The sequence below is a fragment of the Lampris incognitus genome, chromosome 10 (genome assembly GCF_029633865.1).
Source record: "Lampris incognitus isolate fLamInc1 chromosome 10, fLamInc1.hap2, whole genome shotgun sequence".
NCBI classification, from domain to species: Eukaryota; Metazoa; Chordata; class Actinopteri; order Lampriformes; family Lampridae; genus Lampris; species Lampris incognitus.
The window spans coordinates 21,379,681-21,668,038 of NC_079220.1; the positions used below are offsets into that span (position 1 = coordinate 21,379,681).

A 288,358-nucleotide genomic window follows, 5' to 3' on the forward strand; every position below is an offset into this window, starting at 1 on the left:
CTCGAACCCAGGACCTTCTTGCTATGAGGTGACCGTGCTAACCACTGCACCACTGTGCCACCCTGGCCAGGTACAATTGGAGAGAAAAAGGGGGAGAGAAAAAAAAGATGTCATTGCAGAACCTGGTTACAGCAGCGCTCCTATTTGCCGTCCACTTTGAGAATAAAGAATAAACCACAATTTTCATCCAGTTCCCTGCATGCAATGACCTTTCCCATGCGCTGTTTCAAAAACCCAAAACAAACCATACTAAGATGAATGCATGCACAAATAAAACGAAGGGCTGAGCAAAACTCTATGCGTCTCAATGGTTTTGTGATTTACTTGTAGTTTTACCTTTTTTCTTCTTTTTTTAAATGGTCAGAAAAGGCGTACAGTTTCTTAGTTCTAAGTAACGTCTTTATTGGTTTGGTAGTTTGCACCATAAAGATATGGAGTGTGTTTATCCACACTTTCTCTTCATCAAATCTTATCAAATTGGAGCTTATCCAAGCAGGAATTGAGCTGAAGGTAGGGAAACAGCCTGAACCAGTCACCAACCTCTCAGCGGACACACACACACACACACACACACCTATTCAGACTCATGGGCGATTTAGAGTCTCTTACTTTTTAAGAGTCTGTAACTAACTTAACTTTTCTAGCAGCCTTTCAGCTAGAAAAGCATTACTGCTGCTAAAGTATCGAGGAAGGGAGGCAACTCTGACAAAGATTAAACCCCTTTCAACCTGAGAGAGAGAGAGAGAGAGAGAGCACTCTTGAGTAAGGGTGCTAAAGAGACAGGGAGTCTATGACTGTATGCACTTTAACATTAGGGCCTCTATTTTTGAGCCAGCAGAGACACAAACTCAAGTTGATCGGCATTTCCTTGGGTGCAAGGTGAATTTGCATCCATTTGGTAATTTCATGGCTGGAAAGGAACCTGGCTGCACCGAGGTGGGTGTGGCGGCGTAGCAGGGGGTGTGTTAACATAGATCCACTGGTTTAGTGCAATTTTGGTGTCCATTTTGGTTTGAAACATCTATTCAAACGTGTTTTTTCCCTCCCCCCTCCCCCCAATTGTACCAATACAATTACCTCACTCTTCTAAGCTGTCCTGGTTGCTGCTCCACCCCCTCTGCCGGTCCGGGGAGGGCCGCAGAGTACCACATGCCTCCTCCTATACATGTGGAGTCGCCAGCTGCTTCTTTTCACCTGACAGTGAGGAGTTTCACCAGGGGGGCATAGCGCATAGGAGGATCACATTATTCCCCCCAGTCTCCCCCCCCCCCGAACAGGTGCCCCGACCGACCAGAGGAGGCACTAGTGCAGCAACCAGGAGGCATACCCACATCCGGCATCCCACCTGCAGACACGGCCAATTGTGTCTGTAAGGACGCCAAACCAAGCCGGAGGTAACACGGTGATTCGAACCAGCGATCCCCGTGTTGGTAAGCAATGGAATAGACCGCCACGCCACCCGGACACCTCTCCAAACGTGTTTTAATGGATGTTAGCTGATTAATTTGCCCCCACTGGAATGAACCATTAAACCAATGGGAACAACCAACTGAATGCAGCGTTCTGAATAAGCTCAACTGTAAAAATTTCAATATGTACTGGATCAATTTGATGTGAATTAAACAATTTGCACTCAACATGACTGACAGAAAATGTAACCTAACTTGACAAAGGGGGAATGTCTGTCTGGTCCGGACAGATGCAGCCACTAGAGTACAAACTATCTATACTACACAGGTGACATTTGGATCAATAGTCCTGGATGGGAGATGTTTTTGTTTTTGTTTTACTCATCATGGGATCACTTTGTGAAAATCCACTCCAGTGTGAGACTCTGTAGACTCAACTATTTGTGTCCATTGTCAATCTCTGTAGGTTTTGTGCACAATGTGATGACACTGAAGACAGTCTGTGAGTCATGTCAGCCATGCTGTTGAATAACAATGGATGGATAGGTAGCATTACCCTATTATTACATTTTTTTTTCTTTTGGGATACCTCTGAGCCTCCCCCCTTGCTCCTGTAGCATGATATCACATCTTGCTACCTTCATATTCATTGCTGGGAATGAAGGGATTTCGGTTGCATCAAAGTCAATGTGACCGCCCCTGTAGGGAGTCTATTCCCCGTGGAGTTCAGTGGTGAGAACATAACTCTATCTCTACCTAAGGATAGGAGCTGGTAGTACCCCAGTGTCACCTAAAAAGTGCGCACTCTGCATGAAAATGTCAGCTGCAAGGCATATTATATCTTGTATTAAAGACAGATGGACAGGAAGAGCGACAGACAGAGAGACAGACAGGAGAGGAAGAGAAAGGAAGAGTGAGAGATAAAGGAAAATGAGGTATTTTTCTGTGCATCTGGCAAAGGAAGCGGAGCTTAGCATAGATGAATTGAAAAGTAGCCATCTGTCTGAGAAATCCTCTGCCTTTTATTTAAGACAACAACAAAGCTTCCTGTCTGCAGTCCACCGTTATTTTATTTCACTCGTCTGTTTAAACCTTTATTTGGCAATGCAATAGATAAAGAAAGGAAGAATTGAGAGAGGTTGTCGCAGCAAAAATCCTGAAGCCAAGTCCTACTCGGAACACTGAAATCAGGCCTCGGTTTGTGTGGTAGGAACTTATCTGGTGGAGCCCTCAGTCCAACATTATCTAAAGCCAAAATCTGGATATGTTCTCCATTAATAGTTATTTTATCCATCTGGGCCATGAAGTCGGGTTACATAACGCTAACTGGCATCTTGACCATGGTTGGAGACTCTCAAATTACACCATCAGTGTAATTTTTTGACCAGTTCTAATGAGCACTGATGCAGCAGCAAACACATTCCTACTCAAGTAGGAAAAAAGGATTCAAACACGATGATGATGTGTTGATGCTTTTGTTGGACAGGTAAAATACCAATTCCACAATCAATGTAACAGTAGTAATATAGCAGTGTTCCCACAGAGGTTAATTTATTAATATATCCGATTGCCTATATTAGCTTTGGTCTGAGGATGCCATTTTTACAAGGGTGGGAACTGTTTACTGCTCATCTGACGGCCCACAATCGACAATGACCATTGCATCTTGTTTGTAGATCTCACTCTCAGAGGAAATCACTGATTTCAGCCTTAAAACACACCTGGTTAAATAAGATGCTTCTGATCCCACCCATGGAGTGTTCATGTTGCGCCAATGTTTCAAAGTTCTCTAGTTGAAGATATTTAATTTGTCCAGCAGCATGCCTGAGTTTGCATGTCTGGACAGACTGCATGGATTTCAACCTAAAGAGACTCCATGTTTAAGTTAAGCAGCCATACCAACATGTAGCCTGCTTCTGCTGCATGACAGAATCTAAGCAGGTATGGGCTTGGCTAGCACTTGGATGGGAGACCTCCCGGGAAAACTGAGTTGCTGCTGGAAGTGGTGCTGGCGGGCCAATAGGGGGTAGTCTTCCCGCTGGTCCTAATAAACAACAAACAAATAAATAAATCCCAGTGTAGTGATTGGGACACTGTGCTGTCGGAGATGCCGCCCTTCGGATCAGATGCTAAACTGAGGTCCTGACTCACTGTGGTCATTAAAGGTCCCATGGCACTTATTGCAAAGAGTAGGGGGTCCCCTGGTGCCCTGGCAAAATTCCCTACCCGGCTCTCTCCATCTGGCCACCTAATCATCCCCCCATGTAATTGGCTCAATGATTCCTCCCTCTCCACCTCAAGCTGATGTGTGGTGAGCGTTCTGGCGCCAAATGGCTGCCGTGAATCACCCAGATGGGTGTTATACATTGGTGATGGTTGAAGTGAGTTTCCCCCCTTCACAGTGTAGCGTTTTGGGTGTCTACATAAAGCGCTATATAAATGTAATATGTTATTATTAAGGGCTAGCTTATTCAACATCATAACCATTCAAAAAATGGTTTTGTTTTGTAACACATTTGTTGAAACTTTACCACCTCACCATTACCTATGTTTATTTGTAGATTTATTTAAGACATAACTTTTTATTCTAGATTATCTTTTAGCATAGAGACTGGCTTTATGGAGGCCAATAATTGGGTTTTACATAGATTTACGTCCACATGCTTTATCTCTAGATGCTGTAAAAGGTTTTGAAACCGTTTTTGGTGTCTGTAAATACTGAATTTTAATGTGCTGAAATCGGTCACGAAAGTTTCCAAAAACCTGTTACTTAAAAATTCTCAAGAGCAACGAGGAAATACCTAAAAGTTATCAAAGCTGATTTTGGACGGGGTAATTACTGACTGACATGTTTTGGGTTGTCCTCTATCATGCTTCTTTTTTAATGCCTAGTCATCATATGTCACGGGAGCAAGATGGCTGGCAGGTTATTGTAGTATCTACACGGGCACCTTCCCTCTTTCTTCCCCTTCCTCTTTCTTCTTCTTCTTCTTCTACTCTCTCTCTCACCACCTCTGTTTATCCACATTGAGCGGCCATATTGATCCAGGGTGACAGTGACATTGGCAACTTTGGATAGAGCTCACATACTGAGTGTGCACACTCTCTCTCTCTCGCACAAACACACCACACACACACACACACACACACACACACACACACACACACACACACACACACACACACACACAAAATATACATACAAGCAGGCGTGCACATCTGTGCGCGCACTCACAAAATCTACACTTTTTAAAACATCAACATATTTATTTTTAAAAAGGTGGTAAGCCTTGTACCTTGCCTTGACATTTTTAAGCTGAAAAGTTTTTGGTATTTCCATAGGATGGTAGAACTTGTTACTTTGGATATAAAATATTTTAAAAAAAAGTGCCGTCTCTTTCTTTCCTCCAGGGTAAAACTCAGATTAGGATCACCAACCCCACCTCCCACTTCCCCGTCATATGAGGTGATTGAAGACACAACACCTCCTATTTACATAGCCGACACATGTGTTGGCACAATAAAATATGAGGCAAGTGGAAAGGCAACATGCCAGCTTTAGCTAACTAATCACCCTCTGGGGTGGTGTCTACTACAGCACTGCCACCTTCCGTCTAACCCACACCTCCATCACCATCCTCCACATCTAAACCCTTTTATATCTTTTACACATGAACACCACCATCACCATCCCCTACATCTACACCCATTTATATCCTTTATACATGGGCACCACCATCACTGTCCTCTACATCTACACCCCTTTATATCCTTTATACATAGACATCACCATCACTGTCCTCTACATCTATACTACTTTATATCCTTTTACACCACCATCACCATCTTCCACATTTACACCCCTTTATATTCTTTATACATGGACACCTCCATCACTGTCTTCTACATCTACACCCCTTTATATCCTTTATACATGGACACCTCCATCACTGTCCTCTACATCTACACCCCTTTATATCATTTATACATGGACACCACCATCACCATCCTCCACATCTACACCCCTTTATATCCTTTATACATGGACACCTATATCACTGTCCTCTACATCTACACCCCGTATATGCTTTATACATGGACACCACCATCACTGTCCTCCACTCTACACCCATTTATATCCTTTATACATGGACACCTCCATCACTGTGTTATACACCCACACCCTTTATATCCTTTATACATTGAAAATGGGTAAGATATAGCATTTACTTACTCTTTAAAAACTTATTTGTCAGGGAGTCCGCGGTGGTGTAGTGGTCTAAGCATAGGCTTTGTGTTGCTGCAGTTACCCACTGGGGACTGGGGTTCGCGCCCCGGTCTCGTCAGACCCGACTATGGCCAGACTCGATGAAGCGGCAATATTGGCAACGCTGTCTTCGGGAGGGGGGCGGAGTCGGCTTGTGTTCGTCACATGAATGCATTTCTGGGTGTGTCGGAAAAAACAGTGGTTCGGCCTGGAGGCGACTCCTTCGAGACTGCCGGCCGGAGAGATGCAGTTGGCGAACGCACGCAGTACGAGGGTGGGTGTTTGAATTAAAATAGGGATCGATTGGCCAATAAATTAGAGAAACAGGGGAAAATCAGAAATACATTTTAAAAAAAAACTTATTTGTCAAGGTGTGTAGAAACGCCTCATTTCACACTTGCAGCTTCACTGGGACTTCAGCCTTTAGTGGACAGGAGAGTAAAGACAGACAGAGGAAATAAAGGTGGAGGAGACAAATATGCACTCAAGGTCCCAAAGCTGGAGTTGGTCCCTAAATGCAGCATTTGACCGGAGGCTAGGCAGTATTATGCATTTATCTGGTTGAACTACCAGGATGAACCCTTTTTTCACTTGTCAAATGGAGGGAGGAGAGAGAGCACCAAAATATTTACATAGAGTCTATGTATTTGAGCAATTGATCCTTTAAGCCCCAAAGTCATTTCATCTGCTGAGGAAAAAAAACAAAGTCCAAATACTGCACCTTTCTCTCTAGTTCATTCACTCATTCAACTTCAGCCGCTTCTTAGGGGTCGGGTTGCGGTGGCAACAAGGTAAGTAGGGCACTCCAGACGTCCCTCTCCCCAGCAATGCCCTCCAGGCTCCTCCTGGGGGATCCCAAGGTGTTCCCAGGTCAGAGTGGACATGTAATCCCTCAAGCAAGTTCTGGGTCTACCCCGGGGTCTCCTCTCAGTTGGCCATGCCCAGTAAACCTCCAAAGGAAGGCGCCCAGGAGGCATCCTAATCAGATGCCAGAACCACCTCAACTGGCTCCTTTCGATGCGAAGGAGCAGCGGCTCTACTCCGAGCTCCCTCCGAATGTCCGAGCTCCTCACCCTATCTCTAATACTTACTGAGCCCAGACACCCTATGAAGGAAACTCATTTCAGCCGCTTGCATCCGCGATCTCACCCTAAGCTCATGACCATAAATGAGGGTTGGAACAAAAATTGACTGGTAAATTGAGAGCTCTGCCTTCCGGCTCACTTCCCTCTTCACCACAACGGTCCAGTACAACGTCCACATTACTGCTGATGCTGCACCAATTCGCCAGTTAATCTCCCCCTCCATCCTACCCTCACTCGTGAACAAGACCCCAAGGTACATGAACTCCTTCACTTGAGGCAACAACTCATCTCCAACGCGGAGGGAGAAATCCACCATTTTCTGGTAGAGAACTGTGGTCTCAGACTTGGAGGTGCTGACTCTCATCCTGGCCATTTCACACTCAACTGCAAACCACCCCAGTGCACGCTGGAGGTCGGGTTTTGATGAAGCCAACAAAACCACATCACCTGCAAAGAGCAGAGATGCAATTCTGAGGTTTCCAAAACGGATACACTCCTCACCTTGGCTGCACCTTGAGATCCTGTCCATGAATATCACAAACAGAATCGGAGACAAGGGACAACCTTGGTGGAGTCCGACACCCACCGAAAATGTGTTTGACTTTGTGCCGAGAATGCGGACACAGCTCTCACTATGGTAATACAAGGACCGGATGGCTTGTAGCAACTGCCCCGGTACCCCATACTCCTGCAGCACCCCTCACAGACTGCCCCGGGGTACATGGATGTAAGCCTTCTCCAAGTCCACAAAACACATGTAGACTGGCTGTTCAAACTCCCATGCCCCCCTCAGCACTTCCGGAAGGATAAAGAGTTAGTCCTTGTTCCACAGCCAGGACAGAATCCGTATTGTTCCCCCTGAAATCCGAGATTCGACAATCTGTCAGCGCCTCCTTTCCAGCACCCTACAGTAGACTTTCCTGGGGACGCTGAGCAATGTGATGCCCTGATAATTGAAGCACACCCTCCGGTCCCGCTTTTTGAAATATGGGAACCATCACCCCAGTCTGTCACTCCACAGGTACTGTCCCCGAACTCCAAGTGACACTAAAGAGGCGTGTCAGCCAAGACAGCCCAACAATGTCCAGAGCCTTCAGCATCTTAGGGTGACTCTCATCCACACCCGGCGCCTTGCCACCAAGGAGCTTCTTACCTAGCTCAGAGACCTCTGGTGGGTGGGGCTTCCCCGAGTCTTCAGATTCTACCTCCTCTACTGAGGACGTGTTAGCCGGGTTCAGGAGCTCCTCAAAGTGTTCTTTCCACCGCTCGACAACATCACCAGTCTGGGTCAACAGTTCCCCTCCCCGGCTGAACACAGCCTGAGTCAACCCTGCTTCCCTTTCCTGAGTCGCCGGATGGTTTGCCAGAACTTCCTTGAGGCCAACCAAAAGTCCTCTTCCATAGCCTCGCCAAACTCCTCCCACACCCAAGTTCTTGCTTCCTCGACCACTGAAGCCGCAGCCCTTCTGGCCTCCCGGTACCTGTCTGCCGCTTCAGGAGACCCCTGGGACAACCAAGCCCGAAAGGCCTCCTTCTTCAGCCTGACTGCTTCCCTCACCGCCGGTGGACACCGACGGGTTCTTAGGTTGCCACCTTGACAGGCACCGATGACCTTTTGACCACAGTTCCTGCCTGCCGCATCTGCAATAGAGGCTTTGAACATGGCCCACTTAGACTCCATGTCTCCAACCTCCCTCGGGATACAAGAGAACTTCTTTCGAAGGTTGGTGTTGAAGATCAGGGAGGCTGTTCCTCCCAATCACGTCCCTCCAGGTTTCTCCATCAATGCCCACGTGAATGTTGAAGTCCCCCAGCAGAACTAGATTGCTGAGGCGGAGCCCTATCCAGGACACCACCCAGAGACTCCAAGAAGGCTGGATCCTCCAAACTGCTATTTGATGCATATGCACACACAACAGTCAGAGCCTTCCCCCCAGCGACTTGCAGTTGTATAGAGGCAGCCCTCTCGTTCACTGGGGAGAACTCCAACACAGCGGCACTCAACCACAGACTTGTGAGTATCCCCACACCCGCCCAGCGCCTGTCACCTTGGCAACTCCAGAAAAGTAATGAGTCCAGCCCCTCGCCAAAAATTTGGTGCCAGAGCCCATGCTATGTGTGGAAGTGAGCCCTACTATATCTAGTTGCTACCGCTCTACCTTCTGCACCAGCTCAGGCTCCTTCTCTACCAGAGAGGTGACATTCCACCTCCCAAGGACCAATCTGCAATGCCGGAAGTCGGCACGTCCCGGTCCTCTCTGTTGTGTTCTCTAATGCTTGCATTATTATTTAGTTGCATTTTCATTTAAACCACTAGATGTCACTGTATTTTTTGAGTATTGTTTTTACCAGAAGGGCTGCTGTGTAGCAGAAAGGAAGTGACATACAGGGAAACAGGAAGTAGACACCAGAAGCCATCCATGCTGCAAGATGTTCATTAAACTGTAAGCTAAAAATCATCCATGTTCTCCTGCATGTTTTATATGCCATCCATCTCTACAAATTGGCGACGAGGTAACCCACCTGCTATTCTACAAGTATAGATGACTTTTTTTGTTTTTTGCAAAGATGGCTATAAATGTACCCAGTCCTGCCCCATTTCTGCCTTGTCCTGGGAAACCTGCTATCCAGTTCAAGACCTGGATGCAAATGTTTGACATATCTCCCAGTTATAAATGCAACAGGGAGTGTGTGGCCAGCTGCAAGAAAAGGAGCTGTACTGCTTCACTGCCTTGGAACCAAAGGTCAGAGGATCTTTTACTCACTGCCAAATACAGGCGATGAATATAATTCTGCTGTTGCTGCACTACAAGTACATTTCACTCCTATGGCTAATGTGGCAGTGGAACGCCACACATTCAGAAAATTAGTTCAAGGCCCACATGAGACCGTTATTCAGTATTTGGCTGCTTTACAAGAGCTTGCTTCATCATGTGACTTTGGAAATAAAAGTGATGAGGTACTGCGTGATCAGCTTATTGAGTACGTCTCAAATGCACACATTAGAGAAAGGCTGCTGCTAGAGCCTAACCTCACTCTAGACAAGGCTATCACAATTGCCAAACAGATGGAGTCTGCAGCTGAACAAACTAAATGCATGGTTGGAGAAAAACCCAGCTTACAAGTACAAGCTGTGCAAAAGAAATCACATCGACCACGGTACCAGAATAAGCCATCTACACATGCACCTACCGCTACGACCACAAAGTCCTCTCATACATGTTTCAGATGTGGATCTGACAGCCATCTAGCGAATGCACCCTCATGCCCTGCTGCTAAAGCAACCTGCAAAAACTGCCACAAGAAGGGACATTTTGCCAGAGTGTGTCGCTCTGCTCCCACCAATCCAGTGCGAGAAGTGGAGGTTCCGGAACTGACTGTTCTATGCATAAGGGTCTGCTCGCACAGCTGATAAAATAACGTGCAATGTCAAAATCCAGCCATCAGACTCACCAGCCCATGTCATGGACCTGGTTGTTGACACAGGGTCCACAGTGTCCATTCTGCCCAGCTCTGTGTTTAAAGAGCATTTCAGTGAGTCACTGTTAGCGCCACCTACTGTTCGGTTGGTCACATACTCTAAGACACACATACCTGTGTTGGGATGCCTTTCAACTACAGTGTCCAGATATGACATCACCGCCCCAGCAGTCTTCTTCATCATGGAGAATGGAACGCTGTTGCTGGGTATGGATCTGATGAAAGCACTGAACATCCACATAGTAGGTGGTGCTGTAATGTCTCCTCCTCCTCTTGCCACTGCTCCAGATGCCCCTGTCATGCACCTGTCCGTCTCTCCTCCACTCATCGGCTGTGCTAAAAACTTTGTGCACCGGGTCAAGGTTTCTGCATCTGTAACCCTGGTCCGACAAAAACTGCGCCAACTGCCCGTCTGTGAGAGGTGCTGTCACAGATGAGAAAAACAGGCTCCTTGCCGCTGGTGTGATTGAGAGAATCGATGTTTCTACCTGGGTGTCTCCTATTGTTGTTATGCAGCAGAAGAAAGGAGGCATTCGTATGTGCGTGGATCTCCAGGGGCCAAACAAGGCTGTCGTCACAGACTGCTATCCACTCCCACACAAAGATGAGCTGCTGTCCACTCTGTGGGGAACCACAGTGTATTCAACGATCGATCTGGCAAGTGCCTACCATCAGGTGCCTCTACATGAGGAAAGTTGGGACCAGCCTGCTTTCATTACCCATGATGGTCTCTTTCGCTACTGCCGTGTGGCCTCTCCTCTGCACCATCTGCATTCCAAAAGATGATGGCTACCATCCTGGAAGGTCTGCCAGGAGTGCAAAATTATCTCGATGATATCATCTACAGAGCCAACAGCACAGAGCATGATGCTCGTCTGAAGAAAGTCCTCCACCATCTGAAAGACGCAGGTTTACTCCTGAACGAAGAAAAGTGCTGCTTTAATCAGTCGAGTCTAAGCTTCCTGGGTCATGTGGTGTCTGCCGAAGGCATTATGCCTGACAAAGAATACACTGAAGCTGTTCTGAATGCCCCAGCTTCAACAGACGCTGCTGCACTGCACTCTTTTCTGAGCTTGTTGTCATGGTTCTCAAAGTTCATCCTGAACTATGTGACAGAATCAAAGCCAATGTGCACATGCATCAAAAAAGAGGCTGATTTTCAATGGACAGCTGAGGCACAGAAAAGCTTTGAGAAAGTGAAGTAACTCCTGGTGAACAGTGCCGCCCTTGCCCTCTTCGAACCATCCCTGCCAGCAGTGGTGTCCACCGATGCTTCAGATTACGGTTTAGGAGCTGTGCTCACCCAGCTTCACCCTGAAGGCACAGAACGCACGATGGCTTTTGCCTCCCGGACCCTCACTGCAGCAGAACGCAAATGCGCCACTGTTGAAAAAGAAGTGCTGGGGTGTGTCTGGGCAGTTGAGAAGTGGTGCAAATACTTGTGGGGTCATAGATTTACCTTATGTACCAATCATCAGGCCCTCACAACCCTGCATACCATGAACGGTATAGGCCATGCTGGAATGCGAATTGCACGCTGGTCTGCCAGGCTCTTCACCTATTACTATGATGTGGTCTACCGTCCTGGATCTGACAACTCCACGGCACGCACTCTGTCTTTTCAAGAGGGGGACAGTGTGCGAGTGAAAACACCTTTCCATGTGCTCAAGGCTCACCCAAAATTTGGCAAACCTCAACGAATCAATAAAAAGGTAGCCCAAAGCAGATACCTACTGGAGGATGGTCAAATATGGAATGCCTGCCATCTGGTTCCTGACATCTCTACAGTTCCAAGTCCACAGGAACCTCCTGCTCCACCCACTCTTCCATCCTCTGCAGACCGTCCACGAGTCAGAAGGAAGCCTGCTTGGATGCAGGATTATGTGACTGCTTAACTATGGGTCTCAAGATAGACTGCATACAAATATCGTTTCAGTTTTCTAAATGTAGAAAGATACCTGGGCTGTGTTGATGTTCTATGATGCAGAATAATACATAATAATGTTGGCTCGAGTCTATGAGTAATAACACTCTTGGTAATGTACATACAATGTTATTTTCTTGATTGTGTTTGTTATTTGTTACACAGTACTGCATAGAGACAAGGAATAATCTATGTGTGTTACCTGTGTTGCAGGTTTACTAAATTCATTATTTACCCCAAAGGAAATTTAATTTTTTTGACAAAGAGGGTAAATGTTGTGTCCTCTAATGCTTGTATTATTTAGTTGTATTTTCATTTAAACCACTAGATGTCACTGTAGTTTTTGAGTATTGTTTTTACTAGAAGCGTTGTTGTGTAGTAGAAAGGAAGTGACATACAGGGAAACAGGAAGTAGACGCTGGAATCCATCCATGCTGCAAGATGTTCATTAAACTGTAAGCTAAAAGTCATTCACGTTCTCCTGCATGTTTTATATGCCATCCATCTCTACACCCTCTTTTGCTTGCTGCCGGGCCTGCATTGCACCCTACCCCAATGCTCATTCCCCATGTGCGGTGGGTCCATGTGGTGGTGGCTCCCCTCCAAGAATCACCACCTTAACATGGTGGAGGGTTTTTGTGTCCCGGTGATCATGGGAGCTGTGTTGTCAGGGGAAATAGCCCCTGGTAGGGTCTCCAGAGGCAAATTGGTCCCAGGGGAGGGGCCAGACTAAGAGCGATTCCCAAGAAACCCAATAAAATTACAGCAGCAGAGTTACAGCACCTCGCTCGGAAATGGAAAGCCCGATAAAACAACATACAGCCACCACCCCGTGGACCCACCACACGCATGAATGAGCACTGGCGTAGGGTGCAATGCAGGTCGGTCGGCAAGCAAAAAAGAGGACCGGGGCGTGCCGACTTCCAGCATCACAGATTGGCCCTTGGGATGTGGCAATTTTCTCTAGTAGTTGATTGAATTTTAATTTAAAGTGGTAATCTCAAAGATTTCCACTGTCTGTCCGATGATCAACCTTTCCTACTTGACCATCTTTGAGAACGACTCATGTAGAGATGCAGTATGGGAGAATTTTCCCAAAGGCTGAATGCACACAGGGAGTAGCCAGTCATATAAACCAAATGCATGACCTCATTATTTCTGTTGCAGTGGATGCATGCACATGAGCAAACACACACACACACACACACGTAGAACAGCACACATTAAGGAACACACATGAACACATGCAAATACAAACGTGCAAAATGATAAAAACATATACATGCATGCATGCACACATGCAGCTGCACACATACACATGCACTCAAAAGCACGAGCACACATATACACATATTTTCCAACCATACATACCTTATCTGTGACACACACACACACACACACACACAAAACCAAAGGCAAAGTTTACACCCTGCACATAATGCAGGGCTTCAGGAATTGATCTAGTTGTTGCACTTCATTTGCTGCTCTATAATAAGCAGCTTTGTTATAAATATTTACACAGCTAGCAGCTCTCAAGGCAAAACTGGGATTCAAATATCTCTCATCATTAGGTGGTGTCCTTGAACCAGGCACGGAATCCCTCCCTCAAAGGGTGCCGTTGTGTACCTAGAACACAAACAGCTGTACACACATCAATCTCTAAGTAGGACAGGTGGTGGAATAAAAAGAAGAAAAAAATTAAAATAAAAAAAAAAATAGAATGAAAATGTGAAATTATCCACATACTATATAATATAAGCAATGTTTAAACCACAATGGTCTTCGTCAGGCTGTTTTGTGTCTACCTACACTTGAACTTCTCTCTAAGGGCAGCAGCATGCTGTTAATTTTTCAGTGGTAGAAGAAGTCGTAGTATTATCATCTATAAAGATTGCATTTAACCTTTGATTCTGTGTAACCCATTGGGCTACACGGGGCCGTGTGGTTGAAAGGTATAATTGTTTTTTGGAGATACTTTATTGATCCCCATGGGGAAATTACACTCTGCATTTAACCAATCCTGGCTGAGTAGCTAGGAGCAGTGGGCAGCCGCCGTGCAGCGCCCGGGGACCAACTCCAGTTCGTCTCACCATGCCTTGCTCATGGGCACAGACAGGAGTATTAACCTTAACATGCATGTCTTTTCGATGGTGGGGGAAACCGGAGCACCCGGAGAAAACCTACCATAGACACGGGGAGAACATGTGAACGCCACACAGAGGACTACCTTGGAATGACCCCCAAGGCTGGATAACCCCGGGGTTCGAACCCAGGACCTTCTTGCTGTAAGACAACAGCGCTAACCACTGTGCCACCGTGCCGCTAAACGGTGTTGTCTCACATGCTCAGAGGCCCGTAACACCAGCCTGCATAAAGTGGCCATTTGGAGATGCCAACTGAGCATTTTTGAGATGCCCCTATGCATATCCTTGGTAAAAATAATGCAAAAAGCTTATATTTTGGTACTATATATTTGAAGAGGTAACTGGCAAGACTAATGGCAACAGCTCAACTGAGTCAGAGGTAAATGAGACAAGGCTAAAGAAAGTTACTGATACTGAAATAATGATTTCTTTTTTAGGCAAAGTTCCGTTTACACTGTGATCTCAGCTCCTGCAACTTCATTTCAGTATTCATTCATTCATTTTCCAAACCGCTTATCCTTACTCAGGGTCACAGGGGATGCTGGAGCCTATCCCATCAGTCATTGGGCGGCAGGCGGGGAGACACCCTGGACAAGCCGCTAGTCCATCACAAGGCCCCCACACACATACACACACACACACCTAGGGACAATTTAGTACAGCCAGTTCACCTGATCTACATGTCTTTGGACTGTGGGATGAAACCGGAGCACCTGGAGGAAGCCCACACAGACACAGGGAGAACATGCAAATTCCACACAGAGAATGACGCGGGACGACCCCCAAAGTTGGACTACCCCGGGGCTCAAACCCAGGACCTTCTTGCTGTGAGGCGACTGCGCTAACCACTTCGCCACCATGCTATTTTCAGTATTACAGAGGTTAAATCTGACACGTCAGGAATAAACTATAAAGGAGGCAAAATTAGTATTATGCACAAAATAGATGAATAGCTACGAGTTTGGGTACGTATATTTGCACCTTAACGGGTTTTTTTTTTTCTTTTTCAATAGGATTTTCCCCCTTTTTTCTCTGCAATTGTACCTGACCAATTACCCCAATTACCCCACTCCCAGTCACTGCTCCACCCCCTCTGCCGATCCGGGGAGGGCTGCAGACTACCACATGCTTCCTCCGATACATGTGGAGTCCCCAGCTGCTTCTTTTCACCCGACAGTGAGGAGTTTCGCCAGGGGGACGTAACGCGTGGGAGGATCACGCTATCCCCCCCAGTTCCCCCTCCCCACCGAACAGGCGCCCCGACCGACCAGAGGGGGCGCTAGTGCAGCAACCAGGACACATACCCACATCTGGCTACCCACCCACAGACACGGCCAATGCACTCTTTGCACAATCATTTCCGCATTCTACCTAATACTGCTTGTGTGTTTCCGGTCTATCGATGGCACTGTTTTACACCCATTTTTTGCAGGAGCTCCCAAAGCTCAAAATAACAGATGGCCACAGAATTTGCCAGCAAACAACACCAACCAGCAAATTGGATAAGGCTTTAGGTTGTATGCTGCATCCTACATTCACAATTACAAAGGTAAGAGAACAGCTATTAATGAGTGAGTAACTAGCTAGCTAATGGTAACGAATGTCAAATACTAGGCTCAATCAAAAACCAAAACGCCATCAGGTGGTCATAGCTTGCAAATCTGTTCACAAAAGACATACATCAGGCCATTAATTAACACTGAATAAAATCATGTCAGTCACCGAAATCATATTAATTGTAACAAGTATCGTCACTTCGTATGTTACCCAAATCAACATTCAGATAGGGTGTTTGTATGTATAGACTATTTTAACCACCAATGCATCATCGTTAAATATATGTAGTGGGTCTGACTGCGTTGTGTAAGAAATGAAGACAGACTTTCCCGAGATGCGCGTATGTGATCTGTATTTGTGTGTGGAGAAACATTCACATTATGAGTTTCTTACATGCTCTCATTCCGTGCCTTTCCCCAAGAAATCCCAAAACAAAGAGAACAGTGAATTGCCAATAACATTACAAAAATAACAAAAATAAATAAAAAATAAAATACATCAGTGCAAAGTATGAATAAATTAACCTGACATTGTATTTTCTATCAAAATAATAAAACTATGCATAAACCTACATACCTGTATTTGTGTGTGGAGAAACATTCACATTGAGTTTCTTACATGCTCCCCTTCTGCGCCTGCGTAACATGAGTACGATCGCTACGCTCCATACAGCGAGTCTCAACAGCACACACTAGCGTGACAAGACACACGGCAGCCCTGCGACACACAAAGGCCTCGACACACTTCTACAGCAGATTTACGCATAAAAACAACTGAAATGGCAATTCTAAAACACAACACTGTTGTTACACTGACTTAACATGTGTTCTGAAGTACTTTTAACGCCATCTTTGAAACTATAGACGGCGAAATTATAGCGATCAGAAACTACGCACCTTTCCCCAAGAAATCCCAAAACAAAGAGGAAGTCAAGCCAGCGGAAACCAGACAAGAGCATTTCACAATAAAATGCTCGCTGCCGCCACTTGGACACATCCCCCGCGATTTCCCAGAGAAAGGTGCCCACTCATGTGAAAACCCAAATGAAACAATTATTTACAACATTTTATAAGGACATGCTAACACATATTAACAACACTGAGTGAACACAGGAACCCTGAAAACAAAAAACGCTAACACGTGTCTTTCAGAATAAAAGCCTGTGTTTCAACCCATACAACATCCTCCGAAATACACCATGCCCTGTTCATAATACAGAGCAACAATATCACACTACTACATTCACCCCCACTGTTTTTGCACTATATGATGAACATGACTTACATTACCGAAGCGTACAGTACACATACAGTGTCCATAGGTGCAACTATGCAATCCTCTTACTGCAAACTCAAACTAACCCAACCAGCTAGGAAACTATCCAGCTAAGGATCAGGATGAAAGTGGGGTGATCAGTCACACGATCAACCACAGGAAAACATGCCATATACACATTTCAAGGCTATGAAACACACAGTACTAATAATGCGCACCCAATATTAGACAACTGTGTGTACCTCTTTATGTACCGTACATCTAATAAAGATCTTTTGCATAATATCCAAAAAAAAATGTACTGAAAAAAAAAAAAATCACCCACAAGGAGAAAATACTCCTTAACTAACAACCTTAACCTTTTGTGTAGACATAGTCTGAATAAGCCTGTTTACGGGCCTAACTAGTCTACCTAATCTAGTGCGGAGTCTTCCCCTTAAAGAACCCACAGAAACCTCATCCTGTACGGTGGCCACAACACGAGACTCGCTCGCAGCTGCCGACTCCTCCACACATGAAATCCTGACCGAGCACGTGGCGTCACTAACAGCAGACTCGACATTGTGAGTATCTAATGAATGATCAGACGAATTGCTATTGCTTAACCTTGCTTCAGTTGACCCTGTATTCATATTAACTTGCAACTCGGCATTTTCCCCTACATCTGCTCCATGTGTTGACAACCTGCTGACATTTTCGCCATCAACCTGCTGTTCCTCTCCTAATTCACTACTACCTCCAGATATGTCCAACAAGACAGCCCGATCAGCCTCCTCATCCTCGCGGGACTCAGAAAGGTCAGATACCCACAGGGCAGTCCGGGCATCACTCTGCTCCATCTGACCCAACGCGCCCACAGTGTCTTGGCTCTGGCTATCACTGGGAACAAAACTCTGATTCCTGATCGGATCCCCCCATGAAGGCAGCGGCAGAAAATTAACAGACATAACCAGGTTCCTGCGCACAATCTTGATCCAACCTGTAACAGGATGTGGAATGCTGTATGTGTGAAGCTGGCCATTTTTACTTATAACCACATATACTGTACTCTCCCAACAAATGTATTTTCCCCCCTTTCACCTTTGTTCTCCAGCAGAAACCTGTCTCCTTCAACAGAGAATCCCCTCTTTCGGTTATACCCCTCAGCTTGCTTAACCTGTTGTTTACTAATATGTTTCTGAGCTATTGTCGTTGCCTCCCTAAGATCCTTCCCAAGCGACTGGATGTACTTGTCAACATCTACAGTCTCCCATACTAAGAGAACGCTTTCAAACATCACATCGACAGGCAAGCGAGGAGTGCAACCAAACATCAGAAAGAAGGGTGGAAACCCTGTGGTTTCATGAACGGTGCAGTTGTACGCAAATGTCAGTGTGTTTGGCATCTGAGGCCATTTTGCTTTTGAATGCGGAGGCAAAGCTCAGATCATGGTTCCCAGGGTGCGGTTAAAGCGTTCAGCCTGGCCATTACCCATGGGTGGTACGGTGTGGTATGAGACTTCTCGACACCTACAAGCTGTAGAAGCTCAGATATGAATTAGCCACTTGGTCCGAATGAAGACGTGCCGGAAATCCATATACAGAAAAGACGTTATTCCATAACCGTCTTAGCAGTTTGGTTTGGGCAGGGATAGGGGCAGGCTAGCCTAGTAAAATGGTCAGTAACTACAAACACCTCAGCTGACTTATTAGCATCCTCTGCTGACCAAAAATCAACACATACTAACTCCAGTGGTGCGGTTGTGACGATTGAGACGAGTGGAGCTCTGGCTTCTGGATCGGGAGCCTTGCTCCTCTTACACTGAGCAACATACAACTTCACGTCATTGGTTATGGTATCCTAGTAGAAAAGTTGCCTGGCAAGCCACAAAGTGCGTTGCTGCCCCTGGTGACAAGCATCAACATGTACACCTTTCAGCACCTTACTCCTCAGAGCAACTGGAACAACATACTGGAAGATTTTCTTTTTTCTCACCGGATGCTTAGAAACACGATAGAGGACCCCCAGCCGGTTTATGAGTTTTACCCACTGCCTCAGTGTTCCGTTAGTCTCCCCAGACTCATGAACTCTCTCCCTGTGGGATGGACGATGGCCTCTGTCTACAAAGAAGCGTACTCCGTTCAAAACAGGATCCTGAGACTGCATCTCCTGTAGCTCCTTGTGAGTGAGAACAGGCAGTGGGCTCTGACCCATCGATGTCACCTGTTGTAGCTGCTGAACATGAGCGACGGCCCTCACTAAAACACTATCGTCCCAATGACAATGCATATCCAACACAGCTGATATTTCCTTCCCTGATATCCTACCCACATCACAAGCCTCACCCCCAGAGACTCCGGACGAGCTTGAGGTAGGCTGAAGCCGCCTCCCCATCTCTGGCAGCTCCCTCGAGCGATGGATCATATCCTGTACATGGGGGACAAAGATGCCACTTGCCTCCTTCAACAGCACATCATAGCACATTCTTGTCAACCTGTTTATAATCCCTCTTCACAAAAGGTTCTCTGCTCAGGGCATCAACTACAGTGTTCTTGGGCCCTGGAATGTACTGGATGTCGAAATCGAAAAGCACCAGCCTTGACACCCACCTATTCTCACACGCGTCCAGTTTTGGTTTAGTCAGTATGTATTTGAGTGGATTACTATCAGTCCACACGGTGAATTTGCGCCCCTGCAACCAATGATAAACTTATCATGGATGGCCCATTTCATGGCAAAGAACTCAAGTCTATGAGCTGGGTACTTGGACTGAGCGTGATTCAATGACTTACTAGCAAATACAATAGACCTCGCTGTGTCATAGCCATCCTGAACCTGTGAAAGCACAGCCCCTAATCCACTGGTGGATGCATCGACATATAGAATAAAGGGCTGAGTAAAATCAGGATGGGTTAGCAAAACCTGGTCAACTAGATCATGTTTCAAAGTCTCGAACGCTTGTTTACACTCTGAAGTCCAATCAGCAGGTGTGAGTTTGCTAACAGCTTTCTGGCGCTTTTTATAACGAGCTCGGCGCGGCTGTCTAACCCCTGAGGTAAGGAAGAGTGGCACTAGCACTACTTATTTACAACATTTTATAAGGACATACTAACACAAACACTGAGTGAACATAGGAACACTGAAAACAAAACCGTTAACCTGCGTCTTTCAGAATAAAAGCCTGTGTTTCAACCCATACAACATTCTCCGAAATATACCATGCCCTGTTCATAATACAGCGCAACATCACACTACTAAATATAGAAACATTATCAGCGGTCACACAGTATAACTCGTGGATGGAGCACAGGGTTCCCAATGACAACAGTAAAACATTAGGCTACACTGACATGACTTTTATAACGTCATGTATGTCCTGTGGTGTTCTCAACACAGGGAAGTTCATTTGAATGTATACCAGTAATGGATTGGTGGTGAGGCTCACTGACTAGTTGATATGTGAGAGATAAATATGAAGTACACGCCTCTAATTACGCACTCTAGCTCCCTACAGGATATTGTGTGATAGCATTCAATAAAAGTAACTTGAGTTTTCGCGAGTCTGTCATGTGGACATTCGTTATTTACTCTAACCAACTGAACATAGTGTTGTGCCAATACACGACAGTTTGGCGACGAGGACGGGATAGGTTGAGGTGGAAGACAGAATTAGCCTGCTAAGCAACTCCGATGAGGCAGCTGAAGACCGCGTGAGAAGTTCGGTGAATGAAAGGACCGTCAAACAGAATATGGCATTCGGAAAGCCAGAAGCATTCCACTTCGAAGAAAGTGAAGTAAGTTTTGACAGTTATCGTGAGAGACTAGAGCAGTACTTTGCAGCCAATGGCCTGGACACAGAAGACGAGAGAAACTAAGTCGGTGTTTCTTACAGTGGTAGGCAAGAGGTCACATAGCTTGGTAATGGACTTGTGCCAGCGAAGCCCTCTGAAAAAAAAACCTACGAGCAGTTGGTGCAACTGTTACAAAAGCACTGTGGTCCTAAAACCAACTTTATTGCCAAAAGATGCAAGTTTCACGGAAGGAATCAACTGGAAAGTGAGTACGTTGCAAGTTTGTTTAAGTTGGCTGCTACATGCAAGTTTGGGACATTTTTAGATGAGGCACTGCGTGATAGGTTTGTCTGTGGAGTTAACAGCGTTAAGTTGAGAGATCGGTTGCTCAACGCAGCTCACACTGAAGACTTAACATCGCCACTTGCAGTCGAAATGGGGCTGGTATTTGAAGTAACAAAGGGCAGTGCGAAACAGTTCTCACAGAAAACGTATAAGGCTAATGTGGTCGACAAGAGAGCCAACGCAAAGCATAGAGGTTATAGTGAAGCCTGGAGTTAATGGAAATCCGTGCTATCGTTGCAATGGAAAGGGCCACAGACCAGATGAGTGTAGATTCAAGGACGTGGATTGCCGCGAGTGTAAGAAAAAAAAAAAGAACACCGTTATGCTCGCGCACCAGAACCCGACCCGTGTGGCGAAACCCAAGGCAGACAGACAGGATGACTTCAAAATCCAAAAGGTGGTTTTATTGTGGGAGGGGAATGTATGGTGCGAAAAGCGTTCTGTTAGTGGGATGTGTTAATAAACGGTGTGGTGTCCCGTGGTTTGCGTGTTGTGCGGTATGTAAATGACCAGGAGGTGTTGAAATAATGTGCGTGCACCTGGCAAGAAAGTCTAGTCCGTGATCCAAGAGGGGTTGTCCGAGGAAGTCCGGGTCCGAGAAGTCGAGTCCGAAAGGAGGGGTCCAGGTAGAGGGACAAGGGGGGAGATCGCAGGAGAGGTCCGGGGAAAAACGTGAAGGTCGCTGGGGACGAGGGAGAGTCTTGGGAGGAAACAGCGACACGAAGATAAGACACTGGGGAATAAACAGAATGCAAGGAACGCTGGAGGGCTTGTCAGAGCTTTACCGCAGGGTTCAGTACATCGAAGCACGGAGTGGTGTTCTGGGAGACTTCTTGTAGAGGGCTGCCTGATTGCCACAGGTGTGCCTGATGGATGATGGCAAACACCTGGTGCAGTGCAGCTCTCGTCTCCTCAGAGCGCGAGCCGAGCGCTCGGATGTTTCCGGCACGTCCGAGCTGGGGGAGTGGCTTGAACGTGCCGGGGAGGCAGCTCGGGGCGGTGTAACCACAACAAGACCCCCCCTCCTACGATAGACACCGGGCAACCGTCCGATAGAACTCCTCCAGGAGTGCGGGGTCGGCCAGGTAGGACCGGGGAACCCAGCTGCGGTCCTCAGGCTCATAGCCAACCCAGTCCACCAGGTATTGGTACCCTAGCCCCCGGTCGACATCCAAGACCATGTCGCCACCGTCGAGGACCCTGGGGGGGGGGGGGTGGAGGAGCGAGACATGGAAGACGGGATGGATCTTGAGTGAGGTGGGGAGATGGAGACGCACCGCCGATGGGTTGACGATGCGGTCGATGGTGTAGGGACCGACGTAGCGGGGAGCCAGCTTCCGGTTGAGGATAGGAAGAGGCAGGTCCCGGGCCAGGAGCCATACCCTCTGGCCAGGTCGATAAGCTGGGGCCGGCACTCTCCGCCGGTTGGCGCTGCGCCGGGCCCGCTCTGTAGCTCGCAACATAGCGGCCCGGGCGGTCTTCCAAACGCGCCGACATCGGCGGAGATGGGCCCTCGTGGACGGGACCGCCACCCCCAACTCCTGATGGGGGAACAGAGGGGGTTGATAGCCAAGGGAACACTCGAAGGGGGACAAACCGGTAGCCGAACTCTCCATGGAGTTGAGCGAGTACTCCACCCAGGGCAGGTACTTGCTCCAGGAGGCGGGGTTGCTGGTGGCAACGCAACGCAAAGCCGCCTCCAGGGCTTGATTGGCCCGCTCTGCCTGCCCATTGGTCTGGGGGTGATACCCGGAGGAGAGGCTGACCGTTGCCCCAATCCCCTTACAGAAGGCCTGCCACACCTTAGAAGTGAACTGGGGACCACGGTCAGAGACAATGTCCAGGGGAATCCCATGGGGTCGGACGACGTGGGAGACGAGAAGGTCCGCCGTCTCAGCTGCAGAGGGGAGTTTGGTGAGGGCAACAAAGTGGACGGCCTTGGAAAACCGGTCGACAATGGTGTCATTGCCTTGGGACACGGGGAGGCCAGTTACAAAGTCCAAGGCAATGTGGGACCAAGGTCGGCCGGGGACAGGAAGGGGGCGCAGGAGAGCCTTGCTGCGGGCGCAGGTGGTGCAGGCAGCCACGAACTCTCTGGTGTCTGCCTCCATGGTGGGCCACCAGAAACCCCTGCGGATGAAGGCCGCCGTTTGGTGGACACCGGGGTGGCAGGCAAAACGGCTGGAGTGGCCCCACTCCAGCACCTGAGGCCGGACAGAGGGAGGCACAAATAGCCGGTTCCGGGGTCCATTGCCTGGGCCCTTACCACCGATTCGATGGCCCAGGTGACGACACCCCACCACCCGGGCCGGGGGAAGGATGGTGTCTGGGGCGTCAGGGGACCCCTCGGGAAACAGACGGGAGAGAGCGTCTGCCCTGACGTTCTTGATGCCCGGGCGGTTGGTGAGGGTGAAGTCGAACCGGCTGAAGAAGAGCCCAGCGCGCCTGCCTGGGGTTGAGCCTCTTAGCCGTCCGCACGTAGGTCAGGTTCTTGTGATCGGACCATACGATGAACGCTGCCCTGCTCCCTCCAGCCAGTGTCTCCACTCCTCTAGGGCGGCGTGGACAGCCAGCAACTCCCTGTTGCCGATGTCATAGTTCTTCTCCGCAGGACTGAAACGCCGGGAGAAGGCGCACGGGTGGATCTTCTGGTCCTCCTCCGACCGCTGGGAGAGGACGGCTCCGATGCCCGTGTCCGATGCGTCCACCTCCACGATGAACTGCCTGGACGGGTCCGGGTGGGCGAGCACCGGAGCCGTTGTGAACAGCCTCTTCAGGGCTGAGAAGGCGGCCTCTGCCTCCGAGGTCCAGGAGAAGGGGCGGAGGTGAGTGCAGTGAGGGGGGCGGCCACACGGCTGAACCCCCTGATGAAGCGCCGGTAGAAGTTTGCAAACCCCAGGAAGCGCTGGAGTTGCTTCCTGTTAGTGGGCCGTGCCCACTCCTCCACCGCTCGGGTCTTCCTGGGGTCGGTGCGGACGAGCCCCTTCTCCACGATGTGTGGAACACGCACTTCTCGGCTTTCACGAAAAGCCTGTTCTCCAGCAGCCGTTGGAGGACATGCTGGTGGTGTTCCTCCTCAGTCCTGGAGAACACGAGGATGTCATCCAGGTACACCACCGCGAACGTGTTCAGCATGTCCCGGAGGACGTCGTTGACTAACGCCTGGAAGACGGCCGGGGCGTTGGTGAGGCCGAAGGGCATAACGAGGTACTCGAAATGCCCTAGGTGGGTGTTGAAGGCCGTCTTCCATTCATCCCCTTCCCGGATGCGCACCAGGTGGTACACGCTGCGCAGGTCTAGCTTGGTGAACACCGTGGCGTGAGTGAGTGGCTCGAACGTGGAACTCATAAGGGGGAGAGGATATTTGTTTTTCACCGTGATGTCATTTAACATTCGATAATCTATGCAAGGCCTCAGCCTGCCCTCCTTCTTTGCCACAAAAAAGAAGCCCGCTGCCACCGGGGAAGACGAGGGCCTTATGATTTCTGAGGCCAGGGACTCTGATATAATTGCGCATAGCCTCCTTCTCCGGGACGGTGAGGTTATACAACCGACCGGTGGGAAGGGCGGCCCCGGGAAAGATCACTGTCCTTACTAAATACAGGGGCTAAATCGTGATAAATGGGGGGGGGGGAAGACACACCAGTGAGATCCGTGGGAGGAGGCACGGGTCTGAGGCCGCTGGACGGGGAGTGGGCGGAGCGAAGGCAGTTGGCATGACACGCAACGCTCCAACCCAAAATCCGCCCAGTAGACCAAGAGATGTAGGGATCGTGCCGTTCCAACCACGGTCTTCCTAACACCAGGGGCGCGCAAAACCAAAAAACGCATAGCTTCCACGTGATTACCCGAAAGAGTGAGGGAAGCAGTGCTGTGTGTGATCTTACCAAGTGAACGACCATCTAGGGCTTGGGCTGTGTCTAGGGGGACGAGTGGAATGCCGGCCTAGCGAGATGTCCATCAAACACTCGTCCGCCCCCGAATCCAGGAGTGCACCAATAGACAGTGAGTCGTTACCCCAGGTGAGAGTGACCAGGAAAAGCTGGTTGTGCTCCTTCTTGGGCTGGGGCTGAGGAATGGTCGTCAGGCTCACTAGGACACCCCTCGCTAGTGAGCCGGGTCTTTTTAGGCGAGTCGGGCAGGCCTTGATGTAGTGGCCCGACCTCCCGCAGTAGAGGCAGAGGTGGTCACGCATCCTCTGCTCCCCAACCTCCAGCGGGAGCCGTGACCGACCCAATTGCATGGGCTCCTCCTCCGGCTTGGATCCAGAAGCCACCCAGGGTTGCGAGGGGGGAGTGTGAGGGTGGAGATGGCCCACGGGACGCTGACCCAGGGAAGGCACCGGTAGAACGGACGGGGGTTGGTCTATGGGCGGGGCCAGTGCGCGGGGCGCGTTCCTGGCGCCGCTCCCGCAGCCGTTCGTCCATCAGAAGGGCGACGAGCTCGTTGAAGGAGGCAGGGCGGTCCCGAACGAGGAGATCTTTGATGGGCTCGCTCAGCCCCCTCCTGTACGCGCTCTTGAGTGCAGTGTCATCCCACCCACTGTCTGCCACGAGTATCCTCACCTCCAAGGAATAATCTGCCACCGACCTGGCTCCCTGCTGGATGGAATGGAGGCGGCTGGCAGCGTCCTGCCCGTCAGCTGGGTGGTCGAACACCAGATTGAACTCGCGGAGGAAGGCACCATAGTCCGAGGCGAGCCGCTCGGTATGGCCAACCGCCGCTATGGCCCAGCTGAGGGCTTTGCCGGTGAGGAGGGAAATAAGGGCTACCTTGGTCTCTCCTGTCCTATACTTGGCTGGTGTTTGAACAGGAGCTCACACTGACCAAGGAAACCCCGGCACAGCTCTAACTCCCCACCGAAGGCCTTGGGGCAGGGAAGGTTAGGCTCGCACCGGGGGAGGGGGAACGTCGGGACCAGGAACGGGGAAACCGGAGGCCGAAGTGGGGGCAGAGACCGGGGCCAGAGCAGGGTGGTCGCCCATTCTGGAGACCGCTGTTGAGAGTGCAGCGATCTGCGCGGAGAGGGCGTCTAACGCGTTCGTCGTGGCCTGGGAGCCGGACTAAAGACCGCTGATCTCTCCGGTGACATGGGTGAAGGCAGTAGTAAGATCTGAGCAGAGAGAGGCAAGTTGGCAGCTGTGACTTCTTACAACTGCCTCTAGGGGGACGGGGCGTCACAGGGACCGTCTGCTCCTTGGGTTTGCCTGGGTCCATAATGGCTTCGACGTTCTGTTATGCTCGCGCACGAGAACCCGACCCGTGTGGCGAAACCCAAGGCAGACAGACACAGGATGACTTCAAAATCCAAAAGGTGGTTTAATTTTGGGAGGGGAATGTATAGTGCGAAAAGCGTTCCGTTAGCGGGATGTGTGAATAAACTATGTGTGTTGTCCCGTGGTTTGCGTGTATAACTATGTGTGAGTGTTTTTAGCCTATGTGTGGTGCGGTATGTAAATGACCAGGAGGTGTTGAAATAATGTGCGTGCACCTGGCAAGAAAGTCCAGTCCGTGATCCAAGAGGGGTTGTCCGAGGAAGTCCGGGTCCGAGATCCGGGAAGTCGAGTCCGAAAGGAGGGGTCCAGGTAGAGGGACAAGGGGGGAGATCGCAGGAGAGGTCCGGGGAAAAACTTGAAGGTCGCTGGAGACGCGGGGAGCCGTGGAAGTCGCGGAGGGGGAGTCTTGGGAGGAAACAGAGACATGAAGATAAGACACTGGGAAATAAACAGAATGCAAGGAACGCTGGAGGGCTTGTCAGAGCTTTACCGCAGGGTTCAGTACGTCGAAGCACGGAGTGGTGTTCTGGGAGACTTCTTGTAGAGGGCTGCCTGATTGCCACAGGTGTGCCTGATGGATGATGGCAAACACCTGGTGCAGTGCAGCTCTCGTCTCCTCAGAGCGCGAGCCGAGCGCTCGGATGTTTCCGGCACGTCCGAGCTGGGGGAGTGGCTTGAACGTGCCGGGGAGGCAGCTCGGGGCGGTGTAACCACAACAGACACATCGCAAAAGCATGCCGTTCATGCAAGGAAGCAGTCAGTGACAAGCCAATCAAAGGGGTGATGCATTTGGAAGCTGCACAGAGTAGATGTTGCAACACTCTCAAGCGCGAAGCATGCAGAAGTTCCAACGTTCTCAAGCATGAGGCAAGCCACGATTTCAAAGCTCCCCAGCACAAAGAGTATTGCAACGCTCGCCAGCTTCGGCCAGATGGAGTTTGCAACGATCCCCAGTTCGAGAGAGGAGACAGTTGGGTGCTGTCAAGGTGCATGGCTGATGCTGTGCAGGACATTGACACTGGTCAGACTGTGGACCGTGGCGAGGCTGAACTTTTTGCAATGGATGCGAGTACAGGTGATGTTGTGAAACCGTACTATGTCTATGTCAGGGTAAATGGTGCCAGGGTAAAAATGGAGTTAGAAACTGTCGCAGCTGCTTCTGTCATATCTGTACAAATGCAGGTTTAAGTCAGTGAAACTTAGCCCAGCCAATTGTGTGCTGAAAACGTACAGCCAAGAGACATTGCAGTTAAAAGGCAAATTCACAGCAAGCGTGAAATGCAAGGAAGTCACTAAAAAGCTAGATCTGCTAGTAGTGAAAGAAATAGGTCCTTCATTGATGGGTAGAGTCTGAATCAGCCAGTTAAACCTAAACTGGTCAAGAGTCAATAGCGTGGCTCTAGAAACAGTGGATGATGTGTGTGCTAGACATGCATCAGTGTTCAAATCAGAGCTAGGGAAGCTTAAGGGCATTGAAGCTATGTTACATGTGCTGCAGACGCTGTTCCCAAGTTCTGCAAGCCAAGAAACGTGCCTTACGCACTTAGAGAAGCTGTTGAGAAAGAACTGGTGAAATTGGAAGCAGAGGGAGTGAATTCCCCTAACTACAGTGAATGGGCTGCTCCCATAGTATGCGTACCAAAAAAAGATAACAGTGTATGAATACGTGGCGACTACAAAGTCACTATAAATCCATGGTTGAATGTGGAACAATATCCATTACCCAGAACTCAAGATTTGTTTGCCAAGTTGTCAGGAGATCAGAAGTTTACTAAACTAGACTTGTCACAGGCATATTAACAAGTGCAGTTAGAGGAAAGCTCCAAACGCTATCTAACTATTAATACACACAAAGGGTTGTATCATTACAATAGGTTGTCATATGGTGTCACCAGTGCACCTGCAATTTTTTAAAAGGATCAAGTCCTTCAGGGCATGGGTGGTGTCATCTGTTACTTAGATGATATTTTGACAACTGGCAGGGATACAGAGAGTCACCTGTGTAACTTAGAAGACGTTCTTGGGAGGCTAGAAACCCACAATCTCAGGGTAAAACGGGATAAGTGTGAATTCATGCAGAGTAGTGTGTCATACTTAGGGCATGTCATAGATGCCATGGGCATCCACCCAATGAAAGAAAAGACAGATGCTATTCAAAAGGCTGCAGTTCCGAAAAATGTAACCAAACTCAGGTCATTCCTAGCTCTGTTAAACTACTACAGAAAGTTTATCCCTAACATATCTACCTTGATTCACCCAATGACAGCATTGCTGCACAAAGATGCAAAATGGGATTGGTCTGAGATACGCCAGAGTGCATTTGATAATGCGAAGAAATCGTTACAGTCAGACCAAGTGTTAGTGTATTATGACCCTGAGTTACCCATCATTTTGGCCTGTGATGCATCACCTTATGGGGTTGGTGCTGTAATTAGCCACCAAATGAAAGATGGAAGCAAGAAACCAACTGCTTTCAAATCCAGAATGTTGACAAAAACAGAACAAAAATTACTCACAAATTGAGAAAGAGGCACTAGCTCTTATATTTGGGGTCATGAAATTCCATGAATATCTTTACGGTAGGAAATTCCTCTTACTGACAGACCACAAGCCATTGCTGAAAATTTTAGGTCCTAAAACCGGTGTGCCAACTCTGGCCACCACTAGAATGCAAAGATGGGCACAAATTTTAGCAGCATATACTTATGAAATCCAGTACAAGAGGTCTGAGCAGCATAGCAATGCTGATGCCTTATCTAGGTTACCTGTGAAGCCTAGTGGGGATTAAAATCAAATCAAATCAATTTTATTTGTATAGCCCAATATCACAAATTACAAATTTGCCTCAGTGGGCTTAACACAGTATCCTGTCCTTAGACCCTCTCATCGGATAAGGAACAACTCCCTAAAAAAAAAAAACCTTTAACATGGAGAAAAAAATAAGAAGAAACCTCAGGGAGAGTAACAGAGGAGGGATCTCTCTCCCAAGATGGACAACGTGCAATGGATGTTGTGTTTACACAATTTACACAATACAACATTGAAAGAGGATAACAAAAATATAATGGACTTATAAAATTTATGAAGAATATGATGTGCAGGATGCCAAGCAGTGTCCAGACGCCGTCAGAACAGTCCAGGAACAAGCCACGCTACCAGCATCATCATGTAAAAAATAATAATTATTATTATATGGATTTATTAAAAAAAATGTGATGAGGGGAATGGCAGGCAGCGTCCAAGTGATGACCACCAACACCACGGAGAAGAATCGACTGCATGTGCACACCAGGGAGACTCACATGACACCATTCACACACACACACACACAGAGAAAGAAGAAGACATCATTCAGAGAGAGAGAAAAGACGTGAGAGAAGAGAACAGTTTGCATTAGTCATTAGTCTTAATCAATTAAGTCATCAATTAGTCATAGTCTATACTCTATAATGCCGTGGGCAGAACAGTGGTTGGTAAATTCATTGAGACAGAAAACCGACCCTCCATGCAGTACAGGTTGTGAAGCACTCAACTTAAAGGCATCTAATTGTAAGCTAAGGCAAAAAGATTAGTTTTAAGTGTGGATTTAAAGGACTCAACAGACTCCGATTGTCTGATGGCAGCAGGCAGGGTATTCCACAAGAATGGAGCCCGACAGGAAAAAGCCCTGCCACCAGCTGACTTCTTTTTAAGTTTGGGTACACACAAGAGCCCTGTATTTCGAGAGTGAAGAGCTCGAGATGGCATGTAAGGTTTAAGGAGATCAGACAGGTAGGTTCGGGCAAGCCCATTTAGGATTTTATAAGTCAGCAGAAGCACCTTGTATTCTGATCTAACATGGAGAGGAAGCCAATGAAGGGAGGAAAGGATTGGTGTAATATGGTCAAATTTCCTAGATTTAGTTAGGATTCTAGCAGCAGCATTCTGAACCACCTGAAGACTTTTAGTGCTAGAATGTGGCAGACCTGAAAACAGAACATTACAGTAATCAAGTCTGGATGAAACAAATGTATGTATTAGAGTCTCTCCGTCAGCCATGGAGAGAAAAGACTGAATATTAGCTATGTTACGTAAGTGAAAAAGGGCAGTCTTGGTGATTTCTTTAATGTGCTTATCAAAGGAAAGGCTGGGATCAAACGTAACACCAAGATTTTTGGCTGCCACACTTTGTGAAACCAGAGTTGTTGATTGTTATCGTTACTTGATCAAATTGGTGTCTGTGTCTAGCAGGGCCATATACAGAGTCGCTTACCTTGATGACTTCCCTCTCGCCGCTAGAGAGATAGCTAAAGAAACAGACAAGGATCCTGCTTTGAAAGTAGTGAAGCAGCTGGTAATGACTGCCTGGCCTAAACACGTACAGGATGAGTCACTGAATCCTTATTTTCATAGAAAATTTTAGTTGGCTGTGGAAGATGGTTGTCCATTGTGGGGGTTACGAGTGGTAGTTCCTGAGAAACTCAGAGACAGGTTACTAGTAGAATTGCATGAGCCCCACTGCGGCATGGTTAAGATGAAATCACTGGCCAGAAGTCTCTTCTGGTGGACCACATTAGATGAGTGTATCAAACGTGTAGTGAGCAAGTGTACTATTTGCCAACAGCAGCGTAGTATACCTATTACTGCACCAGTACATACATGGAAATGGGCTGCAAGTCCATGGGAGAGAGTACACCTTGATTATGCTGAGGACAACAAGCAGATGTTCTTGGTAGTGATGGATGCTTATGCTAGATGGCCAGAAATCATTCACATGCACACTACCAGCTCAGCTAAAACAATCGAAGCACTGAGAAATTTGTTTGCTGCTTATGGTTTAACAAAAGAAGTAGTAACAGATAATGGACCTTAGTTCATATCACAAGAATTTGAGTTCTTTCTGGCCAAAAATGGGGTAAAACACACCAAATCACCTTCGTACCATCCTGCCAGCAATGGCTTAGCTGGAAGGTTGGTGCAAAATCTTATGAAATCATTAGCCAAGAATAGAGCCATTGGTGGTACAACGTTCGAACACTGTGTGGCCAATTTTTTTTTTTGTTTGGTTATAGAAACACACCCCATACTAAGACAGGGAAGACTCCAGCTGAGTTATTTCTGAGAAGACAGGTGTGAACCACGTTGTCCCTTATCAAACCTCAGTTCTCTCAGAGAATGCAAAATGAAACAGAACCAAATCTTCCTCGTGTCAGGTCTTTCACGGTTGGTCAACAGGCGTTAATAAAGAATTACAGGGGAGGGGAGAAATGGCTAAATGGAGTTATAAGTGAAGTGTTGGGTCCAGTAACGTACAGTGTGGAAGTGAATGGAAATTGTGTGAAAAGGCATGTTAATCAGATGCTGGGTACCAAGGGAACCCAAACTCAGTTGACACAGGGAGAGGATTCTTCTTGTATAGGAACATATTGGGATTTTGATGAGTTGAGTGCAGACAATGAGTTGGAGCAACAGTCTGTGCCACCGCATGTTGTGGAACTGAACTCTCATCCAGTGAGGAACAGACGCCTTCCTGAAAGACTAAACTTGTGATTGAGATGTCTGCTTGTTTAAAAAAAAACTGAATTGTAAGAACTGATGTCTGATGTATTGTTGAAGAATACATACGATTATTGGTTGCAAGAAAATGGAATGTTTGGCCACCCTTAGTGTAGATATAAAAATAAAAATAAAAAGAAGTATGGATTTACAGGGGAGGAGCTGTGGTGTTCTCAACACAGGAAAGTTAATTTGAATGTATACCAGTAATGGATTGGTGGTGAGGCTCACTGATTGGTTGATATGTGAGGGATAAATATGAAGTACACGCCTCTAATGGGGCACTCTAGCTCTCTAGTTCTCTAGCACTCTCGCACTCTACAGGACAGACAGTGTGTGATCGCGTTCAATAAAAGTAACTTGAGTTTTCGCGAGTCTGCTGTGTGGACATTCCTGTTATTTACTCTAACCTGTTGACCATATTGTGTTGTGCTAATACACGACATGTCCAATGTTAATGGTTGATGTCAAACAGTTAGCTAACGTTAGACTAACAGTTACATACACCTTGGACTTAAAGTTACCTGGTATAGAATCGGATGTCGGCGTCAGAGCCTGCAAACCGCTGTAACCCAAACTCTCGCTGGACACGCAACTCCTGCAATTCCTTTCTCAGGTCTTCAATTTCTTTGTCTTCGTCTTCTAGAGATGACAAGGACATGTCCAGTGCAGACGGTTCAGGCACAGAGCAGTAGTCGTGATCCCTTGTGCTATTGTGTTGCTCCTCAGGAGGGACTGGATCAACGGGCCGTTTTGCTCTCTCCCACATACTGCGCCGTAGTGTCTCAACAGTATAGCCATTCCATTCAAAGAGTGTCGGTACAGCACCTTTAACAAGCCTTCTTCGACCATCAAGGGTTGTTGGCTCTATGAGCTGATCAGTGGAGAAGTGTCTGCTACAGACCTTAGTGTGAGAGGTGATGGTGAAATGATCCCGGCGTATGTTTACCAGCCACTGTCTTCTCAGGTCAGGATGGACTGGAAAGCCATGGAAACTTAGTATGCCGTTAAACTCGGAGCTAGCCGAACAAAGTGGGACACAGCAATGCGCAAAGTATTTATTTTGTTGTTTCCGAAAATGTTCGGTCTTCAACTTTTTTCTGGGTAGACTCGTGATGATGAGCAAACTGTCATACTAGCTAGCCAGCTCGGCACCAGCGCGATGTAAACAAAGGGAACAGAAACGTACAAGCAGTACTATTTCGAAGCGGAACTACGTCACATAACATAGTGCATTTAGCGCATTGTGTTTGTAGGGACACCCGACCAAGCCGGAGGTAACACGAGGATTCGACCCCGCGATCCCCATGTTGGTAGGCAACGGAATAGACTGCTACCCCGGATGCCCCCATCTTAAAGGGTTTAACTTCCATTTGGCCATCTACTTACATCTACTTATAATTTTGGGATAAAGATCCTAAACTCATCACTCAATCCTAAAATACACACGTTACAGGAAAATCATGGATTGGTTAGCAATCTTTTTATAATGCCATAATTTCTTCCTATTTTGTGATATGATTTAATTTCATGTGAACGACAGGAGTCATTTTTCTAATAAACACTTCTTTCTCAGGCCCTATATTATACATGTTGAGCATACGCTGTTATAAAGCTTAAAGATGTTTAGCATTTTGTGATAAGCATTTTGTTTGAATGTGTAAATATCTATTATATTTATATCTCGTTTGCTTTGTAGATGGAAAATTTATTTTCTGGAATGGCCTTATAATAACGTATGCATTTTAATAACACTTTAACTTAAAACATAGGGGGGAGGATTAAAAAAAAAAGAAACCACCCTACTACATTCTTACATTGGACACAAAAAACATATTTCCCTGTTACATAATTTGAGTACTTCTATCAAAAATGAGAAAAGCATAAAAAGCTATAGATGTTACAGGAAAAAAGTCTGAAAGCCTATAAATAATTACGTAGATTAAGATATTCATTGAAGAGTAGGTTTTCAGTAGGGGGCGTCTTACGATGACCATGGATTGGAAATGTAATAGAATTAATAAATATACATGTGTTTTCAACTTGACATATTCCTCCCTGGAGCTAGCTGAGGGAGCTCGAAAGGAGAAGCCAAATGACATCTGATATTATTTACATTTGAGGAATGATATTTCACCTTTGGATCTTTTCTAACTACATTTTCTTTTTGCTCTTAGCAGCATGCATGTGATTCTTAATATGCATAGGTAACGTTTGTATTCATTTATGTATGTCAACTATTTCAGGTATAACCTCCCTCACCATATAACAATTGTGATATTGGTTTTCAACTGGATTCTCTGGCTGCGGTTTTTGAGAGGAGGACACTGTTGAAATTATGTGTCATCATGGACAATGTCTCCCACCCACTCCATGACATGCTGGTTGGGCACAGGAGTACTTTTAGTAATAGACTCATTCTGCCGAAAAGCACCACAGAGCACCACAGGAGGTCATTCCTGCCTGTGGCCATCAAATTTTACAACTTATCCTCGGACTCAGACTGTCAAACACTCTGAGTTAATGGTCATTGGGTTGGCCCTGTCGAGTTTTGTTCATGCTGCTTGTTTGTGCTGCTTGTTGTGTGCTGCGGTAGTGCAGTATAGATAGGGTGTTATGTGCACCATGCTTGTTGATATATTTTGTTCTTATTTCTGTTTTTTTTATTTATCTTTTATTTCTGTTTGTTTCTGTTTCTATTTTCTTATCTTGTATCTTGTTAGTTTTTAGTCATTAGCGCGTGAGTGTCTGTAATAGAACTCAGTTTCCCCTCGGGGTAAATAAAGTATTCTGATTCTGATTCTGAAGTATTCACACGGCCAACTTCAGCGGAATATGGTGACAACGGGCCGGGGTGCAAAACGCATGTTACCCTCCTACCACACAAAACCAACTACATTTCATGTACGCCTACACATCATGAGAGCGCACATAGCCAAGCAACCATTAGCAACAGACACTTCAGAACCATGGACAGTGAACAGCGATATGCATAATGACCGCTGAGATGCCAGTTGGCTCCAACTGTTCATTAAAAGTTGATTTTGAAAACGGCGTGGATAATAAATATGCAACGAGGTCCTCACTAACGTAAGGTTACTCGCGGCTTCCATCATCAATGAGCTAACTAGCTATCTAGTTTATCGGCGTCCCCCCGCTAGCTTGTGATTCGTGTCCCTCGCAGCAGGCGGAACTTGTCATAAAGTTAGCGATAACAAAGTTCACCCGTTTAGAGGTAAGATATGATTGGTCAATGTTACTGTCATTTGAAATTACTCATTGAATTACTATTGCTCGGACCGCTGTAAATTTATAGCTGGACCACCAATCACAGAGCTGAAAGCATAGAATTTTCTTCCTAGCAACTGCAAAGGCAGCAAGATTGGATTAGGGAGACAAAGGGGCTTCTTTCATTTAACCCTTCACATTCTAACACAAACTGTATATGCAGGTTTGAAGGGTTTATTTCCTCGGGAAACATTTTGTTTAGATGTTTATTGTCAAATTGGAAATGATAAAATAAAATTAGAACTGATGAACTTCAAGATATTTTTAGAGGGCACTGACAGGTCCCCTGTATTGGGTACTATTTAGTATTCATGTAGCACATGTAGCATTATATATATATATATATATATATATATATATATATATATATATATACACACACACACACACACACACACGTAGGAAAAAACGCATTAAAAATGCATTAAAGTTTTTCCTACAGCTATCTTGACATTCCGCTCCTCATTTGTTAAGATTGACAGGCGGATTGGTGCAGCATCAGCAGTAATGCAGACGTTGTACCAGACCGTTGTGGTGAAGAGGAAGCTGAGCTGGAAGGCAGAGCTCTCAATTTACCAGTCAATCTTCGTTCCAACCCTCACGTATGGTCATGAGCTTTGGGTAGTGACCAAAAGGGTGAGATCGCGGATACAAGTGGCTGAAATGAGTTTCTTCTGTAGGGTGTCTGGGCTCAGCCTTAGCGATAGGGTGAGGAGCTCAGACATCCGGAGGGAGCTTGGAGTAGAGCTGTTGCTCCTTCGTGTCGAAAGGAGCCAGTTGATGTGGTTCAGGCATCTTATTAGGATGCCTCCTGGGTGTCTTCCTTTGGAGATTTACCGGACACGGCCAACTGAGAGGAAACCCCAGGATAGACCCAGAACTCGCTGGAGGGACTACATGTCCAATCTGGCCTGGGAACGCCTTTGGATCTCCCAGGAGGAGCTGGAGGGCGTTGCTGGGGAGAGGGACATCTGGAGTGCCCTACTTAGCTTGCTGCCACCGCGACCCGACCCTAGAGAAGCGGCTGATGATGAATGAATGAATGGATTTGTTGAGCAGAGTAGAAAAAGAAGTGGGAGGCCGCGTTGCACAACTGAGCAAGAAGATAAGTACATTAGAGTCTCTAGTTTGAGAAACAGACGCCTCACAGGTCCCCAACTGGCATCTTCATTAAATAGTACCTGTTAGAGCCTGTTTGTGCTGTCCTCTGAAGGGAGTAGTACACACCGGTGTAGGAAATCTTCAATTTCTTAGCAATTTCTCGCATGGAATAGCCTTCATTTCTAAGAACAAGAATAGACTGTCGAGTTTCAGATGAAAGTTCTCTTTTTCTGGCCATTTTGAGCGTTTAATTGACCCCACAAATGTGATGCTCCAGAAACTCAATCTGCTCAAAGAAGTGCCCATCCAACCAATCCAACTTGTGGGAGCTGCTTCTGGAAGCGTGGGGTGCAATTTCTCCAGATTACCTCAACAAATTAACAGCTAGAATGCCAAAGGTCTGCAATGCTGTAATTGCTGCAAATGGAGGATTCTTTGACGAAAGCAAAGTTTGATGTAAAAAAAATCTTATTTCAAATACAAATCATTATTTCTAACCTTGTCAATGTCTTGACTCTATTTTCTATTCATTTCACAACATATGGTGGTGAATAAGTGTGACTTTTCATGGAAAACACAAAATTGTTTGGGTGATCCCAAACTTTTGAACGGTAGTGTATATATATATATATATATATATATATATACATACGTATATATGTATAAAAAGTCTCAGGGGAATCTTTGTATTTCTTTATATTTTAATAAGCAGGCTTATGTCGGTGGTTAGTTTTATTTATGGCTTTTATATTTTGATGATGCTATGCTTACCACAACAATCTTTTTTCCCCTCAAAGATATTTTAAACAACAAGCAATACTTACAAAGATTTTAAAACAAGTGCATGATATGTCAGATTTGCATGATATGAAAATGATATAAGAACATGACAATCTTATCCCCAATCACCCCCCACCCCCACCCCACTAGCCCCATCTACAAGCCGGGATGTGCTTTGTAAGAGGGTATATCTCGTCCCTGGAGTGAAAACAGGAAAGTGCTGAAAGTTGGGTTTAGAATTTAGAAAAGAAGGACAATAGGTAAGTCAGTAAATGGAAGATGGGGGGGGGGGGTTTAGAATCTGGTAGACCCTCACAGGTTATATTACTGACATAAATCAACAAAAACAAAAAAACAGAAGAGAATGGGGCAAGGATTCTTTAGTTTGGCTGGTGATTCTTAAAGTATTCCAGGAAAGGTCCCCACACCTTTTGGAACTCGTCCTTGGAGTTACAGACTGAGTAGCGGATCTTTTCGAGGTTTAAACAGGACATAATATCGTTCAGACACTGAGCGTGAGTGGGCGGGGCAGCACCCTTCCATCTCAGCAATATTGCACGCCTGGCCAATAGAGAAGCAAAGGACAATATGCGGCGTTTGGATGGGGTCAGGTGTACGTCATCCTTGCCAGCGGTGCCAAACAGGGCGACCAGAGGGTTAGGTTCTAATTTGAAATTGAGGGTTAGGGATAAGGTTTGGAAGACATCTTCCCAGTATTTTTCAAGTCTAGGACATGCCGAGAACATGTGGATAAGGGACGCCTCACCCCCCCCCCCCACATTTGTCACAGATGGGACTCACATCCGGGTACATATGGGATAGTTTGACTTTAGACAAATGGGCTCTGTGCACCACCTTAAATTGTAACAGACAATGACGGGCACAAAGGGATGTTGAATTGACCAGCCTAAAGATAGAATTCCATATATCATTCGACAGTGAGAGGCTTAAGTCCTGCTCCCAGGCAGTTTTAATCTTGTCAAGAGGGGCATATTTTATACCTGCGAGCTTGTCATATATTGCGGATATTAAACCTCTACGTGACGGGTGTAGACTAAGGAATGCTTCAGCGGTGGTCGTATCAGGTGCCTCAGGGAAATTTGGTATCTGAGAGCGGACAAAGTGTCTAATTTGTAGATATCTGAAAAAATACTTTTTGGTAAATTGAACTTTCCAGAGTTGTTCAAATGACGCAAAGATATTGTCTATAAAAAGATCTTTGAAGCTCTCAATACCCCTTCTGTGCCAGTCCTAAAATGCAGAATCAAGTAAGGACGGTTGAAAGAGATGGTTGGATGAAATAGGGCTAGAGAAATGAAAAACATGAAAACCAAAATGTTTTCTGAACTGAGCCCATACTCTCACGGTGTGTCTGGTGACTGGATTATCAATTAATTTATTTGGGGGAAGAGGGAGTGAGGACCCAAGCAGCGCTGGGATGGATAGGTTTTTGCCAAAATTCAACTCCATTGCTACCCATGATGGACAGTCAGCTGTTATGAAAGTGCGACCAAAACACAAGACAATGTATATTAGCCGCTCAGTAATAGAAACGGAAATTGGGCAGTGCCAAGCCTCCATCTCTTTTTTGATTTTTGAAGATGGACTTTGTTTAACCGAGGGTGCTGCTTACCCTTCCATATATAGGATGATATAGCTGAATCTAATGAGTCAAAAAAGGATTTAGGGATGAAGGTTGGTATAGACTGAAAAAGATATAAAAATTTAGGGAGAATATTCATTTTGACCGAGTTAATTCGGCCCACCAGAGATGTCGATAGGGGTGACCACTGCGTTAGGTACTGTTTCACGTATTCTAACAGGGTAAGGACATTTTCTTTAAAAAGACACTTATGTTTTCTTGTGACTGTAATAACAAGGTAAGTAAACTGATTTTCCACAATCTTAAAAGGGAGGTTGGTATACACTGATGTAGGTGTCTCCCCATTCATGGGAAAAAGTTCACTTTTATGTAAATTTAGTTTGTATCCTGAGAACTGGCTAAATTGAGTAAGTAATGACAACATGTGGGGTAGGGAGGTGTCTGGGCTTGATATGAAAACCAAAAGATCGTCCACATAAAGGGACACTTAGTTCAACTCCCTTCCTCCAAATCCCTGAAATATCCTCGCAGCTACGCAGTGCAATCACTAGAGGCTCTATGGCCAAATCGAAAAGTAGTTGACTTAAGGGGCACCCTTGGCGAGTTCCCCATTGGAGGTTAAAAGGTCATGACTGCTGAGAGTTGGTGAGGATTGAAGCAGTGGGGCACAAATAGAGTAATTTTATCCACGAAACAAAACCGGGTGTTGTGGTTACACCGCCCCGAGCTGCCTCCCCGGCACGTTCAAGCCACTCCCCCAGCTCGGACGTGCCGGAAACATCCGAGCGCTCGGCTCGCGCTCTGAGACGAGCGCTGCACTGCACCAGGTGTTTGCCATCATCCATCAGGCACACCTGTGGCAATCAGGCAGCCTTCTACAAGAAGCCCCCCAGAACGTCTCTCAGTGCTTCGACGTACTGAACCCTGCGGTAAAGTTCTGACAAGCCCTCCAGCGTTCCTTGCATTCTGTTTATTCCCCAGTGTCTTATCTTCGTGTCTCTGTTTCCTCCCAAGACTCTCCCGCCGCGATTTCCACGGCTCCCCGCGTCTCCCTCGTCCCCAGCGACCTTCACGTTTCTCCCCGGACCTCTCCTGCGATCTCCCCCCTTGTCCCTCTATCTGGACCCCTCCTTTCGGACTCGACTTCCCGGATCTCGGACCTGGACTTTCTCGGACAACCCCCCTTGGATCACGGACTGGACTTTCTCGCCAGGTGCACGCACATTTTTTCAACACCTCCTGGTCATTTACATATCGCACCACACATTGGCTAAAAACACTCACACATAGTTATACACGCAAACCACGGGACACCACACATAGTTTACTCACACATCCCACTAACAGAACGCCTTTTTTCACCATACATTTCCCTCCCACAATAAAACCTCCCTTTGCAGCTTTGGAAGTTATCTCGTGTCTGTCTGTCTTGGGTTTCGCCACACGGGTCAGGTTCTGGTGCGCGAGCATAACAGAACGTCGAAGCCATTATGGACCCAGGCAAACCCAAGGAGCGGACGGTCCCTGTGACGCCCCAGAGCTCCGTCCCCCTAGAGGCAGTAGTAAGGAGTCACAGTTGCCAACTTGCCTCTCTCTGCTCAGAGCTTACTACTGCCTTCACCCGTGTCACCGGAGAGATCAGCGATCTTCAGTCCGGCTCCCAGGCCGCGACGAGCACGTTAGATGCCCTCACCGCGCAGATCGCTGCACTCTCCACAGCGGTCTCCAGGATGAGCGACCACCCTGCCCTGGCCTCGGTCTCTGCCCCCAGCTCGGCCTCCGGTTTCCCCGTTCCTGGTCCCGACGTTCCCCCTCCGAGTCAACCCCCACTGGACCCCCGGTGCGAGCCTAACCTCCCCTGGCCCAAGGCCTTCGGTGGGGAGTTCGAGCTGTGCAGGGGTTTCCTTGGTCAGTGTGAGCTCCTGTTCAAACACCAGCCAGCTAGGTATAGGACAGGAGAGACCAAGGTAGCCCTTATTTCCCTCCTCACCGGCAAAGCCCTCAGCTGGGCCATAGCGGCGGTTGGCCATACCGAGCGGCTCGCCTCGGACTATGGTGCCTTCCTCCGCGAGTTCAATCTGGTGTTCGACCACCCAGCTGACGGGCAGGACGCTGCCAGCCGCCTCCATTCCATCCAGCAGGGAGCCAGGTCGGTGGCAGATTATTCCTTGGAGGTGAGGATACTCGTGGCAGACAGTGGGTGGGATGACTCTGCGCTCAAGAGCGCGTACAGGAGGGGGCTGAGCGAGCCCATCAAAGATCTTATCGTTCGGGACCGCCCTGCCTCCTTCAACGAGCTCGTCACCCTCGCCCTCCAGATGGACGAACGGCTGCGGGAGCGGCGCCAGGAACGCGCCCCGCGCGCTGGCCCCTCCCATAGACCAACCCCCGTCCGTCCTACCGGTGCCTTCCCTGGGTCAGCGTCCCGTGGGCTCTCTCCACCCTCACACTCCACCTCGCAACCCTGGGTGGCTTCTGGATCCAGGCCGGAGGAGGAGCCATGCAGTTGGGTCGGTCACGGCTCCCGCTGGAAGTTAGGGAGCAGAGGATGCATGGCCACCTCTGCCTCTACTGCGGGAGGTCGGGCCACTATATCAAGGCCTGCCCGACTCGCCCAAAAAGACCCGGCTCACTAGTGAGGGGTGTCCTAGTGAGTCTGACGACCCTTCCTCAGCCCCAGCCCAAGAAGGAGCACAACCACCTCTTTCCGGTCACTCTCACCTGGGGTAACCGCTCACTGTCTGTTGGTGCACTCCTGGATTCGGGGGCGGACGAGTGTTTGATGGACACCTCGCTGGCCCGGCAGGCCGGCATTCCACTCGTCCCGCTAGACACACCCCTCCCAGCCCAAGCCCTAGATGGACGTTCACTAGGTAAAATCACACACAGCACTGCTTCCCTCACCCTCACTCTTTCGGGTAATCACGTGGAAGCTATCCGTTTCTTGGTTTTGCACGCCCCCACAGCGCCCCTGGTGTTAGGAAGACCGTGGTTGGAACGGCACGATCCCTACATCTCTTGGTCTACTGGGCGGATTTTGGGTTGGAGCGTTGCGTGTCATGCTAACTGCCTTCGCTCCGCCCACTCCCCGTCCAGCGGCCTCAGACCCGTGCCTCCTCCCACGGATCTCACTGGTGTTCCTTCCATTTATCACGATTTAGCCCCTGTATTTAGTAAAGAAAGTGCACTTTCCCTCCCCCCTCACCGTCCCTATGATTGTGCCATAGATCTCTTTCCCGGGGCCGACCTTCCCACCGGTCGGTTGTATAACCTCACCGTCCCAGAGAAGGAGGCTATGCGCAATTATATCACAGAGTCCCTGGCCTCAGGAATCATAAGGCCCTCGTCTTCCCCGGTGGTGGCGGGCTTCTTTTTTGTGGCAAAGAAGGAGGGCAGCCTGAGGCCTTGCATAGATTATCGAATGTTAAATAATATCACAGTGAAAAATAAATACCCACTCCCCCTTATGAGTTCCACGTTCGAGCCACTCACTCACGCCACGGTGTTCACGAAGCTGGACCTGCACAGCGCGTACCACCTGGTGCGCATCCGGGAAGGGGATGAATGGAAGACGGCCTTCAACACCCACCTAGGGCATTTCGAGTACCTCGTTATGCCCTTCGGCCTCACCAACGCCCCGGCCGTCTTCCAGGCATTGGTCAACGACGTGCTCCGGGACATGCTGAACACGTTCGCGGTGGTGTACCTGGATGACATACTCGTGTTCTCCAGGACTGAGGAGGAACACCACCAGCATGTCCGCCTGCATGTCCTCCAACGGCTGCTGGAGAACAGGCTCTTCGTGAAAGCCGAGAAGTGCGTGTTCCACTCCGCCTCCGTGGAGTTCCTTGGCCACATCGCGGAGAAGGGGCTCGTCCGCACTGACCCCAGGAAGACCCGAGCGGTGGAGGAGTGGGCACGGCCCACCAACAGGACGCAACTCCAGCACTTCCTGGGGTTTGCAAACTTCTACCGGCGCTTCATCAGGGGGTTCAGCCGTGTGGCCGCCCCCCTCACTGCACTCACCTCCAACCTCCGCCCCTTCTCCTGGACCTCGGAGGCGGAAGCCGCCTTCTCGGCCCTGAAGAGGCTGTTCACAACGGCTCCGGTGCTCGCCCACCCGGACCCGTGCAGACAGTTCATCGTGGAGGTGGACGCATCGGACACGGGCATCGGAGCCGTCCTCTCCCAGCGGTCGGAGGAGGACCAGAAGATCCACCCGTGCGCCTTCTTCTCCCGGCGTTTCAGTCCTGCGGAGAAGAATTATGACATCGGCAACAGGGAGTTGCTGGCCGTCCACGCCGCCCTAGAGGAGTGGAGACACTGGCTGGAGGGAGCAGGGCAGCCGTTCATCGTATGGTCCGATCACAAAAACCTGACCTACGGACGGACGGCTAAGAGGCTCAACCCCAGGCAAGCGCGCTGGGCTCTCTTCTTCAGCCGGTTCGACTTCACCCTCACCTACCGCCCGGGCACCAAGAACGTCAGGGCAGACGCCCTCTCCCGTCTGTTTCCCGAGGGGTCCCCTGACGCCCCAGACACCATCCTTCCCCCGGCCCGGGTGGTGGGCGCCGTCACCTGGGCCATCGAATCAGTGGTGAGAAGGGCCCAGCGCGCCCATCCCGACCCAGGCAATGGACCCCGGAACCGGCTATTTGTGCCTCCCTCTGTCCGGCCCCAGGTGCTGGAGTGGGGCCACTCCAGCCATCTTGCCTGCCACCCCGGTGTCTACCGAACGGCCTTCATCCGCAGGGGTTTCTGGTGGCCCACCATGGAGGCAGACACCAGAGAGTTCGTGACAGCCTGCACCACCTGCGCCCGCAGCAAGGCTCTCCATCGCCCTCCAGCAGGTCTCCTGCGCCCCCTTCCTGTCCCCGGCCGACCTTGGTCCCACATTGCCTTGGACTTTGTAACTGGCCTCCCCGTGTCCCAAGGCAATGACACCATCCTGACCATTGTCGACCGGTTTTCCAAGGCCGTCCATTTTGTTGTCCTCACCAAACTCCCCTCTGCAGCCGAGACGGCGGACCTTCTCGTCTCCCACGTCGTCCGACCTCATGGAATTCCCCTGGACATTGTCTCTGACCGTGGTCCCCAGTTCACTTCGAAGGTATGGCAGGCCTTCTGTAAGGGGATTGGGGCCACGGTCAGCCACTCCTCCGGGTATCACCCCCAGACCAATGGGCAGGCAGAGCGGGCCAATCAAGCCCTGGAGGCGGCTTTGCGTTGCGTTACCACCAGCAACTCCGCCTCCTGGAGCAAGTACCTGCCCTGGGTGGAGTACTCGCTCAACTCCATGGAGAGTTCGGCTACCGGTTTGTCCCCCTTCGAGTGTTCCCTGGGCTATCAACCCCCTCTGTTCCCCCATCAGGAGTTGGAGGTAGCGGTCCCGTCCACGAGGGCCCATCTCCGCCGATGCCGGCGCGTTTGGAAGACCGCCCTGGCTCCCCGCTACGTCGGTCCCTACACCATCGACCGCATCGTCAACCCTTCGGCGGTGCGTCTCCATCTCCCTACCTCACTCAAGATCCATCCCGTCTTCCATGTCTCGCGCCTCAAACCGGTAGCCACCAGCCCCCTGTCTCCCCCTGTCCAAGCTCCTCCACCCCCCAGGGTCCTCGACGGTGGTGACATGGTCTGGGATGTCGACCAGCTGCTCGCCGTACGCCGCCGGGGGCGTGGGTACCAATACCTGGTGGATTGGGTTGGCTATGGGCCCGAGGACCGCAGCTGGGTTCCCCGGTCCTACCTGGCCGACCCCGCACTCCTGGAGGAGTTCTATCGGGCCCACCCCAACGCCATCGGACGGTCGCCCGGTGTCTCCCGTAGGAGGGGGGGTCCTGTTGTGGTTACACCGCCCCGAGCTGCCTCCCCGGCACGTTCAAGCCACTCCCCCAGCTCGGACGTGCCGGAAACATACGAGCGCTCGGCTCGCGCTCTGAGACGAGCGCTGCACTGCACCAGGTGTTTGCCATCATCCATCAGGCACACCTGTGGCAATCAGGCAGCCTTCTACAAGAAGCCCCCCAGAACGTCTCTCAGTGCTTCGACGTACTGAACCCTGCGGTAAAGTTCTGACAAGCCCTCCAGCGTTCCTTGCATTCTGTTTATTCCCCAGTGTCTTATCTTCGTGTCTCTGTTTCCTCCCAAGACTCTCCCTCCGCGATTTCCACGGCTCCCCGCGTCTCCCTCGTCCCCAGCGACCTTCACGTTTCTCCCCGGACCTCTCCTGCGATCTCCCCCCTTGTCCCTCTATCTGGACCCCTCCTTTCGGACTCGACTTCCCGGATCTCGGACCTGGACTTTCTCGGACAACCCCCCTTGGATCACGGACTGGACTTTCTCGCCAGGTGCACGCACATTTTTTCAACACCTCCTGGTCATTTACATATCGCACCACACATTGGCTAAAAACACTCACACATAGTTATACACGCAAACCACGGGACACCACACATAGTTTACTCACACATCCCACTAACAGAACGCCTTTTTTCACCATACATTTCCCTCCCACAATAAAACCTCCCTTTGCAGCTTTGGAAGTTATCTCGTGTCTGTCTGTCTTGGGTTTCGCCACACGGGTCAGGTTCTGGTGCGCGAGCATAACACCGGGTCCAAAGCCAAATTTTTCTAAGATTGCAAATAGATACATCCACTCCAAACGGTCAAACGCTTTTTCCGAATCTAAAGAAAGGACACATTCAGGAATCACTTCTGAGGGGGAATACAAAATATCAAATAGACGGCGTGTATTAAAATAAGCGTGGCGGTTTTTCACAAAGCCGGTTTGATCATCGGATATTATTGATGGTAGGATGTTCTCCAATCTACGGGTATAAACTTTCGCTAAAATTTTGGCATCAACATTTAATAAGGAGATTGGCCTATAGGAGGAGCACTCTGTTGGGTCTTTGCCCTTCTTTGGAATTAGGGTAATACATGCTTCACAGAATGATGTTGGAAGTTTACCTTGCTTAAACAAATCAGATAGCACTGAGCTTAACTGAGGTGAAAGCAATGAAGAGAATGATTTAAAAAATTCCACGGGGAACTCATCAGGTCCCGGGGATTTTCCTGACTGCAAAGAAGAGATAGTTGCAGCGATTTCCTCTTGTGATATAGGCTCCTCTAGTCTTGATTTGTTGCCGGGAGAAAGTATAGGGATGTTTAAACGATTTAAAAAAATTTCCACCATTTGGAATTCAGAGGTGTAAAGTCGGGGATAGTAATTCCTGAATGTGTCATTTAACTTGGAGTAATCCGAGGTGATGTTGCCATCAGCCATTTCAATTTTTGTAACGAGCTGTTTTGTTTTAAGTCCACTCAGCTGATTGGCTAATAGCTTACCAAATTTGTCACCGTGGATATAAAATAAACTCTTTCTCTTCAAAAGTTGACGTTCAATTGGATGTGCTGAAAGGAGGTCAAACTTAGTTTGGAGTTCCACTCGCTTTTTATAAAGTTCTGGGTTTTTAACTTGAGCATATTGCTGGTCTATTTTTAATTTGATCGGCTAGTTCTAATCGTTCTTTGTGGGCTCTCTTTTTCATATTCACAGAGAATTATCTGCCCCCTTAGGTAAGCTTTCAGAGCATCCCAAACAAACAGGCTGGAGTTTTCAGGTAAGGTATTTGTATGAAAAAAGAAAGTTATCTGCTCCTCCATAAATTTCATGAAATCATTATTTGACAGTAGGGTCGAATTAAATCGCCAGTGTCTTTTTATTTCAGGAAGACCAGGAAGAGTCACAGATAGTACAACAGGGGTGTGGTCTGATTTGACAATGCTCTGATAATCACAGGAACGGGCCAATGGGATCAATTGGTTATCAATAAGAAAATAATCAATCCTAGAGAAGGTGTGGTGAACATGTGAGAAGAAGGAGTACTCTCTCCTGTTTGGATGGAGAAAGCGCCACACATCAGAGACACCGTAGTTAGATAAAAAGGATCGAATAATTGAAGCAGACTTACGCATTATACCAGGGTTGGTGGAAGACTGATCCAGCACAGGATTCAACCGGCAGTTGAAATCCCCACCGAGTATGAGAGAGTATGAACTCAGATCCGGTAAAGAAGAAAAAAAAATTTCAAAAAACTCCACATCGTCTGTGTTGGGGGCATACACATTGGCCAACACTACCATTGTATTGTATAATTTCCCTGAGACAATGATATAACGACCGTTTGTGTCTGACACTACATTGTGATGCTCAAAGATGGCATAGATTTTTGCCTCCACTCTCGTCTCAGATTTGGTGAAAACCTCACTGAGCATCTTTTGAGGCCGCTGGCCCTCTTCTGCGACAACATGGGCGATGCGTTTAAGCAGAGCCTCCGACGAGATCTCCGGTAGCATAGCGCTAACGTTAGCTACAGGCCCGATGCTAGCGTCGCTTGGGTTTGAAGAATCCACTGTTGTTTCACGGGCTTGGTCCGTTTTACTTTGTTTTTGGGTTGTTGTTTTCTTTTCTTTTTTGGCATTTTCGCGTGTTAATAGAGAGCGTTTCGGATAATTTTCTAAAAACTAGGAGAGGTGCGGTAGTTAACCGAAATGTCAGGCGGGGAGAGACGAAGAAGATAACACGGCTGATCACAGCGACGCCATTACCCGGAAGTCACCACAACAATCTTTAAAAACACTACCCCCTGTCCTCTATTCTCCTATCATCCCCTGTCTAACACATTCTCTCCTGTCCTTTTTTCTTTCTTTCTTCTGCTTTCCTTTAGTTTCAGTCCATTTTCTCCACTTTCCCACTCTCCTTTACTTTTGTCCTTTCCTCTCTTCTCCTGCTTTCCTTCCTTCCATCCACCCATTCATCATCCTTTGCATATTAGTGGCGATGTTCTGTACCAGTGACTATGTCTCCAGTGTCTGTCTCTGTGTCTCTAAATAGAGCCATCAATTAAAGAGACGCTAAGAGCTTCTCACTAAGTCACATTAATGAACCATTAGCTGGGCTTGTGCAAGTTCAAATGGCCATGACCTCTGCAGGCCTGGAGAGATTAGCGGTCCCGTGTTTTAAAGGAGATAAATGTGCACTGTGTATCGTTCCTTTAAATGAGGATGTAAGTTTCTTCACATTATGTTTTCAGTACTAAGTGCTCCCGTGTGAAGCCTTAGGCTAGGATTGCGTTGCTAATGCATTGCCTCTTAATAAAATCTTCTTTCAACTAAAATGAAAGAATTTGTTACTGTTCTGCTGCACCAGGTTGTAGCTGTTAGATTTATTTTATGCGTGCTTCAATACAAGATTGTAGTCACCTTCGCTAAAAGGGGTGTGTCCTGTTTCACAAAAAAAAGAAAGAAAAAAGTTGACCTTTTTACACGGAGCACGGTATACCTTATCTTCTCTCACAGGTTTTTTCTGTCTCTGAATGATGTCTTCTCCTGTATCTTTTTCTGTGTGTGAATGGTGTGATGTGAGTCGCCCTTGTGTGCACGTGCAGTCTGTCCTCCTCCCAGGTCTCTATTGTGATAGTGATCACAACCTGAGCACGGCTTGGCATCCCCCTCATCACGTTTTCTTTTTATATATCTTATGAATCCATATAACTTTGTTATCCTGTTTTAATGTAATATCTTTCTCTCACTAAGACGCGTGACTATTTTTTTTCTTTTACATGGTGATCGTGGTCATGTGGCTCAGGTCCTGGACTGTACCGGTGGTGTCTTGACAGTGTTGGCATCCTCCTCATCATATTCTTCATATGTTTTATAATTCCATTATAATTCTGTTATCCTCTTTCAATGTTGTATTCTGTAAATTGTGTAAACACAACATCCACTGCATGTTGTCTGTCTTGGGAGAGACTCCTCCTCTGTTGCTCTCCCTGAGGTTTCTTCCTATTTGTTTCTCCCTGTTAAAGGTTTTTTTTTTCTTTTTTAGGGAGCTGTCCCTTATCTGATGCAAGGGTCTAAAGACAAGATGTTGTGTTGCTGTAAAGCCCACTGAGGCAAATTTTTAATTTGTGATATTGGGCTATACAAATAAAATTTACTTGATTTGATGCAAGCTGGCCTTCGACCTACTATGGCTACGAACACACTACAGTTTGCTAAAACTTGTAATTCATTGGAAGGGTTGCCAGATAATGGATATTCCGGGCTCAAAAATGTCGTATGGTAGTGAAGATGAGATTATTTTGTTCACAAGGTCATCGCTGCTAGGTTTCATTTGAATTCGCTCAAAGTTGGATTTTTTTTTTTTACCAATGCAAAAACCCAGGCCTAAGCTAACGCTAACGTCAGTAATGATCCATATTGTAAGGGATCAAACTTGAAATGAAAATGTATTCCTGAATATTGTGATCTGGTCAGTGACAATGACTTTGCCTGGGTTGGTATGCTCTCCCTGAAGGCACAAGGACATGAACACGATCACTCAGTGCAGAAAAACTCTGAGAATCCAAAAATATTCATGTAAGATTATCAACATACTCAAGAACATTGAAATATCAATATCAATATTATTAATAATAGTATATCAAACTGTATAGCTTTGCAAGCAATGAATTGGGAAAGTGATATTTTTTCTGTATAAAGAACATAAAAAGAGCTAACTCACAAATACTAATACAGTGTTTGCATATGGCAGTAATCTTGAGTTCGGTACAGTGAGTCTAAGTAACACATTACACTGATAATAAAAAAAATAGTCAAAGAGGGGATATAGACTTGAGCGGTTGGTTTAAAAAACCAGAGGTTTTAAATCCACTGCAGTGTAGTGTACAATACACAGGAACAGCATGGATGATATACTTGGTACTAACTAAATATAAACCCTGTATTTACTCTAAATAGTATCCTATATTTTTTGACATCCTCCATTGAGAAATAGCAGGTTTATCCAAGCTGCCTGGTACCGGAAGCAGAGTACATGTCTGTGACAGTATGACGGCGGGGCCTCCATGACGTAGAGGATTGCCGGTGTTGAATTCGCCTCACAATTTGCTACAAAGAAAGTGCACCACAGATTAACAATTCTCCCGGCGTCTGATTCTCCTCCCGGCTGTATCTGGATGCCATTCGGGGGGAGAGCCGAGGTCTGCTGCAGCAGGACTGCATGCTGATAAATGAGGGTGGGGAAGGGGTTTTATAGCTGAAAGGTTGAGGGGAAGCGTAGGTTGTGCTTATGTCAGGGTCCTGAGGTGGTGGTGTGGCGAGGGTCTGACCTTGACTACATGTACAGCAGATCAGCATATTCTAATCATTTTGGTGAGGTAGAAAGACAGAAAGATGAGGAGTGAAGAGAAGCAAATGGTAAATGGACCGCATTTATATAGCGCTTTTCTAGTCCACTGACCACTCGAGTACTTTACAGTGTACGCCTCACATCCACCCATTCACACACAAATTCATATACTGATGGTGGAGGCTGACATGCAAGGCACCAGCCTGCTCATCAGGAGCAGTTAGGGGTTTAGTGTCTTGCTCAGGGACACTTCAACACACTTTCCGCAGGAGCTGGAGATTGAACCAGTGACCTTCTGATTACTAGACGACCCACTCAACCTGCTGAGCCATGCTGGAGGCCAGAAGGACAAAATGGACAAAATGGTTCCTTGTGAATGATGGTCGGATGTCTTGGGTGGTTCAGTGTGACGGAGTGCTGATGAACAGAGTCAAAGGCTTGGACCAATTGTTAGCAGTGTCAAAACGGGGTATGGGGGCCCGGGTGGCGTGGCAGTCTATCCCGTTGCCTAGCAACACAGGGATTGCCAATTCGAATCCCTGTGTTACGTCGGGCTTGGTCGGGCGTCCCTACAGACACAGTTGGCCGTGTCTGCGGGTGGGAAGCCGGATGTAGGTATGTGTCCTGGTTGCTGCACTTGCCTCCTCTGGTTGGTCGGGGGCGGCGGCGTCTGATCGTGGGGGGACTGGGAGGAATAACGTGATCCTCAAACGTGCTATGTCCCCCTGGTGAAACTCCTGTCAGGTGAAAAGAAGCGGCTGGTGACTCCACATGTATCGGAGGAGGCATGTGGTAGTCTGCAGCCCTCCCCGGATCGGCAGAGGGGGTGGAGCAGCGACCGGGACGGCTTGGAAGAGTGGGGTAACTGGCTGGATGTAATTGGGGAGAGAAGGGGAGAAAATATACAAAAAAGAAAAGAAAGAAAGAAAGACATATGGGGCATGATCCTTTACTGTGGTGGGGAGACGAGGATAAAAACTATAGCTACGACACAATCTCTGTGAGTGACCCATGGGAGCATGGTACACAATTATGACATCCTAGCATGCCAGTTGTGCACAAAACTGAATGGCAAACAGGTCAAATCCTTCTCCCTCTCTCTTTTTTTTTTTTTTAGGTTTTGCAAGGCTGAATGCAGCTGCGTGTTTATTCCATGGGACCGTTCTGAACGTCATTTGTTGGCCTCGTGACACAGCCGACTTGCTGTTGGCCGATGTCGACTGTAGCCTTGCTTGTCGTCCAAATGCACAATGTGACGGTAGTCACACTTCAGCTCACACAGCCTGACAAGGGGCACGTATCAACATTTTACCTTCTTTGCCCATCATGCAAACTGACATTTGCTCAAGACGGCCACATTTGTACAGTCTGCAGGGGGCCTTAATGTTGATCATAAATTAACCGAAACTGATTCTGCTGTTTCAGTCTTTGTAAATCCCTCCAGATTCTCCCTGTGTATATTCAAGTCAATAGATTCTTACAAATATGTGAAATATTTGAATACTGTCTAATAGAATCCTGTTATACATGCAAATTGTTTTACCTAGTTTGGGTTGTTCGTTCGTTCCTTTGGCACTCAGTACAGAAAATGTATGATGAGAAAACGCATCTTTTAATTACCTATCCACTTGCCAACTTAGTTGCATATAGCATAGCTGGAGTAGACTAATTTGGCATCTTCCATAGCCGTCTCACCCCTGCTTTTCATTTGGGCAATACTCCATTGTGCCGTGAATTGAAGTGCCCCCCACTTAAATTAATGGCAGAGCTGACTTTTCTTTTCCATCAAATGTGGAGCTGCATCGAAAGATTCCTGGACACATCTGTCATGATGTGATGGACAGGTTTTACTGCCCAGAGAGTCAGTAAATTAAAAGCAGTGTCCTTTCAATGGTCTGAAGCCTGTAGTGTGTGTGTGTGTGTGTGTGTGGGGGGGGGTAATCTGGGGGGGGGTATCTGTGTTACTGTCTGGCTTATGCAACTATTTGCCTGCGTCCCTCTACTCATGCACATGTGTGTGTGTGCGTGCGTGCGTGCGTGCGTGCGTGCGTGAGTGAGAGACAGAGAGAGCGAGAGTGCGAGAGAGAGCGAGAGAGAGCGAGAGAGAGAGAGAGTATATGTCTGGAACTCTATCACTCTGGCATCAGTTAATCTCATAACGTCACAGAGAGGACAGACAGGGGCATCACAGTCATCTCTGATACCTACAACAGTGTGTATGACAAGAGAGAGAGAGAGGGGAGGCAGAGAGGGGAGGCAGAGCAGAGACATGATAGTGGGAGAGAGTGTGTGTGCGTGCGTGTGTGTGTGTTATCAGTGATGCGCACGTGCATTATTAATGTGCATCACATCATTGACCTATATGAGACAACACACTCAAACATACACACACAGAAAAACTCAATAGAAACATGTGTGATCACTGAGACACGCACACTTGCAGACATTTAGTATTACACACACACACACACACGCGCGCGCGCGCGCGCGCCGCAATCACCCCGCCCTTCAACCCTGAGCCCAAGGTGACTCCATTACAACACGTTAAGCATGTTGTGTGACATCGCCTCCTCTAGGGGGTAATAGAGAGTGAGTGAGCCAGATGATCGCTAGATAGGTGATAGATAGATGATAGATGACAGATAGATAGAGGCAAATACAGAGAGCAAGAATAAAAAAGGAATGACGGATGAGCAGGGTGGGAGACAGAGACAGATGGAGAGATGGTAAGAGAGGATTACTGAAAGGTCGAGAGAGAGACGCGTCGGGGTTTGGGGTTAGAGATGGATGGATGGCAATGGAATAAGGTGAGAGAGGAAGCAGAGGAAAAGGAGAGCAAGAATAGAGATAAGGAGAGGTGTCTGTGGCCAAGGAAGCTTGGCAGAAAGGGGGATCATAGAGGATAGTAAAAAGATACAATACATCACAGTAACACAAACGCACGCACACACACACACACACACACACATACACAACATCGACATACCCACAGTGCACTGCTGTGTGTGTGTGTGTGTGTGTGTGTACTAGGAGGCAGCTTTCCTTTTTAGTGTTGACTGTCGAGACACATTCAGCTCTGTGTAGTCAGCAGTCTGCTCACTGTAATGAAACAAACTGATTCTGGACTTCATCCCTGACAGTGAGGGAGAGAGAGAGAGAGAGAGAGTTCTTGTGTGTGCATTTGCGCGAGTGTGTGTGTGTGTCTGTCTGCGTGTGTGTATGTGCATAAGTGTGTGTTTGTTAGTGTAGCAATGTCTGCTGGGGTGTATAAGTATCGCAGTAGGCCTTGAGCCAGTCTCCTCCCCTCCAGCGTGACCCAGCACTGTGTTGTGACTGATGGACACCAGACGCCAGACACTCATGGTGAGTTTGAATGTGTGTGTGTGTGTGTGTGTGTGTGTGTGCGCGCGTGCGCGTGCGTGCGTGCGTGTGTGTGTGTGTGTGTCCGTGTGTGTGTGTGTGTGTGTGTGCATGTGTGCATGCGTGCATCTTCCTCTACCTATCAGTAGAGGAAGATGCAAGAAAGAGTGACTGTGCTGACGTTACTCAACACCGGTTAAAGAACTTTATCGAGAGGGGGGAGGGGGGCCGACAGTGGAGATGAGTTGGTCTTGGGGAAGGAAACAGAGGGAGCGAGAAAGGGGCAACGGCCGAGATAAAAGGAGAGGTAAAGAAAGAAAGCGAGAGAGAGAGAGAGAGAGAGAGAGAGAGAGAGAGAGAGAGAGAGAGAGAGAGAGAGAGAGAGAGAGAGAGAGAGAGAGAGAGACTTGACAGAGAGAAAGAGGGGCAGCGGCAGAGAGAGAAGAGGAGAACGTGAGAGGAAGGATGAGTGGAAATGGAGAAACCATCCATTCAGTCGGTTTCGCTGTGGGGGGGGGGGGGTGCAAATCTGTCAATCTCCTTTTTCACGACAGTATTTCAGGTCAAGCTGTTTTCCTCCCCCGGGTATTTCTTGGCACGGTAGACTGAGTGGCTGTCTGCCTTTACCCCCCCCCCCTTCCCTCCAGATATCTACCTTCACCTCTCTGCACTTAGTTCATCATCATTCATCTGTCCCTCTCGGTCTCGGGTCTCCAAATGTCTCTGCACAGTCAGGCCTTTCCACGGTGAGTCATTTCACCAGCCTCGTTTTTCTGCAGCGGCCGAGGGTGTCGCTCCGAAACCAGCTGCTCTTGCAGCCTGACAAACGCCACAGAATGGAAATCATTCATTCTTTCTTTCTTTCCTAAGGATAGAAGGTGCGTTAGTCCTGCCTTGGCACCTTTATGGACGGGGCCCTTTATAATTTAGAGATATCGTTCACACTGATGCCTTCCAGCAGTTTATTGTAGCCTCTGTGGACATGGTTGGACGCTGTTGCTCCTTTTCTGTTACATCCCATTGCTTTTTATACCAACAGAGCGTTTTTCCTCATGTGAACTTTTATTATTTAACGTCTATTTTTTTTTGTTGCATTTCTTCCTAATTGTGTAGCACTATTTGGTGATATATGTTGATGGCATCGCAGCTGTCTAGTTCAAAAGTCAATTAATGAATCAGAATCAGAATCGGCATCGGAATCGGTATCGGAATACTTTATTGATCCCGGAGGGGAAATTGAGTAATGCTGCTTTGCTTGATGCCTGACATTGTGTGGAAATGAGGATATTAATCAGAAATAATGGAACATGATGTACCGATGTGGCTTTTAAGCTCGGTGTGGGCAGGGCAACTGGGGAAAATATTGCCTAATTGGGTAAGGTCAAGTGATTCCAGTATGTTTAGTGCCATTTTAAAGAGTTTCTGAGCATATTTTGATGATTATCGGGATAATATTGTGAATCGCGATTATTTTGGCCAGGATAATCGCGACATGAAATAGTCATCTCGCCCCATCCCTAGCGAAGGGACGCTGGCCCTGACACACAACTGGGAAAAGTTAGGCGATCCTTTCTGAGCGAGCAGGAAAACTCAAGTTCCACTCCAAATTAAAAGAAAATACCCATTTTGTCTGAACAAAAAAAAAAGAAGTATTTGTTGAAATTGATCACATTCTTCACTATCTAATATCTCTGAAATGTGTATGAGAAGGTCTGGGGAAAGACACCCATGTCGAAACAGTTACTCTGTTCTGGAAAAAACATCAAGTGCTGGTGTGAACTCTCCACCCTGTCCATCAGCACACACATGCTATGAGTCCTTTCCCAAGAGCAGTGTTGAAGTTAAAGCCCTTCCTGCTGGGGTGATTTCTGAAAATCTGTTGAAGCAGTTTTGTAAAGGTTTCGTCACCCGGGCTTGAAATCGACATAACTCGTAACATAAAGCGTGACACCGATGATACTTGTAATGACACCATTCAGAGAAATGCATCCTGGCAGCATCCTAAAACTAGAATTGAATTCCCCAATGAACACCACATCAGGTGTGACATTGATTGTATCGCCCTCACAGGCCTCGATCTTAACATGAAACCACAGGCAGGCAGCGGCTCTATTTATTCTAATTCTATGCGACAGGCTGACGTCCGACGGAGACAGTGATCACCTGGGGGGGGGGGGGGTTGGGATATTGACCGGTGTCCATAGACTGATTTACATGTTGATTCCTCCGTCGCATTAAAATGCAGCCCTTCACAGGTGCATCTGGGGACTCAGAGGAGAGGGGGTGGGAATTCAAATCAGGCCTGTGAAGGGCACCTCGCTGGAAGGAGGGATGTATTTGCACTAAGATACAGTAGCATCTATGGTACTCGAAGGGGAAATGTCGGTTTAAACAGACCTGTGACCCCCCCCCCCCCCCCGTTAACAACCCGACGTATTAGTATGTACTGGATTGATCTGTAATAGGAGTTAGTTGGGGGTGGTCCAACTTAGATGTAGTAACTCTGAAGACATGATCTCCCAAACCACCATCAAAGGGTAGTTAAAGTAGTAGTTATCAATAATGGCTGCATAAAGGAAGTGCAATTCATCTCCGATCAATTCATGCAGCAAGGGAAATAGACTTGAGTTGTCAGATCCAACCAGAGCAACGAAATAGGTGGCAGACCACCTACTCCTTCAGAAAACAAAAATGGAAAAAAAGGGTTCTCATGATATACACACACACACACACACACACACACACACACACACACACACACACCCTCCTCCTTTTTCTCCCCAATTGTATCCGGCCAATTACCCCGTCCCAGTGGCTGCTTCACCCCCTCTGCCGATCCGGGGAGGGCTGCAGACTACCACATGCCTCCTCCGATACATGTGGAGTCACCAGCTGCTTCTTTTCACCTGACAGTGAGGTGTTTCACCAGGGGGACGTAGCGCGTGGAAGGATCACGCTATTCCCCTCGGTTCCCGGTTCCCTCCCCCTCCCCGAACAGGGGCCCCGACCGGCGAGAGGAGGCGCTAGTGCAGAGACCAGGACACATACCCACATCCGGCTTCCCACCCGCAGACACGGCCAATTGTGTCTGTAGAGACGCCCGACCAAGCCGAAGGTAACACGGGGATTCGAACAGGCGATTCCCGTGTTGGTAGCCAACGGAATAGACCGCCACCCTACCCGGACGCCCCGATACTTATATTTTATAATTTGAGATGAGAAATAGGGATAGTTCATACTAGGAGAAATGGGGGGGTTTTACTGTCGGTTTGACAGAATGTAAATATCATCAGAAGAATAATAACTTTACAATTGTATTCCGTAATATAACCCGCATTGTATCTAATACGATCCCATTTGATGTTGACAGTGCCCTGTTGATATCTACTAATGCAATGATCCAGCTTCCCTACAGGGAGCCATGAAGTTTCAATTGATGTAATGTAATGTCATGTAATGTCATGTAATGTAACGTTATGCAATCTAATCTAAAACATTTTTTGGTGAAAGTACTGTCCTACTGTTGATCTTGAAAGGGAGAGCTCATTCGAAACACATAAAAGCTTCAAGCTTCCTGTTACTTTTTCTGCCGCCGTGCGTCAGAAATGGGGGTTGTTGAGAGGAACTATGGGTTTCTTGTCATGTGTTTGAGCAGCATGAGGGGGCTGTAGAGTCAAAGGACATAGCCTGGGCACACAGTAATGACTTATTTGTACCGCATCCTCACATTTAAGGACACACTGAATGATAAACGGTGACTTCACTTTCAGAATAACTATATAACACTTAAACGTTTTTATAACTCCATTCACAATCCCGTGGACTTTTCTCCACCAACAACATGACTAAGCAGGATGAATGAATGGATGGATGAATGGATGAATGAATGATGTATTTCGAACTTGTAAATAAGCAGGATATAACATAGAGATAAGCCAATGCCAATAATCTGACGTGATCAACAAATCCACACAACAAACTCAGCGAACACATCTCCATATGCATCAGATTATTTGTTACATGTTGGAAAAGGAGTAGGAGGAAGTATACACTTATTTTTTTCCTACCCCTCCTCACCTACTCTTAAATTAATTCAGCTACTATATATTACAAACTCAACTCCCACCGTACTGTATAGTTCACGTTCAACGCAAGTTGTGCTGCACAATACAAACTCAACTACTGTGAACAATGGGAGAAGAAAAAACCTCATCAAAACACGAGAGAGAGAAAAAAAGAAAAACACATCCTAATATCATCTGCCAAGAATAAACAGATCTCAGTGCTATGTACACCCCAAATATCCACTCATTGTCATAGAAAGAAAAAAGTAATAAGAAATGTTTTACGATAAATACACTTAGACAGTTAACGCAACTCTCCATCATCCCTATATCTCTTGATAATCAGTCCATTGTACTTCTTCTTGAACTGTGTAATGTTTGTGCTTTGTTTGAGCTCCATGCTCAGACTGTCCCACAGTTTTACCCCACAGGTTGAAATCCCAATGCACTTCAAAGTTGTGCCAACACATAATCTCTTGAAGTTTAATGTCCCTCTCAAATTACTATACTCCCCTTCTCTATCTGAGAATATTTTTTGTATATTACTCAGTAGTAGATTTCTTGCTTTGAACATTATTTGTACTGTGTTAAATTCTACTAAATCCCTGAACTTCAAGGCACTTGACTTTAAAAATTGCTTTTTGGTGTGTCCACGATATCCTGCATTATTAGCCATCCTTATTCTTACTGTCGTCTGGCTGGGAGAGCTGGTGTTGCATCAGCTGGGGGAGCCTGGTCTGCTGCGTCCGGTGGGCCCAGGGACCACGGCCCTGCCTGGAGCTGCGCCCGAGGAGGAAACACCGAGGGCGGTCTCACAGGACGCAGAAGCGTTACGTTTGAGATATGTGTTCTTGTAGTTTTTAGATATGTGCTTTTGTCTTTGTGCTGCACTGCTGTGGGCTGGGGGAAATTATATAAATAAACTGTTCCTGGTTCGTGATTCCTGATTATGGCTCTTTTTTGTAGTATGCATAATGGTTGTAGGTTGGTTTTGTAGGTGTTACCCCATACCTCCACACAGTAGATCAGATATGGTAAAATACAATTTACAATTTGAAATAAAAGAACAATACAGATTGTACAATGATTAATGATCCAGAATGTGTCACGCTTTTCTCATGACTGCGATGCTCCTTGCCAGCTTTGCTTGCACATATGTTATGTGAGGTTTCCAGCAGATTTTGTGGTCTAGTATAACACCTAGACATTTATTTTCATATATTCTTTCTCGTTGGACATTGTCAATCACTACTTTTACTTTGGTGTATATTTTATAATTTCCAAACAACATAAACTTTGTTTTGTCCAGATTTAAAGAAAATGTGTTTTTGTCAAACCACCATTTTCATTTTTCTGTTTCTATTGTGGTCACCTTCAAAGGCTGCTGTAAATTCTCACCAGAACAAAATATATTCATGTCATCAGCAAATAGAACAAATTACAAATTTTTTTGATACCTTACATATATCACTTAAGTACAGAATGAACAGTTTTGGACCTAAATCAGGATCTGGCTAGTGTGACTTTAAGCACCATGCTAACTTCAGCAGGACATGCCGGATGGTATTTCATTCATACCCATTTCAAAGACTGCAATAAAATCACAATGACAATAAAACCTATTAACCACTGACAGCCATACACCAGCTGAAAGGGTAGGGATCGAACACAGGCAGCACATTGTGGCATTTTGACACATTATCTTTTTTCCATTTGGTGAGTAAAGGTAAGGAGGTGAAAGGAAGAAAGAAAGGGGACAAGAGAGCATAGAAGAGAAGAGGAGAGGTGAGCTGAGGAGAGGTGAGCTGAGGTGAGATGGGGGGGGCGAAGCTTCAAGAGAGACAAACTTATGTGTTTCCTCCGGGCATTGAGCCAGCTTCATGGAGAACCTTCAGAGTTCATTAGAAGCAAACTCAATTTTAAAATCTTCAGCACCTGTTTAATAGCAATCCTCGGGGACTAAAGACCTTCAGGGGCCTCTGTGTCCCCATATTTCACATGTAAACCATAGTCTCTCCCAGAGCACATGGCAAACATTTACTGAGGAAGCCAGTCAGCTTGGTATGGAGATATTAATTTCAATATGACCACATGGTGATATCATAGTTACTTGCTTTTCACAAACCAGAATAAAAGAGGGCCAGCACTGGGGTAATGCTTCTTGTTGACGCTTATATCCCATTCCTTGGGAACCATAGCATTTACAAGGCTTTTGGGGACTACAAAACAACATCAGGTGTGAGTTATTTTCTCTCTCCAAAATACTGTACAAAAACATGTGCAAACTTCTCACAGCCATAAGCACTGGTTATTAGTAGCAGATGAAATATTTGCATACCACTATCAGGGCACATGTCCAACAATATAACTCAATCAGCAAGAAACAACAATGCTGTTGGCTCTAAAAGATGCATGCACAACCACACACTAGATCTATACAGGCTAAAACATGACACTGCCTCTGGGGTTCTTCTCATCATCCAAAGAATAAACACATACCTGAAGATTTTCAGACACACCAAATTACATATAAATATCACTACTACTACTATTACTACTACTACTACTACTACTTTCGGCTGCTCCCATTAGGGGTCGCCACAGCAGATAATCTGCTTCAATTTCTTCCTGTCCTCTGCATCTTCCTCTGTCATACCATCCACCTGCATGTCCTCCCCACCACATCCATAAACCTCCTCTTCGGCCTTCCTCTTCTCCTCTTGCCTGGCAGCTCCATATTCAGCATCCTTCTCCCAATATACCCAGCATCTCTCCTCCGCACACGTCCAAACCATCTCAATCTCACCTCTCTTACTTTGTCTGCAAACAGTCCAACTTGAGCGGTCCCTCTAATATAATTGTTCCTAATCCTGTCCTTCTTCATCACTCCCAATGAAAATCTTAGCATCTTCAACTCTGCCACATCCAGCTCCTCCTCCTGTCTTTTCATCAGTGCCACTGTCTCCAAACCATATAACATATACCTGGTCTGACTGCCATCTTGTAGACCTTCCTTTTGTCTCTTGTTGGTACCCTTCTGTCGCAAATTACTCCTGACACTCTTCTCCACCCACTTCACCCTATCTGCACTCTCTTCTTCACCTCTCTTCTGCACTCCCCCATTTCTTTGAAAAGTTGACCCCAAGTATCTAACTCATCCAAATTTGTCACCTCTACTCCTTGCATCCTCACCTTTCTGCCGTCCTCCCTCTCATTCACGCATATGCATTCTGTCTTGCTTCTACTGACTTTCATTCCTCTCCTCTCCGGTGCATAACTTCACCTCTCCAGGCTCTTCTCAACCTGCACTTCCATGCCTCCACAGGTATGTCATCTGGACTAACTGCATTTCCACTCTTCATCCTCTTCATAGCTGCCCTCACTTCGTCCTTGCTTATCCACCGCACTTCCTGATTCACTATCCCCACATCATCCAACCTTCTCTCTCATTTTCTTTATTCATCAGCCCATCGAAGTACTCCTTCCACCTTCTCAAAACACTTTCATTGCTTGTCAGCACATTTCCATCTCTATCCTTCATCACCCTAACCTGCTGCACATCCTTCCCAGCTTAGGCCCTCTGTCTAGCCAATCAGTATCAATCCTTTTCTCCTTCCTTAGTGTCCAACCTCTAATATAACTCGCCATACACATGTTCCTTTGCCTTCGCCGCCCATCACTTTGCTTTACGCCACATCTCCTTGTATTCCTGTCTACTTTCTTCGTCTCTCTGACTATCCCACTTGTTCTTTGCCAACCTCTTCCTCTGTATACTTTGCTGTACTTCCTCATTCAACCACCAAGTCTACTTGTCTTCCTTCCTCTGTCCAGATGACACACCAAGTACCTTACTAGCTGTCTACCTCATTATTTCTGCAGTGGTTGACCAGCCATCCGGCACCTGCTCAGTACTGTCCAGTTCCAGTCTTAACTCCTACCTGAAGTTGACACAGTAGCCTTCCTTCTTCAACTTCCACCATTTGATCCTTGGCTCTGCCTTCACTCTCTTCCTCTTCTTGATCTCCAAAGTCTATCGGATCTCCAAAGTCCATCCGATGCTGCCTATAGCTACGTTCTTCCCTGTCACCACCTTGCAGTCTCCAATCCCTTTCAGATTGCACCTCCTGCATAAGATATAGTCCACCTGTGTGCACTTTCCTCCACTCTTATACATCGACCTGTGTTCCTCCCTCTTCTTGAAATATGTATTCAGCACAGCCATTTCCATCGTTTTCACAAAATCCACCACCATCTGTCCTTCCACATTCCTCTCCTTGACACGATATCTACCCATCACCTCCTCATCACCTCTGTTCCCTTCACCAACATGCCCATTGAATTCCACTCGAATCACCACGCTCTCCTCCTTGGGTACCCTCTCCACCACTTCATCCAACTCACTCAAGAATTCTTTTTTCTCTTCCATCTCACACCCAACTTGCCAGACGTATGTGCTGATGACTTTAGCATCACATCTTCGATTTCCAGCTTCATACTCATCACTCTGTCCGACACACTGTTCACCTCCAACATACTCTTGACATAATCTTCCTTCAGAATTACCCCTACCCCATTTCCCCTTCCATCCACACCATGGTAGGAGAGTTTGAAACCACTTCTGATGGTCCTGGCCTTACTCCCCTTCATCTGGTCTCTTGCACTACAGTATACATATCTATCTTTCTTCTATCCATCATATCAGCCTGCTCTCTCCCTTTACCGTCATAGTGCCAAGATTTAAAGTTCCGTCTCTCACCTTCACACTCTTACCCTTCCTCCTCTTCCGCTGCCTTTGGACATGCCATCCCCCTCTCCTTCTTCTTCACCCAACGGCCAACAGTACCGGTGGCAGTCATTGGTAACCCGGGCCTCGACCAATCCAGTATGGAAATCTGATTTATGATCCGCATATTTGATCTGGCAAAGGTTTTACGCCGGATGCCCTTCATGACTTAATCCTCCCCATTTTTCTGGGCGTGGGACCGGCACTAACAATGCACTGGCTTGTGCATCCTCAGTGGCTATAAATATGACAATGAATTGGATATACACAAGTCTCAGCGTTTTCGTTTTTTACCGATTTTCACCGAAAAATACCCAGATTTTTTAAAAGGAGCAGATCGGTTTAAACTGATTTTCACCGGGATTTTATGTTTACACGGATCCAAAAGTTGTTCCTGTTCGTCTGAGGTTGCATAACAGTGTCCTCTTGTGGCGAAATTCGGCATGCTGGATGGCTTTGAAAAATAAAGCCTTGGATATACAGTGGGCCTTCCGTTCTGTTTGATCTTAAATTGCAGCTCAAAAGCAAGCTTTCTGAGGCCATTGGCTGGAGGCCAGCCCTACACGTGGTTGACAGTCCGTGAGTAAGTGATGGAGTTTCACCATTGGTCAGAGGGTGAAGTTGGAGTTCCCCCATTGGCTGCACGAACAGTTTTCTATTATGTCATCAGCTCTGCACGGAATCGATGTCAAAACAGCGGCTTATTAAAAGTAGTCACGCAAAAACAGCCACTTAACAAATGACGTTGCGGTCCAGCCATATACTAGGTTTTAACCTAGTCTTATTTTTTACGAAAAACTCGGGAGTCCCAGTCTCCATCCATTCTGCTAACTTGCTAGCTGGTTCCGCCCACACTACGTGTAGTAATGTAGTAGACTTGCTGGTTGGAGACTCAGTGCAAGCAGTTTTTTATGATAACGACAGCGATTTGATTGGTGAGAAGCAAACTTGGCCTCCCTTGTTTTTTTTTGTTGTTTTTTTTTTTACGATGAATTGACCAGAGCCCTAGAAAGTGAGAGTTACGTCAACTCCGTAGACGTCAATGGGCCAATTATTTAACAGCAATGGCGGATCATGGGAGCCCCGGATAGTTCCAAACAGTGCGCACAGAATATGTGTCACGTTGGAATATATCTATATCTATATATAAATGTAAAAATCTGAAAATATTGGTTAGTAGTTACCAGAAATCGCGGCTAAGCAGTTCATTTAAATGACCCGCCAAGCTTCGTTTGGAACTGTACCGCTACATGAACCACGTGACCCTCTCGCGTTCTGACCCCTCATTGACGCAACTCTCTTTCGAGGGCTCTGGAATTGACCATGCAACGTTACGTCAAACCTGGCCTACTTTTTTCCCTCTAAGGGAAACCAGGAAAAGCTGGCCTCCACTGAGTGATCGTAGCATTTCACCGACCACTAGACAGCACAGAGGACATCGCCTACACATTGTAATGCACGCCGAGGGGCGCTGTTTCCCTCGCTACGCTAGCTAAAGAAGAAAAATATGATAATACGTGTAATATTTTGATAACAAGGGAAATCGCAAAACTCAATAAAGATAAAGCCGTGGGAGTAAGAAATTTTGGTTTCTTTATTAGAATATATTTATGGAGAGGCAAGCTTCCTCTGGCCTCCGAAAGAATCCTCCTCTGGTTGAGAGTCGTGTACTGGGTCAACCAGGATTTAAAGGAGTTTCTTTGATGGTTCCCGAAGTTTGTGAAACCCACCCATCATCTGGAAAACCTTCAACAAAAAAATGTCATCTGTCAAGGCCTAGACACGGTTTTGTCAGCACAGGTAGAGTCTCAAGTTTGGGACATTTGGCAGGTTGGGGTTCACTGTCCAATTAAAACAAATGCCACTTTAGTATCAGATGCCCACACACCAGGTGATGTACAGTCTTGTTTTTGCAAGACATTCCATACAATATATATATATATATATATATATATATATATATATATATATATATATATATATATATATATAATTTAGTAATTTAGTAGCCTGACAGCTTGCTGTACCATTCATTTTTATTTAAAATCAATTCAAGGTTAAATCAACGACTTTGTACTTGGACATATTTCTTTCTGAGTATGGTGTAAACACATTTGGAGGTCGCTAATGCTCATTGATTGTTGGCTGACAATGAAACCACTCAGCACTGAATAATTAGTCGACGGTATAGTCTTCATGTGAAGCCTATGGCATATGCTGTGTGAAGGCTTTCCAAAATGCAAGCCTTGTGTCGAGCCTTGAGGTGGCGCTTGCCGCAACTGAGGCGGATGGCTCTGGCGCTATAGCACGCGCGCGCGCGCACACACACACACACACACACTTCTCGGTTTGGCTATATACGGTCTCTCGTTTAGAAATAATTGTCAAGACTGATCAAGGGAGAATGACAGAAAGGCAGGGAGAAAGAAAGAAAACGACAAAATAACGAACAACTTGACGTCGCTGTGTCGTCCAGCCCATTTTCAGCGACCCCTCATTGCGTCTCTCCCCCATTCCCTCGATCCTCATTCACCTGAAACAAACTGCACTTCCCTATAGGCTGTCAGGGCGCTGCGGAGAGAGAGAGGGAGAGAGAGAGCGAGAGAGAGAGAGAGAGAGAGAGAGAGAGAGAGAGAGAGAGAGAGCGGAGGGGGAGGGGAGAGGCAGCAGCAGGTAAAGTGGTAGAGATGGAGGAAAGAGCAGGGGAGGGTGTCTGCACATGCGCACTAGCCCCTCATCCCCTCCGCATCGCTTTTTTCCCCTCTACCCTCACCACCACCAACCCTCTCTCTCTCTTTCTCTCTCTCTTTCTCTCTCTCTCTCTCTCTCTCTCTCTCTCTCTCTCTCTCTCTCTCTCTCTCTCTCTCTCTCTCTCTCTCTCTCTCTCTCTCTCTCTCTCTCTCTCTCTCTCTCTCTCTCTCTCTCTCTCTCTCTCTCTCTCTCTCTTTCCTGCAGCATCAGTACCACGCTCCTTCCTTCTATCGCATTGGCTTTTACTGCTCTAGCTGCTGCGCGCTGCGGGGCCACACTGCGACCGCACCAAAGAGGAAGCCGCGGACGAGGGGGGACGAGCGGTGAAAGGGGGGTGATACACGGACAGAAAATACCGAAAACTGACGACAAAAAAAGAAGAAGAAGAAGAATATCGATCCGGGTAGAGACGTATTAGCCACCCCTCAGTTTGAACACTAGGCCTACCTGACCGAAAAAAAAGAAAAGAAAAAAAATTAAAACCTAGTCGGAAAATTTCGGAGCACAAGACGACGACGCGGCGTTGGAACCCCCCCCCCCCCAGGGCGACTCTCTTTTAGCAGCCAGCTCGGCGCGGCGACATCATGAAGGACCGTACGCAAGAACTACGAAGTGTAAGCTGCCTTTAATTGTATTCTGGCCACCATATTTCTACCACCTGCCCCCCTCACGACCACCACCACCACCATCACCACCCCTCCGCTCTCTCCCTCTCTTCCTCCTAGCCGCAATCGGGCGTCAGCGGTGGGCTGTCATCTCGGTAGCAAGCTCCTGGCCTCTCTGGCATCGGTCATAATTTGAGCCTCTCTCGGCTTGACATGATTGAAAGCTAATGATAGGATTTTACCGGAGCCGTCGATTTGCAGCGCTGCACACGCGAAAGAGGGCATCCTTTGAATGAAAGCTGCCGTCCTTGCTATTCAGCGGTGGCCATGCCTGCCCCGATAGGTGGATGGCTGAATGTGACCATGATGGAGGGAGTGAGAAGAGATGGAGACGGTGGGAGACAGACAGAAAGAGAGAGAAGAGAAAGAGAGGGGGGGGAGCTGACTCCGAAATGAGCCGCGAATGCAGTTTTTTTAGGGGGTGGGGGTGGGTGGGGGGTGAGGCCCGCATTCACAAGCGGCCCGAGTTTAAACGAAGCCTAACGCGTCGCCTCCCATAGCCCATAGGACGTGCGATAGGAACAGCCCCACAACCCGCGGATCGATGCAGGTTTATAGGAGCTGATGATTGCTGGATAAATAGCGGCGGATAGGCGGCTCGTCTGTATAACAGGCGAAGCTCGAACAGCGAGAATGAAGCCACCGTCTGCCAGGCCATCGTTTAAGACTGACTCATTTCTTTAAAGTAACTTAGAGGGTTTCCCTCGAACCGGAGCCTCACCCATTTCACGATGATGGCTCTTACCTGGTTTTAAACCGAGGCGAGGGCGTGCGTTTTCCAGAAAAGGGGCGTGCTGATGAGATATTGGGGTGGGCGTCGTATTCCGAGGCTATTACATGTTACGAATCGAGTTGCCATGTGTGACATGTTATGGATTGACGAGGCTATGGGGGATTATACGTGCGGCGAGGGCCCATGTTTCTTCAGAATGGGGAATTTAGTAACATGGGCCGCATTCAACCCTGCTAAGCCCAAACTCTGCAGCCCGGGGTTCAACTGGGTTCGCTTGGCACGGTAGACAGCCATCACTATAGCCTATCTGCAACATCTCCCTCCCCCCCCCCTCTCTCTCTCTCTCTCTCTCTCTCTCTCTCTCCCCCTCTCTCTCTCCAACTTCTCTCTGCACATATCTATAACTCAAGATAAATGCATGTGTATGCGTGCGTGGATCCGCCCGCGTGACGAGCCTGTTCGCACAGCCTTCCTCAATGGGCTGATACCGCACTGCTGGTCGGTTTGCCAGCCATTTAGCTCTGAAACACACAGCACACACACACACACACACACACACACACACACACACACACACACACACGCACACACACACACACACACACACACACGTACTGGTAGGTCAGCCGCGGCACATTGGCGTTTTACCAAAAGGCGATCGAGGTTTCATCCTTCCCACCCACCACCCACCCCCACCATCTGCTCCATCTACACCTTCACATCCTTCCTCGATACTCCCCATATCCTCATCCCCCTCCATCCCTACCCTTCGCCCTGATATCATTCCGTCACTCAGTCTTGTGAGTGCACTTTGCCTCGTTGGGCACTGCTGCAGAAATCTGCACGCCGCACATCACACGAATTTCTCTCTCTCTCTCTCTCTCTCTCTCTCTCTCTCTCTCTCTCTCTCTCTCTCTCTCTCCTCTCTCTCTCTCTCTCTCTCTCTCTCTCTCTCTCTCTCTCTCTCTCTCTCTCTCTCCCTCTTTCTACACGGTGGGGTGAATGTGTCGCGGGCTGGTGTATCTCTATCGCCGCACATCCTTGCATATTAGCATCAGCACATTATTAGACGCGCTCTGGTTGTGAAATGGACATCCAAGAGTGGTAGATGATCGTTTTTTATCTCTTCATTTCCGGGCTTCAGCTGTGTGTAAATGTACGTCGCCCTGTGTGCCTGTGTGCGTGTGTGTGTGCGTGTGTTTGTGTGTCACTGCCCGGCCCCCTTCCACTCCCCTTTGCGCCCTGCCTGTGTAAATAGCTAAATCCCCGTGGTGAAATCATCGACCTTACTTGAGCAACCTGTCCATGTATTACCTTCAACCACGCATAACCGGTGCCCCGTCCACCATCTAACACATATATTACACACATATATTGCATATATACATGTATATGTATTCGTAAAGGCTAACATATGTCATTGCGGTTGAGATCTTTTTTTTTCTGGTGTAATCGGCCACATCATGGTGACGTGTACACCGTGCGCTTCGCTGTTTCCCCGCCTCCTCCTCCTCCTCCTCCTCCTCCTCCTCCTCCTCCTCCTCCACTATACCGAACTAGTTCCGTGTCTGTACGGCTTTTACCGAAAGGACGAGGCGCGCATGTTGGCATGTGAATGAGCTTGTGAAGAGGAGGGGGGGGGAAAGAGGAGGTGGCGGCTTTTCCACCTATTTAGCCGATGTATCGAGTGTATATATATCGCCGTGTGGTTCCTGGGTTGAATTCTGTCCCCAATACGTGTCCACCACAGCCGTCTATTTCCGCCGGAAATCCGCCGGAAAGATGGGCGCAGAATACAAATCACGGGATCTGCGCGATGAGAGAGAAAACTGAAAAAGGAGAGCGAGAGATGGAGAAAGAGAAAGGCGAAGAGTGGGTGATAACGCCGCTAGACTGGAGAGAGAGAGGGGGGGGGTGTGAGTGCGCGTGCGCGCTGCCGCACAATAACCTATTCCAGTTTCATTGATTATAGGGGGGGGCGTGAAGGGACACAATTCAAGCTCACTCTCACACTGGATCATAAAGCGAGAATGAATTTCAGCAAGGGACCGGGCAACAGAGTAAAGATTCTGGTGAATTCGAAGACAGGTGGATCAATGAGAGAGAGGGGGGGGGGGATAATACAGAAAGAGAAGCTTGCTCTTTGTGATTGGAATTCCTTACACAGATCAGTGTATTGATCACAGAGAAAGCGATAGAGAAACACACCCACTTTGAATTGATTTGTTTGCTGAAGGCTGTAAAATGAAATATCCTTATTTATAGGCAATTTGCAACTGACCAATCCTGGATGACCTCACAGGACTATAGTACTGCTTGCGTTTATAAAGCTTCTCTCGCCACACAGGCCTGTTCTATTAGATTCTATTCTGTTCCATCCATCCGAGGTCACTGTGTGGTGTACCGATCTTGTGCGCCACACTGAACCCCTAACAGAGCTGTTGCTCCCTGCCACACCATGACCTCTGACCTCTCTGTTCAAGGGCAGCAAGTAAAAAGAAATGATATTTTCTTCTCCGTTTCAATCTCACACTATTAGTGCTTGATTAGAAGAGCAGCAAGAGGCAGAAAGAGAGAAAGAGAGAGAGCTGATATATAGTGCTGGTAGCGAGGTTCATTGGGCACTTGGTATTCTGAGTACATATACCACTCTCAGAATATATTAAAATATTCACCTGTTATTAAATGCCCGTTTGCAGTGACACAATATGTTCAATGTGCTCATAATCCCCATGTGATTTTTTTTTTTGCAGTGTGGCTCACCAGAACAGATCTGAGTAGACTTGCTGATGCTTTCTTATTAAGAATGTCAACCACCAGGATCAAGGAGATAAAAACTGGATGGAGGAAAAAAGAGCAAAGAGCAGAATACAAAATACCTGAATAGAAAAATCTGGAAAAAAAGAATACAAAAGAACATATTTGTATGTATACATATATGTTTATGCATGTACATGTGTGTATGTGTGTGCGTGCATGCGTGTTTTACTGTATAATAGTGAATTCTAAAATAGCGAAGCTACCACTCCTGGGATGCTAGCTGGGAGCTGCCCAGTATGCCTAGAGCCTTCTACTGGTGGCTGTAGTGCCTTGCAGAAGGGCAGCTACATGTTAGTTATGAAGGTAGGGTAGCATGTCATTTCCGCACATTCCCCATCAATTATTTTCTCACTGCAAAAAGGATTTGAACTGCGGACCTTCTCCTTTCTGACCTTTACAGTGGAATCAGTTCTGTCAAGTCTGTTCAATGTTAAGATGGATGAGGGTGAACAGAGAAATTTTAGTAAGTAACTTCCCTCATTTATAATTCTGAAGTGTTCACTGAGGAACTGCAATAGAGAGTAGATATGCACAATAAAAATTGCATCCCCTATCTAACCTCATTTTGACCGCAGCAAGCAAGGGTCATTCTAGGCCTTGAGCTATGGCTACAAATGAAGCTAATACGGCTGGAATTGTAATATCAGTATGCTAATTAAGCTAACCTCTTCACTAAACTGGTTTTCTGCATAGCCTTAACAGCAGCAAAATGCTCACTGCCTTAGATTTGATAGGTGGTTAGCGTTTTGCACTAAAAGAAAGTGGGCGAATAGGCAGTCAGCATCCTGTATGTCCATCTCAAAAACCAGCCACTGACCCCACCTTGCTCACTAGAGACCTGAACAATTTCTATGCCAGGTTTGACACTCTCAACTGCTCCACTGAGTGTGAGAGATTGCTTGGGAGCCTACCCACCCCTGAGCAGCCACACTCTGTCCCTTTCACAGAAGTGGACGTCTGCCATCAGCTCATGAAGTGTAAAGCTGGCAAGGCCCATAGCCCAGATGGGATCACAGGAAGGCTGGTCAAGAGATGTTCCTTGGAGCTCTCCCCTATTCTCCATTCTATCTTTAACGAATCACTCCAGACTGCAACCCCACCCTCTGTAAAACATCTACCATCATTCCTGTCCCCAAGAAACCCTGCTCTTCTGAACCGAATCACTACAGATCAGTAGTACTTACCATCATCATTGCAACATGCTTCGAGAAACTGGTACTGAATGCCATACTCCAGTTGTTAGCTCACAGCTGGATTTCTACCAGTTCACTTACGAGTCCAAAAGAGGGACAAAGGATGCTGTAGATTGCCTCCTTTACACTCTCTCCCAACACATGGACTCCCCACGCCACCATGCTTAGGTCCTCTTCATAGATTTTAGTTCTGCATTTAACACCATTCAGTGGCATCTGATGATCAGCAAACTCCACCACTGCCATGTCCATCAGATCAAAATTTAGGTAGGCACGTAGGTAGGTAGGTAGATACTTTATTAAGCCTCTGTGGGGGGGGGGGTTCTATGTTACAGGAGCAATGGCAATACACAGAATAGAATAATCCAACAAAAATTACAAATTAGAATAAGGGTAGGGATAAGAATAATGATAGAAGAAATAAAATCAAATAATAAATTCTACAGGACTGGAATATAAAGATACAGAATATACAGTACACAGAATATACAGATGTGGAAAATATACAAATGCTATTTAAGAGCTTGGTGTGCAAAAGAGCAAATGTCCAAGTGCATAGGGTGTGCATAGTGTCTGTCTGTGTCTGGGAAAAGGGAGTTAGTCCAGTGATGGTTATCCCAGGGACTAACCATCCCCCCCAGAGGAAACTCAGTGTGTCACCTGACTAGGCAGTCAGGGTGGGCACCCCCACATCCCCCATCGTCACCATCAACATTGGAGCCCCTCAAGGCTGTGTTCTGAGTCCCTTTCTATACACACACTACACCAATAATTGTCTTAGCCCCTCCTCCATTACAAAATATACTTCAAATATTCTGATGACAAAGCCATACTCACCTCCCTGACATACAGGGACTCATTCACAGCCTACCAACAAGCTGTTGCCCACTTCTTCTTTTTTCAGTTTTCCCCCTTTTCTCCCCAATTCTATCTGGCCAATTACTCCGAGCCGTCCTGGTCGCTGCTTCACCCCCTCTCTGCCGATCCGGGGAGCGCCCCGACCGACCAGAGGAGGTGCTAGTGCAGCGACCAGGACAAATACCCACATCCGATTTCCCACCCACAGACACGACCAATTGTGCATGTAGGGACGCCCGACGCTGCCGGGGGTAACACAGGGATTTGACACAACGATCCCGTGTTGGTAGGCAACTGAATAGACAGCTACGCTACCCGGATGCTGCCTTTGCCCACTTTACCCAGTGATAGAATAGAATAGAATACTCTTTATTGGTCATATTGTACATACATACATACAAATGAAATTTACTCTGCATTTAACCCATCCTAGCTGTGTAGCTAGGAGCAGTGGGCAGTGCCCGGTGATTCACAGACAGCAACCTCATCCTCAACATCACCAAGATGAAGGAGCTTATCTTTGACACCTGCAATAAACTCAAGACCCTTAATTTTCCCACTTCCATCAACACCCAGTCAGTGGAGGTGGTGGAGGACTTGAAGTACCTCGGCATCATCCTGGACAATAAACTGAGCTTTGATCACCACATCACAGATATATCCATAAATGCTGCCAACAAAGACTCTGCCATCTGCAAACTTAGGGCTCTCTCAGTCCAAATCTCACCTCCTGTTCTTTTTGTACCAAAGTATTGTTGAACACATCCTCCTGTACTGCACCACCTGCTATTGCACCATGCTCACCCTCACCAATAGAAAGAAGCTCCTGAAAAATCACTAACGTATCTTCTAAAATAATTGACCTCCCCACTCCAACCTGCCTGTCCTTGTTGTCACTGCCACCACTCGCAGAGCACTGACCATAGCACATGACTCTGCTGCCCCCTCAACCCATGCTTCACCCTCCTCCCCTCTGGCCGCAGATACAGACAACCACTCTGCAAGAAAACACGCTTTGGGAGGAGTTTTGTGCCCTCAGCTATCACTGCCCTAAATAGCCTGGGCACACTGTAACACATGTGTTGTTGTGCTGTTCCTGTTTGTTTATACCCTGTGCAACTTGTGTACAGACTGTGAAAGCAAATTTCCTCTATAGAGGACATTAAAGAATGAATCTGACTCTTTTAGCCTATCAACCGATTGCAACATGATGAATGTGCTAGAGTTCTTTTAAGGGTGCTTCCATGGTATTTTTTTAAATGTTTCATTGGATAGTATAGAGCTGCCCCACTCAGGCGAGGCATACAAGCTAAGGGGCGAAACGCTTGTGACCCTGAGATACCTGCTGAAGATGCAGAAGGGTTCACCGCAATGTGAATGCTCTGACCACTCTTCCAACAAGGAATACCAACAAGAGAAGTAACTTGTAACATCCTAAGTAGCTCCTGCAGTTTCTGCTTGTAGCAAAGCATCTCTGATGTTTATTTCACCTAGAGCACACGTATAACTAAGAGGATGTGGCTCACACCAGATGTTCAAAGAAGGCAAATCATTCAACTAAACATATAATTTTTGCATTTTTGAATTTTACTGCTTAATCCTAGCACAATTAGCAACAAACTAGCCACAAAGTGGATCCATTTCCTTCCTATTCTCCTTGCACTGGGCCAAGCTTTCTCTTCATTAAAGTTTGGAGGCACTAACATTTCTCCCTCACTCTGTCTTAGTTATTGTGGGCGACAGAGAGAATGATAGTGATGCTCTCCTGATAACCAAGGTGGTAAATCCCATCGAGGACACTGAAGTCATGTCCTTCATATTTTTGTGTAGTTTTGGAAAAAGTGCCTTGCTATTGCGTGGTGCTAACTCATCACTACACAGTTTGACTCAAAGGGAACAGTGAAAAAGATGTGAGGACATTTCGCCAAATCGTTTCGAGAGAGGTCATCATAATTTTACGCTAACATCACATAGCATAATGGCAGGCTCTAACAGGCACTGTGTGATCATTATAATCTTGAGAGAGAGAGAGAGAGAGAGAGAGGAGAGAGAGAGATAGAGAGAGAGAGAGAGAGAGAGAGAGAGAGAGAGAGAGAGAGAGAGAGAGAGAGAGAGAGAGAGAGAGAGAGAGAACTAGCCGCTGTTAGCTAGTTAGCATCATATGCTGGGTGGAGATAATCCATGATGCTAAGGATCCTCTTCACCCTTTTGGCCAGCTGCAGTAAAACGTATAGCTGTAGGAGCTCTAATGTATCCATACAGATGTGTTGCCTGTGGCTGAGGCACGGCCACACATTTTTCATTTCCATAATATACATGTGCTATTTATTTGATTTAATTTGTAACTTTATCAAATTATAAACTTTCTTCGTCTTTGGTGTGTTATATTCTATTTTGCTGCCAACAATAAATTATATTCTATTATATTATATTCTATTATATTGCATAAGATTATGTCTGTCCTTTTTGCCTTTTTGTCTGCCTATGTCTTAGTGTTGCTATGTATCACTGTGTGTGTGTGTGTGTGTGTGTGTGTGTGTGTGTGTGTCCTTTCTGACTGCATGTTATATGATTTGAAACACACACACACACACACACACACACACACACACACACACACACACACACACACACACACACACACACACTGTCTGTCTGTCCTTTCTGAATGCATGTTATATGTTTGAAAACCCTCCTACACACACGCACACACACGCACGCACGCACGCACGCACACACACACACATTTTGTTTGTGTGACCTTGTACGTGTGTTGCAACTTTTTGTCTGGGTTTCCGCTTTTGAGTGTGTCTTCAGTATGATTTTACTGGCGGTGGCTCAGTGAGGTGTCAGCTACGCCATATTATCCTGCAACTGACCTCCTTGCATTTAACCGACTTCCGAGAATCCTGCTTGATCTACAAGTAGTGCTAATGCTGAATATCCTACATCACCATTACAGGCAACCAAGGTTAGGAGCACACGGGCCACATTCACAGAAACGAGATTAGAGATGTAAATCGATACTCATATATGACAGGGTTCAAGTGCTCCTCATAAAAGGAGAATACCCGGAGAGCGATCATACGCCGTGGGAGATTTAAATACACACGAGAAGAGCAGACCCGTGGCTACTCAACATTTGAAGAGATTATAAACTGTTTAAAAGTTAAATACTTTTCAAATGTTTTGCTGGGATCATCTCATCAGTTCGGCATGACAGCGTCCCCGGGCTTCCCTCCCTGCTCCAACACACACTGGCGCGCGGTATAAATCATGCAGCGCTACCAGTTACATCAGCCAATCGGAGTGTGTCTTTCATAATTGATGATATATACATTGACTGTGTCTCCTGTTAATATTTCAGAGTATTTATCGATCCACACTGGTGTTTGACCAGCTGTTGTGTCAGTCGAGCAAAAGGATGTCTGAGCTTTTGGCTATTGATGTTGTGGTATCTGGTGGTGAAGGTCTTCTCCGAGCTTGCGCCTTCACATCTGGAAGAGCACAGCAGCTTTACGTCTTCCTATCGCCACTCCGCCCCCTGCGTCCACCGTTTGCTGCTGCAGCGAAGATGTTTAAGGCCACGCCGTCACGGATGTTAGTCTGAATGTAAATGTTGAGGCTCGTAACTTTAGATTCTGTTCTAGGGGAGTCCGGGTAGCGTATCGGTCTAGTCCGTTGCCTACCAACACGCAGATCGCCGGTTCGAACTCCCGTGTTGCCTCCGGCTTGGTCGGGCGTCCCTACAATTGGCCGTGTCTGCGGGTGGGAAGCCGGATGTAGGTATGTGTCCTGGTCGCTGCACTAGCGCCTCCTCTGGTCGGGGGAGAGAGAGAACTGGGAGGGGAATAGCGTGATCCTCCCACGCGCTACATCTCCCTGGCGAAACTCCTCACTGTCAGGTGAAAAGAAGCGGCTGGCGAGTCCACCTGTATCGGAGGAGGCATGTGGTAGTCTGCAGCCCTCTCCGGATCGGCAGAGGAGGTCGAGCAGCACAACTGGGACGGCTCGGAAGAGTGGGGTAATTGGCCGGGTACAATTGGGGAGAAATAAATCCAAAAAAAAAAGAAAACATTTCTGTCCTACTGGAAAGTTGACAGCCAAACCGAATTTGTGCAATTTTGTTGTTTTTCCCTTTTCTTTTGTGAACATGAATGTTCCATGGTATATGAAAATTTCATGAGCCTGGGTTGTTGAAAACTGATCAAACCTCATTTGCTGTCAACCATGTTCCATTTTTATGTCTCGCCAAACCCCCCCCCCCAAAGATTTAGTTGGGGGGGAGGGAGGGTTCAAACACAAGTGAAATGTCCAATAGAAATATATGAAAAAGCATCCTAAAAATAAACCACTCTTAATTGTAATTCTATTATTGAAATTGATGAAGGTTAACGATGCTAATGAAATCTGGAGCTGATTCAACTGCTTAACTGATCCAAATCCAGTCATTTTTCTAACCCTACTCTCCAGATAATAGGGATTTCACTTAATGCACAGTGCTATGGGGCACTTAAAACCTTAAAATAGATATACGTTGATATTTTGGTATTCTCTGCAAAATGTTTATGCAAGATTAGTGTATGTATGCTGCTTGCAGAATATGTGCTAGTAGTAGTCGTATCAGCAGTAGATAAGTGTATATGCATAAGAGGTGGTATTACATATTCTGCTATGACATATATTCTGTGGCTGTGATGTGTGTTAGCTAGAGTCTTCATGGTAGTGTGACAGTGATAGAAATGTGATCTATATTTTAAGCCAACAAGCGTTTACTTTGTGAGAGGTGCGGTACAGTTTATTAACCTGCTTCCATTAGCTCTCTCTCTCTCTCTCTCTCTCTCTCTCTCTCTCTCTCTCTCTCTCTCTCTCTCTCGCTCTCTCTCTCTCTCTCTCTCTCTCTCTCTCTCTCTCTCTCTCTCTCTCTCTCTCTCGCTCACACACACACACACACACACACACACACACACACACACACACACACACACACACACACACACACAGAAACCACTGGGACCAATGGGTTCTCATCAGTCAGCAGATATGTTGACTATACGTAGGAGTTTTGTGTGTGTGTGTGTGTTCGTGCACACGCGCGGTGGTGGTATTCATGTGAGAGGTCTTGTGTATTTTCAAGCGAGCGAGTGTCTGTGTGTGTGTGTGTGTATGTGTGTGTGTATGCATCAGTCAGTAGGAGGATTGTCATGTGATCTATGATGCCATATCAGTTTAATGGCCCTGAAATTGTTCCTGGCCCAATGTCTCTGTTAGTCTGTGTGCCTGTTTGTATGCAAGAGGTGTGTGTGTGTGTGTGTGTGTGTGTGTGTGTGTGTGTGTGTGTGTGTGTGTGTGTGTGTGTGTGTCAAGTCAAGTCAAGTTAATTTTAATTGTATAGCCCAGTATCACAAATTACAAATTTGTCTCAGGGGGCTTTACAGCAATACAATATCCTGTCCTAAGACCCTTGCATCGGATAAGGAACAACTCCGTGAAAAAAAAAATTAAAGGGGAGAAAAATTGGGAAGAAACCTCAGGGAGAGCAACAGAGCAACAGAAGAGGGATCTCTCTCCCAAGACGGACAGACATGCAATGGATGTTGTGTTTACACAATTTACAGAATACAAAATTGAAAAAGGATAACAGTATTATAATGGAATTATAAGATATATGAAGAATGTGATGAGGAGGATGCCAAGCAGTGTCCAGATGCCACTAGAACAGCTCAGGACCTGAGCCACTTGACCACCATCACCATGTAGACCTGACAGGAGGACAGACTACACATGCACACAGGGCAGACTCACATCACACCATTCACATACATGGGAGAAGACACAGGAAAAAACATTAGTCACATACTGGAAATAGAGAAGACTATAACACTGAAACAGGGTAATACAATTATATGGATTTATAAGATACATACAGAATGTAATGAGGAGGGTGCCAAGCATTGTCCAGGTGGCAACCACCATCATCATGGAGACCTAGGGGGAGGACAGACTACAAGTGCACACAGGGGAGACTCACATCACACCATTCACATACACAGGGGAAGAGACGGGAGAAGACATTATTCAGTGAGAGAAAAGACATATGAGAGAGAAGAGAACAATTGCAATAATCTGTACTCTGTAATCTCATTGGCAGACCAGTGCTTGGTAAATTCATTGAGACAGAAACCGACCTGCCATGCAGTACAGGTTGTGAAGTACTCAATTTAAAACAACTAATTTTACGTAAAGGCAAAAAGATGAGTTATATGATTGAATTTAAAGGACTCAACAGAATGATTGTTTGATGGTAGCAGGAATGTTATTCCATAAGAACAGGGCCCGATAGGAAAAGGCCCTGCCACCAGGTGACTTTTTTTCTTAACTTTGGGTACACACAGGAGCCCTGTATTTTGAGAGCGAAGAGCTCGAGATGGAATGAACGGTTTAGAGATCAGACAGGTAAGATGGTGCAAGCCCATTCAGGATTTTTTAAGTCAGCAGAAGCACCTTGAAGTCTGATCTAACATGGATAGGAAGCCAATGAAGGGTGGCAATGTTTGGTGTAATATGGTCAAATTTTCTTGTTTTAGTTGGGATTCTAGCTGCAGCATTCTGAATCATCTGAAAAGGTTTAGTACTAGCATGTGGCAGACCTGAAAACAGAATATCAAATTATTCAAATCTGGATGAAACAAATGCATGTATTAGAGTCTCAGTGTCAGGCAGTCTTGGTGATTTCCTTAATGTGCTTGTCAAAGGAAAAGCTGGGATCAAATGTAACACCAAGATTTTTGGCTGCCACAGTTTGTGTTATTTGATCAAATTGCTGTCTGTGTCTAGCAGGGCCAATGACCAGCATCTCAGTTTTATCCGAATTTAAAAGCAGGAAATTAAGTGACATCCAATTTTTCACAGCAACCAAGCAGCCCTCTAAATTAATCATTTGAGTACGATCATCAGCCCTTATAGGCACATACAGCTGAGCATGTAGCAATAGAAATTTATTCCATGGCTGTGTATAATTTGGCCAATAGGGGAAATATAAAGAGAGAAAAAAGCAGAGGGCCAAGAACTGAGCCCTGACGTACGCCATATTTAACATCAGAGAATTTCGATGTAAAAATATTATAGCAGACACACTGTGTTCTTTCAGAGAAGTAGGACATAAACGAAGAGACACCAAGGCCAGAGAACCCAAAATTACAGTTTATTGTGTCTAATAATATACAGTGATCAACAGTGGTGGCTGGCCAGTACAGGGCACTGGGGCACCACCCTCTTCAAAAATCAAGAGATGAAAATCTACTTAAACATGTTAAATATAATTTAGTTGTATAATGCAAATAATTATAACATAAAAGTGTTTTTCAGTCTGTGAGCGCCTGTCAGCAGCCATTAAGTATTGGTTCCAAATGGTATTTGGTTGATTTCCGTCTGAATACATATACTACCTGGGTGAGGGGCACCAGCCAAACAATACCTTTTAAGTAAGCCCTTAAACTTTTGGCAAGCAGGTGACCTGAGGCTGCTGTCTAACTGGTTTCTTCAGATTTTCCATGGGGTGCAGTGCAGACACTCCCGCTTTTATTGGCAGTGAATTGGTATTGTCTTAATGTTTTTTGATCTAATGTGATTGAACAATTCTTGTGGCTGTCAATCATGTTCACACCCACTACAATGCCTCATCTTGACTGTCAATCATCCACTGTCTACAAACCCTGATAAAATCTATAGGCTACATTGTCCTTCTTAATAACTCTGTGACCGTGTGGACATTAAAGCAGCTGTCAGGTGTGCTGCGCCAAGGTGAATTGTGCCCTCCCAAATTTTTTTAGCAAGAGCCGCCACTGGTGATTAGTGGTGTCAAAGGCTGCACTGTGGTCCACTAATAGAAGCACAGAGGTGGAATCAGCGTCCATAGCCAGTAGAAGATGATTCACCACTCTGGTTAAAGCAGTTGCAGTGGAGTCCCAGGTCCTTAAAGCTGATTGAAAAGGTTCATATAGATAGTTTTCTTCTATATGGGTCGAAAGTTTTTGACACACAACTCTCTCTAGTACTTTAGAAAAGAATGGAAGATTAGAGACTGGTCGATAGTTATTAAGAGACCCTGGTTCAAGGTTTGGAGTAGAGGTTTGACCACAGCTGCTGGGAACAATGCCAGTAGGAAGTGATAAATTAACAATGGGCCATGAATGGTGAGCAGCTAATACACGGCTACTTTTTAGTAAATTTAGCTAGTGTGAAAGAGAAATCTAGGATTATGTTTATTATGTCAAGTCAATTTTATTTGTATAGCCCAGTATCACAAATTACAAATTTGCCTCAGGGAGCTTTACAGCAACACAACATATTGTCCTTAGGCCCTCACATCAAATAAGGAACAACTCCCTAAAAAAAAAAAAAAAAAAAAAAACTTGAACAGGGAGAAACCTCAGGTAGAGCAATAGAGGAGGGATCTCTCCCAAGATGGACAATGTGCAATAGATGTTGTGTTTACACAATTTAGAGAATACAACATTGAAAGAGGATAACAGAATTACAATGGAATTACTATACGATATATGAAGAATATGATGAAGAGGATGCCAAGCAGTGTTCAGATGCCATGAGAACAGCCCAGGACCCGAGCTACATGACTACTGTCACCATGTAGACAAAAAAAATCCCCAAAAAACCAAAACATATTAGTTAATGATTAAGTGAGAGAGATAGACTGCTTCCACAGCAGATAAATTTTGCTTGTATTTCAATAAATACTCATATCAAGATAGGTGACAAACTTCCGATTTTGATTTTCATCATTTACATTCCAGTTTCCTGCAGGCCCACTTAAGAGCATGTGTCTCATCATTGAACCAGGGTGTAGGCCTCTTCTTAGTTGCCTAGCTCTGGTGGTGAGAAGTGCAACTGAATTTAGGAGACAAGAGAGGGTCACATTTAAGCCGCTAGTGAGACTTTCAACAGAGCCAGTCTCTACAGTGAAAGGAGCCAAAATTTAAGGCAGCTGCTGGCCAAATGCAACTACAGTGGATCGACCAATGCGGCGAGTGGCAATGACATCTGTGCTGACATTAACACGACAGACCAACTGATGCTTCAAATTTAATGAGAAAATGATCTGACACAGCCGATGTAGTTAGCAAGACAATCAGATCAGAAACAGCTATCCCTTTAGATAAAACCAAATCAAGGGTGTTACTACTGCAATGAGTTCACTCTTGAACAAACCCAAAAGTATCAATAAGCACCAGAAAGGCGTTACTTAGAGGATCAGCAGCCTTATTCAGATGAATTAGAATCTCATCAGAATGAGTATCAAGTCCTGAGACAAATTCTCCAAATTCTTCAAGAAATAGTGAGTAAAGGCCAGGAGGTCGACAGAGTATCACAATGTGGACTGGGCAGAATCTGTCTGTGGCTGAGGGAGATGGACTTAGAATAAGAGCCTCAAAAGATTGGAATTTAGATTAAAGTTTAGAAGTTAGACTGAAAATAGACATATATTACGGCGACACCCTCACCTTGTTTATTTGCCTGAGCTACATAGCCAGGTGAGGAAGCTTCATTTAAGGGAAGGAAAGCATTTCAACAAATAATCAATAATATATATAAAAACCAGAGACCCACACACAAATGAGTTGACATATATACCAAAAAAAAAGAGAGAGAAAATCTTTCAGCGATACTATAAGGGATTATATACACAACCCATATCTGCAGATGAAGAGGAAATTAGATCATTTCTAAATTAACTGGATTTGCCATCATTTGGCCATCTAAAAAAATGACACGTTAACAGCTGATATTACAATAGAGGAGGTGAATGATGCAATAAATACTTTGAAAAAATAACTAATCTCCAGGTAGTGGTGGATACCCAGCGGAGTGGTATAAGACGTTCAAAGAAGAGCTGGCACCATTACCCCTGGCCTCCTTTAATTGGACACTTCAAAATAATAAATTGCCACCATCTTGGACTGAAGCAATAATCTCAGCCATCCCAAAACAAGGAAGGGACAAAGAACACTGAGAATTTTAGACCAATATCAATATTAAACATAGACTATAAAATATATACAATTATTTCTAAACAATTGACCACCTTTATAACAGAATTGATAGAGGAAGATCGAAGAGGATTTATAAGAGGATGTCAAACGCAGGATAATATCAGAAGAAGCCTGCATTTAGTAGAACAAACACATAAGTAAAAACAATGTACTATATTAGTAAGCATCGATGTGGAAAAAGCATTCCATTGTGTAAATTGGAAATTTCTTTAAAAAGTGTTGAAACGTTTTGGATTCAGCAGTAAATCAGTACAATGCATAAAGACACTATATCAACAGCCCACTGCTAGAATTAAAATAAATGGAAGCCTGATGGATAAAATTAAGTTACAGAGGTCAACTAGACCAGGATGTTGCCTTTCACCCACACTATTTGCTCTTTTTGCAGAACCATTGGCACAAGCATTTCGTCAAAACAAAGACCTTAAGGGAGTTATGGTAAATGGCACAGAACATAAAATAGGACTTCTTGCGGATGATGTCAGAGCCTTTCTTGAACAACCAAATAAATCACTTCCTGTACTTACTGATGAAGCTTCTAGAAACATATAGGTACCTTTCAGGATATAAAATTAATATTTCAAAAACACAGATACTAACACTTAACTATACTCCATCAAAAGTGATTCAGGAACAATTTAATTTTAATTGGAAACTAAGGAAAATTAGATATCTTGGAGTTACCATCACAAAAGGACTATCTAAATTATACAAAGCAAACTATGACAAGATAAATCAAGAGATACAAAAAAGACATTGAAAGATGGTTTACTCTACCACTAGATCTCAATCGAGAATTGAGACTATCAAAATTAATGTACTACCTAGGCTTCTCTATTTATTAAACTCTTTACCTATAGAGGTCCCTCACACTCAGTTTGTGACCTGGGACAGGATAATATCACAGTTCATTTGGGGAGGCAAAAGGCCTCAAGTTAGGTATAAAAGGGTATGGATCTTCCAAACCTGAAAGAATGTTTTTATGCTGCCCAGTTAAGATACATTTTGTGTTGGTGTAAACCAGATTACACAGCAAAGTGGAAAGAAATGGAAAAATAATTTGGAGGTTATCCAATCCAGAATATAATTAGAGATAAAGATGCATATACCAAAATTAAGAATGATACGGATTCAATTACATTGTTCACTCTAGAATTGTGGTTTAGAATAATAAAAAAGTACAGGATAAAGAAAGATACAGATTTGCTAAAGTAGGTTGCATTTGATAGTAATTTTAAACCGGCCAGGTATGACAAAGGATTCAAACAATGGGAAACCAAGGGAATCACAGCATGGTGCACATTAGAGAAGGATGGGGAGCTCGAGAGTTTCCAAAATATGAAAGATAAATATGATTTTGGTAAACATGAATTCTATAGGTACCTACAAATGAGGGATTACTATAGAAAGAAAATCAAGATAAGACTCCTCCATGGAATTGAATGGCGTAATCCAAATTATAATCGGTTCATACAAGGATAACCAAATTAGAATCATATCTGCACTATACCAAAAATTGAGGACAAATGAGTATTCAGCTAAATATATAAAAGAAAAATGGGGAAACAGAGTTCAACATAAAAATTCCAGATGGCGATTGGCAAAACATGTGGAAAATACATCCACCAATTCACAGATATGGAGGGAATTCTCTTCAAAAATTTGATCCTTTTTTTTTTATTACACCCAAAGTCAAGGGTAAATATCTGAACACAAACCTACCATGCTGGAGGGAATGTAAAATATTAGACGCAGACCACTCACATATATTTTGGAAATGTCACAAAATGCCAATGTTTTTTGAAAATGGTACACAAAACTTTAAAAAAGATACCAAGATATGATATATCCCTATGAGCTACATGGTGCTATATCTGTGTAATTTGACTGTTCTGTAATTTAAATGTACACATAACAGATAGATATCTGGTCAAAATACTGTTAATAGCTAGTAAAAGGCTATTACAAGGAAATGGGGTAAAGTGGATCCCCGACCCAGGATCAATGATTAGACATAGTAGAGGAACTCTATATAATGGAAAAATTGACACATTGTTTGAGATTACAAGAAGCACAACTAGAAGAAAGGTGGCTGAAATGGACATTATTCAGACACCAGAATAGCGACGAAGACTACAGAAAGGACAACTGATCTAGATATGGAAACTCTTAAGAATGGATAGACTACTAAAATTGTAACTCCCAAACAACATGTCTTTTTAATTTTTACTTTTTACTTTCTTGTGTTTCATTTTAGGGTTTGTTTGTTGTAAAATAATGAAAATACCAATAAAAACTAAAATGGAGGAAAATGGGAAGGAAAACATTTGGTTTCAGTAGTAAGGCTTTGGTAGACTGTGATCTGATAGCTATAAAACCAAATTTAAGAGTCTTGTTGCAGTGATCAATAGTAGACAGAACTTTAGAGCTACCTACCTTAGAGAGCTACCTACATTAGAGAGGTCATTGACAAGATCTGACCATATGCCATTGGGTAATCGGGTGGGATAAAGGGAAAAAAATAGAAATAAATTAATTTAAAAAAAATTGAGCACCGTTGTGGCGCCCCCTCTAGTCTGGCGCCCTTAGAATCTTACCACTTCCGGCGCCACTGCGCACAAGTGACGTGTCTATCATCCCCCCTCTCCCCCTCTCTGATCTGCCCACCAGCGCTGCAGCAAAACAGCAGTAGCGACAAGGTAGCATAGCTAGCTAGCTAGCCTTGTGTTTTGCTTTATGTCAAGAACAACTGACAATGGCAGAAGCAGTATTGTCTAATATATGCCTCTTTCAGCCATCGTGGGCAAATTAATTCGAATTTATTTCACGAAAGGACCGGGCTGGGTGCACTCCCGACTGCGAAGATGTTGTACGTCGGTCGAACGTCAAGTGTAAGACGCCATTTTGAAACAAGGCCCTAGTAAGACTTCAAAGATAAGTCTGATAAAGCCGAACCAATCAAGAGGAAAATGGCCCACTACGGGAAGCAAAGCAGCGTGTTTACAACCCGACGTGCCGCCAAAAACCAAGCTACAGAGGCCGTACAGTGCATTGCTAAACACGGGAAACCATTCTCCGATGGAGAGTACATCGAGGACGCTTTCATCAGCAGTTCGCAGGTCATATTTGATGGGTTACCAAACAAATGCCTGTTTCTGCAAGAACCATAGGAGGTGCATTACAGACATGGCTGAAAACGCAAGGCACCGGCAAACTCTTGCATGTAAAGATGCTTCAGTATTCGGCGTAGCTCTTGACCCGAGTGTGGATGTAAACGACGCTCTACGTCTAGCAGTGGTTACCAGATATTGCGACAAACAAAGATCGCACTAAATCGGTAAGATTGAATTAATTTTCTTTTGTGCCCTATTTTAAATTTCATACATTTGCACAAATAGTTAAGTGTGTGTGTGTGTGTGTGTGTGTGTGTGTGTGTGTGTGCGTGCGTGCGTGCGTGCGTGCGTGTGTGGAGCGTAGATCTTTTGGCATGCAGAATCTAGACCAGGGTGGCCAACCAATCCAGCATAAAGAGCCAAATGAAAAAATAAACAAACATGTAATTGTAAAGAGCCACACAACAAATGGATGCCCACATTACTATAGTAACAGTGACTTATAGGCCTAATAACATTGGCCTCACAATTTTCATAGATCTTTTCTCCCCTCGGTTTACTCAGTGGGACATCTTGCAGTCTTTGTTTCCCACAGTCTTTCTCAGGTCTGGTTTGTACTCAGTTGTGGCTACTCGAAGGAACTATTTCACATGTATGTTCTTAAGAACAGTGCGATTTTTTTGACTTCACTTGTTTTAGTGTAGAAAAAACTGATTCACAGACATCCAAACATTGACATTAGCTTGAGTGCAGATGTTTGACATTGGGATATCTGTCTGTGGGCACACTTTTCCAAAACTCTGTGGCTCCTTCTCTTAAAAAAAAAAATTAAGTCTGTTATCCTCACAAAGTTCAATCATCTCCAACTGGGATGCAGCTTCATCTAAAACTAAAGGGGCTTTCAAAATAATCTGATTCAGCAGTGAAAGGGTTAATGAGGAGCATGATCTGTGGCCGCTTTTGCTTCAGCTTGCAGAATCTGTCCTCAAAACTGTGCTGCAGATTTTCAACCAATGTTGCATAGAATGCATTTCTCCCGTTTGAGACCTCGGCTTCTTCTCCCCTTGCCTTTAACAAGGAGGGAAAATGTGTGAGCTCTCCCTTTTGAAGATGAGTCTGAAAGACCCCGTGTTTGTCGACAAATGTGAAAACATGTTGCACCAAGTCAGGCAGCATTTTTAACTTACCTTGCAGATCTAGATTCCATTTGTTTAGATGATGCAGTACGTCGACCAGAAGCCCCAAATCTGAAATCCACTGGGGGTCATGTAGCTTAGGATAGTCTTTATGTTTTTCTCCCAGAAACATCTTCACTGGGCTGAAAGGTTCAAAGAAAGAAAAAACAAAGCAAAAACAAACAAACAAAGAAAGAAAAAAAACGGGCAGGCATGTTACCTCTTGAAAGCCATCTCACAGTGCAGTGGAGGAGCAGATCACTGGGGAGGTCGTCGTCAAGTTCAGCTATGAGGATTTTGAACTATCTATGATTGAGAGCATGAGTGCAAATAAAATTCACAATATCTAGCACAGTTTTCATGAGGTGATCCAAGTTCAGCTTTTTAGACACCAGGTGCTCTTGATGAATAATGCAGTGAAATGTCCAAAAATCCGGGAAATGGTCGTCAGCTTTACACAACCCTACAAGGCTATTTGCAGATCCCAGCATAGCAGGCGCACCATCTGTGGCTATTGCCGTTAGTTTTGATAACTGCAGATTTGCCTTCGCAACAACAGTCATGCGTGTCTCTTTTAGGTCGATGCCACGGGTCCTATCTTTTAATGGGACAATGTCAAGCAACTCTTCCTTAATTGTGCAGTCTTCTGACACAGACCTAGGGTTGCCAACTCCTTGAAATGGAAATAAGGAACGGGACAGGGACGGAGGTTGGATGGACGGTGCGGCGCGGGCATAATAAATATAGCGTGCCTTACACTATACACACATACACACACACACACACACACATACACACACACACACACACACACACACACACACACACACACACACACACACACAAAATATATATATATATATATTTATGTATATATATTTAGGAATGGTTCCTTATTTTAAGGAATGGTTAGCAACCCTACACAGACTGTACAAATATTGCCAACTGTGGCTTATTTTGAACGTCGCAAGAGTCATCTAAAGCAATACGGAAATACCGGCATTTTTCAATATCATTATATAACTTTGTTTCAACTGACCTGTTAATATCCGATATTCTCTGCTCGACAGTGTGCCATGAAAGCTGCAGGTCTGACACAGAGCACTTCAAGTGATCATTTTCAGGAGTGAGGTTAGCCATAATATCTCTGAGACACGTCTTCACAAATTCCCCTTAGTTGTATGGCTTTCTAGCACGAGCAATGTTCCATGCCACCTGATATGATGCCAGTGTGACCGTCTCTGAGTGTTTCGTAAGTTTTCAAAAAAGCTGAGTCTGCTTCTCTGACTGACGTTTCAACACGTTTACCTTGTGCTTGTGACGTTTAGTGCCTTTGGGAAACTCCCGGGCCATGTTAGCGTGCAGTGAGGTGAAATGATGTTCCAGGTTTGAAGCTTTAAAATGTGACAATGAAGTCTGGTATATTACCAAGCAGAAGGGTTTCCCATTTCGTTCTGCAAAACAATACAATTCCTCCCATTCCGTTAGAAATGTCCTATGCTCCTCTTCATATTTTTACGTTTAGCTTTATGTTTTCCTGAGTCTGCCATGGCGATCCAGTTAGTAGTTCTAGCCTTGCTAACAAACTTCTGCGTTTGCGCAACTATGTTAAGGCTAGCTGCCTGCATGACGTAGAAGATTCCTATCAATCACGATGACAATTTTTTTTTTTATTAAAAAATTGGCAACTGTATTTGTAGTAACCTATCATCAAATATTCAGATGCATTTTGATTTATCAGAAACATGTTTTAAATTTAAATTTAAATTTTACTGGCACACAGACACAGTGGTTAGCGCGGTTGCCTCACAGTAAGAAGGTCCTGGGTTCGAGCCCTGGGGTATTCCAACCTTGGTGGGTCATCCCGGGTCGTCTTCTGTGTGGAGTTTGTATGTTCTCCCCGTGTCTGTGTGGGTTTCTTTCGGGGGCTCCCACAGTTCAAAGACATGTAAGTCAGGTGAATTGGCTTTACTAAATTGTCCCTAGGTGTGTGTGTGTGTGTGTGTGTGTGTGTGTGTGTGTGTGTGTGTGTGTGTGTGTGGGTGGGTGGGTGGGGGTGTGTGTGGGCCCTGTGATGGCCTGGCAGCCTGTCCAGGGTGTCTCCCCACCTGCCGCCCAATGACTGCTGGAATAGGCTTCAGCATCCCCGCAACCCTGAGAGCAGGATAAGCGGTTCAGATAATGAATGGATATTTCTATTTTAAAACTCTGAAGAGCAAGAAAAAACGAGAACAGCCATAAGCCGCACAGGAGCAGGTAAAGAGCCGCAGGTTCGCCATCCCTGATCTAGACAATGAAACAAGCAGCAGCAGTGTATTGATGCATGCTCAATAATAATAATATGCACATCCTTGATAGGGAGGAATGCTTTTTTGAATGGGGAGTCAAAGAGGCCATCTATGTTAAGAGGGAACGACCATCCTTGAACCGGGCGGGGGGGGGGGGCTAAGAGTATATCTGTCCCCATCTTACAATGCTGTAATTGCAAACATTCCCAAATCCTCTGAATAGTACACATGGCCATCGAAACTCTAGTTAATGGTCACACCTAGTATATTTGCACATGAAACTGGTCGTTGGTTTCGGTCGTTATACATCTGTCGCTATCTTACAATGCTGTGATTGCAACATTCCCTAATCCTCTGTGAATGTTACACATGACCATTGAAACTCTAGTTTAGTCACATCCATATTCACATGAAACTGGTCGTCGGTTTCAGTCGTTATGCAACTGTATTATACTGTATTGTTTATAAGTGTGGGGATACCTGCAGTCAGTTTAGACTGAAGCTGTCACTTAGTTGAGTGATGAAACGAATTTGTCAGTAAACCTATCCAGATGAACTGATTCAACCTTCTTTGAGAAGCAGCAGCAGTAAATAACTGGTTGGTCGGGGAATTCCCCAGTCGGGTGAACGCAGTCTACTTTCAGCGGGTAAGGGCAGCCCCAGAAAGAAGGCCAGTTAGCAACAAAACCGAATCCCTGCTCATTACAATAACAGGCCAGCCAGCAGTTTATTTAGGTGATCCTACTGTACATCTTGTCATTACCTCTTACAGCAAAGGGACCAGAGACAATTAATCGACATCAACATGTCTTTCAGGCCAACTCAAGTGTCCTGACTAGGCTAGCTTTTGTGATCTCTTCATCCTAGCATTAATGATGCCAGCATGAATGACAATGTTGCTTAAAGTAGTGGTGCTGTGTGCCTGGGTTCCTTGATTCTCCCTCCATGATGCCAGCACCCTAAGATTATCCTTTGTGTTGGAGACTCTGGCCCTGGGTAGGCAGTGAACCACGGCTGGCGAAGCTAATCTGATATTACGGGTAATGGGGTCATTGCTTTACCCTGTCGACAGGAGCGGGAGAGGCACGCTGGCCAGTAGGACCACAAACATGGCCTGTGAGGGGTAATGAAAGGGATGAAAGGCTGCCCACTAACAAGAGTCCTTTGAGAAAGAAAACTAGCAAATCTAGCAATAAGTGAACTAAGCACAGAAAATAGCATAATGGGTAGAACAATTTAAGATTCAAGATCCTTTATTTGTTACGTCTAATTATACAAGTACAAGAGAGTAAAATTCTTGTTTTTTGCCCCTCAACACTGCAGCAACAATATCAATAAAATAAAAAAAGCAGTTATAATAATAAATAGTGTGCAGTGTATGTAAGGTGCTGTGTGTGTAGGCTCTGCCTTAATGAATGTGCATATGTGTTTGTAGTTGTTTGCATATTTGTGTGTGTGTGCGTGCGTTTGTATATGCCAAGTTATGTGTATGTGTGTGTGTGTGTGTGTGTGTGTGTAAACTGATGATCCACTGAAGACCATAGGTCAGTACCAGTCAGTCTGGCAACAGGCTTCGTGTCTTTAATGTTCTTTGTTCAAAAGCCTGGTTGCTTGGTGGAAGAAGCTGTTCTGGAGCCTACTGGCCCAGGCTTTGAGGCTGTGGTACCACTTGCCTGACGGTAGCAGTTGGAACAGTCCATAGTTGGGGTGGCTGGGATCTTTCATAATCCTATGGGCTTTGCTGACACAACATCCATTGTATATGCCCTGTATGGAGGGAAACTTGCATCAACTGATGTCCTCAGCCATCTGCACAACCCTCTGCAGTGTATTGTGGTTGTGGGCAGTACAGTTCCCATGCCAGGTGGTGATGCATCCAGTCAGGATGCTCTTGGTTGTGCCTCTATAGAAAGTCCATAGAATCTTGGGCGCCATGCCGACCCTCTTCAGTCACCTGAGGTGAAAAAGGTGTTGCTGTGCCTTCTTCACCACATGGCTGGTGTGTACATCCCAGGTGAGGTCCTCGGTAACGTGGACACTGATGAACTTGAAGCTCTTGACTCTCTCTACAGCAGTCCCGTTGATGGTGATGGGGTCCAGCCTCTCCCCCCTCTTCCTATAGTCCACAATCAATGGCTGACTGCTGGCTTATAACAGCATACTCAGCAGATCAGAAACCGAACCCTACAATACAGCTAACTGCTAAGCTAGGCTAAGCTCGAAGCTACGACTAGGAACGACTAGGAAAGAAAGGCTACCCACTAACACAAGAGTCGTTTAAGAAAGAAATCTCGCGGTAAGTGAACTAAGCACAGAAAATAGCATAATCAGTTGGACAAATGAAGAGGTTTAGAACAGAATATAGAATAGAAACAAAGTGAAACAAAATTTAAGAAAAAAGTAAAAGTTAGATGTAGTGTTAATAAGAATCTAAAAATTAGTATAAATTGTAAAAAATAAATAAACAAATATAATACATGAACGCTTGATCTTGATGTGGGGAAAAATCAGTGTATTTAACAATGCAAAAAAAGGGTCTATGCATGGGCAGCAGCAAGGCAGATTGTAAACCTTTGTATGTACATATGTATTTTAAGGGGATTTCTGCTACCCGAATGAAAACTGTCTGGTTGTTGGTCCTATTCCTCAACTCCTCTGACCCTTATGATATAGATAACCAATCCTGAAAAGTCACTGGGTCCTAACTTGATGGTTTTTCAACTTGGGGTAAAGCAAGAGGGTTTGCTTCAGTCTTCACCCTACATATTTGTTATTTCTTCTTTTTTTTTTTCTTCCCCCAACCATTTCCTTCCCAGTTGTACTTGGCCAATTACCCCGCTCGTCTGAGCCATCCCGGTCGCTGCTCCTTCCCTCTGCTGATCCGGGGAGGGCTGCAGACTACCACATGCCTCCCTCCGATATATGTGGAGTTTCCAGCCGTTTCTTTTCACCTGACAGTGAGGAGTTTCACCAGGGGGATGTAGCATGTGGGAGGATCACGCTATTCCCCCCAGTTCCCCCTCTCCCCTGAATAGTCTCCCTGACTGACCAGAGGAGGCGCTAGTGCGGCCACCAAGACATGTACCCACATCCGACTTCTCCCCTGCAGACCTGGCCAATTGTGTCTGTAGTGACACCCGACCAAGCTGGAGGTAACACGGGGATTCGAACAGGCGATCCCTGTGTTGGTAGGCAATGGATTAGACTGCCACACCACCCAGACACCCCCCCCCCCCATATTATTATTTCTAAATGTATATCAGTATTTTTTCTGCAAAACTGCCTTTTTCCTGTGAAATAAACGGGGGGGGGGGTGCAGTTCATTACTGAATGCCCTGACTGAAACTCCATGGTATGCTAATGGTATTCGGTTACCCCTCCCCCGCCAAAAATATTTTTGGAAAAAAATTATTTACTATTCATTGTATGTGTGTGTGTGTGTGTGTGTGTGTAAACTGATGATCCACTGAAGACCATAGGTCAGTACCAGTCAGTCTGGCAACAGGCTTCGTGTCTTTAATGTTCTTTGTTCAAAAGCCTGGTTGCTTGGTGGAAGAAGCTGTTCTGGAGCCTACTGGCCCAGGCTTTGAGGCTGTGGTACCACTTGCCTGACGGTAGCAGTTGGAACAGTCCATAGTTGGGGTGGCTGGGATCTTTCATAATCCTATGGGCTTTGCTGACACAACATCCATTGTATATGCCCTGTATGGAGGGAAACTTGCATCAACTGATGTCCTCAGCCATCTGCACAACCCTCTGCAGTGTATTGTGGTTGTGGGCAGTACAGTTCCCATGCCAGGTGGTGATGCATCCAGTCAGGATGCTCTTGGTTGTGCCTCTATAGAAAGTCCATAGAATCTTGGGCGCCATGCCGACCCTCTTCAGTCACCTGAGGTGAAAAAGGTGTTGCTGTGCCTTCTTCACCACATGGCTGGTGTGTACATCCCAGGTGAGGTCCTCGGTAACGTGGACACTGATGAACTTGAAGCTCTTGACTCTCTCTACAGCAGTCCCGTTGATGGTGATGGGGTCCAGCCTCTCCCCCCTCTTCCTATAGTCCACAATCAATGGCTGACTGCTGGCTTATAACAGCATACTCAGCAGATCAGAAACCGAACCCTACAATACAGCTAACTGCTAAGCTAGGCTAAGCTCGAAGCTACGACTAGGAACGACTAGGAAAGAAAGGCTACCCACTAACACAAGAGTCGTTTAAGAAAGAAATCTCGCGGTAAGTGAACTAAGCACAGAAAATAGCATAATCAGTTGGACAAATGAAGAGGTTTAGAACAGAATATAGAATAGAAGACAAAGATAAAGAATAAACAGCAGTTGTCAGTTTCATAAACCTGAATCTCATGAAGCCGGAAGTGAAGTTTAATGAGTTTCACTGTAAGAGAATGGATTAGAGAGGTGGGTGCATCTCCTCTGGATGGATTAGCACTTTTGATTGTGTGTGTGTGTGTGTGTGTGTGTGTGTGTGTGTGTGTGTGTGTGTGTGTGTGTGTGTCCTTATGTATTATATATATGCTCCATCCACAGACCAGTAATGGAGATCCATTTCCTCCTCTCCCTCCCATTCACTGGACCACAGAGGGCTGCTGCAGGGGGTTATTCTTCATTTATTAGTTTCCATTTTGATTAAAAGAGATCCAGTCCGCTCCTCCTGTCTCTCTGTTTATCTACCTTTGTTTCTGTCCATTAGTCTTACAATTAGTATATCTGTCCATCTATCTGTCCCAGCCCAATTACATCCAATTACCTCAGCCCTTTGAGCAAGGCAGGACTTCGGTGTTTTAAGCCGGGATCAGACTACATGATATTTTTGTCTTTCACGGTGGTCATCATGTCAGATTAGGCAATCATAGTGCCATAAATTCTTGCCGTACCTTGGCTGGGAGACTGGCCAAGTATGACCCTGACCAATCATCATATGCTGCCTTTCACGAACTTTCACAAGTTCATAAGTCATCAGGGAACAGGGTCAATAAATTGTCAATTATGGCTACAGAACTGCTATGTATGATGCTGGCGGTCTTGTGTTACAAAAAGAAAAGAAAGAAAAACGGTTGTGGACTCTTGCAGCTACTGTGACTGGGGATGGTAACCTAGCATAGCTTAACCAGCTACTCACCAGGTTGCTGAAGTGCCTCCACTATTTCTTGCCAACATTTATCTTTGTTGCCTATGTCATGGTACTCCCATGAGGAAATGTCAAAAAGACCTGCCGGGGTATTGTTGACGCTGCTCAACAAACATTTCCTGTTTTGTTGTTCGACTTGACAACATCAACAGCAGCATCGCTTTCTCTTTGCCATGTTTACTCATGTGCACCAGAGAGCACTCTGCCATCTTATATTGGTCAACGTCAGGGAACACGTCATAGATGTCAGACTAGGTAGGAAAATACAAAAAAAATCTGACATACTAAACTTTTCGTCGGGGTGTCGTGGGGCGTCCTAGACGCCGCATTGCTGTTCTTCGATTATGTCACTACACGGGGGTAAAGACGCCTGTTCGTCGTTCCCAATGTTCATAATTGGGCCGGACAGTGGAAATTGGACGGCGTCAAACAAATGGTGTCAAAATTCGGCTGAATTTGTGTAGTCTGATCCCAGCTTTAGAGACAACGGGGACAGAGACAATGGGGAGGGTTTAGGCAGTTACCATTATGATTTCTCAGTAACAAATAACCACACAATTAAACAAAAGAAACATACTGAGTACTTTTCTATGTCAGTTATGGATTATTTTAATGTATCATATCATAGTTGTGATCTCAGTTTCCAGGGGATGATGGTCAAGCAAATGACTGTTTCATCACAGATTTTAGCTTGTGTTGCTAACCTAGCTACAGCCTGCTGATCAGGAGTGTGGCCTCATGCTAACACAAGTCAGTTAGTACCTTGACTATAAATGCATGACAATATTTAAATGTTTGGGCATTACCATCAACACAATAGCTAACTCTGACACATTTAGCTACATGTAAACATATACAGGGCTAGTAAGGGGATGCTTTCATGGAAGTCTGTTGGGGTCTGCTATATTGTCCCCATTATTTTCTTTTTTCTTTCTTTCTTTCTTTTTTTTTTTTTTGAGTTGCAAAAACTTGATAATATAATTTGTCTGGAATAGGTTTAGGAGCTTTAGTCATCCTGCAGTGGATTTTACATAGGCTGAGGTTGACAATAAAAGTTGTATCCCAGTGGCAAATATATTGCATGAATATATATTACGTACAAAGAAGGAAGGAATGAGCGTTGTGGCTATTTTGAAAATTAAGACCCTACGCTATCAGTATTGTCAAATATTCATTCTTTGAAAAAAATATCTGCAACCATTTTTTGACATAATTGAATGCGATATGATAGTGTGATGTGAGCAGTTAGAAAAATGATGCCTCAACTGACTCCTCAACCAAATCTACAACCCCAGACTTTTTATATAACGCCATTTCATTTGATTTGCGCCAATGTATAGAACCCTCTGACTAAACTTATCTGAACAAAACTAATAACCTGACCTGCAAAAGCATGGGCCCGAACGTGTAAAATATTCACTCGCTCTGTATCGGCTCTCTGCAGGTTCCCTGCCCTCCTTGTCATTTATTCTGTGACTCTATGGTGTATACTGCCCGCCATTTTGTACCACCACAGAGAGCCCTAATTCTCCATTCCTCTCATTCCCCTCTCTCTGAAATATGTCCTTTCTTCAAATGGATCCTACAGCCAATGCCTGTTATAAGAGGCCATAATATTTGAAGACCGCACCACCTACACAGAGCCACAGAATTACAGAGGATTCGGTAAACCCGGCTGTAGGACAGCATGTCAGGGCAAGTAAAATAATTAATTCCTTTTAATTCTAAGATCGGGTTTGCAAAGTTAATAGTTGTTAAGTGCCATAGGATTACTCAGCTCCACTTGGTGGTAAAATTTGCCTTAACCCCTTTAGCATGACTTTCACTTTTGCAACTCCAATTTTATTGAACCAGGAAATGCCACCAAGATGGACAATCTCTATTTTTCAATGGTGGACTGGCCAAACATCTAAAATTGTTGCCACATGCCAAATGACAGAAAAACACCACAATCAAAATCTCTGGAAAGTGCAAAGCTGCAGTTTGCTAGGGGCAAAAGTTATCCTTCAGACACAGTGAAACGTTAACTTGCCCCACAATGACATTGAATCATAATGAGTGAAAGAGGCCACTTTATCTGACATTGTATTAGAATGAAATGTGTTCTCTGCATTTATCCCATCCTCAAAGAGGAGGTATAGGAGCAGTGGGCAGCTGCAGCACCCGGGGACCAACTCCAGTTCTTCTTTCCATTGCTTTGCTCAGGGGCACAGACAGGAGTATTAACCCTAACATGCATGTCATTTTGATGGTGGGAGGAAACCGGAGCACCCGGACGAAACCCACACAGACACGGGGAGAACATGCAAACTCCACACAGAAAGGACCAGGGACGGCCTGGGGTTCGAACCCCAGGACCGTCTTGCTGTAAGGCAACAATGGGGCCGGCATGCTGCCACGGTGGTAAAGAATATCAAAGAAATACTAATACATTATATTTGGATAAACATATTGAAGATAACAAAGCAAGCAGATCATATTGGACGATGGGGGGGGGGGGGGGGGTTATAAAGTGATCTCATCAGGCTCTCCTACACCTCTTATTGACTTGAAAGAACAGCAGGGCATTGAGGTTGGAGGTCAAGTCGAACAGCGCTTGAAGTAAAATGGACAAAACCCTGAAATTGTAACCGAAAGAACTCAACTGATTGTATGGCGCCACAGTGAAATGTGACCCTTTTAACAAACTTATCTTGTGTGTTTATTATTTAGTGGAACAATGCAGCATCTTTTGTTAGATTCATTGAGGGGAGTTTAGTGTAATTGTCTCTGGCAAGGGCACTGAACTGTGAGCTGTCAGAAAGTGACACTGGGCACGAAGAAGACCCAAGGACAATGACAAAACCTTATTAAAATAGACTTTGGGGTTTGAGTCATTACGCGCGCACACACGCACGCATACACACGCACACACACACACACACGCACACACTCACACTCAAAGTACAAAGCTGCAAAAACTCATAAATGTCCTTTTTTAAGGTTTTTTTTGTGGCACACATGGATATCGCATTAGATATTTCTGATATAAACACATACACAAAAACTCAGTCTTTTTTCACTTGGCACAGAACTACAAACACACACACGTGTGCACACGCGCTACACCCACACTACTCTCGGGAAATGGATATCAAATTATGGCAGGAGACCACAGTAAATTGATCCTGAAGGACACCGAGTCTGAGCTGATACACCAACACACAATCCACGTACAAGCTGTGCATTTCGATAAATCTAAGGCGTCTAACTGATTCAATTATCCAGTCTTAACATCAAGATTACGATCAGAGTTTTTTTTTTTCCCCCCCAATTAGGTTTTAACAAATCAGGAATTTGATTTTGTGGCTTGTGGCCTCACTGTGACCCTTAGAAGTGAAACAAAATTTAAGAAAAAAGTAAAAGTTAGATGTAGTGTTAATAAGAATCTAAAAATTAGTATAAATTGTAAAAAATAAATAAACAAATATAATACATGAACGCTTGATCTTGATGTGGGGAAAAATCAGTGTATTTAACAATGCAAAAAAAGGGTCTATGCATGGGCAGCAGCAAGGCAGATTGTAAACCTTTGTATGTACATATGTATTTTAAGGGGATTTCTGCTACCCGAATGAAAACTGTCTGGTTGTTGGTCCTATTCCTCAACTCCTCTGACCCTTATGATATAGATAACCAATCCTGAAAAGTCACTGGGTCCTAACTTGATGGTTTTTCAACTTGGGGTAAAGCAAGAGGGTTTGCTTCAGTCTTCACCCTACATATTTGTTATTTCTTCTTTTTTTTTTTCTTCCCCCAACCATTTCCTTCCCAGTTGTACTTGGCCAATTACCCCGCTCGTCTGAGCCATCCCGGTCGCTGCTCCTTCCCTCTGCTGATCCGGGGAGGGCTGCAGACTACCACATGCCTCCCTCCGATATATGTGGAGTTTCCAGCCGTTTCTTTTCACCTGACAGTGAGGAGTTTCACCAGGGGGATGTAGCATGTGGGAGGATCACGCTATTCCCCCCAGTTCCCCCTCTCCCCTGAATAGTCTCCCTGACTGACCAGAGGAGGCGCTAGTGCGGCCACCAAGACATGTACCCACATCCGACTTCTCCCCTGCAGACCTGGCCAATTGTGTCTGTAGTGACACCCGACCAAGCTGGAGGTAACACGGGGATTCGAACAGGCGATCCCTGTGTTGGTAGGCAATGGATTAGACTGCCACACCACCCAGACACCCCCCCCCCCATATTATTATTTCTAAATGTATATCAGTATTTTTTCTGCAAAACTGCCTTTTTCCTGTGAAATAAACGGGGGGGGGGTGCAGTTCATTACTGAATGCCCTGACTGAAACTCCATGGTATGCTAATGGTATTCGGTTACCCCTCCCCCGCCAAAAATATTTTTGGAAAAAAATTATTTACTATTCATTACTTGCTATTTAATTCGAAACTAATGCTATTGCTATCCACAGGTTCCCTCCTAATTGCAGTCATTGGTTACACTACTTCTTGTGCCACTCTTCTGTTATGACTCCAAATCCAGCGACAGCATTCTCCCTTACCTTCAAAAATCAGAATAGCTAAGTTGCATCAGCCATCCATTGCTGCCTGAATGACCCACGACACCATGAAGGATTGGTGTCCCATGTTCTTTTTGTCATGTCACGGGGTAAAATGACTGAGGTGGAGGAAAAATGTTGCTGTTTCCTATGAAAATTAGCTTTTTTATGTGCCTGTGCTGACCCAAAAAAGAGCAGTAGCTGATCATCATCATCATGATCATCTTCTTCTTCTTCTTCCGGCTGCTGCTGTTTCAGGTCATCGCAGCAGATCATCTGTTTCCATCTCTTCCTGTCCTCTGCATCTTCCTCTGTCACACCAGCTACCTGCATGTCCTCCCTCACCACATCCATAAACCTATTTGACCTTCCTTTTCTCCTCTTGCCTGACAGCTCCATCTTCAGCCTCCTTCCCTCAATGTACCTAGCATCTCTCCTCCGCACATGTCCAAACCATCTCAATCTTGCCTCTCTTGCTTTGTCCCCAAACTGCTCAATTTGAGCTGTCCCTCTAATATGTTCCTTTCTAATCATGTCCATCTTCATCACTCCCAATGAAAATCTTAACATCTTCATCTCAGCTATCTCTAGCTCTGCCTCCTGTCTTTTTGTCAGTACCACCGTCTCCAAACAATACAGCATAGCTGGTCTCACTACCATCTTGTAAACCTTCCCTTTTACTTTTGCTGGTACCTTTCTGTCAAAAATCCTTCCTGACATTTCTCCACCCTCTCCACCCTGCCTGCATTCTCCCCTTCACCTCTCTTCTGCATGCCCCATTACTTTGAACAGTTGACCCCAAATATTTGAACTTATCCACATTCGCCACCTCTACTCCTTGCATCCTCACCATTCTGCTGTCTCATTCACTATATGCATTCCATCTTGCCTTCCTGCTGACTTTTATTCCTCTTCTCTCCAGTGCATAACTCCACCTCTCAAGGCTCTCCTCAACCTGCTCCCTACTCTCACTGCAGATCACAATGTCATCCGTGAACATCATAGTCCACGAAGGCTCCTCCTGCTTGATCTCGTCCGTCAACCTGTCCATCACCATTACAAACAAGAAATGGCTCAGAGCCGATCCTTGGTGTAATCCCAACCCCACCTTGAACCCATCCATCAATCCTACTGCACATCTTACCACTGTCACACGGCCCTCATACATATCCTGCACCACTCCTACATACTTCTCTGCCACTCCAGACTTCTTCATACAATACCACACCTCGTCTCTCAGCACTCTCTCATATGCTTTCTCTAAATCCACAAAGACACAATGTAACTCCTTCTAACCTTCTCTCGACTTCTCCATCAACATTCTCAAAGCAAACATTGTATCTGTAGTGCTCGTTCGTGGCACGAAACCATACTGCTGCTCACTAATTATCACCTCTCCTATTAACCTAGCTTCCACTACTCTTTCCCATAGCGTCATGCTGTGGCTGATCAACTTTATACCTCTGTAATTGCTACAGTTCTGCACATCACACGTATTCTTGAAAATTGGTACCAGTACACTTGTTCCCCCCCCCCTCTCAGATGTACTCTCATTTTCCAAGATTGTGTTAATCAATCTAGTTAAAAGGTCCACTGCCATCTCTCCTAAACATCTCCATGCCTCATCGGGTATGGATTCGAACTGGGATCCCCGTGTTGGTAAGCAACGGAATAGACCGCCACGCTACCTGGATGCCCTATGTAAATGTTTTTTTAAACATACAAGACCTTTCCACTCTTCATCGTCTTCATAGCTGCCCTGACCTCATGCGTGCTAATCCACCACACTTCCTGGTTCACTATCCCCGCATGATCCAACCTTCTCTCTCCCTCTTAGTCTTCATTTATCAGCCCCTCAAAGTAGTCCCTCCACCTTCTCAACACACTCTCCTTGCTTGTCAGCACATTTTCATCTCTGTCCTTCATCACACTATCCTGCTGTACATCCTTCCCAGCACAGTCCATTTCTCTAGCCAATCGGCACAAGTCCTTTTCTCCTTCATTAGTGTTCAACCTGTCATACAACTCACCATACGCCTTTTCCTTTGCCTTTACTGTCTCTCTCTTCACCTTATTCTGCATCTCCGTATACTCCTGCCTATTTTCTTCGTTTCTGACTGTCCCACTTCTTCTTCACCAATCTCTTCCTCTGTATACTTTGCTGTACTTCCTCATTCCACCACCAAGTCTCCTTGTCTTCCTTCCTCTGTCGGAATGACACAACAAGTACCTTCCTAGCTGTCTCCCTCTATTTCTGCAGTAGTTGCCAACCCATCTGGCAACTCTTCACTACCACCCAGTGCCTGTCTTAACTCCTTCCTGAACTCCACACAACAGTGTTCCTTCTTCAACTTCCATCCCTTTATCCTTGGCTCTGCCTTCATTCTCTTCCTATTTTTGATCTCCAGAGTTATCATACAGACCACCATCTGTTGCTGCCTAGCTACGTTCTCCCCTGTCACCACCTTGCAGTGTCCAATCCATTTCAGAACGTGCTTCCTACATAAGATATAGTCCACCTGTGTGCACCTTCCTCCACTCTTAAATGTCACCCTGTTTTCCTCCCTTCTTGAAATATGTATTCACCACAGCCATTTCCATCCTTTTTGCAAAATCCACCACCATCTTTCATTCCACATTCCTCTCCTTGACACCATACCTACCCATCAAATATATTCCCTTCACCAATATATCCATTCAAGTCTGCTCCAATCACCACTCTCGCCTCCTTGGGTACACTCTCCACCACTTCATCCTACTCACTCCAGAATTCTTCTTTCTTTTCCATCTCACATCCAACTTGTGGGCTATATGCACTGGTAACATTCATCATCACACCTTCGAATTCCAGCTTCATACTCATCACTCTGTCTGACACGCTCTTCACCTTCATCACACTCTTGACATACTCTTCCTTCAGAATTACCCCTACCCCATTTCTCCTCCCATCCACACCATGGTAGAAGAGTTTGAACCCACCGCTAATGCTCCTGGCCTTACTCCCCTTCCACTTGGTCTCTTGCACACACACGGTATATCTACCTTCTTTCTCTCCATCATATCAGTGAGCTCTCTCCCTTTACCAGTCATAGTGCCAACACAGAGAATAGCAGTAGCTGATAGCTCAAACAAATTGGGGAATAAGTTGAGATGCTGTTTTTTTTTACGATGCAACTTGAGTCTCATATTTAACTGTCGTGGTAAAAAAAAAAAAGTCAACGTTTACGTAGCATGAAGCAGAGAGATGTAGGAAACGAGAGTGAGAGAGGAAAAAGAGATAGAAAGCGTACATATCTTTTATCTGACCTAGCCATCAGTCATCACTTCCTCAGTCTCTGAACAACAGTCTGTTTGTCTGTCTGCCTGAATCAATGCACAGCGGATGGCACATCACTGTCAGAATATACCTTATTCTATTCTATTCTATTCTATTCTATTCTATTCTGATCTATCCTATAGCCATGTTAAGGGAGAATTGTAATAAGAATCCTCCACTATATATCAGACTTGTTTCTCTCATCTGCTGGTACTAAAGCATCTGCACACTGCAGTGTTGTAAATGCTGTACATAGGAACTATGTTGTTATATAAGCGTGATATTTCTCACAGACCCGGCTGCTGGATCTTTCTTTGCCCCCTTCACCAGAGCATATTCCATTTAGCATACCCTCTTATCCAAAGTGCATTATAGTACTGTAATGGCATCCGTTTTTAGGAAGGGTGGCCCCGTCTGACAGCTGAAAAGAGAAGAAAAAATACAACAGTTCCCCTAGAGGGTGGAGCATTGGCGCAACAGTAACTTCTGTTGGCTTTGCAGCATTGTGTGAAGATGGCAAGGAGCCAGACTACTATGACCATCACGTACATGTCAGGGTAGAGATAGAGGTTGTACAGATAACCTAGAAACCAGGACAAGCCTACCTCTCTGGACCCGTATCCCATGCAGACAGAGCCTCACTGCACTTAAACTGAACACTGAGGAGCTTGCAACTACCTCTGTGTGCTAACATATCAAGTTCATAATAAAAAGCAGAAATAACATATTTGGTTCATAACACTTTTCCATACACAGAATATCTCTAACTGCTTCATAAAAAGATAAAGGAATTCAGAAGTCAGAAATGCATAGTGAATACAAAGCCAAACCCTGCTGTGCTCTACCCAAAGGACCACATACATCTTCGCACAAAAATAAAACGGCACTCCCATTTAGCAATTTCTGGGAATTTTGAAGTTGTGAATGAGAAAAGCTGAATGTCAATGCCAAAATATATTAAAAAAAATCTCCATCCATTTATACAAATCAAACTGTTTGGATATTCGTGCAACTGCATGCATTCTTTTCATTGAGACTCAGAGCCAACAATGGCAAGGAGAGAGAAACAGAGAGCGAGAGAGACAGAGAGAGCCGAGGATGAATGAACCTATAGTATGGCAATTGGCTGACCCAATTACAGAGATGAGGCCTTTGAAAAGAGGCGGAGAATCATCTACACAGATACACTGAGACTGTATGGGAATTTAACCGGGGCTGTAAAACCAGAGCGATGCAGAACGAGCACATGCAGAGGAAGGATGTTGATATTTGGGTACTTCCTGTTAATCCAGGGGTGACAGAGACACTAAGTTAGTGCTAATGATAAAATAGGATCACGAAAACACCTAAGAGTAAATCTGTCGCCATCGTACAATGCTGTGATTACAACCATTGTGAATAGTACGCATGGCCTTTGAAACGCTAGTTAATGCTCACACCTATTTCACATGAAACTGATCGTCGGTTTTGGTCGTTGTGCCACTGTAAGGGTGGGGATACCTGCAGTCCGTTTAGACTGAAGAGGTCACTTGCATGAGTGATGAAACGTTTCTCTCATCAAACATTGTGTATAGTAGATGAATTGATTCACCTCTCTGTGATTTCCTTACCTGGATCATTGAGCATGCAGAAAGACAGCTAGTTTTGGTCTTTACATGAGCAGACAGCTCAATGTGATGAACAGCTGGATTCTTAAATATGACATTCTTGCATATGTCAGCAGATGATGTGATATCGATGTTGTATAAAATGTCCTTTTTTATCTGATAATGTTTTTAATATCACCCAGCGCTACTCTTCTCTCTCTCTGATTCTCTTCTCTCTATTGTCTTTCTTTTCCTCTTTATATTTGTCTTGCCTCCTCCCTACTTTGCTCTCTCTCTCTCTCTCTCTTTCTTTATATCTTTGTATGTCTCTTATTCTCACCTCTTCAGTCTCGCTGCACCTCCATCCTCATGTTTTCTCCTATCTCCGTCCATGCCTCCGTCTCAAAATTGAACACAGCATCGCCGGTGGCCATTAGCCATGGGCATCATGGCGACATGTCTTGCATTGTAACCGGTGACAGTCTGGAAACCCAGGCTCAGACCCTCTCTCCGGGCCGGGCAAGTTTGAAACAGCTGAACTGGGTTCAAACACTGAAATGACGGCAAGGAGGCTTTGTTTTCCTTTTTCACTCCCACTCTCTCAGCACTCCTCTGAACTTCATCCTTTACCCCTTTCCTCTTTCCTTCTGCTCATCAGCTCTTCTTTTTGCCCCCCGCCCCCTTCTATCAATCACTGACGCCCCGCCTCCCCCTTCAGTCCAACTGGACTGTGTCACTTCCTGTCTTCCCTTGTTTCAGAGGGAAGGCAAGCAAATATGAAGGTGTGTGTGTGTGTGTGTGTGTGTGTGTGTGTGTGTGTGTGTGTCTGTGTGTGTGTGTGTGTCTGTATGTCTGTGTGCGTGTGTGCTTGAGATGTAAGAGGTGGGGATGTAGTGGCTATAATTAAGACTGTGGGAATATTAAGGTTTAGCATGAAGTTAGGCGATAGTTTTTTTCTCGCTGTGAAGCATTTTGTAAACTTTTGTTTTAGCAAATTGCTGTTTCAAACATTTTTATTTGTAACCTGGTTGAAGTTAGCGTGAGGTTTTACTGAGGTGGGAACATTACTACCACAAGGATCTATTGAATTGTTTTTCTCATGGTTTGTCTTATAGACTCTTCCTTTATGACATCTCATTGGCCCTGTGTGTCAGGAAGTTCTAGGGAAATGTCAAGTTGAATTTTTTTTGTAAATTTACTGTACCAGTCCATTAATGCAATTCTAATTTAGCTACATTTGGTCATGTAAATGTTTTGGGCCCCCCCCTCCTTTTCTCTCCAATTGTATCTGGCCAATTACCCCACTGTTCTGAGCCATCCTGGTCGCTGCTCCACCCCCTCTGTTGATCTGGGGAGGGCTGCAGACTGACTACCACATGCCTCCTCCGATACATGTAGAGTTGCCTTCCACTTCTTTTCACCTGACAGTGAGGAGTTTCACCAAGGGGACGTAGCGCGTGGGAGGATCACGCTATCCCCCCCCCACCCACCAAACAGATGCCCCGACCGACCAGAGGAGGAGCTAGTGCAGCGACCTGGATACATACCTACACATCTGGCTTCTCACCCGCAGACACGGCCAATTGTGTCTGTAGGGACGCATGACCAAGCTGGAGGCAACACGGGGATTCGAACTGGGATCCCCGTGTTGGTAAGCAACGGAATAGACCGCCACGCTACCTGGATGCCCTATGTAAATGTTTTTTTAAACATACAAGATTAAAGAAAATAAAGGTAAAAGGTTGTATAACATCGATGCTCCAACCCTTAGGGATCCAGGCAAAGGCTTTGGTGATTGGGTTTGCTCTTTCCCATTAATAACCTGCCTTTTATCTACTAAGGCCCACACATTCACACCTTAGAGCCCTACCCAGTAAAACCAGTTCTCCACTGGTGGCCAGCAAGCAGCTGCGCTGACGGACTTGGGGCTGCAACACCTCGCCCATAGTCAGTAAAGGATCTGTATTTATTTGTTTCCTATTCTGCACATTCACTTATAGACCAGGGATCCGATCCAGCAACCTTCCAGTCACAAGCTAAGCCAGCTTCTTATTTATCTGTGTGTGTGAAAAGGTACAGAAAGTCTTTGGTAATAACAAAGCTGCTTCTCCTAAAGGCCAAATTAACATTAACGGTCGAGGTTGGGGTCAACAGTGGACGTCTTGTGTTTAGGGCAGTGTTTTCCCCCAGGCCTGGTCATTAGGAGCCGTTTCATGTTAAAATAACTGATAAACTTAATCCCATCAGGCCCGAGGTGCAGGGCAGGGGGTTTTAAGTTTCAAGTTTCAAGTTAATTCTTCCCGTGCAACAGTTGTACACAGTGCAGTTAGCACTGTGGCTGCTTTCAAAAATTAAATATAAGTTAAGATGATTTGAAAAACTGTAAAACGGTAAATTCATAAAATACAAATGTAATATACATTTGTAAAATATACATACACTACCGTTCAAAAGTTTGGGATCACATTGAAATGTCCATATTTTTGAAGGAAAAGCACTGTACTGTTCAATGAAGATAACTTTAAACTAGTCTTAACTTTAAAGAAATACACTCTATACATTGCTAATGTGGTAAATGACTATTCTAGCTGCAAATGTCTGGTTTTTGGTGCAATATCTACATAGGTGTATAGAGGCCCATTTCAAGCAACTATCACTCCAGTGTTCTAATGGTACAATGTGTTTGCTCATTGGCTCAGAAGGCTAATTGATGATTAGAAAACCCTTGTGCAATCATGTTCACACATCTGAAAACAGTTTAGCTCGTTACAGAAGCTACAAAACTGACCTTCCTTTGAGCAGATTGAGTTTCTGGAGCATCACATTTGTGGGGTCAATTAAACGCTCAAAATGGCCAGAAAAAGAGAACTTTCATCTGAAACTCGACAGTCTATTCTTGTTCTTAGAAATGAAGGCTATTCCATGCGAGAAATTGCTAAGAAATTGAAGATTTCCTACACCGGTGTGTACTACTCCCTTCAGAGGACAGCACAAACAGGCTCTAACCAGAGTAGAAAAAGAAGTGGGAGGCCGCGTTGCACAACTGAGCAAGAAGATAAGTACATTAGAGTCTCTAGTTTGAGAAACAGACGCCTCACAGGTCCCCAACTGGCATCTTCATTAAATAGTACCCGCAAAACACCAGTGTCAACATCTACAGTGAAGAGGCGGCTGCGGGATTCTGGGCTTCAGGGCAGAGTGGCAAAGAAAAAGCCATATCTGAGACTGACCAATAAAAGAAAAAGATTAAGATGGGCAAAAGAACACAGACATTGGACAGAGGAAGACTGGAAAAAAGTGTTGTGGACGGATGAATCCAAGTTTGAGGTGTTTGGATCACAAAGAAGAACGTTTGTGAGACGCAGAACAAATGAAAAGATGCTGGAAGAATGCCTGACGCCATCTGTTAAGCATGGTGGAGGTAATGTGATGGTCTGGGGTTGCTTTGGTGCTGGTAAGGTGGGAGATTTGTACAGGGTAAAAGGGATTCTGAATAAGGAAGGCTATCACTCCATTTTGCAACGCCATGCCATACCCAGTGGACAGCGCTTGATTGGAGCCAATTTCATCCTACAACAGGACAATGACCCTAAACACACCTCCAAATTGTGCAAGAACTATTTAGAGCAGAAGCAGGCAGCTGGTATTCTATCGGTAATGGAGTGGCCAGCGCAGTCACCAGATCTGAACCCCATTGAGCTGTTGTGGGAGCAGCTTGACCGTATGGTACGCAAGAAGTGCCCATCCAACCAATCCAACTTGTGGGAGCTGCTTCTGGAAGCGTGGGGTGCAATTTCTCCAGATTACCTCAACAAATTAACAGCTAGAATGCCAAAGGTCTGCAATGCTGTAATTGCTGCAAATGGAGGATTCTTTGACGAAAGCAAAGTTTGATGTAAAAAAAATCTTATTTCAAATACAAATCATTATTTCTAACCTTGTCAATGTCTTGACTCTATTTTCTATTCATTTCACAACATATGGTAGTGAATAAGTGTGACTTTTCATGGAAAACAAAATTGTTTGGGTGATCCCAAACTTTTGAACGGTAGTGTATATAAAAATATATACATTTATAATATACATTTATGAAAATAAAATGCAAAGGTAAGATTATGCTAATATAAAATGGGCCAATAGATCACCAATTGAGACAAGGAGGGTCAGTTTAATTTAGTTTTATTTGCTAAGAGACTAAAACCTAGAAATGAGGGCATCAAAAATTAATTAAACTGACCAATCGCAGAAATGAGTTATATATAATTACAAAAATAAAATCAATTGTTGCATTAAAACGACCTCCAAAAAGTACCCATCCATCCCAATATCTCCAAATGATAAACAAGAGTTTGTTGTATTTTATAAAATAACAAAAACCCAAGTCAGTTCGTATAACAGATGAAGTTTCCTTGAGCAAGGCACCGCATACCCCCCTAAACAATACTAAACTGAATAAATACATCTTACATCGCACCTGTCCTCAGTTTGAATCCCAAACCTTAGGTTGGAAGTTTGCACGATCTTCCCCGTTGTTTTGCTTGGCTTTTCGCCATATACTTCTATCTCCCCTCAAAGTCCAAAGACAAGCATCTGGCGTGACTAGAAGACTAAATTTGCTCCTATATAGGCATTCGTGGTGCGTGAGTTATTGTTTTACTCACATGTCCAGGGTGTTTCCTTGCCCTCTGGCTCTCGTCCCAGCTATCCCTGAATTGGACCAAGTGAGGTTGGATGATGAAGGCTTGAATTTTAAAAGTCCTGGAAGTCTAACTGTTTGAGATTAATCTGACTCTGGTTATTATGGTGTGGATGAAGGGATCTTCTATCTACTGAAGTTTATGGCAGCAACACCAAGACATATACACTCCCCTAGTCATTCCCTGGACTGACGTGTAGGGGTACTTAAAGGATATTTCTAGTTATCTGGTACATGGACCCAATTTCCCCTCCGTTTGCCAACATACCTGTCAATTACTATGGAGTGATTAACTACGAGGCGCCAAACCGGACAAAGGCCAAGTGAAATTTAGGAGAGAACACAAATGTACGCAAGAGATGTTGAAGGACCATTTAGTGTGCAACAGAAACCAAGTTACTGCAAGAGAGGGCTCGAGTTCCACACAACAGAGACCAGTTTTTCCAAAGTGACTTGCACATTCAATGATTAATTATTAGTACAATTAAATACTCTTTTATCTCATACACACTATATATATAGATGTGTGTGTGTGTATGTATGTATATATATATATATATATATATGTATGTATGTACAGTATATGGGCAGCACGGTGGCGCAGTGGTTAGCGCAGTCACCTCACAGTAAGAAGGTCCTGGGTTCGAGCCCATGGGTAGTCCAACCTTGGGGGTCGTCCTGGGTCATCCTGTGTGGAGTTTGCATGTTGTCCCCATGTCTGCGTGGGTTTCCTCCGGGGGCTCCGGTTTCCTCCCACAGTCCAAAGACATGTAGGTCAGGTGAATCGGCCATACTAAATTGTCCCTAGGTGTGTGTGTGTGTGTGTGTGTGTGTGTGTGTGTGTGTGGGCTGGCCCTGTGACAGTCTGGCGGCCTGTCCAGGGTGTCTCCCCGCCTGCCGCCCAATGACTGCTGGGTTAGGCTCCAGCGACCCTGAGAGCAGGATAAACGGTTCGGAAGATGGATGGATGGATGGATGGATGGATATATATATATATATATATATATATATATAACTTTGTTAAAAGAAACACTCAACAGAAGGGAAAGTGCTCAACAAATAGGGAGCAAAATAATCCATATATATATATATATATGTAAATGTAAATGTAAAATTACTCTATTTCATGGAAAGTCCTCGTGAAGAACAAGGCATATTCAATTAACAGCAAAAGATGTAACCTACGCCTGGCAGAGAAGTATTTTATTATTTGCAAGCCTGCTATGTCCACCTTGAACAGCAGAAATGAACTGGCCACCAGCTGTAGACACAGAAAAAAAAATATCTGCTTTGCAATTACAAGTAAACCAATGTCTTTATTATCCCCCCCCCCCATTAGATGATACACGTGATATTTATTAGATGTAATATTTTTATATTTTAACTGCCTGCTCTTCCAACTGTGCTCCAGCACCACTCCACCATATGATATACGTAAAGTACCCCATTTGATTGTTATATTTTAAATGTATGCTTTCTCAACAGTGCCCCGGCCCTTTAAGTCCTTGCTTTTTCAAAACAAGCCCCAACCCCTACCCCATCGGTTGTAATGTTTCTGAAGTTATTTTTCAAAATTTTTCAAATGTTTTCTACCCCCCATTGGTTGCTGTGCATCATAACTAGGGGCGTGATGTGGGGCAACCTAGTATTTATTGGCTGTGTGTTTTTTCTTTGTTGCTTAACCACATTGGCAGCTGATGAATGCGTGACGCAAGAAACAAGCTTGTACTGCAATGTATTAACATTTTGTTCCTATATCTTATATTCCGCTCCTCATTTGTTGAGCACTTTTATAAAAAAAAAGCTATATATATATATATATATATGTGTGTGTGTGTGTGTGTGTGTGTGTGTGTGTGTGGACCATGCATCACTAGTATGTTTGCTTTGTGCTCCGTGTTTTTCATAGGTGCAGTGCATCCATTCATCAATAATGCTAGCAGATCATATCATCGTCCTTATTCAGTAAATGTATAAGTTTGTGAGTTTTCATAACTGAAGTGCTCGTGAGTTCGCTGGTGATGCTCCCCTACATGTCATCTGAGTTGCTCGACCACTGCACGCAATTTTAGATGGAAACTCACTGTGATGATGATCTTTGCAGAGCTAGTAAACCAGAATCCCCATAATAGTACACCAACATGTGAAAAGTATAGATTTTCCCTCAGGTTTATTCATCATGTGGCAGAGCACATTATCTCAGTAAGACAAATGGCCCTTAACACGCTGCTGGCTGCCTCCTGACCTTTGACCTCTGTAAAAGGAAGGTGAATGAGGAGGATGAGGAGGAACAGATATGCTGATTAAGGAGCTGTAAAATTCCTTAAAAGTAGAGTAACTGAGATGAAACGGCACCCATAATGTCAGTCGTCTCTTTCGCTGAGAAGAGATTTTGCCAACCAAAGACCTTGAAAACAGGTGTGTGGAAATGAGAAACCCCATCCCCCTCTTCACTGGTCCCACCAACAACAAAATGAAGACCATCTATTGATCACATGACTCAATGCATGCGGGAAAAGTGGTCACTTAGAGTTTAATTGCTTTTCTCATGGCTACCATTTTCCCCTCTCCTCGTACCTTTGTTTCATCCCCCTCGTTCCCTCTCTCTGTCCTCTTCTCACTCACTCCCTTCTTTCTCTGTCTCTCTTACGTTTTTCCTTCCTTCCTCCCTCCCTCTCTCTCTCTATGTCTCTCTCTCTCTGTCTCTCTCTCTCGCTCTCACTATCTGTCTCCTGCAGTCATCCGTCACTACCTGTCCCCGAGGGAGGTGGGTGGAGGGGAGGGGGAGGTGCTCTCTCATTTATTCCTCTGCCTTCTCCGTTTAGAAGGTGCTGCTCCTGTCATAACAGGCAGATTTAGGGAACCCCACCACCACCAACACCTTTTTTATGATGATGATGAAGATTGTAACACATTAGGCCACAGAAAGATGTTTGATGGGTTTGGGTTTTTTTTTTTGGGACGCTCCTCTCTCCATCTGAGGAGACGTATTTATCTCTGATTAGTACAAAGCCGGACAACAAACCTGATTAGAATAGTTGCTCACATTTCATTCTGTAACTAGCCCGTCTATCATACTGTCCCCTCATTTCAACAAGTTGCTGGACCGCTGCTTAACTTAACACCTTAATTCCTATTGGGACACGGTCCATTTCGGGACCACCTGTCTTCCCCGCACCTTTTTTGACAGCCAAAGTAAATTCTTGTGTATGCTCTGTTATATTCCAGGATATAAGCCAAACGCTGAGTTATTTTCTTCCAAAACATGTCATCGGCTGGTGTGTTCATGGGGGCGGGTGGGGAGTTTGTTGGTAGCCGGTGTGATGCTCATAGCACAACCACACAACTCGCCACAGCTGTGAGCCAACGCTCCTGTTGAGGTGAGGCTGCAGCAGCTGAAATGTAGTGTGGACATGGTACTGTCTAAAAGACAACTGTAATTGTGGAGTCTTTTTATTTCTGTTTGGGTCTGAATATGTATGAATTTGTTTTGTACGTGATGTGCAAATCCAGCCTGGCTAATGGACGATCGCTGTTGCATGGTGATTTTTCACGCTAGCTCTGCCGGTCTACTTTGCTTTTGGTTGCGTGGTTTGAAGAGTCGATCGTGTTTGAAGTCTGCAGCAGCCGATATCTTGGCAATAGAAATTATATAATTTCGGGCGTCCGGGTAGCGTAGCCGTCTATTCCCTTGCCTACCAGCACAGGGACCCCCGGTTCGAATCCCCGTGTTACCTCCGGCTTGGTTGGGCGTCCCTACAGATACAATTGGCCGTGGGAAGCCGGATGAGGGTATGTGTCCTGGTCGCTGCACTAGTGCTTCCTCTGGTCGGTCGGGGCGCCTGTTCGAGGGGGAACTGGGGGGAATAGCGTGATCCTCCCACGCGCTACGTCCCCTTCACTGTCAGGTGAAGAGAAGCGGCTGGCGACTCCACATGTAGCGGAGGAGGCAGGTGGTAGTCTGCAGCCCTCCCCGCATCGGCAGAGGGGGTGGAGCAGCGACTGGGATGGCTTGGAAGAGTGGGGTAATTGGCCATGTACAACTGGGGAGGAAGAGGAAAAGGGGGGGGCGAAAAATAAAAAGTAATTTCAATCGTCTCAAAGTATAACATGTTGTTCAGTAATGTCGGCACACCTATAACCAAAGTGGTCAGACTAGTCAGTGTAATGACCTGGGGAAGTGATTGGCTGGATGAAAACCTGGCTCTCCATAAACACATGGTTGCCTTATGTCTGGTTTATATCACGATAATCCCCCCCCCCCCAAACACACACACACACACACACACACACACACACGCATGCGCACGTTTCTGCAGAGCGCGGAGAGGGCAGCGCTGCAGCATGAAGCGGAGCTGGGCTCTGCATGGAGGACGCGCGTTGCTGCTGTCCATGGTACTGAAACGAACAAAGCGAGGGCAGAGACCAGAGACTGGCCACAGCATGCATCGCCCTGACTGTACATAGTTGATCAACCATGCAAAAAAAAAAAAATGCAAGTCTCAATAACTATTAAAAAAAAAAGGTATTTCATCAAACAAAACGTATTGGTATTTTCATGATCTGATAGGTTGTATATGTAAATGAGCGTGTCTGAGAAGCTGAACGAGGGGAAGCTCGTTTAAAAGAAGAAAACCGAATCTACCTTTTATACATAGCGGGGGGTGCAAACGTTATCAGTATGTGTCGCCTGCAGCGGGAATCGCCACCTGTTGTGCTAAGTGTGGACTAGAGGCCGTCATCGTGGTGCCTTTAGTGCCATGATCAACCCACTGAGCCACACAAGAAATGAAACCACGAACCCCGGCAGTGTTGATGCCACGGTTCACCCACCGAGCTGGTCCTGCGGAGCCAAACTCGGATGACGTTACTGAAGAGACAACAGCGGAGGCCGTAGCTTGTGTTGCTCTGTAAAACCTTTCACTGCACCATCTTAGGCTAATGTAATCTGACTTGTGGTCAATCGCCATCTTTATGGCTGCTATCTCTGTTGACCTTGTGTGTGTGTCTTTTTAATATGGTTTCCCTCCATCTCTCTCTCTCTCTCTCTCTCTCTCTCTCTCTCTCTCTCTCTCTCTCTCTCTCTCTCTCTCTCTCTCTCTCTCCCTCCCTGCATTCTCCCTCTCTCCCAGGCTTTAGCTGAGTCAGAAAAGAGTAGGATATCTCTTCATCTTCTTCTCTGCCCCCCCCCGTCTGTCAATCCCCATCCCTCCATCCACCTCCCTTCCTGCTCCTCTGTAATGCCTCCCATCCCATTCCCTCCCTGATCTACTCCGTCTCTCTTCCGCCTCTCTTCCACCTCCCTGCCCCTCTCGACCCCTCTTCATCCCTCCATTCCACCACAACCCCTCCCCTCGTCTATCGCATACCCTATCCTTTTCTTCTCCTGTCCCATCAACCCCTGTTTACCCCCCTCTTTTCTGTCCATTACCAGGCCCCATAAAAGCCCCTGTGCCTTGCGAGGTCCATTTATCCCCTAAGTGTCTCATTCAGAGATCAGCCCGTCTACAGTTGGGCCACCAACTCCTATTTATAGACCATCAGAAAGAAAGAGAGGGAGCGAGAGAAAGTCAGACATGGGGTGAATGGGACAAAGAGATAGACATGACGCACATGTGTGTGTCCGTGTGTGTGTGTGTGTGTATGTGTGTGTGGTTCTGCTGTTTTTAATGAGATATTTTTCTTCATTTTTTTTTAATGACACAGCAGTTCTCTCTCTCTCTCTCTCTCTCTCTCTCTCTCTCTCTCTCTCTCTCTCTCTCTCTCTCTCTCTCTCTCTCTCTCTCTGTATGGAATAACAACTAGATTTTCCTATTCCAGTTAAAGAAATGAGGGGTCTGTGTGTGTGTGCGTGCGTGCGTGCGTGCGTGCGTGCGTGCGTGTGTGCGTGCGTGTGTGGTTTAGGATAGAGTAAGGTGTAGGTGAACGGTTTTCAGGTATCAGGTTGGTTTATAAACATGTACAATTTTCATGAGAGAATAACGGATAGCACTTGACTCCAGCAGTAGGTGTCTTGTTGATCTTTAATTTGAAATCATTACACCCATGACGTTACAGTTACTCTTGCAAAATGTTTGACGAGAGAAAACAAAAACAGTGACATTACTCGTCACAGTAACGGTTTACTTAAAGATAACACTTCAACAGACCTGCACCCTTTTGTTTAGAGAGACTAATCGCTGTACTTCATTTAAAAAAAATTTTTTTTAGGTTAGCTTTACTAGAAACCCCTAGTTACTCTGAATCTGCTCCTATCCACCTCCTCTGAAATGCAGTTCAGTAGACAGCAGTATTAAGAGCTGGCTGGGTGTACTGGTCAAATCCCTCTTCCACATTTGTGATCCTGTTATGATTGTGAAAGTTAGGTCAGAATATGTGAGGTTAAAATCTAAAAAAAATAAATTAAACTCTAGAAATATCTAAATCTAAACAAACAACATTAACTCTCTGAAACTGGAGGTTAATGATATGCAAGTGAGCAACTATAATCCTGTGAGAGCACAGATGGACGCTGGGAGCAGCACACAGTTCCCTGTGGATTCTGGGTAACAGCTCACTGCTGGCATGACGCTCTCTCTCTCTCTCTCTCTCTCTCTCTCTCTCTCTCTCGCTCTCGCTCTCGCTCTCTCTCTCTTTCACACACACACATCCCTCTGGATGTTCACTGAAAGATGACTGGGTGCATGATGTGTTTTACTGCTCAACATTAACATGGCTTTATTAGCTGTATCAGGAGGACGGAGAAAATGGTTTACATGCATTTTAAGTATTTCCTCGCGAACAATTTGATTTTATGTGGCCCTGGATTAATAAAGTGCTTACAGGCCAACACTCCCAACATTGGCAGCTGGCCAGTACAGGGCGCTGGGGCGCTGCCCCCTTCAAATATCAAGAGATGAAAATCTACTTAAACATGTTAAATATAATTCAGTTGTATAATGCAAGTAATTATGAAATAAAAGTGTTTTTCAGTCTGTGAGCGGCTGTCAGCACCATTAGATATTGGTTCCAGATGGTATTTGGTTGATTTCTGTCCGAATACATATACTTCCTGGGTGAGGGTCGCTGGCCAAATGATACTTTATGTAAGCCCTCAAACTTTTGGCGAGCAGGTGACCTGAGGCTGCTGTCTGATTGGCTTCTTCAGATTTTCCGTGGGGCGCACAGACACTCCCACGTTCACTGGCAGCGAATTGGTATTGTTTTAATGTGTTTTGATTTAACGTGATTGGGCAATTCTCGTGGCTGTCAATCATGTTCACACCCACCACGACGCCTCGTCTCGACTGTCAATCATCCACTGTCTACGAACCCTGATAAAATCTATAAGCTACATTGTCCTTCTTAATAACTCTGTAACTGTGCGGACATTAAAGCAACTGTCAGGTGTGCTGCGCCAAGGTAAATTGCGCCCCCCCAAACATTTTTAGCACAAGCCGCCACTCCAAACAACCCCAAACACCCTTCAAGGTGAAGCGCTTTAGGTGTCTAGAAAAGCGCTATATAAATGTAATGATGATGATGATGATGATGATGATGCTGCCTGACTCTAGGCAGAAGACTGAATCAACGTCAGCAGAGCGTAAGGTGAGGAGTACCTGGCTGCAGCCTGCAGAATGGGGCGGGGTTCAGTGTCGATCATTTTAATCCCACCCACGCATTCCTAACCCTGTTTAACCCCGCCCAAAAAAGAGTCCAATGAAATCAATGTTTAACCCTGCCCAAATCGACATTTAACCCCGCCCACATTCGACAGTTAAACCAATCAAATCGAACGATGGGCGGGATTAAACGTTCAACGTTGAATCCTGCCCCGTCCTGCAGGCTGTGGCCAGGTATACTTGTGTAAAGTCCATCTTTCCCAAGTTCGAACGTAAATCGATGCAACGTTCGAGTTTATGAACAACTGAAATTTTACCATTGCACCAAATCAGAAACGGTCAACGTGGACTTGTTACATCTTACAACAAACACTGAGTAGGTGTAACGTCCACCATAGATAGGGTTGCCAACCGTTCCTTAAAATAAGGAATCGTTCCGTATTATATATTGTTATGCCCGCGCTGCCCCGTCCATGCAACCCCCGTCCCTGTCCCCTGTTCCTAATGTCCATTTCAAGGAGTTGGCAACCCTAACTAACCATAAAAAACATTAAGTTATTCTGTTAATTCAGTTAAAATGTGTCGCTAGACAACTTTCAGCACCACAAGAGAAAGTTCACTCCACAAACCATGATGAATGAGCTAATACACATTGGTAAAAATAAATAAATAAATACACACAAGAAGTGAACATGTTAAGTAATTTACTTTATTATAAAATACAGCGGCGCCCTTGTAAGACACACACCTGACGGGGTACATGCTTGCAGGGGGAAGATGGTCCACGGTAATTATTACAAACCTGACCCACTTGGAAGGCCGGAACAACTCAATCAGCACAAGGACACGTGCAGGCTACTGTGCACAGCAAATGCCCAAAATGCCGTGTTTCCTGTTTACATTGTATGGCGCCGTTGATTGGCTTGAAATGATGGAGACGTCATCAAATGCGACAGTGTTTCGATTAAGGATGGCGGTACGCGCTGCTGGCTAAGTTGCGTGTTCAGCGCGCCGCTGGTTTGAAACTGAACGTGGGTTTAAGATGGACTTTACACCTGAACTTACAGTCCACCTTAACGCTGTGCTGGCGCGACTGGCTGCAGAGCTTCCTCTACACACAGACTCCCAACATTAGAGTGACATGGATACTGGAGGAGGCCCAGACTGGCTACCGTCTTTCTTTTTTTTAAAGGGGCATTGCCATTTTGTGAGGAAAGGTGTAACTTTAAATTCCCCACCAAACACCTCGCCAACAATTAATTTGCCAGAGACGGTGGTGCTTTTGCCTGATGTGTATGATGACATTATGTCCCGTGACATTTGTTAATGATATAATTGTATTAAAATCACCCGCACTGTGTTACGCTGTGTGTTAAATTTATATAACATGTATTTAATAGCTATCATTTTTAAGCGTGTAGTTGCTGTGCCTCTCTACCATCTCCTCTCTCTATATACCCTCCCCCACCTTTTAACTACCACTCTCTCTCTCTCTCTCTCTCTCTCTCTCTCTCTCTCTCTCTCTCTCTCTCTCCCTCTTACTCCATTTTCATCTCCCTTGCTGCCTATCCCCCACTCCTTTCTCCTTTTTGCTCCCCTCCCCCACTCGCTGCCTCATCTCCCTTGACCGCTCATCTCGCTTTCCGACTCCTACTCTCCATCTCTCACTCCGTGTTTCTCACTCTTCCTCTCACTGCCGCTTATTCCATTTCTTTCATCTCCCACGTCACATTTCTCTCTCTCTTTTGTTCCCTCTCTGGGTCCTCATCTGTCTTTCTCTCGACACTGTTCCCCTCTCTGCTTTCCCATCCATTTTTGCCTTTCTCTCCTTCTGTGGCACATACTCCAATCATTCTTTCCGTGTTTGTGTTGATGTGTGTGTGCACGTTTTGACAGTGGGGGAGAGAGAGAGGGGGGGAGCTGCAGGGCACTCAGAGTGCAGTCAGTTAAATTAATCAGATTAATATGGCCATAAACACACACATGTACACATATGTGTACTCTAGCTCATTGACAGCCCGGTGCTTTATAGCTGCCCAGTATGACCCCAGTCTTCCACTGCTGACGTGTTGGCCAGTTTGGCAGGGGCACTGACATTTGCAATGTGTCACCCCAAAATAATACGTGTAGTGTATCTTATATTTCTTCTATATGTGTTAAAGTGGCTCAGTGGCCAGCAGTAGTTGTGAGTGCAGGTGTCTTTTTCAAATGGTGAAAATCTAAAACTATTTTGATCCTGTATCCTGGAGAAGATGACTGAACACGCCTCACCTTTTTCCCAGCAAGGAACGCCTCTATGCACGCTATGCACCGCTTTCGTGCACTGCCTGTTAACACCTATGTCCTATCGGACTTGAACCTAGTTTTTTTGTGGCACTTACTTGCGTTGTCTCTTGACTAGATCATTGCTTGTGTTGCATCAACTCTCAGATGTGCGTCGCTTTGGCATGTAACATTTTTATTTTTTCGGCGAATCTCTTAGTTACACTAATGTTGCTCATGTGAAGTAGCCATTTCGAGTTGGTCTTGTTGATTTTTAGGGTTACAACTTACAACCACAAGTGATTGGCAAGGCAGGGCGGACGCGAATTGATCGCGTACACGCACATTTACGTTTGTAGAACAGCCAATAGGAATCCCCGCTCTCTGAAATGACCCGTGATTGGCTAAAATCTTCCATCCTAGCTTTGTAAAGCCAAGGGGAGGTGCAGAAGTCTAGCTTTCGCTCAGACCACTTGAATTACAAGAAACTGAAAGGCTATTATGGAATTTTTGCCCATGATGCCGTAAATACTAGAGGGGGCCATTGGCTATCACGGTTGTGCATTGCATTCATTATGTTGTTGTCAAATTCTACGTCAGCGCCTCTGTTTACACCGTCGTTGATTAGCGATTATTATGTGAGGCGTGTTTTTGTACGTGTTCTTTCATTTAACCTGGCTGCCGAACCCCGTGATGTGTGCCTTTCGTGAAGTGATAAAAGAAAGTGTGTTGAGGTTGTGGAAGTGATAACAAAAGCGTTGCTCCTTCCACTGGGATACCCGCCCACCTCGATAAGCCTCCGAGCAGCCTTGTGATTCATACAGAGAGCTTCTACCATGACGGATGTCTTACCAGCTACATGCGACAGGTTTCTGTCTCCTAAACAAGACCTGAGATTCTGCATGTCAATGTCTCCACTCTGCAGAGGAGGTTGGGATCGATAGGTGTGTGTGCAAGGCTGTTAAAGGGGGAGGGGGCGATTGTGTGTGTGCATGTGTGTGTGTGTGTGTGTGTGTGTATGATCATGTGTTGGAGAGGAAGAGAGCGGCATTGCTAGAGAATATGTTTGAAACATGAAAAGGGGGGATTACGGTCCATACATATCCTGCACTCAGCTTGCTGACTGCTGATTTCTTACCGTCATACGAATGTATTTGCAGTCAGTGTTACTGTTGGATTTTATTCCACATCAGATATTGTCGTAAACTGAGAATTTGCTTTACACATCGTGTGTCAGACGGAAATCAATGGAGATTGAAGGAGGACCCCCCCCCCCCCACACACTAAAAGGAGAACCCCTTGGAAGTTCAGTTATTCAGTTTTCAACCAACTGTATTTAACTCAGTAGCCCCCCCCCCATCTTTTGTTTTTAACCTTTAACCAGACAAAACTATGGCAAAAAAATTGATTGTCAGGTTGGATGCAAAAGATTGAGAGAGAGAGAGAGAGAGAGAGAGAGAGAGAGAGAGAGAGAGAGAGAGAGAGAGAGAGAGAGAGAGCATGAAGGGTGATTTATTGCACACCTGTAGAAACTAAACAGCTGCACTTTTTCATACATGGTCTCATTCATCAGTCGATACCGATCTTCCACCTAAACACACCCTATGTCATCACACACATGTTCACTCTTTCTCTCTCTCTCTCTCTCTCTCTCTCTCTCTCTCTCTCTCTCTCTCTCTCTCTCTCTCTCTCTCTCTCCTGCTCACATATTCTTGCTCTCTCTCACCTTCATAGAAATTCTCTCTTACACACACACACACATACACGTTGTCCCCCTTTAACACACACATGCATGCACACACGCACACACATTCTCCCCCTCTGCCTTCAACAGCCTCACACGCGCGCACACACACACACACACACACACACATGGAATAACCACAGGACCAACGTCACGACGTCCTTTAGCTGAGCAGGAACTCACCAAACACAGTTTCCTGCCCCCACCTTCTATCATCCTTTTCCTCTTCGCCTCCCCGCCTCCCTCACTCTTTCTCTTCTTCCCCTCTCCTGCTTGCATGTGTGCTTGGGAGGATAAGGGTAGGTGGCGCCTCACTGTACTATGAGTGGATACAGTCTGAACACGGGGGTCCCAGCGGGAATGAAACCGCTGACCCTGGCTGTGATGGGATGCTTTCACACAGGCCGATTGGAGGGGGGTTTTCTGGACCTGCAGCTGTTTACCATGAGAGTTTGGTACATTTAGTCAAGTATGAAATCTGTTTTCAAAGTTGGGCACGCATCAAAAAAACAGTCCCAATGCTGCTTAAAAATTAGGCTGTGGGGGTCCGCTTCACAAGAACTGCAGGTTCACGTTTTGTATGAGAGCAATTAAGCTTTAAATTGAACCAAGAGAATTGCTATTGATTAAGGTTTTTTTTTGTTTTGTTTTTTTCGCTGTTGTTTTTTCCCCCTTTCCCCCCCCCCAATTGTATCAGGCCAATTACCCCACTCTTCCGAGCCATCCCGGTCGCTGCTCCACCCCCTCTGCCAATCCGGGGAGGGCTGCAGACTACCTCATGTCTCCTCCGATACATGTGGAGTCGCCAGCCACCTCTTTTCACCTGACAGTGAGGAATTTCGCCAGGGGGACGTAGTACGCGGGAGGATCACGCTATTCCTCCCCAGTCCCCCCCCCCCCGAACAAGCGCTCCGACTGACCAGAGGAGGCGCTAGTGCAGCGACCAGGACACATACCCACATCTGGCTTCCCACCTGCTACGCTACCCGGACCCTGATTAAGTATATTTTTGTCTGACGGTCGCATACACCCATCATATCCACCAGAACCTGCATAGCATACGCTAACTTCTGGCTGGAAGGGGGTCATGAGTGCATCTTACTCTGTGCTAACACACTGCTAGTGTAGCAGAAAATGCACATTGCACAACTGACTTTCCTCTGAAAAACATTAGAGCAGCATGCCAACTTTGACTGCATGCGATGCATCCAGGCCATGCACTGTGTTATAAATGTTGGTTGAGGCACAAAATAAACATGAACAAAACAAACAACATGCAGAGCACACTGTCGGCCATGTTTACTATGTAAAGCCACCGGTACTGGAAAGTAGATGCAACAATGACAGACCCTGATTATGTCCAGTATTACGCAAGCATGCCGCGGTTCAATAGAGGCTCAGTAGAATTTACATAATGTGAAAGCAAACCAGCAATGATGAAAAAACAAACAATTAGAGAAACTCAGCAAGTGTGAAAATGGCCTTAGTGTGTAAATACAGTGGTCTAACCCAGAACATCCTGTTCTCTCCAGTGCTCACAACTTTTCTCCTCTCCCCATTTCTCCTCTCCTATGTTATCTCTTCCTTGCCTCCCCTCCTCTATCCTCCCCCCTTTTTTTCTCCTCTTGTCATCTCTACTCTCATTTGATATGTCTTTCCTCTCTCCTCCTAAGTCTTTTCTCTCCTCTGCACCTCTGTCACCTTTTTATCCCTTTCTCCTCTCTGCTCCTCCCCCTTTCCTCTCCTAACTTAGTCTTAAAACAGTTTATTGTTGGTCCATCTTCCTCATTTACTTCCTCTCTTACCCTCCTGCTTGCCAACCCTTTCGTCTCCTCTTACTTTGCCAGTATTCCTCTTAACCTTCTTTTCTTCATCTGTGCCTTTCTACATCTCATCTTCACTCCCTATCCCCATTCTGCCAACTCTCCATCCTTTCTCCTCTTCATCCTTAGTCTATCCAACCGCTCGGTTTATTGTATAATGGAACCCAACAGTATTTGGCAGGTTTTCAGCCTCTGCTCTTATGTAACTGGGCCTACTTACAAATAACCCTAGCTTTGGCCAACGCAGACACACTGTTGGCTTACCCTAAACAGCTAGCCGCACACAAGGTAGATGCTGCTTGCTTGACCTCCATTGCTACAGTAGCTACACAGACAACCAGAGACGGAGGTAAATGCTTTAAGCTAATGCCACCACTTACATTAGAGCTACAGAGGGGTACTGTTAGCTTAGCTTAATCCTGCTAGCTAAGGTCTTGTAGCATTTCAGACAGATTCTACGGAGCTGAATCATGACGGGTCACTTTTTCTGTAACCTGGGATCTGGAAGTAAATTGCTCATTCTTTTCTCTGTTTACACTTCAGGAAAATCCCTTTATGAAGAGTTTAAAGCCTTTAACTGATCCATCCAGCCTTGAGATAAATCACAGACTTTTAACAATTGATTCTGAGTGAAAAAAAAAGGTGGAAAGCAGAATAAAAGACAAAGGAACAAGACTGCATACTTAACATCTTTTAAGAAGTGATGAATGATATCAAGGTAGTCCTAAATTCCCTGAAATTAAACCAGTTTCAACCAACATTTTTGATTGTGTACATTTAGTCTAATGCTTTCTTGTATATAGTCTGATGTTTTGGATTTGTCGTCTTCTCAAGCCTAAAAAGTACACGATGTCTGACAATAAACATGGTGGAACAGGTTGCTATAGCCGACGTAGACAACGTTACAATGTTTCTGGTTTCCAGCTGTGTAACTTTGACGTGGTTTATATCGCCGTGGTAACAGCAACGTCTCTGATTGGTGGGAGTCGCTTTAGGATTGTGGGTAGTCTACTACTTCACCAGGAATTTAAGAATAAACCACAGTTTCTTGAAAACGAAGTCTTGCAGCTCACATTAAGTCTATCAAATTGCACGTGGTGACTATAAACAGCATTTTTCCACCCGGAACCCAAAGTTTCAGCTCTAGTAAACTCATGGAAAAATAGTTAGGTAGAAAGAGTTTGATATGAATGAACGATTCATGCTTATGACTGATAAATAAAGAGTTCATATACAAGAAAGAAAGCTTTGTTGATTCTAGGTAATATGGTGTTTTTGCCCCTTTGACATCAGAGGCGTTTTCTGATGTTTCTTATGTGGAGGCACGCACCAGACAAAATGGCAGCCATTGAGTGGAAGTAAAATGCTCACATCTTTCTTGTAAATGGTCAGACATTGCTGAAGCTTTTCTTACAAGCTCTCACTTTTACAAGCTACCAATCCAGGCATGTATTTCCGTTAAATCTTCTATCCCTCTAAAGAGAATGGGGGAGTGACTGGTGTAAAATAAAAGCTCTCAGTGACTGACCAATCACAGCCATCGTTAAGTGTGTTTTGCCCCACCCTGTGGCTGAAAGAAAAATGTGTCAACCACATAGACAGATGTTGCTAGCCAAACAGCTTTTTGGACATAAATAGATGCGATCCCGCCAGCTCTTCATAGGAGCAGTAAAAAAAAAAAACAAAAAAAAACAAACCCTGCACACTGTGTGTGTGTGTGTCTGTGTGTTTACGATTAAGAGTGAAGAAGAGAATACGAAGTTTAAAACTTGTTTTTTAGTTGTGTATTTCCTTGATATCCTGCATCATGCTGCGTTGGATTACTTTGCAGAAGTTCCGACACAAATTCAAGTCCACAGAAAGCATTGCGAATTTGGCAGCCGGAGGAGCTTTGTGTGTAAAATGGACAATTCAGATTGCCTGGTTTGCCTTTGAAATACTGTGTACCGTGAAATCATTTTGTACTGCAAATCCAGGTCATAATCGAGTGTACATAAATAGACATGCTATATTGTCCCAATTACATTGCACGTATTCCCTCTCCCCTGCAGAGCTAACTGGGTGAAGCATGGCACCAATACTGCCGGGGTGACGGGTCCGTTCCCACTATAGAATTTAGTGATGCTAAATAATGTTTTTAATTTTCTTTAATATCAGAATGAATAATCGATTTAACCTTTTTTCATTACCTGTTTTTTTTTTTTTTAATTAATGTGTGGTCAGCAGGGTGTGCCCACAGAGGGTCATAAATTTGATTCCTGTAGCAGTCAGAGTCCATCACCTCTGTCAGTTTCCTTGAGCAAGACTACTGAACCCCCAGCCACTGAGCCCGGCGAGTGTTACGATGATGATGAGTGTGTTATGATGAAACAGGAGGACACGCATACCCAGATTTGGCTTTACACCGTTTGTGGTTTGTCAAATCATGATGTTGGATTTGTAAAAAAAAATGGATAGACAGTGATGGATATGGTATATTCCTGTGCTGTCATCTGCTCTACCCTTCCTCTCCTCTCCTCTCCTCTCCTCTCCTCTCCTCTCCTGCTCTCTTATATGGTTTATTGCATGCTTCATTGATTCCTGCAGAGACAAGCCATGTTTGAAAGGCTCTCTCTCCCTCTCTCTTTGTCTCGCTCACTCTTTCTCTCTCTGTCTCTCTCTCTCTGTCTCTCTGTCTCTCTGTCTCTCTCTCTCTCTCTCTCTCTCTCTCTCTCTCTCTCTCTCTCTCTCTCTCTCTCTCTCTCTCTCTCTCTCTCTCTCTTTCACTCTCTCTCTCTCCTCTCATTACAAATTTCTCCTGGGAACATGATGAATCCCTCCGAGACTCCCTGTCTGCACATCCGCTCTCTCTCTCTTGCTCTCTCTGCGAGTCCCGGTGGAGTCATATGTGTCTCTTTTTGTGACTGAATTTTACAGTTTGCATTTGAGCAATTCAGATTAAGCCAGTGGAACAAGAGAACAGCCCTCCATTCATTACAAAGCAACAAACAAACTCCATGAAACCCAATCCTAAACCAAAAGCTCAATCTAGATAAAACGTCCAGTAGAGTTAAACAACAACACATACACACACACACTCTTTTCATCTCAACTCACAAATGAGGTTTCGATGGTGACAACTGCATACTGAACTTGTGTGCTTTATTAACTGGCAGGTCGAGCAGAAAACTACTCCCAAGTCATTTTAAAATGATTGACAGCACAAATGCAGAACTACGGTGTTATTGAAAAGACAGTACATAACTTTTCCTTAAGATAACTTTATTTTGGGCGTCCGGATAGCGTAGCGCTCTATTCCGTTGCCTACCAACAGTGGAATCGCCGGTTCGAATCCCCGTGTTACCTCCGGCTTGGTCAAGCGTCCCTACAGACACAATAGGCCATGTCTGTGGGTGAGAAGCTGGATGTGGGTATGTGTCCTGGTCACTGTACCAACGCCTCCTCTGGTCGTACGAGGCACCTGTTGGAGGGGGGGACTGGGGTAAATAGCGTAATCCTCCCACGCACTACGTCCCCCTGGCGAAACTCCTCACTGTCAGGTAAAAGGAAGCGGCTGGCGACTTCACATGTATCGGAGGAGTCATGTGGTAGTCTGCAGCCCTCCTCGTATCAGGAGAGGGGCTGGAGCAACGACTTGGAAGTGTGGGGTAATTGGCCGGATCCAGTTGGGGAGAAAAATGGGGTTGAAAAAAATGACTGACAGCACAAATGCAGAACTAAGGTGCCATTGAAAAGGCAGTAGATAACTTATCCTTATCCTTTTTTTCTGCAAAAAAGTAAAAGTTCTCCTGACATGTAGCTAAACCCACAACCACCAGTACTTCTTCAGATGGCGTGTTGTTGCTGTCCTCTTTCTTGCTATGAAATGAATAATTTCACATCTCACACGAGTAACTTGAAGACTGAGTAATTCAGTTATTGATGTGTATTCCTGTCCTATGAAGGGAATCAGGAATAGTAGCCATCTGGAGCTCATGTCGCATAGATAATCTTGTCCCTAACATGAGGGAAAACATCTTGTTCATATTCATGGACCCCTGAAGTGATCATATTAATTTGTGATCCCTCACAGCACAGCCATGAAAAATGAATGGGGTTTGTTCATCTTTTTTGCTGATAACTGCTCTTAGACTATACCAAACATGAGAACTATAGATGACACATGATATAGCTGTGATATGACATTATTTACTGTCCTTCAGAAGAACATTATGCCCACAACTGCAGCACAGGTGCTGCGTCTTACTTCTCTGGCAAAGCTGTTATTCTCAAAGCTGGAATTTAAAAGTTTTTCCACTCGTCATCCTTTTCCATCTTCACAAATAGATGCAACAATTGCAATTGGTTGTGCCACGATATCCCACGATGTAATTAGTAGGAAGGGGGGCAGAGTGGACAGGGACACCTCTGACATCATGATACCAGACTGACTATGAGCAAAATGTACTACACTGAGTAATACTAAATTGTGCTAATCTGATGCAAGCAACTTTTGTATTGCAACTTCATAGCACAGAAGTCATCAGAGGTAACACAACACCCATCGAGCCGCTGTAGCTATCACATACAACACAATACGAGCGATGCGCGTCCCAGCTGACACTGCCAATTGTCCTGTTGAGGTAAATCTTGTGCTCCAAGGTCGAAACTGCCCATAACAAAAATATCCCATGTAATTAATTAATTTAACCGTGCCAATTTGTCAACCAGCCTAATAGAGTCCACACCAATCGTCCTTGAAAAAGCAGGCTATGTGGACAATGAAATTGTAAGGACACCAGCAAAACAGCAGCGTTCTCTGTGAAGCCCGGCTAAGCTCGTAGCAAACATCTGGGTTTGTACCACAAACCTCAACTTTGACCTCTATAGTGTAGTAATCCACACCACCAGGACCTATCTCAGGTTTGTTGAACATTAAAGGTCCAATGTGTAATTTTGCTCGAAACTTGACCTCCATTTATCAGTGCAGTGAATAACAACAGTCAATGCAAGCAAGACAAACAAATTCAAATGAAAGGTAGAGGACACAGTATGTTTGCAGTCATTTGCCCCCCCCCCTTTATCTTCCTCCCAATTGTCTACAGCCAATTACCCCACTCTTCCAAGTTGTCCCGGTGGCTGCTCCACCCCTTCTGCTGATCTGGGGAGGGCTGCAGACTACTACATGCCTCCTCCGATACATGTGGAGTCGCCAGCCGCTTCTTTTCACCTGACAGTGAGGAGTTTCGCCATGGGGACGTAGCCTGTGGGAGGATCACGCCATTCCCCCCAGTTCTCCCTCCCCCCTGAACAAGCGCCCCGACTGACCAGAGGAGGCGCTAGTGCAGCAACCAGGACACATACCCACATCCGGCTTCCCACCCGCAGACACAGCCAATTGCTTCTGTAGGGACACCCGACTAAGCCGGAGGTAACACGGGGATTCGAACCGGCGATCCCCATGTTGGTAAGCAACAGAATAGACTGCTACGCTATCTGACATCTGCTTATGTTTATATTTTCGCTGCTATCTATATAATTTGCCAAGGGTTGTGAATGCAAGCCATCTCTTTTTGGAGGTCGGGACGACAAATACAACTTAGTTGGCCGAGGCCTTGTGTTTTTACTCGTGTGTGTGTGTGGGGGGGGGTATGTGTAATTTATTTACTTTGTTTTAATTAGTATTATTCAGTAATTCCTCAAATGATGCATCAAGAAAGCTGACTTATTAGCACCTTCATAAGTGTGTTTGTAAGCATGCGTGTGTTCCTCCTGCCCGTTGGAGGGCAGTTAGATGTTTTGCCCTTCTTTCTCAAGAGAGGGGCATATCAAAACCAGTAGAATATGCTTTATGGGAGACACGCTGTGATTCGGAAGGATGTTAAGCATTTTATATTATACTTCACTATCACTTCTACACCCAGGTTCCAGGGGGTCACAAAATATTTCTTGCCTGGGGGAGAAAATTAGTTTATTACGCTCTGTGAAAAGGAACTAGACGGCTGAACGGGATTCTGGCAGATGGGGGCAATGTACGGCGTCCTGGTGTTGATGACAGTAGCAGATTGGCGAGCGCAGAAGCGCCTTTGTTGTGGCTTATCTGTGGGCACCAGACGTGTGCCACGCCATTGTGTGTTGTTCTCCCTTCTCCCACGAGCTCGGACGAAAGCCCCCCCCCCCCCCCGCTCCATTACAAAGAGACATCTCACTACGTTTGTGTCACTGAACTTAATTGAGGTGGGCTAGCTATGTGCTAACAGAGGCAGGTTTGTGCTCGGGAGTGGGTTTCAGTTTGAATAGCGGCTTGTCTGGATGAAACTCTTCGAATATAATAAGTACTCTTTCCCTCCATAGCTGCTACCAATCGGCGGAACTGGGAGACACAAGAGATACTGTATGGCCAAATATGCGCTTAGAGACTGAAACATTTACTGAACCTGAGTTACATTGTATCACTTAACAATTCAGTGATGTGTGTTTTATGCAGCTTGAGGCATCAGGTAGGCAGGATTCACCTGATCAGGACGACCAGTCATGTCAGATGTGACACACGCGGCTCACACACAGTCTGTGGCGTCGGTGTTGGCAGAGTGCTTTGTCCCTTGGCAGTCAGTACGTAACTAGCTGGCACCTCTATATCCCTGCCTCCCTTTCTCTCTCTCTCTATTTTATTTTGCTTTTTCGATCTCGCTCTATTTTTGCTCAGCTCTCTGTCATATTACACATAAACACACACACACACACACAAGGAAAAAAAAAAACAAACCCTGCCCAGTCTGCCATGGGTCTCCATGGGAGTTACCGGATCCAGGTGGAGGGACCTGCATAGAACAGAGGGTATGGAGAAGGGAGAGAGCGGTGTGTGTGTGTGTGGGGGGGGGGGGGCAAACCAGGGAGGAGGAAATGATGAGAATGAGAAGTAAGGAGGAGGGATGAGACAATGATGGAAGGCGAGGGGGGGGGGGTATGGTTTTACAAAAGACAGACATTTTTCAAACTAAGCTTAAAGGTGTCCATTTGAGTTTCTGACCACTAGTGGCGCTAAAGAGCGAAGTAAGAAAAGCGGGTTCCCCTATTGTTTGTACTCGCATGCATGCACAGGGGTAATGTAATATGCCTTTCTACTGACATAAAACACAAGTAAGAAGACAACTGGAGGAGAAAAAGTAGCTGCATCAAAAACAAAGAAACACAACCCTGAAAGTGATGCAGAAAAGATAAAACAAAAGGACAAAGAAAGAAATTGTCTAAGTATTGGTGAGGCAATACAACAGTTGCTGGTGGTAATGCACCATGTCTGCCAATAGAAAGACAATAAGACGAAGATCGCCAGCAAACGTAAACAATATGGCTGTCCAATTTCAGATTTCGTTCCGAAAAAGGCCTTGCAAACATTTTATGAGGTAGGAAACACATTCAACATGTTTGTTAGGCCTCAGTGACACACACACACACACACACACACACACACACACACACACACACACACACACACACACAATGTGTTTTGGCGGGAAACGTTGAACGTAAACAAAACCAAGTTGTTCACAAGGAAAACTCCATTGGATATCTTTAAAGATATTGTAGGTTGTGATCATTTAAATGTTGCACACTTGGACACACATAAGGGACTTCCAGGTGTGCCCAAGTTGAAAATAATCTTTTTTTTGTTCTTTTTTCTCTCTCTCTTCTCTTTCTGGAACTGGAAATACAGACACACAAGCACATCGGCTAACGTGGTTACACTGCCGGCTGTCTCGAGCTACTTTTTAAAACGCCCACTCTTGAATGAAACAGAAAATGACACATGAAATTTAAAATGTCCGCTCTCACTATCAGCCTAAAACGCACTCACACTGACAATTTTCTGCGCACGCACACAACTGATATTATAGTAGGCCACACATGGTTACACTACCGATTTCCCTCGTTAGCAAATTGCCAATTAACGTGCAAAACTCCGATATAACTCTCGTGTTTGCTCTACATTCATTACACATCGGAGTCACTACTTTTATACAGCTTTTCTGCACTTTTGCTCACCTGGAAATACAAACATAAGCACACCAGCTAACGTGGCTGCGCTGCCGGCTGTCTCTCTCGACCTACTTTTGGACACGCCCTCCTGCGCCTTACTCAAAGGACCCCTAAGCTGCCCTAAGTGCCTGTGTGAGCTTTACTCACTGTAACCATAATTAACCAACTAAAATACTAGTTATTGTTGCAAATTAATATTTATCAGATTATGGACAAAATAAAAATACAACATGAGAATGGGGGTGGTCCAGTGTCCATTAATGTGCCTAATATCCTCAACATTACTGGGGGTCCCACATAGAGTACATTTTTATCTTCTAGCTTCAAAACCTCTTTTACCAGTAGATGATGTACACAGAGTAAAGGTGTGTCAGTGTTGTAGCATTGTGCAGGACTAGCCTCAGATATGTGGGGAATATTCAGCTAGCCTGTGCTGGGCTTGTTGCTAGTGGCGTTCCTCATTTTGAGAAATTAAACAGTGAAACAATTTAAATATACCCCATGTTAGTGTGTGTGTGTGTGTTTATTTTTCCTCTGTGTGTATTTGCTGTTTTCAGGGACACAAACATCAGCACAGTAAAAGAAAGGATGAAGCGATTATCATACATACAACCCACAAAAAGCATGGGAGTGGTGTAGGCTGATAATGGCTATCTAAGGCTGTCTATTTATGGCAGTATTGATCTGCAAAAGCTTGTGCCTGCTAGAAGAGTAGAGCAGCCAGTGAATAGACGAGCGAGGAAGAAGCTCTGTTAGAAAAAAAATGTCATAAAAATATTTTCTATTATAGACCAAGTATTTGAAGTCGCTATCGTGCATTGTTACTGTACTCCAATTATAGTAACAGTACCACACAATGCATTAATAAATTCAGACCGCTTAAAGTCATCCCTGGCTTGGTTTTTATGCACAGTGGGACTACAATACCCACAATCCCTGAAGCCATTGTTGGCTTGGTTGTGACTGCGCAGTTGAACTGCATTTCCCACAGTACCCCAGGTGAGTCCTGGCTTGGTTGCAGCACTCCAGATGGGCCTGAGCTTCCTACTGCAACATAACAGTTTTATTGGCTGATTCATCGCTGCTAATTTTAGTCCAGGATGAAGATGTTAGTAAAGCAGCAGTAAAGCTTTTATTATATTTATTTAGCCTTCATTTTACCAGGGAACTGTTATCGAGCAGAATATTTCTTTGTGAACTATGCCCAGACGGTAAACAATGTCATGGAGATCGAATTTCCTGCTCAGCCCAACTAGATTTTTTCCCTCATTTATTCAACTTTCCCTACACGTATCGTTTTGCTATTGCTCATCCTAGTATATTAAAATTGTGAAAAAATATTTAGTTCCATACATTGTAAAACTTAATATCTCACCGATGTGGGTACATTGTATGACTTGACTGTTAATGAGTAGAAGCTGTTCTTGTATTATATTGCAGCCTTTATTGGTTGCATGTTCTTTTTGTAAACACAATCTGAATCATAACGCCCAGTCATGTTGAGTAAATATGAGGGGTTTTCCTCAGACTTATGGCCTTCATGTTTAGATTAAAACTACTCTGATCTCTAAGATGGAGACAAAATGGCAGCTCAAAAGAAGCCTCTGATGGGAGATAGATCATTCAAATAAAGGATCAATCAGCCAATCAATCAATCAATCAACCAATCAATCAGACTTTATTTGTATTGGACTTTTCATACAAACAAATGCAACACAAAGTGCTTCACATAATAAAACAATAAAATCCCCACAAAATAATAATAATAATAATAATAATAATAATAATATGGCCTGGCGGCCTGTCCACAGTGTCTCCCCAACTACCGCCCAATGACTGCTGGGATATCCTCCAGCATCCCTGCGACCCTGAGAGCAGGATAAGCGGTTCGCATAATGAATGGATGGATAATATTTAGTGGCACGGCAGTGCAGTGGTTAGTGTGGTTGCCTCACAGCAAGAAGGTCCTGGGTTCGAATACCGGGATTGTCCGGCCTTGGGGGTCATCCCAGGTCATCCTCTGTGTGGAGTTTGCATGTTCTCTGCGTGTCTGCAGTGGGTTTCCTCCAGGTGCTCCGGTTTCCTCCCACAATCCAAAGACATGTAGGTCAGGTGAATCGGCCATACTAAATTGTCCCTAGGTGTGAATGTGTCGACTCTGTGATGGACTGGCGGCCTGTCCAGGGTGTCCCTCAGCCTGCCGCCCAATTACTGCTGGGATAGGCTCCAGCATCCCACAACCCCAATTGGGATAAGCAGCTTGGATAATGGATGGATGGATGGATAATAATAATAATAATAATAACAATAATAATGATAACACACTGACAGAGAGATAAAAGCCAACAAGCCCGACATCCTTATCAAGGACAGTATGCAAAAGAGGTGCATGCTCATCGACATGGCAATACTATCCGGAAAAAAACACCTCAGTGAAAGTCACAGAGAAGCTGACCAAGTACAAAGACCTGGAGATTGAAATCAACAGGATGTGGGGAATGAAGACAGAAACAGCACCAGTGGTCATCAGAGCTCTTGGACTCATGAAGAAGGGAATGGAAAAGTTCACCAGCTGTATCCCTGGCAACATCAACATCTGTGCAATCCAGAAGATCACCCTACTTGGAACAGCCCACATGTTACGATGAGTACTGTCAATCAGGTGACATCTGCCCTATAGTGCCTCAGGTCCATAGTTTGGACCCGGCTCTACAGGATTTAAAACAGGAAACGTGAAAGAAATAATAATAATAATAATAATAATAATAATCTCATCAATTTGCAATGAAGAAATACCAGAGGCATGATTTAAGATCAATAAGAAATAGATAAATACTCAAAATAGAACTCAAAATGGCAAAATGATAAAGTAAATGAACAGTTAAGAGCGCAAGATAAAATGATGAAATACTAAAAGAGAGAAGAAGTAGAGACGTGAGTAAAACCAGAAATAAAGGGTAGGGCATTAAATGAAAACAATCTAGAATTTAAAAGGATAGACCAAGAGGTCGAACAGACTAAAATAAACAAATAAATAAACACATAACCAATGTTCAACTAAAAGCCAAACTAAAAATGTAGGTTTTGAGATCGCTTTTAAAAGTATCAACATTCTCTGCTGCCCTCGGGTCCTCAGGAAGGCTGTTCCAGAGACTTGGATCACGGTAATAAAAGGATTCCTTAACACTTTTTTTTTCTGACTGTAGGGATAATTAAAAGGCCACTATCAGAAGACTTGAGGGTTCTAGGGGGTTCATATGCTAAGAGAAAATCTGAAAAGTAGTTAGAACCAAGATCATTAAGTTCTTCATAAACATTCTGAAATGAACAGGAAGCCGATGCAGAGACTTTGACATTGGTGTAATGTGTGCTGTTTCTGGTTTTGGTCAACACATAAGGAGCTTAGTTTTGCAGTAACTGTAATTGTACTATATTCTTTTTAGGGAAACCAGAAAGGAGAGCATTACAACAGTCAACCCTGCAGGTTGCAGGACTGACTATTACTGCATTCTGGTAATGTTCTTCATATGATAAAATTCATACTTAGTTATGTTTCTAACGTGAGGCTCAAAACTAAGATCTTAAGATAACTCATAGGTTTTTTACTTGTTGACAGGGATTTCTCTCTGAGTTTCAGTACCAATAACCCAGACATCAGATTTGCCCTGACTGACCTTTATTATCTGCCATCCACTTGATGGCAGATAATATCTAAAATACAGTTAAAAGGGGCATCTACTGGCCTGTGTCATCAGGTGACACAGCAATGTAAAGCTGTGTGTCATCAGCATAGCTATGAAAATTTACGCTGTGCCTTCTGATGACGCTTCCAAGTGGTAGCATGTAAAAGTTAAAAAGTATAGGACCTAAAATTGAACCTTGAGGAGCACCACAATTCATTTTAAAGATTTCAGATTAACTTTCATCTGTGCTTACAAAAAAATCTGTCAGTAAGATAAAGATGTGAATCAATTAAGGACAGTACCAGAAAGGCTAATCAGACTGTGATCGGGATTGTTCAGTAGAATTTTTTTAAAATGAAATTAAAATGTCTAAATCATGATGAGGAGTCATTTCAATCTGAATGTTAATCTGTTACTAGGAACCTTAGTGTGAGTCTTAACTTTGCTGAGCATGGTTATTAGAAATGTTAGAAATGCTAGCCTTAATCTTAAAATGAATGTAAGCTTGTGAACCACATTCTGAATGATCTATCTTGACACCTTGTGATTCTTCTCAATACTTAAGCTAGCTTCTGTAGCTTGGTTGAAATTGAACACCGCAGGAAGGGAGTAACTATCTGGCTTGACAACACCCTCAGAAAAGTTGAACGCTGAAGTCACTCAAACAAAAACTATAGAAGCAGTGAAATGCAGCTGGGATTTAGACATAAGCCATGTTGTGTAGACAGTTTTATTCAAAGTGCCCTAAAATTAGAGATGCTTAGACATTACACTGCAGCGTTAGTACCAATGCTCTATTGACCTACTTGGCGAATGGGACCCCCTTAAGCCTAAGGTCTACTTACCAATAAGCCATAGCTAAACAACCAAAATATAATGCATTTTGCCATATCTGTACTTATCTTACATGATGTCTATTAATGCTGCTGTTTTTCATGTGTACTATGTGTACTTCTGGTGTATATATATATTTCAGGAGGTGGACTGGCTGTTGCAAGTAGTTGGGTGTACTGTGAAATTGCCTTGGCTCTTTTAATTCAAAAAAGCCTAACTAATAATACATATTCAGTCATTATATATATATATATATATATATATATATATACTTTATTTCCAATTCAGGTTGTGAGGGCCAGAAAGGAAGGGAGACACACTTGATTGCTCGCTGGTCAATCAGAAAAAAAAAATACAATAATGATAACAAACTTTTTTTCATGTCAGTAGTGATGCTCTCTTTTTTCTAGCACCTCTCAACAGGGAAGTCAGGGTCAGCTACAGAACAGAACCATTAGAGCTGGTAGAGATTCTGTTTCGGGCTCAAGGACACTTCAGCAGGTCGACAGGTCCTCTAGTAAATGGATCAGATGTCCTAGAACACTAATGGAAACAGGAGAGAGAGGAGGAGACAATGAAACTGATGTGAAATATTCTCTCTCTCTCACCCTCTTTCTTTCTAAGAGAGACTTGGAGAAACAGATAGATAAAACAGCGAGACAGCCAGAGACTGATATAAAGAGATGTAGACGGATCGAAAACCAACAGATAAACTGAAGGAGAAAAAGAGACACACCAAGTCACATACAAACATACACACAAGAATGGGCAATACAGACTTAGATATAACCCAATCTCTATTTAAACTCTATTAAAATGCTCAACATATTTAGAAGCATTAGGCCTGATGTGCTCACTCACTCACACACACACACACACACACACACACACACACACACACACACACACACACACACACACACACACACACACACGCGCGCGCGGACAGATTCACGATGCCAGATGTTTGGTTATGCCAGGGCAAACTTGATGGTTTTACGTCAGAAGTGTTTTACGACAGCCAGATATATCTATCTGACTGTCATATCTAACTTGCACTGATCTTTTTTATTTTTATTATTTGCTTGGATGTTTTCACTATTCATTTAAATGTTCCTGTTTTAACTAAATTGCATACAAACACTAGCTGGCTTTCTATTGTATTTCACACAATTATTTCTCATTGTACTTGAACACTGGCAATATAGACGAAAAAGAGGACGAGACAGAGTGACAAGACAATGGACAAGACAATGGAGGAACAAAATAAATTCATATATATATATAGAGAGGGGGGGGGGAGGAGAGATATGACAGGGTAGCATGAGCTGGTATTTGAACCTGTCATTGCAGCCTATTCTGTTCCCAGGCAAGAATAATTGATTGCTTAATGTGTGTGTGTGTGTGTGTGGCATAGCATCACTTTGGGCCTTTCAGAGCTCCAACTGTGTGTGTTTATACCTTGCCTGCCCTTCGCTCTCTTGCGTGCCCTTCGCTCTCTTCCTCTTCTTCCTTTCGCTCTCTCTTTCACCCCTTCTCTGTTCATTTCCTTGTCTCTATTTCCCTCTTTCTGCTTCTCCTCATTTGTTTCTCCTCTCTCTCTCTGTATCTGTCTCTGTCTCTGTCTCTCGCTCCATCTCTCTCCCTCTCTCTGCCCCTCTTTCCTCTGCAGAGTCGGTGTGACGCAGGGCGTGGAGTGGAGGGGGGAGGGGGTGGTGGCTGCAGTCTGACCAGCAACAGAGAAGGAAAGACGAGACAGAGAGAAAGTGAGAGGAGGGAGTGAGAGAGCGATAAAAAGCAAAGGAGCAGGGAAGAGAGGGGTCTGTAGATGCAGGAGAGGAAGTGATGGGGGAGAAGGAGGAGAGATTGGAGAGAGAGATCATCTGGCAGGAGAGGACAGAAGGGATCAATGAAGGAAAGGGTGGCGGAATGAGGTGACGGAGGGATGCAGGAATTAAGAGAGAAGCAAAGTAAGGAGGAAAGTGTCACCGCAGACCAGAGGGATCATCTGGTATATGTACAGAAGATAGTGTTTTATTAAGTCTGGCTGCCATTTTAGAAAGCACCACACAACAACAATATCTACCTGTCTTCCTGTCTGTCCACCTGTCTCGCTGCCTTCCTGAGTCTCTTCCTGTCTCTCCTCTGGCATCTCCCTCTGTCTAAAGGCCGGTCACGTTACTGTAGATGCAACCGGAATGACTTTGTTTCCTGCAACAAATCTGGGTGTATGGAGTTTAAAACCAGCTGCTGATGCTAAAATATCACTAAAATAACAAGGTAATAAGAGTATGTGAAGACCTAATGTCTGTCCCAGTTTCCTGCCACACAGGAAACTGGGCAGCCTCTCTTTTGGTGTGTATTTTGTCATCAGAATCAGAATCATGTTTATTGGCCTTGTAGGTTTGCACATACTACATGGAATTTGACTCCAGTTTTGTGGCTCTCCCGGTGTACTTAACATAGAATAACAACACTACAACACAACAATCTTCAGATATATACACAAGGATGGACTTAGATAAGAGGTGATAAAGTGTAATGGTGTAGAGAATACTATATCAGAGATGCTGAAATGTGATAAGGTTACATACATACATGCCTGAGGTACATGGACATGACAGGGTGTACCAGTATATGTACAATGTACAGTACAGTGCACAGTAAAACCCTGAGTGTTAATTTAACTCCGAGAGTGTATAAATGGATCCATTTGTACACTCTCGGAGTTAAATTAACACTCGGTTTTTTACTGTGTATATACAGAATTGTTGGATTTATTTGACAAAGTTAAGTGCTCGTCTGAATAACAGCCCGTGGAAAGAAACTGTTTTTATATCTGGTTGTTTTTGGGGATACAGCGCTCTAGTCTTTGTAATTAAAAAGATTGTGAGAATAATAGATTCCTCGACACTGAGCACTTCTAGCATGTTTACGGCCTACGAATTCGCCGGTCAAAGTTCACCAAGCTTGAACTCTGCTAAAGAGCGAAGAGATGAATATTGTTCGCAGGACGGCTGCAGATCCTTTTCCTGCCATCTGCATGCATTTGAATTGTAACGTGACCACCCCGTTAGCCTGTCTGTCAGTCTATCCATGTGTATGTCTGCCTGTCTGTGTATCTGTCTGCCCATCTGTCTGTGTGTCTGTTCATCTGTGTGTCTGTCTGTCTGTGTCTGTGTCTCTGTCCATCCATCCGTCTGTCTGTCTGTCTGTGTGTATGCGTGTCTGTCTGTCCATCCATCTGTGTGTCTGTCTATGTGTCTGTGTCTGTCTGTGTGTGTCTGTCTGTCCATCTGCCTGTCGATGTGTCCATCTGTGTGTCTGTCCATCTGTGTGTTTGTCTGTCCATCTGTGTGTCTGTCTGTGTGTCTCTGTGTGTCTGTGTGTGTGTGTCTGTCTGTCCATCTGTTTTCTGTCTGTCCGTCTGTGTGTCTGTCTGTCCGTCTGTCTGTCTGTGTGTCTGTCTGTGTCTGTCTGTCTTTCTGTCTGTGTGTCTGTGTATGTCTGTCTGTGTATCTGTGTATGTCTGTCTGTGTTTCTATTTGTGAGTGTCTGCGTGTGTGTCTGTCTATCCTTCTGTTTGTCTTTCTGTCCATCTGTGAGTCTGTCTGTCCATCTGTGTGTGTGTCTGTCTGTCTGTCTGTCTGTCTGTCTGTGAGGCATCAGGAATCCAGTAAGCTGTTAACATTCAGAATCTTACAGACAAAAACTTCACTGATAGCTTCATTTTCCAGAGACGTGCCACTCTGCTGCGTCTTCTCGCTGGGCTCCATCACAGTGGGTGAATCATCGAAGCCCTCAGAAACCATGATAAAGCTGCTTTTCCAAAACGGGTACTCGCGGTACCATCAGCCACGTCTTCTTTTGTTCCATTGAAAAAAATAGTCTGACTTTAGAATGACTTTAGTTTGCACTTCTGCAAATACAGACAGGCAATCCGGAGCTGACAGACGTCAGGACTTCAGTCTCACAGCTGTGGCAGCTCAGAGATGGTGGAGATGCACCGCGTCAAGACAAAATTAATCCCAGATAATTCTGCTTCAGGTGTGGGGAGATGGCTGCGTGAATTCACATTTGAAGCGGCCTCACTCAGTACCGGTGTGGGAAGACGGCGGCGTAAACTTACATTTGCGGCGGCCTCAATAAGTACCGTCCATGCAGTGTCTTTGTCCACGTCTGCATCTAAGTTTGTGTTTCCATTTGATGGCTGGGAGAGCTGGTGCTGGATTGGCTGGGAGAGCTTGGTCTGCTGCATCCTGTGGGCCCAGGGACCACGGCCCTGCCCGGAGCTGTGCCTGAAGAGGAAACGCCAAGGGTGGTCTGACAAGACGCGGAAGCGGAGCAGGCTAAGCTAACTGTTAGCCCATGCAAAACGATAGTTCTGATAACACCGAGGGCAGTCTGGCGGCGGCCTCGCTTAGCGTTGACTGTGTTTTTGGTGTCATCGTGTGGAGTGTGGGGAGGTGTGTCGAAGGTGTCTGGCTGGGAGAGCTGGCGTTGGATCGGCTGGGGGAGCCTGGTCTCCTGCGTCCGGTGGGCCCAGGGACCACGGCCCTGTCCGGAACTGTGCCCGAGGAGGAAATGCTTGGACAGTGATTTTTTTATATCTTTATATATATGGTGGATATGTGTTTTTGTAGTTATTGTAGTTTGGATGTGTTTTTGTCTTCGTGTTGCTGGGCTGTGGGCTGGGGGAAATGATCTTTCTTTTCATTTCATGTGCGCAGGTGCATGGGATGAAATGACAAATAAAATGTTCGTGATGTTCCCGATTCCTGATTCCTAACGGGTGTGGATTCTAGTTCGGCTCTTCCGGTTTGCTGAGCTTTTCTATTTGCTGTTGTGTAAACAGAGCGTGCCATAGTCCATACAAGAGAATTTTTCCATGTTGGTTAAAGTGCAGATTCACATACATACCTGGGTCACCCCGTTGCTCTGATGTGGGTTACAGCACCGTGATTGGTAAGAGTTAAGTGCGCGCACACTTGGCTGTGAATCAGTAATTGACTTCCCGTGTGTCCAACTGAAAGGCATTTGGACTCACTGAGCAATAACTTTCGTCTGTCCAACCTGCAGACCCCCGTGACCTGTTCAGTATCTAATCACTCACACACTCAGCAGCTTCGGTGGTAGAAAGAAGAGAATAAGTCTCTGTTCACCCAGCCATTGGGTCATCCATCCATCCAACCAGCCATCCATCCATCCATCCATCCATACATTCATCCATTAATCATGCCACCATGTTAGACAACTCGCTTTACTTCTTTTCCTCGTCTCTTTTGTTCTCTCTGTCTCCTAAACCAAACATTTAAATTCCCTGATCAATTCAACATCAAATTAAACCAAAGAGCAATTTCCCCCCTCTCTTATTCCCCCTATCTATCTATCCTTACATTATCGAGGTTGCTGCATGAAAAGCAACACACACTTTTCATTCTGAAGCTCGTGGAGCTGCTGCGTCTGTTTCTCTCTGGATATGTGTGTGTGTGTGCGTGTGTGTGTGTGTGTGTGTGTGTGTGTGTGTGTGTGTGTGTGTGCATTATAATGTCTGTGTTGGAGTGGGCTTGAGGAGGGCCTGTCAGAGTAACCCCCCCCCTCTCTGCACATCACAGTCTTCTGCAAATGAGAGAGAGATAGAGTAAAAGAAGAAAGAGATGGAAAGTTAGACATAAAGTGGAAGAGACAAAAAAAAAAAGGGAAAAAAAAAGAAAAATCTTTTCAGCACCATTTTGTCATGTTAAAGTCTGCTGTTAGGATTCCCTTCTCCAAAAGTCTTTCTGCCTGGTGTTATTTTTAAAATGGCCGCCCCCTTCTCACACCGGCGCCTCTCCCGCTTAACTAGCCAGACACCAACCTGCATCTTGCACCCGCTGCACACTTCATCCGTTTAAACTGGGAAACGTTCATCTTTCAGCCCTTTACGTTACCTCGTGAATCCCGAATGACAGAATCACCCATCATATGAGAGGTCAAAGGTTAGGGTCATTTACTTGAACAGTGCCCCAGGAGCTCTCTGAAGGATACTTGAGCAGAGCGGACACTTGCTGTCACTTTGGTTTGAGCCTCGGCCTTTCTGTTGAAGGACGGTCCCCCCTCCCTTGCTGAGGCACCATGCAGACAAACACCTGCTCCCATCCAGGTCCTCTTCTGTTCCTGGTGGAATTTATCCAGGGAAAAAAAAGGACCAAAATTACAAACCCTGAGGACAGACTCGACACCTAGTATTAACCTGTGTCTTGGTTGATGGGACTGTGTCCAGACTGGGATAAACCACACACAAATCCAGGTTTGAATCCGCCCAGCAGAATGGACCGTGATACCCCAGGTATGCCGGCTCACCAAAAGCGTTGGATGTTCAGATTTAAACTGGCTCAGACATGCACAGGACACTAGCGGGTGGCACATGCCTTTACAGACCAAAATAAAGCATCATAATTAATTATAATCTCATGAAACAGGGATGAAAAAGCGAGATTAGGAATGAGGAATATTGTTCACATTACTACAAAAGCGTGAAAGCGCTTACAATCTACATACAAACAATTCTGCAGTGAGTTTTGTGAGGGAAAGGGTGTTCCACTTGTGTTTCAATGTGGATGCAAGGGGTAAACTTCGACATAATCGACATAAATCATGCCAATGCAATCGCAATATCAACATTTTATTTAAAGTCACATTTTGTTTGTAATGACTTGTGAATGGGGCCATGAAAGACACCAGTGAATGTTGTGGCAACATAGAAACCTTTTTTAAAGACAGTATGTTCAGCCTGTCCAAAATGACTTTTTTTGGGGATGGGGGGATTTTTTTCCCTCCCGTTTTTCTCCCCAATTGTACTTGGCCAATTACCCCACTTTTCCGAGCTGTCCCGGCCGCTGCTCCACCCCCTCTGCCGATCCGGGGAGGGCTGCAGACTACCACATGCCTCCTCCGATACATGTGGAGTTGCCAGCCGCTTCTTTTCACCTGACAGGAGTTTCACCAGGGGGATGCAGCGCGTGGGAGGATCCTGCTATTCCCCCCCAGTTCCCCCTCCCCCCCAAACAGGCGCCCCGACAAACCAGAGGAGGCGCTAGTACAGTGACCAGGACACATACCCACATGCGGCTTCCCACCCACAAACATGGCAAATTGTGTCTGTAGGGCCGCCCAACCAAGCCGGAGGTAACACAGGGATTCGAACCAGATATCCCCGTGTTGGTAGGCAATTGAATAGACCACCATGGTACCTGGACACACCCAATTTTTTCTTTGTCCTCACCTTGCTATAATAAATAATTCAGGCTTGCAGCAAAATAATGGCAACAATGGTAAACGTGTTCGCTATAACATGCACCGTACAACCTGCAGTGAGATATAGAGGACCAGCTAACACCTGCAGTATGCTAACTGGCCATTGGCTGCTCTCCTTGTCTAGTATGCCACCAGGAGATCTGGTGTGAGACACAAAGAGTGAAAAACCAGAGATCTTGTGTGTCTTAGTGGACAGTGAAGCTGACAGGATAAATTATCGTCCTGCGGCCTGCAGAGAGAAAGTCAGTCACAACAGTACGTGGACAGGTTCTGCAGTGAAATGTTGTCTATTTAAGAACAGAAAGATTTCTAATCAGTAAACAAGGGAGTGTGTGAAATATTGATGTTTTTCTGCTTCTGTATTTGTGTTTTGGTATTGCGTGTTTCTGTGTAGGCATATGCGAGGTTGCTCGTGTGTACATTCGTACTTACGTCAAACTCTTTCCATTGGGAACTAAAGCGAGTGTCATTGTACTGCACGGTATTTCTACAGGAGAGCCAGCGCCATCCTCATACACTCAATTTGGACCTAATCCAAAGGTGCACAGCTTCAAATATTCATCCACCATACTCCAGACGACTGCTTCCGTTTCACTAAAAGTGACCCTGCTGTTGCTGCACCTGGAGGATAAGTCTGCTACACAGAGGAGAGGTGCTGACAGATTGCCTCATTCAAAATGAATGGACTTTCAGTCAGACAGCAGTGTTTCTGACACGCTAAATTTGATCTCAGCTTATCTTCCGAAGCAAAATGCTTGAGATGTTCAGGGTGTTATATCAGTTAGATGTGTGTTTAGATGTACAATGTCGGACCTGTACTTGAGTCTCACCCCAGGACCTTCATTGCCGTCCCCCCCCTCTCTCTCCACCTTATCTGTGCTGTCACTCTCCTCTTTTCTGATCTAATGAGGGCAAAACAAAACCCTTCAAAAATGCCTGGAAAGGTAAAAGTCAGATTTAATGTTGTTGCTAACGTTTGTGTTTGTGTCTATGTTGACGTGCAGGCTAAGGACAGCGATGATGATGAGGAGGTGGTGCAGGTCGACAGGGACCACTTCATGGACGAGTTCTTTGAACAGGTAAGACACAAGCGTGCACACACACATACAGACACACACACACGCCAGGGGGTCGACCTGTTTTTGTTTTGTTTTTTGGGACCGATCCCGATACTGAGTTTTAGTAATCAAGGAGACCGATAACCGATATTTGGAATTGATATACATTTGCAGTAAAAATGAAACTGTTGCTGTCAAAATTTAGAATAACACAAACTCCAGCACAAAACTTTGTTGATATGCCTTCAAGCATATGTTTAATTGAAAGAGAACTTTTCAACCTTATCGTAAAAGAAAAAGCGCAAGGAGCTCCCAGCAGCATTTCTTATGAAGTAAACTGAAAAATTAAACAAACAAGTAAACAAATAAAAAGACAAATAAATAAATAAATCATAAGATTGATCACCAGACCTGCTCCAGTCTACAAATATGTTCCTCTGTGGCTGTCTGTGGCGCAGTACCTTCAGTGCTGATAGGCTATTGCTCATGACATGTAACCAATCAGACAGTGTTGTGGGCGGGGCATTGCGCGAGGCCACAGAGTGGTGACTGCAGACAGACAGAGGCAGCTGCATCAGACCCAAAGTAGTGCATTTTTAAACTAATTTACTTTATCATCAATCGGATAAAAAAAAAATATAGCGGTTCTGATAATTGTAAAAATGCTGAGTATCGGACCCGATAATCCACCGGGCCAACAATTGGTTGACCCCTAACACACACACACACACACACACACACACACACACACACACACACACTAAGAGAGAGAACACAAATCCAAAGCACCTTATAGTACATAAGTACATCTCATGCATAGTTAAGCCTGGTGAGAATAGTGTAGTCTAGTTGATTCGGTTTCGTTTTACAGGGACAGTGCACATCGACACACATTATTGTAAATGTGCCAGTGTAGACAGCATGGCTAATTTTCAACCATAGTCCCTGGACAGGTACAGTAAAGACAGCAGATACAAATAACATATACTGTACAGATAAGTTAAACTGCAAAAAAAATAAAAAATAAATACATACTCTATAAATAAGTTACAATATATTAAAACACAGACAACGACACGACATACTTAATTGAATTACACAGTAAGTGAAACAAGGTGCACATATCAGGCTGTTGAGGTAATTTACAGAGAATGGTCATAGATGTGGTTGTATTTTCAGATGAGTTCTGCAAGATCAGTATGTATCAGGGTCTCATATGTGTGTGTGTGTGTGTAGATAGTGTCTTGTATTCCACATGTGAGCCGCCCTCACTGACAACACGGACTGCCCAGAAGCAGACCTCCTGCTGGGTATTGTACAATCCCCTCTAGTTGTTTTCTGCTTAATAAAAGAAGAGAGAGGTTAAGGAGCCAAGCAATGTAAGATCTTAACTATAAGAAAGGCATTTGTATTTTTTTTATTCCCCCCGCCCCCTTTTCTCCCCAATTGTATCTGGCCAGTTGCCCCACTCTTCCGAGTTGTCCCAGTCGCTGCTCAACTCCCTCTGCCAATCCGGGGAGGGCTGCAGACTACCACATGCCTCCTCCGATACATGTGGAGTCACCAGCCGCTTCTTTTCACCTGACAATGGGAAGTTTCGCCGGGGGGACGTAGCGCGTGGGAGGATCACACTATTCCCTCCAGTTCCCCACCCCCCAGAACAGGCACCCAGACCGAACAGAGGAGGCGCTAGTGCAGCGACCAGACACACCCACATCCAGCTTCCCTCACGCAGAGGCGGCCAACTGTGTCTGTAGAGACGCTTGACCAAGCCTGAGGTAACATGGGGACTCGAACCACCAATCCCCGTATTGGTAAGCAACGGAATAGACCACTATGCTACCCGGACTCCCCCGGCATTTGTACATTTGATTAATTTGTCCCAGTTCAGTAAGTTTTTATTTTTTAAGCAGTAACAGAACATCAATTTAACCCCTAACGCTGACAGGGTTACTTCCACGCTCTTCCAGTTGTGAATATACAGACATACACTACCGTTCAAAAGTTTGGGATCACCCAAACAATTTTGTGTTTTCCATGAAAAGTCACACTTATTCACCACCATATGTTGTGAAATGAATAGAAAATAGAGTCAAGACATTGACAAGGTTAGAAATAATGATTTGTATTTGAAATAAGATTTTTTTTACATCAAACTTTGCTTTCGTCAAAGAATCCTCCATTTGCAGCAATTACAGCATTGCAGACCTTTGGCATTCTAGCTGTTAATTTGTTGAGGTAATGTGGAGAAATTGCACCCCACGCTTCCAGAAGCAGCTCCCACAAGTTGGATTGGTTGGATGGGCACTTCTTTGAGCAGATTGAGTTTCTGGAGCATCACATTTGTGGGGTCAATTAAACGCTCAAAATGGCCAGAAAAAGAGAACTTTCATCTGAAACTCGACAGTCTATTCTTGTTCTTAGAAATGAAGGCTATTCCATGCGAGAAATTGCTAAGAAATTGAAGATTTCCTACACCGGTGTGTACTACTCCCTTCAGAGGACAGCACAAACAGGCTCTAACCAGAGTAGAAAAAGAAGTGGGAGGCCGCGTTGCACAACTGAGCAAGAAGATAAGTACATTAGAGTCTCTAGTTTGAGAAACGGACGCCTCACAGGTCCCCAACTGGCATCTTCATTAAATAGTACCTGTTAGAGCCTGTTTGTGCTGTCCTCTGAAGGGAGTAGTACACACCGGTGTAGGAAATCTTCAATTTCTTAGCAATTTCTCGCATGGAATAGCCTTCATTTCTAAGAACAAGAATAGACTGTCGAGTTTCAGATGAAAGTTCTCTTTTTCTGGCCATTTTGAGCGTTTAATTGACCCCACAAATGTGATGCTCCAGAAACTCAATCTGCTCAAAGAAGTGCCCATCCAACCAATCCAACTTGTGGGAGCTGCTTCTGGAAGCGTGGGGTGCAATTTCTCCAGATTACCTCAACAAATTAACAGCTAGAATGCCAAAGGTCTGCAATGCTGTAATTGCTGCAAATGGAGGATTCTTTAACGAAAGCAAAGTTTGATGTAAAAAAAATCTTATTTCAAATAAAAATCATTATTTCTAACCTTGTCAATGTCTTGACTCTATTTTCTATTCATTTCACAACATATGGTGGTGAATAAGTGTGACTTTTCATGGAAAACACGAAATTGTTTGGGTGATCCCAAACTTTTGAACGGTAGTGTACGTAATGGATTACATTTATATAGAGCTTTATCTAGACACTCAGAGTTCTTCACATTGAAGGGGGAAACTCACCTCAACCACCACCAATGTGATGCACTCACCTGGGTGATCCACGGCAGCCATTTTGCACCAGAGCGCTCACCGCACATCATCATCTCATAGATGTTTCCAGTTAGGAAAACGGTACTTGTAGAGTACAGTGTAGAGATTAGCCTGAGTCTGCAGAGGTCAGGTTGCGTGCATGTCAGGTTGTAAACTTCCTAAACGCGATTGTCTCTGTTTGCATCCTATGGACCTGTTTTCAGCCATGTATTCCAGAGCATAAAGCAATGACAATACATGACTGACTGAATATTCTCTATAGTTGATGGCCATATTCTGAGAGAAGTGTGACTACTACATTTACATTTCAACTAGAATAAAAAGGCCCTGGCAATGAAGGCCTGCTCCGTGGATTTTCGTCCATAGACATTCGTCCATGGATTTTTGTTCTTTTGTTTGTAAAAGGCAACGTTTAATGTTTTGGGTGGCCCAGTGGTTAGCACTGTTGCCTCACAGCAAGAAGGTCCTGGGTTCGAACCCCAGGCCGTCCCAGGTCCTTTCTGTGTGAAGTTTGCATATTCTCCCCGTGTCTGCATGGGTTTCCTCCGGGTGCTCCAGTTTCCTCCCACCATCTAAAAGACATGCATGTTAAGGTTAATACTACTGCCTGTGCCCCTGAGCAAGGCAATGGAAAAAAGAACTGGGGTTGGTCCCTGGGCGCTGCAGCTGCCCACTGCTGCTATACAATAGGATGGGTTAAATGCAGAAGACAAATTTCATTGTAACTGTCATGTATTGGTTAGTTGTTTGACACCTGTCAGTACCCGTAGTGAGGACGTCATGAGAAGACGCATTGTATGCCGGGAGTTCTTCTGATAAAGAGCGCAGAGAGTTGAATACGTATGTGTCACCAGTATGATTTAATTCGCTATGTCTATCGGTCTAATTGAATGTATTAAGACAGACACAGCACTGGTGACGAGGATAATGACCGTGCTCGTTTAGTTAGATAGATATTCAAGTTTAGGCAGGTAGGACGGAGAAAACCGGCATTCAGAATTTTGCCTGCTTCGCCGAGCCAGCCATGTTGGGTCCAAGATGGATGAGGTGGCTAACGTCTTTCGAGCTATATGCCAACAGCAAGGGACTCATTATTGAGGACGACTCTACAGATGCTACGAGACAGCGGAGAAGAGCTCTACTGTTACACTTAGCCGGACCAAATGTACATACAAGACATATTCTCGAATTTACCAAACACAGGTCAGCCAGCGGATGGTGCGGCGGCAGTTCGCACTTTAAATCTCTACTTCGTACCCCAAATCAACACGGCATATGCCAGATAGGCATTTCACAAGCTGTCCCAAAAACGAGGTGAGACTGTACAACAGTTTTCCACTCGTTTGCGGCAGGCAGTCAGAGACTGTGGGTTTGGGGGGGATTCTGATAATCAGATAAGAGACGCTATCCTGTGTAGATGTACATCAACACATGTGCAGAGGAAACTGCTAGAAGAAGGGCAAGGCCTAACACTCACCCGCACGTTACAAATGGCATCACAGTGTGAAAATGTGGAGAAGCAGATGTCAGCCATGTGATGAACGGAGAAGGCGGAGACTGAGACTGTTCGTCGCATTACACAAAATGGAGGGAAATGGGTGAAAGGCGCGGCAAGGAAACCAAAGAGAAATGGAGATAACGACGAAAGGAAACGTTACAGATGTGGACACACAGACCACATGGACAAGGATCCGAAATGCCCAGCGCGAGGACAACCGTGTCATAAGTGCAGTGGGAAGGATCATTTCCCCAAAGTGTGTCGCACAAAGGGTAGGCCTATAAAGAAACATGGTATGAACAAGGTAGAGGAAAAAATGACTTTGTGATTAATGGGAATGACATGACTGGGAGACTTACCTTTTATGTAGGGGGAGTAAATCTGATAATGCTGATACGTGCAACCAGTAATGTTATTGATGAAAACACATAGGAATGTTTAAAATTAGAACGCAGCTTGCGTCCGGGTGGCGTAGCGGTCTATTCCATCGCCTACCAACACGGGATCGCCGGGTCGAGTCCTCGTGTTACCTCCGCCTTGGTCGGGCGTCCCTACAGACACAATCGGCCGTGTCTGCGGGTGGGAAGTCGGATTTGAGTATTTGTCCAGGTTGCAGCACTAGCGCCTCCTCTGGTCTGTTGGGGCGCCCCCCCCAGACCGTCAGAGAGGGGGTGGAGCAGCGACCGGGATGGCTCAAAAAGAACGGGGTAATTGGCCCGATGCAAGTGGGGAGAAAAAGGGGGAAATCTGAAAAAAAAATTGAACTCTTCAAGTGTCATTCATGTAATAGCAGCATTTAATAAGACAGCGAGAAAGTTATTTTCTTATGCGTCTAGCCAACCTCTGTCACTTAAAGGTGCCTTTACATGTAAGATTACAACAGGTAGCAAAACTGAGTAAAGTTCATTGTGGTAAAGGGCAATGGGGAGCCACTACTAGGAAGGGAGACAGCTGTGAAACTTGGGAGTTTTAAAAATAGGCGCAGATGTCTCAGCTGTGGTAGACATAAGACAGTCACTCGAACAGCAGTATCCAAAGGTTTTCCAGGGAGTAGGACGGCTGAACACAAAACAGATAAACCTGTACATAGACCCGAAGTTAAAACCTGTGGCCCAGCCGCTGAGGCATATACTGTTCAACCTAAGGAGGGGCAGTAGAGGCCAAAATAAAACAATTATTGGACATGGACATTATTGAACCGGTAACTGGCCCCACCCCATGGGTAAACCCTGTGGTTATTGTACCAAAATCAGACCATGATGTAAGGTTATGTCTAGACATGAGACATGCAAACCAGGCCATAGTGAGAGAGCGATATCCAATCCCCACCGTGGACGAGATACTTCAAGGGATGAATGGCTTGACGCTGTTTAGTAAGCTAGACCTGAAATGGGGCTATCACCAGCTTGAACTGACCCCTGAGTCAAGGGAAATCACCACCTTTGCAGTGCATAACGGTGTGTACAGATACAAAAGACTAATATTCGGGGTATCTTCAGCTAGCGAACAGTACCAACACGTACTTGCTAATGCCTTGGCTGGAATTGGAAGGTTGTTAAAAACATCTCACGACATCATCGTGCACACAGCCGACCGGGAAATACACGACAGATGCCTGCACGCTGTCATGAACAGACTGATGGAAAGGGGACTGACGCTGAACCCGGAAAAGTGTCAATTCAACATGGACAGGTTAATATTCATGAATTTTGTTGTCTGAAAATGGCATCGGACCAACGACAGAGGGGGTGCGAGCAGTGGAAGATGCTCGAGAACCAGAGAATGCCACAGAGGTGAGGAGTTTCTTGGGACTTGTGGGGTATAGTAGCAGATTCATCCCACAATTTGTAACATTATCAGAGCCACTGCGTCGCTTAACAAGAAAGGACACACCGTTTGTATTTGGATCGCAGCAGAGAAGGTCATTCAAGGTGCTTAAGGAGTAGCTGGATAGAGCTGGCACCTTAGCATATTTTGACAAGGACGCACTAACCAAAGTGATAGCAGATGCCAGTCCGGTAGGTTTAGGTGCAGTATTGGTTCAGAACCAACAGGGGCAGGAAGTGCCAATATGCTATGCGAGTCGTAGTTTATCTGACTGTGAGAGGAAATACTCTCAGACAGCGAGAGAGGCCCTAGCTCTTGCATGGGCTTGTGAGAGACTACACCCCTATTATGTGTATGGCCGAAGGTTTGATTGGGTAACTTACCATAAGCCATTAGAACGGCCCCAATCCAAACCCTGTGCCCGCATAGAGAGGTGGGTACTTAAGCTACAGCCATACAATTTTAAAGTGGTACACATCCCGGGCAGACAAAACATTGCCGACCCATTGTCACGACTGCTGGGTGACAGCAAAGCAAGAGAGACATGACACGCCCATGGCTCAGATGATTACGTGAGATTTGTAGCCATAAATGCCACCCCCAAAGCACTCACTACTAGAGAGGTGGAAGAGGCCTCTGCAACTAATCCAGAACCAAATTAAGTATGGAAGGCAGTCACAACTGGACATTTCGGAAACTGTAAAAGCTATGCAGCAATTGTGAATGAGCTGTGCGTAGTGGGGTACCTAGTTCTTTGTGGAACACGTATTGTGCTACCCACAACTTTGCATGCAAGAGCCCCGGTGTTAGCACATGAGGGACATCTGGGGATCGTTGGAACTAAGCAAAGTCTCAGGACCAAGGTGTGGTGGCCCGGCATGGATAGGGCAGCTGAAAACTGTCAGATAGTGGCTAGACCCGACCCACCTGAACCATTACAACTGACACCATTACCGGACGGCCCTTGGCAGGACCTGGCCGTAGACTTACTTGGGCCCCTGCCATCCAATCACTACATTTTTGCGGTAGTTGATTATTACAGTCGCTACTATGAGTATGACGTCATGACTTCCACGACAACAGAGAAGGTTATTGATAGCTTAGTGCAGGGGTGGCTAACCATGGAGAGCTATGTGTATGCAGGTTTTCATTCCAGCCGGACTCCACACCAGGTGATTTTACTGATTAGCAACCCTTCAACCAAAGAGGAAGAATTGCATAAGTGAAATCACCTGGTGTGGAGTTGGGCTGGAATGAAAATCTGCATACACATGGCTCTCCATGGCACATGGTTAGCCACCGCTGGCTTAGAGTCTATCTTTAGCCGCTATGGTCTGCCTGTCTCCTGTAAAAGCGACAACGGCCCCCAGTTCAAGTCAAGAGTTATTCAGAGACTTCTGTTTGAACAATGGGATTAAACACCTAAAAACAACAGCAAAATGGACTCAGGCTAACGGAGAAGTCGAGCGACAAAATGCATCCTTGATGAAGAGGATCAAGATTGCTCAGTCAGAAGGACTCGATTGGAAACGTGAGCTTAGAACGTATGTAACCGTGTACAGGAGCATTGACCACACCACAACAGGGAAGAGCCCAGCCGAGTTGCTCCTTAAACGCAAAATGAGAGGAAAGCAGCCAGAGATCACGGAGTCACACACAGACATGGAAGTGTGTGACCGGGACACGGAACAGAAGGGCAAGTCCAAACTGTACGCAGATGAATGGCGAAGAGCACCGTATTCAGAGGTGGACATAGGCGATACAGTTCTAGTACGTCAGGAAAAAGTGGACAAGTTCACTACCGCTTTCAATGCGACACCCCACCAAGTCATAAATAAGACAGGGAATCAAGTAGTTGGAGAATCTCCAGAGTGAGCACGCTACACTACATTTGTTAAAAGATGCGGAACCAATGGACCAACAGTCGATCTGTGAGCAAGAGGAGACAAAGGGAAGAGAGGACACTTTGATACACGTACCACTGTGACACAGACAGTAACCACTGACACTAACATGCTAGACATAACCAAGACAACAAGAACCTCAAAAAAACCATCCGTTAGAAAGTGTCACAACCTGATATGTGCATAAACTGTATGGGCGATGTTGATGGGTAGACAATAAATAGTTGATGTTAACACAGGTTTGTAAGATTTCTGTGAGCAGAAAAAATATTTTTTTTGCAATGCCAATGTTGACAACTGTTTTGTAAATTGTAAGTTTGTTTCCAATGAAAAGGGGGATGTCATGTATTGGTTAGCTGTTTGACAGCTGTCAGTACACGTAGTGAGGACATCATCAGAAGACGCATTGTGGGAGTTCTTCTGATAAAGAGAGCAGGGTTGAATACGTCTGTGTCACGAGTATGATTTAATTCGCTATGTCTATCGGTCTAATTGAATGTATTAAGGCAGACAGACACAACAGTAACCTGCACAATGGCAAAATAAAGTGGCTTGCTTCTTCTTTCTTTAAAAAATTGGCTCCTTTTCTTCTTCTGTTGCATTGATTTTTGCTTTTTTTTCTGATAATGAATAAAAAAAAATTCTCAATGTTTTTGCAAAAAAAAAGTAAGGGCTGTGTTTGCACAAGTATATGTAAAACTGATTGACTCAAAGCATAAAGAGACAGACCATGTCAAAGTGGCATGCATAGGGTGCAATTCAGATGCTTCAGCAGCACTGATTATAACTGGAGCATTTCTGTTGCACGAGACGGATGACTTAACAATACAGCTACTGTAGATTGGGAGTCACAGTGGAGAATGGGGATACAGTGTTTACTGTGAAGAGGAAGACAACGCAGCAGATGTTACAGTGAAGAGCACAGATAAACATAATGTGCATACAGAGAATAGAACAGATTCAGTGTTGCAGAGGACGGTCAAGACTGCATATATACATAGCTGATTGGAGTGGGAGAAGAAGAGTTTGATTTTACACTGTATAATGTTCAAAATAATGAGTCGCATTGGGAACTGCAGTGATTTCACACCATTACTTTTTGTTACTTTCAGGTTGAGTTACTTTCTAAATGTAACGTAATCCAAAGGTATCGTGTCAACTGATAACTGTTACTTTTACTTTGTGTCTATCAGCGTGGTTACAGTGATAGGGAGGATCACAATCACACACGCGCGCGTTTGTGTGTGTGTGAGAGTGAGTGAGAGAGAGAGAGAGAGAGAGAGAGAGAGAGAGAGAGAGAGAGAGAGAGAGAGAGAGAGAGAGAGAGAGAGAGAGAGAGCTTGTGCCTGAGAGTGTATGCAGTGTTAGCTTATTGTGATACTGTGGTTTAAATGTTGGATAGATAGATAGATAGATAGATAGATAGATAGATAGATAGATAGATAGATAGATAGATAGATAGCTGTCTAGACAAAATGCATCCAGGGCGTCCGGGTAGTGCAGCGGTCTGTTGCCTACCAACACAGGGATTGCTGGGGTTCGAATCCCCGTGTTACCTCCGGCTTGGTCGGGTGTCCCAACAGACACAATTGGCCGTGTCTGCGGGTGGGAAGCCGGATGTCAGTATGTGTCCTGGTGGCAGCACTAGCGCCTCCTCTGGTCGGTTGGGGCGCCTGTTAGGTGGGGAGGGGGAACTGGGGGGAATAGCATGATCCTCCCGCGCACTACGCCCTCCTGGTGAAACTCCTCAATGTCAGGTGAAAAGAAGCGGCTGGTGACTCCACATGTATTGGAGGAAGCATGTGGTAGCCTGCAGCCCTCCCCAGATCGGCAAAGGGGGTGGAGCAGCGACCGGGACGGCTCTGAAGAGTGGGGTAATTGGCCGGGTACAATTGGGGAGAAAAAGGGGGAGAAATTTAAAAAAAATGCAGCCAGAAAAGTTAAGCACATAATCAGAGACAGAAAGACTCCTAGTCGAGGTAACTGGTTACATAAATAGGAGACTGACGGACAGACAGACAGACAGACAGACAGACAGACAGACAAGACCGTTTTCCACTTTCCATTTACAGAAGCCTTGAAAGACCCTCGATGTCAGGGAAGCGACTGTTGTATAAGAGACAAATCACCCAGGTTGACGCTTATTCTGAATTTTACATCACTCAACATTTCTTCATGGTCTCTTAAGCTTCCTTCCACGGAGTTGTTTTTAAAAGATGCCGTTATCTAAATTGTATTCAGGAGAGACTGAGGCGTTTCTAACTTATCAAAGAATCAAGAGGAAGCAGTGAGACATTTTGAAGTCCTGTTTTATCCTGACTCATTATCTCCACCAGGTGGACAGCCTGGAGGGCATTTTGTGTGTGTGTGTGTGTGTGTGTGTGTGTGTGTGTGTGTGTGTGTGTGTGTGTGTGTGTGTCCCTGCCCTGCCCCTTTTCCACACCCATTTGCGCCCTGCCTGTCCGCGGCTAATCTCGCATACTACTACTGGACCTTTCAGTCTAATATTTTTGGTGCACATTTCACATTTATGAGAGTATGATGAAGAACCTCTCATGGTTGTGGTGTTTCAAAACCTTTGAAAACGTTTGTTCTTGCTACCGTCTCTCTCTCTCTCTCTCTTCTTTCACTCTCTAACTCACGTGACCAGCGCTGCTCTCAATCGGGCGGCAACATGATCAGAAGTTATTAAAATAAATTTGACAATCCATAAAGTGCTTAAGTTATAAAGGAACAACTTCCTCTAGGTTCCGGTCAAAACAGCAAGTGTTGCATATTCGCATATGTGAGCTTAAACGGTTTCCCCATCCTCATTCTGAAAATAAAGACACGGTTAGGGTCAGACCAGAATGGCTATATAGAAAACCTTTTCTTTGTGGACAGTGCAAGTTCATATGAGACTTGGTCGCATTTGTGCGATGGTCTGCCTAGGAGGCTGCACATCCACAGGCTAACAGGGTTTCGTTTAGCTTGAGCGCTGCATATTAAAACTTATTTTTTTCCATTGTTCCCGTTCAATCGACTTGGATGCTTCGCAAAAGTCTTATAATGGCAGGAAAAACACTGGTTTTTCTGTCCGTGTGTGCGTGTATGTGTCCGCTGTTAATCCCCCATACTACGGGGCCTGTCAGGCTAATAATGTCTGTGGACAGGTATGACTGTATGATCAAGGACCTCTCGTGGTTGCAGTGATTCAAAACCTTTAAAAACCTGTTTCACACCGCAATCGACTATGTACATAACTGTAGTCCACTGACTTCCGGTTTCTACTGCCGCGGTCATACCAGTTTCCTGTTTGTTGGCGTGTGCTATTGACAATGGCGTATTTTTCGCGGTGCCTGCAAGATTTACCATGGATAAATCTCAACGACATGCACAGAACTGTCGACAAACTTTCACCTGCAGCTACCAGCAAACGGGTGAAACATTTCAAGTTGTACATATCAAGTTACGTCCACAATTCCGTCTTTCTGTCCATCCGTCCTCTCATCCTCATAATTGTGGACGTAACTTGAGAGGGGGGGGGGGTGAACCAGGAAACCACTGTGGATGGTGGACGAGATTCCTCAATCATCAAACATTGACTGGCAGACTCACAAAGACACACACACACACACACACACATTTGGCAACAGATTCTTTAACCTCCATCTGAGGGTCGGAAGTTTTAAAACTGATTCCTCATCAGTTCTTTAGTGCTTCATCTATTTTCTCACACCCTTTCTACCCTCTAACTCTTTCTCGCTCTCCCTCCATCTTCTTCTACAGTAGAAGAAAATAGAATAACACATTTTCATTGAACCTCTTGTAAAAATATCGCTACGGCCACAGCAATTGCCACTGCTCTGATTAAAGGAATACTCCGGTTTCTGGGTTTTTACTATATATACAGTGCATCCAGAAAGTATTGTCTTGGCTGTGTGCTTAGGGTCGTTGTCATGTTGAAAGGTAAACCTTTGCCCCAGTCTGAGGTCCTGAGCGCTCTGGAGCAGGTTTGCATCAAGGATCTCTCTGTACTTTGCTCCATTCATCTTTCCCTCGATCCTGACTAGTCTCCCAGTTCCTGCCGCTGAAAAACATCCCCACAGCACGATGCTGCCACCACCATGCTTCACTGTAGGGATGGTATTAGCAAGGTGATGAGAGGTGCCTGGTTTCCTCTAGACGTGACGTTTGGCATTCAGGCCAAAGAGTTCAATCTTGGTTTCATCAGACCAGAGAATCTTGTTTCCCACGGTCTGAGAGTCCTTTAGGTGCTTTCTGGCAAAGTCCAAGTGGGCTGTCATGTGCCTTTTACTGAGCAGAGGCTTCCGTCTGGTCACTCTACCACAAAGGCCTGAATGGTGGAGTGCTGCAGAGATGGTTGTCCTTCTGGAAGGTTCTCTCATCTCCACAGAGGAACGCTGGAGCTCTGTCAGAGTGACCATCGGGTTCTTGGTCACCTCCCTGACCAAGGCCCTTCTCCCCCGATTGCTCAGTTTGGCTGGGGGGCCAGCTCTAGGAAGAGTCCTGGTGGATCCAAACTTCTTCCATTTACGAATGATGGAGACCACTGTGCTCTTCGGGACCTTCAAAGCTGTAGAATTTTTTTTGTACCCTTCCCCAGATCTGTGCCTCGATACAATCCTGTCTCGGAGGTCCACAGACAATTCCTTTGACTTCATGGCTTGGTTTCTGCTCTGACATGCACTGTCAACAGTGGGACCTTATATAGACAGTTGTGTGCCTTTCCAAATCATGTCCAATCCATTGAATTTACTACAGGTGGACTCCAATCAAGATGTAGAAACATCTCAAGGATGATCAGTGGAAACAGGATGAACCTGAGCTCAATTTTGAGTGTCATAGCAAAGGGTGTGAATACTTATGTACATGCAATATTTCAGTTTTTTATTTTTAATAAATTTGCAAAGATTTCTACAAAACATTTTTCACTTTGTGATTATGGGGTATTGTATGTAGATTGATGAAAAAAAGGGAATTTAATCCATTTACGATCCATTTAGGCCGTAACATAACAAAATGTGGGGAAAGTGAAGGGGTGTGAATACTTTCCGGATGCACTGTATATATATATATACACTACCGTTCAAAAGTTTGGGATCACCCAAACAATTTCGTGTTTTCCATGAAAAGTCACACTTATTCACCACCATATGTTGTGAAATGAATAGAAAATAGAGTCAAGACATTGACAAGGTTAGAAATAATGATTTGTATTTGAAATAAGATTTTTTTTACATCAAACTTTGCTTTCGTCAAAGAATCCTCCATTTGCAGCAATTACAGCATTGCAGACCTTTGGCATTCTAGCTGTTAATTTGTTGAGGTAATCTGGAGAAATTGCACCCCACGCTTCCAGAAGCAGCTCCCACAAGTTGGATTGGTCGGATGGGCACTTCTTTGAGCAGATTGAGTTTCTGGAGCATCACATTTGTGGGGTCAATTAAACGCTCAAAATGGCCAGAAAAAGAGAACTTTCATCTGAAACTCGACAGTCTATTCTTGTTCTTAGAAATGAAGGCTATTCCATGCGAGAAATTGCTAAGAAATTGAAGATTTCCTACACCGGTGTGTACTACTCCCTTCAGAGGACAGCACAAACAGGCTCTAACAGGTACTATTTAATGAAGATGCCAGTTGGGGACCTGTGAGGCGTCTGTTTCTCAAACTAGAGACTCTAATGTACTTATCTTCTTGCTCAGTTGTGCAACGCGGCCTCCCACTTCTTTTTCTACTCTGGTTAGAGCCTGTTTGTTTGTTCATTTCTAAGAACAAGAATAGACTGTCGAGTTTCAGATGAAAGTTCTCTTTTTCTGGCCATTTTGAGCGTTTAATTGACCCCACAAATGTGATGCTCCAGAAACTCAATCTGCTCAAAGAAGTGCCCATCCAACCAATCCAACTTGTGGGAGCTGCTTCTGGAAGCGTGGGGTGCAATTTCTCCAGATTACCTCAACAAATTAACAGCTAGAATGCCAAAGGTCTGCAATGCTGTAATTGCTGCAAATGGAGGATTCTTTGACGAAAGCAAAGTTTGATGTAAAAAAAATCTTATTTCAAATACAAATCATTATTTCTAACCTTGTCAATGTCTTGACTCTATTTTCTATTCATTTCACAACATATGGTGGTGAATAAGTGTGACTTTTCATGGAAAACACAAAATTGTTTGGGTGATCCCAAACTTTTGAACGGTAGTGTATATACACACACACACACACACACTCAGAAAAAATCGTGAATACCATTTTTATGTCTGTGTGTGTAGTTTGAAGATATGTTTAATGATACACTTAGCCAAGCTTAGCTCAGTTGCTGGATGTCTATGGCATTATGAGCAGCTTCTCTCAGAAGAAGGGAAATACACCCTTTCAATAGCTGATCTTTAATACTTTTTACTTTTTAGTCTGGCATTTGTTAACAAATTTTCTTCAAAAAAATGTTTTCACGAGTACATGCAAAATCCTAAAAAATAGATTATAGTTTTAACTTCTACCGCCATAGAAGAAGATGTACAGTTTTAACTCGGCAGTGCCGTTCATTTGAAGATGAAATCCATCCTCCTGTCTTTCTAGATGAACCGTTCAATGAGCCGATCATCTAGTCTATCTTCACCTCTCAAGTCCAAAAGAGGCTGCTTTTCCACAGGCATGGAAACCAATGCAGATTGTCAAAAGCCCAGAAGGCTTGCAGGAAATAATTTTTCAACAGATGCGGTGGCATCATTCAAACTAAACTTGTTAGTGCGTAAAGCTGGTGCATTCAGTCCTCCATGATGAAGGAAGAGAGAAGGTCAGATGGGTTCAGTCCCTGAAATCACACTTAATATGAAGGACATCCCAGAGAACTCAGTTTTTAGCCTTCTCGGGTTGAAATGAAGGCCGTAGCTGTCTGCTAGTCTTGAGAAGGCTGTTTCAGGGAATGGCATCCCAAAGTTGCTGAACTGCTGCAGGTTTAGGAAAGAAAGGAATACATTTTTTTTGTCATCTTTGCAAAAGATTTTGTGCTTAATTGAGAACATTGCAGAGGATGCCTCTATGCATCCTCTTGTAGCATGAGTTAATGTCAGCATAGATCCCCCATCTACGTTTCCTGCACAGCCTCCCCCCAGATTTGAGCAAAAAGTTCCCTTTGCTGCTCATAAAAAATGCAGACCCCCATCCCCCAGCCAGGCAAAATGGCGTAGTAAATATCCTGTTCTGTAAAATGTTGAAGAGTACATATTCTTTTTGGCTTTTTTCCCTCTTTTTCTCCCCAATTGTATACGGCCAATTACCCCACTCTTCCGAGCCATCCCAGTCGCTGCTCCACCCCTTCTGCCGATCCAGGTAGGGCACATGAAGTTGCCAGCCGCTTCTTTTCACCTGACATTGAGGTGTTTCACCAGGGGGACGTAGCGCGTGGGAGGATCACACTATTCCCCCCAGTTCCCCGCCCCCCCAAACAGGCGCCCCGACCAATCAGAGGAGGCACTACTGCTACGACCAGGACACATACCCACATCCGGCTTCCCACCCGCAGACACAGCCAATTGTGTCTGTAGGGACGCCCGACCAAACTGGCGGTAACACAGGGATTCGAACCGCCGATCCCCGTGTTGGTAGGCAACGGAATACACTGCTATGCTACCCGGATGCCCCCTGAAAAGTACATATTCTTGAGCCAAAATGTCTTTAAAAGCTGAAAGTAAAAAGTTGTATTTGTAAGTTAGACAGGTGTGATATGTAGCCATCAACAATGTGTAAGGCATGATTTTCACATTTCAAAGTGGTCCAATGTAGCTCATCCAGTAAAGTGCCTGGTGTTATGGCATCTAATGCCTTGAGCATGGCACTACTATGGTTAGGGGGTTGATTCCCACTGGGGCCACCCACACTGTAATGTGATGCAGTCATTTCATTGTATAGCACTTTGTGTCCTCAGACTAGGGCAGCGTTATAGAATGTCATTTATTCAAATTCATCATGATGCGCCACTGTGTAATCAATTAAATCTATGGGAGCATCCTTCTACCTAAACACAGTGCACACTATTAGTGAAGTAAAACTCCATCGGGTTGGTGCCACTCCTTTCGGCACATCTCATCTAGCAGTTTTGTTTGTTTGGGCAATCCAGAGAAGAAGACAGCTAAGCCCAAAAGATATGTGGAGAAAGTTTTGCATTCTGTTTCATTTGCTGCACCTAGAAATATCACCAAATTTAGGGCACGAGTATAAATAATAATGTGTTAAAAAAAAAAAAAGCCCATGGGATCATTCCCTCCCCCTAAACCTGGGAACATCTGAAAACGCAGTCCCACAGGCAGCAAATCCAAATCTAATTGGTTGATCAAACTGTCAGTCCAAAATCAAGCTATCAGTCATTTAATTCCCAGGGTTTTCTGTTGATACGCTGAAGCCCTGGAAGGGAGGAGCCGATCTAGATACTTCCCCTGCGGGACGTCAGAGGGGGAAAAAAAGTTCCATCCGCTCAATTTTTCTTCTGACATGAAAAAATATTAATACCTAATTTCTCCTTCACCGCCGTTAATGACTAAAAAGCGAATATCCCTCACAGCATACCACATAAATGCGGGATGAGCTGCCATGTAATATAGCCTGTTAACAACATATAAGCAAACAGATTTAATGGATCAGATGGCACGAGACAGGTTTTTCTTTCTCCACCTTAGGCTGTATAAGGCCTTCTCTGAAGCTGTTGAAGGCCCAGAGAATTCCCCGCCGCTGTGCTGAAACCCTTAGTTCTCCCCCTGATTCCTGATACGACATGTTTGATAGAAAACATGTTTACTGTGATTATAATTACGATCATTATTTAGTAAATGTGAAGGTCTTTCATCTTACTTCAGAGAGAAATAGTCCTCCAAAGAGGATACTGACAGAATACTTATCCTGCCGGGGTGACAACAGCTTAGCAGCAGCAGATAGAGAGCGGATGCTGAAGAGTGTTAATACTTATTACTGTCACATGGCGCTATCAATTTAAATCTTGCTAAATTGCTTTCTGTCTATAGGTGGAGGAGATCCGGGGCTGTATAGAGAAGCTGTCGGAAGACGTGGAGCAGGTCAAGAAGCAGCACAGCGCCATTCTGGCCGCACCCAACCCTGACGAAAGTAAGCCTCCACCTCTCTAACACACTCACACACAAACACACATGCACACACACAATCTCTAAAAGACGACTATTGAAGCATGGTACATACTAACACACACTTCCTTCCTCCCATCCCATCCATGTGCACATCCTCCTTCAAGGATGAGGATGTGCACGTCCTTGATAGGGAGGAACGCTGGTTTGAATGGGAAATCAAAGTGGCCATCTATGTGAAGAGGGAACGACCATCCCTGAACGGGGGGGGGGGGGGGCTAATAGTACTTCTGTCCCCATCTTACAATGCTGTGATTCCAACTATTCCCAAATCCTCCGTGAATAGCACACATGGCCTCTGAAACTCTAGTTAGTGGTCATGGCAATTTGCATATGAAACCTGATTGTTAGTTTCAGTCGTTATGCCACTATATTGGGACTGAAGAGGTCACTTAGATGAGTGATGAAACGTTTCTCTCAATAAACGTTGGGTCCAGATGAACTGATTCAACCTTTCTGGGACATGGTAGGGACCAGGCAGACTTAACGAAATACTGCAGTACACTCTGACACATATTGTGCAGGGATCACAGGACATTGCATAAGGTGCTATGATCATACAATTGTACATCATAGACTTTGCATATCGGTCTACAGATAAAGACAATACTATATATTACCTTTCATATGTAGAGCAGACTACCTACATATAAATCATAAACCTTACATTTCAGTCAGTGTGTGTGTGTATATATATATATATGGTCAGCAGGCTAAATATATCACTCTACAAATAGACAGTAGATCATAAGATCATACATATCACAAAACATACATTCAAGAGAGCAGCGGCAGGTAACTTTTTGCACAACCCAGGGGATTTTCTTTTTCTTCATAGCGTAGCAATGAGATACGTGCATTTATTTGCAAGCCATAGTTCAAAAGACTGTCATGGAAGAAGAGGAGCTATGTTCACAGATGAGGTAAAGTGAAATTGTTGTACTTATATGTGTGCCATGAAGCAGTCACGATATTTCCAGGGAGGTTTTGTGTCCGACGGGACTTAAAATGCATAGTGGAAACCAGGCTTTAGGTAACTGATGTGAAAGGTGATGGTGCCATTCTCCTGCAGGCATCACACTATGAGGACAAAATGAATTTAATGATGATATGCCAAAGTAAAAAGGTGTCTGGTGCCACTTTGAGACTGTGCTGACACAAAAAAACTTCATTTTTTTAAAACAGTGTTCATCAGGGCATCCTCACAAGGAAAAAAAAATACATTTGTTAGAGCTTTGTTGAACTACCATCTGGGTTCATGGACCCTTTGTGAGGGGGCTTGTAGTGGTCTCTGATGGGCACTATGCAGTCTCTTAACCCTGTCCTGGATCCTTAAACCCCTTTAACTTCATAAAGTGTAGGATGTGGGACTACAGCATGCATTATGCAGTATTTAGTGGCAGGAAGTTGAACGTACGGGCATGTAAACTTAATTTATAATCAACTGACCTTGGGGAGTTAAGGTACAGCCTAAAGCTAATGCTAAGGCTTGATTATGCATTCATTTCTTATAAGATTCCTGTTATAATGTCTTTGATTAATTCATTCATATTCCCCTTCACCGCCTCAGACTACTCCAGCCGGTCTGGGGACTTGAAAAGAGGACTCTCTTGTTAAAAGTTGGTGTTCCTGGGTCCCTGGTGCCTCTGTGCATACACCGTTAGATAAATATCTGAAACTGGGTAACTTTAGGATGAGTAAATCTCCTTCTTTGGATGCTCTGTGTAACTGCCATGGCCTTGTCAGGTGCTAAAGAGGATTTCCTTGAAACAGACATCCCCTGTAGTCACTTGTAAGTTATTTAGATGATGGTCATGATCACAATGACTTCCAGTGATCCCAAGAGCTGAATAAACTCAGTCCTTCATTAACAAAACCACATGCACATAATAAATGAGTGCCAGGGGCGTCCGGGTGGTGTGGCGGTCTATTCCGTTGCCTACCAACACAGGGATCGCCGGTTCGAATCCCCATGTTACCTCTGGTTTGGTCAGGCGTCCCTGCAGACACAATTGGCCATGTCTGCAGGTGGGAAGCACGATGTATCCTGGTCGCTGCACTAGCGCCTCCTCTGGTTGGTCGGGGTGCCTGTTCGGGGGGGGAGGGAGAACTGGGGGGAATAGCGTGATCCTCCCACGCGCTACGTCCCCCTGGTTAAACTCCTCACTGTCAGGTGAAAAGAAGAGGCTTGGCGACTCCACATGTATCGGAGGAGGCATGTGGTAGTCTGCAGCCCTCCCCGGATCGGCAGAGGGGGTGGAGCAGCGACCAGGACGGCTCGGAAGAGAGGGGTAATTGGCGGGATACAACTGGAGAGAAAAAGGGGGGAAATTTGAAAAAAAAGAAGTGAGTGCCCCAACAAGAGAATATGATGGAATGCAGCATAGAAATTTAATGAACACTTGGGAGGATTTGTCTTGAACATCAGTACATTACGTACATGCGTATCTACAAAGCTACATACACACAATCTTTCAGATATATAGGACATTTTCAGAGATAAAAATATATCTCACACTGTTGATAAATAGGACTGAATCATTTTGAGGGTTTTATCCCCTCCTCATGAGGACGAATTTCAATCACACTAAGCGTTGATACAGCGTCTCATAAGCTGAGACAGAGAGCTTGAAGGGAGGCTTATCACGGAGCGAGTGTGCCAGCTAGATGTCACGCAGGTGAGGATGAGACCTGAATTTAGTGGCAAAACGTCCGCTGAGTAGCCCACTCCTCTATGACGTCAATAATCCAACCTGAAATATAGCACGCACCGCGAGGCACATATACAAGCACACACACACACACAGACACAGCTACCTAACCTACAAACAACTAATGTACAGACCCCGAGTTATTAAACATGTACTTATGATCAGACACAAGGACGTGACAAGTTAAACACAAGCGACCTGCGAGCTGTTCATCCCAACAGTATGCATCTGACAGTCTGCCAACCTTAATTTGATTTGACCTGTTTTTGTGCTAGCTTTGCATGCTATGCTGCCATTTCATTTTTACATTCATGCATGTTACTGTTTTTCTCTTATGTTTTGTTGCTGCATGTCAAAATGTTGAATGCTTTTTTCCTTTTTTTCTGCCTTCTTCAGCCCCTCCATTGTTACTTTATTTCTGTTTTCCTGCCTTCCTTCTTTTTCTGCTTTCTTTCTTTCTTTCTCTCTTTCCTGCTCTCCCCTGTGTTGCCCTGCATGCTGGTCCTGAAGGCCTTGCCCCCTGTGGAGGTAGTTACCGTGGGGTAGACTGCATGATGGCTGGTTAACCTCTGCGGGGAAGGTTAACCACTGCATACATGTGAGTGATGTCTGACATGTGTGTGTCTAAAACATGCTCTGAATGTTCTCTGCCTTTTCTTTGCCTTTCTGCCTTTCTGTGCGTGACCAGCCCGAATCACAAAGAAGTGTTGGGCACAGAGGTTTGAGGCAAGCATTGTTTTTCAGGTCTTTATGGACGAGAGGAGACGAGATGAGATGAGACGAGATGAGATGAGATGAGATGAGATTTGATGAGGAAATTAGGACAACTAATAGGGTTGGAGAGTAGGGGAGAGAAGGGAGTAAAGGAGACGAAAATAGAGAGGAGGAGAGAAGATATCAGAGGAGATTAAATTAAAGATCAAACTTCACAAAGTGAATATGTAGTGAATGAATTCTATTTTTCCCCCTTTTTCTCCCCAATTGTTCTTGGCCAATTACCCCATTCTTCCAAGCTGTCCTGGTCGCTGCTCCACCCCCTCTGCCAATCCGGGGAGGGCTGCAGACTACCACATGTCTCCTCCGATTCATGTGGAGTTGCCAGCCACTTCTTTTCACCTGACAGTGAGAAGTTTCACCAGGGGGACGTAGCACATGGGAGGATCACGCTATTCCCCTCATTTCCCCCTCCCCCCTGAACAGGTGCCCTGACCGACCAGAGGAGGCGCTAGTACAGCAACCAGGACACATACCCACTTCCGGCTTCCCACCCCCAGACAAGGCCAATTGTGTCTGTAGGGACGCCTGACCAAGCCAGATGAATTCTATTTTTGAAAATATTAAAACTTAATTGTATGACCTCTGTGAGATGCATCCCAGGACAGCATAGTATTGTACAATCCTCTATATAGCCTGACTGAAGCCCTACATCATGCGCTGTAGATTAGACTCAGGAAGTTAATGGCAAACACCACAAGAAAAAAAATGGCGAGGAAGAGATCTGCCCTTTCAACAGATTCCAAATTGACATATGGGGCTTTAAGTTTGTCACTGAATGGACTGCGATCCCCATATAAACCTAGGTACAGGCTTCCGGGTGGCGTGGCGGTCTGTTCCGTTGCCTACAGAAACGGGCATCGGCGGTCCAAATCCCCATGTTACCTCCAGCTTGGTCGGGCGTCCCTACAGACACAATTGGCCGTGTCTGCGGGTGGGAAGCCAGATGTGGGTATGTGTCCTGGTCACTGCACTAGCGCCTCCTCTGGTCAGTCAGGGCGCCTGTTTGGGCCAGAGGGGGGGGACTGGGGGGAATAGCGTGATCCTCCCATGCGCTACGTCCCCCTGGTGAAACTCCTCACTGTCAGGTGAAAAGAAGCGGCTGGCGGCTCCACATGTATTGGAGGAAGCATGTGGTAGTCTGCAACCCTCCCCAGATCGGCAGAGTAGTGGAGCAGCGACCGGGATGCCTCAGAAGAGTGGGGTAACTGGCCAAGTACAATTGGGGCGAAAAGTGGGGGGTCCAAAAAAAAAGAAGAAGAGAAAAACCTAGGCAAAGTGACAAGTTGGTGATTGGTGCAAACACCAGATGACTGTTTGCTAGAACTACGACGTAATAGCGCTCTTACATTTGCTGTCGTTCTCTCCAACACCTCCTTAGCCTCGGGTCTTAAAGGCTCGGCCGTGGGACCCAGCAGCTTGATTCGGGGGTTGTGTTGCTGGTGAGCCAAACTGAACTCTTTAAACCCCTCAGTGGCAGGAGTGCTGTGAGATTCAGAATTGGTCCCGTAGCATCGGCTTAACAAATGGATGAGCTACTGATGATCTATGGAGGAGTTAGTTCCTCCATCACAGTTACATCCCTCTCACCTAACCCACTTCTTGAATTTTTTCAAATCTGTTGTAGGCCACGTGTTAGGACCACTTGTTCAAGTCATAACAAAATAGCGACCAGATTTTAAGAGCAGGAAATCATAGTCAGATGCTGAATGGGGTGTGGAAGTCAGATGTGTGCATTTGAGTGTTGTGTTGATATGACAGATGTATGAGTGTGGTTGTTGTATGGTCCAAACCAAAGAGAACAAACCCAGCAAAGCCAGTGAAAGTCTCTTTTAAAAAGCCTCCACTCAGCTCCACCACATCTGCTTAGTAGGGCTCCTGTCTGTCTTGGGAGGATCCAGATGCATCTTTTCACCCTTGCTTGACCGCACTTGGAAATGTCACATAGGTCAAGGAGAATTCAGAAGTACCGTTGGGCATGTCTTGGGGAGGTCAAACGTCCTTGCCAACTGATCATCATGTTGCTGTTCAACAGGAAACACTATAAATCCACAAGGGATCGCCCACAGAAAGCATGCATACGGCCTTTTTTATTGCCCATTTCATGTTTTCAATGATAGAATGACGGTAAAAATCCATGCGACTGACTCCTTAATTGGGATCCAAAAAGAAAAAATAGGGTCTGCTCTATAGCCAACAATAAAAAATAAATAAATAAAAATAGTCAAACCAGTGTACAAGAGGAAAAGAAAAGAAAGAATAAGGATTTATACAATTGTGAATAGATGCATAGATACCCTGAAGGCATCAATATAGTAAATCCTACAGCAACAGCATTATAAGTAATACAACATATGTTTATCTATATGGTCTCTTCTCACTTTGCATCGATACCACCAGCATACCCTTAACAAGCAACACTTGGGGTGGCATCCAGGTAGCGTAGGCTATTCCATTGCATACCAACATGGGCATCTCTGGTTCGAATCCCCATGTTAACTCCAGCTTGGGCAGGCGTCCCTACAGACACAACTGGCTGTGTCTGCGGGTGGGAAGCTGGAAGTGGGTATGTATCCTGGTCGCTGCACTAGCGCCTCCTCTGGTCAGTCAGGGCGCCTGTTCGGAGGAGGGGGTAACTGAAGGGAATAGCATGATTCTCCCATGTGCTACATCCTCCCTGGTGAAACTCCTCTGTCAGGTGAAAAGAAGCGGCTGGCGACTCCACATACCGGAGGAGGCATGTGGTAGTCTGCAGCCCTCCCTGGATCAGCAGAGAGGGTGGAGCAGGGACCAGGAAGGCTCCGTAGAGTGGGGTAATAGGCCAAGTACAATTGGGGGGAATAGTCGGACCAATGCACAAGAGGAAAAGAAAAGAAAGAAGACGGATTTATAATATTGTGGATAGATACACAGATACCCTGAAGGCATCAATATAAATCCAACAGCAGCAGCATTATAAATAATACAGCATATGCTTATCTATACGGTCCTCCTCACTTTGCATCGATGCCGCCAGCAGGCCGGCATAACAAGCAACACTTGCATCCTTTTTCTACCATGCCGCTGTTCAGATGTTCCCTTCCTGACAACTATTATCCTTTCCAGTTTGTTGAAAAGCTTGGCTGCATGAATGACATATACAAATGGAGATTTCAGTGGACTGTGGTCAGGGAATCTGGTCTTTCCATCTGCCATCACTGGTCTTGTGTTTTCTTGCTGGGAGGAAGTAGGAAAGGAGCCACGAATCCATTAACCAACCCAAACACTCCTTGTCATGGATGCTGCAGAAAATCTCCCACATCACATTTGTTGTGATGGAACCACTTGCTTCATTTCAGTATTCGGATGCCCGATAAGACACAGACTCATTTTAGGGTAAACAACAGAGGAAAATATACCTGAAGGAGAGAGAAATATAAGGAGAGACATAAAAGGCCCAAAATAGCATAAAATACCACGAGAATGGATGACATTAAGTTAAATTGGGTTTAATAGGTTTAGAAAGAGAAGCCAGTAAAACTCCCACTCCAAGATGGTTAAGCACTTTATAAACTGATACAGAACAATCATGGGGGAAAAAAACAACACAATTTTATTTGAACTTTTTAGAAATAAAAAACAGTTTATATATTTGTTTCTCACATTCAGCGAAACTACTCCACCACCTGTTTTTCTCCTCCTCCTTCTATTACTGGGTCAGCCTCTTTGCGGCAGTGCTGCCTGCTAGCCAGCCCATTGTACAAAATGCATTCCAGCCTCCGCTTCCTGAATAATGCATCATGGGAAGTGTAGTGGCTGTCGAGGCTACGGTTGTAGTTTCCCCTCAGCCCCGCCCACTGGCAAACTGACACTATGGCCTCTAAACCACAGCTAGCCATAAAGGCTAATGCTGGGAGAGAGGGAGAGATAGAGAGAGAGAGAGAGAGAGGGAGAGAGAGAGAGGGAGAGATAGAGGGAAAGAGAGAGAGAGAGAGAGAGAGAGAGAGAGAGAGAGAGAGAGAGAGAGAGAGAGAGAGAGAGAGAGAGAGAGAGAGAGTGATTTCTATCCATCTGTCTCCCTCGCTACCATTACCTTCTGATGACCATGGAAGTTTTTCATTATCATTCATTATATTCTGTATTGTATTTCATTATATTGTATGACACTATATCACATAATTTGACATTATATGACATGTTAGTATGCATAATTTATACTGCTTTTTTTGTGTGTGAATTGTTTTGTGACGTCATATTGAGTGTGGCGTTATCCTCGATGTTGTTGTTGTTGTCTTTGTACAGATATGAATCCAGTGACACCGCACACATCAAGCTGACTTCTGCCAATCGATAGCAGGATTAAGCACTTGACACCACTAATATACTGAGTGGCATTCAGTTCATTACAGTAACAACTTGAACACACAAACACACACGGTCACTCAGTCTCCCCTTTCACCTGCCGAATCCCATGTGACAGAATTGTGTGTTTGCTTCTGTGTGGGTTGATAACAACACAGAAACAACACAGCCTCCGTTAGCTTACTGGGAGAAGGGATGTTGTGCGTCTCCCCAGCTGGGTGCTGCCCAGTACAGTGAGTTATCTCCGCCTTTATTTAAAAAGTGAATCACCTTGAGTCACCTCGCCATCCAGGGTGTCATTTTCTTCCGTCGAGGCAGACCCAGTAAACGGCTGGCAGCATCACTCCTCTCCCAGTGTTTCTACTTTAGCGATGGTTAGGGTTTTGCTCAAAGGCACTTCAGTAGCCAGTGGGGGGGGGGCACCTCTAGTTCAGTTTCCCCGACTCGGTTTTTCCAAGAATTCCTCCCAGTTTGAGCCTTCCCATCAGTAGCTCACCCCTATCCCAATCCTGCAACATGAAACAGAAGAGGAAGACTTTGGGACTATGAACATCCAGCATGACTTCTATATGACCGAGCGACTCATCCTTCATCAAAAGGTCACAAGTTCCAGGGCGTCCGGGTGGCGTAACGGTCTATCCCGTTGCCTACCAACACGGGGGTCGCAGGTTGGAATCCTCGCGTTACCTCCGGCTTGGTCGGGCGTCCATACAGACACAATTGGCCATGTCTGCGGCCGGGAAGCCAGATGTGGGTGTGTGTCCTGGTTGTTGCACTAGCGCCTCTTCTGGTAAGTCGGAGCGCCTGTTCGGGGGGGGGGGGACTGGGGGGAATAGCGTGATCCTCCCACGCGCTACATCCCCCTGGCAAAACTCCACTGTCAGGTTAAAAGAAGCGGCTGGTGACTCCACATATATCGGAGGAGGCATGTGGTAGCCTGCAGCCCTCCCCGTATCGGCAGAGGGGATGGTGCAACGAGCGAGACAGCTTGGAAGAGTGGGGGTAATTGGCCGGGTACAATTAGGGAGAAAAAGGGGGAGAAATTAAAAAAACAAATGTCACAAGTTCCATTGAACGAATTCCCTCCTGCAAATCTCGTCACTCAGCTGAACATCTGAAAGTTAAATATGTCAAGGAAACGCTCCCTTGTCACTTTTAATTAATGGGCTACGTGGCACCCTTTATCACACTCAAATAAAGCTACTGCTGATGTACCTTTAAGCAAAACACCCGCTTTCTCCATAGCCCTGCAAATGGTCCAGAGTATCTGCACCAACTGCTGCACGCATCCACACTAAACCTCAAACAGAGAAAACGGTTTCATGAAAATAAAATAAAAAGGAAAACTCTCCCATATTATATTATATTATATTATATTATATTATATGAATAAAATGGATGAGGCATTGGACTTTCCATGCAGCCCTTTCATATTCACAACTCCGCCCAGACACCATTAATAGGCCAGGAAATGTGGGAGGGGGCAGTTTCTTAGAAAAGGAAGAGGAGGGTCAGGGAAGGGATAGAGTGACCTGAAGCCAAACTGAAGATGAACAGAGCGAGAGAGAGAGCGAGAGAGAGACAGAAAAGAGGAAAGTTAAGAGTGGCAGACAGATGACACATTTGCAATTCTAAACAATTATACAACTAACAGAGAGAGAGAGAGAGAGAGAGAGAGAGAGAGAGAGAGCGGGGGGAGACAGACAGAAAGACAGAGAGAGCAAGAGAGAGGGAGGGTGTGGACGAGGGTAATTTTGAGAGTGATTTATCAGGGGGAATTGAGAGCGGGGGGTATGAGGAGGGCAGGAGAGACTGAAGAACAGAGAGGAGGGGATGAAAGCAAGAGGGGATGGAGGAGAGAAGACGGCGGGGGCAGGGGTAGATGGGTAGAGTCAGAAGAGAGAGAGAGAGAGAGAGCATAAAACCGGAGTTTGTGCATGAGGGTGATTCAGAGGTTGAGATGAAGGAAGACAGAGAGGAACAGAGAGCGGGGGGGGTGAAGAATGACAGAGACAGAGGGATAAATGGAGAGAGACAGAGAAAGGCAGAAAGAAGGAAGAGATAGGGGGTTAGAGAGGAAAAGGATAAGAGAGAATGACAGTGAGAGACGGCGATAGTTAAATAACCACAGAAGAAGAGGGGGGGAGAGCCACAGAAAGATAGAAGAAAGAGGCAAACAGACTGACTGAAAGAAAGAGAGACCCATAGAAAAAATGCGAGAGAGAGAGGGCCGGGTTAGTTTCTGGTGGCTGAATGGCACTGCAGCAGTCATAAATCATGCCCAGCAATGCAGCTGAGACACACAAACACACATACATTGTCTCTCTCTTCCTCCCTCCCTTTCTCTTTCTCATTCAAACATGCATTCACATGCGCACAATTACACACACATGCGCACACACACACACACAGACGCAGCATACGCATGAGCGCGTTCCTCACAAACAGGCCGGTCATCCTGGTGCAACACGGCTGAGAGAATTTCTCAACACCGTGACTCCACTTCACTGTTGCTCTACAATGCTAAGCCGGACCACATCGAAAAACACAACCTGTGTGTCCAACGAACAAACAAATAGCAATTGGAAGCAACTAAATAAATAAATAAATAAATAACTCCAATAAATCGCTACATGAATAAAGCAGCAACGGTTAATGCAACAACAGGGGGCACCATTCAGCAGATTGACGAAAGATCTGAGGCAACATGCGAGTGAGGTGCCTCATTGTGGTTCAGTCATATTTGGTTAAATATGATCGACAAATGTGTTTTCTGTATTTCACATCTTTATTCTCTCTCTCTCGCCTCCCCCCTTTGCAGAGACCAAGCAAGAGTTGGAGGACCTCACAGCTGACATCAAGAAGACAGCCAATAAAGTGCGCTCAAAATTAAAAGGTAGGTTGTAGAAACACGCTGCCTACAAGTTGGGCGCATCCTGTTCCTCCCTTCAGGTCAGCTGAGACAGCTCCCGTTGTCTGCCAGCATCCTTTTTACTGGGTAACCTTAACAGAGGTATACCTTCGGGGAAGGTGACCAAAGTCGCAAAGGCACGGCAGCACAACAACGTGATTGGTCCGTTGTAATGATGGTCGTGGAGCAACATTAATTGTGATGTCGTAGGAGCAACACCACCAACCATCACCTATGGTGGTGAGCTTTGGGTAGTGACTGAAAGGGTGAGCTCGGACACCTGGAGGGAGCTCGGAGTAGAGCCACTGCTCCTTCCTGTCGAAAGGAGCCAGTTGAGGTGGTTCGGGCATCTAATTAGGATGCCTCCAGGGAGCCCTCCTTTGGAGGTTTTCTGGGTACGTCCAACTGGGAGGAGACCCCGGGGTAGACCCAGAACTTGCTGGAGGGACTACATGTCCAGTCTGGCCTGGCAACGCCTTGGGATCCCCCAGGAGGAGCTGGAGGGCGTCGCTGGGGAGAGGGATGTCTGGAGTGCCCTGCTTAGCTTGCTGCCACCGCGACCCGACCCCGGCGAAGCGGCTGATGATGAGTTGAGAGATGAGATGAGGAACAACATCAACACGGTGATATCGGATACACCTAAAAACTCATCGCTGCCTCCCCATCATGAGCAACCTGCTGTCCATCCAGCTAAGTTCAGACCGGGACCTGGACAGCCGACGGCCACCCAGAGAACACAATCTCTTAGACCAATTTCCAGAGTGGTTTAGGATTTTCAATGAGGTCATAAGGTCACCTGTGGTGGCTGTTGAAATAGGATGAAGGGTGTCTGGTGGATGTAGCGGCCTGGTTAAAATCCCCGTGTTACCTCCGGCTTGGTCGGGCATCCCTACAGACACAATTGGCCGTGTCTGCAGGTGGGAAGCTGGATGTGGGTGAGTCCTGGTCGCTGCACTAGCACCTTCTCTGGTCGGTCGGGGTGACTGTTCAGGGCGGAGGGGGAACTAGGGGGGATAGCATGATCCTCCCACACACTACGTCCCCCTGGCGAAACTCCTCACTGTCAGGTGAAAAGAAGCAGCTGGCGACTCCACATGTATCGGAGGAGGCATGTGGTAGTCTGCAGCCCTCCCCGGATGGGTAGAGGGGGTGGAGCAGGGACCAGGACGGCTCGGAAGAGTGGGGTAATTGGCCGGGTACAACTGGGGTAAAAAAAAAATTAAAAATTAAATTTTTACAAAATTAAAAAAAAAATGTTAGAGGGGTAAAATTTTTAAAAAATAAATAAATAAACAAGAAATAGGAGGATGAGATGGCACTTGGAAATAGTCTTGGTGGTCTATATAACATGATTTCTTTAATCGCTAGGACCATGAGATATAGACCCCTGCATAAGATGAACCCTGCATCACACACCTGCACACACTCTCCCTGTCTCACTCTCAAAGGCACACATCTACACACACAATAAAAGCAGACAGACACAATCACATAAAGACATTGATTCTGCAATAAATTAAACCAACAGTCACAAAACACGCACACACACACACACACACACACACACACACACACACACACACACAAATGCATATAAGATGGATGCACACACAGATAAGCTTAAAGCCTCTGGATGAGGAGGGTATTTTTTTCAAACACACACACACACACACACACGCATGCACGCACGCACACACACACATGCACACGCACACGCACATACCATACACAAGCACAGTGCACCAGTGTCTGCTCATGGTAAGAGAGTTCAAGGACATCACTGCATTAATGTGAGCAGCCATGGGTTGGCTACACTCATTCACTCACACACACACACACACACACACAGATGAATATATCTAAATACAAGCCACAAATGCAGACAGTCAACAAAAATGTACACACCCAATACTCACATGGCCACAAACATTTTGCTACAAACACATGATACACAAAGACACACAACACCACCTTCAGATACACATACATAGTCACACTAACATCCAAATATGCACATAAGAACTCATGCACACACACACACACACACACACACATATATTGTCACACAGTCTGATACAAACATTCATGTTCACACAGTCACACTTAGTCACATACAAAATATTCACACACACACACACACACAAACACACACACAGCCGACATGAGCAGTCTGACAATGGCAGCGATGGTGGAGATAAAGCTATAATTGGAATCCCCAGCAGACATGTGTGTTACTCTCCAGTGTGTCTGGCACACAAACACACACTCATACGCACAAACACAGAGCAAAGCTGCAGCCCGGCTCAGACAAACCCCGCTGAACGCTCGCAGCTATGTCCCATGCAGTTGTCATGCTCCTGTCCTGAAGGGACACATGGGACTAGACTGGCTCTACCTAGACTGCCAGGAGCTGCTGCAGCTCCATGCCCAGAAGTCCCCCTTCAGTTCTGGAAAGTCACGTTCACGTGTCAATGACAGTGTTCACAGTAGGTGTTTTTGCCAGTATGTGAGGGTTGTGTTGAGAGGGTACGTGTGTGTTGTCTCTCACAAGTGTGCAGACATGTTGAAATGTCATCATTTTAAGAGGGTATACTTGAAAGCTGTAAATATGAAATTGAGATCCCTTGAATAAAACAACCCTCGGAAATAATCATGTGTTCTGTTAAGGGACATTAAAGTTTCCCTTAACACCTTCAAGGACATCTACCAGATGATAAGAACCCCTCATAAAAACCTTGGGCATTTTAAAAGTGCTAATGACGGACAATCTCAAGGATAGACAGGTAACCTCCCTCTTCATCACTCAACCAAGGGGGGGGGGGGCAACATTTTACCATAGAGATCAATGGAAGGGGTTCCTGTCACTGTATTCATCACTACTGATGGAGCTCATGACTGGCAGGGCTGTCTCTATGTTCAGTGTAGCCGTCCCACCTGCAATGAAACAGAAAGCAGTAAATGGGATTTCTGTGGTGGAGAGGAACCAGCCGGAGGCGTGATTTAGGTGAAGGTGAAGTACTTTGTACTGTGCACCAGGAAACATGTACAACTTAACAAATTCTACCAACCACACACCTTGATACACATGGGCCAACAGTTGAGATCTGTTTGGTTGGATTTCAAACCTCAGGCCTTAACGCTGTGCTTAAAAATAAGCAATCGCTATAGATACAGTGAGTAGTTATGGGAACACCCATGTAACGCCGCATCCTTTTACGCCAAGGGGGGAAACAAAGCATTCGCTGCTATGCTGAGGAGTTGCTGTGTGACTTTCTGCACATGAAATAAACTTGAAAATCCAGAGTTAAGGTTTTATATAATGCCAAATCAAGAGACAGAACTGTGTAGGAGAACACGGCTGTAAGCCATCTGGCTTGCACTTATTAAGCTAAATCAGTAGCATCGTCCACCCAGGCGACAGGTATGGGCGCAAGTCCACGAATACTGGGATGGCGTCCAGCGCTTTACCAGTGCCGCCGTCAGGGAGGACATCCGATGTAAAATTTTGCCAAATGATTATGTGGATTGACAAGACCATACTGGATCGGTCGAGGCCTGTGTTAACAACAACCGCCATTGGTGCTGTGCCCTCACAGGGTACCAGTGGAAAACTGTAAAATCTTCTGTGGTGACCCCTGAGAAACAGGGAAGAAGCCGAAAAAAGAAGAAGTAAGCGTCATCCACCACTTACCCTGCCGTGCAGTCACAAAGAACAACCAGGACTGACAGCAACCCAGGTCCGATGAGGCTTTTCTGTCACCCTCCAGGACTGCTTCACATCCCACCAAGATAAGTGTCTGACCCAGACATTTTGTGATGGAGTACAACCCCCACAAAGCCACTGGTAAAAATGTTGTGTGCCTCCAAGGACCTGTTTTCCTTCAGATTGCACCGTGTGTAAATCCCTGCATGATATAGCATATCATCAAAACATAGGCTAACGGCACTGAGTAGCGTTAGTGCTGCTACTGTCTGTGCATGGAATTCACTAAAACATGCTCGTCTGTTACATCACAGCGTTAACGGATGTAGGGTACTGATATTATGGTACGTTTAATCAATCGTATTATGTTTTGAATGTAGCGTTCTTTCTCAAGTGACAGCAAGGACTCTATATAAGACATGACACCTTGTTAACATTAGCGTGTGAGTTTAAAAACCACGCTTTCCCAGCATTTCCAGGCTGGGGGAAAGGACTGTTTCCCCCCTCGCCGACTCCACCCTCACCACTCCCCCCAGCTATGACTAGACGCCGACTGTATGTATAGACGCGTTTCCTGTTTACAAACATTACTGGGCGGGTGCGCAGCCAGGGGGCAAAACTGCTTTGGTAGCTCCCAAAAGATTATGCATCTCATAATCTTTTGGGAGCTACCAAAGCAGTTCAACAATGAAAATGTTCAACATGTTCCACCCATCCATTTGGCGGTTTGTGCAGTTTATTGCACAACAACTGTGCATCATCTCTGCTGTATCTGAGCTCTACCTTGGTTAAAATCTCTGCGCTGTAGCTGCTTTCTGCCCCCTAGTTGCGCACGCATCTCTGTGATGACATGGCACAAAAACCCTCCTATGGGGACAATAGACAGAAACAGTGAGAAAAGGAGGGAGGGGCAGGCAAGAAGACGAACAGCTGTAGTAGTGCTGCGTGATTAATCTAATTGCAATGCAATCGCGATGTCAGCCTGTTGCAATTATATAACCGCAAAAGGCTGCGAGTTAATTAAATAATAAAATGTGCCGTGTGTGAGCGTCTGTATGTGTGCAGTCTGCATATCTACACCTACAATTAAGAGATGACCAATCAGTCTAGTATGTTTAGGCAGTGAAGCATGTGCAGTCTACGGTCACATGACTATCTGGTGTGCTGTGTGCAGACCAGAAAGAAGGAAAAAATGGATACCGATGACAACGAGCATCCATCCATCCATTATTCGAACCTCTTATCCTGCTCTCAGGGTTGCGGGGATGCTGGAGCCTATCCCAGCAGTCACTGGGCGGTAGACGGGGAGACATTCTGGACAGGCCGCCAGGCCATCACACAAGGCCGACACACACATATTCATATCTAGGGACAATTTAGTACGGCCGATTCACCTGCCCTACATGTCTTTGGACTGTGGGAGGAAACCAGAGCACCCAGAGGAAACTCACGCAGACACGGGGAGAACATGCAAACTCCACACAGAGGACGACTCGGGACGACCCCCAAGGTTGGGCTACCCCGGGGTTCGAACCCAAGACTTTCTTGCTGTGAGGCGACCGTACTAACCACTGCGCCACCGTGCGCAGAAGCAAGTCCGTTTCCACCACATTAATTAATAAAGAAAAAAAAAAAGAAAAAAGTTTGCTTAATTGCGACTTTATTTCTCAGAATTCCAACTGTATGTCTTGCAATTCTGACTTTTATTGTTTGTTTTTTTTTAGCCAATCGGGCAGGGTCATGGAATTGTGAGAAATAAAGTCGCAATTGCAAGAAATAAAGTCCCAATTAAGCAAACTTTTTTTTAAACGTGGCGGAAACGGGCTTCCATAGTTTAACGCTGATGAACTGGTGGCAACAAAAAAAAAAACGCGGCCTGTTTTATGGCGATATTTTGGGTTCAAGCTCAGCGATATTGAGCAGAAAGAGGGCCTGTGTAAAACATGCACAATGAGAGTCGCAACATGTCACAGCAACACGACAAATTTGTATTGTTTGTATAAATGTGTTTATTATATCGCAGTTGCAAATCGCGATATTGTCCACAATAATCGCAATATGACCTTTTCACCCAATCATGCAGCACTAAGCTGAAGGTAGGTAGACAGCCAGTCTGTATTTTGGGAAGGTAAACAGACTGGTAGTCAGTTGGTCAACCAGCCAGGAGGGTAGACAGTCAGTACGGCAGCCCATTATTCAGGAAGTCGACTGAAAGGTGGTAAAACAGACAGGCAGATAGACCAACAGCTAGTCATTCAGCCAGCCACATAGAAAGGCGAGTTAGCCAGTGTGATCGAGTTCACACACTTAACTGTAAGGACCCCGGGGGGAGAGAAGCTCTGTGGTACCCGGTATGGGATTCATTAAACCAAACACGTACATTCAGTCAGTCCTTTTCAGGGTAGCAAGACCTCACCAGTTAACAGACACACAGTTCAATAGTTTCTAAGTGTTAGATTACTCAACTCATGGTCCACGGTGACATAATGCCCAAAGGATTCCTGCTGAAATACAGAGTTAATGACACAGGTTTTCATCCTCATTCAGACGTGCCATTCCTACGTCTCCCTGCCTCTAAAACAATGCTCAAAACCACAGCCCGCACATCTGTCAGACAGATAGACACATGGTGTGTGTGTGTGTGTGTGTGTGTGTGTGTTCGTGTGTCATGTCAAGTCAAGTCAAGTCACTTTTATTTCTATAGTCCAATGTCAGAAATTACAAATTCGTCTCAGGGGGCTTTATAGCAATACAGCATCCTGTCCTTAGACCAGGGTTCCCCTATTAGTTTTCCCCAAGGGCCAAATCATGTCATGCATGCCAAGCCATGGTCCAAAACATCCGGGGCAGTTTCTCCATCACGCCAGCAAAAGTTGTTTTATGTGGAGATGTTGTTGCAGCTATTATTATTATTATCAATATGATTATTTTTAGTATTATTATTATCATTATTATTATTAATAGTAGTAGTAGTGGTGGTGGTGGTAGTAATAATTTAGGCCTAGGATTCTTAAAGCCTATAGGGTCACACAAGAAAAAAATGCACTCTTGAAACAAAATAAGTTCAAAACCAATTATTCAATTATGGACAAATGGACAAAAATAAATGGATGTTCATTCACCAATCAGTGAGAGAAGTGAGAGCGACGGGATGAGGCAATCCTGCTGATGTCGGGCCTGGATTCTGTTGTGGCAAGCCTGAGGCACTGGCCACGATGTGCATTGGAGAGTCTGCTTCTCCCCTGGTTCTTGATCGAGTTCATTGGTGAAAACGATGACTCACATATGTACGTGAAGGGGAACATTGTGAGTAGGGACATTGGACTAGTTCTCATGTTTTTGAGTCGAGCTTGGGGAACCACGTTGATCCAAAACTCACTCACCCCCACGTCCGTGTGTTGTGCTTTGAGCAACTCAGATGTTCCCATCTCCAAGACCTCCATCTTAAGAGTTGCCTCATCTATGGAAGGTACCAGCCTTTTGGCCTCTGCAGTCCACTGGCCATCAGCCAAAATCGAGAATGGCTGTCTTAGGAATAGGAGGATGTCACCTGAGAGTTTACGAGAGCTATCAAATCGTTCCTTGAAGTTTCCTGCCAGGCTCGTCACAAAATCCTTCAACGCTGAATCACATTTCGTTTTCTTGCAATGCTCTCGCAGTGGTGGAAAGTGCAACTTTCTCCCATGAAGGTCTGTCTCCAAAAGGTTCAGCTTTGACTGGAAAGCTTCAACCACCTCGTATATATCTGCAATAGTGTGCTTCTTGCCTTCTAATTGCAGATTAAAGCGATTTAGATGAGACATGATGCCACAAAAAAATAAACAAATAAATAACATATGCCATCACCTTAAAAACCCCTGATATTGGGATGTGTCTGGGTAGCGTAGCAGTCTATTCCATTGCCTACCAATACGGGGAGCCCGGTTCGAATCCCTGCATTACCTCCGGCTTGGCTGGTTGTCCCTACAGACACAATTGGCCGTGTTTGTGGGTGGGAAGCCGGATGTGGGTGTGTGTCCCGGTCAGGGTGCCTGTTCGGAGGGGAGGGGGAACTGGGGGGAATAGCATGATCCTCCCACATGCTACGCCCCCTGGTGAAACTCCTCACTGTCAGGTGAAAAGAAGCGGCTGGTGACTCCACATGTATTGGAGGAGGAATGTGGTAGTCTGCAGCCCTCCACGGATCAGCAGAGGGGGTGGAGCAGTGACCAGGATGTCTCGGAAGAGTGGGGTAATTGACCCTTTGCTAAGCCCCGCCCCCCTTGGTTACTGTTGCTACGCCTGGCAAGCTATTGTCCGTCCGCGAAATTTAAACATGGCGTTTACTGTCATGTCAGTGAGAGATATTCCAGGTGAATTGACATCCAATTTCTGGAAAAGCAAGGAGATATCAGAGAGAAGTAGACAGAAAGGCTTGCAATATGCATTTGAAAGCTACATCCATGATATAATTTGTCAGCATGTGAATGAAGGGGAAATTAAAATCGAGGCTAAAGCCTACAGGTCCCAATATAAGACCCAGGCACCCCACGTCTTAACTATTCACGTTAAGGACAAGAAGATAAATGAACAAAAATGCTCGTGTACAGCAGGGTAAGACAATATACATAGTTGTATTTTAAGCTGACCTTTAGTTATGAGTCCATATAGCCTACTAGCTAGCTTTCAGATCTAGCTAACATTAGGCTATGTTTTAGCTAGCCAGGCTAGCCAGCTGGATCAGGGGAGCTCACATGCACTTTCCCGTTTGTTTAAAGTGCACCAGGATATTGCTCACACATCGTGGGCTTGATCCATACACTGGATCTTATAAAGGCAAGAACAGAAGAGTCAGCTAAGTCCTGCACAAGTTTGCCACAACAATGGCACAAACCAAGAGGTGGTAAAATAAAGGCTGTGTCCGTATCATCGGTGGTGGTCGCAAAGGCTAGACAGGATCGACCAGTTGACTGTCACGTTAGCTAACCTAGCTAGCTAGGCTAGCTCACGTTAGCAAGCTTACCTTGTAGCAAACAAATGTGTTTTTGTTTATCCTCGATGGATTCAGCTGTGAGTGAGGTCTTCCACACTGATATATCCACATTCGACATTTTTCCTCTTGTGTTATACGCTTAGGAAAAGCCCAAAATACGACCCCAACCTCCAAACTTTTAGGATATCTGCTGTCTGATTTGCAGGTACCATGAACGCACCGCTTCGGCATTTCCTCGATAGCTTGCCAGGCCTCCCCTGCTTAGTAACGGTTACTAACGTAGGATTGGACAGTGGCTGTTCTATGGCGGGGCTTAGCGAAGGGTCAATTGCCTGGATACAATTGGGGAGAAAGGGGGGGGGGTAAAAAAAAACTGAAAGGATATTCTTGGGCTTTTTGGCTCCACAGTCTGGATAAAAATGACACAAGCTCATCGTACAGGTCACACCCTCTCCAACACATGGCCTTTGCTCAGCCAGCGAACATCATTATATGCAGCAAAAGATCCTTGTGTTGAGCTAAAATTTCCTCCAGCAATGCTTTGAAAAGGCGATGGTGCAAACTAGAACTCTTGTGAACGAAATTTACCAGTCTCGTCACAGTATCCATCGCCTCTTTCATTCCCCCACAGTTTAGAGCACAACACTGATTGTGAATACTGCAATGAAATGCTAAGAGCGCTGGGTTAACAGTGGCAAGCCTGCTTACCAAGCCCTTTGTGTTGTCCCACCATTGATGGAGCCCCATTGGTGACAATGGACACAATTTTGCTCACATCCAAGCCATTCTTCTCAAAGAACTGTGCTAATTCATTAAAGATGGTTTCTGCGCCCAGGCAGAGGAAGCAAACAAAGCAGCTCTGCCTGAAAGGTCTTCCCATCAAGAAATCTTGCGAACATAGATGATATTCCACACCGGTTCGGTAAAAGGACGAGTCTATGGCTAGTGATATGGCTTCTGCTCTTTTCAAATCGGTGAGTAGTTTGGAAAAACACTCCTCAACTAAAAGTTCTATTCTTCTTGTTGATGTGTTAGCCGACAATGGCACCTGCTTTAATAGCTTCACAACATTTTTGTTTTTCTCATCATGACTTAAAAAATTCACCAACGATATCTGTTGCACATGTTTTAATCAACTCTGCATCAGTGAACGGCTTCTTAGCTTTAACAAGGTTCCATGAAACATGCAATGATGCAGCTGTTCATCTCTTGTGCCGATGTTGATTTACAGATAGTAGAAACGGAGGGCTTGTATGATGTTATCATATTCACTGTTTTGTTTGCAGTGATGATCTGATTTTGTAGGGTAGTTGGCATTAAAACTGGCAGCACGCATAGTGTTGAAGGGCGGCTTTAGATCATCTGTTTTGCAGACAGCTATGGTTTACATGCATATCAAGCATGTCGGTTTGGCATTGATATAGTGCAGTAAAATAAAACAGAACTGATCAGTCCAGTTAGATTTGAACTGACGGTTTTCCTCGTTGACTTCCCGCTTTTTCATGCAGGCCTTGTTGTTGGTTTAGGACAGTTATTGATTATACAGTGCATCCAGAAAGTATTCACACCCCTTCACTTTCCCCACATTTTGTTATGTTACAGCCTTATTCCACAGTGGATTAAATTCCTTTTTTTTCATCAATCTACACACAATACCCCATAATGACAAAGTGAAAAAGGTTTGCAGAAATTTTTGCAAATTTATTAAAAATAAGAAACTGAAATATTGCATGTACATAAGTATTCACACCCTTTGCTATGACACTCAAAATTGAGCTCAGGTTCATCCTGTTTCCACTGATCATCCTTGAGATGTTTCTACATCTTGATTGGAGTCCACCTGTAGTAAATTCAATGGATTGGACATGATTTGGAAAGGCACACACCTGTCTATATAAGGTCCCACTGCTTGACAGTGCATGTCAGAGCAGAAACCAAGCCATGAAGTCAAAGGAATTGTCTGTGGACCTCCGAGACAGGATTGTATCGAGGCACAGATCTGGGGAAGGGTACAAAAAAAATTCTACAGCTTTGAAGGTCCCGAAGAGCACAGTGGTCTCCATCATTCGTAAATGGAAGAAGTTTGGATCCACCAGGACTCTTCCTAGAGCTGGCCCCCCAGCCAAACTGAGCAATCGGGGGAGAAGGGCCTTGGTCAGGGAGGTGACCAAGAACCCGATGGTCACTCTGACAGAGCTCCAGCATTCCTCTTTGGAGATGGGAGAACCTTCCAGAAGGACAACCATCTCTGCAGCACTCCACCAATCAGGCCTTTATGGTAGAGTGGCCAGACGGAAGCCTCTGCTCAGTAAAAGGCACATGACAGCCCGCTTGGAGTTTGCCAGAAAGTACCTAAAGGACTCTCTGACCATGAGAAACAATATTCTCTGGTCTGATGAAACCAAGATTGAACTCTTTGGCCTGAATGCCAAACGCCACGTCTGGAGGAAACCAGGCACCTCTCATCACCTTGCTAATACCATCCCTACAGTGAAGCATGGTGGTGGCAGCATCGTGCTTTGGGGATGTTTTTCAGCGGCAGGAACTGGGAGACTAGTCAGGATCGAGGGAAAGATGAATGGAGCAAAGTACAGAGAGATCCTTGATGAAAACCTGCTCCAGAGCACTCAGGACCTCAGACTGGGGCGAAGGTTTACCTTTCAACACGACAACGACCCTAAGCACACAGCCAAGACAACGAAGGAGTGGCTTCGGGACAAGTCTGTGAATGTCCTTGAGTGGCCCAGCCAGAGCCCAGACTTGAACCCCATTGAACATCTCTGGAAAGACCTGAAAATGGCTGTGCAGCAACGCTCCCCATCTAACCTTACAGAGCTCGAGAGGATCTGCAGAGAAGAATGGGAGAAATACCCCAAATATAGGTGTGCCAAGCTTGTAGCTTCGTACCCAAGAAGATTTGAGGCTGTAATCGCTGCCAAGGGTGCCTCAACCAAGTACTGAGTAAAGGGTGTGAATACTTATGTACATGCAATATTTCAGTTTTTTATTTTTAACGAATTTGCAAAATTTTCTACAAAACCTTTTTCACTTTGTCATTATGGGGTATTGTATGTAGATTGATGAGGGAAACATGGAATTTAATCCATTTTGGAATAAGGCTGTAACATAACAAAATGTGGGGAAAGTGAAGGGGTGTGAATACTTTCCGGATGCACTGTATGTGACTTAGCCAGTGAGTGGGCTCTGTCTAGTCAAGGACCGTAGAGAGTGCAGAGTACGTCTTATGTCTGTGGGAGTTCTACAGCATAGGTTAAATGTACGGTGTGGGGTGAAGTCAAAATAAAGTAGAGCAGGATGCACTATATTTCACATGTTGCACACTTTATTTCACATGTTATGATAGGTACGTTAGTGCCAATGGGTCAGCGCAGGTCAGACATTTGGCTCTCATAGGCCGCTTAATGGGGTTCAGGACCATAGACCCTCACATCAAATAAGGAACAACAACTCCCTAAAAACTCATGTAACAGAGAAAAAATAGGAAGAAGCCTCAGGAAGAGCAGCAGAGGAGGGATCTCTCCCCCAATATGGACAGACATGCTACGGATGTTGTGTTTTCAGAATAAAACACAATTTACAGAATACAACACTGAAAGAGGACAACAGAAATATAATGGAATCAAAATATATATGAAAAATATGATGAGGGGGATGCCATGATGGGAGGAAACCCATGCACACATGGGGAGAACATGCAAACTCCACACAGAAAGGACCTGGGACAGCCTGGGGTTCGAACCCAGAACCTTGTTGTTGTGAGGCAATAGTACTAACCACTGGGCCATCATGTCGCCCTGTAAACCAACATGTAGACCTGACAGGAGGATAGGCTACACATGCACACAGGGGAGACCTACATCACACCATTCACATACACAGGAGAAGAGACAAGAAAAGACATTAGTCACACATCAGAGTGAGAAAAGGATATAACATTGAAACAGGATAACAAAATTATATGCATTTATAAGATATATAAAGAATGTGATGAGGAGGATGCCAAGCTGCGTCCAGGTGGCGACCAATATCCCCATGGAGACCTGGGAGGAGGACAGTCTACACTTGCACACGGAGGAGACTCACATCACTCTATCCCCATACATGGGAGAAGAGACAGGAGAAGCCATCATTCAGAGAGAGAGAAAAGACATGTGAGAGAAAAAAGAAAAGTTGTAATAGTCAATAATCTACACTCTATAATCTCATTGGCAGTGCTTGGAAAATTCATTGAGAAAGAAAGCGACCGGCATGCAGTACAGTTTGTGAAGTACTCAATTTAAAGGCAACTCATTGCAGGTTAAGACAAAAGATGAGCTGAAGCTTGGATATAAAGGACTCAACAGACTCTGATTGTCTGACGGCAGCAGGCGGGTTATTCCACAAGAATGGGGCCCGATAGGAAAAGGCCCTGCCACCAGCTGACTTCTTTTTCACTTAGAGTACACACAGGAGCCCTGGATTTTGAGAGCGGAGAGCTCGAGATGGAAAGTATGGTTTAGGGAGAGCTGACAGGTATCATGGGGCAAGCCCATTTAGGCTTTTATAAGTCAGCAGAAGCGCCTTGAAGTCTGATCTAACATGGATCAGAGGCCAGTGAAGGGAGGCAAGAATTGATGTAATATGGTCAGGTTTTCAAGTTTTGGTTAGGATTATAACTGCAGCATTTTGAACCATCTGAAGACTTTTAGTACTAGAATGTGGCAGACCTGAAAACAGAACATTACAGTAATCAAGTCTGGATGAAACAAATGCATGTATTAGAGTCTTTGCATCAGACGTGGAGAGAAAAGACTGAGTTTTAGCTATGTTATATAAGTGTTAAAAGGCAGTCTTGGTGATTTCTTTAATGTCCTTATCAAAGGAAAGGTTGGGATCAAATGTAACGCAAGGATTTTTGGCTGCCACACTTTTGTGAATTCACAGAGTTGTCGAGCGTTACTGTTACTTGATCAAATTGGTGTCCATGTCTAGCAGGGCCAATGGCCAGCATCTCAGTTTTATCCAAATTTAAAAGCAGGACATTTAGTGACATCCAATTTTTCACAGCAGTCAAGCAGGCCTCTAAGTTAGTCATTTGAGTATGATCATCAGCCCTTATAGGCACATACAGCTGAGTATTAGCCCCATAGCAATGGCAATTTCTTCGATGACTGCATATAATTTGGCCAAGAGGTGAAAAATAAAAAGAGAAAAGTAGAGGGCCAAGAACTGAGCCCTGAGATACGCCATATTTAACATCAGAGAATTTTAATGTAATATTATAATAGCAGACACACTGTTCTTCAAGATAAGTAGGGCTTGAGCCAAGAGAGAGCTAGGCCAGAGACAGCAAAATTACAATTTATTCTGTCTAATAGTATGTAGTGATCAATGGTGTCAAAGGCTGCACTGGGGTCCAGTAGTAGAAGCACAGAGGTGGAATCTGAGTCCATAGCTAGTAAAAGATCATTCACCACTCTTGTCAGGACAGTTTCAGTAGAGTGACAGGCCCTGAAACCCGACAGAAAATGTCTTCTATATGGGTCGAAAGTTGTTGATACACAACTCTCTCTCGTACTTTAGAAAAGAAAGGAAGACTAAAGACTGATCAATAGTTATTAAGAGACCCTGGATCGAGTTGTGTTTTTTTTTAAGTAGAGGTTTAACCACAGCTGTCTTAAAACTGCTGGGAACAGTGCCAGTAAGTAGTAAGTGATAAATTAACAATGTCTAGCAGTGTAGGTCCCATGAAAGACCAGAGGTATTTAAAAAGTTTTGCTGGTAAAGGATCAAGTATCTTTGTTAAGAAGGCAAGCAATTGGTTTAGAAGCTGACACGAGCTTAGTCAAAGTATCAAGAGAGACCGTCTCAAAAGCTGGAATAACAGGGACTATCAGTGACTCATTGTATATATATGAATATGGTAAGACAGGATCTGCAGGAGTAGGAGTTGAACTAATTTTGTTTGTGTGTGTGTGTGTGTGAGAGAGAGAGAGAGAGAGAGAGAGAGAGAGAGAGAGAGAGAGAGAGAGAGAGAGAGAGAGAGAGAGAGAGAGAGAGAGAGAGAGAGAGAGAGAAGAGAAAGAGATTACCAGTTAGATAGGCAGGCAAATAAACAGGTAGAAAGGTTGGTAGACAGGAAGAAAACACAAGTAAGCAGAAAGAAAATCAATGAGTCAAGGACGAATAGTTAAGCTAGCTAACTTAGATCAATGTCCCTCTCAAGCAGCCCTGATGATCTATTGATATTTACTAAGAGTCCACTGAAGCCTTATTTAAGACACACTGTTGCACTGGGACACACACACACACCCACACACACACAGAGCGAGCGAGAGGGAGGGAGAGAGTCTGCTCACTACCTTTAACTCTATCCCGCTCTCTCTGTCTTTGAACCTCTTTTTTCTCACATGCAGCATTATGGTTCCCTAGTGTCTCTCGTCCTCTATTTCCCTCCTCTCTCTATCTGTCTGTCTCTCTCTCTCTATCTCTCACACACACACACACACACACACACACATGCGCGCACACACAGTATGTCTCCATCAGAGCTTTGTGATATTGCTGACCCACCCAGAGCAACAGTGCTTAGGACCAAAAGGGAACGTGTTGCTCACTGGAGACACACACACACACACACACACACACACACACACACAGTAAATGCTTTTATATGTATTTAAGTGTTGTCATCCAACACGGTACTTACTGTAGATAAACATGCATCATATGCAAACTTTGAACAGAGTTAGGTGGGGCAGACCCCAACACACAATGCTGCAAATTTTGTCTAGAGTCCATCATAATGAATTAATCACATCGCGTTTAATTCCAAAAAACAAAACTAAGATTTCTGGCAGATGTTACACAGATTAGATATTATTTGGCGGGGTTGTGTGTTTTTCTGTCTTGACATCATCTCCCAGCTGTTACAAACAAGGTCAGTCAATCATATTTCATCTGATCAGGTCGGCTTAGTCTGTATCACTTCAGATTAAAACGTCACCTCTCATTGGTGGACCCAAATAGAAAATGGATTACTAGTGTTGCAATACTTCAGATAGCATTTCCAAAAAGGACATATCGACTACAAGCCGAAGCAGTAAGGCCGGGCGGAGGTGGGAAGACGGATGAATTTTAGTTGTCAGGAGTTATTCTCAGGCTCTGGGGGAGGGGGAGAGAGAGAGAGAGAGAGAGAGAGAGAGAGAGAGAGAGAGAGAGAGAGGGAGAGGGAGAGAGAGAGAGAGAGAGAGAGAGAGAGAGAGAGAGAGAGAGAGAGAGAGAGAGAGAGAGAGAGAGAGAGAGAGAACAGGGATGAGGGAGGGGAAGAAGTGAGATCCATTCTCCCTGGCCACAGCAGGATGGGTTGGACTGGAGTTACAGCTTTAATGTCAAAACCTCCCTCAGAGGACATGCAGGAGAGACAGAGAGAGAGAGAGAATTTTGAATTGTAAAACAAGTCTATTTAACAGAAAAACAGACTTGAAATCTTTCTAAACATATAAACAATATTTGTCAAATTACAAACACTCAACATGCGTCTTTTAACAATCCCCAAAAAACAATCATTCAACAACTCAAAACATAAAAAACAGGGAAGACCCCTTTTATCTGAGCTCTGCAGCAAAAACCAGCTCATCCTTTATGGTCGAACACAGTACCCCTTTATAACACCACACAGTTGTGAATGTGTCCAGATCTTTCATTGCTTTGTAATAATTGAAATCTCCTCTTATCCTGGCCTTGGTCATCCTGCTAAAGATAGAGAGAGAGAGAGAGAGAGAGAGAGAGAGAGAGAGAGAGAGAGAGAGTTACTGAGTAGGACTCATTCGGTCTCTTGCTCTATTTCGGTGTGCTTCTCCCTTTTCCACCCTATGTCTTTCAATCATTTTCCTTCCCATTTTTCACTTTCAATCTCTCTCTTGCTTTGAAACCCTCAACCTCTTTTACTTTCAACCTTTCCCTTTCTCTCATTCTCTCTCCGGTGCTTTCTGCTCAATTACATCACAATGCCTTTGAAAATGGTGGAAAGGAGAAGCTCTGGTGTGGAAACTAATAATGGTGGAGTGAGAGAGAGAGAGAGAGAGAGAGAGAGAGAGAGAGAGAGAGAGAGAGAGAGAGAGAGAATGATAGAGTGAGAATGATAGACGGAATGATAGAGAGAATGAGAGAGAGAGGAAAAAAGGACCTATCTGCAGTCTCCACCTCAGCCAGTGAAGAAGACCTCTGCATAATGGGCTGGGCTATTAAAACTTCAGTCACACTGCAAAAAAAAAAGAAAAGAAAAAGAAAGTAAAATGAAAACACATTACCAAGAGCCTTAATCAGACACTGAATCATAAAAATCTCTTTTTTCTTCAGTTCAGTGACAAATCCACCGAACAGGTGAGACCATTTCATTTCAGACCACCTTGCAGTTGGTTTAGGGACATCGCTGGACTGACTGTCAGTAGTGTAGCGATCAGACTGGTTAACATATGATATTCTCACATGCCATTATCTGTTCTTTGTCATCCTGTGCATTTTTAAACAAAACAAGACTTGAAGCTCTACTAAATGCAACTTGCATCTTGTCAACATATTGCTGTCGGTGTTCAGTGGGTCAGGTTGTCACTGGACTTGTGCTCTCCTTTGGTGTGAGATGTTCATAGATTGAACTGCCAATGTTGTTGCTGAATCCATATTCTCACCTTGGACACTCAAAGTCAAGCATTTGATTTTATTGTTAGTCCTTAGTCTTAACTCGTGTTATCTGAGATGTCATTATGACAAGATTCAGGCCCTCTACGTATGTAGGAGTGAGCACTATATAGGACAGCTGTATGGACACAGCACAAGTAACTCATATTAAAAGCATTAAGTCTTTGTATACAAAACAGATTATTTGGAGCCCTGCACTCAATGGACATAGGCCTCTTTTCAGGGGCAGTCCTACATCTCTATCACTATTACTCTCTACACAAGTGCTCTAGGCAACAGTACAGAGATGTGACAACACTTCAGCACACAAACACGTCACGGACATCCGGAGCTTGGCTCCTGGTAGGGTCACCCAAGGTGGATAGGTCAAGGGGGAGGTTCCAGACGAAGTGCGATCCAACAAAGACCTCAACGGTGGAACAGGCGGAAGATGTCTCCAGGTCACAATGGCAGTGAAGGTGGATGAAGGCCGCAACAGAGGGTGGTCCCCAGTCATCTTGGTTCTCCATGCCATTGGACTCTGGCTACTCCCTGCTAAGGACCGTGTGGTGGCTGCAGGTGCATCAGCCTCTCCACGTAAAAAGCTGTCACGAGCAGGCGTCTTCCCACAAGGACCTGCGTTGGACTGTTTTGTTTGAATAAGAGAACTAAAAACTGATAGTAGACTAAGTAAGCCTTTGCTTGCACAAACGTTCTTGCAGTGAATCTTGGCTCTTCTGATTCATTCTCTGGCAAGTTGCCACCTGATGCATCCTCAGTATTTGAGGGGTAATCATGTAATTTTTTTATGGGATTTTATTATGCACTGCAGTTGAGGCAAAACTATTTTTTTAAATACATTTGATTTTATAACCAGAGACTCAGAGACCACGCATCAGACTTAGCCATCAAGGCTAGTTAGGCTTTTATTTGTCGTAGTCTTGGACAAAGTAGTCTAAAAGGCATTTGTTGTAGGGTTTAAGGCCACCAGAGAAGTGTAGTATTTGCATAAGATTGCCTTCAAATACAAGTTTATGTGCTGACATCTGTACACACCCAAAAGCTTTGGCGTGCATATCTGTACAGGTGTTTTTGTGTATATGTGTATCAGATGTGCACAGGAAGCCTGGAGCAGCTGCCTGCGAATCAGGTGAAGGTTGAGTTGTTTTTGCTCAAGGGCACTTGGGAAGTGAGACCTGCTAAAGATGTGTTAAAAAAAACACAAAAAAAACAGAAAACACCACTTAGAGGCTGAAGATACATTATTGTAGTCTGGTGGAATCAGTTTGGTTGTCATGGTAGCCATTTTGGACTTTCAATGCGTGTAGTTTTCACAGAACTGCTGTCTTAATTTATCATATTTAATGCTGACAGACTGTGTGTGTGCGTGTGTGTCCCCACAGCCATCGAGCAGAGCATTGAGCAGGAGGAGGGCTTGAACAGATCATCAGCGGATTTGAGGATCCGTAAGACACAGGTAAGCCCCGCCTCTTTCAACCTGATTGACACGCCCATCATGCCTATTGGACATGCCCCTTCCATCTGCTGCAACAATCTTATGTGGTGTACTACACACCCACTTCTGTGCCGAGAACAGGGATACAACAACCGCTATATAAATGATCCCCTAACACATGCTAGTAAAGGACAAAACATATATATTAAAATAAAAATACGTGTTATTGCACTTTAAAAATTAATGGGGTTTTTTTTCTTCTCAAACACAGGCCAGGATTATTTGCAGGTTTAACTAGTGTTACTGTTACTTTTCAAAAACCCAGTTGACAGGCTCCATTGCCACCCTCATAACACCCACACATGACATATTAGAAAATAGATCTTGTGTGCATAGCTGGCTGGCTCAGACTGTGGTATATCAGATTGCGCTTCTGAGTTTCACAGGTTGTAGCGAATATGACTGTTTCTGAAATATCCCCCGCTCTCCGCCTTCATCCTTCCCCCTCCACACTGTGCAGTGTGTGTGTTTGTGTGTGTGCGCATGTTGATCGTTCTGGGCTGAGATGTTTTGTGTCATCTGCACTAATTAGTAATTCAGTCTCATCAATCTACAATTATTGCTGTCCAATTTGCTACACAATGTTCTGGTCATTTCCCTCCCATGTTTCTGAACTGTGAAAACCAACCTAAAACTAAGATTAAAATAGGCTTTGGTGTATTATTATCAATATCAGAGCAATAAACGTTAAAAACACATTTCATGGCCGCTCTGATGGCCGAGCGGACTAAACCGCCGTTCTTGCAGTCCGCTCGTCATGTGGCTGGGAGGTTCGTATCCCAGACTCACCATAAGCGGTCACGGCCAGAGCATCCACGGGGTAAGGCATTCATTAGGCCAGTGTTTCTCAACCGGGGTCCGCGGACCCCTAGTGGTCCGTGGTGTAATTGCAAGGGGTCCGTGAAAATAAAATATCTTTAAAAAAAAAGATCCTATGACATTTATAGAAATAGGAATATTTTACTCAAATGTGAGTGAGACCTTTATCTACCTAAACTATAAAGGGTAACAGGACTTTTTTCTCTAATTACATCTGTTTCACAAGTGTAATTTATTGTATTTTAATAAGAGATCTCGCTCCCGTTTGCATTGTTAAAAGTTACTGCATAAAAATTCTGTTGTTACATATATCTGAAAGTTACTGCATAAGAATTCTGTTTTGTTAACTATATCTAAGTTACAACTGAAAGCTCTTATTTTTGCCCCAAAGAGTGAATAAATGCTATAATGCAATTTAAAATGCAGTTTCTACTGTTTCTATCAAATTGCAACCCCCCTCCCCCAAGATCAGGTGGAGGGGTCCTCAGGGTAGATCAAGAATACGCAAGGGGTCCAGGACCCCAAAAAGGTTGAGAACCACTGCATTAGGCCACCCTTACCCGAGAGATAGTGGGTGTAGATCGGTGTGGTGTTCGGGTACTCGTCATTCTCCAGCGACCCCTCTGGCCCATCCGGACGTCTGCAGCCAAGCAACCGAAAGCGTTTCCCTTGCGGCCTGAAGGTAATGCAATCCATGTGAGGCTTCAGCGTGTAAAATAGCGAGAGCAGCCGACACGAATTTGAAGGGTTGATGCTAGATCCAACGGGGTGTAGGCATGGAAGTAGATGTGATTTGTTGTTGTGTCGGCCAATAGACAGCACGGGACCTCGAAGCGCACTGACTGCCAGACCGACAGACAGAGCAATAGTTGGGGCGAATTAAGTTAATGTTAGTTAGCTAGCGATAGCAATAGCAGTAGGGTTAGGGTTACGATTACGGTTAGGGTTACAGTACAATCTGGCAATGTTAAGATCAGTTGTAAGCTAGCTAGCTAAATGTTTCAGTGCGCATCGTTTGTTTCAAGTCAGTGCGCTTCGAGGTTCCGCGCTGTCTATTGGCCGACGTAACAGCCAATCACGACTGCAACAGCCAATCTACTTCCGTGCCTACACCCCGTTGGAGCTAGCATCAACCAGTTTGAAGAAAGTTGGTGTTACGACTATCTCCTTCCTGTGGAAACGTGAGCCAGGAGAGTTATTCGACAAGAGTTCCGGCCATATGCCATTGGGTTAATCAGGTGGGATAATGGGGAAAAACTAGAAATAAATTAAAAAATAATACATTTCATTTAAAGCACATTTCATCAAGAACAAATCTCAAAGGCCTCTATTTCTCTTCCTTCTGCATGGAGGAACAAATAAAGAGGATGCCCGTGTGACAGAAAATGGGACCCTGTGATATAGTTTTCAAGCTCATCAATCTGCTTCATTTTGAGCATGTAAAACACCCCGCTGACACTGATGTGCAGTTGCACCTGTTCGGTCTATACTGTAATGACTCTCTCCTCCTTTTTCCATCTGAGTGAGTGTGGGGCATGTGTGACCTGCATAAATGAGTAAATTCATACACCCACGAATATCGTCTCTCTTGCACGCACTTACTCATATCCTCGCGTGCATAGGGACTCAGATATATATATTCAATGGAGTGCCAAAGCTCAATTATAGTTATATTTATTAGTAATTATTGGGTTTGTGTTTCATTTTATTAACATTAATTTCTCCTCACCAGCATTTTTATATATATATATATATATATATATATATATATATATATATATATATATATATATATATAAAGTCATAATTTATTGTTAAGACCATGCTCACAACGATGGTTTGGCAGCACTGATCTGCAGGCATACATCCATACTTGATTTGACCCAGAAGCATCCTGCTCTGTCATTGGCCCCTGGCCCAGTGTTCAGTGTTCTCCCTGCTGTCTCCTGCTGGTGGAAAGTAGAACTGACCTGCTACATACTTTGCAGCATCAGCACTCGCAGTATCTATCCTAGCACTGTCTGCCAAGATGACTGGGACCTGGCAGCGAGGCCCTCAGCTTATAAAACAGGCTCACACTCATAAAAACACATGCATAAACACACACACACACGAACAACCATTTTTGAAAGGTACAGTTAAAATGAATATGCCTAAATCCTAAATCCAGGGCATATTCATCAAAGAAACGCATGTTACATCTTACACAAACACACACAGCACACAAATGGACACACAACAGTGCATTATGCTAATAAGAGGGTTTTATGTGTGTAAATGTGACATGCAGTAAAACACGGCTTTTTTATTGAAATGAAATGCCATGCTCTCCTTTATTTGGGTTGAGGAAATCCATCCAGCAACAGTACGTGCAATGTCGACCTACTAACCCACTTCCCATGTGTGTTTAAGTGTTGGCGTGCGTGTGTGTGTGTGTGTGTGTGTGTGTGTGTGTGAGAGAGAGAGAGAGGGGGAGAGAGAGAAAGAGAGAGCAAGCATGGGGGCGGGGACAGAAAGTAGTCCAGTCTACCAACCCAATGATGAGATTTGACACAGATAATGTGTGTATGTGTGTGTGTGTACATGTGAGCGTGTGTGTGTACATATATACACACACACACACACACACACATACACACATATATATACCATATATATATATAAAATCCAGTTAGTCAAGTAAATTCTTTGAGACAGCACAAGCCTGTTTCATGCCATAAACGATCATCAGCTGTCAATAAAACTACTCGAGGAAAGGACACACACACACACACACATATATATATATATATACACACACACATACATACACACACGTATGTATATATATATATATATACGTGTGTGTGTGTGTATAATATATATACACACATATAACTTTGTTATGATATATATATATAAAACTTTGTTAAAAGAAACACTCAATAAGCTGTTATATTGACAGCTGATGATTGTTTATGGCATGAAACAGGCCTGTACTGTCTCATAAAGAATTTACTTGACTCACTTGATTTTTATATATATATTTATATTTTTTATATATATTTCCCTATTTCCCAGGGGTTGCCACAGCAGATTTCATAGTTTCCATCGGTACTTTTTTTTTGTCTTTATGAAATATTATATGACATAATATAATTATTACTCTATTTATAAAATATAATATAATTATTATCATTATATTATATTATATATATATATAATATATAATATTTTTATCACTATATAATTTCATCATATAATATTACATTTTTCATTCGACCCCAATTGGGATAAGCGGCTTGGATAATGGATGGATGGATTTTTTTATACTTTTTTTATTTATAGATTATATATATATATGTATATAAACTATTTTTTTAAAAAGCAGTTACAATTAATTACGGTGTGACAAATGCTATTTAGTAGGTGCAAAATGTAGGTGCCAACAGTTTTGATATTTGCATTTTTATCTTTTAAAACATTTGTAGCAGTTTTGTGAAGAAGATATTCAAGTTCCACATCTCTCTGTAAGCCAAGAGAAGGCAGAGCCCAAGTAAAGGCTTCAAGATGAACGTCGGACATTAGACACTGGATTCAGAAACACTGGACTTGGCTAGTACAGGCTGCTCACAAAGTGACTTTTACCCCTCTATCTGTCTACGACCTTTTTCACCTTCCCTCTCTTTCATTAATTTCCATATAACTGTCCATCTCTGTGTCACCTCCCTCCCTCTCTCTCTCTCTCTCTCTCTCTCTCTCTCTCTCTCTCTCTCTCTCCCTCTCTCCCCGTCTGTTTGGCGGTCTCTCCATGTCTGTCTGTTCCCTGCAGCACTCGACACTGTCACGCAAGTTCGTTGAGGTGATGACTGAGTACAACACCACGCAGTCCAAGTACCGCGACCGCTGCAAGGACCGCATCCAGAGACAACTGGAGATCAGTGAGTGAACAAAACCACGGCACACAGTCCTCCTAATGAACCCATAAACACCTGCTCCACCCACTGAGCTACACAGGGAATGGAACCCCCAACCCTGGAAATGTCAGCACCATGCTTAAACTATTGAGCCACATTGGCCCTCCTGCAGTAGAATTTCATACATGATTACATGATATTCATTGGTGGTTATGACATTTACTAAAGCCTTGAGTGCGGCTGTTGACCACAGGTAATTAAAGGGAAAATTCCCCCAATGGTTTTGCAGAGGCGCAATCAGTACTGATGAGTCAAAATAAATAAATAAATAAATCAGTGTTATCTTGCTCACAGTATTTCCCACAGTGCCTACATGTACCAGAATGCACTGCTGCATGCTAACTTCTGTATCGTCCATGAAATCCTTGTGGGATATCATTTCCGCTATCATAAACATTACTTAGTCAAGAGAATAAGGATGATTTCTTTTTTGTAACCCTGCTAGGCCGCATGTAGTTTTCCAGCCGCCAGCTGATGACACGATACGTTACTTGGCGGCTGGAAAAAAAGCTCCATTTCCCTGACACCCCGGAGAAATGATCGGGACCAACTGCTGAACATTCTTTAAAAAAAATGTTTGAAAAAAATCTGTGAATTTTCCCTTTAATGCATACATGGGGTTAGACAACGTAATAGGCATTAGAGGGCAGGTCATCGTCATGGAAACACACTGCCCCACACACACATTTGTTCTTAATGCTGAGCCAATCATGTGTAATGGAGTATCAAAGTAACGAGAGGTTTTTTCTTCTAAGTTAGGCAGAAAAGTGGCAGAGTCCAGCATCCTCTTTCCTCCCAACCTAGAAGAAACATCTTACACTCTTGCTACTTCATTTCCAATGGTTGCCTATAGCTGAATATTACCGGTTTAGATAATCCTAAACAAGACAGTCAAGCTGTCTGATTAAAATCTCTGTTTAAGGGCGTCTGGGTGGCGTGGCAGTGTATTCCGTTGCCTACCAACATGGGGATCGCCAGTTTGAATCCCCGTGTTACCTCCGGCTTTGGTCGGGCATAGGGTTGCCAACTCCTTGAAATGGAAATCAGGGACGGGGGTAGGATGGACGGGGCGGCGCGGGCATAACAAATATAATGTGCCTTACACTATACACACACACACACACACACACACACACATATATATATATATATATATAATTGTTTAATATAATAAGGAATGATTCCTTATTTTAAGGAATGGTTGGCAACCCTAGTCGGGCGTCCCTACAGACACAATTGGCCGTGTGTGCGGGTGGGAGGGAAGCCGGATGTGGGTGTGTGTCCTGGTCGCTGCACTAGCGCCTCCTCTGGTCAGTCGAGGTGCCTGTTCGGGGGGGAGGGGGCACTGGGGGGAATAGCGTGATCCTCCCACACGCTACGTCCCCCTGGTGAAACTCCTCACTGTCAGGTGAAAAGAAGCGGCTGGCAACTCCACAAGGATCGGAAGAGGCATGTGGTAGTCTGCAGCCCTCCCCAGATCGGCAGAGGGGTTGGAGCAGCGACCGGGACGGCTCAGAAGAGCAGGGTAATTGGCCGAGTACAATTGAGGGGAAAAAAGTCCAAAAAAAAACCCAAAACTGTTTATAAACCACTGCTACTTGGTTTCCTCATTAATGTGCTGTTCTGGAAATAGCTGTGATGATGGTGGGGGAAACAGACTGCCGGACTGAAACACGCTTATTCACACACACCCATAGATAGATATTGTAAAAAGACTGATTAACAAACTTTATGACCGACCTAGACAAAGACAACGTTAACGGATGGATACACACAATGCAAGCAGACACGAATGCACAATCATACATGCACAAAAAACCCAATTGGATTGGTCAGAGAGACTGCAGAGGTAGTGCGGTTGTTTTCTCAGCAGTGGGACACTGACCTTCAGAAAGGCAGACGCAAGTCACACACAAATTATGTTATCACCTCCTGACTGGAAACAATAATACAAACACACACACACACACACACACACACACACACACACACACACACACACACACACACATGTCTCTTTCTGTTTAACACTCATGCACACATATGTACATGTACACCTATTATGCACACATGCATGCCTCTCTTTATGCATGACATTCTTGTACACATACACACACACACATAACACACATTAAAACAGACACACAAACAAAAGCTTTTCACACAGACGGACGCATTTACATGAAGACACACTGGTGGTGCTTGTCTCTTTTTGTCAAACACTTAAGCCTGCATGCACAGTCACACACACACACACACACACAAACACACACACGCGCCTTCTCCAGACACAGTTATATACATACAAACCGATACACACGCACCATAATATCAGAGATACACACACTGGCACAAACACACCCAGAATCACACGCTAACACTTTCCTACACAAAGACACACACTCTCATGCATAACAAATAGAGACGTGCACACACGTGCGTGCATACAGCTGGTAGACGCAGTGAGATGTCAGGTGGAGGTTGGCGGCAACAGGAGGGAAAATTACACACACCTGAGCCTCCTGCCTATCAAAGACCTTATGCTCAAGATATGCAGAAAAACACGCGCGCGCACACACACACACACAAAACACCCTGTCTACCTCCAATACTAGAGCTGTGACATCACACTAACCCTACTGTTTGTGGCGTTGATGCGTGTCGACATATTAAGGTCAGCGGTACATGAAAAAGAGAAAATGAGGTCCTAGGCAGTGTACATATACACAGTTATGACTGACCTGATCATTTCAACGACATATTGACACTCAGACGCTCTGGGTCTCACAGCCAGGTAGGTTTAGACTAGCGGGACTTACTAACTCCTGTCCTCAGGACCCGCAGTACCGCTCCTTTTCCGTACTGCCAGCTATCTGGCATCATATATCTGACAGTATAGCCGCCTAACCAGGAAGTGGTTAGACTTGAAGTTTCATCAGATCCTCTTTAATTTACCGAATCACTTGACAATTTATTGCTTCCTTGCTTTAAGTCGCATCCAATTTGATTAACATCATCATATTCTTTTTACAAGCCTGCTGTATCGGCTTCAGTCTGAAAAAACAGCTGCTCTGAGTCCTCATTGTAGAGAACAGTCACCAGCCCTAGAGTCTGAGAACACTTGGTCACATGCTCACCTGATTAGCCAATAAGGAAACAGGCTGTGAGCCCTGATATGAATTCCCGGTGAACTGGTCTCAATGACTGCTTTGGGTGTTTCATTTCAGTGTACTGCCGATACACAGACCAATTACTCCATATGATGTGGGAGCTTTAAAATACGTATACTGTAGGGGCGTCCGGGTAGCGTAGCGGTCTGTTCCGTTGCCTACCAACACGGGGATCGCCGGTTCAAATCCCTGTGTTACCTCTGGCTTGGTCGGGCGTCCCTACAGACACAATTGGCTGTGTCTGGGGGTGGGAAGCCAGATGTGGGTATGTGGGTAGCAGTGACCAGGACGGCTCGGAAGAGTGGGGTTATTGGCCAGGTGCAATTGGGGAGAAAGGGGGGGAGGGTGTTTACTGTACACATTGAGTTTAGTGGGTGTTGTTCCTATCTAAGATGATTTGCATTTGCATTTAAAAAGTAATTTGAATCACATGAGGCATTTCTCAAATTTTACTCAGCTCTAAACAGTGTCTCTTTATCCTCCTGTCTGTCTCATTCTCTTTTTTTCCCTCTTTCTGTCTCCTCTCGCACCCCCCCACATCCTTCTTCCTCTCTTTTCCCTATCTGACTGTGTTTGTGTGTGTGTGTGTGTGTGTGTGTGTGTGTGTGTGTGTGTGTGTGTGTGTGTGTGTGTGTGTGTGTGTGTGCATGCATGTACATGCCATTGTTGTGTGTGTGTGTGTGTGTGTCCCTTTATTTTCCCATGTGTGTCTGCGTTTGATTGTTTGGTCCTTCATTTGCCTTTACAAATGTGTGTGTGTTCGTGCATGTGTGCTCATGTGTGCATCTGCTCCGCAGCTGGGAGAACCACCACCAACGAGGAGCTAGAGGACATGTTGGAGAGTGGCAAGCTGGCCATCTTCACCGATGATGTAAGCACCGCACCTGAGCCCTGCTCTGGCTCTGGCTCCATTTAACTTGCGCCATTTTGCATCCCTGCTCATCATTATTGCTGTTATCAGGGACACAAAATGGCCACAAGGTGCGCTGAGACATCAAGTGAATACGGCCTAGGTCACAAATGAGCAGAAAGCATTATGGGAGAACGCTCTCTCGGATTGGTGAGGTGCTGGTCACAGGGCGGCAGGGCTTTTAATTTGAAGGAGTCAATGCTTGGCGTGCTTGACTCCTTCAAATTTAAAGTTCTCATGTTTACAGAGACCGCTGCTATTGGCCAAAATTGCAGACACATGAGTTAAGTTTCTGCTGTTATTGGTCAAAGGCGTGCCCTGTGGCGAGTTGTTTTTATTCATTTATAAAGTTTATAAAGTCGTCTTAGAGGGCAAGTTTGGCTCTTTGATATAAAACAGAGCCACATATCATATCATAAGTGTCCACCTTGGAGTAGGCCTAAAATATGTGGCAAATAGCAATAACTGTTTTAGGTGTTTTATATTGTAAGGTCAAAGGTCATCACAAGAGTTCATACTAGTCATACCAACAGATACTATACACATAGAAGCCACTACACTGTGTTATCCTCTTACAACAATAATGCAGGCAGAGGGTTGCGTACTGTTCTATATTATTTGAAATACACCAACTTCAGTACTTCAGATCAGTAAAAACAGCTTAAAAACAGATTAAAAAAAGAAACTTTCCACATCGAACAACAACAACGGGTATTCCCAACTAATTTCCATGTCAGTGGAAATTGTGCAACGCTACCCTTCCCCTCATAGAAAAGAGATTTCTTGCACAATCCACAGACCTGCACCATCCACATCAGGTGGTGACATAACAATTTGATCTATGACCCTGAGTGGTTATTCTCACACATTCTATCATTCTGACAACTTGTAACAGTAAAGCCAAACTATCCATTATTGTGCTGAAGCCACCTGGAATCATCTCATCATCTCAGAGAGCCCACTTTTAGAGCAACCATAACGAAGGATGCTGACAAGACCTTTGCTCAAAGCTGCACCAGTCTTTAACCCTCTGAATCATGTGCTAATTGCAATCTAAAACTTACCTAACTACAATAATGCTTGTTGTAATCCAAAACGCAGTAATGCTGCTGTGTGTATGTGTGTGTGTGTCTGCACCACAGCTTTGGGAACAGCTACGCCTGTGAAGAGAAACAGTTTAACTTTGTATCACAGTTTTTGATTATTTCTGCAGGGTCATGTCAATTAGGTACAGAATAAAAAAATCTAAACACTTAATAAAATGGAAGAGTTCAAATTTTATAGTTGGTATGTCAGTTTCAGAAACAGATCACTACTTAAAGGTAGCATTTGAGGTTCCTCAGCTGAAGAACATCAGGTCTTCTTTAAGTGTTTGCTCTGTGGGCCAACAAGGTAACCCTGACTATCTATCATGTGTAAATGTAAGCGTTAAGTTTTAACGGCCATCGAGTGTTTGGGTTATCAGTTAAAGTCCTCTGCCAGGTGACAGCGGCTTTGCTCAAACCCAAACTCCCCCTGTAGATCAAGATGGACTCTCAGATGACCAAGCAGGCCCTCAACGAGATCGAGACCCGACACACTGAGATCATCAAGTTGGAAAACAGCATCCGAGAGCTGCACGACATGTTCGTCGACATGGCCATGCTGGTCGAGAGCCAGGTAAGGGCGAAGTCACACACAAACATTTACACATGCAGACCAACACACAGATAGATATGTATACCACAGTAAATACATTAACTCATATACAGTTGTTGTCCTATCAGCTACCAATGTAACGCAATTTAAGTCTAGCCTCAGAATTGCTGTCACACTCAGTTGTTTTATACTGTGAACATGATTTTTTTTCGGTAATGAATGGATATGCTTATATGATAAATTACTCGTCTCACAAAATTATTAAAAATGTCATGCATGGGCATCCGGGTAGCATAGCAGTCTATTCCGTTGCCTACCTAAACGGGGACCGCCGGTTTGAATCCCCGTGTTACCGTCGGCTTGGTCGTGCATCCCTACAGACACAATTGGCCGTGTCTGCGGGTGGGAATCCGGATGTGGGTATGTGTCCTGGTCGCTGCACTAGCGCCTCCTCTGGTCAGTCGGGGCTCCTGTGCAGGGGGGAGGGGGAACTGGGGAAATAGTGTGATCCTCCCACACGCTTCGTCCCCCTGGCAAAACTCCTCACTGTCAGGTGAAAAGAAGTGGCTGGTGACTCCACATGTATCGGAGGAGGCATGTGGTAGTCGGCAGCCCTCCCTGGATTGGCAGAGGGGGTGGAGCAGCGACCAGGATGGCTCGGAAAGAGTGGGGGAAATTGGCCAGATACAACTGGGGAGAAATAATCCAAAAAACAAAAAAAAAAGTCATGCATGACTATCAGAGGGCAGTTGAAGACACAAGAATGACCATTTTCTTGCAGCCACCCTTTTATCAGGGATTGTGATTGGTTTGACACATAGTTGAGGCATATCAGGTCAGCCATCAGCAAAAGTTACCTGACTAAATCTGGTCTGGCAGTTTTAATTTAAAGGAAATACAAAGTTCTCAAGGTTCAGTAATGCGAATAAAATAATTGGATCACCACACCTAGTGGAATAGTTATGACATTGCATTCAGATGAAAATTGTGTGTACAGTGTTGCGTAAGTTGACATTGTGTGTTAAGTGTCATGATGTGGCTGCTGTTTGTAGGGAGAGATGATTGACAGAATTGAGTACAATGTGGAACACTCCGTGGACTATGTGGAGCGGGCTGTATCCGACACCAAGAAAGCCGTCAAATACCAGAGCCAGGCTCGCAAGGTAACAAACGCACACACACACACACGCACACACAGGCATGCGCGCGCACACACACACACGCCGCACGCACACACAGGCATGCGCGCACACACACACACACAAACACACACACACCCTCGAGTGTCAAGTGTCTCAAGGTCAAAGCATTGTCAACCCACGGCATTGGTTGAAATTTATCTATACAGACACCATTGGTTCTGTAGAGATAAATGCTGAAAATGGAAGTGTAAAAGCATTCTAGAAGTAAACATGCGTCGCACCTCCTGTCTTCTTCATCTGATAACCTGTTCTCCCCTCCCTCCCTCCTGTCTGCGTTCTCTCTCCTTCCTGCTGTGGGCCCTCTGCAGAAGAAGATCATGATCATCATCTGCTGTATCATCCTGGGCGTGGTCCTGGCCTCCAGCATTGGCGGCACGCTGGGCTTCTAGAACCCTCCGCTGCCCGCCACCTGCCGCCGTGACGACTGACGCCCAAGCCTGACTGACCATCTGACTGACAGCCAGCAGAGAAAAAGAATAAACAACAACGACAACAACCAACAACACAAACAAAAACAACAGAAACATGAGAACGCAAGAGAGATAACCAATCAGCTAGGAAGAGATAACTATCCAATCAGAGATAAAGAGGAAAAACGACATATGGAGGGGTTGGGTGGGGTTCAAAAAAACAAACATTAAAAAAAACAATAAAAATGCCATCACATTATAGCTGATTTAAATACATAACATATATGAAAAAGAGGGTACAAATAAGCCAACTATTTATTACAGTTGTACATGTAAATGTATTGAACATATGAAGCAACACATGGGTTAGCTTTCCTGTAAAGAAATTATGATCTATAAGATGACATTTACCTGTTTGCTTTTGCTATATTTTTTTATTTTTTAACAGTTGCTTTTGTGTTTTGGGAGTCTCCAAGAATAGTGATGGTGACTACTGTGGGTGTTTGTTCTGTGGGGCGAGCATTCAAGAGCTTTTATTTATTTATTTTTCTTTTCTTTTTTTTCTCTAGAGGCTGAGGTTCTGGAATGAAGTACATTCTAGAAAGTCTCCATTGTGTTCTTAGAATGTATGTAAGGGTATAGAAAGAGTATCCTGTAGAACGAATATATACCACCAAACATTCTACAGCTCTGTGAGAGTGTTCTAGAGCTAAATACCCTGAGCCAGGTCCTCTAGAACTCAGTGGGTTCTAGCAATAAATATTCTAAACACACTGTCGAGCTCAGCATTCTAGAACTGCGTTAAGCACTCTTGAATGAGAGTTCTGTGGGGCGAGTATTCTCTGGCACTGAGCACAACACTGTAGAATTAGGAGGGATGAACCGACTTTCACCATTTATTCAGCCGCCTCTTTAGATCACCTCACATTGGTTGCCAAATCCTGCCATTCACCTTAATTAGCCAATCAAATCAGCTTAACCCAGGCCACAATTTACCCTACAAATTCAAATCATATGAAAATAATAACAATAATTAGGTCGCCATCTTTTGACCTGAGAGGAAAGTACTCACTCATGAAGCAGTCTCAATGGCCAGCCTATTGGTCGATTACCTCTGTGGGGGCGTGTCATTGCCTGACAACCCCTCCCCTTTTCTGGCTTTATCTGTCCAATCACACATCAAACAGCACAGGGGGGCGGAGCTTTGGGTTTCCTGGGAAACTCGTTGACTCGCAACAGATTAACCCGATTGTAGTGGAAGGTGGAAGCGGGAGAAGAGTAAGAGGGCAGGAGAGGGGAGGGCAGACAGTCAAACTATGCAGTTTAGATAACAGGAAGAAGACTCGTCTTGCCTCCTCCTCCCTTTAAAATATCACCAATGAGGAATGCAGATTTACATCACGCTGATCGATGCAACAAGCGGCACGATAAAACACAAAAAGGTTCAATAGAAACAATGAAACGGCAAGGGTCATAGGTCCGCCCCAAGCTGGCACGTCACGTTCTTCCGGAAGATGCTAAAAAAAAATGCAGAGAACAAATTAAATAAATAAATAACTATATAAAACAAACTTTTTTTTTTAAAGCAAAGCTTCATTATACAAACAACTAGCTAGACAACAAACAAGACAGACCCAAAAACCTTGAAAAGTGTGAGTTGCTGGATTTGCCCTGGTTCATGATTGTGGCGATAACATCGTTGTTGTTTGTTGTTTTTCTCTAGGGGGAACGTTTGATTGTTTGTTTGCCTGTTTGTTGCTTCATTGTGCCGTGATGCCGCTGTTCTTAGTGTGAGCGTGATGTGTCCCGAGACGAAAAGTCAGAAGAGTTTCCTTTTTTTGTAGCTGGTGTGGCGTGATGCATTTGCCCTTAGGTTTTCCGACCCTATGAGCCAGTCCTTCCCATCATCCTTACATCATCCTCCCTGTGTGTGTTTGTGTGTTTGGACTGTCATACTGAATGCTACCATGTAAATGCCTGAGCTACACAGGTGCTATTGGACAGGAGAGCTGTGATGCTCTTATGGCATGCTAGTGTTTACCCATTGGAGGGTTGTCTTAATGGAAGGTATAACTAATATTATACACATGCGCACACAGACACACACACTTATGCATACATAAATTTGCAAAAGAACACACTTGAACATACAACAAATATAGAAACATTTGGGCACAAGCCAACAGGACAATGTGGTTAAAGTTTTACTAAAAAAGACAATTATTATTAGCCTAATAGCCTATGCATAGTACAATTTTCAGTTTGAACACCAAAAAGCTGAGCACCTCATAATTAAATCGTTGGTGGATAGCTGTTACCTACTTGTTCTCCAGCTCTCTACAAATGCTCCCACACTTTTTTTCCTGTTCTTTGGTTGAGCTGGTGGCAGAACATATTAAAAAGAACCAATACATATTGGATGGAGTGGGTCATGGCAAGATGGTGTCCATATTTTGTCAAAATATGGACGTGCCTACAGGTACATTGATTCCTCAAGGAGCACCAATTCGCTGACTGGTTTTGTTTGATTGGCTGATCAGTTTTGTATGCATATCCAATGAGTTCGTTGTGAACTTTATTCTTCTACTTTCAGTATGGCAGCAGATTTGCGACTTGCCAGATGGGCTCGTGTTCTCTTTTCTGAACTCACACTTAAACTGATACCACACTAGCCACGTTGTAGCCCACTCGGCGAGCAGGCGAGCTTAATTCTCAGCCCTGCAATCATACATGCAATTTTCACTGAACATAAACACACATATACACACACATCACTCTCTGCCATCATATTTTGCAGTTCACACCAAGGCTTGAGTTAGATCCCATTGCTTAGCATGTTTTGATAGCGATGGCTAATATTAGCCGTGGATCATGTAGAAGCCGCTTAGCTGCTGGATATAGATGTCAGATGCGCTATTGTCAATATATTTTGTGTCACTATTCAACAACATTATTCTGTTAACGCAAATGCTGCTGTTGAATGGGATGTGCAAAACAAGGTGTACAGACATTGTAAATGGCGTGGCATTCTTTTCTTAGCCTCTCTCGTTCTTTCTGAGTGAAAAGGTACGGGCAGGGACCTCTGATCGTACATGTCAGAGGTCAGGGGTTGCCCATACGAGGGCGTCTCCGTCCGCTGGACCTAGGCTCTATGAAACAGAGGTACCACCCATCTCTTGTTGAGGCCTACACTGTACTATAGTACTTGTGGTGTTACTAACAGAGGTGCCACACTAGATTACAGCATCTGGGGTTACCCTCCCACCCTGCGACACAATACTAACTTCAACACTACACAGGATATCTAGTTTTAACAACGTCATTACACCAAGCTGGCGAGGTGCCCTTGTGAAAGTGCTCCACTATAAATGCTTACGAGCGATGCCTACCAGCGCTACATCACCACTTACATAACGCTAAGACTGCTACACTGTGGTGTCCTTATCTTTTGGCACCACACTACAACAACACAGAGGGTCATTCTGATTGTGCTACCAGTAGCACAGTGTAGGTTGTATGGTACTAACAGTGTCATTTGAACATTTACAGCCCCGATAATGCTAATCCGAGCAATGCTATTTAATGGCTTGGTTTATCTTATAATGACTGAAATGCGGTCAAACTCTCTCTTGTCTGCCTACGGAGCAATTCCACCTAGGACAATGGTGTGTGTGTGTGCGTGTTTGAAGAGAGGATACGCTGAGCCATTATGACAGTTTGAGGCCATCCTCCAAACAAACATGTCGGGGTGTGTATATGTGTGTGTGCATGCGTGCGTGTGCATGCATGTGTGTGTGTGTATGTGTGTGTGTGTTTGCTGAGAGAGCTGCATCTTCCCCTGCACCTTGCCAACACATTCATTTCATACTCCCCCACGCACATGCAGTGATACAAACATCATCAAACACACACACACACACACAAATAACCTCGACCTTCTTCTTGAATCGAACACTAGTGGTTCCCAACTAGGTTTTTATTCTAGTCAATCACACCAGCTGATTTCACTGATTGATTACTACTAACTTAGAGATTGAAATTTAACTATTTAATAAAACCAGCTTGTGAAATCTTTAATTGGAATGAAAACCAGTTTAGAGGTCTTGATGCTACATGAGTGTAGATTACTGGATAACTGTTCTACACACTTCTAATGTACCCTTAAAACACACACACACACCTCAACCCCTAAACCTATATATACTTCATACACAATGCCGAAGCAATAAAGTCCCTTCCTATGGATGAGATTAAATGAAATGAAGATTATTAGATTAAGAGATGTGTACCTAGCTGTTGTTACCTAGCTGTTTCTGGCTGAAGTCTCCCTATTATCTTGTTTAGGAAGTCATCAACAACTATGCTCTCCAGCACCCAGGTCAAGTTAGCTGTTGTGATGTAGTAATGATATTTTTGGTTGTTGAAAGGAGTAGGATTTAGGAAGTGGTCCGTGCTTTGTCTGCATGTGTGTTCCCCTTTGGACTCATAGTTATTATACCCGCGTGTGTACCGTAGCCGTCCTTAATGTTGTATATACTATCTGAGAGAACCAGGATTTACACTTACATTCGTTTTCTTTACAGGAGAGTAGAAGGAGAGCAAGTAATTTTTCTTTTCTTTACATCCCAAAACCAAAACTACTTTCTATCCTTAGACTGAAACCAAAGTTTAGACGGTGTAGTCCTCAAGGCGGTAAAAGCTGAAAGCGTTTTAGCCCAAATGAACTGTCAGTAGATCTAGCAGAACTTTATCTTTTGGTGTCGTCACATTCATGGCTTGGTTCACACAGCAACAAAAATGTCCCAACTTTTGACTGGTTTTAGCCTCGGTTTGCTCAACGTTGGCTGTCCGAACAGAGAGAAACATGGTTTCCACGCCATAACACTCCGTTTGTACCACTTCCAGGAGTCCAGAATTAAACAAGCAAAAGGTTAAATATCTGCTTTCTTGTGCCTGTGAATATCCAGCCTAATTGCGCTTCTCGTGACTACATGCCCCATAATTCCTTTGAGGCCCAGACTACAGTGGGACATCTTAGAGATAGATTTATAGATAAGATAGTTTTGCCGAAATATAGAAATATATATATGTCGCTCACAAACCCAGGAAAAACCAAAATGACTTGCCTGTCGGCTGCTTCAAAAAGTCAATACATGTTACATCCGTCGGTGCCAGTGCTCCATTCATCCCCCCTCCGGTTACGTCATAATGCTTCAGACAGGCCGCCACCAGCTTTGATTGACTCGATCCGTTACTTTGTTTCCACTTGGTCGACATTCTGATACAGTCAACAGTCTGTACTACACACACTTACTCATGACAGATCAAAACAGAGCAAGATCCAGTTTCTCGAAAAATAGCACAGAGCCTATCTTTGTATAGTAAAACATATAACATATTTAATATATTTAATAGTATTTAATTAAAACATGCTTTCTGAATTCTTCAGTCAGTTGCCTGTTGCTGGGCAGACAGTAGTCAAGGGGATTTTTTCGTCATGGTAGTTTCCACTGCTGCGGCAAGCCAGGGCCTTGTTGTCAAGCGGCTAGTGGTCGTGGTCGTGGTGGGTGGATGAGTGTGAGAAGAAGGTATAGAAAATGATAGATGAACTAGTCTCCCAGCATAAGATAGAAAAATTAGAGGTACCCACCCGAAGATCTTTGAGCCATTCCATCATTGGCCAGCAGAATTTTTTAGATACTTCTGTAGAAGCTGTGTGCGCGTGCGTGTGTGTGCGTGTGTGTGATTGCATTCATGAATCTGCACTGCAAACGGAAATGTTCACCTCAACGACTCATTTGATGCTGTCCCCAGTCTTTTTTTTTTCTCGCCCCAACAGCAAATGTAAAATAATCCCCCCAAAGGACAACTTCACTTGATTTCGATGCTGTTAAACTAACTTCTTGGCGTAAATGGAAAAAGAAAATGTGAATATGAGAGAAGTAATCCAACTTTTATCACGTCATTGTTGCTTGGGTTTCTTTAGGCTTTTGAAACTGTACGGAATATAAATACGATTATTTTACCCAACGGACCTTTTGTCACTGGGTTAAAAATAAACGTAGCATTTGAGACCCAATCTAAGATGAACTGCCATGCTGAAGTTGACATTTTTTTGCAGTGTGTGTGTTTGTATTTAAAAACCATGTCCCTGTCAGCCGCCCCTTCCTCCTCTTCCTGTGTGTGTCGTAGTTGACTGGTTGTGAGGAATGACGGTGATGAGGCTCGGGAGCCCCGCCTCAGGCAGGCCCCGCCCCTACCATCATATGTAATAATATAAAGGCATGCAAAACTTTGAGCTTTGTGGAGTTTGCATGGTGACGTTTTGTTTCGGTTCTCTAACTCAAACTCCCCTGTCCCCCATCTTCCAGATTGTGCACTTTAATGCCGGACTAGAACTCCCCCCCACCCCCTCGTGAATGCACACTACTGCTCTATTTTTCAATGGTTTTTCCTAGTTCCCAGAGACGTTCCTCCGCGGCTTGTGTTTTTCTTCAAACGGATGGATCATTGCATTGTCAGAACGTGTTTCTTTTCAACATGGCCTGTGTGGATAGCAGCGAATGTTGGCAGAACTTGCACTGTTGGAAAATGTACATGGCGTGGATGTGTTGGGCAAATATGAGTTGTACAAAGCCAAGCACATGGCATGGCTGAATGTGCTGGGGGCTGGAGCAGAGGTGGGAGAAGGTTGTTCCTTAAACACTGTCTATTCACCGATGGTAATTTCTTTTTTGTCATCCCTCAATATATAATTTTGGGTCAGAGGGTGGAGGGGCTGTTACCCCTGACCTTGACCACCAAACCTCCTCCTTGGTTCCCCCATTCATAATAATGAATTATAATCAGTCAACTTGTTTGCTGCCATGGCAACAGTGTGTCGTGTTTGTTGTGAGGAATAGACCCCCCCCCACCACCTTGAGTCCCCCCTCCTCTGTTGTTTTTTACTATTAGTGTGCTATGGATGGAAAACTCCACCTCCGCCTCAGCACACACAGTATGTTATGGCAGGTCAATAGGCTACAGCCGTCCAACAGGTTTCACTTATTTCCTTGTTCTTGGAAAATTATAGAATGGAAGAGATACACGATACATATTTCTAAATGATATTATTGCTACTCTCAGATGACAGTGTCATTACTTATATCTGTTTTCTAAATTCAAACCAAAGCATTATTTGCCCCTTCCACGTGTTCTCTAAACATTTCAATTTTAATATCAAAGAGCACAATGCGAGTCTAGTTTACACTGAGTACACCACTAATGGGGGAAAAAAGCATTACTGCAAATATTCCAACATTAAGGCAAACCTAAACCCACCCTCCTGCCCAATCACCCCCAATTCACTGCATGTCGGTCTTGGTGCCACTCAAACTGACAAATTTGTTGAATTAATATCCCACTGCCCACCATTCCACCCCCCCCCACCCCCACCCACCCAACCTCAGTCTTTCTGGCCATCTCTAGATGTTAGTCTTAGTTTGTGGTCTAGGTGAAAAATAGGATGCATTATCATGCTAGAGGATATTAATACATGTAAGCGCCTCTACCACTTGAGTCATGAAAGAAGAATTGGTGGTGCTTTTTCCTTTTTTTTATTAATTATTATTATTATTATTAATGTGTCAATTTGTTCTGTACAGCCTGTTCACAAGTTTCAACATCTGCACAATATCGATGTCTACCAGTAGGTTTCAAGCGTTGCTAGCCAGCCAGGCAGTCAAGCCAATCAAACAACTAGATGGGACTTGAGTCAGTCAGTTGCTAGTTGCCATCAAGAGACATCATCTTCCTGGCATGTTCGTGAGCTGACTTCAGCAGCTTCTCTTGGGTCAAATCTAACCAACCAAAGCCTCTTCTTGCACATCTCATTTCCTCTCCATATTCATAAGTTAGTTTTGGGACACATGACACAATGAAAATGTGTTCTTATCATTTATACTATGATGAGGGTTAAGAACAACTAACGATGATGTCAATTAAGCCTGCTAGCTCCCTGAAACCTACGGGGAAGTCTCGTTCTGTGTGTAACTAAAGACCTAAAGAAGCTGACCTTCTCAACTGAAGTCATATATATATATATATATATATATATATATATATATATATATATATATACACACACACATATATCTTTATTTATGTGGCTCTGTAGCCATTACTGCTTCTATCGGCTGTGTACAGTTTTTGTCAGAGCGGGGTACATAAAGCAGGAAAAAAAATCATCCTGAGAGAATTTGGGGATGACACCAGCACTCCGAAGATTGACTAAGCATAAGCCATTAGCCTTTTTGGCTAGCATGTGTTGTCAAAGTGACCTATTGCAAGTTGTCCCAGAGTCAGCAGCACACTTGTGTGTTTTGGGAAAATATGCCTCATGGTTATTTTGGCAAACTGACCAATGGCGTAAAATGACAGCTGGTTTAAAATACCAACTTTTGTTGCCATTCTCCTCAGATGGGTGTCTTATCTTCCAAAGGTTTTCATTCCTCAGCTCAACAGACATCAAGGTCAACAATGTTAAAATTGAGTCAGTCAAGTTCAGTTCCTCCCCAGTTGTCGGACAAAGGAGTTCCTCTCTCCGATGATTTTTGTCTTCCTGAAATGACTTTGAAACCAAATCCTGTTCAGTGCCCTGCTCTGGCAGATGTTACAATGACACTTGGTTTGTTGTATCCGCAGTCTGCTCTTGCCAGCAGCAGCATCCAAAACTAGATGTGTGTTGTCAGTAGGGATTATTTATTTTACACTCCATCCGTCTACTACCCTGTCTTTCTGCTCTCTCCATCCTCTGAGACAGTATTTGGTTTTTAAGCAGTGTTTCGTTACCCTAGTGGGAGGGGTGAGAGGAGTTAGGGGAGGGGCCATGGAAATAGACCACGCCCACACGGTCTCTGCCATCGCAAGTAGGAAAGCGTTAAAACACTTAGATAACAAAGTCATTGTTGTTGTTATTATTATTATTATTGTTATTACTATTGTTATTATTATTATAAACAACAAAGAAAATGCAGTAATACATTTGCAAAAACCCAGAGGGAGAAAGAACGGTTTCACGCAAAGTGATCAAACAGAAACTTTAAAAAGGGAGGTTATGACAATTCTGTAATAGCAATGATTTAAAGAAATACAAAATGAGTTATGTTATCATAAATAATAGTAGTACTATTGAATATTGAATGCTCGCAATTTTGTCAAACTGAAACTGGATTCTTTGTGTTATGTAATTATTGTAAATAACTTCAAAGAGAGAAAAAATGACTTGCATGTCTATGTATAAATCTACTGAGATATCTATTCCCGTCAAAGTTGACAAGTAGTTCGATCTCTGTCCTTTTATGATGCTCCTCCAGTGTGTCCCCTCTTCTGTTATCATTTCTTCCCGCCTTCTTTTAGCTCCTCTTAATGCAGAAAACTGTTCAGTTTGTCTATCTGTTCAGTATACTCTGTTTAAATGGGAGAGAGAAAAGATGACAGAGAGAAAACCATAGCTTTCAGTATGTTTGTCCACCATGCTCGGCTGCATTTACACTGCCACCACTGAATTTTCTTTTTTCCCCACCTCCTCTTTCTAAAGAGAAAGGCATAATATTGTGTTTTGTTTTGTTTTTTTGTTTTTGTCACTGTGGCTGTAGTTTTTGTCAAAATAGTACAATCCCAGAAATACATGATGTTACATGTATTTTTCAGAAGAGGCTCTATGTTTCAAATCTACTTTCATGGATCTCATGTAGTTTGTTTTTTTTTAATCTTTGTTCTGACAGCCAGGAAAAGATAACACCTGTGTCACAGGTGGGGATTTAACAAAATGCTTTAGTGTTTGCAGTGTAGACACAGCAATACGATGCACCGTTTACAGCATCTCAGTTCCAGAAGCTCCATCCACTGGTTCCTCTGATGAAAGTGCTTCCCTCCATAATCAGACATTCACCCCACCTCCTGGGGACTCCAGACGACTCCCCTTGATCACTTTGGAAACCCTGTTAGCGCTCAGTGTTGAGCAATGCTAACTTGCCCTCTCTCGCTCTCTCTCTGTCTGGCTCAAGTCTCTCTACCCACTTAGCAAGGTACACTACAATCCTAATCCTCTCTATCTGTCTGTCTTCCCAGAGTCTGGCCAGCCCTTAGTCTTAAGAAATGACTTTTCTGCCAACTAAAAGCCAGATCAAGGTACAACAGCCCATAAGCCCCATGTCATAGCCACATTCCGAGTCAACTCAATAGAGATTTTAAATAGAGCAGCTCAGGTGGTACTGAATCTCCCCATCATTGATACAGTGCCACACTGCTTATGCCCATCAAACTCTCCCACAACGCGAGGCCAAAATTCCACAAAGAATCTCAGCCATAGAATTATCGTTTTCTATTGAGTTATGGCACATATTAAGATGTTCTACTCATTTCAGATTGATTGGGGAAACCAAGCTTTGTCAAAATCATTTCAGAGGTGGTATGCCACAGAGCTAGTGTAGAGCCTCCATCACAGGCTGATATTGACACAGGCACAAAAGAGCTGTTTTTTTTTTTTGGTTTTTTTTTTTTATTTGTAAGTCCCTCGCTATCTAAACAAGCAGAAAACCCCAATCTGCCTGTTAAGATGGCAATGGAAAGAGATTGTGTTAAAACAGTTAAAAAATGAGCTCTTGTATTTCTATGGAAAAACAGAAGCCTCTTCTCAGCTCAACCGAGGTCTACCAAGCTAGTCTTGACGCTGTACCTCCATAAACAGTCTTCCCTCTTCACGGCTGTGTCCGTCTTTTAGTCCCAAAACAACCCCCGGGAGGGGGTCTCTGATTTTAGCTTATCCATGGTATCATAGCACTATGTTCATCTTTGTTCAACCTCTTAAACCCAGGGACCGAGACATTACAGAGGTTATACGCTTGGTTCACCAGTGAAACAGCAGTTCTCACAGTTATTACTGGAATAGATGTGGTCTATCTACAGCTATCTATATAGGGAAAAAACTGGTCCTACTGTATCCAGCTATACCATGTAAAGACAGCCAGAAAAGATATCATATCGTGCAACAAATAGTAAAAAATCAGAAAGATGGTGAATGGTGTCATCTTCCATCTTTGCTGCTTAGATACATTTCAGAACAGAAGGTCCCCTGGCTACCATCGAGGGCCCAGTTTCTAGCCTCTTATTGGCCTCCGCTGACAACGTGCGTAATACAGAGAAACAAGGGCTTTTCCACATCATGCTGAGGCCACCGTGGCGCTGCTAGCACTCTCAGACTTCCTCTGTGAACCCTAACTTTCCCCAAATCGAACATCCATGTCAAGATGTCATCTTCATGTACCATAGGACGAGAGGCACCAGGATACACTCAACAGGGCACTCTACATCAGTCGTCACCAGGCATGTGCCGTGTTTATGCAGGTTTTCATGCCAACAATTTACCACACCAGCTGATTTCACTACTGAGCCCACCCTTAGCCAGAGAGGATGGGGGTGGGACTACTCGGTGAAATCAGCTGAAGTAGTGGTTGGTTGAAAGGAAAACCTGGGTAAACGTAATAGCTTTAGATGCCGCGTACCTTTCTAGAGTGTCTGTTGAGGAGCTTGGCAGTTCTAGAAGTCAGTGGCATTACAGAAGAGAACAAGACATGAAAACATCTACACAGGTGAACTCACCGATCTTGCTGTACTGAGGCAGCAAGAAAGAAAGGTGGCCATGGAGCAGGATAAACCACGATAAAAAGAAAGCAACACATGAGAGACAGATAGATAGGGGAAGGGGATAAAAACATATTCCAAACCAAAAAAGAAATGGAAAAAAAGAGGACAGAGGTGATCGTTCTTTCTCTGCAACTTTGACAGGAAATGCAACTTGTGTCCCGTTTTTTTTGTGTGTGTATGTGTGCGTAGCGTAATGTAAAAGCGATCTGTCCCCCCCCCCAGCCACTCCTTAGCCCCGCCCCCTTCTTCCCCCGCCTCTCTCTCTCGTACTGCTGTTGGCTGTTCTGTTTAGTTCATGTGACGTGCCAGTATTCCCCCCCTTTCCTCCCCTATCTGTTCCTTGCTACCCCCTTTCCTCCCCCTTTCTCTCTCTCTCTCTTTCTCTCTCTCCCCCCCTCTTCCCCCTCCTCTCTCTCTTCATGGATCTTTAAGATGACAACTCTATGCAGATGCTGTCTTTTATAAGTGTGTCAAATTTTAATTTAAAATAAAAACTTCAAAAAAAAAAAACAACCCCGACAGACATATTGAAATGATAACAAAAAAAAATGAATAAAGAAAAGGATTGTTCAGTGTACCCTCTTGACTGGCACCCTCTTCCTTGTCTTTGTGTCTTCTATAGCCTTCTGCTCTCTCGCTCTCTCTCTCTCACACACACATACACACACAAAATAGTCTCACACACACAAATCTCTCACACAAACACACAGGGTACTTAAAATTTCACAGAAACCAAGAATGAGAAAGAATGGCTCAATGCAACGTGATCAAACGGAGTTATTTTGAAAAGGAAAGTCAAGATGATCCTATTATAATGGCAATGATTTAGAGACAATACCAAAGGAATTATCTTTTTATAAATAAGATAAGTTCAATCAAGGGGCCCTCTCTATCCAGGGGTGTATCTGAATACTTAAATAGGGAGAGGAAGGTGACCCAAATTTTTGTTTTTGTTTTTGTGTTTGCAGCAAACATAACTAGTACTGTTTAGAGTATTACTTTTGTTAAGGAGTCGCATGGTGCTTTGCCTACCTCCTTCCTTCATGAAGACACAAGGCAAACCTCATCAGAATGAACGCTCAGACTCCTCAACAACAGCCATCCATTATCCAAGCTGCTTATCCGAATTCGGGTCGCAGGATGCTGGAGTCTATCCCAGCAGTCATTGGGCGGCAGGCAGGAAAACACCCTGGACAGACCGCCAGACCATCACAGGGCCGACACACACACACACACACACACACACACACACACACACACACACATCCACACCTAGGGACAATTTAGCAAGGTCGATCCCCTTGACTTACATGTCTTTGGACTGTGGGAGGAAACCGGAGCCCCTGGAGGAAACCCACGCAGACACGGGGAGAACATGCAAACTCCACACAGAGGACGACCCGGGACGATCCCCTAGGTTGGGCAACCCCAGGGTTCGAACCCAGGACCTTCATGCTGTGAGGCGACCATGCTAACCACTGCGCCACCATGCCACCTCAACAACAATCCGTTGCAATTTTAGTGTTTGAAAATGTCACTCGTGCCTCAAAGTTTTCTGACAAACTGCAAAGGACTGAAAGTAGGAAAGGACTGTTCAAATACCAGCATGGCAGAGAAAGGATGCAGGTGTATCGCCCACTGGCAAGAGCTGCTTGTTAATCAACTACTGATGATATTACATTGACAAAAGAGGAGGAACCTTCTTCATATGCTGCTGAAGGATTTATAGTGATGACTTGAGGGTAACTAAGAATCTATTTACATTATTATAATTATTCTGAGTCACGTGGAACACCCACCCCAGATGGCTGCCTAGGAGCAGACAGGCCTCGCGTTTCCTCAAAGTCCCCTTAAAAAATCATGTTTTAGTCATTACTTTAGTGAAATGTTGATGTAAGAAGCTTTTGCAACTCAGGATGAGTCAGAAAAGACATTATTTTAGTCACAACCTGCCTCATAGTCAACAAGGCAAGTCATCGCCTGACTCCCAAGAAACGCCCAAGATGGCTGGGACATCTGCTATATAAGAGATTCCTCCTAATGAGAATGTAGTGGTGGCACAGTGGTTAGCGCAGTCGCCTCACAGCAAGAAGGTCTTGGGTTTGAGTCCCGGGGTAGTCCGACCTTGGGGGTTGTCCTGGGTCGTCCTCTGTATGGAATTTGCATGTTCTCCCCATGTCTGCGTGGGTATCCTCCGGGTCCTCCAGTTTCCTCCCACAGTCCAAAGACATGTAGGTCAGGTGAATCGGCCATACTAAATTGTCCCTAGGTGTGAATGTGTGTGTGTGTGTGTCGACCTTGTGATGGCCTGGCGGTCTGTCCAGGGTGTCTCCCCGCCTGCCGCCCAATGACTGCTGAGATAGGCTCCAGCATCCCCACAGCCCCAAGAGCAGGATAAGCAGTTTGGATAATGGATGGGACAACATGGTGGCTGAGTCAACCAACATCTGAACCATTCTTGAGAATCTGGCCAAAGATATGAATGGTGTGAAAAACGGTATAGAGTCTTTGAATGAAACTGTTAATCTCAGCGGTAGGATCACCGAAGCAGAAACAAGAATCTTCAAAGATTCTTGGTTGGAAGATGAGGAGGCAAAGGCAAGCCCAATTATGTAGAACCGGGCGAAACAGAACCAGCGACTACAGGAAAAACTGACAACACTAGAAGGATTCTCCCAGCGCCGTAATGTCAGAATGTCTCGTGTCAGAGAAGGACCTGAGGGCCGAGATCTGAAAGGATTTCCTACAACTGTTATTGTACTCTGTTGAGCGAGACGCTGGATATAAAAGCTGATGATTGGTATGAGAAAGACATAATCCATCACGTAGGCTCTGCGCCGGCAAGTGACTCAAGACCAAGACATATCATCGTCCGTGTTCTGCGTGACAAAGTCAAGTTGGCTGCGACAAGAAAAAAGAAACAGATCATCTAGAGGGACATTAGGAACTGCTTCTTCCAAGATTACACCCAAGATATACAGGAAAAACGCAAGAAATATAATGATGTGAAGTGCATGCTACACAGTGAAAAATTAAGTATGCTTTGCATTGTCCTGCTGTTATGACCTTCATGCTTGACAACCCGTGATGCCAGTTCTCCAGCTCTGCAGAGGTGAAGCAGTTTCTTAGCAGCTGAGGAAAGTCAGGGGGAACTGCTGATGAGGGAGGACAAATGCTCTTAAACCCAGGTGAAGATGGATAAATCTGCCTGTCAACATACAGTCTGAACCCTGCTCATAGTGTAAAAGTATCAGTAGGCAAGATCAATAGATGGACAGTGACTGTATGAATTTCAATCGTGTGTGGTTGTTTTTCTCTACTCATAGCTCATTGGTGCAGCTGCTAATAAACAAATAAAGAAGACTGGGGCATCCGGGTAGCGTAGTGGTCTATTCCGTTGCCTACCAACACGGGGATCGCCGGTTCGAGTCCCCGTGTTACCTCCGGCTTGGTCGGGTGTCCCTACAGACACAATTAGCCATGTCTGCGGGTGGGAAGCCGGATGTGAGTATGTATCCTGGTCGTTGTACTAGTGCCTCCTCAAGTTTTTGCCCTTTTTAGATAATTGTTATTTATTTCTTATATAATATTTCTATACTTGTTTCTTTCCACCTCAGCATAGCCCAAAATTTTTTTTTGCAATATTTTTCAAAGAAAAGGATGCCCAATTTCCCCAAGACATTACCTGAGATTCTTTCAATTCTATTTGTAACGCATCCGGCTGGTGTGGCGGTCTATTGCGTTACCTACCAACACGGGGATCACCGGTTTGAATCCCCGTGTTACCTCCGGCTTGGTTGGGCGTCCCCACAGACACAATTGGCAGTGTCTGCGGGTGGGAAGCCGGATGTGGGTATGTGTCCTGGTCACTGCACTAGTGCCTCCTCTGATCGCTCGGGGCACCTGTTCAGGGGGGAGGGGGAACTGGGAGGAATAGCACGATCCTCCCACATGCTACGTCCCCCTGATGAAACTCTTTTAACTCTTCTCACTTTCATGTGAAAAGAAGCGGCTGGCGACTCCACATGTATCGGAGGAGGCATGTGGTAGTCTGCAGCTATCCCTGAATCGGCAGACGGAGTGGAGTAGTGATCGGGACAGCTCGGAAGAGTGGGGTAATAGGCCGGATACAACTGGAAAGAAAAAGGAGGGAAATTCCACACACTAAATAAATAAATAAATAAAACAAAATAAAAAAGACTAGAAATGTGGATGATGTACTCGACATTATACTCTTGGACTTATGTTTGCTTTTCATTGAATGGGTAAGCTGTGATTTAATTTTCATAGCCGTTAAATTCCAACACAGTTTTGGTTATTTTGTGTTTGAGAGGGAACTGGATGGGGTTGTTATAGTGGTTTACACTACACAATCTGGCTCTGTATAGTCCATCAGAATAAAATACTGCCAGTTGGATTTAGACATAGGCCTGTATTAGTTGATTTCCTTACCTGGATTATTGAGCATAAAGACGCCTGTATTAGTTCTTACGTGACTTGTTTTATGAGTAACCTAAAGTGATGTAACTATACACTGGAAGTTGCAAGTTGGAACTATACGACTTTATTTTTTCCAAGTGTAAAGTGAGGGGTGGGGAAGGGTGAGTCAGTAAGTGAGCCATAAATGGGATCATCAAGTGCTGCTGACGTGCGGAAGGTGAGTTTTTCCGTGGGCTGTTATGCCCACCTGTTCACTGTGTGTTTTTCTGTTTTACTTGTTCTATGTTTGTCTAATCCAACAGACTATACTAGCCACTGAATCTAACCCAGAAACCAATCAGAATTTAATATGGACAGAGCAGGCAAGACTGAGGTGGGGTGGTTTCCGATTTACATTAAATTAGTCAACACTATCTTATGACTGTATTCAAAATAGTATCATGGGATATAGCAGGTTGCAACAATGTTATTAAAAGGAAAAAGATTATTAGGTTTTTGAAACAAAAAAGATAGATCACAAGGTTGAATCAGTTCGTCTGGACACTACGTTTATTGAGAGAAACGTTTCATGACTCATCTAAGTGACCTCTTCAGTCTCAATTGACTGCGGGTATCCCCACCCTTATAAACAATACAGTGGCATAACGACCGAAACCAACGATCAGTTACGTATGCAAATTACCGTGACCATTAACTAGTTACAATGGCCATGTGTACTCTTCACAGAGGATTGGGGAATGGTCGCAATCACAGCATTGTAAGATGAAGAAAGATGTACTCTTAGCCCCCCACCCCTCTTGGTTCAGGGTTGGTCGTTCCCTCTTCACATAGATGGCCTCTTTGAGTCCCCGTTCAAACAAGCGTTCCTCCCTATCAAGGATGTGCACATCCTCATCCTTTTTTTTTCAAAGATATTTTATTGGATTTTAAACAACAACCAATACCTACAAAGATTTTAAAACAAGTGCATGATATGTCAGATTTACATGATGTGAAAATTATTATAGGGACATGACAATCTTATCCGCAATCACCCCCCACCCCCACCCATTTTTCGGTCGTTATGCCACTGTACTGTTTTATAAGGGTGGGGATACCTGCTGTCAATTGAGACTGAAGAGGTCACTTAGATGAGTCATGAAACGTTTCTCTCAATAAACGTTGTGTCCAGATGAACTGATTCAACTTTCTGTGATTTCCTTACCTGGATTATTGAGCATGCATACAAAAAAAGGCAGCTATTACTTTCATTCAGGAGACCCATCTGAATGATGAGGAATCCGTTAAATAAAAAAGAGATTGGGTGGGTAACTACTTTATTGTAGTACGTATTCCAGTAAGAAAAGAGGTGTGATCATGTAGATTAAGAAGAAAATAGACGGGCGTCTGGGTGGCGTGGTGGTCTATTCTGTTGCCTACCAACACGGGGATCGGCCATTCGAATCCCTGTTATCTCCGATGTCCCTAGAGACACAATTGGCCGTGTCTGCGGGTGGGGAGCCAGTTGTGGTTATGTGTCCTGGTTGCTGCACTAGCGCCTCCTCTCATGGGTCAGGGCGCCTGTTCAGGGGGGAGGGGGAACTGAAGGGAATAGCATGATCTTCCCACGTGCTACGTACCCCTGGCGAAACTCCTCACTGTCAGGTGAAAAGAAGTGGCTGGTGACTCCACATGTATCGGAGGAGACATGTGGTAGTCTGCATCCCTCCCCGGATCAGCAAAGGGGGTGGAGCAGCGACCGGGACTGCTCAGAAGAGTGGGGTAATTGGCCAAGTACAACCAGGGAGAAAAAAAAAGGGGGGGGCGGGATTTCCCTAAAAAAAGAAGAAAATAGACTTTCAAGTACTTAAACATTATGTTCATCAAGAAGGTAGATGGGTAATGTTGGATGCTGTCATGTAGGGGGGGTCAGAGATTGACAGGGACAGACTCGGACTAAAAAATGGCCCTGGACTTTGTAACCCAGACCAGCCCACCACAACCAGCCTATGTATACTTCACCACCCCTGCCACATCGACGCACACCAGCCCTTAATACCGGCACGTACAGGCATAATGGATGGATACTCTAGGCTACTCTAACACTAATACAGAGCTCACCATCAGTCCACACACACACACACACACACACACAGCTGACAGACACAACACACAACAGCATCATTAATCAAGCGTAGAGCCAGAGGTACACAGGCATCAACATGTTCAGTAACGTTAAAGCTCACACTTGAAATAAACCACATAAACCAGCCACATAAACCACACACATGCAGCACACACACACACACACACACACACATACACACACACACACACACAGCAAATGCACTAACATCAGCATAAAATCCAACTGTACACCCGACATAAACGATGCCCAGTAATAATAATATTGAAATGGGCGCTATGCTTAAATAGTGGATTAGCTTACTTTTGACGATTACAGCAGGGATGACAGTGTTGGTGTTGAACACTGAAATTGTTTCATTATAGTCCAATGATACAGTCAGTTCTCTTTCAGAGGAGAGCAGGGACAAAGAGTTCAGTCTGTATGTCATCACTGATGCCCTGATGCCAGTTTTTATCCAAGTGAGTTGAATAAAAGTCTTTCCACGGTACAGATGCTGATGGGGAAAGGGCTAAATTAGCAGCTAGTATGTTTGTGCCATTAGTACTTCGCACTTGTTGAGAAACTGGTGCAGGAGGAGTTTGGGCTGAGAATAATGGCTGAACTTGAGCTAAATTCTCTTCCTCCTGCTCCTCGCGACATCTTTTTGTGAAAAACCTCAGGGAGACCAACAGAGGAGGGATCTCTCTTCCAAGACGAACAGATGTGCTAATAGATGTTGTCTATACAGAATAAAACACAATTTACAGAATACAACGTTGAAAGAAGATAACAGAAGTATAACGGAATTATAATATATATGAAGAATATGATGAAGATGATGCCAAGCAGTGTCCAGGTGGTGACCAACATCACCACGCAGACCTGACAGGACAGACTACATATGCACACAGGGGAGACTCACATCACACCTTTCACATACACAGGAGTATGGACAAGAAAAGGCATTAGTCACACATCGGATTGAGGGAAGGATATAACATTGAAACAAGGTAAAAAAAAAAAAGCAAAATTTCACACCCCTCACCCTCTCCGGCCACAACACACAACCAACTGTACCCCCTGCCAGCCCCTCTCCCTTCTCCACCGACCCCCCTACCCGCACTCAGGATCTGTGTTAAGGATGTGCGCCAGCTCTTCCAGAGACAGAAGACCAGGAAAGCACCGAACCTGGATGGCGTGTCACCCTCCTGTCTGAAAGTCTATGCTGACCAGCTGGCCCCCATTTTCACACTGATCTTCAACAGATCACTGGAGCTGTGTGAAGTTCCCTCCTGCTTCAAGAGCTCCACAATAATCACAGCACCCGAGAAAATCCCATATCACAGGATTAAATAACTAAAGGCCCACCCATTGCCCCAACATCTGTGGTCATGATATACTGGTGCTGGGCCACCTAAAGGAAATTTACAGGCCCCCTGCTTGATCCCTTGCAGTTTTCCTACCGAGCAAACAGGTCAGTGGAGGATGGGATTGCAACATGGGATTGCAGTACATCTTCCAACACATCGACTCCCCAGGGACATAAGCAAGGGTCCTGTTTGTGGACTTCAGCTCAGTGTTCAACACCACCATCCCAGATATCCTCCACTCCAAACTAACCCAGCTCACTGTACCAGCCCCCATCTACCAGTAGATTAAAAACTTCCTGACAGACAGGAAGCAGCAGGTGAGGCTGGGGAAAACCACATCCAGCACCCAGACAATCACCGCTGGCACCACCCAGGGATGTGTGCTCTCCCCTCTACTCTTCTCCCTCAACACAAGTGACTGCACCTCAGGTGACCCGTCTGTTAAACTCCTGAAGTTTGTGGATAACACAACCATCACTAGCCTTATCCGGGATGGTGACGAGTCTGCATATAGATGGGAGGTTGAACAGCTGGCGCTTTGGTGCAGCCATAACAACCTCAAACATGCTCAAAACTGTGGAGATGACAGTGGACTTCAGGCGAAGCTGCCCAACACTGCCTCCCTCACCATACTCAACAGCAGGGTGTCTGTGGTAAAAACCTACAGATTTCTGGGCTCCACAGTCTCCCAGGACTAAGGTAGGCATCCAACATAGACAAAATCATCAAAAAGGCCCAGCAGAGGATGTACTTTCTCCGGCTGCTCAGGAAGTTCAACCTGCCTCAGGAATTGCTGATTCAGTTCGACGCTGCAATAATCCAGTCTGTCCTCTGCACATCCATCACTGTCTGGTTTGGATCAGCCACCAAACGGGACAGGGACAGACTACAACCGACAGTTAAGTCTGCAGAGAAAATCATTGGTGCCAACCTGCCCTCCACTCAGGACTTATACGCCTCCAGATTCAGGAAACAGGCAGGCAACATCACTGAAGACCCATGACACCCTGGTCACAACCTATTCCAATGCCATCCCTCTGGTAGGGACTACAGAGCACTGTACCCCAAAAAAAACAGATATAAAAACAGTTTCTTTCCATGGGCTGTCATTCAAATGAACACTTAACACTGTCAAATAAATCCAACCATTTTGTATATACTGTACTGTACATTGTACATATACTGGTACGCTCTGTCATGTCCATCTACCTCAGGCATATATGTACACTACCGTTCAAAAGTTTGGGATCACCCAAACAATTTCGTGTTTTCCATGAAAAGTCACACTTATTCACCACCATATGTTGTGAAATGAATAGAAAATAGAGTCAAGACATTGACAAGGTTAGAAATAATGATTTTTATTTGAAATAAGATTTTTTTTACATCAAACTTTGCTTTCGTTAAAGAATCCTCCATTTGCAGCAATTACAGCATTGCAGACCTTTGGCATTCTAGCTGTTAATTTGTTGAGGTAATCTGGAGAAATTGCACCCCACGCTTCCAGAAGCAGCTCCCACAAGTTGGATTGGTTGGATGGGCACTTCTTTGAGCAGATTGAGTTTCTGGAGCATCACATTTGTGGGGTCAATTAAACGCTCAAAATGGCCAGAAAAAGAGAACTTTCATCTGAAACTCGACAGTCTATTCTTGTTCTTAGAAATGAAGGCTATTCCATGCGAGAAATTGCTAAGAAATTGAAGATTTCCTACACCGGTGTGTACTACTCCCTTCAGAGGACAGCACAAACAGGCTCTAACAGGTACTATTTAATGAAGATGCCAGTTGGGGACCTGTGAGGCGTCTGTTTCTCAAACTAGAGACTCTAATGTACTTATCTTCTTGCTCAGTTGTGCAACGCGGCCTCCCACTTCTTTTTCTACTCTGGTTAGAGCCTGTTTGTGCTGTCCTCTGAAGGGAGTAGTACACACCGGTGTAGGAAATCTTCAATTTCTTAGCAATTTCTCGCATGGAATAGCCTTCATTTCTAAGAACAAGAATAGACTGTCGAGTTTCAGATGAAAGTTCTCTTTTTCTGGCCATTTTGAGCGTTTAATTGACCCCACAAATGTGATGCTCCAGAAACTCAATCTGCTCAAAGAAGTGCCCATCCAACCAATCCAACTTGTGGGAGCTGCTTCTGGAAGCGTGGGGTGCAATTTCTCCAGATTACCTCAACAAATTAACAGCTAGAATGCCAAAGGTCTGCAATGCTGTAATTGCTGCAAATGGAGGATTCTTTAACGAAAGCAAAGTTTGATGTAAAAAAAATCTTATTTCAAATACAAATCATTATTTCTAACCTTGTCAATGTCTTGACTCTATTTTCTATTCATTTCACAACATATGGTGGTGAATAAGTGTGACTTTTCATGGAAAACACAAAATTGTTTGGGTGATCCCAAACTTTTGAACGGTAGTGTAAGTAACCTGCTAACATCTATTTGAGCATCTCTGATATATTCTCTGCATCATTGCACTTTATCACCGCTTATTTCTCCTGTATAAGTCAATCCTTGTGTATATATCTAAAGATTGTTATGTTGTAGTGTTGTTATTATATATTAAGTACACTGAGAGAGCCACAAAACTGGAGTCAAATTCCATGTTTGTGCAAACCTACATGGCCAGTAAACATGATTCTGATTCTGAATATCTGACTTAATATGTACTGGCACCTGGTATAATAAATTGGTAGATTCAGAGTTACTTTAATACTCAAGGCACTTTTTTTTTGTCTTCACTGGAATGTTTGTTTTGTGTTGCCCACAGTTGTGTCTTATGTTGAAGTTGTATGTTATGGTTGTGTGCAGCCTGGGTTAATTTAAGGGGAGAAATGTGTGTTTGCAGACTTTGTTCTGTTATACTCCCCTTTGTTTTGGTTAATAGGATGCTGTCTGTGTTTTCAGTTTTAAAAAAAGATGGGATAGTGAACATGTTTTTAGAATGTTATGTTCCTTCTGAACCCCAATTAGGCGATAACAAAAAGGGTTTTTGTCTTGCTCGATAATCCAGTTAAGAAAATCAAAGAAGGTTGAATCAGTTCATCTGGATACAACATTTATTGACAGATACGTCTCATCACTCAACTAAGTGACCTCTTCAGTCTAAACTGACTGCAGGTATCCCACCCTTATAAACAATGTGGCATAACGACCAAAATCAGCGACCAGTTTCATATGTAAATATGGGTGTGACCATTAACTAGAGTTTCAATGGCCATGTATACTAGTCACAGAGGATTTGGGAATGTTTGCAATCACAGCATTGTAAGATGGCGACAGATGTGCTCTTAGCCCCCCCCCCCCCCCAGTTCAGGGATGGTCATTCCTTCTTAACATAGATATCCTCTTTGACTCCCCGCTCAAACCAGCGTTCCAACCTATCAAGGATGTGCACATCCTCATCCTTGAAAGAGTGGCCACTGGCCTGTAGATGGATGTAGACTGCGCAGTCCTGGCCTGACTTGTTAGCTCTCCTGTGTTGTGCCATTCTCTTGGCCAGCATCTGTTTAGTTTCCCCAATGTTTAAGTCACAGCAATCCTCCTGACACTTAACAGCGTACACTACATTGCTTTTTGTGCCGGGGGACCCAATCCTTGGTGTAGACCAACTTGTGATGCAGCATGTTTTGGGGTTTGAAAGCAACTGAGATGCGGTGTTTTGAAAATACACGTCTCAACTTTTCCAACACTCCCGCCACATATGGAATCGCCACTGGTTTTACGCTTAGGCAGCTGATGTCCTTCTTCTCCCTTCGATTGGCTGGTGCATTGTTTCGGCACTGTTTGGCTTTGACAAACGCTCAGTTAGTATAACCACACTTAACCAGGGCCTGTTTAATGTGGGATTTCTCCCCTTCCCCAGCCGCTGTGTCGGTGGGGACATTGTCAGCTCGGTGATACAGCATCCTGATGACTCCTAGTTTGTGTTCCAGTGGACGATGAGAGTCAAATCTTAAGTACTGATCATTACGTATTGGTTTATGGTAAACATCAACAATCAAATGCCCCCATCATCAATTGCAATTTCACAGTCTAAGAAGGCTAACCTGTCGGTTTTCATATCCTCCCTGGTGAACTTGATGCGGTTGTCCACAGAATTAATGTGGTTGGTGAAATGTGGTGCATCCGGAGATTTAATTTTAACCCAGGTGTCGTCCACAAATCTGAACCAATGGCTCGGTGGTGTCCCTGGATAGGCTTTTATTGGCTTTATAATGTTCTGAAATTAAAGCTTCAAGAAGTTTTTCACTCAATCTCTCTTCAGTTTGACGCCTCTGTATGACCAGTATAAGCAAATGAAGCCATCATCAAGAAGACTGTATCTCTCTTTATATTGATTTCAAATGCTTGTCTCCAGGTCAGATTCCCCAAATCTGCCAAAAGGATTTACGGCACACAGACAGGATACAAAGCCACAACTACAGATACATTACCCCATCATTGTATCTTGCAAACACTTTTTTTAAACAAAAACAAAAACAAACAAACAAAAAACACAACATCTCTCATTCTTCCCTTCAGAACAAATGCTCCAGCTACCAGAGGATGAATATAGATGTTTGCGAGAAGGGAGTCGTTTTATCAATCTCTTCATGAATTTTCAAAGGACCATCAGTTTCCCCCAAGAGATGCCTGAAGTCACTTTCAAATTCTCCTTGTAACTTTTGTTTTACCTTTCTGGTGTTTTTAAGCAAGATCACAGAGAAAGATTGAATGTTTTGTGTGTATTTGGATCCACCCCAGACTTACATTTCCTCAAATCCACTAATAAAGCTGCCGAAATAAAGAATTTAAAATGCCAGCGTCCGCAAATCCAACTCTTACCCGACTATCCGCCGACCGTGGTGAAACGCAGGGGGGATTTTACTCAGGTCAGGAAGGTCCAGCTTGCTCTACCCAGCGAGACTCATCGTCACTCATGGCCCCAAGGCAGCACCGGATTACGCCAAGCGTCACTTCGGGGCTTCCTAGTCAGGATCAGCATATGACGGAAGATGACTGACAGGTTCACTGACCCGGGTTCAGTGGTGTTATACGTTGCACTTGAAACTGTAAGGACTTTTCTTACCAAATCTCACTGGAATATGCCAAATAACTTTATGAGGCCCCCGCGGCACGTTCGGCGCACGTCATTGACTCTGATTTACTCGCCACTGTTGTTCTAGGTTGGCGTCTGTGCTGTTTCCTTTGTGTTTTGTTTATTTTCAATTTGTGGCACGTCAGACATGACACCAGCGTCCTGTGCACCGGCTTGTCTTTAATATGTAGCGGTCGCTTTAAGAAAGTGTTTCCGGGTTAACAGGGTGAGCTACGAGGATGATTGGTTGGGGCAGCGCCTTGTTACCCGGGCTGTTGGTTTTGGTATAGACAAATAAAAGACACACACGGCGTTCGTGTAGTCAGTGAGAGAAATTGTCCGTCTCTTTTTTTCCTGCAATCTCCACAAATTACCTATGTTTATTTCCATGGTTCGGATGTGTTTTGTTGCACTTTGAAAGATTTTTTATTTTCTATGCGGGTGTATGTATGTGTGTGTGTATGAACATATGCGTATGTGTATATGTACATATATGTACTTGTATCTGTATATATATATATATGTGTGTGTGTGTGTGTGTGTGTGTGTGTGTAAATGTATATCTATGTAACCGGTTATTTTTTAGTCCGGTGCGGGATTCGATATGGCGTGTATTGCACCACAAGGCGACATCACTAACCGCTCGGCTAAAGGGTCAGACCTGTTAGCTAGGGACTAACGTGTCTTATTAGTAGTTTACATATATATATATATATATATATATATATATATATATATATATATATATATATATATATATATATATTTATACCAACTTTCTTAAAGGTGAACCATCCTTATATTGGGTTTACTTGTTCTCTTTACTCATACAATTGAGCTGCGGAGTTATTGGTGCTATGGTCGAGTACTGTAGTTAGGAGGTGTGCACCTCTGCACTGAAGCTACAAAAGTGATTTACCTGCTGTCTCCATCGTTTGGGGATGGGGACCTGGGTATCGGGGAGGGGTGGATGGTTGTTGCTATTTGTCTGCTGGGTGTGTATTTTTTATTTATCTGTGTTGTGTGTTTTCTTTTTTCTCTCTCTCATGTCCTCTGGCAATCGCTTGGGCCGCTACACATTTCAAATTGTACGGACCATCACAGGGCTAAAATGCAGCTTGATTGATTGATTGATTCAACATTTCGAAAGTTCGCTGCAGCACGTCAACCTTTTTTTTTAATGTCCCGTCCCATCCAGGCTGTGATTAGTCGGTTCACCAAACGTGGCATTGATGAGCACTTGTTTCAATAAAAGGCACTCAATATAGCTAAATAGCCAGCTAGCCAAACCCAAACATTGCTTAATCATATTGTCTTCTGTCTTACCACTTTAGCTGCAAAACTTTGACTAACAGTTGAGCCGCTATCGCTGGGCTCGCTGGGCTGCTGTCTCTGCTCTCTGTTGCCAGTGCCTTCAGGTTCACCAGGCTGAGATGATTGACAGGAAATGGCGCCAAATGAATACTTTGTTATTTTAAAACAATTGACTGCATCAGCCTCAAAGGAATTCAACCTCTTCTCTCTCCGCTTTTCAGCTCCACCTTCTGTTTATTTTTTTTCTCTTTTTGTTTGTCCATCTTGCTCCACTATTTATCCAAATGTCGCAACTTAACAGAGACGGGAAAGGGGCGGGGCCCAGGAAACGTTGGAACGGAGCGAGAGGCTGACAGATTTAATATCCAACCGCAGTGGGCCGGAAGCCCACTCGCCTGGGCCAGTCAGACACACAGCACTTGGTTATTTTTTTGTAAGTGGGGGCTGGGGTTATTTATATTTTGTGTTGCAGTGACCCCAATTGTCAAGCGCCCCACTGGAAAAACTCCTTTGCCTCCTTTGACGCAAGGTTTTTAAAGAAATTATTTTTAGGCGGATAATTTGTCTCTGTATTGGGAAATTAGTGTGTACAAAATATTGACAGAAAATTAAAAATTAATAACCTTTTAGCTGTATATTGCAATAATAATGCATGGTTTCACAAAATCCCACAGCACACCTGTACTTGCCTCATGGCACACCAATTGGGAACCTAGGACCTACACAATACCACACAAGTGAGTACTATTTTTTTTCTCTGATTATCATAAGACACTATAGCAGACTGATTTGGATGATATTCTATTCGGTATTTCTAAAAATGGAGAACACTGCAGAGCAAGCTAGTCAGGGTTTTCCAACCTTTAATTTCTGTCACTACCATGCATCAGGATACATCAGTCACTACTGCGATGTATTTTCCATCCACAGCGAAGGTCTGGATCATCAGTCCAGCGTGAGGCTTAGAGAGTTGTGGCGACCATGACCAACCTTAGTGTGGATGACATCTGGGTTGTTCTGAAGGGAAGACCCTTCTCTGACCAGAGCAATACCAGATGTCCTCCTCATCCACTGCAGTTGAATGACCTGAGGAGGTCACCAGCATCCAGCTTCGACCTGCATCACCTGCATGTCATCACTGCCCTCCACACCGCATTACCTGCCATCACTCCTGGGCTATTTTTGTGTGATGGCGTTCATTTCATCCCCACAGTAAACAGTATTTTTTGCACAGTATTGCTAGGGGCCTTAAAGCCCAACTCCAAAAACGGTGAAGTATCCATGCCTGACATTTTCTCCATTGTTGAAATTGACCTTTACAGGATTTCTTTGTTTTGTTGAGCCCATCAACCGGCCAAGGCTATCATAATCTATGTGATGGCTGATAGATTTTGTCAATATGTTAAATGTTTTTATTGAAAATAACACTTGTAGCCATATCAGTGTTCAACCTTATCATCTGTGCTCTTCCTGATGTCTTCTCCTTTCTACCACAGCATGCATTACTTAATATGGACTGCAGCGCTGACTTTTTAAACTATGCATTACATATATAAGAAATCTTGCTATTTCTATTTCTATACTGTGTGTTAACATGTCAACTATTTTTATATATTGATACTTATTACTATTTGTGATGTAGCACTGAACAATTAAGAGCACCTTGACCTTGATCCACCTCTGTGTGTTGATAGATCCAAAAATATTTTTACTGCTATTTTTAATGTGCAATAAAGTTAAATTGTTGCTCTAAGTCAGTTGGTTTTTCTTACGGTATGTAACGGGGGCAGTCCTATGCTGTTCTATGCTGGTCAGCCTGCTGCACGCCCGTCACTCTCATCAGTAGCTCTGCGTTGTGTTCTAGTTGTGTGGGGCCCCAGGTGTTGTGGGGGGCCCTCAGTCTCTCATCATCATCATCATCATCATCATGATCAAGGAAGGAGCGGGGACACACAGGACTCTATTTGGCCCACCTTGCCATTTATTTTGGTTTCAAACCCTTCGACAACCGTCCAGTCCTCCAGCGGGAGCGGTGTTTCTTACGGACGTGGGGGTCGAAGTTCAACCACTGCCCGGACTCCACTCGTGTGCGTTAGAAGGAGAAACCGTCCACGGGACTCCGATGTAAGAAAGGATAAACAAGTATTTTATCCCACAGCTTGCAGTATCTTCTTACAGGGATACTCAAGGTTACTATCTCCTCAACCAGCAAAACTGTCCTACGGTAAGAAACACGTGTGGCTCGGCTCGATTGCTGCTTGAGACTCCTCCCACAAAACAAAAATGGCCTCTCCCGCGTTCCCTCTTCCGTGTACCCACAAGACCTCTCTCTTAAAGCGACAGTACATGTATATGACGGTCGTTGGAAAACATACATGAAAGTAAATAATGACATAAAATAAAATGTAGTAAACACAAATAACAGCACACAGACAGGATTTGGTGATATTTCATACTCAAACAAAATAAAATAAAAACATTAATTTTAACCTGGTTACATTCACCCCTCCTGAAATTCACCAACATCCTGACAGCAGGATAAAAAGAGAAAGAGGAAAGGAAAAGTCCATCACTGACTACTGGCACAAGTGAAAAGAAGGACCTAGTCCTCCAGTCAACTTAGGAGCTACCTCGGTTACGAGGTCCAGAAAATAATGAGGTTGATCAAGTCTCAGAATTCCCTTAGATCAATGTGACGCCTGATACGCCACACCATGCACTTGGCCCAAAACAACCCTGTCTGATAGACACCTAATAACTCACATTAAACTAGTTTGAATGACTCCAACCTCCATCAAAGTTCAAACCCTCACATTCCGTAGAAATGGCATCTGAGCCATAGATTCTATTAACCTGTTCACTGACCTCACCACCCTCCCTGTGCATGTCCTAACCCGACCATCGCTCTCTACTTGTGTGCGTGAGACGGTGCGCGCTGCAACATCTGTATCGAGTGAGTGTGGTGCCCCTGTGTGCGAATCAGTGTGAGATATAACACCTACATCGAGTGAGGGTGATGCCTCTATGTGTGGTGCATGTGTGTTGGGTGGTGCGTGTGTGTTGGGTGGAGACTGAGCAGTGGCCCCCACAGGACTGACTACCAGACTAGACGGAATGAACTCTTCCGCTTCTGCCCACTCAGATCTAGGCGAGTCTCCAAGTGATGAGACTGACGACCAGCTCTTCCACCAGGCTGAGAACGGAGCTGGTTGGGCGGCTGAGGGTGAGGACAGTCCCTCTTCCAATGACCAGGAGACAAACAGTTTATACATCGGTTCTCCCGGCTGCAGTGGGAAAATGTGGACTGATCCGGAGACTTACAAACCCTGCACAACCTCTGTGGTGCGTCTGGCACCCGCCCTGCGGCGTTAGCTGGCGGTTGAGTCAGCGTCGGTGTCCGGACTGCAGCGCTAACTGGAACCTGAGTCTGCATTGTGACCAAACGGTCTAGCAAGCTCACCAAACTCCTCATATAGTCATCACCGCCAGAGACAGGTGCGGGAGACGGTGCGGGAGATGGTGTAGGAGACCTTGCACAAAATGGTATAGGAGATGACGCATGAGCCGGGACGGGAGATGGCACCACCGGCACGGTCGTGTTCAAGTCGGGAGCCATGTCGACTACAGGGACATGAACCTGTGAATGGAACCTACGCTCTACCGCGCCTGCTTCACGTTGTCCACCTGCAGCAACATGGGACTTCCTCTCCAGCATGTGCTCATCAAGCCTCTCCTGGATCTCGCTAGCAGACCATTTCCCTGCGGACTTGAACTTAAAAACATTGGCAAGAGACTGATCTGGACGGTGTTTGATAAACATCATGCTTACCTCGTGGCTTGGCTCTTCAATACTACGGCCCTGCCACTTCAAGCATTCGTCAGCCACCTCCACTGTTTTATTAAGCCTAATCCAATACTCCATAGCGTCCTCACCTGGCTTGGGCAGCGTACTGTAAAAGTCCGCCAGGGGCATGCTCGAGTATGTGAGGTCACTAAAGTGTTGCTTCAGTACATCAAAAATAATGTGGGGGTTCGCTATGTGGTCGACAGATGTGTTGCGCAGCTTTATCCTCACCACGTCCCTTGCTTTCCCCATAAGCTTAGCTAGAATCTCATGTGACTGCTCACTAACTGGAATGGCTCGCTTCCTCAAATACAAAGTCATAAGGCTCTCCCACTCATGAACTGTAAACTTATCAGAGCTGTCGCCCCTGAAAATAGGAGGCTCCCTAGCGTCTGTCTGCATTACTACTCTAACACTAGGCACTGTCTCCGAACACTGTTCAGCAGACCTAGCACTGGCTGTGTGTGTGTTTCTAAGCATTTGTGTTTCCTGCAGCTTAGCAGTGATTGACTCTCCTATCTTCTCTGCTAACCGAGTAATGAGCATGGCTAACTCACCCACTGGCTGCTCGCTGTTACCCAGCACAGCCCCTTCGCTGATACCTGGCCTGGCCCGTTCTACGTAGCGTGTGGAGGTGAACTGAGGAGTGCCAAATGTGGTCGGGTCTCTAGGTCCTGGTGCTCTGGTGTCTGGTTCCCCGCCCTCTAAGAGCTGCCCGAAACTCCTACCTACACCTAGCCGTAAACCCCCACCCACATCTAACTGGTACCCCCTCTCCATAGCACACTGGCGATCCAAAAGATCCTGATCAGCAATGTTACCCCCACCTACGTACGAACCACCCTCTGCCATGTTCCTACCTCTAACACTCAGATAAAAATAAAAAATAAAATAAAAAAGTGAAAAGCTCAATTCATTTAAATAATTGAATCTAGAAATCACTAAGAGATTGAAACAATCACACACAATCAACAAATTCACCAATAGCACATATCCAGTAGTTTAGATCAATAGATTATTCACACGAGTCCTTCAATCACATCAACATTAACCTTTTTTTCCTTTTTTTTCGTGTGTTTTTCTTCCTTCAGTATATACAAATGTCCTGTTCACAAGCCCAGTCCATGGTAACCACAGCTATGACTGTCCAGTGTCCACACAGCTCAACTCCAGTCCACTGTAACATGAGTGTACAGTCTATAGAAATACCTGAGGGCGTCTGGGGCTTGATGACGACAGCAGCCTCCCGCGGCGAGCAACTGATGTCACTCTCAGAATCCAGGAGGGTCACGGCACCAATGTAACGGGGGCAGTCCTATGCTGTTCTATGCTGGTCAGCCTGCTGCATGCCCGTCACTCTCATCATTAGCTCTGCGTTGTGTTCTAGTTGGGTGGGGCCCCAGGTGTTGTGGGGGGCCCTCAGTCTCTCATCATCATCATCATCATCATCATCATGATCAAGGAAGGAGCGGGGACACACAGGACTCTATTTGGCCCACCTTGCCATTTATTTTGGTTTCAAACCCTTCGACAACCGTCCAGTCCTCCAGCGGGAGCGGTGTTTCTTACGGACGTGGGGGTCGAAGTTCAACCACTGCCCGGACTCCACTCGTGTGCGTTAGAAGGAGAAACCGTCCACGGGACTCCGATGTAAGAAAGGATAAACAAGTATTTTATCCCACAGCTTGCAGTATCTTCTTACAGGGATACTCAAGGTTACGTTCTCCTCAACCAGCAAAACTGTCCTACGGTAAGAAACACGTGTGGCTCGGCTCGATTGCTGCTTGAGACTCCTCCCATAAAACAAAAATGGCCTCTCCCGCGTTCCCTCTTCCGTGTACCCACAAGACCTCTCTCTTAAAGCGACAGTACATGTATATGACGGTCGTTGGAAAACATACATGAAAGTAAATAATGACATAAAATAAAATGTAGTAAACACAAATAACAGCACACAGACAGGATTTGGTGATATTTCACACTCAAACAAAATAAAATAAAAACATTAATTTTAACCTGGTTACAGGTACATATCTGGTACTTAGTTTTATATCATATACAATAGTCAAATCCCAGGAAATGGTAAATGGACTTTATTTATAAAGCGCTTTTCTAGTCTACCGACCACTCAAAGTGCATGCCTCACATCCACCCATTCACACACTGATGGTGGAGGCTGCCATGCAAGGGACCAACCTGCTCATCAGGGGCAGTTTGGGGTTCAGTTTCTTGCTCAAGGACAATTCGACATGCTCTCTGCAGGAGCCGGGGATCGGACCAGCAGCCTTCCGATTATTAGACAACCGGCTCTACCTCCGGAGCCATGCCACCCCGCTACACCGGATCTACCATATGGGCGACCTGGGCATGTGACCAGGGGCCCCTACGCGTAAAAGGGCCCTCTGCGATGGGAGAAAAAAATGTATGCGTTTTTTGTTTGTTTGTTTTGGGGGGGGGGTTTATGCCAGGCTCTACAGATATATGACACAAAGCTTGACCCACTCTCTTGATAGTTATCCAATTAGAATGAAATAAAAAGTTGTTTCCAAGAAAATTAAGTCTCATGACTGATTATTATATTGGTGAGATGGCTGGGCAAGTGGTGACTGGTGAGCAAGCGGCAATACACTGTATAGATTGGCTAACGGTCAAGGTGGGTGGGCATAGAGAGCAGGTGGCTTACACTGCACAGATTCAAGATCAGTTTTTCTTAAGCCAAGTCAAGGTTAAAAACAGTGAAATTCATTTTTACCTGACCCACTATCAGTTAGGTTGTATCAGTGAGAAGTGCGCAGGAAAAATTGCCAAGCAGCAGAAAATGGATGGCATTAACCAAAAGCCCAGCGGGGCTGCCAGAAGAAAGAAAATTAAGTGAAAGAAGAGGCCGCAATAAAAAATGTGCTAAGAAGTAGTTTTTTTTTTAAGCTAAACAAAGTGAAGAAGAGGGCATTCCAATGAGGGATGTCGAGCAAGCAACTAGTAACTATAGCCTGGAAGCGTCTACCATTGGTTGCAGCAATACACAGCCTCAGCTAGCTAGCAACAAAAACGTTAGCCTGGAAGTCTTTAGCTCCAGCAGCAACACACTGCCTCTGCTAGGGGTACAACAAGATGGGGAAAACAGGAGAAAAAATGGACAAAGACGGGGTTAATGTTACTTTCCACCAAACAGTGGAAAGTAACATTACTTCAAGCTCATTTGCAGTGGCAGGATTTTGAGGACTTCATCACAGAATTTGCAAAGAAAAAGTCAAGAAAGAAGAACTTCTAAAGGTAAGAACCATTTGATTATGTTGTCTGTGCATTGAGCAGTATTATCTGTTGTGATTTTGTGTTGCTGCATATTTTGTGGAGGAGTTTATTTGAGATGCTGTTTGCATAACATGTGGATTGCATCACTGTGGTGTGATGCTGCTATATTGGAGTCAGTTTGTCAAGTTCATTATATGTTGTTTTTTACAGTTCTGGGTGAAGTTGCCTAGCTCACTTAGTGAGCCTTATTTCAAAACCTGCATTCAGCTATGCTCTGTGATTACCTTAGGATGACATTGTTGTAAGCCTACTCCTAGTCAGTCACATTATTATGTATCAGTAATAACTGGTGTGCTTTCTGCTCGGGTGGTTTTCCATGAACACAAATATTGCCATAGTCTAGAGTCATACACTGCCTTGGGATGATTTAATCCATTGTTTCCTTGTCTTGTGATTTGTGAGTGAAATGGCAGTACTTGGTCTATTGAACTGTACAGGCATACCTGCTCAACTGGACTGGTTAGTCAGCCTTTGACCAATAGGTGTGTGATTATGGTCTGGTGGATGTGACATGCCAGTTTGACTGAAGCTCAAAATAATTAAGGTGGGGTTTAATGGCTGGGGCATGGGGTGTGCGTGTGTGCGTGTGCGTGTGCGTGTGCGTGTGTGTGTGAGGTGGGGTAATGAGCTTCAGTGCCCAGGGGCCCCTGGGGGTACTAATCCAGCCTTGCCGCCCCATAAGGAAGACATTGATGACATTTTTCTTTGTCAGAATTAAGATTATTCATTAAAAGGCCATACTCAAGGTCATCTTACACTTCTTGTATACATAACTTATACACAAATGTCAATATTGTAAATTGTCCCTTAACATTAACAAACAAGGATCAGAAGAGATATTAAGTTTGGTTTTCTAACTCATGTCATATGTACATATCAAATATACTGAACCAAAAAAACCAATTCACTGAGGTCTCCTGTTAGATTTAACAAGGTATGTGGCAAATCTGCAAAACCAGGTAAGAGTAGTCAGTAGTTTATAGAAAACGTACTTATTTCTGTTTAATCTCACTATGTGTCAAGTTATTTTGGGGAATTTGCTTCAGCTCCTGCACAAACTTGAAAAAGATGTTAGCCAACCACAGGGAATGTATGGAACAACTCAAACAGCAATCTTCTTTAGTCTTGTTTCATTGAATTATTTTAACTGTCAAGCTTTTTGATGATTGTGTTCTTAGGTTGAAAACCTTTACAATACGGGGGGGTGGGGATAATGCTGCCATTACTGCTAATTCCATTCCACAAGTAAAGAAAAATAAACCTCATTTTTTTACTTAATCATTCTTTTTAGGGGTATGAACAAAATGAATCTCACTCATATTCTACATCCTTTACCAAATTAAATCGATATATAACAATACACATTCACTTAATTGCACAGAACATGGCTAACCTCCAGCTAACTGAACTACACATGAGAAACTACACAGCAAGGCAATCTGAGTGATTAGCTAACCGTTTTAACATTAGCCTAATACCAGAATGCTAACTAGCAATGAATTCTAACGACAAAAAAGGATTAATTGGCCCACCAGTGGCATCCCTGTTGACGGCCAGCAAGATGAAGCTCTCCCCGCTCCAATTTTGGTTTAATTGCAACTAGTTGGCTCTCAATTAGTACGCATCTGCAGCTCACGCCATCTTTCTTCATGAATTTCCCCCCCCCCTTCTTCGTGGCCTATCCATGACAACCACCAAACTCAACTCCCTTCCGTGTCAAAATAAAAGCTGCCGTTCATTTAGGCTCTGGCAGCACACTATGTTTATTTTAAATTATTCAACTTGATGACAAAACATTCCCAGGGCTTCATATTTAATGCATTCTTCAACTAAATATAATTTCTACAAAGCTGTTAATAAAACTGTTCAAATTCAGATTTAATATACTGACATTATAGGATATTTATTTTTCTTAAAAAAAAAGATTTTTCAAAATGCAGTCTCCACTGAATAAATACCCCTGTAATTAACTGCAGTAATAATTTTTAAAAAAAAAACTTGTTGCTTTAAAAAATAAACTGTCCAAACTTCTATCATTTAAGAGTAAAGATTTGGATGTTAACAACAGTACACATTTGTTACAGAAGACATTATGTTCCTAGGTGAACAGCTAGTTGTCCAGTTCCAGATGTTTCCTAATTTAGACCCTGTTAATCTCAAACTGGAAAGTACTCATCATCCGTGTATACTGGGGTTGATTCATCCTCGAACTCCAGCCTGCTAGTTTAAGCTGTATTTATATCAATATGCAATGACTATCTCACATAATGCAAGAAGTACTAAATTATGAACACTGCAGCCTAGAAAGCATATTACACCAGTACATTTGAAATATAAGCATTGCCTGCATAGTATAAAGACTAGCTCTAGAGGGGCCTCTGGAAGCTGATGCTACGTCAGGTGCTTCAGAAACTGTGCTTTGTTGATTATTGTTGCCGTGTAAGAGCAACAATGAAGGTGCGTTGCATTCCTAGATCTCAAGCCACACTTTATGATTGTGAACTCTGAAAGAGAGAAATAACAGTAAAGCAACAAGTTATAGAATTAAATTAAACACATTGTGCTGTGCCCTGTGATGGCCTGGCAGCCTTTCCAGGGTGTCTCCCCACCTGCCGTCCAGTGACTGCTGGGATAGGCTCCAGCATCCTCGTGACCCTGAGAGCAGGATAAGTGGTTTGGATAATGGATGGATGGATGGACATTGTGCTGTAACTATGAAAAATAGGGCAAATCAAATAACATGAACGTCAAATATATTCATTAAACAAAAAAAGAAATAGTACCTCTGTGCCTCACTGAAGCGTGACCTTTGATGTGGTTGTTGACCGTAAGTGAAACGTTTGACTCAGCCCACATTGAGCACTGCTCTGAACTGCACACTGCAGTTGGGGGCTTCTCACAGTGCAGGAGCCCAAAGCACCGCAACCCCAGAGGAACACCGAGCCAACGGGGACTAGGAGCCAAATATATAAAAATGTATTGTTATATAATAAAGCAACATCGTTATACTCCTCCTCGTTCATCTAGACAATCATCTAACATTTAGAAATCTTAATTTCTATCATGTCAACGATGTTTGTGTTTGCCATCACGACACTTTGGCTAACAGAACTGTCATTTGGAAATTACAAAATATTCCTACGCTCTGCTGTGCTCTGATGAGAGTCCTCTGCCCCTACAGTAGAGTGCTGAAGTGGAATTACAAATACCCCTTTTCTCTCATTTCCAGTGCTACTTGTGCTGCATATCTGTTACCTTTCTATCTGAATTTGCTTGTCTTGCTTTTTCAGAGGGCAGAGGGAGACAGGGCCTTTTAAGCAGGTCCATTTTTAATTTGTCCTTGTCATTTTATTGCTGAACAACAGAGGTCAGCATTCAGGTAAAAATTACACATTACACCTTTAAGATCCCCAAACTCCAGTGAGTTTTACACGTATGACTTGATTCTTTTTCTCCGTACATGGGCGTGGCCACGTGGGGGCCACGGCCCCCACTGGTCAGAGCACGCCCCCCCCCGCTGGGCCCCCCGCCCCCTTCCCCTGTCCCGATGGGGTAAAAAAAAAACGCCTGCACAGAAACAGTCAAATGGAAGCTGAAATACATGCATTATTATAATTAGCCTATTATTATTAAGTCTTGTCCTTTGCCAATAAAGTTATGAGCCCAATGGGCTCATATTTGTGTAAAAGCAAGTGTGAAAGCAAGAGTGTGTAAGTGCAGCATGGCAAGTCCAAGTGATGTAGTTTATTTAGTTGTGTGTGTTCAGGATATGGAAATGTTGGCTTCATTGTGTACATGTTCCCTTCATGCAATTGAAATTGCAATTGAAATACTAAATGACATTTCTGCCTTCGGTCTTTACACTTTACAACACTTAAACCATACCCATTGCATTAACACCTGTGCATGGGACATGTAGATTAGATTAATGATACCATTCAATACCCTTTGGCTATACACAATCCATGGCATTGTTAAACGGGCTATCATAATCTTTGAAAGTAGTTTTAAAATAGTAGTTTTGACAAGTGCTACCCTAATTAAATGGCTGGCCCCAGCTGGCCCCCCCAGTAAAAAAGTCCTGGCTACGCCCTTGTCTCTGTAGTCGATACTGGTCATTCACCCTTTTCTGCCATATTGGATCATGACTAGAAGGCATGCATCAACTGATAGGATGACTGTGACTGATGACTGTGGATTTCACTTTTCTTTTTTTTTTGTAATTCATTTAATAGAGTAATTTGTTATGTTTCCCAATGGTAAAAAAGAAATGCTCTGAAGTGTTTCAACAATCCATCTGTGTGCTGAGCCAACACACAATTGAGTGACTTTACCAATCTGAAAATCTGAGTATAAAGGTAAATTAGATTACAAATTACAAATTTGATGATCTGAGTTTGTGAGTAGAAAGCAGTTTTTATGGTAATGCTTAATTCTTAACAATAGGAAACAACAACTCTGCAAGTAAGTTAACACATAAGTAAGTTGTAGTCTGTTTAAAACAGCCATGTAAAGTCTAATTTTCTGCTCTTCTGTAAATACCCCTAAAATAATCCATCTGGGAAATATACTAACACACGCTTCATTTTAATTTTGATTTTATTAATCCCCCAAGGTTGAAATTCTCTTCTCCTTCTAGTTGGGATGCAGGGTCAGCCAGCTACTGTACTCCCCCTGGAGCGGGTAGGAGTTTGGCAACTTGCTCAAGGATACTTAGTCAGGTGTGACCACTCCAGAAATCATACCCACACCTCTAACAAATCCACACTCACTAAGCTTGTCAGAAACCCATGAATATATGGAGTGATCAGACAACCCCTCTCCCGTCATAATTTAACTGTCCAATGCATGTCTTTCATCAGAATTTACATCCAACAATTTCAAACCAAAGGCAGGATTTACTGTTGTGACTCTCCCAGAACATGGAGTCAGGACAAACAATTTGTTGGCACAAACGATTGGGCATCATCTCTTGTTCATAATAATCTTTCATAAATTCATATGTAATATTCAATTCTACATATCTTGGGCTGAAATTCAATCTCACATTAATTTCAGATAAATTGATAAAAAACAGTGAATCAATTAGTAACAAAGGATTGATAAATGTCACAATATTTGGGGGTGTGGGACTAGTTCAAAGCTCCAGTAATTACATTTTCTTCTCCCTAAAAAAATGAAACCTGCTGTTGTAGTTTTAGTTAATGTGCATGAAATGTAGTTTACTGACATCCAGGGGAAAACACGCATCTGGATTAACCATGATGTTCACTTTTAGCATTCAGGACACAAGGGCCATCATTCAACCCAGGTGAATAAAACACATTAGAATTCCAGGTGTGCAGATATTCTTCCATATTTTGATGACTACATCTTACTTACTGGGAATTTAACTTACCTTTACAGAACACCCAATCAGAAGAATTAGAAATGTTGGAGGCTTTGGTGCTTTCAATGTTAGTCCATCATTGGAGGGCAACTCCAGTCAGGGATGGGCGACATGATCCAGAAATGGCCGGTGTGGGTGCAGGTCTTTGTTCCAACCAAGCAGTTACACACCTGATTCTATTAGTCAACCAATAGTCTTTGCTAAGGACCTTGATTTGTAGACTCAGGAGTGTAACTTCTTGGTTGGAACAAAGACCTGCACCCACACCGCCCCTTCCTGGATCATGTTGCCCACCGCTGAATGAGAATAAGAGAAGCCATTGCCTTGTAAGCTAGACCAGTCAACAGAGTCCGTTAAATTGATTTTTATAAACTAGATCTGATCTCCCTCTCACTGAGAGTGTTTTCAAAAAGGTGGTCCCCTCCAAAAAGTGGATGGACCGATCACAGATTTGTAGACTTACCCAAAGAGACTTCATGATACAACTGAACTGATAACAATGGTGGAGTTACTTGTGTCATAGAAAACATGTTATAAAAAGTCACATGCCAGTTGCAAGACATGCAAATGTGTGTTGGCTGTTGTCTTGGAAGATTCATGACTTTGTGTCTGCTGCCACCATCATTACCGATTCTGCTAGATCACAGCTCAACTACTCAGCCTCCCTGGATGAGTCTACAAAGCTGTGATTGAAATGTTTAATTTTGAACTGGCCCACTTTTCTTCATACTGCTCTTACTGAGAGGGAGGTGAAACCCACTCTGCAAGAAAGATCGATATAATGGGCATGTGAGGTTGATCTGGCTCATGGGGCGAGGAAACACTCCTGTGAACCGGAAGACTTGAGAAAATTCACACACAGCAAAGAGGTAATGGGATTAGCACAGAATAAACCCTGCTGGTTTGCTTTTGATTTTAACAGCAATTTGGGGTTGGCAGATAGCCAAGGTAAATGAAAAACCCATGCAGATAAGTGTCTGCCCTGTTGAAGTGTCCTTGAGCAAGATAAGGAAACCCTACCAGTTCACACACCTAATTAACCAGTGCCATCCATTACAGGTTAACATAAATGAAGACATTCTACAATTATAAGCTGTTCCGAATATAAAAAGTCATACAGAGGAAAATAATACGGAGATACAATAACAATACATGAGCTAATCAAACAGCACCAACAGTCCACTGTTATACTTCTAGGGTGTGATTTCATTTGCGGCATTTTGTGTCCCTGAGGTAAATTGAATGCTTACTCTGTGCTCATAGAAAGTTTCCAACCTCCAGGACAGTTGTGTGCTGGTTAGCAAACTCGGGTTTTGTGCAGTAAAGTGGTAATTTTCATTAACCTCTGGTCTCACTGATTTAAAGAACAGGTTCACTTTTTTTCTTTTTTTTTTAGCCTAGACCTCATTAAAACAGTCAGCATCATATGTGCAAAAAAATAATTCAATGATCACTTTTCCAATTTGCTGAATCTTTTTGTTGGGCTTCATCACAGTCCAATGGTACAATTTTTTAGACCTTCATAAACAATGATATATCGCCTTACCAAAAACAGGAGGTTCACAATACATTCATAACTTGCTAAATAAATAATGGCAAACCGCTTTCTATCAAGTTAACACGATTATATATTTCACCTCTGCAAATGCGCTTTCCTTGCTGCATCTGAGCCAGTCTCTGGGAGCACGTAGCTACAGCTAATGCTACAGCGAAGAAAAGAAGTACCTGCTCCCACAAATGTGGAAGTTTGAAAATGGTTAGGGTATACTGCATGAACTGCAAAAAATTAAGTTTCTTTTATTAATCCCCTTGGAGAAATTCAGTTACTGCAAATTAACCCATCCTAGCTGTGATCTGTGTAGCTAGGAGCAGTGGGCTCCGGAGCACCTGGACGAAACCCACCCAGACACAAGGAGAATATTCAAACTCCACACAGAGGATGACCTGGGATAACCCCCAAGGTTGGACAACCCCAGGATTTCCAAACCAGGACCTTCTTGCTGTGAGGCGACAGCACTAACCACTGGGCCACTGTGCCGCCCAGTGGTTAGCGTTGTTAAAGTTGTGTGGTTAAAGTTATTCCAAATGGAAATTACATTTTGCTCCTATTCAGAACAGATTCATAATAAACATGAAATAAATGAAGACACATGTGATTGCACTTGGAGCTTCTTGTTCTCAAGGGATATACACTACCGTTCAAAAGTTTGGGATCACCCAAACAATTTCGTGTTTTCCATGAAAAGTCACACTTATTCACCACCATATGTTGTGAAATGAATAGAAAATAGAGTCAAGACATTGACAAGGTTAGAAATAATGATTTGTATTTGAAATAAGATTTTTTTTACATCAAACTTTGCTTTCGTCAAAGAATCCTCCATTTGCAGCAATTACAGCATTGCAGACCTTTGGCATTCTAGCTGTTAATTTGTTGAGGTAATCTGGAGAAATTGCACCCCACGCTTCCAGAAGCAGCTCCCACAAGTTGGATTGGTTGGATGGGCACTTCTTTGAGCAGATTGAGTTTCTGGAGCATCACATTTGTGGGGTCAATTAAACGCTCAAAATGGCCAGAAAAAGAGAACTTTCATCTGAAACTCGACAGTCTATTCTTGTTCTTAGAAATGAAGGCTATTCCATGCGAGAAATTGCTAAGAAATTGAAGATTTCCTACACCGGTGTGTACTACTCCCTTCAGAGGACAGCACAAACAGGCTCTAACAGGTACTATTTAATGAAGATGCCAGTTGGGGACCTGTGAGGCGTCTGTTTCTCAAACTAGAGACTCTAATGTACTTATCTTCTTGCTCAGTTGTGCAACGCGGCCTCCCACTTCTTTTTCTACTCTGGTTAGAGCCTGTTTGTGCTGTCCTCTGAAGGGAGTAGTACACACCGGTGTAGGAAATCTTCAATTTCTTAGCAATTTCTCGCATGGAATAGCCTTCATTTCTAAGAACAAGAATAGACTGTCGAGTTTCAGATGAAAGTTCTCTTTTTCTGGCCATTTTGAGCGTTTAATTGACCCCACAAATGTGATGCTCCAGAAACTCAATCTGCTCAAAGAAGTGCCCATCCAACCAATCCAACTTGTGGGAGCTGCTTCTGGAAGCGTGGGGTGCAATTTCTCCAGATTACCTCAACAAATTAACAGCTAGAATGCCAAAGGTCTGCAATGCTGTAATTGCTGCAAATGGAGGATTCTTTGACGAAAGCAAAGTTTGATGTAAAAAAAATCTTATTTCAAATACAAATCATTATTTCTAACCTTGTCAAGGTCTTGACTCTATTTTCTATTCATTTCACAACATATGGTGGTGAATAAGTGTGACTTTTCATGGAAAACACAAAATTGTTTGGGTGATCCCAAACTTTTGAACGGTAGTGTATATATATATATATGTATATATAACATCATGGTTTCTCCCCATTGGACTGTGTTGGAGCCCATTGAGAAGATTCAGCAAAGTGATAAGTTTAGCAATAAGCTTAGAGAAGTTTTTGTCTGTGTGATTCTAAATGATGCCCAATAGCAATGAGATCTGGGTTCACAAGAAGAGAACCCATACTGCCCAAGGTGGCAATTGCTGTCATAATTTAGCTTTTCAGCAGGGTAGAAAGGACATCCCAGGGGAGCAAATATAATTTTGATCAGTAGAAGTGATCTGCCTCTTTTACAATGATAGTCTATGGCATGAATGATAAGGGGATGAGGGGCTCTAAGGTCTTTATTCAAAACTTGAGCGAATATTGGGAAGGTGTGAACACAGGTTCAGTGACAGGGACACAAAATGGCCACCGTAAAATTGCTGCAGGTGGTTGTTGCTCTCTGGCAAGGTTGCAGAGCCAGTATTAATTAATCTTCATCTATAAAAATACAAACCTAATCTTACCCAAACCTTTACATCTCTAGCAGACTTAACCCTAACCCCAACCTTATCTTATGTGGTAATTTCAAAGAAAAAGCAGTTTTGTCTTGGTTTGGCCAGAGAGTGAGAACCACTACAGATCAAGTGTAAGCAAATGACACATAGCATCACATCATTTCTTTTTTAATTTCTACTTTTGTTTGTTTGTATCGCCATCCTTTAACTTCATAATTCAGCTATCAGGCACAGAGTTGAAAATACAGGTGCCCAAAAACAAAACAAAAAATCATATACAAATACAGTATGATTGACAAGAAAGACAATTACTTGAATAATTCACCAATTTTTACAAACTCATCTCTGATAAAGAGTTGCTGGTAGGCAGGCTACTTTTGAACCTGAATTTGACTTTGGGGATTTCCTTCAGGAACAAAACAACATGGCTCCCTGGCATGAGCTTTGCTCTGGAGGAAAACCCACAAATTCAGAGAGACAGAAAGAGCTGGGTTTTTATAATGAACTATTCCCTTGTTAATAGCCAGGCTCTTGTTTTGTAGAACAGTGAGGTGTAACCTTCACGCTACGGAAAACACATGTTAAAACTGGTTTGAACCAAACAGAAGAGCACAGAGATGCTTCAGTTCACTGTTATTCTGTACTGTCTACTCCAACCAGGTGATGCTGCAGTACTCATGGAGATAGGAGAACTGTTGAGGTTGTTGGCTCGCTGCAGAAGTCCCAAGTATTCCAATGCTCCATCATGCCCATACAGTCATTTTATTCAATATGTAGAGTAATCCAAGTCTTCAAAAGTAGCATTTAGACTCTATGAGCCTACAACTCCCCATAAGCCCAACATTTTCAACCCAGTAGTGTTACAGTAATCGAGGAGGTGGCGTACCGCTGATGGAGGGGTGAGTATAATCTGACACCAATCCTTTATACCGGTCCCATGGTAATAAGGCTGATTGGTGGGCATGGTGTAGTAGACCCAGAACAGTCATATTTTAGAAGGAAGAGTTATACTGCTGAAACAGGTGAGTATACTGTTACCCAAATCCTCCAAAAATGTCTCAGCATTAAATTCCATTCCCTGTGCAGATCAGCTGGTAGAGCATGGACATAGCATTACCAAAGTTGGGGTCAGAGTCCCGCTTGAACCAGCCATGCTTTCAAGGTACTTTGAAAGAAAGTGTTCACCAAATAGCGCATGGAAAATAATTGTGTGAGTTTGTGTGTGGAGACCTTTGACTCTTGTATTCAAGTGAGAACTCTGTGGTCCCAACAGCTATATACAGATTGTGAGTGAGAATGAGTACGTTCTGTTGAAGCCCTCAATCTCACCCTCCTTCAGTCTATAATCTTTTACAAAAGAAAGCATGTTTGTACACCAACAGTACCCTCTATAGCCACAGAGAAAGAGAAGGTCAACAGGAAGGAGCCCCCCACCCCCACCCTAACACTGAGCCAAAGTCTCATTCTTTCTCAATTAGCTTTCCCAGAGATGTCAGGATCTGTTGGTTTAAGGGGAGCAGCAGGCTTTTTCAGAACAGATCACTCATTGCTTTGAGGACTTGATCAACTTGTTCCCCAATTTAGCTGAGATGGAAACTTTGACCTTCCATTTTCAGTTGTAGGGATAGTTAGATAGTTGTTCCTTGAACCTGGTACTTTATTTATAATAGTAGAATAGAGGGTTCACAAATTGCTCTGCAAATCATCCGACATTTTTTGACTTTTAACAATGCATGCCCCCTGCAAATTATATTTGTGAGATGGAGAAGCCTTTTGAAACAGTATATAAACCTTATAATGCCAGGATACTAATTGGATTCTTCAAGTATGGTGGCAGTTCCTCTCAGCTGAGTGGGTCTAAATGGTGCAGTGGACAAGATGACAAGATGTACACGGATAGAAAAGACCAACAGCAAGGAGGACACAAACCCCCTAAGTCAACTGTGCTGGGAGTAAAGTTGAGTTAGCTCAAAGATTTTGATCAGGAAATAGAAGAAAGCTGCAGAAAGACATAACTCCACCTCCCAGTCTTACAACTGCCTGCCCCATTTAATGTCACAAAGAAGAGACACAGAATGATGCTGGAGCGGAAATCCTTGGTCCCCCATTACTTGGTCCCCATACTGTCAGAGCGGCAACATTAAGATCAATTTACTGTCAAAGGAGAACCCATTAAATGCTAGTGGAGCAATCTAGAGAGCAATTTACAGTCAATAGCAAGACTCAGTGTCATGTTTAGTATAAGTAGAAAACTTTAAGCTCCATTTGTCAATGGAAAAAACCTGAAACCCCCATTCATTGTCAGTGAAAACACTAAAAGCACCATTTTCTGTCAATGGAGAGAAAATCCCAGAGTGGCATTCACAGTTAATAAGGTAATATAAACCTCTATTCTCTGTCAACAGATCATTAGGACGCCATCAACATCAATGGATAAACAGCTTAAGTTTCCAGGCTTCTAGTTTATTGCAAATGGGCAAGGGTTGCGCCAGGATTTCATAGCCAAAGCGCATTGGGAAGAGGTGTGACACTTTAGCTGGACCTCATGGAGGAAGTGAAAAACATCATCAGAATGTGGGGGGGGGGGCTAATGAGAACTGGCCACCACATTTAGAGAAAATTCTGTTGAATGACCTTCAAAAAAATGGTCATAAATGCACAGTAAGGCCTAATATTTGAAGATGTGTGCTCATCCTGGGCTACAGGGTACTAAAGGCATTACCTTTTATTCAATTGCTTGAGTCACAAATTCTCCCTTTGTGCTGATATTCAGAGGTACAGATCTGAAGGAGACAATGTGGTCCATGCTTGATGCTATGTTCCCATTGCTCCATGTATATCTTTAAGGTAGAGCCAAGGTTCGTGAAGGAATGGTGAGGAAGGCGGACGAGGAGCCCCTGGACAGAGGCCGGCTGCTCCAGTGGACCTTCATGTGGTGCCTCAGGTTGGACCTGGAGGAGAACCGTTTGTCGCAGTGCTGACAGGGGAAGGGTTTCTCCTTGGTGTGGATGCGCCTGTGGCAGACCAGCGCAGTGGAGACTCGGAATGACTTGCCACAGTCAGGACACTGGTAGCGCTTGGGCTCGGTGTGGATGCGACGATGGTTCTTGAGGGACATCAGGTTGGGGAACTCTTTCTGGCAGGAGTTGCAGAAGTAGGTGCCCGTCTTGTGGCTGTTCTTGTGGTTCAGAAGGGAGCTGGCATGGCGGTAGGTGCGGCCACACTGGTTGCACATATATCTCTTGGTGCTGCTTGTTGAACCCACCGGGCTCAAATCTGGAGAGAGAAGAAACCGTATTTTTAGTTTAAAATCAATTCTAACAAAACTTCAGGATCCTCTTACATGGTCAAAAATGAACTCTGAATCGAACTCTAAATTCAGATTACATAACAAGAATGTTAAGGTAAAGAACCATTACAACTCAAAACAGTGTTTAGTTTACGAAACAAAAATTTAGGAAAAAAGTGCAAGTCCTTGTCCTTCACTTGAAGTTTTCTACCTATGCTCCCATTCAAGAAGGTAATAGTATCCCCTCCAGACTTGGGTTTGGGTCCTGTGTGGTATAGGGTTCCAGCTGCCCCCCCCCCCCCCCGCCAAATCAAAAATCCCATTCACATTACATTTAGTCACTTATTTGGGAAATTCTTATCTAGAGCAAGTTACACTAAGTGCAACAGCAGAATGAGCCTTAATTCCTGGACACCGGTGTTATAGTAGTATAGTATAGTAATGAATACAAGGGTCAGTGGACTAAAGCAATTATTCCTGCACTGGCAGGAGAGTTCACCTTTTTGGCTTTCAGGATCACAGGTCCCGCTACTAAAACCTGCCATTACACTTATGTCTATTTGCTACTTTAAAAAGCACTCCACTGGCAAAAGGAAGAAAAAAGAAAAGAGCGAATAATGGTTGACAAAAGAGGGAAATTAGAGGTCCTGGGGGGATGTGCAAGCAGCCATGAAAAAGGTTTAGTGTTCTGCCCTAGAATACGACAATACATTCAATTTGTTAGTGACTGAACACTACACTAATGTCTGCTATGCCTTTAAAAGGTTACAAAAAAAAAATCAGGGTATTTTTTACATGGTTTGATTCCCCCAAAGGGCTGCCTCAATAAGACCTTTGATTGGAATTTGACCAATGTGACCAATGGATTTGTCTGGATTTTATTATTTCCACCCACAGCTCAGATCAGACGTTAGACTGCACATGGGAAACCAGGGCCCTCATTTAAAAATAATTTTCACAACAAAAATAAAATGTCCTTGTGGCCAAAGTCCATGGCTTACAATGATTGTCTCCTACTTTCAAGATATCTCAAATGAGAAAGTTAATTTCTGTAATTATTCAATCTATCAGTACCAGATAGGAGTTTATCATGGACATTGAAATGACCAAATTTCTAATTTCTTTAAATGAGGCCCACTGATTGGCTGTCAGAGCTGTTGTTGCAAACATGATGTCAACAAATCCTCACACACACACCTGTCTTGTTTTCACCTCACCTCCCTCATCAGCAGACATTTTGGGCCCCTCCTGTAACATACTCTGTAATATTAATTTAGGGACCCAAAATGGCAAACTTTTGACAAGAAACTCAATCGTTCATGTGTAAATGTCTAAAATTAGGCATTAGTCCTCGTTTTGTCTTGATTCATGCTTCAATAAACCAGGTAAGAACATCAAAGAAGGTTGAATTAGTTCATCTAGACACAATGTTTATTGACAGATACATTTCATCACTCATCTAACTTAGATGAGTGATGAAATGTATCTGTCAATAAACATTGTATCCACATGAACTAATTCAACCTTCTTTGATAGTCCTCATTTTGATTTGGACGAATTAAAAGTCATCAGATTGCAATGATTCCCCCCCCCAAATAGTCCAACACAGACATGGTGTGTGTGTGTGTGTGTGTGTGTGTGTGTGTGTGTGTGTGTGTGTGTGTGTGTGTGAGTAGAGCAGGTGAAGTGACCAGTTATAACATACAGAATCAAGGGCAAGGCAAATTACATGTCATCATTCATGATTTCAGTTCTTCATCAAATACAAATCCATCTTAATCTATCAAACAATCCCACTTTATTTATAAAACACGTTTTATACATGAACAGAAATGCATAGCATTTTACATGAGAGCAAGAACACATGACGTTTTACATACACAGAATAAGATGGCACTTTTGTGTGTGTAAAGGGTGAACGTGACCCTGATAAAAGAGAAAAGTGTATGTGTGTGTGTGTGTGTGTGTGTGTGTGTGTGTGTGTGAAAAACACACACACAAACTGGACGAACAGAGAAGATATGTTAGTGAGGCACAACATTCAGTTTAGTGGCAAAATATCTGAATGGGATTTAATCTAGGACCTTCTCTAAGGAGCCACTCTCAATCAAAGTTTGGATCTGGCGTCACAAAAATACAACTAGAATGTGTCCCGACAGGCCACCAGGTTAATTGCCAACACAAATAGAAGTAGAGCTTTCAATTACAAATCGATATTGGTTGGCCAGTATTGGAAAACTAAAGATGATATATCTGCTAAAATGTTGACTGTAAGCAAAGCTCAAGATTCAGGTATCAGTCATGAATATTCAATGTTAAGGTTTTAATTCTATACCAGCAATCTTTTTTTCTTTTTCTTTTTTTCCCCACAGTAAGGTTTTATTATTTCAAAGGGTGGCCTACTCCTTTTTAAAATAAAACTTTCTCAGTGGAAAATCTGACTCGAACCCTACCTCAGTTTGTTTATTATAGCTGTTTTGAAAATTTTTAATGCAGATTTTGGTCCGTTCCCTGACAAATGTTCAGTGTGTGGAACTGAATGCCAGGTATAAAATGTAGGGGGGAAAATGTGGCAAACAGCACCCATTAAAACATAACCGGTTAGAAGAAAATGCTGATTCTAACACACATAAATCCAGTGCAAAAATTAACCTTGACAAACCTTGAGTGACTGATTTTGATATTTCTACATTAAAGCAGAAGCATTTTGTTGATAATTAAGAGTGAATTAACCCCTCCATGCTTTGAGCCATCTGTTACACATGGGAACCTTCCATAGACAGCAGTTACGTGTATTACATTTACTTAAACAGTGACTGTTATTAAGAAATGGAGCAATATCCAAATGAGGATTTTAAGTTAACATATCTTTTAAGCACATTTGGACAGACACTATTGTCCATTGACAGATGTCTACAGTTAACTTAATTTTAATAAGACCCCAAATCAAACATCGACAATGAAGTACGACTGGTGAGGACTGTCGGAAAAATTTTCAACTGTTGTCTCAACATTTTGTCGGTGTGTCGTGGCCTAAATAACATTTGCAGTCTTTTTTTCTTTTTCTTTTTTTCAGTCAACCTGACCGGACATATTCACAGGCAACTTGTAAACTTTGATGACAATCACATTTATCTGTACAGCAAGAAGATGCCATGTCACAAATATGACTGTCTGAGACAGTTTGCACAAAGAGTTGCTTTGTGAATAACAGACCGAGGATGATACAGTTTATCCTTTGGCAGAAGATGAACATGTCTGCAGGTCTGTTTATCCCAAAGCACGTGGTCTTTATCCAGGTACCATCTCTGAGAGAGAGGCTGCAGACTCAGACTATCCAGGGTGGTATTCCCGCTTACAGGATCTGTCCAACTAGAGCCCACTGACTATTATTTCTGGTCATTTTCAGAGAGGTTATAATAAAAGTTATTAGGTTGCTCAGGGATTTTTATCTCAACATCCTCAAGCCCTTTGTGTTGAGCATCAAAAAGTCTGCCTGGCGGTCAAATCTAGATCTATTTCTTGAAATTTCGGTCTCTCTTAACTTTTCCAAAGAAAAGTAATCTGGTGTGCCCCAACAGAGCTTATTCAAACCCGATGTCTAAAAAATGACTTCAGGCATTGACAGGATCTCCATTCTTTGGTGAAACTCTGAAACAACTAACACTTTACTGTGCAATGCTGTTTTGGTGTGGCTTTAATCCCCAAATGGGACCTTTAAATGTGCTCTTCCTTCACAGGGAGGTCAAAAGTGAGGATCAACCAGGGAGCGGTATCACCTGGATCCTGTAAGGATTCAGAGCCTTCTTCAGTGACACCAAAGCACGATTTTGGGGGATCAAGGAGTTAAAACCTGCCACTTCTGATTTAAGGATGTGTTCTTTAGTAGTCAGCCACCCAAGAGTCTTATTTGTGAAAAAAAAAAATCAATGACCAAAAAAAGTCATGGGGTATTCAGATAGTTCAATCAGATGAGCATGGACCATGTGAGCGACCGTCTGATCAGGGTCTGGGTCTTTCCTGCCCGTCTGTACCCATCTCATCTCCCCGACATATCAGGCAATCTTCACTGTGCTCCCCACTAAAGCCTAAAATTCCCCCAAAAAGGCCTTGAAAAATAGACATTTTCCCCACTTACAGGAACTATTTCAATATTTAAACATTCCTGATCAGTCTTAAGCCACTCAAGAGCAGGGGACTCGACCTTTTTCACACCAGGACACAAAAGAGGTGATTGCTTTGCTGACAACAAATCAACCAATCAGTGCTGACGAGGGTAATTGTTGGTGTAAGTCATATTGCTTAAACCAGTTAGCATGCTATCTAACATTTACTTAAACTCACAAAACTATCAACCTAAAAAAACACAACTTCCTGTAGTTTTCTGCTCTGAACGACCGGTAATGACTAATCAAAAATGGTAACAAAATGTCCCAGTTGGACCCCCCCAGAGGGTCACCTCTCCCTGTTTGAAAACCAATGGTGGAGATCACTTCGGTTACTTTTTTTTTCCTTAAAGAATATTTTTTTGTATTTTCCAAATTTAGCGACAGTCAAGAGAGACAGGAAAGGCTGGTGAGAAAGAAGGGATGACATGCAGCAAAGGGCCCGGCCCGCTGTGATAAAGACTCAGCATCATGTGGTACCATTATAACAGGTGAGCCCCCCTCCCGTTGGTTACTTTTTGATCAGACATCTATCTTTAACCTTTATTTCATTAGAATAGGCCTGAGCATGTGCAATTTTTTCAGCAGTGCCACGCTTCACGTTCACCTCGATATCACCACCTATGGGCCACTTATGCCCCCAAACTTCCCCTACTGTTGGCCACTGTAACGTAGCTCCCACTAAGGGTCAGGTCAAACACTACTCCGCAACAGGCGGTGAGGGAGGGGAAGAGCATTTCAGGGTAAAAATGTTCCCTCTACTGTCTGGGTTAGCGCGGCACCCCCTAGTGGTCAGAGAAGCCGTCTGTTCACTACCTGGTCTAGTTTCTACTCTACAGTATGTATGAGCAGTTGAGGACGAATGGATTGACAACACTGACCTCCACTTTCTTTTCCAGCTATTTATTTTCAGTACTCAGCAGTAAGGGTTATAGTATATGGACAAGTTTCTTTTGTTAAGAAATGAATTATCAAAACATAGTTTATAAAAGTGTATAGTAAGCATTACATATATATGCATGAAAAAAAAACAAAACAAAAAAGTTAGAACTCAAGAGGGTTATACTTGTTCAAAACCAATCATTTCTTCTTCTCTCTAAAACTACTTGGAGATCGCAAAATACTGACAGGAAAGCATCCAATCAGAATAAAAAGTTATATATATATATATATATATATATATATATATATATATATATATATATATATATATAACTGGTGGAGAGAGAGAAAAAAAAATCAGAGAATGTACAGTTATTTCTGTCTAGATCAAGATCACAATTGACTCCTACAGCACTTGACAGTCACTCCACGGCTTGACTTTACTAGCACCAGTGCTCCTGAAACGTTTACACACTGTGTTAAAACACACACAGAGGTTTCCAAATAGGCAAACGCAATTAAGTATTGGGGGGGGGGGGGACACCAATAAATACGAGAAGTTACCCTTAAAGTAAAACATTGTAAAAAACGAGGGAAAAGCTAAAATGATGAGAACTTGACTCAACTCATTCAAAATGAAGTTAAATAAATTAAAAACAAAAATCACCAATCAGTCCCTTTCAAGTGTGGGATTTGTGATTTGGTGGACCAGAAAAAAAAAAAAAAAAAAAAAAAAGCTGTCAAAAAACAAACAAAAAAGTTTGTTGGGGGTGGGGGGGGCTGGTGTGGTGTGAGAGAGAAAAAACTGTCACAACATCACTTTATAAAAAAATGAAGGAAATAAAAAAACATTTCATTGTGTAATAACTTCCTTGATTTTCATATGTACTGCAATCAAAACACACATTAAAACAACATCTCTCTGAGTTGTTTACTTTTTTTTTTTAGCCTTCCCCCCAACCACAAAGTGGAGGGCACTGGGGGGATCTTTTCTCAAAGTAAGACAAACCCATAGTTAAAACGGAGGAAGAGGATACAGTCTCATGGAACAAGCTGTTCTTTTTGGGAGTCCATCTTGTTTGGCTCCATGTCAGGAAAAGAAGAGGATTGCGGGTAGAGGGGTCGTGGGTCATCTTGTGAGTGGGAGGGAGATCAAGTGGGTGTTTTACATCAACACAGCTCTAAACTCACACATCCTAAAGACTAGCGCCGTCCATTACATGTGTTAATTATCGTAATATAAATAAATGCATTACTACAATGATCTGTCATCTTTTTTTCTTATAAAAATGGGCACTGTAGATTATACAGTCAGAAATACGTTTACAATACAGGAAAAACAAAACAAAAATATGCCTGCATGGCCCTAACAATATAAATATTCCTTACATTTTTTTTGCATTTTTCTATTTTGATACTTTTTCCCCCTCAATTTTTTGTGTCACCACAAGCTATGGCCTATACAAGTTTAGCTTGTTCAGGTGTGCTGTGTCATAAAGTACAGCTTTAACCCAGAAGAAAAAAATTTTGAGTGAATAAATGGAAAAGAAAGGGCAGAGCAGAAAGGGGGTGGGGTATACTGTTAGTGTGATGTCATTAACAGCCAGCCAATCAGAGATTTTCTGGCTGTGGTCTGTTGGGAAAGGGGTATCTACACGTTTTTGAAGCTCATCTTTGTGCTGCAAGACACAGTTTGAAATGATTAGAAACTTGGACAGACCAAGGCAACGTTACCCTTAGTCCAGTCCCAGAGCCGCCAACATCGTCAAACAGATTAAATATAAAAAAGAAAAAAAATGCCCACCCCAATCTATACATGCTCACCACAGCGCCTACAAATTGCTATGTATTGCTCACACTTCAAACAAACACGCAGTTTTATATATTTCTTTAAACGGATTTGTTTGTCAAAATATTAAGGGTTTAAAACATTATCACAAAGGCCGCGATAAAAGGGTTCATAAAAAAAATATTACACTAATGATCAACAACATCGACATCATCACCACATATGGGATGGGGTGGAGCAATGTGTGGAGAGCACAGAGAGAGCAACTTGGATCAATTAGCTCCCCTGACTGAAATGGACGCGATGGTCTGTTACTTGAATGTTATGGTGGTCTGGACTTTCCGCCTTCAAAAACCCATGGAGTCCCCCAATCCTTTTTCCATCTGGACCCTTAAATACCTCCAGCCATATTTGCTGGCTTTGCCCATAGACTGCTAAGTCAGCCTGGCTGCCTGTATGTCAGTCAAGTCACAAAAAACAGGACTTGGGAAGAGTCTTTAGAGCCCCCCCCCCCCCCCAACAGTCCTTTAAAAAAAAAAAACCCTACGGCTTTTGGCTCAAAAACAGGTCACAGCCAGGCTAACTCCAGATAAGTCCCCCACCTCACAACAGTGGCAATGCAATTTGACGTGGACCTGCCGCACCCAAAACTAGATTCGTCACTCTTGTCATCCCAGGCTGAGGGAGGTCTAAGAAACAAGGCTCTACAGGAAAACATGCTGTAGGGAGTAAGGCAGTTTAGTATCAGTCCATGTAGTTTTACTAGAGAAACTATCTCACGTCTGTCAACAGTCCGTGTCTGGCTGTCCGTCTGCCTGTCAGTATATCCTACACATTTGCATGTGGGGAGGGGGGAGATAAGAATTACAGTTCTAGGGCCTTGTATCCATTAAGAAAGGCCATCGTGTCAATACAAGACAGATGAGGCAAGATGGAAGAGGTGTATGAATAGGAGTGTGTGTATAAGTCCTTCATTTTGAGTCTTCTCTCCCACCTGTATATATGCTGTGTCCATTTTGTTCTCCCTCCTCCTGTGTGTGTGTGTGTGTGTGTGTGTGTGTGTGCGTGTATCTGTCTGCGTGTGTGTGGCAAGCAGAATCATGCAACCTGTCCTTCAAACACACCTATCCTCTTAAACCACAGCCACGCATGGAAGATGAGAAGGAGGAGGTGAGCACACAGAGGAGGAAGAAATACATTGGGCACCTCCAGAAACCTTGGCATTTGATTGGCTCCCTCTTCCCCACCCCTTATCTTGCCCCACCCTCTCCCTAATCCCTCAGCCTATATGAAGGGGCCGCCGGGCATACCCAGGAAGTTGGGCGCGCCCATGGCCATGGAAGGGGGCGCCGTCGAGCTGCTCCAATGCACCTTCATGTGGTGCCTCAGGTTGGACTTGGAGGAGAACCGCTTGTCACACTGCTGGCAGGAGAAGGGCTTCTCCTTGGTGTGGATGCGCCGGTGGCAGATGAGCTGTGTGGAGACTCGGAATGACTTGCCACAGTCAGGACACTGGTAGCGCTTGGGCTCGGTGTGGATACGACGGTGGTTCTTGAGGGACATCAGGTTGGGGAACTCCTTCTGGCAGGAGTTGCAGAAGTAGGTACCCGTCTTGTGGCTGTTCTTGTGGTTCAGAAGGGAGCTGGCATGGCGGTAGGCACGGCCACACTGGTCACACACATGGGACTTGACCCCACCATTCCCCCCGCGGCCACTGGCTTTGGCCACGCCATTGGGATCAAGGCCTTGCGCCTGCATCAGGGTAAGGTCAAGGCCCGAACCCCAGCCCAGCTCCTGGGAGCTCCCTGGACGGGGCTGCTGGGGTCTGGGCTGGCGGGGCTGGGGTGCCTGGCCATGGCTAATCTCCATGTGGAGCCTGAAGCTGGCCTGTGTGGGAAAGGCGCGCTGGCAGGACCGGCAGGTCAGCTCCCGCTGCTTCTGGTGAACGCGGCGGTGGTTGTAGAGCTGAGACGAAACACGGAAGGCCTTGCCACAATCGTGGCAGCGGTGGCGGCGTGTTTCGGAGTGGATGCGACGGTGATTCTTGAGGGCGAGCAGGTTGGAGTAGGTCTTGAGGCAGACAGCGCAGTGGTAGATGCCGACAGTGTGGGTGTTCTTGTGGTTGAGAAGGGAGCTGGCATGACGGTAGGAGCGTCCGCACTGATCACATCTGTGCAGATGGAAAAACAAAAAAAAAAACAAGGAGGCAATAGAGAGGGGAGAAAATAAGGGCCATTAGCATCAGAATTTGGTTGTTTATTTTAGCTAATCTAGCTATGTTACTCACGTTACTGGTTACCACTTTTTATTTTCTAACAAAATACTGACATGTTTTATACTAGCCATTGTCTAAGGTAGTTAAATCTAGCACATACAGGTATATGATCTGAGATCCGGCTTTAAACTTTCAAGAAAACTATAAAGTGGTTTACCATTTAAGTCTATGAATCTAGAAAGGTCAAAGAGGAGAGGACTGGTAGGTTGGGGGTGGGTGGGGAGGAACTACGGACAAACATCTGGAATTTAAATGGGGACTTGGGAAATATCTGCCGCTTCCTGCACTGCACAAATGGACAAAAGCCTCAAATGTGTTCATTGTCATCTGAAACTTCCAATTGGGATGAAACGCCTTAAAAAAATCTTTCACATGCTTCTTTTTGCTTCATTTGGTATAAAAATACATAAATAAAATCGCTTGAAAACAAGGTCATCACCCTTGAGACCCTATAGTGGAAAACTGGTAGCATAGTCGCCTCTTGCTGTCATTAATAGAGAATAGTTTTACTGTCCAGATTAATGACCCCTAAACATGTGCAGTGCAGCTAGCTCCAAATACTTCCTTGTCCATCCCTTAGAAAAAGTCTTACTTTCACCAAGAGATCAGAACATCAAATCAAAGGAGCAAAAGGCCCCATCACATAATTTGGACTTAAGAGATATTCTGGTCTAATAACTAGCCAGTATACCAATATTACCTATATAGGACAACAGTCAATCACAAACAGATCAGACACTACAGTCAAACTGATAACACGTACAGCAACACACATAATCATTACTTTTAATTTATGTGCTACAAAAAAACTTCTTAAATTGGTATCAAATTATCTGTATTTTTTTTTTGCTAAAAGCAAAACAAAACAGAACAGTACATCTAAATATTTAATATTTTATTGTAGGTAGCCTAAGAAAAACTAGTGTGTGGTATATGCTATCTGAAAGCAAACGGGGTTGACTTATCTGGTCTCTCCACTAATTCAATTTGTCCAAACTTCAGAAAAATCCGAATTCCGGCACGCGTATGGTCCCAAGGAAGCCGGATTGGAGATCATATACCTGTAATAGACATGTAGAGACCTAAATTGATCTTCACTATTTTTTTCCAACTTCGAAGAATCACAAACAACTGACGAGAACTCACGTGTACCGACACTCTTCGCCCTCTCCTGTGGGTGCTGCGGCCTTCCTTCTGCCCTCCATGCCTACCTGGTTGTCCCCACAGCGGTGCCTAGCCAGGCCGGACCTCCCCTGGAAGCTCTTCCCACAGCTAGGGCAGCCAAAAGGGGTAGCACCCTCCTCGTGGACCTTCTGGTGGTTACGGAGGAACCTAGCCAGCCGGAAGGCTTTCCCGCATGTATGGCAGATGTGCTTCTTCCGTTGCGTGTGGATACGCATGTGGTTGCGCAGCGCCATGTAGTTGGTGTAGGGCTTGTCACAGAAGTTGCACCTGAAATCGCCTGTCTTATGGGTGTGCTTGTGGTTCAGCAGAGAGCTGGCGTGCTTGTAGGCACAGCTGCACAGATCGCAAGCATAAGGCCTTTCATCCGAGTCCATATCCACACTGCGGCCCTCCATGCTGAGGTTGGAGCTGTTGACTGAGGCAGAGGAGGAAGGCAGGTGCTGAGCCGGGCAGTCATGAGCCGTAAGTTCATCAGATGTGGCAAAGCCTTCACAGCAGCCATCGCACTCGAAATCCATCTGGGCCCCAGGGCCCTGTGGGCCCTTGCAAAGGCCAGCTGTGGTGTGGGTAGCAAGCTGCTTCTGAGTACGAAAGCCCTTTCCACACTCCTGACAGTTGTGCTTCTTTTGGGCAAAGTGTAGACGCAGATGGTTCTTCATAGCCAGCCGATTGGGATAGGTGGAGTTGCAAACATTGCAGTGATACTCCCCAATTTTGTGAAGGTTCTTGTGGTTGGCCAGGCTGCCTGCATGACGGTAGGTCTTTCCACATTCGTCACAGGCAAACGGCCGGTGCCCACCCTCGGATGGGTCAAATTTCTGAGGCCTGGAGGTTCCAGCTGAGGAATAAGGCTTCTTAAAGCCTTGGTGGGCATATTTAACCCCCACCCCTTGTCCCTTGGAGGGTTCTGCTCTCATAGTCGTCATCTGAGATGGACCAGGCTGCTGGAAGCGGGAACCGTTGGGGCCGGTGCGGACAAGACCTTTGGCTCGGTGCTCTTCATGAAGACGCAGGTGATTGATCAGCTGCTTTTGAATCTTGAAGGCCTTTCCGCACTCTTCACACTTGTGCCTGTAGCAGGTGTGGGAGAGATCAAGGAGACTAAAGAAATGCCTTATAATACGGAAACATTGAGTTCCATTCTACTGAAATATTTGGCTATATCCACTACCCGGATGCTTTTAACCAAAGCACCTCATCATACCAACACTGCCTTTGATGCCAACATTTTTTTTGCATTGGTGATCCATATGGTTAACATTTTAATGATATTCAGGCCTGTGTTCTACTGCAGTGTAGTGCTACACCCTGGGACCTTAAATAGAACCCATAACTTTTTTCTGCGTGATCTTGTACCAGACTATATCTTGAGTAAAAATGTTAAATGCCTAATAACTTGTCTTAACAAAACTGATAGTAAGTGCCTTTTAAAAGATTATCAACTCTAGTAGGAACCATCTCATGCTAAGCTGTCAACTGAAAGACTTAATTTTCAATCACACCTTTCAAAAATGACAAGACATCAAAGTTAATTGTGGTCACCTGTTGGGGGAACAACAATATACATAAGGATAAATTTTTCACTGAAATGTTAGATATGTCAATGTTCAAGACAAGACTAGAATTACAGCTGTGAAAGGTGTATCTTGCAAGCTTTGCAAGTACAATGTTTACAACAATTAATAATCCTTTCCTAATCATACAAGGAGTTATTTACATAAAAATCTTTAGGACTCAGAACCTACCTCTTCAGGTCAAAGTGAGTCCTTTGGTGATTCTTGAGTGCCAGCAGATTATAGTAGCGTTTCTGGCACACCAAGCAGCGGAAGACACCTGTCTTATGTGACTTCTTATGGTTGAGAAGGGAGCAAGGGTGCCTATATCCTCTCCCGCACTGGTCACACTTGTGGGGCCTGTCACTCTGGTCGCCCATGGGCCTACGCCCATCACCTCCAACATCACGGCTTCCCCCAGCGACTCCTCCACTAACACCGTCTCCTCCGGACATCCCTTTGGCTCCGTTCAGGCCCTGCTTACTCATGCTGCCAGCCCTGTTCTTTCCAGGGCACAGATGTGTGATCAAGTGGTGCCGATCGGCGAAAAACATGCCACAGTCAACACAGATGTGGTTACGGCCATCCATTTTTTCATTGCCATTAGTAGAGTTGGCTCCCAAGCCCTGGGACTGCCCATCTGGTCTTTGGGGACCATGGACTAGCTGGTGATTAAGGAGGTCCTGCTTCCTAGAGAAGCTCTGGCCACAGGTAGAGCAGATCATTCTCCAGTCCTGCCCCAGGTTAGAGGGTCCAGGCCCAGTGGGGTTGTTGGCGTGACTGCGCAGGTGGCTCCTGAGAGCCCTGAGGCTGGCATAGTGGTTGCCACACACTGAGCATTGGTAGACCTCTCCATCATCCTCCTCGTCTTTGTTTCCTATTCTCTTGCCACCACTTTGGGAGTACTGGCGTTGGTTGCTGCTGTCCTTCAGGCTGCTGGATCCCCCTGAGGGCAGCGAGGTTCCACTTGGGCTGTGGTAGTTCATGTTCCCCATGAAACCGTTGGACATGTTTCCCTGCTGCTGCTGCTGCTGCTGGCCACGCCGGGGACACATATGTGACTTAATGCCAGATATGTCGCCATACATCTCACCACAGTCGGCACACATGTGCCTGTCTGCCTGTCGGTGGGCTGAGTTGCTTTGGGACAATGAGTTGCCATCAAAGCGATCATGGAACTCCAGGGAATCCAGTCCGCTGCTGTGACCACCATCTGGGACAAAGTGGGCGGCGTCACCGAGGTTACCCTCCTGTACATAGCTCTGCTGGGAGTCCAGGGTAAGTGGCTCTGAGGATAGCCAGTCATTGCTGTCGTTATTAATGGGCTGGTTAGAGGGGCGGCCCTTGTGGCTGCGCAGATGGCTGTGCAGTGCTGCCAGGTGAGGGTACTGCTTACAGCAGATGGTACACTGGTAGTGACCTGTCTGATGTGAGCGTTTGTGGTTGACCAGGCTCCCCGCATGACGGTAGCTTTTTCCACACTCTCCACACTTGAAGCGACGCTCCCCATCATCTGGGGAGTTGGCTTGGGGCACTCGGCCTCCAGATGGGGAGGAGACCGAGCCCTGAGATCCGGAACCCAGCCCATCTGAGTTAAGGATTGAGCCATCCTGGCCATGAGAGCCAGGGTGAGGGTCATGGGTCAAGTAGTGGACCTTTAAGCTCTCTAGATCTGGGTGGCCAGCTCCACAGTACGCGCACGTGTATATGGGATTATTTACAGCAGGACCCATTATGGGATCATAAGGGCCTCGCTTTTCACTAGGCAGCGGCGGCAGGGGCAGGGGGTCCCCAAGGGCAGGGGTGTACGCTGGAGAGCGGACGGCGCTCAAGTTGTGGGGCATGATGCCAGGGAAGCTGCGGGACAGTCCAAGAGAGGACGACGCTGCATTGTGCAGCAGGATGTGCTCCTGGAAGTCTGCCTTGTTTGGAAGTGCCACCTGGCACAGGTGGCAAAAGCAGGAGGCTGCATCATCATTTTGGGACGGCTGGGTTCCGCTGCCGCGCTCCGAGTCATGGAGGCTGCTGCTACTGCTGCTACTGCTCACCATGGAGGCGCCGGGGGTCTTGAACTTGGAGTGGGTCCGTTCGTGGCCGTTTAGAGCCGCCAGGTTGCTGAACTGTTTGAAACACACTGAGCACTTGAATGTTCCTTGCTGGTGGCACTTCTTGTGATTCACCAGACTACCGTGGTGTCGGTAGGTCCTGTCACACAGGTCGCACTTGAATGGCCGGTCCCAGGCGTCGTCAGATCCGGGGGAGGCTTTTTTCCCGTGGTCGTCTGTCTCGTGGCTCTGCAGGACACTATGTCCCATGCCACTGTTATTCAAATGAGAGCGCCCAAAGCCGTCTGAGAGGTCTGTGGCTAGACCGTAGTCCCTCTCGTCGTGGCCCCCGTCTTCAACTACTTCTTCGCTCTCTTCTTCGGTCTGTGCACTACTGGGAGACAAGGTATGGATACGTAGGTGGTTTTTTAGGGCAACTGCATTGGGCAGGGTACGGGTACAAACAGGACACTGGAAAGAACCTACTTCATGAGATTTCTTGTGATTAGCTAAACTTCCTGCGTGTTTGTAGATTCGGCCACACTGTTCACACTCAAAACGTCCAGTTTCTTCTTGCTGGTAATGTGCTTTCATATGCTCTAGAAGACTAGGTGTACTCGGGCAAACCATATCACACTCTTTACAGGGGAAACCCTTGGCACGGCTCATATCATGCATTGCCATAGTACTCTAATTGGAATCGTTTGGGAGAAATCACAGTTCACAACAAAGCAATGAACAGTGATGTTTAGGGGGTGGGAGGAGGGGAAAAAAGACAAGGGCTTAGCTCTTCAGCTGTGGATGGTAGCAGCCATTTTCTCCCCAAGAGCTGTGGATACAGGTTCAGCCAATCAGGGCCCTCCCTGGGAGGCTGGAGGCGGCCCTGGGGTCACACCAGCCAAGGGGGTAACACTGTGGACAAGACAAGAAAACAGAAGTTGTTTAATAAACAAGCATTTATAGGATAAATTCACATGTCCACTCAACTCAGACAAGATAATCTCAAAACATTTTATTATTGTTTGATTAGTGATGTGAGGGGATAATTACGCAATCATCCTACTATCATATGTCAGCAATTCTAAAAACCCTTGGCTCCTCAGCTTCCAGTACAACATTTTACTAAAGTGTGTGTACAGCTGATATATCACTGATTCTAGTCTTCAGCTTGTCTAAACATTATAAAAACATCAGGATAGTCTCCGAGTAAGCAATTAGTAGTGTGGTTGTCTCTGAGTAAGCAATTAGTTGAAGGTTCTATATATGATATTTAGCAGCACCAGCATCTCAGACAAAACCAAAGCAACCCCACTAACATGCTCACTCAGCCGAATCAGCTTCCAAAACGAAGAACAGAGAAACTCTGATTAGGACACACAGAGAGAGAGTTTGACTTCAGTCTCTGCTCAGGACGCCATTACACCACTATCTCTTTACATAGCAAATAGTTATTTGCTGCTATATTAATGTTCAAAATCTCGTACAGCCCCTTTAATATTACCCAAAAATTTACTGTGCTACTCACAGATGCATGACTTGTACATGTTTGTAATCTTTAACCCTGCTTAATACTGTTGATCTTTGCCTTTCCCTTACTCAGACAACTGAATACTTCATTTCGAGTGACTGCAGACTCACTCCTGCCATTTAAATAATTTCCTCTGAGTAAATTTAGTCAACAGCTTCAAAGTGCATTTCCCGCTAATGTGTTTCTTAACTATAGGTGCTCTCAGGAAATTTTTTTTAAAAAACTGTCTTATTTCTAACCATTTTTGCATCATCCTGGTGTATCTAGTCAAATAGTTTTGTTTTGTTTTTTTGACATTTATTATGACTGAGCTGGCAAGTGTAATTCAAATCACATCTCAATTTGGACCTGGACTATATCATATATAAGAATAAACCCCTCAAACTATTTTGTTTTCACATAATCTATATAAATAATATCTAAATATCTAAATAATCTGACATGGTGGAATGCAAACATGATGGATGGAGATGTAGACATAAAAAGGACATGACATTGTAGAATAGAATTCTTTTTTGGAATTTTCCCCCTTTCCTCCCCAGTTGTACTTGGCCAATTACCCCACTCTTCCAAGCCATCCCAGTGGTTGCTCCACACCCTCTGCTGAGCCGGAGAGGGTTGCAGACTACCACATGCCTCTTCCGATACACGTGGAGTCGCCAGCCGCTTCTTTTCACCTGACAGTGAGGCGTTTCACCAGGGGGATGTAGTGCATGGGAGGATCACGCTACCCCCCCCCCCCCCGTTACCCCCGAAAAGGCACCCCGACCGACCAGAGGAGGCGCTAGTGCAGCGACCAGGAAACATACCCACATCCGGCTTCCCACCCGCAGATATGGCCAATTCTGTCTCTAGGGACGTCCAACCAAGCCGGAGGTAACACGGGGATTCAAACCTGCGATCCCCGTGTTGGTCGAGTAAAACATTGACTAGTATTTAAAAATATCAAAACATCGAAAAATGTATAGGTTGACAAGTGAAAAATTAAATATAGGGGATATCAGCATTCTTCTGTAATTCCACAAAAGTAATCTGCAGATAGCGGATTATCACTATTAAAGCTGCAGCAGGCAATATGTCTGTGAATGTTCTCATTCATCCAGGTCATGGTTATCCAAAGAAGTTGAATCAAGTGCAACTGGACTTGGTATATATCCGTGAAGACGTTTCGCCTCTCATCCAAGGGGCTTCCTCAGTTCGTGCCTTTCTGACTAGACCAAGCTAGTCTGACTGGCTGGTGATGAGACTCAGTATTTATCCTCTAGGAGTCATTGTCAGAGCTATTGATATGCGTGGCTCTTTGTGATCAGATGTTTACCAACGCACGTCGCTAGAAGACACACTCCTTCAGGGTCAGGAGAAGACACACTCCTTCGAGGACAGCAACGTACACATTTTGGACAGAGAAGATAGATGGTTTGAAAGAGGGGTGAAGGAAGCCATCTATGCGAAACTGGAAAAACCATCCCTCAACAGAGGAGGAGGTCTGCGACACCACCTATCTCCCACTTACAATGCTGTCCTTTCATCTCTACCCAGGAGACTCAAGACGCCTAGCCTCCAAGAACAACAGTCGGTCACTAACGGGTCCAACGACTCTCATGACCACTGAACAATGAAGTCGAAACTAACACCCCCAACGACCGTCGCTGCTAAACAAATGCAAATCAATAGCTCCGATGGCGACGGGCGCGGCTGGACATCGGAGAACAGGAGAGCCACGCATATCAATAGCTCCCATAACGACGGGCGCGGCCAAACATCAGTACACAAAAGAGCCACTCATATCTATGGCTCTGTTAGCGACGGGCGTTGGTAAACATCTGATCACAAAGAGCGACGCATATCAATAGCTCTGACAACGACTCCTAGAGGATAAATACTGAGTCTCATCACCAGCCAGTCAGACTAGCTTGGTCTAGTCAGAAAGGCACGAACTGAGGAAGCCTCTTGGATGAGAGGCGAAACGTCTTCACGGATATATACCAAGTCCAGTTGCACTTGATTCAACTCCTTTGGAGTAGGCAATATGGCTTCATTCTAATTTTGATTGAACCAAGTAATTTTTCTCCACTGTATGTTACTAACAGTATTTAATTGAAGGATTCCTTTAAAAAAGGTGTGTCTGTGAGCGCCCAGCCTTGTGTAATTAGTTTTTTCAAAAACTGGACCCAGTCTGACTCAACCAGTCAGGGTTAGCTAGCACATCACAGTGATTCTGCACAAACAAGGGTCATCCGGGTTCTATGTGTCTTGATTCAGGGTGGTGGCGGACATGCATAAACTGTATCAAGAGCTATGGCAACTTGTGCCAAATTTCCAATATCTCCCTTTGCCTACAAGGACGTATAGTACAAAACAAGCCAAAAGAAGGAAGACCTTGGAGGAGAAGAGAGAGAAAAAGAAAACGCTAAAGAAAAAGAGATCAGATGAGGGTCAACATCAGAGAGGGATTTTCGAGATGGTGAGAGCTGTGGGAGTATAAGGGGCTGAAGAGCAACGCGGAGTGCTATGTAACAGCAGAGAGAGAGGCGGAAGATTTTGCACTGGAATATTCATGTTGCCTACTGCAGCTTTAAACATTGACACAAAGCTCAACGAATGTCTAATAAGGACCTTTCAGCCGACTTAGAGCACCATTCACACAGAGAGCACAGGGGACAAGACCTGTCTGAACCCCCCCCCCCCACACACAACCTTAATAGCACACTGACTACACATCATAGCAAAGCTGATTTGCCAAGTAGGGGGAGATACCCGATAATGACATCAACACCAAACCAATACAGTTGCAGAAACAAAGGCATTGACCCAATATACACACAAGAAGAAGCAAAAGAAATCACAACACAGAACAAAACCAAAAGTGGATATATTCCTAGTGGTTTTGAGCTCGACTCATCTAACACTTTTCTTTGTTTTCTTTGTCGCGCTTTTGAGAATTCTTAAAGAGAGACTGACATGCCCTTTCTGAACACATTTTTTTAACATTGGGAGTTTGAATCATAACCGAAAATAAGTGTGGTTTTAAGAATTCAAAGCTATTGGCTACCGTCTTCCTGGGTGGGGGGGGCTCGGTACCGCTCGTCACTTGAGCCTCTGCGAGGATTACAGTTTTGAGGAGGAGGATTCAGTGATACAAATAACTGTTAGATAGATAGATAGATAGATAGATAGATAGATATACATCGTAGCAAGATCAATAATAAAGTCTGCAAAATAGCACAAACTCGAGCCAAGTAGCTAGCAGGAGGGGGTGAAAGAACGGCTTCTCCGTGGTTTTATAGCATCTCGCTAGACACACCCTATATGCAAATTGACTGGTGTCTATATATCCACCGGCACAATTTGACATTGGACACCATCTACAGTCAATCACAGATCTCTCTCAAGTGGCCACAGACGCGCTGTTTTGGCCACTGAATTTCTCCGTTGTCACATTCCAACTCGGAACATAGCCTATCAATAGGAATTTTCAGATTTTGATGTCAGAGTCACTTTAATGTATTCCTATGCTATTTGATTTTGTGCCCACAACACTGCCCTTTTATTTATGATCCGCATATTTGATTTGAAGTGAAGGTTTACAGGATGGTTGTGAGACCAGCTATGTTATATGGTTTGGAGATAGTGACAGGAGGCAGAGCTGGAGGTGGCAGAGTTGAAGATGCTAAGACTTTCATTGGGAGTGACGAACAAGGACAGGATTAGGAACGATTATATTAGAGGGACCGCTCAGGTTGGACAGTTTGGAGACAAAGCAAGAGAGGCAAGATTGAGATGGCTTGGACATGTGTGGAGGAGAGATGCTGGGTATATTGGGAGAAGGATGCCGAATATGGAGCTGCCAGGGGAGAGGAAAAGCAGAAGGACAAAGAGGAGGTTTATGGATGTGGTGAGAGAGGACATGCAGGTGGCTGGTGCGACTGAGGAAGATGCAGAGGACAGGAAGAAATGGAAACGGATGATCCGCTGTGGTGACCCCTAACGGGAGCAGCTGAAAGTAGTAGTTGTAACACTGCCCTCTAAGGCAGTAGTGACAACTACACCTATGTTCACATTGGTGTGGCGCATTGCACACACAGAGACACAGATGTTAAAGCAAACACCTCTCCACCAGACAGCCGAAGACAAATAAAAGCAGATTCTGCTGGTATCAAGTTTTAATGCTAACCCGAGTATAAAGGTAGTGATTTGAAATGCACAGTGTGTTTACTTATAAAGCCAAGATTAAAATCCTCCTGTTTTGCAGGCCAATTATTTGGTCCAACAAATGTATTGAGACTAATGTAGGTGCATCTCTGACCAAGTAAATCATCATAAAGTTTAACTATGTAAAACAATCATTATGATCTTATATTTTGTGCTCTCTCACTATGAAATAATAAAAAAAAATTGCTGGCTTTGAAAATAGCCAAATCTTCATTAAAAATGTAATGCTATGCTAATTATTAATCAAGGAAACACAAAAGCCATCTAAAGTCTATTACAAAGACCATGGATGCACCAATCACTCAAATTAAAAACTATCGTCTCTGAAAACCTTAACCAGCCATTTTCTGGGCTCTCCTGGGCGGTAAACATCCCTCATCTAAGTTTTCACTGCATTGCAAAGCCCCCAGCCACCTGCTGGCCTTTGGCTGCTATCATGGTGGCTTAATATTGACACACTAGTGTTTGTTCCTGCCGTCACGTGACACTGTGGCACCTCTGCAGTACCCTGGGGGAGGTCTACATTACCAGCCGACTCCGTTTAGATCGCACACAATAGAGATAACCCAGTCATTTCTTTCAATTAAATGGAGAATTGCCCATCCCTCACACTCTCTCAGATAAAGAGATGCATTTATGCTCCAGCTTCTCCCCTTTATTATTTATATTAGTTAAGCTCACAACTCTACGTCAGGAGGAACTTGTTTAAAGTCAATATGGGAGTAAAGGGAAAATAATTTATGCAAAATCCTTCTTTGCATATTTAGCTTTGCCCAGTGCCCAGTTAACACATACTTTAAACATACATTTTTTTAAGACTAAGAATCCACAATAATGGGGGAGGATAAATTACCAGTCCACTTTGTATGAGTAATTTACTTAGAATTGGGGATCGACCAATATCAGCCTGGCCATCAGATCCAATGTTCAGAATTTCTATGATTATCAGAATCTTTTTTCTTTTTTAAAAAAATCTGATTGCCTATAAAACAAATTACTTTAAAAATGCACGACTGGCTCTGATGCAGCCACCTCTCTTTCTGTAGTTACTACTCTGTGGTCTCAAACAATGTCCCGCCCACAGCGCCATCTGATTGATTACATGTCACCTACCAATACTGAAGGCTACTGTGGCACAGAGGAACGCAACTGCAGACTGGAGCAGCTCCAGTGAACAGGCAGGGCTGTGTTTCGAAGGTAAGACAGCAGATATTGCCGAAGATGCAATAAACATCACAATCCTCTATGCTGAAGTAGCAAAAACACCACAAACTTATGATCTAGTTCTATGATGACAAGCATACTCCATTTACCAGTTACTAGGTACGGGCATTTTCAATTATTTTCCTTGTTCGGTTAATGGCGGGATTTGATTGGTTAACCACTTAATTTAGAATAATATAATAGCCTGTAAAAGCACGTGCCAACACGTTAGACCACAGCCAACAATAAAATTCATTAAATTATATAAAATGCATTAAGTCAATAAAAACAGTTACAAGTGATATTTTTGATTAATTTATTGAAACTTCCAGGTAAAAGAAAGTATCTTAAATATAAAAAAGAATAGGCTACACTTCCCCCTCACAATACACCTCTTAAATATTGTATTCAAATAAACAAATAATGTGCAATTAGCTTACTTTAACAAATGGGGAAAAATATAAATAAAATCTTAAATACAAACCTGCCATTTAATAAATAAAAAAATTAAACATAAATCATCACTAACTGGTTTAACAGATGAATCACTTTTTTTATTAATATCTCTTGTTTTAAATAGGTTTTAGGACTCAAATAATAAAGTAAATAAAAGAACAGTTACAACAAGTCTTAGCTTAATTCTTAGCAAGAAAAATGAGCTGATCAACATGTTCGTGAGACAGCCGAGTACGGAGTCTATTTACAATCAGACCGGCATTGGAGAACTCTCACTCTGCAGAGATGGAGGTTGCAGGAATTACTAAGTATTTCTTTGCAAGAATACTGCTGCTTTTTGCATCGCCTTTCATTCATTTGTCACCAAAGCAGAGGGTTCTGGTCTGGTGAGATGCATGGCTCACTAAAGTACAGCCTAATTTCGTTTCTCTGGTCATCTACTATGCCATAGTCTCCAAACAGACAGTGGATTGCAGCAGAGCTTGCGATGGGGCTAGGGCCAGGCTCTTCATCATCTACAATCTACAGTCACTCCTGAGTTATCCCCCTCCCCCAACCCCCGGGGGGGGCTTCAGACTCTGCCTCCTCCACTGAGGATGTGTTAGCCAGGTTCAGGAGCTCCTCAAAGTGTTCTTTTCACCGCCCGACAACATCCCCAGTCCGGGTCAGCAGTTCCCCTCCCCGGCTGAACACAGCCTGAGTCAAGCCCTGCTTTCCCTTCCTGAGTCGCCGGATGGTTTCCCAGAACTTCCTTGAGGCCAACGGAAAGTCCTCCTCCATAGACTCGCCGAACTCCTCCCACACCTGGGTTTTTACTTCCGCGACCGCCGAAGCCCTTCTGGCCTCCCGGGGGACAGGTGTCTGCTGCTTCAGGAGACCCCTGGGCCAACCAAGCCCGAAAGGCCTCCTTCTTCAGCCTGGCGGCTTCCTTCACCACTGGTGTCCACAAGCGGGTTCTTAGGTTGCCACCTTGACAAGCACCAATGACCTTATCACCACAGCTTCTACCTGCCGCATCTGCAATAGAGGCTTTGAACATGGCCCACTCAGACTCCATGTCCCCGGCCTCTCTCGGGATACACGAGAACTTATTCCATTGGTGGGAGCTGAAGACCTCACGGACACGGGCCTCCGCCAGACGTTCCCAGTTCACCCTTACTACACGTTTGGGTTTCCCAGGTCTGTTCGGCAGCTTTCCACACCATCTGATCCAACTCACCACCAGATGGTGAACAGTTGACAGCTCTGCTCCTTTCTTCACCCGAGTGTCCAAAACATACGGCCTTAGATCTGATGATACAACCACAGTCTATCATCATTGGCCTAAGGTGTTCTGGTACTAAGTACACTTATGAATAACCTTATGTTCAAATATGGTGTTTGTTATGGCCAATCCATGACTCGCACAGAAGTCCAATAACAAGGCACCGCTGGGGTTCCGATCAGGGATGCTATTCCTCCTAATCACACCCTTCCAAGGTTTCTCTATCGTTGCCCACGTGAGCGTTGAAGTCCTCCAGCAGAACTATAGAGTCCCCAGCAGAACTATAGAGTCCCCAGGCAGAACCCTATCCAGGACACCACCCAGAGACTACAAGAAAGCTGGATACTTCAAACTGCTATTCAGTGCATAAGCACACACACAACAGTCATAGCCTTCCTCCTAGCGACTTGCAGTCGTATATAGACAACCCTCTCATTCCCCGGGGAGAACTCCAACACGACGGCACTCAACCAGGGACTGTGAGTATCCCCATACCCGCCCGGCACCTGTCATCTTGGCCAACTCTGGAAAAGTAGAGTCCAGCCCCTCTCCAGGAATTTGGTACCAGAGCCCATGCTATGTGTGGAGGTGAGCCCAACCATATCTAGTTGGTACCGCGCCACCTCCCGCACCAGCTCAGGCTCCTTCCCTGCCAGAGAGGTGACATTCCACATCCTGAGGACCAGTCTGTGATGCCGGAAGTCAGCATGCTCCGGTCCCCGCCTTTGCCTGCCACCCAGCCTTTATTGCACCCTACCCCAATGCTCATCCCCATGGGTGATGGGTCCACAGGGTGCCTAGGAATTATAAATACATAAAAATAATAACAAGGAAATAGTACTTTTTCTGACTGTACTAAATGCAAGGGATTGGACTTTAAAGTGTAATTAAAACCAACACCATGTTTGTTGAACTGTAGACATGTCTATATACCTCCTACCTGATGAAATTCATCAATACTGGGCATAAATTCTAATGCCGTCCAAGACAACTTCTTCAATAACTTAAACTTGTTTTCAATGAGAAACAAAAGAAAAAAACATAGTTGTGCCGTGCTCTTGTGGTTGAAATGTCACCTCTGCTGCACTCAGGCCTGATCAGTGATGGCAACAAAGATTTCGAGGTGGTCTGAAATCAGCAGGCAGAAACTCAAAAGAGAGTACCATATTTCCTACAGGTCTACAGGCCGCACCGGAGTTAAAGTTGCACTCAGCAAAAAATTTGTTGTTGCAAGGCTTGTGTGTGTGTGTGTGTGTGTAAGTCGCTTCGGTGCATATGTCGCATTTATATGGTAGTACAGTATTTTCAATTGAGTCACAAGATTAAACAGTGCCATATAATGGCCTTAGTTGAAATGCAGTGTATTCCTCCGACAAAATTACATTGCATAAATTGCTTTGGAATATAAATCGCAGGACCAGCCAGACGAGTAAAAAAAAAAAAAAAAAAAAAACCGCAATATAGTCCAGGAAATATAGTACATACTGTCAAGAGATACACCTCCTTGCCCTAGGTTTTAAAGATGCACAGCCTTCTCCCACTGCGATCTCCACCCCACAAATCAGCATTTTTCCAAAGTTATCACTGACCAGAGAAAAGCTGAAACCGTTGTTACATTACGCTTTCGATTGTTGACAAGTAATGCAACGTGCACTGAGACATGCAAAACATTTTTATTCACAATTCTGTTTAAATGTATTCTATAAAATGTGGTTAGATTATTAATTTTGCTTCCAATTGAGGGATGTAAACTTTTTGTTGGTAGTGCAAAAAAAAAAAAAAAAAGGGTGCTGAGTAGCTGTTTCTATCTTCACTTCACTGGTGAGCTGCACACATCAATAACTCATTTATTTTTGTAAATCAAATTCTTAAATAATAGAAAACTGCATTTCAACAGATGCAGCATAACACCAACATTCCCACGGTTAGGGGGCTAAGTGTTCTCTGTACAAATCGAAGGATATTAACTCGTGATTAGGGATGCTCCGATTTTGCGACAGGCATGGGCCAAGTCTATGAATACTGGGATGGTATCCAGTGCTTTACCTGTGCTCCCATCCATAGGGTTAGTGGTTGTGTCAGGAAGGACATCCAATGTAAAATTTTGCCAAATCAGTATGCGGATTGACGAGACCATACTGGATCGGTCGAGGCCTGGGTTAACAACGGCCGCCATTGGTGCTGTGCCCTCACATGGTACCAATAATAATATAAAATCCACTGTGGCGACCCCTGAAAAACAGGGAACAAACCAAAAGAAGATGATTAAGGATGCTCTGTTCAGAGTTTTGGGGCCGATCACCGATCGCTGGAATCAGAATCAGTCGATACTGATCGCTGATCACAGGGTGGGTGGGAGGGATGGGGAACTTCCATTTAAAATGTTCTATTTATTGTGTAGCATTATTTATTGAGTTACTATTTATAGCAATAAAAGTAACTATTCTTAACAGCATTGCAGAAATATAATTAAGAGTTGAGAAAGTATACATTGACAACTGTTTATTGGAAGGCAACATATTCCATTCTTTCATTAGGTCATGTAGATTATGAAGAAACTGAAAACAACTTAATAGCTTATGCTCAGCTAAAGAGCAGTTAAGCAAACATTTTGGCCTTCCTATGGAATAAAAGCGAAATGTGCTCAAAACTATGAACTATGTTTCAAAGCATAAGAAATCTTTGTAGTCTATATAAGGCAATAAAAATCAATTCCAATAGACGAAACAAAATACAGGGCCTTTCTAAATTTAGGCCTACTACAAATTTAGACAATATAAAACAGCAACAAATAAAGGCTACAGCCAAATACTGTATAAAGCATTCCTCAACATTTAAATGTTTTTACAAACTGCCATGGCTACCATGCTTTAGCTTAGCCTATTTCTTAAGCACAACAGCAAGTTTTTCCTTGGAAATATAAGCATCTCTGCATTTTTGGAAATCAGCGTGTTCCTCTTCTCATCTACTACATTTGCCACTGTGCTGAAAAGTCGCTCGCTATCTACACTTATGCACAGCATGCAGAGGTAGGTTCGTGCTGCTTCCGCAAGTGCGGGGAAGCGGCTTTTATTGACCTGCCAGAAAGCAAGAGGCTGTCAGCTTCATGGGATAAGTGGCTCTGACAAGTAGAGATTCATCTGCGATGCGGTTTGGTTGCTGGTGTCACCACCATGTTGCAATTCAGCATACATAGCCTGCACAGAGCCAGCTCGTGGTACTTTCTCTGGGGGCTCGGAGCTGCTCGCCTCCTAACTGGCCGGGGTTTGAATGGGTGGCAAGGATACCCGAAAGCAGAACACGTACCTGTGGCTTGAGCGCATCTGGGAAATATCGGTCTTTATACCTTTTTATTAACAAAAAAGCAAACATTAGGTTTATTTTATGCATTTTCGTAGGTTAGGCTATTTGCATTTTTATAGCCTATCTTATTAAATTGCACAGCTCTTACAAGTGTTTCTGCTTATGTTTAAAGCAAAGTTAAGATTAACTTTAAGAAAATGACACAGCATTCCTTTTACCAATAGTCTCCTTATCTTTTATCAGTCATTTGGCCTACATAAGAGAAATATTTACGTAGTTGGTCTATTCGTTTTCTCAACTCGGATCGAGAATTGTAGCAACTGCATACAGGTGCTCAGATCCAATGTCACTGAATCGCTTCTGGATCGCGTCCAATAAAATGGCTTTTGACGTTTTCATGCCTTGGTCCATCTCTGCTGTTTTCTCAAGGAGATGCGTAAGAGCCCTAATGGATGGTATAACATCTGCAGCTGATGAGCTGATCTGTTGCATGAGCTCTTCGAATGGTGCGAGCAGGGAAATCATATTTTTGATTAATTTCCACTGATTGCCAGAGAATGTTGAAGGCAAGTCATAGTCGGCTGCATGAACAGATACAGGGTTTCCGGTTCCCACTGTTTTCTAGGGATCATTTTCCAAGACTTTTCCAGGACATTTTCAGTGATGATCTAGCTGGTATGACAGACAGGGATCATGCCATACACTAATATGTTCCTCTCTGTGGAAGTCTGATTTAAAAGAAGTGCAGTCTATGGCTATAACTTATCTATGAAATCACCTCTTACATGCTTAGAAATTATGACAAATTGATCATAGAATAATGCAAACATACCTGCAGATGTACAGCACTTCATTTTATTAGTATAATAACCATCTTACACGATGGTCTGGGCAACTCTCACCTCAGCCTTCTCCCTTCTCTCTTACTTTCTCTCCCATCGCTCTCTAAAAAATACAAATTAGGCCAAGTAAAAAATAAAAAGCCAGCAAGTTATCTGGCACCTGCCCTAATAAATAAATACATACATACATACATGCATACATACATAAATAAAAATTATAATAAAAATCAGGAGGATCAGTGAGCTGAGCTGCCTTGTGCTCCTGAGCTTTTTCCCTGTTCACTTGTACTGGACACTTGTAACGCTGTGCGTCCATGCATGCCACTTTCCTTATGTACAGTGGCTGTTTATGGCTCTTGGTTCATTAGACAACTACTTCCTTCTCTTGTGTCTTTTGAAGGTGTCACCCTTATAAAATGTGTTATTCTTCTCTTATTAATTGTCCAGCAACTTTGACATGGCCTTGCCCTCATGCATGACTCTTGAGTGCTGAGATGCCCATATTACCAACATCAAAAGACTTCTTGCAAATCTTGCAAGATTTTCCAGGACATTTTAGTCTTTCTCTCATTTTCCATGTGTTTTCCATGACTGGAAAATTGGTCAGCTATTTTCCAGGTTTTCCAGGCCGTGTGGGAACCCTGAGATAGTGCCCATTTCTGTTCTAGTAGACTCTGTAGCATATACAAAGTATTATTCCACCTAGTAGATACATCTTGCTGTAGTCTTTTTGTAGGCTGGCCCAGTTGTTGCAAGACAAGCAAGAGATAAAGCACCATTGCAGTTCTCTATTTTTCATTTATTTTAAGAATTAGGCTAAACATTTTGGCATTATCAAGGCACATATTCAAACGTAATGCAAGTGCAAAAGGCCTAACAAAATGTTGTGCCATCTTTTCTTGTGTAACAGAATTGCTTTACTTTAAAAACTACTAGAATGACCAAGGCAGTCATTTTGACCATTTTGGATTTTCAAAGTTTAATAACTTTGTGGGGAAAAAAAGTTATAGACCTGCCGCTCCCTGAATGCTCCTAAAATTGCATATATTTGCATTCAAATTAGTTTTAGACCAATTGCACAAAAAAAGTTATGATAAGATCTACCTAAAACGACCATGAGTGGTCAAAATGACCGCGTGTAATTTGCGCGTCATGTCACTATTTATGGCGCGTGTTGTTTGTGTCATTTCCTTTGCAACGTTCAGTTCTTTTTTTACATTTAACGTTTTATAGGCCTTGTTACATTTGTTAGATTAGCAATATGTGTTTTCCGCTTTGTTTTTCAGGTAATATTTCCAACATGTCTGAGTAAAGCTGCCATTTCAGACGCACCATGACTACCACCGAGGCGTTGAAAAGACAGCAGCGATTTAAATTGTTTGAAAAACAGTACTGTAACAATCACGGATCTGTAGACTCATTAGCCCATTGGCTAACGAACTGGACCCTTTAGTCAACTGGTTAACGTAGTCGCCCGTGGCGTGGGACACCCGGGTTCACATCCCGGCTGCGGCGGATTCCCAGCTGCCACCTGAAATCGCTACAGTATTAAAGTTGTTTTAGTCAGTCGTTTCCTAACAGACATACTAACATATGCAATGCATTAATATCTCAATTGGGTATTTATCTTAACAGAATATGGAGTTTAAAAACCGGCGGTCACTTTGACCACCCATGGTCATTTTAGGTAGGAGTGAAATCCCAGTCACTCTAGTGTTAACACGCCCACATCTGGCTTCCCACCCGCAGACACGGCCAATTGTGTCTGTAGAGACGCCCGACTAAGCTGACAACCCTTCATCTTCCACTACAGAAAGAGGTTGCTGATCAAGGCCAATGAATTCCATTATCTTGGCTGATATTTTTTACTTCTTACTGTCACTGCTATAGGGTTCCTGCCATTTAAATGTCTCCCTAACTGACAAGTGAGTGATGGAAGACTGAGTTGCTAAAGGGTTAACTCACTTTACTGACTTTGCATTGGCTTGCCTTTCATACTTGCCGTATTCTTTGACGTGACGAATTCTCAAATGTCTAATAAGGTCCGTGGTATTAAAACGCGTTGTTGTGTTCCACCACAGGGGATTTTTGCTTCACACACATTGCATATAGCAATTCTACTGTCTTTTTCGGATACCTTGTAGAACTGCCAGACCAGTGAAGCCACTTTAGCGAGCTTCTTTTGCCGTGCAGAGAAATGTCTCACGTATTTTGCGTCATCTGAGGGGCTCTTCTGATGGGACTTTAGAGAGCTCCAATCAAACTATTTAGAATGAAAATCGGCCAATAATGATCGGCAGCCGATCGATCGGCGCATCCCTACATGTGATCTATTGTAACCATTTGTAATGGTACTTTAAGGCAGTATGAAAAACAGCCTCCACCAACTGATTACATTGTGAGCAACGCACACCAACGCAGTTTTGTCCCGATGTGCAGAGAGCCTGAAGCCGGCTGGTCAAAATTGCAACACATTGATAATTTTCTGATTTTTGGCAGCACAAAAATACTTGGCAGAAACGTTTCATCATTTAAGGCTTTAATGGATAATTCAGAAGGAAACATTTCTTCTAACTGAACATGTCCAATCACAGTAAGAGAAAAGTGTTTTGACTATCTCCACACACACCAATGTGACATTACTTTTTTTTTTTACTATCCCTGTGGGGAAATTGTCTTTCTTCCTCCTCTTAACAGGGAGATCAGAAATCAGGGTCAGCTAAAGTAAAGCCCCCATACAGCTGGTTGGGATATAGTCTCTTCTGCAATGACAAGAAAACATACTGGATCATATAGCTATGCATTGGTATTCAACTACTATTCTTTAATTTATTTCCCTGTGTTTTTCTATCTTCACAGCACCAATTGTAATCTCACACATATTGTGGAATTAGAAAACAACGAGACAGGAGACTTGAGAGTAGACATAGTCGAGGTAGTTTACTAGCTCCAACTTAGCATGTCATACATTCGACAACGACACTGAACTGAACTCTCAACCGGAAGCAGAAGTGCATTATCTGACCCCTCGCCTCTTCCCTTAAAGGTACACCGTCCTCTTAGGTGAATGTCTCTCATTATATAGATGTGGGTCACCACAGTATATTATTTAAATACATTTTGGTCCAACCTAAATAGGCCTTGCAATTAAGGCTAAAAAAAAAACAAAAAACAAACATGCAGTCACCAATCAGGACATCTTATGGTTGAGCCTTACAACAACCACCACCTCCGGCCCTTCATCTCAATAACTGACAGTAATCAGATTAGGTGTTATTCAGAACTTTAAATCATTATAACGAGTCTGATGTTGGTTAAAGTTTCAAGTAGCTAGTCAGTGACCTGTAACAGATTACACTTGTCACACAACCTCACCCCCCTGCAAATCACACGCAGCACACACACACACGGGTGATCCATCCATCCCTCCATTACCCGAACCACTTAATTTTAAATTTCGAGCAAGTTTTTGAACACTACTGTAGGCTTTCACGGTACACTACAGAAAGCATCCCACCCCAAAACCCAGCCAACCCTCAACCCCCCAAACACAAGCAGAATATAAGCCAGTTGTACAGTACTGGGGCAAGCTCAAATGCCCAATTCACCAAAAACACACATGGTGTCCTAGGGAAGGTCCTCCAGTCCAAGTTGTCAGTTGTAGGCTAGTTGTGGAGTGCAGCAGCTAGCCTATTGGATCTGCAACTCCACCCTTCAACACACACCCCATAGGTAGTCTGGTTACATATTGTCAATTGTGTGTCGGCAGTTCAAAACACAACAGGCCTTTTGCACAGCCAATCCCACTCCCCACAACATATAAAGACACACACAGAAAAAAAAAACCCTCAATTAAACCCTCAATGTTGCCCAGTCTCACCCTTACCACCCTTGTGGAAGAGCAGAGAGGTGGCCCTTAGTCGCTCGCATTGCCCAGGGGGCAAAAAGCCCTTGTGCCCCTTAACCTAGCCCCCCTCCTCTAGACTGTCTTGGGGGCCCTGCAGGCCATCTGGACTGGCCAGCGATCTCGGCAAGAGAGGGGAGGCACGGGGTGACGAGGGGCCGGGTTAGCAGACAGCCAGATGGCCCAAGCGTCAGAGAACAGCATTTCCGCTGGGCTCGGCCTTTCAGCTGCTGTTTACACTGAACAGGCCCAGATGAATTCACTGGCTCAGAGTTGAGAGAAGAGGAGAGGAGGAGGACAGAGAGGGAGAGAAAGACAGGGTGGAAAGAAAAGGTGAGAAAACAGAGAAGAGAGATAAAGACAAGGGAGAGGGAAGGAGAGAAAGAAAGAGATGCTTAGGTAGGACAGAGTAGAGGATGACAGAGAAGGAGAGTGATTCTGACAGAGGAGAAGAGAAGAGAAGAGAAGAGAGGAGAGGAGATGGGTGGAAGAGTAAGGCAGAGGGAGAGGGAAAATGGGGGGCTAGAGGGGACGGCAGATAGAGAGGGAGGGTAAAATGAAAGACAGAAAAGGAAGGGGGAGAGAGAGACAGAGAGACGAGGAGACAAACGGAGAAAGGTCAAAGAGAAGAGATAAACGGATAAACAAAGAGCAAGAGAGGACGAAAAGGGTGGAGGGTGAGAGAAAGTGAGGAAGAGAGAACGAGGGGGAAGGGTGGGGCTTTGGGCAGTAGGGACTGCTCCAGGTTCAGAGAGGAAAAAAGAATCAGCAGCTCACAGAAAAGCAGGGCAGGGGGAAAAAGGTATGGGAGAGGTTTGATTGGCGGGAGGGAAAATGGTGGGGCTGGGGGAGCACGCCAGACACAGAAAACTGAGACCTAAAAAAACACACACACACACACACACAAGCGCGCGCGCGCGCACACACACACACACACACACACACACACACACACACACGCGCACACACAGCTGACAGATCCTGATGAGCAGCAGCATGGCAGGTAGGTAGTAGGACAAAGCTGGCATTCCATAGGCACTTAACGACTGAACACACAGAGACCAATGAGGGAAATTAGACCTGCTTGCAGTTAAATACATTTGAAATCAACCAAATGCTCTTTTTTTCCTTTTTGGACAATCCAATACTTTAAAATCAACAAGTCTACAATCTTGCTTCTCCCTGCTGAATGCACTTGCGCACTGACAACTGTTTACCTATAACATTCCTGGATGTAATTTAAGGAAGGATGCTATGCTCAACCCATATCTGTGTTCCTTATATTTCACAGATGTTTTGGGGTTTTTTTTTTTAAAGGGAAACTAATAGATTATGCTAAAATATGTATCCAAAAGAAATATAATACTCAAAAGGTGAATATATCAAACCATTAAAACCCTATAAACAAAACTGGATTTGCTAAAGTGGTGGGCGCAGCCCTAAGGTAAACTGCAAATTGTGTAGACAGTAAACAGAGCATGTTTAAATCAATTCCTTCCTCGGGGATTAATAGGGGTGATTTAAACAGACTTTTGTAAGTGGAAAAACACATTGGGAGAGACACTTACCATATTTCTATTATGGTAAATGACCAAGGGGACCATAACGCTGAGCACTTCTACATCTTCAGCCCCCCCCCCACCCCTGGCAGTTTATGGTGACCATCTAAAGGCATATTTCAGTCTTTAGACAATGTTTATATGATTTCCATCACTCAATGAGCCATTTTGATGAATGACCTTATATATAAATCATTAATATTGAATATACAGATTTGGACCCAAATGGAGCACACATTCCAAACCCTGTTAGTACCAAGCTCTAATTACTGAATGGATCCCTTATCCCAGACAATTTGAGAGCAATGCTCTTCCACTTCTTTCTTTGGACATGCAAGTTTTCTGTGTGACAATTTTTTTCTGTGACTGAAGCTTACTGAACCAACTGGGGGCTATACAGAGTCACACTATAATTGCTATTGCACCTCTTGTTTGCACAGGGTTTGCCAATAGCTTCCAAAAGCCTTCGATTCATCCCAAACATTTTCCATGTTCCCTTCAGTCCTCAGCCTGGTCACATCCAGATGATCAATCAATCAATCAATCAAATTGCCTATATAGGGCCCCAAGCCACATTTAAACACAAGTGTAAGCAAACTCAAGACAGATTAGGGGGGAAAAAAAGATTTTCCTCAACAAACTAAAAAAATAAAATCAGATTCCAGTCCCTTTTCTGTGTATGTACAGCTGTGTTTGATGTGCCTTGGAGCCCCTGTCACCATTTCTGTCAGGGATGAGGTTGTGGTGCCATTCAGAAATAAGTCCCATAACACTCTCCCCAGACTGATGAGGATAACAGGGGTTCATGCAGATTTATGCCACTTTTTCCCACAGGTCTCAGTTTTATGAGTGGATTTGAAGAGTTTCATCAGCATTTATTAGGGGCTGGATGATATGACTGTAGACTCGGCCACATCTCTCAGTGGCTTAACATTATTCTTTAGCGCAACAAATATGAACGAAGATAATGCAAAAAAAAAAAACAAGTCTTTTTCAATCTAATCTTAGCCCATCTGTTTGACACTAAACTAATATAATGCAGTTGGTAAAGTGCTGGCTAAACTGAGAGGCATTATTATCACCATTGTCAACATCATCATCGTATTATAATTCAATCAATTTCTGCAATTATTCATCGCTGTTTCATCACTGACCTACAAATAGCACACAGACGCAGGGCAGAAAAACAGAACACTCATAAATTGTAAAAATACAAAAACATTAAAGCCAGAGGCAATTCTCTCGTTAAGTGGATAGCAGAAATTATAAGAGTAAGAGAGAGAGCAGCAAATGTGTGAAAAGGAATGACTGAAAGACACTGCGCATCTGCAGACCAGGACTAAGTTACAGAGATACCGGCAATGTTTAAAATTAATGTGCTCAGCCCACAGTGGCCACTCAATGGCCGATAACCCTGCAGCGCATCTTGTAGATGTGCCACTCACCGACAACCTCTACACTGCTGATTCAAGCGGCGCAACTGGATGAAAACCCGAGTTAGCAGGGTGCTTTGGGTAAAATGGGGTCTGCAAGTTCCAGTAGAGTGCACTGCGTACAGACAGGGCCCCTAACTAAAACCAAGTGTGTGGGCTAAGGTGGAGTGCAGCACAAACCAAACACCCCCCAGCTGAAAAGATCTTAAGGTTACAGATCAGCTCTGCCCAGCACATAGAGGAATAACCCCAACTACAGGGCTGACCTGAGATTAGCAATGTCTAAGGGCTGAATTCCAATATGCGGGACCACCCCCAAAAATTGCACCCGTCCCACTGCATACTCTCAAGGAAACCCTGGCCAGGGACCACTCTCCAGGAGTTAGAAACACAAATGCCAGTGTACTGAATCATGAAACCTTGGAAAATTCTCTGATGAGTGAAGCACTTTTAAATTAATTTCGGATTCGTTCCCATCCCACAATTGTTAGAGCTGCAGTAGACGTACTTCTACCATGGATTTCCTTGGCAGGTGAATTTACATGATGGAATATATGCATTTTGCTATAAACTTAAAGCAACATATAACACGACTATATACATTTTAACTATGAGTCCCCCGAGTATGACACACTTACTAATCCTGGCATTGTCAGTCCCTCGGCCTACCCACTGGACTTCATAAGGAATTGAACCTCTGGCCTTAAATGGGCAGAACATAGCAATGCTGGTGCAAGGTTCTGCCCCACTGAAAAACAGGCAGTGGAACCCCCCGTCTCTTGGCGGTTCCAGTTTCACATTCTACCCTCATTTTGGTAACAGAAATAGAGCATCTTAAAATTTTAGCTAATGTTTGTGTCCAGATTTAAAAAGAATCCCAAAGGGGGAATATCAGAAATGAAGCTATCCCTGTCAAAAATACAAGTGATGCTTGGATAAAAGACAAAAAAAGTAAATGAATAGGACCCTCTCTGTAAAGCGCTCTATAATTCAGTCACAAAAAGTCTTTCAAGCCAACTAGCACCTGTATAAAACAGGAAAAAACAGTACAATGAACTATCTGTCGAGATGTAGTGACCAAAAAAAGAAGCAACAATTATTGATAAATTAAGGCAAACAAAAGGCCTGTTGAGACCTAAAGCTTCTGTGGGTCGAATCTTTGACTTAAATTGGTACACTTAATTAGTTAAATATCACTATTCACAAACGTAGTAGGAAGGAACCTAAATAATAATACAATCCAAAAGGAATACTCTCCAACAAGTGGAAAATAAAAGTAACTCATTAACAATATGGCCCCTTACGCCATGCAATCGCAAAAGATTAATACTTGAAATTGAGATGAATATTAAAGCACTTCATTCACAGATTGAAATCAGGACTCTTGCCAACAACCAATCAAAAGCCTTTCACTTTTTTTCCTTCCAACTTTTTTCCTTCTGGAGCCGAGATAATATAAACAAACCATTTCGGTCGCTTACCGCCGGTGACTTATAATGGGAGCACGATTAAAACTAAAATCGACTGATTTCCCCATTCCCCTCGTCCGCGTCGCCTTTCGTGTGCGGGTAAGAATCGTCGCTGGGAACGTGAATCGTGTGAAATTCATCGCCAAGTACAAATAAGCCGACCCCCGTTTCTGTTTACACACGCGTTGTTTTGATTTGAGAACGAAACGCGTCCGCGGCTCCCAGCGATTCAACAAGCATTCACAATATTAAACAAAACCCCCAAATTCAACCGAGATGTATGGTCATCGTCAGCGGTGGCAAAATAACATAAACTGGATTAAGCGTGTGTCATACAACACACGGTTTCTGACCTTGGCTTCGTCTCTTCTGCACCGGGTTCAGCCCAGCATGAATTTGTCAGGACAAAGCGGGGCATCTTTGCCGCCGAGGCAGCCGACATTTTCTTCGGCCGTCTCCCTAAATAAAGCCATGTTACGGCAGGGGACCGACAGCCGAGCTCGGATGGGTGAAATCTGGCACGCCAACTGACGATTAAACCTTTATATCTACGATACAACGCTGATACGGTGCCGACGATAACACCTAGAGACCTCACTTTCACCGGAGACCCCATTTCGAGCGGAAAATGGCTTTCCAACAGCGAACCATTTTCCCCCATGCTAACCGACTGGATAACACATTAGCCCCAACGGCTCCACTTAACAGAGCATACATAGCCTGCTAACAGACCTTTTCAGAGAAGTGAGGAGATGACTGGTGTGCATCCATTTTTGAACAAAGTGCAGGTGGGAGATCTATACTGAAGCGGCGTTGTTAACCCAAATCGCCGCGAAGACCCGTTTCAGACAGACTGAGCTAAAAGGCTATGCGGCCGAGCTAACGTTAGCGATAGCGCCTAGCCAAGCTAGCAGCCCCCCACGATGCTAGAAAAGCAGGAAAACAGAAGTCTCGAAAAAAATATAATTGTAAAAAAAATAAAGTAAGCAACAACGATTGACCGAATGATTCGTTTGTACAAATCTGCGAAGGGTGGGCCCTTTTTTGCGAATGAATTTCTTTGCGATTACTCAAAATTAACACCTCGCCTCTACATGGCGAATAACCGCGGCACGCTAAGGTTAGCTCGCTAGCTAGCCATTAGCAACCCCGGACCAACACAAAGATCTCGAGAAATACGCTCCGGCCCATTGATGGAAAACCTCGGGTTTTTTTAAGACGATTTGCTCTCCCAACTTACCCCTCGATTGGCCTCTGCGTGAACGATGCACGAGTTGGGGAAAAAAAACAGCATTTGCAAGTTCATGGATTAGGCATGGTTAATTTTTTTTTTCCAAATCAACAACCGACTTCGGGTCTTCGCTCTTTATCCCCCCCGATTCAACATACTTCCTGCAAGCCCGGCCGTGTGAAGCGGATACAGACGTACTTCAGCGCGTCATCATGCGCAGAATAAAATTTCACAAGGCATGAAACATCTTAATCTTTTTGTACAGATTTAAACTGATCGAACGGCCCGTTTTAGTCTCTTCCCCCACACCGAACATTACATTTCGTCCATTTTGCTCCTGCGCGGTGAATGTTGCCGCTGTATCCCAAAAAATAAGATAAACAGCCACAGTTGATGCGGCTCGGCCCTGGCCGCTGAATCTAATCGACCTCTCGAAAAAGGCAACCCCCCCCCCCCCAGCTTGGCTGATTATAGGGCAAATGACATTTTGAGGTCATCTTATGAGCTTGTAAAACGTAACCATAATTTCCTCAAGATACGGGGGATGTAATAAATAACCCGCGTTGGTATTCATAATAGGCTACAGTATCTGGTCGGCACATCACACTGAATCAATGAAGGTATTGATTTTCAAAATGTCCTATTCTGGGCGGACATGAGACACGGCAATGCTGTGCAGAGTGGTTGCAATGGCTTGTAGACCAGCAAATGCTCATCTTAATGTTGATGATGCGTAAGTGAGGAAATGAAAAGTAAATCGATTCAGTATAGTATTTTCAGTAGATAGCAGCTCTTAGGACAAGCCTTATCTCTGGTGATGGGGGTTGCGTTAGAGAGCCTCTTGTCTGACTTCAGTTTGCAAAAGGCTTGGTAGAATATGCAACTGTGACTGCATTTTCACTTATTTGAATCTGAATTCTACTTGAATTGCTTGGGTGATGTCATTATTTATTTATGCAATGCATTTTTGCGATACCACAACGCTTTGAGGTTTGTCACAGGCTGCAGAGCTCTCACTCACCATTGCACCCTATATGCCAGAGTTCAGTGGCCTTCATTGGCCTTGTGCAGACTCAATCTGGTACATATTTATTTACAAGTCCATACTTTGTCTGCTCCCCTCTTACCTTTGTGGGTATATCTCACTCAAAACTAGTAATTATTGTTTATGCTCATATGACACTCTCATATACTGTCTGTCCCTAAGTTTCGCATTGAATTTGGCAAACAGGCCTTTATGTTACCTGTCCTTCAGGCATAGGATTCTGTGAGTTGCTACTGTATGTTTTGTTTTAGGTGTTTTTAATGTTTGCTTGTATGTTGTTTGAAACACTGTATTGCTGCTATCTTGGCCAGGGCTCCCTCGAAAAAGAGATCTTATCTCAATGGGCCTCGCCTGGATAAATAAAAGTTTTATGAAAAAAAAACCCACAAAAAATAAGAAATTGGCTGAGAGACTAAGAACAATTTCACCAAAGCAGAATTTCATGTATAATGTGTTCAAAGGCCCTACAGAGATACTGATTGGATTACATTAGATGAAGTTTTATTATATCTGTGGGGGGAATTAATTGTTGCCACAGCATATAACAGTGCCTAGAATTACATAGAAATTAAAATGACAGTACAGTCACATGTGGCAATGAATAGGGTCCAAGCACAATATACTAATTTTACCCAAAATGAGAAACCATCATTCGAGAAACTAATGCTGTAAGTATGGGTTTGCAGAGATGGATGGTCGGATGGAAGGACTTAGAGATGTTGTGAAAGGCTGGTAAATGTTAAGAGACCGTTGATGGTCGTAATGCTGAAGATCCGTTACCACTATCATTGAATCTGCTTGAACAAAACAAGCAAAGATATTACAATTAAATTGAACTAATGTCAAAAATTTTGCCTCTAATGCTCAGTCAATCATTTGCATCTAATGCATAGTTCAGCGAAAAAAATCTGAAATCTCTGCCTGAGTTAACATTCTGTGATATTGCTGTTGGATGTAAAGTTTTGAATATTAGCACAAATGGTAATTTTTTTTTGGCACAGCCCATAAAATCATACACACTTGAGACATTCTGTACTATTGCTTTTTAAAAGAATTCTAGCTTGAATGATGAATTTATCAATTAATTAAAGATCAATTATTGGTACAGATTAAAAAACATCTATTCAGCCTTTGAAGAGCCTTAAATAGTGGCAGGATATGCAGATTAGGCCACTTTTGTTTTGTGTTTTCATTTATTTGTTGTACAAAGCTGGAAATTTTATGTATTAATCATTGAAAATAAAATTCTGTCTTTCTCAAAGACACTTCAACAAGACACACGAGAGAATTATGAAATCATCTCAGGTTATTTACAATATTAATGATGATGGCTTTTTTTCTTATTTTACTTCTTTTTTTTTCTTCTTCCAATTGTACTTAGCCAATTACCCCACTCTTCCGAGCCGTCCCGGTCGCTGCTCCACTCCCTCTGCTGATCCGGGGAGGGCTGCAGACTACCACATGCTTCTTCCGATACATGTGGAGTCGCCAGCCGCTTCTTTTCACCTGACAGTGAGGAGTTTCGCCAGGGGGACGTAGCGCGTGGGAGGATCACGCTGTTCCTCCCAGTTCCCCCTCCCCCGAACAGGCGCCTCGGCCGACCAGAGGAGGCGATAGTGCAGTGACCAGGACACATACCCACATCCGGCGTCCTACCCACAGACACGGCCAATTGTGTCTATAGGGACGCCGGAGGTAACACGGGGATTCGAACCCACCATCCCTGTGTTGGGAGACAACGGAATAGACCGCCACACCACACGGACGCCCTGATGGTGACTTTTTTCTTGGTGGGGGGGGGGGATTTTCCCCCCTTTTCTTCCCAAATGTATCAGGCCAATTACCCCACTCTTCGATGCTTCCAGCGCTCAGCCATGCCATGGCATTCCAGAGGCTGTATGATTACCAGTCGTTACTGCTGTTATCTGGGCCCTCGGCCCTACCATGATCTAGTCCCCCCATACCAGTCAGCATTTTCCCAAGGCTCCCAGTGTGGGAGGCTGCTGTCTGTTATTGTTTCTAGTTGTTGCTGTTTGTTCTTTTCACACTCCTCTCATCCGCCCTCTTAAAATCTGTTTTATTCTTGTTTTTGCTATCCTTCCATTCTCACGCTTTGTCCCTCTTTTCTTTTCTTTTCTTTTTTTTTTTTGAGACAAAACATAACACCGACCGGGCACCAGCGACCAGCGACCAGCGACCAGGACACATACCCACATCCGGCTTCCCACCCGCAGACACGGCCAATCCACCCTGTGCATAATTGTAGTCCACCAACTTCCGGTTTCTACTGCAGCGTTCATACCAGTTTCCTGTTTGTTGGCGTGTGCTACTGACAACGGCATATTTTTCGCGATGGCTGTAAGATTTACCATGGATAAATGTCAATGACATGCACAGAATTGTCGACAAACTTTCACCTGCACCTACCAGCAAACGGGTGAAAAGTTTCAAGTTGTACATATCGGGTTACGGCCACAAATTATGAGGTTGAGGAGGATACTCAACCTTCTAATTGTGAATGAGTATGAAATAATAGCCTGGAATATCAAGAAAATGAATTGTTTCTGGTAAGTCGAACTACTAAAATATACACTACCGTTCAAAAGTTTGGGATCACCCAAACAGTTTTGTGTTTTCCATGAAAAGTCACACTTATTCACCACCATATGTTGTGAAATGAATAGAAAATAGAGTCAAGACATTGACAAGGTTAGAAATAATGATTTGTATTTGAAATAAGATTTTTTTTACATCAAACTTTGCTTTCGTCAAAGAATCCTCCATTTGCAGCAATTACAGCATTGCAGACCTTTGGCATTCTAGCTGTTAATTTGTTGAGGTAATCTGGAGAAATTGCACCCCACGCTTCCAGAAGCAGCTCCCACAAGTTGGATTGGTTGGATGGGCACTTCTTTGAGCAGATTGAGTTTCTGGAGCATCACATTTGTGGGGTCAATTAAACGCTCAAAATGGCCAGAAAAAGAGAACTTTCATCTGAAACTCGACAGTCTATTCTTGTTCTTAGAAATGAAGGCTATTCCATGCGAGAAATTGCTAAGAAATTGAAGATTTCCTACACCGGTGTGTACTACTCCCTTCAGAGGACAGCACAAACAGGCTCTAACAGGTACTATTTAATGAAGATGCCAGTTGGGGACCTGTGAGGCGTCTGTTTCTCAAACTAGAGACTCTAATGTACTTATCTTCTTGCTCAGTTGTGCAACGCGGCCTCCCACTTCTTTTTCTACACTGGTTAGAGCCTGTTTGTGCTGTCCTCTGAAGGGAGTAGTACACACCGGTGTAGGAAATCTTCAATTTCTTAGCAATTTCTCGCATGGAATAGCCTTCATTTCTAAGAACAAGAATAGACTGTCGAGTTTCAGATGAAAGTTCTCTTTTTCTGGCCATTTTGAGCGTTTAATTGACCCCACAAATGTGATGCTCCAGAAACTCAATCTGCTCAAAGAAGTGCCCATCCAACCAATCCAACTTGTGGGAGCTGCTTCTGGAAGCGTGGGGTGCAATTTCTCCAGATTACCTCAACAAATTAACAGCTAGAATGCCAAAGGTCTGCAATGCTGTAATTGCTGCAAATGGAGGATTCTTTGACGAAAGCAAAGTTTGATGTAAAAAAAATCTTATTTCAAATACAAATCATTATTTCTAACCTTGTCAATGTCTTGACTCTATTTTCTATTCATTTCACAACATATGGTGGTGAATAAGTGTGACTTTTCATGGAAAACACAAAATTGTTTGGGTGATCCCAAACTTTTGAACGGTAGTGTATATATTAAAAAAAATCATCCTGTAGTTGAATTGGCGTTCCTTCAATGTGCCCGGGGATGCACCCGTGTCCCTGACCTCCTCCAAATGTGGTCTGAGTGACTGGATCTCAGTGCGGCATCAAATGTGTTTCGGGTGCATTCCGACCTGTTGTTTAACGTTGTCCACTTTGTGATTGGATCACCCAAGACGCAATCTAATGCCAGGTCTGAACAGGGCCAAGGGGACACGGCACAATGGCCTAGTAAAAAAACAACCAAGATTCAAAGAAGGTTGAATCAGTTCATCTGGATACAACGTTTATTGACAGATAGGTTTCATCACTCAACTAAGTGACATCTTCAGTCTAAACTGACTGCAGGTACACTCACCCTTATAAATAATACAGTGGCATAACGACCAAAACCAGCTACCAGTTTCATATGCAAATATGAGCGTGACCATTAACTAGAGCAATGACCATGTGTAAAATTCACAGAGGATATGAAACTGGTTGTTGGTTTCGGTCGTTATGCAACTGTATTGTTTATAAGGGGTGGCAATACCTGCAGTCAGTTTGGACTAAAGAGGTCACTTAGCTGAGTGATTAAGTGTTTCTCTCTCAATAAACGTTG

The 288,358-nt window shown here is 44.5% G+C and overlaps 2 protein-coding genes across 2 annotated transcripts; one reads left to right on the plus strand and one right to left on the minus strand.

Moving 5' to 3' along the window:
- Window positions 1-71,767: 71,767 nt before the first annotated feature.
- Window positions 71,768-200,877, plus strand: stx1b (syntaxin 1B). Its single transcript, XM_056288371.1, has 10 exons — window positions 71,768-72,004; window positions 141,463-141,537; window positions 159,052-159,151; window positions 169,834-169,908; window positions 188,681-188,754; window positions 193,424-193,532; window positions 197,536-197,609; window positions 199,170-199,307; window positions 200,339-200,449; window positions 200,797-200,877. Exons 1-10 carry the CDS (start codon window positions 71,768-71,770, stop codon window positions 200,875-200,877), a joined length of 1,074 nt encoding a protein of 357 aa, XP_056144346.1.
- Window positions 200,878-246,160: 45,283 nt separating this feature from the next.
- si:dkey-89b17.4 (zinc finger protein 646) lies at window positions 246,161-283,049 on the minus strand. Its single transcript, XM_056287844.1, has 5 exons — window positions 282,923-283,049; window positions 258,657-261,421; window positions 256,873-257,982; window positions 254,762-255,621; window positions 246,161-246,601 (listed from the first exon to the last, which is right to left on the minus strand). The coding sequence occupies exons 2-5, from the start codon at window positions 261,191-261,193 to the stop codon at window positions 246,168-246,170; spliced, it is 4,941 nt and encodes a 1,646-aa protein (XP_056143819.1). The 5' UTR covers window positions 261,194-261,421; window positions 282,923-283,049; the 3' UTR covers window positions 246,161-246,167.
- Between the last annotated feature and the right edge of the window lie 5,309 nt (window positions 283,050-288,358).

Coding starts and splice junctions, on each gene's coding strand:
- si:dkey-89b17.4 (XM_056287844.1), bottom strand. CDS start 261,193: ATGGCAATGCATGATATGAGCCGTGCCAAGGGTTTCCCCTGTAAAGAG. Junction 257,983..258,656: donor ACTCACTTTGACCTGAAGAG/GTAGGTTCTGAG, acceptor CACCTGCTACAG/GCACAAGTGTGAAGAGTGCG. Junction 246,602..254,761: donor GGGCGCGCCCAACTTCCTGG/GTATGCCCGGCG, acceptor TTCTCTCTCCAG/ATTTGAGCCCGGTGGGTTCA.
- stx1b (XM_056288371.1), top strand. CDS start 71,768: ATGAAGGAGCTTATCTTTGACACCTGCAATAAACTCAAGACCCTTAAT. Junction 169,909..188,680: donor AGTGCGCTCAAAATTAAAAG/GTAGGTTGTAGA, acceptor GTGTCCCCACAG/CCATCGAGCAGAGCATTGAG. Junction 197,610..199,169: donor TGGCCATCTTCACCGATGAT/GTAAGCACCGCA, acceptor CTCCCCCTGTAG/ATCAAGATGGACTCTCAGAT.